Raw genomic sequence first — 288358 nt, 5'->3', positions numbered from 1 at the left:
CAGGCATTGTCATCTTGTAGCCATATAGCTTTGAGTCTGGAGGAGACAAAGCCAAAAAACAGTTAAGAATACATGGGCTAAATAATAAGGTCAGCAGGGTTGTCATAAATATAGCCAACAAGTGTTTTTACTCAGAAGAATTAGTAATAGTCTCTACAAAGAGGATAAGGAGAAGGTCCAGGGGACTTCAGGATCCAGCATAGAAGTCATATTGTATAGTTTAGCAGTTATGAGTTGATTACAAGGTTGATCTGGTGGATTCCGGTAAAAGAAGTCTAGCACATTTGTCATTGGTTCCATTTGTATGACTGCTTGGAGTTTGGCAGCCTCTAGGCAAGAATAAACAAAACTTTAAAGAAATTAGAGCGGGCCAAGGCGCCCGCTTTAACCCCGACAGGCTGACAGTCGTCTCAGTCCCCCCAGCCTCGTACGGACGAAAGCCAGTGACTGAGTAGAAATCAGGCCTCACTGGAACCCTGAGCAGAGAGTGGACAACTACTTCTCAGGAACTCAGGACAACTGCTTCTCAGGAGCTCATGCGTCAGAAAAGGTGACTCATAAGTAAACCAAAAGAATATGGCTGCACAGATATCAGAATCTGATCAGATAAAACAGTTTAGGGAATTCCTGGGAACCTACAATAAACTTACAGAAACCTGCTTTTTGGACTGTTGTTAAAGACTTCACAGCAAGAGAAGTAAAACCTGAAGAGGAATACCATATTCAGCAGAATGAGGCCCTGGCAGCCAAAGCGGGACTTCTTGGCCAGCCTCGATAGAGAAGTCCCAATGGCTGAGCCCTGGGTAGAGGCTGCCATGGCTGTTGCCCTGGGAAAGGGGACTCATCAGGTGGAATCCCAGGAAGTGGTGGGCACCATGGTGAACCATCTGTCGTGACTATTTGGCAAATGGAAACCACTGGAAAAACAAAATTGCTGCTCACCAAGAATAATCAAAATAGAGGATCTTATTATTCAGTGAAAATAATAAGGTGCAACGTTAAGGTTGAGGCCTTAAGATTCAGTAGCTTGGCAACTTAATTAGAAAAATAAGCCACTGTTTCTTCAACTGTGACTGTTAATTTTAAAGCAAAATATGTGTTCAATCATGTAAGAGAAAAACATTACTGAAAGTGAAATAAATGGGAATATCACTGAGAAAAAAAAAAGAAAGAAATTAGAGCATTGGCCGGGGATTTAGCACAGTGGTTCTGGCGCCTGACTTGCAAGTGCAAGGTCCCGAGTTTGATCCCTGGTACCAAAAAAAGAAAAAAGAAATTAGAGCATACTCTAAGCATGAGCACACTAGAATGAAAGGGCAGGTTGGGGAGAAAGTCACACTTAGAAATTGAAATAGTGATTGTAACCTGCTGGCTTTTAGATTCTTTCATTGATAAAGGTTATCTGTAAGTCTGATACTTTAAGGAGAGACAATTTGAAGAACAAATCTCACTTAAGAAATTTAAAACTCAGGCCAGGGATTTAGCTCAGTGGTTCTGCCACCTGTCTTGCAAGCTCAAGGACATGAGTTTGATCCCTGGTACCAAAAAAATAAAAATAAAAATAAATTAAAACTAGCTGAGCTCTTATAGATTTTACCATAGTTTTTTCCTAATGATCCATAACTGTGGTCAGCTACTGGCATAGCTAGAAACTGCCAGAAGGGGTCAGGGACTGGAGCCCCTTTTTACATCTAGCTTTATTACTAGGCATTATTTTATATCTCTTTTTGTTATTCTTTTCTGCTGGGTGTTTAAGGCCAAGTTAAAGTGAGACATGTATGAATCAATCAGTATGAATCTCTTGCTATCTATCAAGGTAGGTCAGTTAAGTCTCCTCCAGAATTACTTTGGAAGCATGCAGCCTCTCAGCTCCTCTGTCAGTGTCAGCCATCAGGATAGGTCATGGCCTTGCTTGACCAAGTTGCTTTCTGTGAAAGAGTGGGAGATTTTTTCCCTTTGTGACCCTCCTTTGCCACATGGTACATTTGTCCTCTGGTGCCCAGCAATCTCCCTGCTCAGGAGGTTGAGTGATTTACCAAAGATGTAGGATCCTGTAGGAAAGGTTCCCTCATGTTCTGGATTCTTTGTTGAACTTGAGGGGCCAGGGACAAAATATTGGCTGTCCCCATAACCCAGTTACCTTTCTAGTTTTGGTCTCCAAACTTTAGTTGTTGAACACCCAGAAGAGAAGATCAGTGACATAAGCATTTCAGTAGCATTAGTGTGCTTAACTATTATAATAGTTAAAACATCAAGCACTTTTGAAATATATTTTATCAACCACGGTCATTTTAGTAGTTGAATCCTTGCAGAATGTTAACAGACAACAGTTAAACATTATATAGAAAAATTTAAGCTCAAGAGCCACACATAGTATTTCAGCATGACAATCATGATGACATTTTCTTTGTAACACATGTTCATCTTAGTATGGAATAGTCTTTCAGTCAAACACCTCCATCTGATCACAAGACATTAAATGACATAAAGAAAACTCTTATTTGTTATCCTTTAGTAGGATGCCATCTAAAGAGAACATACATATTGGCCTATAAATGTACCTTGGGAGTTCATAATGTTTAGTGTGTGGCATTGTTTCAACTGTTAAGCAACTGAACATCCCTAAGTGTGGTGACACATATAACATACATCATATAAATTTTAAAGAAGACTATTATTTGGCTGGTTTTCTCATGCTGGCTTGACAGGTACCTCTTATCACATGCAGCTGGAGTGTAAGAGAAAGGCAGATACCTGAGTCAAAAAAGCTCATTACCATAAACACTATCCTAGAAGACTTGTACACCTGGAACGCATGAACATATATACCATGAAATAACAATAAGTATCAGTTACATGAAACCCTTTGTCCCTTAATTTTGTTTTGTACCAATAACATTTTAAATAAAACCTTGTTTTCCCACAGAAAACTTAGACCATGACCAATGTATAAATATCACAATAATATGTTTAGCAATGTATTTCCCACGAGGTTGTAGAAATTATTGGGGTCCCCCTTGTGAACAAAGGCTGGAATACATTTTTTTCCAGGCAGCCACTACCTTTATTTACCAAGGGGAGTCCTGTCCAGTAGTTTTCCTAAGCCCAAGAGTCTTTATTTAATTATCTTAACAAACTTTTAGATGACCCATGAGAGCCAGATCATAGCAATTAACACATTATTTTTGACCAATGAAAGATTCCCAAGTTATACATAGACAACAATATGTACTGTATTTGTAAAACCAGTTGACATTATTTGGATCATCTGGCAACCTGGGGGAAGCATGTCTTTAATTGTATTTATCTTTAAGCCAACTTGAGTTATAGACAAACATCTTTAAAAATCCAAAATACCAAAAGAAAAAAGCTCAAACATAACAGCTGTCTGTGTTGTAACAAATTGAACAGACAGACAGACACACACAAAACAACTTGTTTGTAAACCAGAGTGCAATCAGATGTATTTGGCCAAGTTGAATTAAAAGAACTTTTAAAATGTTTAGGTTTATAACTGTAAAAAATGCTAGTCAGAACTTTGTAGATCAATTAACAGAGATCTCTTGTAATAAGGATCAAAAAGAATAAAAATCTTCTACACATGTGAAAGTAAAGACCATTTTAAGATGGGCCCTAAGCTGACAGTTTATCTGACTGAAATACCCAGCTACACAGGCTTCTCATGGTTGCTTCTATAGCCACAGTTGTTTTATAGCCACATGTAATTGTTCCCTCTAAAGGAACAAACTGTTAAAGGTAATTTTAACTATCTCCAGTGGGGGTCCACTCAGGCCAGGTTTACATGTAGAAGAGACTAGGTGACACTCTTTGGAGCTAAGTATGAATTCCATGCAGCGAGGGAAGAAGGCCTGCCAAGGCTCCAACCTGCTGTGCTGCAGATGTCTACCTGTGACGGTTTTCCCCATTTTGAAAAGAAACAAAGGAAAAGAAGGCATCCCCGTCTATCCCTCTTTCTCGATGCCCAATCTAAGGTGTCCCTTAGACTTTATCTTGTCCAGTGGTGGCAGACTAGAAGTGCAAGGAAATGGCCAGAGCCATGTTAGCTGTTCTTACCATTCTCTAATTTTGCCTGAGGGCTGAAAGACAAGTAAATCTGAACTAAAACTTTTACATTTATCTTTTGAAAGTTCCAGGACTAAACCCAAACCAGTTTTCTACATGGCCCAGAGATAAATGAAGTTCAGCTTTACTCTGGAAGGATTCTAGGGAGGGGAAACTCACCATTCTGGAAGCTTTGTCTTAAAATCCAGCAGCCACAGAAGAGGGAAGTACCTTGAATAAAAATGTGTTATTTCTCAGGGGCAGGGCAGTGGAGAGGGGACAGAAGAATGCCTTTAAGTACGGCACAAGAACTAAATTTTAACCATCTCGGGTGTGGAAGGACAATTAAGATCAGGAGCTTTTCCAGAGCAGATCTGTAATACTTAGCAAAACATGTTTCCAGAGACAAAAGCTATGATTGACTCCAACTGAATTGTGAAGCAGAAAATCAAACCAATAATCAAAGAACCTGAATGGCTGCTTTATGCCCCTTGAAAGAGAATAAAAGTGCTCTAACTATATTGTTTAGGACTTTTCTTTTTAAATAAATTATTTTGAATCTATAATATCTAATTTATGACTTAAATACCCTACAGGCTGTTGAGCAGATCCCTGATCTTGTATAAACACTCCTGAAGCCATGTCTCACCTTTTATTAACATACAAACTGAAACAGTGTCCTGTAGCAGGCAATTAGAAGTATTTGTTTGAGCTTCTAGAGTGTGGTCAGGGAATAAGGGTCCCAGGTGTCTATCTCTTGGGTTTTTCTATAAGCTGATAGAGGGGTCTCACAATCTCACTATATCCTGCTATCTGAAGCCCACAAAAGGCTATAATTTCTAGGAATGGCCTTAGCTGTTTTAGAGTCTTGGGCTATGGAAAGGAAAGAATTAGTTTAATTCTTTCTTCCCCCAGTCTTTGGGTTCCCTTAGATATTATAAGGTCTAAATATTTCACCTCAAGGCTACAAAGCTGTGCCTTAGATCTAGAAACATTACCCCTGTCTGTTAGAAAATTCAGCAGAGCAGATGTCTTGGCTAGAAAAGCTCTTCTGAGAGGGCACATAACAGCATACCATCTACATACTGCAAGACTGACTTGGGAAAAACTATAGTATTCCTTTTATCAAATCAGGATCTAGGGATGTCCTCATCTTTTTCCTGGTAAATAGTTGACAATTTCACTGGAGGGCTTAGTTCTCGTCTTTCTTAGACTTTCAGGAATACATGCCTGAAAATGTCTTCTATTTTAGTCTCCCATCTGATTGGCAGGCCAGTGGGGGCTTGTATAGGAACTGGTTGTGTTCCAGTAGGACCCAGTTATTCCCCTGGGTGCCTGTCTTTTGAGATTCCAAAATTAAGATAATATTTGTCTCTACATGTAGTAGCAGCTTGTAATACTGCTTGTCTCTCATTAGAAATCAATGTTTAAGGGCAACATTACATCTTTCTAGTCTAGTCCATAGGTCTGACTAAATTCTCCAAAGACCTCAATGTACATATCAGGATCAGCCGAAAACTTTCTTAGGTCTCATTTAATCTGTCTTAGATCACTGAGAGAAAAAGACACATGAACACAGGTAGTCCCATATTTGCCATTTACTTCCTGCAAGGGATGTTGTCTTTGAGGGACATGAACAACTTAGCTCAGGATGGATACAGCCTCAGGGAGGTTAATTACGGCTGGCCTAGATAGTCCACCCTCAGTAACTGGTGGTTAGGGTTCAGAGTAGCCACAGGCTTAGAGGTACCTAATGCCTTAAAGGTGAGGTGTCTTTCATTTTCCTATGGCCCACATTTACATTTGAACACAAGCAAGAATTACTTCTTAATGTAAAGAAAATCTCAACATAAGATGGTTTTGACCATTTTCTCTCTTTTACAGTATAATTCTAATTGTGAGATAGCATCATAGTACTTTCCTCGGTGTACCTGGCTTTAGGAGGTAGGCACACCACGCGCGGGTGTAGAAAAATAATACATTCCAAAGGAATAAGAGGTTCAGATATGGAGTTCCTTATCTGAAACAAGAGAAACAAATATGGGGTCCCATAAGTCTCTTTTTGATTCCTGTGCCCCCTAGGGCTTCCCCAGGGCATCCCCCAATGTTTATACCACTCCAGGGTAGGTAGCTACTATCTGGAGAGAGAACCAGAAAATAAAACCAGACCAGACTATCTACCCTTTACCAGAGCTCAATCTTATCTTCCTCAGGTAACCCATATCCTTACTCCAGTAGGTACTCTTAAAGTGCAAGTTACAATTGACTTCAACCATAACAATCATGTTTAGAGAAGGAAGTATTGTTAGCAAACCAAGAGATTTAAACCACTGCTTTCTAGTTCCTTGAAAGAGAGAGAGGAAAATAAGTCAACAGTCAAATTAGGGCACGTTTCCTGGAAAAGAGATCACCTCCAGAGATTGTTCAGAGATTCTGCTCTGGGCCCTAGAGCAGAAAAAGCTCTGAGAAATTTCTGTTATCTACCCAGTCATTTAGGCAACTTTTATTAGCAAGACAAGGCTACTCCTTTAAAGTCCATTCTAAATTCACTAAGAATTTGAAACTCCTAGGTCCTCCTAGGAACCACAATCTATATAGTAAAGGCACTCATATCAACTTTCTACACACACATGAATGAAGAGAAAGGCTGACCAAAATGATAGATTTCCCTCTGATTTAGGGTGGCTGCTGTATATAATAGCTACCTTCTTCCCAACCTGCCCCTATTCCCCGCAAAAGAGTAACCTAATACTTGTTCTCCTCCTAGCAACTAATGACATCACAGGCTCCTCCAGTCCCTAGCCACTACCTCACTTACTCCCACCCCAGCTCCTATAAGAAGCGCTCCCTGCCCTGGCCATATTGCTTTTGTCTCTCCTTTGTTCAGAGACAGCCTGGCAGATCGTCCCTGCAATAAAGGCTTGTTGTGGCCTGGTCTGGTCTTGGTTTTCACCTTTTTTTTACCTGACACAAAATAGTCCCATGTTCTAGTTAGCATGTAAACACACAAATACAAGTTACTGATTGCTATTTTCCCTAGTGCAAGACAAAACAGTTGTTTTGAGTTGCCTTAGTCTGACTTTCTGGAAGGAAGTGTGCTCTGACTACAAGGGATTCTCAAATGAACTCCCAATGAGTTGGAGAAAAGATTAAGGGGAGTTTCTAACTCACCAGCAGAGAGAAAAAGTCCAAACAAAGCTCAAGCTGGTTAAACATCCAAAAATCACCATATAGCACTCTACAAGTCCACACCCTATCAGCAAAGGTATTTTTTACACATGTAAATGATGAAGACCATGCCTGGGTGGGGAGAAAAGTTTCAGGTAGTTTTTACTCTATCAAAGATTAATTTTTCTACATTTGTCTAGAGGTCTTACTAGTAGTAGAGAAAGCAGTCCAAACCTGTAGCGCAACTCTTAACTGAGGCTTAAGAAAGGGCTCTGAGACATCATTTCAGATCACCCTGGGACAGAGGATATCTGATGATCACTGACACAGTTCCCCTTTCACCTCACTGAGGAGTCCAGACAGGGACAAGATGTGGAGATTTCCTGCTGATTACCTGGATGGGCTGTTGGGAGCCAGTTGCTTCTGAGGGACCTTTGGGTATCCGCCAGAGAGTAGCCCTGGCCTTGACCCCTCAGTTGTCACCTCAGGTTCTGCTAGTTCCATGCAATCAGAGACCTGTCTCTGAAAGGAACCCAACTGCCTATCTTGTCAACATGCCACCCACCACTGGTATCAATGGGAGTGGGGATTCACCAGAGGGCAACTGGAAAAACCTGTCCTCTGCTTTGAGAGTGGCAGCTGCCCTAAAGGCAATTGCTAGCTGGCACACTAACCACTGTTTGCCATTCTGTGAGGGACAGGGAAAAGCCTGCACTGTCTTTATCTGAGTCAATTTCATAAGAGACCCGTTTTACAGCATTTTTGAGCAACTAAGTCCAAATGCAACACATACAAAACAAGAATAAAATGTAATTTTAACAAAAGACAATGCATAAGAAAAACCAGATATTTGCAAACATTTAAAACACACAGCTTAAAATTAAGACACTTTTGAAACAAAAGCCAAAGCAAAGGCCAGAATTTATGGAACAAAACCCAGAATCTATAGAACAAATGTCCAGAGCCTTTGAAATTAATAGTAACAATCTGTGAAGCAAGAAGACCAAAGTTAGAACCTATGAAAGGAAACTTACCTCTGACCAGTAATCTCAGTAGAAGACCTCCAAAATGATATAGAGCGAAGAGATGGAACTCCCAAACCTACTAGATATCCAAAACACAAGTTTGTGTTCTCTAAACTTGAAGAATGAATTCTAGGAACAACAGAGGTTAAGAGTAGGAAATATTTATTGAGAGAAAGAAAGCTTCTGCCTAAGAAAGACAGAAGGGGGACCGGAAAGTGGGTTGCCCCTGCTAAATGTTTTAATAAAGTACAGGCAACTCTTTCATGAAAATATTTGGCAATTGCCAAGAAATGGACAAACACAACTCAAATGATTTTCATTTGGTTCTATTAGGCAAAAAACACACTTATAAAATATCTCTGGATATTTTAGTCTCAATGAACATTGTAGCCTCCAAATTGTAACTCTAAGACAGAAATATTTGTTCCCAAATCTCTTAATTAATTTTCTTTTCTTTCATTGGAATTTCAAAAGCAAAATGTTTTTTTGCTGTTGTTGTTTTCTTTTCTTTTCGGAAAATCATTGGTAGTCTAGAAACAATTTAACTAAAACTCTGAAACATCTGAAAAGTGAACTCAACTCACTTTCCTATTACAATGTATAATTTTCCATCAGGAGGTATGTGATAGGCACCAGAAATGTTAGAACCTGTTTCAAAAAAACCAAAAAATTACATAGTGGTTGTACTAGTTTATCTTCCCACCAACTAGGTAGAAGTTTTTTCCACACACCCTTGCCACTATTTGTTATTATTAGATATTTTTGTTGATAGCCATTCTTCCTGGGGTAAGACGGTATCTCAATGTAATTTTTTGTTGGGGTTGTTTCTTTGGGTACCGGAGATCAAACTCAGGACCTTGCACTTGCAAGGCAGGTGTGGTGCCACTGAGCTAAATCTCTGGCCCATCAATGTAGTTTTAATTTGCATTTCTTTTATGGTCAGCAATGTTGACAATATATTTATTCATGTGTTTATTGTCTAATAAATATATTCATCATGTATTTATTGTACTTCTTTTGAGAATGTCTATTCATTTCTGTTGGCCATTTTTGCAAAGATAAACTTGAGGCATTTGTAGGCAAATGGATGCTACTCGAGAACATAATGTTAAGTGAAGTAAGTCAGACACACAAGCTTAAATATTGCATCAATTTCCTTATATGAGAGAAAAAAAGAGAAAAATAGAAGACAAATAGGAAGTAGGGAGAAGTTCCAGTAATTCTCCAAATTACTTACTCCATTCGTTCAAAAATATTTTAATATATATGCTAATCTGTTTCATTTATACTACTAATTTCTCTTAGCTAAGATATCAACAAAATGGGTTTAGCTTATAACTGAGGTCCTTATTTTCAGTCCCTTCACTTTTAAACACAACCTATTCTAGTAACAAAAGTGGATCTATGGTTTCTAGAGTCCACTCCAAGTGAAGTATTATAATAGTTATAGAACTAAATTTGATGGCCAACAGTTGGCACACCGCATGTATATTTGTCTTTATTTGTGCATTAGAGTTGCAGAGTAAAAGCAAAAAGGTAGTTTATCTATGAAATATTTTTCTGTCCATTAGATGTAAATTTGTTAAGACACATTTTATCTGTTTTGGAATCCTCAGTACCTAAGGCAGTACCTTACATACAAGCACCTCTTAGGATAAGCAGTGAATAACTGGTAATAACACCAGTTATTCAAAATACAGCCTGTGACAACCCAGGAAAATTCACTCTGGCACTGGACTTAAAGACTGTCACTCTATTACAATTTTGGGGCTGAAAAGGAAGGCTCCAAATTCCTAGGGGCTATGAGAAGGAAGTCCGGGCGCCATCTTTGCTTCTCAATCCACCTTCCTATGGTGGCCCCAGCAGCTACACAGAAAGTCTTCTTATTTGGCTCCACAGATAATTGGGAAATTTTGTGTAGTATTTCCTGCCAAAGTGGTTAAACCCCGGGGGCACAGGGAAACCATACCAGGTGTTGGCAATTGGAGGAAGCCTAGCCAAATATGTCAGGAAAGAAGCCATACCCAAGGTGGAAGAGAGTGACAATAATAGCAGACTTCTTCCAGCAGCACACAAACAGAATAAGCTCAGGGGATCCAAAGACTGAGGCTTCCTCACTATCTCCACCATTGAGTAACCCCAGAGGATGACAGTGTCTCCTTCGCCCTAGCAGAGTCATGATCCTTTCTTGTATTTCTACAGTGGTAAGAAGCCCAAAGATACTTAGGCATGAAGGGCTATCACTAAAGGTATGGGAATGCTGTGGTAGAAACTGGGTGCTAATTAGATGCTTTCCAAGCACTTGACCTCATTCAGTTGAACTTGGCAAGTGTTCTTGGCTAGAACTGGCTGTTACCTTGCTTTCAGTCCTTCCCCGAGGGTTCACCCAGGGCTTTCTGGATGACTCAAGAAGCTAGTCTGGCCTTCTCTCAGCCTCTTGATTTTTGGCTGAAAAAACTTCTGACTTTCTTTTCTTTTTTTTGGTACTGGGGATCGAACTCAGGACCTTGTGCTTGTGGGGCAGGCGCCGGAACCACTGAGCTAAATCCCTGGCCCACTTCTGACTTTCTTAGTTCACTAACAGGTACTGGACATTTTGCACACAGGATTTCTTGAAAGTAAAGTTCTTCACTTCCTGGGAAAATTCTGCCCACACCAAATACCTTCTGTTGATGCTCTTTTGAAGTTCTGTTATTCTTCATCTAAATGCCCCAAATTTCAACTGCAGGCCTGACTCATTGTCTTACCTGACAAATGTTAACATATTTAGTGGAGCAATTTAGCCCACTCACATTTATTTTAACCATCTGTATATGTAGTCATAATCTTGACTTTTTATTTTAAATTTTTCATTATTTCCTATTGTTTCTCCTTCTTTCCTGACTTTTATTAGATAAACCAGTTTTTCTTTTTCTTTCTCTCTACAGTAGAGATGATTTTGCTTGGGGCTGCATAGCAATATCATAGTCCCAGGACTCAAGATTCTCTCTTATGGGTCCTGGTCCCTAAGGTTTTGCCCTCACCTGTATCTACACCTTACTCTACATTTCAGTCAGTGGAAAGGAGGAAGAGGAAGAGGTCAGTATGCCCTTTCTCTTTAGGTGGACAGCCTGGAAGATACATACAATATTTTTGCATACATCCCTACAATCAGAAATTAGTCATTGACCACACTTGCCTTGAAGGGAGCCTGAGATATGCAGACATACTTGGAGACCATGTACCTGCCTACAAATCCTATGACCACAGAATGGGGAGGCAGATGTTTGGGGCACCCGGCAGTCTCTGCTACCACTGAAACTTTGACTTTTTGCCTTGATGTAAGGGTTAACTAGCAACTACAACTCCAAATCCAATCAAAATAAAACTGTTAGCATATTATTATAGTTTGGATAAGTGTCCCCAAAGGTCCATGTGTTAATGCAGGTGGTGGATCCTTTAAAAGGTGGGGCTTGGTGGGAAGACCTGAGGTCCTTAAGAGTGTGCCTTTCAAGGAGACACTGGGACCTGATGTCTTTCTCTTTGCCTCTTGGCTTCTGATTTAAGCAGCTTTGTTCCAGCACACTCCTGCTGTGACTTGCTGCTTTATCAAAGGCCCAGAGCCATTCTTGCCTCCCTCACCTTGGGCTAGAGCTTCTAAAGCAATGAACCAAAATACCGCCCCCCCCATCCCTGAATTTTCTCAGGTGTTTTGTTTTAGTAACACAAAGCTGATGAATGCATATGACAGGCACATTTATAATCCAATCACATTTAACTGGCTCTTATCTCCTGAGGCTCAGTTTCAGCTAAGTCCCAATATGCATTTTCAGTATGTCACAGCCTTTATTTAACTGATGTGACTATTTTATTGGTGATCATTTCCTAAGATCTAATCTCCAGACTTCTAGGACAATTATCTTACATATTCCCCTCTCTCTCTTTCATGCAGAAAGAAGCAGCAGAACATGGGAAAGACTTAATATTTTTTCTTTGAAAGGCCTGGGTTTTAATTAGGGTGATTTACATATAAGTTGTATGTTTGGTGCTGGACAACATGAAGTGAAATGTTTGCTGATGTGACAATGACACTCAGGGAAGGCACAGCCCTCCTCAGACAGCATGTGGCCATGAATTAATTCCCTGTGGTGGTGACTGTTCTCAGAACCTCAGTCATCACCCCCCTTGATGAATAATTTTCCATTTGTGTGTATGGGCGTCTAACAGTTTGTTTACATGTGCTGTGGGGAACAAAGCCAAAATTATTTGGCTTGCCATCAAAAACTGTCTCTATTTTTGTTATCTGAAGTGCCCCAATTCAATGCATTTTAAAAAGGTTTTAACAATGTATGAATTTGAGTCAGAGGAATGGGAGGAATGGCTGGGTTGACACGCACTTATTATAGAATATAAAGGGATAAGACATCATGTCATCTATTGTTTGCCACACCAGCAACTCTTAAATTAATTCTCTCTCTCTCTCTCTCTCTCTCTCTCTCTCTCTCTCTCTCTCTCTCTCTCTCTCTCCCCCTCCCTCCCTCCCTCCCTGAGAACTGAAGTATTCTCATGATAACTGGGCACAAGCCACTTGGCATAATTTGGTGTGTTTCTTTGAGAGGTTTCAAATCTGAAGTCATGCTTGAGTGACTCTCCAAATTTGATCTCATCCAGATTTCATCAGCATTCAGTAGAATCTGGGCTTTGGAAAACTGATTCCCTTCCTGGCCAATAGAGGTTTGTAGGTCATTGTGTGGGAGGATATCTTGACCCAAGTGAAGGCAAATGGAAAATGCAGATCTGTTTCTGTAGAGGCTGAAATGATCCTCTTTTCTGCATGGTTGTCCTCCTGCTCTTTGACAGTTTGTCATGAACTAACAATGAAACTTAAATTGTACAGCATTGCAGTATATAAATTTTTAAAAAATTCTTTTCATTAGTACATTTTGCAGTACATAATAATTACATTCATCATGGGGAGTTGGTACATGTTTATAACACATCTTAATTCTCTTTGTGTCCAATTTTTTTCTTACACAGAAAAAGGAATTTGGACTCTGTCATTCAAGTTGTACCAAGAAGCTCCTATATAGTGGCAAACTAGTATATTCAAACTGCCTTCTGTTTCTCTCTGTTGGTGAAGGTAGAGTTCAAATTTTAAGTGACCAAAACTGAAAACCTGCCACACAGGGGTCCATAATCAATTGCTGCATGCCACAGTGGAAACTGAAATCTATTCTGTGGGCAAGTCCTTGGCAGATTTTGCTTTGCAGATAGATACAGAGCAAATAACTCCACATTAATTTGGGGAAAGCCCTGAACAACTGAAATATACAAATACAGATGCTCCTGCCTGAGATGTTTTCATTCAGTTTAGTAATATGAGCAGGTTAAGTCTTTAGATAGAGGGTCCTTGCTGCTTCCTGTCGCCAGGCCCAGAGCTGAGTTTCCTCTCCCAAAACCTGCCACACTGCACTGCCTTGGAGCCGGCCGACTATAGACTGAAACCTCCACAAACTGTGAGCCAAAAGAAGCCTTTCCTCCTGAGCACCGTGTGGTCTAGCACAGGCCATGACCCATCCTGGCAGATGACACATCTGACAGAAGATGAACTGAGGGAGGTAGGAGGCTCTGACCATGGCCCAGAAGAAATGCCTGGGGAGACTTGACTGACCTTGATAGATCAAGAGAGGCTGCCAAACCAAGTGGTCATACAGATAACACTCACTGTAAAGGTGTCAAGGCCCATCAGGGGCCCCTCTCTGCTAAAGACTTCCATCCACTGTTCCACAACTACGAACCTGTTCAACTCGAAGAAGCCAGATTGCTGATCACCCTTTCTCCAACACCAGTTTGATGGTTTTCTCAGAGGAGGAAATATAGGGAGAGTGGCACTGTATGTAGAAAAAGAGGATGAAAGCATCACTGAGCTTTATTAAAAATTAATAAAGCAGTTTTGACCTCTGCAGCCAGACTCCAGCAATTAGAAAAGCAAATGTAGCTAGACTCTGAAGAATTAGAAAGACATAGGCAGCTAAACTCAAGAAATTAGGAAGACAAAGACAAAGAACTCAGGTCTGAGAAGTTCCTGGGTAGCATGATTAACATAAGAATTACAAACTTCTGGGCCAGGGATTTAGCTCAGTGGTTCTGGCACCTGCCTCAAAAGTGCAAGGTCCTGAGATCCCTGGTACCAAAAAAAAAAAAAAAAAAAAACAAAGCACTGGTTCCTTAGAATAAGCTGTAACTTATAAATCAATGTCATATAATGTATTTTGGGGCTGGGGATTTAGCTCAGTGGTTTTGCCGCCTGCTGTGTAAGTGCAAGGAACCGAGTTCAATCCCCGGTACCAAAAAAAAAAAAATTACAAACTTCCCCTCTACTTAGTCCTTTAGCCTAAGCTACCTGTTCATAAGGTTCTCACCCATATTCTTATCCTCTGCCAAAGGACACGGAAAAGTAACATGGCTGGAAGAAATCCAAAGCTACGATGAAAGACAAACCAGGGAGCCAATCAGATTCCAAGACCCTATGTTGGACAAAGATTTCAATAAAAGGAATTGCGATAAGAGATCCAGGAGCAATTTACTTTCAAATTCTCCCTACTTGTCCAAAGTAGCTTTCTCTCATTTCTCTTTTCCTCCTTCCTCATCATCAAATAAATTGTCTTTGTTTATTAAAACAAGAAAATCTGCACCATATTCAGAGGAAAAGAAGGCAAATTGCTTTTGGAAGAGCACCAATCAATTGACAGCTGACTTTTCAAAAGAAATAGTGAAAGCCAGGAGATAATGGAATGATATACACAAAATGTTACGAGAAAATACCTTTCAGAGAAGAATTTTATATCACTGAAAATAACCCTCAAAAGTGAAGATTAAATAAGTGTTTTTATTCATTAAAAAAGGGAGAAACTGTTGCCAGCAAGTTCATGCTAAAATAAACACAAAGGGGGTTTTTCAGTAGAAAGTTAATGATCTTAGAGGGAAGCATAAAAAAGTAGGAGGAAATGAGGAAAGTAGAACAGATAAATTTAGGCATGTCTAAATAAATAGACACTTTGGTGATGATGGTGATGATGATGATGGTGATGATGTCTGTTGGGTTTAACCTACAAGTAAATTGTAGAGTTAAAATACACAACAGTAACAGCACAGAGACCAGGAAGGAGTCATTGGAATTAAGATGCTGTGAGAGTCTTGGATTATCTGGAGCTGGCACACTTACACATTGCAGGCAGGGCAGTAAGTCATGGGTGTGTGGTGCAATGTCTAGTATGAATACTACATAAGTGTAAAATAAAGTATAACTGATAATAAGGGGGAAATGAAAATGATAAAATAATTACTTGATTAATCAAAAGAATGCATGAAAGAAGAAAAAGCACCACAAAATAAATAAGTAGAAAACAATAAGGTAGTAAAATTAAATAAAAAATATTAGTAGATCTATTAAATATATATAGACAAAACATTTCCATTAAAAGCAAAAGCTGACAGGACTTTTTTAAAAAGTCAGTTATGCTTACAAGAGATGTGTTTTACTCATAAACAGAAAAGTTGGAATTCAAAAGATAGAAAGCAATATGCCACATAAGCACTAACTAAAACAAAAATCAACTTTGAGATGAGACTTATTACTAAAGAGGATCATTTCATAATGATTAAAGAGACAATTTGATGGGAAGATGTAGAAATCTGATATTTGTGTGCATCAAATGACATAAACTCAAGTATATAATAACAAAACCAGATACAAATACAAGGAGAAATAAACCCATTATTATACTGAGAGATTTGAGGACATCTCAATCCTTCTCAGACAAAAAATTCAGTTGAGGTGTAACATAATTGAGCTTATGAGTGTGTGTGTGTGTGTGTGTGTGTGTGTGTGTGTGTAGGGGGTGGGGAAGTACATAACACTGCACCCATCCAATGTGAAATACACACATTGTTTTTCAGGAACACACAGAACAGTTTCCAAAATAAATCATATGCTGGTCCATCAAGCAAGTGTTGTCAAATGTCAAAGGATCAAAATCATATAGAATGTGTTCTCTGACCACGCAGAAGATAAATAACACCCCATCCCTTGTAAGCTTCATATCCAGAGTTCATAAAAAATTACAAATTAAAATAAAGATTCCAATTTTGGCTCCAAAAAAAGAGAGAATGTCCTTAAAAAAAACTGTCTTTGAATGCTGCTCCAAAAGGGTACTTATGGGGTAATTATTGAATAACTTAGACTCTGGTTAACATGTTGTCCATTAATGACTGCAACTGCCTTGCATGGAGGGGATGGGGCATCAAACCACAGTTCTTCCTGCCCCTACAACCCCAACAGTCATACTGGAATAAAATGAAGAAAGATAGACTTTGGACCTGGAGGAGAACCCTTTCTCTTTGTGAATGGCTGAGAGGGGTAGAAAGCTAGGTTCCTGAGGGAAAGAGCATGAGGTATGCCATGTGCAGAACATCAGGCAGGTGACTGTACATGGTGCTGGGTCAGGAGAAATGGTCTGTAGGGCACTTCTGTACTGAGGCATGGTAGATGGGCTCTACTCATCTTTTTCTAGCCCAGAACTCTCCACACTTACTCCAAGTTGGAAACTCTTCCTTGGATAACACTTGTTAATAACCACAGAATACCTTTCTGAATAATACACCATGGGAAATGGTGTCAGCCAGATATTTCCTAGCATACATGGAACCACATTATGGGGGGATTGTTAGAACACCCACTGGTGGCCCTACCCCCAAAGGGTCAGACAGTCTGTCTGGGGTGGACTGAGGACTTGCCTTTCTAATAAGGATGCACACTAACACTACTGGGTCTAGGATTCACACTTTGAGAATTAATCACAGACTGAAATGGTCTGATTCCTCCTTTGTCTTTCTAGAGTAATACAAATCAAGGAGCAGTCACTGAACTCATACCCTGAGCAGTACTTACAGGGTATGACTAGAAAATATAGTGAATGCTTAGATTATTATGGTAAAATACACATTGTCAGTAATCCTCCCTCAAAATACTCCACCTTTCAGGTTGAGGATTTAACTCAGTGGTTCTGCTGACTGCCTCAAAAGTGCAAGTTCCCAAGTTTGATCCCTGGTACCAAAAAAAACCAAACCCAACACTCCACCTTTTTTTGAACACATTTATCCTATCATTCCTTCCACTTTCTGAAGCACTTCCAGAAGTCTTCTTTCCTGAGTGTCTTCAGTTGCACTGTAACGACTGCCTTCATGTCCTGAATCCATTCAAGACATGAATTTCCTGGTCATTTTGGCTTTAGGGAAGAGCCAGAAGTTGCATGATGCCAGATCTGGTGAATATGGTAATAAGGACACACCATAATGTCCTCACAAGCCTGTCTTTCCATTTCATGGCACTGGACATTCTTATTCACCATATTTTTTATCATGCCTCATAAAGACACTCATGCAGAGGACTTCCAGAACTGCTTCAGAAAATGCCAAGAATTACAGAATAATTGTATTCAAAGTGAGGGGGAATACTTTGAAAAAGACTAATGTGAATTTGTCTTTTATTGTAATATTTTTTTAAAAATTAAACATTCACTTTATCTTTTGCTCACACGTCATATGGAATCTCTTCTGTCCCAGAAACACAGAGACACTTTGATGTAGCAGATCCTAGAGACAAGATTCAGGAATCAGCCACCACTCAGTTGTAACTGGGTTATAAAAGCAACAAGCACATGGTCTATTATTCAAGCTTGCTGGTTATTTTGACCATTTCACAAGGCAACAGTGTTTTTGTTTTCAAGTGTAGAATACATGAAAGGAGATGGAGTTTTCCTCATTCATATTAGCTGTAGTGCATTTTCTGCAGTCTTGCCACCTTATGAGCCATTTGGGCATACTGGTTTATGTTATCACAGCAGTTCAGCATCCAGTCAATTAAATGTGAAGAAACTCACTCATTAGGCGATAGGGAATGTACAACAATAAACAACTGGTTCTGTTGATTGCCTGGGCTGAATTGATTAAATGCCTCAGAGACACAGTAGAAACTCTTCAGTTTGTTTGACAGCTTTACATTTTTGCTTTCCAGTAATTATAGTGTCTATTGAGCCAGTCCCTCCAAAAGAATACTGTGAAATGCTCTGAATTGTTGCCTCATTTATAATATGTCATTATCTTTATTATATTTACCTGAAATAAAGAATTGGCAGAAACTAAGTGCATCCGAGTAGATGGGTGGCCTGTTCCCTGCCAAAGTTCACCTAGGGAAGTTGAATATGCACACTATAACTATTTCTATATCTTTGATGTAATTCAAAAATGATATACATTATCAGCCCACAAATTCAAATGTGTTTCATTCCAAATTGCTTTAGGCATTGCCTCTTGGCACAGCTGCTTATAGCAATGAACCTCAAGAAAATGTCAAGGTCCTTCACTCTGTGTGTCAGGCTTAGGAAGCCAGCCATCTATCCATCTGTAATGTGCATCTCATGACTGGTAATGCTGAATCTGTGCCCCTCTAACATCCCAGTGTGACGCACGTAATTGGCCATGGCCCCAATGGCTGCCCCTCGGAACCCATCACCGCTTGTGCTACAATTGTGGCCACAGTTGCCATGGCTGTACCCAGCCAATGACAGAGCATGATGAAGCACTCCTGGGAAACTTATGTCCTTGGTATGGTTTGATGTGGGAGTCCCTAATCACCAAGGTGACAGTATTAGACAGTGGGGCTTGTGGGGGCTGATTACTTAATGAGGGCTCCTCCTTCATGAATGGATAAGGGACCTGTAAATAGAACGTGCAGGAGTGGGTTCTCTCTCTTCCACCATGTGAGGATGCAGTAATAGGCCTACACCTGATATCCAGCTCTGGTCCCTTCATCTTTGACTTCACAGCCTCCTGAACTATAAGGAAATAAATTTTTGTTTTGTATAAATTACCCCTCCTGAATATGCTGTTATTAGAAGCACAAATGGACCAAGATTGTCCTTTAGTGAATATTCTGGCTTAAGGATGGTCCAATGGCCTGGCTTCCGTATGGGTCAGACTTTGTTTTAGTCTGAAGGCTCTTTATGCCTGCGCCTACTCTTTCTCCTTCTCCCTATCAGCGTTACCCAAATAAATCTCTTATGTAGCTAAGCTTTGCACCTACTTCTCAGGATACTTAAAGTAACACAATAACTAAAGAGCACACAAAACAAAACCAAAATAACCTATAGTTTATGAATGAAATTTAAGTAATAGAGGAAATAATACTATACTTAAAATTAAGAAAGAAATCTGAAAGTTTAATAGTTTTTCCAGTGTCACACGTTAAAGTGTAAAACCACTTGATGTATCTTATGATATATTCTTTATACTTGGCATGTCAGAAATCCAAGATAACGCATGTCTATGATTAAACATCTACTCAAGGATTGATGGAGTCATTAAAAACTCTTTTATGTAAAAATGTATAATCTTTGATCACTCTTACTAGTATATTTTAGATTATCTCACTTGCTTCTTTTTTCTATTACAAAATCTTTACAGTAGCTATGTGAATGTCATTTAAAAATAAAAATAATCACCATTTAGTTCCATTACCCAAAGATAAACAATAAACTCATTTAACATCTTAGTATGCTTTTGTTTTTTTGTATTTATATGTGCATAGATAAAAATATAAGCATACATATATTACACATGGCATATGTTGATGTTATACTTAATATGCAAATTTAGTATCTTCCTTTGCCCTATGGTAACAAAATTTTTTTTTTTTATTAAATTCTTTTATTGGTACATTGTAGGTATACAACACAATTACATTTCTCATTGGGAATTGTACCTTTACATAATGCATCTTGGTTCTTATTTTTTCCCCATTCCTAGCCCTCCCTTCACGCCCTCCACCCTTCCCTATTTACAAAGACTTTATTTCCATTTTTTCCAGTTCTCATCATTTTTCCTTTCCCTTCTTTCCTTTCCTCTGCCCCTCCCACTACCTCGACCCCTTTGGACCTTTTCTTCCTATTTTACATTATCGATTATTCATTCTAATCATTGGTACATTTTTGGTATACAATATAATGACATTCATCATTGGAAATTTGCACCTTTACATAGTCTCTCTTGGTTCTTATTTTTCACCCTTGCCCAGACCTCCCTTCAACCCCTCCAGTCTTCCCTATTTACAAAGATTTTGTTCCTATTTTTCCATTTTCTCATATTAATCCCATTCCCTTCTATCCTTTCCCCTAGCCCTCCCACTTCCTTCCCCCTTTGGCCCTTTTCTTCCTATTTCACATTACCTATTATACATTTAGTCCTTATTTACACTTTCAGTTTCTCACACCAGAGAAACTATTTGGAATTTATTCATGAGTGTCCTATTTATTTCACTTAAGAGTATTGCCTCAATGTGCATCCACTTAGCTATAAATGTCTCTAATTTCTCATTTTTGATGGCTGAGTAGTACTCCATTTTATTAAAAAGCCACATTTTCTTTATCCAGTCTCCAGTTGATGGGCATTTGGGCTGTTTCCAAGTTTTAGCTATTACAAACTGTGCTGCTATGAACATGGGTGCACATATATCACTGTGGTATGATTCTTTTAATTCTTTGGGGAAGATCCCCAGCAGTGGAATAGCAGGGTCAAATGGGACTTCCAGTCCTAGTTCTCTGAGGTATCTCCATATGGATTTCCACAGTGGTTGCACCAGTCTACACTCCCACCAGCAGTGGACCAGGGTTCCTCTTTCCTCACAGCCCCACCAGCATTTGTTATTGGTTGATTTCATGATAGCAGCCATTCTTTCTGGAGTGAAGTGGAATCCCAGCGTTGTTTTCATTTGCATCTCTCGAATGACCAGTGATGTTGAACATTTTTTCATGTATTTATTTGCTATTTCTACTTCTTTGTCTGAGAAATGTCTGTTCATTTCAGATGTCCATTTTCGGATTGGGTCCTTAAATTTGGGAGGTCTGATCTTTTTAAGTTCTTTATAGATTCAAGATAGTAGACCTTTGTCTGAGGAAGAGCAGGTGAAGATTTTTTTCCCACATTGTGAGTTGTCTCTTCACACTGCTGGTGGTTTCTCTTTCTGTGCAGAAGCCTTTTAATAAGAAGAGATCCCACTTGTTGATTGTTTGTGCTAGTTCATGGGCAACTGAGGTTTTGTTCATAAAATCTTTTCCTACACCGATGTCTTCAAGGGTTCTAGCTAACCTCTGTTCCAACTGGTTCAGAGTTTCTATTTTAATATTTAGATCTTTAATCCATTCTGATTTTAGTTTAGTGCATGGTGAGAGATACAGGTCTAGTTTGAATCTTTGGCAAGTTGAAGCCCAATTTTTCCAGCACCATTTATTAAAGAGGCTATCTTTCCTCCAGTGAGGGTGTTTGGCTCCTCTGTCGAAGATGAGATGGCTGAGTGTGTCTGGCATTGTTTCAGCATCTTCTAATCTGTTCCACTGGTCCTCAAGTCTATTTCTTTGCCAGTACCATGCTGTTTTCATCACAGTAGCTTTGTAGTATAGTTGCAGGTTGGCGATTGTGATACCCCCTACCATGTCTCTGTTACCTAGAATTACTTTTGCTATTCTGGGTCTCTTCTTGTTCCAAATGAATGTTTGGATTGTTTTCTCAAGTTCTGTGAAGTATGCTGTTGGGATCTCAGTTGGAGGTGCATTGACTCTATATAGCAGTTTTGGAAGTATGGCCACTTTCACTATATTGATCCTTCCTACCCAGGAGCAGGGGATGTCTGTCCATTTTCTGATATCATTTTCAATCTCTCTTTTCAGAGTGCCAGAGTTTTCAGAGAAGAGGTCTTTGATTTCTTTCGTTGGGATGATTCCTAGGTATTTCAGTTTTTTGGATGCTATTGTGAAAGGGATTATTTGCCCTATTTCCCTCTCAGTGAGTCTGTCATTGGTGCAGAGGAAAGCTATTGACTTTTGTGTGTTGACCTTGTAACCAGCTACTTTACTGAATTTGGTTATTAAGTCTAGAAGACTTTTGGTGGAGTTCTTGGGGTCTTCTATATAGAGTATCATGTCATCTGCAAATAATGACAATTTGACTTCTTCATCACCTATCTTTATTCCTTTTATTTCTTTCTCTTGTCTAATTGCTGTGGCTAATGTTTCCAAACTATATTGAACAAGAGTGGTGATAGTGGACATCCTTGTCTTGTTCCTGATTTTAGTGTGAAGGATTTCAGCTTTTGACCATTTAGTATGATATTGGCTGTTGGTTTTTCATAGATGGCTTCTATTAGTTTGAGGTAGAGACCATCTATTCCGATTTTTTAGGGTTTTTATCATAAATGCATGTTGGATTTTGTCAAATGCTTTTTCTGCGTCTATGGAGAGAATCATATGGTTTTTGTCCTTGGCTCTTTTGATATAGTATATTACATTGATTGATTTTCGTATATTGAACCATCCCTGGATCCCTGGGATGAATCCCACTTGATCAGGGTATATGATCTTCTTGATGATCTTCTGCATTCTGTTTGCCATTATCTTATTAAGGATTTTTGCATCTATGTTCATTAGTGAGATTGCCATATAGTTCTCTTTTTCAGTTGGGTCTTTCTCTGCTTTGGGGATCAAGGTGATGCTTGCTTCCAGGAATGAATTTGGGAGTATTGCTTCCCTTTCAATTTCATTGAAGAATCTAAACAGTAGTGGCAGCAGTTCCTCTCTAAATGTCTTGTAGAATTCAGCAGTGAAGCCATCATGACCTGGGTTTTTCTTAGTTGATAAGTTTTTAATTACATTTTTCAATTTCATTGGTTGATATTGGGTTGTTCAGAGTTTTTAGGTCTTCTTCGTTCAACTTTGGTAATTCATATGTATCTAGGAATCTGTCCATTTCTTCTGTGTTGTCCATCTTATTGGCATATAGGTTCTGGAAGTAGGTATTGATGATCCTCTGGATTTCTGCTGAGTCTGTTGTAAATTCGCCTTTTTCATTCCTAATTACATGGATTTGGGCCTTTTCTTTCCTTTTTCTGACAAGGTTAGCTAAAGGTTTGTCAATTTTGTTGATTCTTTTGAAGAACCAACTCTTGGCTTCATTGATTTTTTGTATTGTTCTCTTAGTCTCCATTGCATTGATTTCTCCTCTGATCTTTATAATTTCCTCCCTTGTATGAGCTTTGGGGTTTTCCTGCTCTTCTTTTTCTAGAAGCTTGAGGTTCAGCATCAGGTTGTTTAATTGGGCTCGTTCTGTTTTCCTAATATGCGTATTCACTGTTATGAATTTCCCTCCTAAGACTGCTTTCATTGTGTCCCATAGATTCCGATATGTTGTATTGTCATTGTCATTTAATTGAAGGAACTGTCTGATTTCTTCTTTAATTTCCTCTGTGACCCATTGGTCATTCAGAAGTGTGTTGTTCAATTTCCACGTGTTTATGAAATTTTTCAAGTTTCTTTTGCTATGGATCTCCAATTTCATCGCACTATGGTCTGATAATATACAGGGGATAACTTCAATTCCTTTGCACTTACTTAAACCTGTTCTATGTGTGAGTATGTGGTCTATTTTGGAGAATGACCCATGTGCAGCTGAGAAGAATGTGTATTCTGATTTTGTGGGGTGGAAGCCTCTGTAAACATCTGTTAAGTTCATTTGTTCAAGAGTTCGATTGAGTTCTAGTATTTCATTACTTATTTTTAGTCTAGTTGATCTATCTATTTGTGACAGTGGGGTGTTGAGGTCCTCCACTACAATTGTATTAGTGCATATATGACTTTTCATGTCCATTAGTATTTGTTTTATATAGTTGGGTGCACTAGTGTTTGGTGCATAGATATTTATGATTGTCATCTCTTCCTCTTGGATTCTTCCCATTACAAGGATGTAGTGTCCTTCTTCATCTCTCTTAATCAGTGTTGGTTTGAAATCTACTTGATCTGCCAAGAGGATAGCTACTACTGCTTTTTTTCAGGTTCCTGTCGCATGGAGTATTGTTTTCCACCCTTTAACTTTCAGTCTATGAGTTTCCTTTTGAATTAAGTGTGTTTCTTGTATGCAGCATATTGTTGGATTTTGCTTCTTGACCCATTCTGCCAGTCTATTTCTTTTGATTGGTGAATTGAGACCCTTAACATCAATGGTCATAACTGATAAGTATTGACTTGTCATTGCCATGACTTTTTCTTTTTGTTGGGTTCTCCCCCTTTCCATTTAATTTCTTGTCATGCTAGATGGGTTCATTCTGCTTTGCTTCCTAAGGTTGTGATCCTCAATGTCTGTTCCTAGGACATTGTATAAAATTCTTTGGAGTGCTGGTTTGGTATTCACGAAGTTCCTAAGGTGCTCTTTGTCATGAAAGTATCTTATTTCTCCATCCATTTTGAAAGATAGTTTTGCAGGGTACATCAATCTGGGTTGGAGGCTGTTTTCTTTTAGGGCTTGGAATGTGTCACTCCAAGCTCTTCTTGCCTTGATGGTTTGTGTTGAGAAGTCTGCTGTGATTCTGATGGGCTTTCCTTTGTATGTGATTTGTTTCTTTTCTCTGACTGCTTGGAGAACTTTGTTCTTCTGCTGTGTTTCTGGAATCTTAACAATTATATGCCTATGTGTAGATTTTTTTTGATCAAGGCTATTTGGAGTCCTATATGCCTCACTTTTCTGTATGTCAAGCTCTTTTCCCCTGCTTGGGAAGTTTTCTGCCATTATTTCTGTGAAGAGATTTTTTACATCATCTGCAGTCTCTCCTGTTTCTTTATTGAGCCCAATCAGTCTTATGTTATTCTTTTTTGCATCATCTAGCAGCTGCTGGATTGATTTCTCATCTTCCCTTGTAATTTTGAAGTAATTTTTCTTCTCCTGGTCTCTAATTGCAATCTTATCTTCTATATCTGAAATTCTGTCCTCACATTGGCTCATTCTGCTGTGTAGACTTTCAATGGAGTTTTTCATGTCCTGGAAATCTATTTGCATCTGTTTTATGGATTCCATTTGTTTCTTATGTTGGGATTCCATCATGTTCCTGAGCTCCTCTCTAGATTTATTAATCATGTCTTGCACTAGGGGCACAATTTCTCCTGTTATCTGGGAAACTATTTCTGATTTCTTTTTTTCCAGATCCCCTTTTGTTGCCAGTTCAGTGGGTCCAGGTGCTTGAGTATCAGAGTGTTCCATCTCATTTCCCTTTGGGGTTGCTGTGGGTGATCTGGAAGTCTGGTTTTGAGACTTATTTACATGTTTTCTCATTTCGACTGGGGTGGGGGGCTGTTAGCGCCTGCACGGAATACCTCCTCTGAGCTGGGAGAGGTGGGACAGGGGCCGGGAGCAGCGATAGGGATGGTGGCCCAAAAGCCCTTTCCTGTGGACTGGGAGCAGCGGGAGGGATGGTGACCAGGAAGTCACTTCCTCTGGACCAGGAGCAGTGGGATGGCAGCTGAGAAGCCCCTACCTCTGTGCCGGGAGCAGCGGGACTCAGTACCTTGGTCTGGTGGTCTGGTGTCCTCTGCGTCTTTGTAGTGTGGAACCAGGTGGCTGCCTGTCTGCAGCGGCGTGATTCGGCGTCTTCCGTGCAACTCAGGACCTTGGTAGGGCGTGCACAGACCTGCCTGTCTGCAGCGGGCTGATTTGGCTTGTTCTGTGCGACTCTGGTATCAAAAATTTTGTAGAATACTCTTAAGGGCTGTACACTATTCTATAATTGTCTCACTATTAAATTCAGTATTCCTTTATGATTTATATTTAGATAATTTATAATTTTCTGGATATTATAAACAGCCCATAATGAATGTCTTCATCCACAAAACTTTACTCTCAGGGCCAAGGATTTAGCTCAGTTGTTTCACTGCCTGCTGTGCAAGCTCAAGGACCCAAGTTTGATCCCCAGTACCTGCCCCCCAAAAAACTTTACTCTCATTTTGAAATCGTTCCCTTTATATCAGTCCTTTGATGTCCTCCTGGCTTCTTGATAAGTTTGCATCTTGAGAAGAATCAACAGGCTCGTTTCTCACATCCACAGAGCATTTTAGGATGGGGTTAGCAGTCAATAGACTCATTATTCCACTACCTGGCCACCTGCCCTAACCAAGTCTCCAAGTCTCTTTATGATGATGTTCCTAACTGCAAAAGTAGAGAGGTGAAGTAGATAGTTCCCATTGCTGGATGCAAGTTTAATAGTCGTTGATTTGCTTGGTGGTCCTATCTGCTATGCAATGCCATCATTTTTCTTATACCCCTTAGGGCTGTAGAGACAGAGGGAACACCGATGGTAATGGATCTAGGATATTACTACCCTTCATCCCCTAAAGAACACTAAACTTCACACGGAAGGTTATTGCTTCTGAGACTCTCCGTCTCTCATAACTTATTGTCTGTGTGTTTTAAAATTACTTTGGGCTCCTAAGTGTTGTAAAGTGTATCAGAGCCATGTGAACCTGCTCATTGAGCCTTCTAATATCAACCCAAAGCAATATATTGTTAGCTTGATAGGTATTAAATCTCACATTTAAAATTTTTCTTTTGTGTTCCCTGCCTTTTTATATGACTCAATCTTCACTTCAAAAAAAAAAATGGACTATGTTAAGCATTTCTCCATGCATGTCCTTGTGTCAGGAACTAGGTTACAAAAACATCATTTCTGATGTTGAGGAATCTCCAACGGAAGCGCCAGAGTAGGAAGGGAGCCATGAAGGACAAAGAGGCATCTGGACAATCAGTCTAAATGTCAGTGCCTGCCAAGGATTGTCTCTCCTGGGAGGTCAGGAAAGGAGTACAATGAAGGATGCTGTATTTGGAGAGGCTGGAGCTGGCGCCATCCTGCTTCTCAGAGAGATGCTATGTGGAGGAAATGGGATCCCAGAAGTTTTTCAAATGAAGTGGCAAGACTTGGGGCCTGCCAAAGAGAACATTTCAAGATCTAGGATCTAAATTTGTGAAGAGTTCTTCCTGATAAACATGAGCCTGTATCTGATGTTTTAGAAAATGAAAATAGGACAGCTCTAGACTGCCCAAGAAAGGCAATAACTTGTTGGGTGGTCTTAGTAAATGAGAGTGGAAACACCTAATGGTTGCTAGTGTGGAGAGTTAAGGCTAAGGGCTTGGGTGTGCTAAAATGCATACAGGAGAAAATGCACTTGCTCTAGACCTCTAATTAGGTGACTTTATTGCTTTTAATAATAACCACTCTTTATGAAATACGGCAGTTCGGGCTATTTGCTGTCATATATTGTGAGCTTCCCCTGGCTCTAGCATCAATGACTCTGGGGAAATATAGGAAAGATATTGTCTCTTCTCTAAATAGATTCAGCAGAGAGAGAGTGACTTATAGAATTTTAAGAAGGCTAACATCAATTGGTTGATGCTGGCCTGAGATATATTTTCTGAATGAGGTTATTTTTATAGACTCAGCAGAGTGTGCCCAGTATACTATGTTACCCAGATATCAATTTTAGAAATTTGAAATTATAGCGCAGAAGAGCCTCAATTTAGGCTGCCCTGAAAACAAAAGCCTAGACAAGGACTCGAGTACAGAAGTTAAATTGGGAGAGGATCCCAGGGACCAGGAGTGAGATTGCTGAGAGAGTGAGAAAGAACAGGAGAAAAGTCAATATAGAGTGAGTTTTTACTGCTGTGGGCATCAGAGACTCAGTCCCACCACAGGTCCTTAAAGGAACTACGTGGAGAATGTGCTTTAGAATATTCCACTGAGTAACAGGGAGGCTGAGGAGCTTATCCACCAACTTCCGTTTCTCATTCATTGAAGTTTGCCCCTGAATTAGGCAGTTCTCCAGAGAAACAAACCAGTAAGAGACAGAGAGACAGATAGAAGACAGACAGACAGACAGACAGATAGATAGATGATAGATAGATAGATAGGTAGGTAGAAGAGGAGGTTTATTATGGGAATCAGTTCACACATTTATAGAGGCCAAGCCCCACAGTCTGCCATCTGCAAGCAGGAGGTATAATTCAGTCTGAATTTGAAGATCTGTGACTCAGGAGCTCCAATGTCCAATGGCAGGAGGGGGTGGACACCCCAGCTGAAGGATAGAGAGTGAGGTTTCACCCTTCTTCTGTCTTTTTATTCTATCTAGGCCTTCAACGAGTTGGTTGTTGCCCACTAATACTAGTGAGGGAGGATTTTTTAAGTCCGCTGATTGAAACGCTAAGCTGTTCTGGAAATACCCTCACAGATGCAACTAGAAATGATGTTTTACCAGTTACATGGTCATCCCTTAGCTCAGTCTATTAGAGGAGTAAAATTAACAATCACAGTCCCTTAAAACATTAACCTACCCACACTTTCTTATTATGTAAGAAAAACAGACTTTAGAGAAAGTCCCAAGACTAAAGCAGAGAGATGATCTTGTGCATGCTTGAGGAAGAACCCTGGCCATTTATAGGGACTGTCCACTGGCTAGTTCCAGTGAGCCATCCTGAGGTCTGTGCTGGAATCAGATGAGCAAAGGGGACATGGTCCAGAGGACAGCCACCATTGACTTCTCAGTGATACCAGCACCTCCCTTAATACTGCATTCCTTATTGTCTCCATAAAGGGATTTTTTTGGGGAAACTTCCTGGCGGAGATAGGTATTTGTTAGATTCTTTGGTGTCATGTAATAAACCAATTCTAACATCCTCTTGGTAGTTGTGGCATTTCGGCCTCAATTGTTACGTTGTCATCATATCCAAACATCAAAGAACCACTTGCTTAGCAACCTGCTAGGTAGGAAGTTAATTCTGAGTCATAGGAGGATGATCCTAGGTCAATAAACAACGTCCCTGAACAACTTTCCATTCCACCTCCCTCAGCCCAGTCTTCAAGATCCACTTCCCACGCATGTTCTCAAGTTCCTGCCAGTACATATTAGTAAGATCCGCAGTTCTTCCAGAAGGAAGCTGTCTGCTCCTGCAGCAGGCACTGCTCAGGCTCTCCTCGGAGCTGAGCCTAATTATTAATCTGGTTGTAATGATAGGAGGTGGGAATAAATCTTGAAAAATAACAAGCACCTCTTTATACCTGAGGTTTTGTGGGTCTGTTGGCAACACTGACCACTCTTTTCGAGCAAGGTGAAGGGAAACACTTCTTCTAGCCCAGAGGAATACAGGACTTCAAAATTCCCAGTCATATTCTCAAAATAAGGGATCTTATTTTTCAGCATCTTTCTGCTTTGGTACAAGGTCGCTAAATTCACCTGAGGGCACCTGTCAAGGATGAGCAATCAGCCTCCCTACTACCTAGCACATCTGGCCCTCATCAGTAGGAGATGAGACTCTTTCACACTGCCATGTACACATGCTGGGTTCCACAGCATGCCCCGGATTGATAGATCATCCATGATTCTCTTTCTTCAAGGTTTCTAGATCAGACAACAAAAGCCAGCAAACTCTATAGTCCTGATATTTATCTTCCTAAGTATGAGACCCTCCAAAAGGTCAATAGTTCCCCCTTTAATTAATCCTCATCTCTATCATCCACTACTGAGGTTCTTGCTGATTGCAATGATAGAGCTTATTGGAGGTTTTCATCACCCACATACCACTGGCAATGGGGTCCTCGTCGTTATCCAACCAGTTTGAGGGTCCTATCCTGAGGATCTGCTAGTTCTGGGTCCACTTCTATTTTACAAAGTTTGGGTTCTCCTAAAGCAAACAGGACTTGGTGTGGTGACTTTTTTGAAAGGTGAACCTGGGAAGTGGAACGGAAGGACAAGAATGAATTGGGAAAGGGAGAAAAGCCCACTAAATGCACATTTTAAGTTGGTAAATGAAGAGGAAAATTGGGACTCAGTCCTCTGGGACTGGACTATTATGTGGACAGTACCTCAAAAATTGTCCTACCAGGGCGTGGAAACCCAAAAGAGTCAGGTATTTGCCAGTTCACTTTTTCCCCATTGATTGTGTTTGTCCTTGGGGGCATTCTTTTCCCACACTGATGCCCTGTAAACACCTTCCAGGCCTTCTGAGAAGCACTCAGAAAAGCAGAAAGACAACACAGTGTGTGTGGAGGGTGGGATGCTGGCCACACCACGGAATTGTTCCCAGGCTGCACTGAAATCAGGTGGGTCAGGGCTGTGGTTCAGGACACTCCGGCCATCTGCTATATTAGCAAGCTAGAGAGATCAAAGGAAAATTGACAGATACTTTAGAACCTTGGATAATCAATTATTCCCCCAAACTACAAAAACAAGAAGAGGTATAAAATTCATTAAAAGAATTTCTTCAGGCAAAACCTGAGGGATGCCAATGACTTAGCTCTACTCTCCTAAGTACTAGAACACTGAATGACATAGCTCAGGCTTTTCAGAGTAAACCAGGCAGAAAGGATAGTGATTGCCCTCCGACACACACACACACACACACACACACACACACACACTCTCAAGGAGATGAGGCCAAGCAGGGAGTGACTTCAAGACACTTGTTAATACTTTAATTTTCAGGTACAGTAATATGAACTAATGTAAGAGTATAAGTACTTCATATTTTTAGGGAAAAGTTTACACACAGAAAGCCTTGCCCACTGAAAAACCCTCTATGGTACTGTGCTTTGGGGGTTCCGTGCAGAAGGGTGAACATTCACGGCATCAGAATGCTGTGGGTCTAGGGTCTTTTCATGATGGAAAAGACCTTGTTCCTCACCCCAGCACACCTCAAGTGGTAGCAGCAGAAAGTTGTCCAAGAAAAGCAGCAACAGCCCTTCAGTCTAAGGATACTTGCTTTTCACGGGACTTGAAATAGCTTCTCTCAGACCTTGACTATGTTAGCATAAGTGGCAGCACAGGTGAATTGCTATAACAAACATGCCCAAATCTCAATGGCTTATAAACGCACACAACATTTCATTTTTGCTTACATTATAGTCCGGTTAAATCAGCAAGGGAGCCTGCTCCATGTAGTATCTCCTGGATCTAGTGGCTTCTCTGTCCCTTTGAGCTTTGGAGTCCTCCACTGGCTCCTCTGCTTCCATGCAGCCAAAGTGCAAAGAAAGAGAAGACAATGAGGGGATTGGAGGATCTGGAGGTCTGGTGATGCCATGACTTCCGTCTGCATTCTTTTACACAGATAGTCACATGGTCGCTCTTAGACACAGAGAGGTGTCATGGTGGTCATCCCATGAGCCCAAGAGCAGCATGAGAGTCTGGTGAACACAGAGAATCATCTCTGCCACAAATTGTACTTTGTTTACAAATCACACTAAATGAAGTTCATCAGAGGGAAGAATATCACTGACATAACCCCAGAGACTCAAATCTTTTCATGTTTCTAATTTAAATTGACGCTCTTGTCATTTCTCCCAGCTAACTGAATAGGACCTACTTTCTGGCCTTCCTCCCTAACTTCCATCAACTTTCTGCTCAAATGACACCTCGCAGTGGGGCCTGTACTGAGCATGTCAGTTAGAACACAACCTACCCCTCACATCTACAACTATAACTCTTCTCTGTTACCCCAACGTGCATATCATCACCTCACATAATAAACTATGATTAATTTCTTTTTTATTGGATACCTTCCCTCACTAAAGAATATGCTCTGTGAGGGCAGGGACTTTTGTCTGACCAGTTCAGTGAGATATCTCAGACTAGAAATGCTCTGGCACTCAGCAGGCATGTGATACATACATGATGAATGAGCAAATGACTGAATGAATGAACAGGGAGCCACAGGGAGGTCAAAACACATGGCTAATGTTTCAGTTTTTAAAATAGTTTACTACAGTAAATGACACATTACCTCAAAATACTGCCCCTTGCTTTGAACACACTCATCCCATCAATTTTGCTCCTCAAAATACTTCTCCTTCCTTTGAACACACTCATCCCATCAATTTTGCCACTTTCTGGAGCACCTCTGGGAGTCCTCTTTCTTGAGTGTCTTTACTAGGTGTGGTAAAAAAAATATGATAGATGCTGCTGTCAAGTGTCATCCAACAGAAAGGCAAGGCCATAAGAAAATCACAGTGCATCCTCATTTACCTTATTCACTAGATCTGGCAACATGAGGCCCCAGATTTTTCCCCAAAGTCAAAATGACCATAAAAGGTAAATGTTTTAAATTGATCCAGGACATTGTGGCAGCCATGACAGCACAAGTAAAGACACACACACACATAAAAGGACTTCCAGAACTGCTTCAGAAGGTGGCAAGAAGAATGGGATAAATGTGTTTAAAAGGGAAGTATTCTGAGGGAGATTAATGGCAATGTGTCTTACTGTAATAAACTTTTAAAAATTTAAACATTCACTATAGTTTTCTATCACACCTCACAATTATACTATACTAATAGCAACATTATTCACAGTAGTCAAAAGATGGAAGTAACTCATGTCCACTGATAGATGAATAGATAAACAAAATGTGGTGTGTATCTGTAGGTACACACACACTCAGACATACACAAATTTATCCTGATAAAGAAAGGAATGATCCAGCAACCCCACTCCTGATATAAATCTGAAAGTATAGTATTGGAAGTAGGGTATCAAAGAGATATTTGCACGCTCATGTTCATAACAACACTATTCACAATATCCAAGAGGTGCAGGCAGCACAAATGTCCTTTGGCAGATGAATGGATAAACAAAATGCAATATATGCATAAAATATTATCCAGCTTTTCAAAGGAAGGAAATGTTGTTCCACGCTGTAACATGGATGAAACTTGAAAACACAATACTCAAGGAAATAAAGAAGTCACAAAAAAGACAATCTAATTCACTGGGACAGAAAACAGAATAGTAGTTATCAGGGGTTGGAGGAAGGGGAAAGTAGTTGTTTAATTGATGTAGAGATTCAGTTTCACAAAATGAAAGACTCTGGAGATCTGTTTCACAGCAAAGTGAATACATTTAATTTACTGTATACTTAAATATAGTTAAGATGGAGCCAGGCATGTAGCACACACCTGTAATTCCAGCATGCTGGGAGGCTGAGGCACAAGGATTCCAAGTTCAATCCCAGCCTGGGTAACTTAGCAAGATCTATCTCAATATAAAAAGTTAAAAATGCGGTGGGTGTTATAGTTCAGTGTACAGGCCCTGGCACTAATTATCGGTACCACGTACACACCCAAAGAAGCTAAGATGGTAAAACTTATGTTGTGCATGTTCACCACTATAAAAAAAGGAAGAAAATGCTGACATTATGGATGAACTTGAAGACAAGATGTTAAGTGAAATAATCCAGTCAAAGAAAGGCAAACACTGCATGATTCCTCCTCTCTGAGTTATCTAGCACCATCCATGCATAGAGAACATCAGTAGAAGAGTGGCTTCTAGGAGCTGGAGGGAGGGGGAATCAGCATTGTTCATGGGTACAGAGATTCAACTGGAGAAGATGAAAACAATCTGGAGATGGATGGTGGTAATGGCTGCACAAAAATATGAATGTACTTAATAGCACCGAATTGCACATTTAAAACAGTTAAAATGGTAACTTTTGTGTTATATACCTTTTACATAATGCAAAAAAGAAAAACTCAGAAAAAAACCCAAACATTTTCTTGAGAACAGAAAAAAATCTCACAAATCAGAACTCTTTCCATCAGCCACAAATGGTCCAAAAACAAGGGATTCCACTCAAGTTTACACCTAGCAACCCTGACAGCAGTGAGCTACAGGAGGTGAAAATGCAAGAGTATTAATTTTTATGTTGTTCAGTGTGTTCAGCCTCTGGCTGTTGTGCACTGCTAGCATTTGCTGAATGACTGCAAGAGACCGAGCGATCTGTAACCTCACAACACTCTCATCAGATGGGTTGTATTATCATCTTTTCTTGCAGAAATAGTAAACAGAAGTGCAGAGGGATTGAATCACTTTGGCCCCAGCTGTGCCTGACTCCCAAACTTCAGTACCACCTTCTATCATTTTTCCTTTTTTCCTTTCCTTTCCTTTTTTTTCTTTTTCGTGTGTGTGTGTGTGTGCGCGCGCGCGCGTGCATGTTTCAGGGGATTAAATGAAAGGTTTTCACACTAAGCTACATTCCTTCCCTTCTAAATTTTGATGCAGGATCTCTCTAAGTTGCTAAATCGTCCAGGCTCAAACTTGGAATCCCCAAACCTCAGCCTCCCACAGTGCTAGGATTACAGGTGTGAGCCACCAGGCCCCACTCCCTCTCTCTTTTATTAGGTGACAACTGATAAGCTCCCACTGTGAAAAGATATGGATTAAGAACAGGCAAGTTTAGCTCATTTCAGCAATTGTGAAAGGATGCTAGTTACTGTGTGGGAAACTGATGTGTGGCATGTGACCTGGCTTTCTGCATTTCCACTATTTTATAAAATCTCCTTCTGGTTGTAACAAAAAAAGCGAAAGTGGGCAAAATGTTCCTTTCAAGGAGTCAAACTGAAAGTATTGCCACTGGCTACACTGAATAATGTAAATTTAAAAATCCATGACTCACTGATAGAGAGGGAGACAAACAGACAGAAGACACAATCTCCTTTATAGAAAAATGAAGGCAAATAAACATAGAAGAAATCAGTTTGCAACCTTTATATCACAATTATTCAGGCAATTGCTAATAGAAGATGTTAACACCATTGGAAGAAAGTTTTTCTGAGAATAGATAGTTCCATTATCTCAACTTATCATTCTATAAGTTATTTTTAATTAAAAAGGGGGGAAAAGACAGATTCATAATGAATATATCCAGCAGACACACCTTAAACAAGAAATCAAACTTTCTTTTAATAATAGAACAAATTAATATTTCATGCCTCTTCTTTATAAACTATAGATAACATACAATAACATCTATATAGTATTCTTGCCAAATGTTTAATTTGAATGTAATTATGAAGGACAATCCAGAATTATAGTATATTGTACAAGATCATAACTCAAGACTCTTCAAAATGTCAGTGTAAGAAAAGAAAAATGAAAATGGGGTGTATTAGTCAACTTTTTGTTGCTAGGACAAAATACCTGATACCCACAACTTAAAGGAGAAGAGGTATATTTGGTTCATGGTTTTAGAGGTGTCAGTCCATAGTCACCTGGCTCTAAGGCAGAAAGAGCATGGTGGGAGGGTTGAGTGAGGAAAGTTCTCATGTCAAGGTAGCCAGAAGCAGAGAGAAAGACCAAGTGTGCCAGAGAGAGATACACCTCCCAAGCACATGCCCAGTAACCCACCAGTGATCATTCCACTGATTGTACAATCCCCACACAATCTAATCACCCTCTGAAAGTCCCACCTCTGAAGACTTACAACTTATTTTTACATGATTCAAAGAATATATGTATATAAAATGTATGTAGCATTTGGAATTTATATACATCATTATGGTTTAGATCTCAAATGTCCCCCCAAAATCTCATGTCTTCAGAGGTAGGACCTCATCAGAAGAGGCAGGTCACTGGAGGCATGACCTGGAAAGATGCATTCTTGTCCCTAGTTCCTCCCTCTTCTCTCTGCCTCCTAGTTACCATGAGTTGAATAGCTTTCTTCCATCCCACCCTCTGCCATCATGTTTCTGCGCAAGGGCCAGCCAATCATGGACTAAACCCTCAGAAACTGTGAGCCAAAATAAACCTCTCTTCCTTAAAGAAGTGGTTGTCTGACATTTTGTCCCAGTGATCAGAAAATGACTAAGACATACAGGCTTAGAAATTATGACAAATCTAATATCCATGAGCACCCTTACTGCCCAAATTATGATCTCAAAAGACTATATCTCACTAAAAGCGACAGGAACTTCTGGAGGAAATGACTGATTCCAGGTCTATGGCAGAAAACGACAAGCTGAATATCTTGTTTCCCAAATACCAACGATGTTATCAACAACTACTAGAATTATATCAAAAACTTTCAGGCAGCCAGGGATTTAGTTCAGTGGTTTCACTGTCTGCTGTGCAAGCTCAAGGAACCGAGTTCGATCCCCAGTATCAAAAAACAAAACAAAACAAAGCTTTGAGGCGGCAACTTGAAGAAGCTCCTACTAGCCAAAGGTAGGACATTTAGAACTTCAATAACGATAATAGTAATATTAGTAAGTTGAAACTAATTAAATATATTAAATCTATGAGCATATAATGATAGGGAATCAATCCATTATCTTGAAAAATGGCTTAATATCAAAGAATCAAGGATCTATCCTGCATTCTTATATGAACTGTAGCGCTGGAATACTGCCATATAATAAATTTCATCTAACAGGTCAAAAAATTTTTAGAATTAGAATACTTCCATTTTGTAAACCAAATATACTAAATGAACTACCAGATATACATACGTACGTGGTAACCACTAATGGCCACTAACCTCACAAGAAGAGAATTCACCAGATTTGCCTCCTATGGAACTGCCCCACATCTTTTAACCTTGGCAAAGGAACCACACCAAAACTTAACCAGTCTTTGGATCCACCTGTCATCTTGCAGGAAATCCCAAAAGACAAATGAATGTGTTGAATTACCCTAGAAGTGCACCACCAGCAAAATCCAATCTGAAAAACTCTACAGATCCAAGGTCAGAGACAAAATGTAAGATTAAAACTCAAAAGTTGTCTTATTTTCTTGTGGTGCTGAAGATTGAACCTAAGGCCTCCTGCATGCTAGATAAGTGCTCTACCAGTAAGCTAACCCTTCCCCCCAAGTCCTTTTTATAAAATCTTATTTTGAGACAGGATCTCACTAAGTTGCCCAGGTTAGCCTTGATCTTCCTGCCTCAGTCTCCTGAGTTGCTGGCAGTACAAGTGTGGGCCATCACACCAGTTTGAAAGATGCATTTTTAAAATTAGCAAGACAAAACTATGTCCAAAGATGCACAGTTTGATGATATCTGAAAAACAGTAATTACTATAAAAGTAATTGGAGGAAGTAAGAATTCATCACTAAGATGAGGGCACTCAAAAAAGGCTTCAGAGGTGAAAAGCTATACAGTCTGATCGAATAGAGAACACACAAGCTTGAATACTGTGTGGTATCTCTCATTTGAGTAAGGCAAAGTACAAACTAAAAGAAAAATAAAGGAAGACAGAAGGAGACAAGGGGATGGATGTCTTGCAGATGGAAAGGGGTCCAGGGAACCAAGAAGGAGGGCGCAGGGGAAGAGGAGTGGGGAAATAGGTAGAGTGAAGATATGCCAGCTACAAGGTTCTAAGAACCTCAATGCACGTGGACATCATATGCCATAAACACAAGCTAAATTAATTACATCAAGGAGAATGAAAAGGGAGAAAGAGGAATTAGAGGAGGAGGAGGAAGGAAGGGGGAAGGAAGGACATTAAAAAAGAAACAAGCTGTATTGTGTACATGTACCCACTCCCCAAGGTGATGGTAAATTGCATGTAGTACAAACATGTACTAATAAATAAATTTTAAAAAGGGGTGATGAATTTTAAAAAGGAGTGAAAAACAAAGTCTTATTTTTTTGACTTTGGTAGTAGTTACAAAGGTGTTTACTTTTACAAATGCATTGTCATACATTTGTCTTTATTTTATATTTCCATACATTGTCTATTTCTTTATTTTATATTTAAAATAAAAATGGTTAAAGATAGAAAAATACTTTGGATACACAACTACCAAACCACGTGTACACCTCGTTTGGATAACAATTTTAACAAACCAACTGTAAAAAGAGGCATTTATGAGATATTCAAGCAAGGTAAATACTGAATAGATCTTTTGTGATATTAAGAAATTATTTTGTTTTTAGGTATAATGATGGTATTGCATGTTTTAGAAAAAAAAGTTTTTAAAAAAGGTATATACTGAAATATTTTCCGATAATATTTGGAATTTACTTTAGAATAAACCACTGGGGATAGAACAAGTAGGTAGTGGTATAAGTGAAATAAATTGGCCATATGTTATATTAGCAATCTGTTCTCAAGGTACGCAGTGGTTTACTATACTAATCCCTCTACTTCAGTATATGCTTGAAAGTTTCCATAAGAAAAAGATATATTTTATCAATATGATTTGGATTCGTAGTTCACAATCCAAAGAAAGATGGGCCCATAAGTTCTGTATGTGAATTGTTCAAGCAGCGGCCTCTCTGTTCCACGAACTGTTGGGGAAATTCTCTCACACAAGACAGTTGTGTCAACAGAAAGCTCAGGGCCAAGTGTCATCTGTCGGATGAAATGTCTCTGAATACTAGCTATCCCAGTGCTCCTTTCAGATCAGACCTAGCAAAATAAAACTTGCTGTCACTTCTGTCAGGCCTGGGGACCGAGGGGCACAGGCTCCAGCAGCTGCAATGCATGTGTGCACCGGGCTCTGGAGCCCAGACTGAGGCACCTTGCAGGATAGAACCTTCCATTCCATTCTGCAGAGCTTAAGGTCCAGACCCGAAATCTGCCAATAAAAATGCTTCCCACACTAATTGAACAGTTGCTCAATCTCAAGTTAGCACCCAAAGTTAAACATAATAATGCGTTTTGTTTTTCAGGCCTCACTGCCTCAGTTTCATGCTGGCATCAGCACCATATGCCTACCGGGTGGCAAATTGAGAAGAAAATGTTTCTATGACCATGCTGCCGATTTTAAAAATAACATATTTAATGAGCCAGCTGTGTTAAGACAAAAAAGCATTAATAATCATTTCTGCAGTTTATTTCATCCTAAAGAGTTCTCAAATCTTACTAAGTATTTTCAAAACTATAATACAGACATCATACAGATGGCCCATTTGATAGGGTCTATTTTAAACAGATCCTCTGGAAGATCATTGTTTTTATTGAAAGACACAGAAAATAATTTATCCTAAGTCAGGGGACAGAAATATATGACAAACTGACTCATGTTTTACAAGGGAGCATTGTAAGTTCATCGAAGTATAGTAATTTTTCTCTCTGGAACTTGGAAGTAAGTGTTAAACCCTTGAAAAAAGGAGTTAAACTATACAATCAATATATAATGATCAGAACAGAGACTGCAAATCTGCTGAGTAGCTTTTGGTCAGCATGATTAAGCTATAAGAATGAATATATTCTCATATCTAAAGAATGTGTTCATTCAAGGTGGTGAGATTGCATGGGAGGGGTGCCAGTTCCTCACCGAAATAGGAAAGTGATGTCAGGAAGGCATGCATTGGCTGTGCGCATTTAAACGCTGTTCAGAGGACAGGAGCCTTAAGCAGGCTGTGAATTGCATGAGTCTGACAGTAAGGCCACCTGTCCTATGAGCCCCGTGTCAGGCCATGGAAACTCAAGGCAGAGGTCACCAACTGAAACACTGTACCCTCTCCGGCTCCCAGATGGATTTTTCTGTCCCCTAATGGTTTTCTTTTTAATAATCAAGTTAACTAAAAATGTTTACTAAATGAAAAGATTTTACCTATAATTTATTTGTTACTTTTCTCCAAAATGCCCACATTCCCATGCGATGGCGATCAGGAAGAAGTGGCAAGAGCTGTCCCTACAGGCTGCCCCTGGCTGTCTGTGGCCCCCACATAGACCCCTCCTTCAGTCTCTTAGCTGCCTGGGAGCACGTCCATTGGCCACACCAACCTAGAGCAGCTAGGTTCTGAGTCCCTACCCCCCTACAATTTTCTGGTTCTAGCTTGACTTTCTTTGTTGGTCTTCTACAGGGAGAGAATGTTCTGGTCATGTTGATCTGAGGACTCCTGCCAGTGTGGCAATTTTATGTGTCATGGGACAGTAGGAATCTGGCAATTTCATTGTATTCTTCATTCTCTGGTGACTCAGCTTTGGGAGATAGATCCAATCTTGGGGTGCCGAGAAACCAAATATCAGTCTTCAAGGCAGAGGATCCAAACCTTGTTACTAAATTCACACTCCCTGGTAAAGTGATTTGGAATGGAACTACCCAGTGTTACCACCTGGGGTCCTCTAGCAATTGGGCTTTTCTCACTTGTATTTTACATTTAGAAGACACTTTGCACACTGATTTTGTTTTATTAATCATGTTTGCTTACAACATCCTACTTCTGTATGTGGTTGTGTGTAAAACCTCAAAATGGGAAACTAGGTTAGTGGAAGAGCCTATAAAGTAAGTTTCAGTTCAAAACTAAAACTATTTTTGCCTTTCTAGTCACTTCCTCTGTAGAATGTTGGGTTGATGTTTTCGATTCCTTTATTAGTGTCACACGGCACAGCTCTATATAAATTGTGAAAGAATTTTTGCCTTTTCTAATTCTCAAATTCTTCTCTACTTTGTTAATGTCATTGCCTCTGCTGTCACCCACTAGCCTCCTTTATTTTATAATTTAGAAAGTGGCCACCTACATATTGCACCTTAATTGTGTCATCTGCCAAAAAGCAAGATGATTGAGAAAGAAAATCTTAAAAACACTTCCTACACATTCACACATTGCAGAGCCCTTACATCACAGGCATTTGGGAGTCCCACTGTGGGAGAAATTCATGCAGGAAAGAACTTGGGGAAAGATGAACTCTGGAAAATTCTCTTTAGCAAGGGTGCTGCAATGTTGACTCATATACCAACCCTGAAATGTTTAAAATCCTCCAACTCTTTCCACACCACAGCCATAAACATAGGCATTCCATTCTTTCATTCATTCACTCATGCATTCATTTAAAAACTGGTTTTCAAGCATCTACTATGTTCTATGTTTCCGATGGAAAGCAAAGATTTCCTAAACTCAGAATTGGTGATCATAATGATGATGACAACAGTAAGACAGAAAAGGACATTTTTTCCCTTGCAACCGCATAAGTTGTTTCAGCTGTTTTGTTCCTGTGCTCCTGACAGAACCTTTTGGGAGCTTACGAGGATATCCAAAAAGTGTCAGCTAGAGCTATACTTACAGTCTTGTTAAGGTATCTTTGGATGTCAAACTGGAGACTGCTACAAAATTCAGGCTGATAGCTGATAACTACACAGAGAATATTTCTGAATACTGCTTCCAAATTATTGAAAAACAACAAAAGATCAGAAATTATTTTTCTATCTCTGTCCCTCATTTGTCATTCCTGGATCAGCATCATGCATGATAGAAACATCTGAAAGTGAACAGCAGAAATTTAGTATGTTGAGAAAAAATAAGTGAATAGATTTCTCAAACTGTATTTGAAATTACCTTTTGTTTGTTTTTTCTTTTGCAGTCTGGGGGATGAACCCAAAGCCTTCACACTGAGCTACATCCTCCCCTCTGCCTTATTTATTTATTTATTTGTTTATTCATTCATTCATTTATTTTTTAAACAGGGTCTGGCTAAGTCCTTAAGTTCCCCAGGCTGGGCTTGAACCTTCATTGCTCCTGCCTCAACCTCCCGCAGAGCTGGGATCTCAGGCACACACCATCACACCCAACTAACATACGTATTTGATTAACAAATCAGTCACACATTAAATGTTCCCAATTGAACAACTTCACAGATTTTAATTTCTTAAGCTAGCTTCCAAGGTTGATATCTAAAAACTAAAACATAGAGGACACATTCCATCTTCAAAACAGAGAAAAGGGTACTGGCGATGTAGTTCATGGTAAAGCACTTGCCTAGCACAGGATTCAATCCCTGAAAAACAAAAGAAACCAAAAAGAAGTATTTGTGTTAATTCTTTATGAGGATCACAAACTTTATTTTAGTTATGGCTTTCTAAAAGTCAAAGAGAATGATGAAAGAGCAGAAGAAATGAACCCATTTTTTAAAAGATATAAATATTGGTAATTTAATTATGGAATCAGCAATTAAGCTCCAGCAACTGAAACCAGGCACTCTGGCATTCGTGTATGAATGAGTTTCATCTCACAACATTGGTGTGTTTCCTACTTTTAGTGAGTACTTAGAATTCAGATTGAGACAGGAACATCCCAGACATCATTTTAATGTAAACATTCATGTAAAACAACCACCTTTTTTTCTCAGTATAGATTTGTTCAACTAAAAACCTGTTCTTTCTGTAAACTGTCAGTAACAAGCCAAGGAGTTTAGTAACCTGACAAATAAAGTGGTGGAAACTATGTGAGATGAAGTATTGTTAAAACCTGCTAAGCTACCGTTAAGTTTTAAGTGACAGCAGACAACTGCATTATTTTAATCATAGACAGTGACAGGACAATGATTGTGTTTCATGGGGGAATCCTATAATTTTAAAGCTGCCTTGGCATTTTACAGGTAGGCTTAGATGGTCTCGTAGGATGCATTTGATATGGTAATTTATTATAGAAGAAAAAAATATATCAAGCTGAATGGTAAGGATCACACATTCTGCCGTTACCCACAGTATCTCTTTCTAGGAGTCAGCATGCATATTCACCCATCCTGCTCAAAACCACCACCCAGCTGCTCCCAATCTGAAGGACAGATGCTATGTTTAAATGCAGTCTGTCTCCCCAAATTTCACATGCTGGAAGCTTGGTCCTCAGAATGGTGGTGTTAAGGTGGTGGAACTTTTAAGAAATGGTGCTTACTGGGAAGTTATTAGATCTTTGGGGACACCACCCACAGAAGGGATTCATGCAGGCCTTGGACGGTGTTAGTCCTGTCAAGAGCAAGTTGTTACAAGAAAATGTGAGCCTGACCTCTGAATCTCTTTGGCTTCCACCTTGCCATGTTGTGATGCAGCCAGGGGAGTCCTCAGGAGGGGCCAGGCAGATGGGGCCACCCAGTCTTGGATCCTCAGCCTCCAAAACTATGAGTAAATAAACCTGTTTTCTGTACAAATCACCCAGTTTCAAGTATTTTATTACAGCAACACAAAACAAAATAATACAATAGAGGAACATCCACCTGGTATTTGCTTTGACAGGCAAGGACTACAATCAGCACATCCCACTCCCATACCACCAGCTTCAAAATTGGGCACATAGAGTCTGTGTGACCTTGGCCAGGTTCCATAACCTGAGTCTAAAATTTTGTTTTCCCATTAAGTTTATTGGTATAAAATACAGTTTCGTTCATCATTGGGATCTTGTACTATTACATGAGTATCTTGGTTCTTTTTTTTTCCCCCTTCCCTTGCCCTCCCTTCACCCCCTCCACCCTTCCCTATTTGCAAAGACTTTGTTTCCATCTGAGTCTAAAATTTTTATCTATTGCATTAATAACTTGTAAGCTATCAAAGTAGAATAAAGATGTTTATGCTACAACATAAGCTACTGGTAAGGGTCAAATGAGATTGTGTGCTTAGCAGTGCACCTAGTGGATAGGAAGAGAAGTATGACCCTCCTCACTTCCCTGAGCCACTGCTAGAAGCAAAGGGACAGAGCCATCACTTTTGATTCCTGCTTTGCCTTTAGCTCATAAATGTCACCACAGTGGATCTTGAGTAGCTGCTTCCGGTTCCTTCCTAGAGGAAGAAAGCTGTATATTAGCAAGGTAATGTGTGAGTCCCTCTGGCTGATTTTGCCGAAATCCCCAGAGAGAGATGGTTTTCTTGAAGAGGGTGGATGGAGTCGAATATGAACATCCACTTCTGCATGGGAGCACATGTAAGGCCCCCCTGAAAGGACTTGAGGATGGCATTGTGTGTGTAGGAAACACAGGTGGAAACCATTTCCCTCACTATGAGCAGAGCTGAACATCCCACCCTTACTCATGTTTGTTTCCTAATTTATGTCAGTGCTCAAATATTTCCTCTGCAATAAGGCTACCGTGATGAAAATGGCAACCCCTTCCTCATGTTGATTCCTCTTCCTTATGTGTTCTGTTTTCTTCCTCCTCAACCCCACTAATCCAGTGGAAAATGTTGTTTAATGTATAACATCTATTGTTTACTGTCTGTCTTTTCCAGCTACAATGTAATGGAGGGGGACAGAAATATTTGTTTTGTCCTGAACCGATCAGTAATGTATTGAATGAATGAATGGAAGACATTTGTTTGTGTACGCACAGGAAACTCTGGGAGGATACTTGAGTTAGTATCAGAAAAAGCTACAGAGGTGGTCTGGTTGAATTAGGGAAAGGAGTGGGAAGAAGATTTCAGTTAACTTATTTTTGAACCATGTGAAGCATTATATACATATCAGACATCACTGTTTCTAAGTCATCAACCATCACTGACAAGCCTGAATTTTTTCTCCCTACTCTGTCCAAAGCAATCTCTTTTCCTTCTCTTTTCCCTACAGCCCCTTTATTTCTCTGAAGCCTAAAAATATCTAATGTTCTTCCTGCTACATATGCTTCCATACATCTTTTCTGTGTAAATGAATTTTTTAAGAAAAGTGTGAAAACGAACTTAATTTCAAAACACAGATGTTCTACTCAAATACGGAATGTAACAAAAAGTCTTCAATAAATAAGAATTTACTGAACACCAGTAACAAAAGAGGAAGGGATCCAAGCAAGGAGAACAATGATAACTGTAGAGGGTTTTAAAAGCTAATGGTAAATGGTTGTGAGCTGGTTCCCAGCGGTAAGTGATGGAAGGCCCACTGAGCTGCAGGTGAAATGAGGTGAAGTGAGGTGGGAATGGGACTCAGAGCTCCTCCTTGCTGAGCGTTTTCCTTGCTCCATTCTGATCAAAGGCTCATGGTGTTGTGACATGTGTGGCAAATGCCTCAGAGAGACTCAGAGAACACAAACAAGCAGATCTGCAACACAGTGTGAAGAAAACAGAAGGGGCATGTGAGTTGGGAAGCGTTCAGTATCATGAATTCATTTCTGCAGTCACCAGCAGAAGCAATGTGATCTAGTCAGGATGAAACCAAGACCCCTACCTTCAAATCTCCAGCATGTTGGGATGTACGTCTAATTTAAAAATATAGATCCATTACCCTTCCCTTCCAGCCTTTCTTTTTCACCCCCCCCCCCATGGTTTCCAGCCAGTTTTAGGCAAGTGAGCTATTATTCTAGCCTTTCTTTCAGGAAGAAAAAGAATAACCTCAATCCTTCTTTGTTTTTCTCCTCTGACAAAGTAAAACAGTGATGATATCAGTCTTTTATTGCCTTTTGCTACCCAGGAGTTAATGAATATACAATAATATACCATGATAAGGAATGCAAAAATATGAGGCACAGCAATGTGGTAGTGGCCATGAATTACATATTCCTAACCCTTATTATGCAAAAAATGACTTTTAAATTACTACTTTAAGATCTGACCAGCCCTAGACCCAGTCAGTGTCTTTTATGTACTTCTATGAATTTTAATTACATACATAATTAAAATGAAGGGAGTCAATTCAAATATAAGGATTTATTCCTGATTTCTTACAAAACTACTTCTCTTTATAAAGAAAGTTAATGAACATAATCCTCAAACATTGAAAATTGCTAGAATTACACTTCTCAGTGACCCAAAAATTCAGTGTCTTGAATTAAAATAAAGTCTAAAAGGTTTTTTAATTGACTTGTTAGCTTGTCTATTATATTTAATCCACCAACCTAGACAATCATGTTAGTGTAACTGGAAATTGAAAGCAACATTTTTTAAATTGCTGCCTGATATTTCCTGGTGTTTGCTTTTGCTTCTTTCTTGAAGCACTGTCACGCATCACCCCTTGGAGAGTTGTCCCTACCACCCCTGCTTCATATTAGAAATGACACCAGAGAAGAAAGTAGTTGCATATCATTCAGGCTTTTGCCACCGTTCGCACTGACTGCCATGACTGTAATTATTTTCCCACTGTAGGAGACACAGTGGAAGAGGAGTCGGCCCCATCAAACCTCCCAGCTTACCTAAACACCCAGCCCAAGGGAACAACCCAGAGCCCCCAGGCAGCACCCACAGGGAGAGGGCTCCAGGCCCAAAATTGTAACTTTGCTCTCAGCAGCAAAAAGGGATACAATCCCTCTTGTGATACTGAACAACTGCACTGCAGTCTATGAATCTGGGCCTTCCTAAGGTACCCATCAGCAGTCACAGCCCAGGGGTCAAGACTGGAGGAAGATCCCAGACAGAGCAAGAGCTCCAGCAGTTGCCATGGCAGCAGCAGTAGGACTCTGAAGGGTTTCCAGAAGCAGGTCTGTCTCAAGAGTTTATAACACAACCATATGCTGTCTGCATCTAACACATGCTGAAGGAAGACGTTTCCAGTCTGTTTTCCGACTCCCTCTGTCAGTTTGCATTAAGATTATCTGGTGAAACTCTGGAGAGGCAAGTCAGATGAGGTCTCTGCCCCAGGTCTGCAAGTGAATCTGCAAGAAAGAGGGCCTAGGCCCGTTCTCTAGCTTCTGTAGGAAATCAAGCACTGCCTATGTGTATTTAGCCCAGTTGGCCGAAATGTCTGATTGTGCTGTTACTTGTACCAGTCTTCAACTGCACAGTGGTTGATCTAAGAGCAAAACTGATTAAATTACTATAGCATTACTTGAAAATACTAAGAGCTAATCCAGATGGTTCAGGCAAATATCCCTTCAATTTCTATTTGTTTCAGAACAGGTAATGAAAAGATATTTCTCTTTCTCTTTGCTCCTGTGATCCTACAATTTGTGTGTCAACTTGAGTGTGCCATGGGTTATTCAGATTAAATATTGTTTCGGAATGAGGTTAGCATTTGAATCTGTGGATTCAGTAAAGCAAACCCCCTCTTCTGTGTGGCTGGACAGCTTCAAATCCATTGAGGGCCTTGTACGAGTCAGCTTTCCCATCCCTGAGACACAATGCTTGACATCTACAACTTAATGGAAAAAAAGTTTAATTCAGCTCAAAGTTTCATGAGATTCAGTTCATGATCGGCTGGCTCCAAGGTAGAAACATTGTGGCAGAATGACCTAAGCAAAGCTGTTTAGATCATGGCAGGGCAGGGGGAAAATACCAGGGAAGAACAGACAAAGGACCATAGATAGTACCTAAGGTCACCTCTCCATGACCTACCAGACACACCAGGAGAGTGCTTTACTAATATGCTAGGCATTTTTCAATCCAATGAAGCTGACATATCAGGATTAAAATAGACCTCAAAAAACAAAAGGTAAAGAAAGGAACTATTTGCCCTTTTAATTTTCCTATTTCACTGCTTGATCTGGAAGATAGCATCTCATATTCTGCCCTAGGATTGGAATTTACATCATCAACTCCGCTGGTTCTCAAGCTTTCAGGCTCATACTGCATTTGAGCAATGGCTTTACCCAGTCTCTAGCTTGCAGTCTGACATCCATGGGATTCTTAGCTTCCATAATGGCATGAGCCACTTCCTCCTACAAATCTGCACGACTATAGGGGTGTGTGTGTGATATGTGTGTGTGTGTATCTCTAATTGGTTCTGTTACTCTGAAGAGCTCTGACTAACACAATCCCTCCTGGGTAGTTTGCAGAGAAAAAACTTAGTCTTGGCTTGTAAATGTCAATACTTCCCTGGGAAAAGTGGCCAGATCCTCAGATATGAGTCCATTCCTTAGATAAATTCCACCTTTCTCTTACCCCACAGAGGTCAGACCACTATTGTTTTTTGTTTGTTTGGTTTTTTTGGTAGCAAAGTACAAGATGTACTTTATTATTTTTTAAAAATTAATTTTATTGCTACATTTTATTGGTACACTTTAGGTATACAATTCATTTACATTTATCATTGGGTGTTTGTACCTGTACATGATATATCTTGGTTCTTATTTTTTTCCCCATTACCTGTGCACCCTTCACCCCCTCCACCCTTCCCTATTTACATAGATTTCATTTCCATTTTTCTTCTTTTCTCATAGTTTTTCCTTTCCCTCTTTTCCTTTTCCCTTTCCTTCCCTTCACTCCTTCATCTTTGGGCCTTTTTTCCTATTTCAAATTATCAATTATTCATTTTAATCATTTTAACTCTTGTTTACACTATCAGTTTCTCACACTAGAGAAACTATTCGGTATTTACACATGTGTGTCCTATTTATTTCACTTAAGAGTATGGCCTCGATATGCATCCATTTAGCTATAAATGACTTTAGTTTTTCATTCTTTATGGCTGAGTAGTACTCCATTTTATTAAAAAAACACATTTTCTTTATTCAGTTTCCAGTTGATGGGCACTTGGGCTGCTTCCAAGCTTTAGCTATTACAAACTGTGCTGCTATGAACACTGGTGCACATATATCACTGTGGTATGATTCTTTTAATTCTTTTGGGAAGATACCCAGCAGGGGAATAGCTGGGTCAAATGGGACCTCTAGTCCTAGTTCTTTGAGGTATCTCCATACTGACTTCCACAGTGGTTGCACCAGTCTGCACTTCCACCAGCAATGGAGAAGGGTTCCTTTCTCCCCACAACCCTGCCAGCATTTGTTATTTGTTGATTTCTTTATAGCAGCCATTCTTTCTGGGGTGAGGTGGAATCTCAGTGTTGTTTTCATCTGCATCTCTTGAATGACGAGTGATGTTGAACATTTTTTCATATATTTGTTTGCTGCTTTTACTTCCTTGTCTGAGAAATGTCTGTTCATTTCAGATGCCCATTTTTGAATTGGGTCTTTGAATTTGGGGGGTCTGATTTTTTTCAGTTCATTATATATTCTAGATAGTAGTTCTTTGTCTGAGGTACAGCTGCTAAAAATTTTTTCTCGTATTGTAGGTTGTCTGTTAGCTCTGTTGGTTTCTTTTGCAGTGCAGAAGCTTTTTAATAAGATGAGATCCCAGTTGTTGATTCTTTCTGCTAGTTCCCATGCTGCTGAGGTTTTGTTCATGAAGTCTTTTCCTATGCCAATGTCTTCAAGAGTTCTACCTAACTTATCTTCCAGCAAGTTTAGTGTTTCTGTCTTAATATTTGTATCTTTAATCCACTTCGATCTTAGTTTAGTGCATGGTGATAGGTATGGGTTTAGTGTCAATCTTTGGCAGGTTGAAATCCAGTTTTTCCAACACCATTTATTAAATAAGCTATCTTTCCTCCAGTGATGGTGGTTGGCTTATTTGTCAAAGATGAGGTGGCTGAGCATGTCTGGAGTTGTTTCTGCATTTTCTAATCTATTCCACTGATCCTCAGGTCTGTTCCTTTGCCAGTACCATGCTGATTTTATCACAGTAGCTTTGTAGTATAGTTTCAAGTTGGGGATTGTGACACCCCCAGCCATGTCTCTGTTGCTTAGAATTGCTTTAGCTATTCTAGGTCTCTTATGGTTCCAAATGAATTTTTGGATTGTTTTCTCTAGTTCCGTGAAGTATATTGTTGGAATTTCAATTGGCATTGCATTGAATCTATATAGTAGTTTTGGAAGTATGGCCATTTTCACTATATTGGTTCTTCCTACCCAGGAGCAAGGGATGTCTTTCCATTTTCTTGTATCCTCTTCAATCTCTTTTTTCAGAGTGCTGTAGTTTTCCATGTAGAGGTCTTTTGCTTCCTTTGTTAGGTTGATTCCTAGATATTTCATTTTTTTGGATGCTATTATAAAGGAATTGTTTCCCTAATTTCTCTCTCAGTCAGTCTGTTATTTGTGTACAAGAAAGCTATTGTTTTTTGAGTGTTGACCTTGTATCCAGCTACTCTACTGAATCTGTCAATTAAGTCTAGAAGTCTCTTGGTGGAGTTTTTTGGGTCTTCTATGTAAAGTATCATATCATCAGCAAATAATGACAGTTTAACTTCTTCTTTTCCTATCTTTATTCCTTTTATTTCTTTCTCTTTTCTAATTGCTGTGGCTAATGTTTCCAGAACTATATTGAAAAGGAGTAGTGATAGTGGCCATCCTTGTCTTGTTCCTGATTTTAGCATGAAAGTTTTCAGTTTTTGACCATTTAGGATGATGTTGGCTGTTGGTTTTTCATAGATAGCCTTAATCAGGTTAAGATAAAGACCTTTTATTCCAATTTTCTATAGGGTTTTTTTTTATCATGAATTGGTGCTGGCTGTTGTCAAATGCTTTTTCTGCATCTATTGAGATGATCATATGGTTTTTGTCCTTGACTCTGTTAATATGGTGTACTATATTGATTTACGAATGTTGAACCATCCTTGCATCTCTGGGATAAATCTGACTTGGTCAGGGTGTATGATATTCTCGATGACCCTCTGTATTCTGTTTGCCAGTATCTTGTTGAGGATTTTTGCATCTATGTTCATTAGGGAGATTGGCCTGTAGTTCTCTTTTTGAGTTGGGTCTTTCCCTGGCTTTGAAATCAAAGTCACACTTGCTTCCAGGAATGAATTTGGAAGTATTGATTCTCTTTCAATTTCCTTGATGAGTTTAAAGAGTAATGGAGTTAGTTCTTCTTTGAATGTCTTGTAAAATTCAGCAGTGAAGCCATCCGGACCTGGGCTTTTCTTTGTTGGTAAATATTTTATTACATTTTCAATTTCACTCATTGTAATTGGGGTGTTTAGAATTTCTATATCTTCTTCATTTAACTTTGGCAATTCGTATGTGTCTAGGAATCTGCCCATTTCTTCTGTGTTTTCCATTTTATTGGAGTAGAGGTTCTCAAAGTAGGTATTGATGATCCTCTGGATTTCTGTTGAATCTGTTGTAACTTCACCTTTTTCATTCTTAATTGCATGTATTTGTGCCTTTTCTTTCCTTTTTTTTGATAAGGTCGGCTAAAGGTTTATCAATTTTATTTATTCGTTCAAAAAATCAACTCTTTGATTCATTGATTTTTTTGGTATTGTTCTCTTAGTCTCCATTGCATTGATTTCTGCCCGATCTTTATAATTTCCTCTCTTGTACAAGCTTTGGATTCATTATGCTCTTCTTTTTCTAGGAGCTTAAGGTTCTGCACTAGGTTATTTATCTGAGTTTTCTCTATTTTCCTAATATGGGCATTAACTGCTATGAATTTCCCACATAGAACTGCTTTCATTGTGTCCCATAGATTCCTGTATGTTGTACTGGCATTTTCATTTACTTGTAGAAACTGTTTAATTTCTTGTTTAATTACTTCTGTGACCCATTGGTTGTTCAAGAGGGTGTTATTCAGTTTCCATGTGTTTGTTGGGGTTTTGTGGTTTCTTATGTTATTGATCTCCAATTTTATTGCACTATGGTCTGATAATATACAGGGGGTAACTTCAATTCTTTTACATTTACTTAGATATGTCCTATGAGCTAGCATGTAGTCTATTTTGGAGAATGACCCATGTGCAGCCAAAAAGAATGTGTATTTCAATTTTGTGTGGTGGAACACTCTGTAAACACCTATTAAGTCCATTTGTTCAATAGCTTGGTTCAGTTCTAGAATTTCCTTGTTAACTTTTTGTCTAGATGATCTGTCTATTTGTGATAGTGGGGTATTGAGGTCCCCCACTACAATTGTGTTAGTGTTTATTTGGTTTTTCATGTCTATTAATATTTGTTTTGTATAGTTGGGGGCATTTGTATTTGATGCATATATATTTAGGATTGTCATCTCTTCCTCTTGAATTGTTCCCTTCACAAGGATGTAGTGACCATCTTTGTCTCTCTTAATTAGTTTTGGTTTCAAATCTACTTTGTCTGTAAATAAGATTGCTACCCCTGCTTTCTTCTCAGTTCCTATGGCATGGAGAACTGTTTTCCATCCTTTTACTTTCAGTCCATGAGTTTCTTTTTGAGTTAGGTGTGTTTCTTGTATACAGAATATTGTTGCATTTTCCTTTTTGATCCATTCTGCCAGTCTATTTCTTTTGATTGGTGAATTGAGGCCATTAACATTGATGGTTATAATTGATAGGTACTGATTTATCCTTGTCATGATGTTTTACTTTTGTTGGCTCTTTTATTTCTTATTTTTTCCCCCTTTCCCTTTAGTGTCTTACCTTGCCTGGTAGGCTTCCCTCTGTTGGGCCTCATGGAGTTGTGACCTTCATTGCTTTTTTCTAGGATATTGTTTAGAATTGCTTGCAGTGCTGGTTTGGTGTTCATGAAATTTCTCAGGTGTTCTTTGTCATGGAAGTATCTAATTTCCCCATCGATTTTGAAAGATAACTTTGCAGGATAGAGCAGTCTAGGTCGGAAGTTATTTTCTTTTAGGGCTTGAAATACTTCACTCCGGGCTCTCCTTGATTTGAGGGTTTGTGTTGAGAAGTCTGCTGTAATTCTGATGGGCTTTCCTTTGTAGGTGATTTGTTTCTTTTCTCTAACTGCTTGTAGGATTTTGTTTTTCTGTTGGGTTTCTGGGATCTTGACTATTATATGTCTAGATGTAGGGGTTTTTTTTATCATGGCTACTTGGAATTCTATATGCCTCACTTATCTGTATGTCCAGTTCTCTACCTCTGTCTGGGAAGTTTTCCACTGTTCTGTGAACAGTATTTTTATGTCAATTATGCTTTCTCCTGTTTTTTTCATGGACTCCTATCAGTCTTATGTTATTCTTCTTTGCATCGTCTAGCAGCTGTTGGATTGATTTCTCATGGTCCCTTACTATTTTTAAGAAATCTCAGGGCCAGGGATTTAGCTCAGTGGTTCCACCCCCTGCCTCACAAGTGGAAGGTCCCGAGTTCGATCCCTGGTACCCCCCCAAAAAAAATCCAAATAAATAAGTTTAAGAAATCTCTATTTTCATGGTCTCTAACTACAATCCTGTCTTCTATATCTGATATTCTATCTTCAGATTCCCTTAAACTGCTGTGGATACTTTCAATGGAGTTTTTTATCTCCTGAATATCTGTTTGAATCTGTTTCATGGATTCCATTTCTTTCTTATGTTGGGTGATCATGGTTTCCCTTTCTTAGGGCCGGGGATTTAGCTCAGTGGTTTTGCCACCTGCCTTGCAGGCACAAGGACCTGAGTTCGATCCCTGGTACCAGAAAAAAAAAAAAAGGAAAGAAATTCCCTTTCTTTCTTATGCTGGGTATTCATGGCTTCCAGCATGTTTCTGAGCTCATCTATTTTTTTTATCTGTTTCTGTTCTAGATCTTCTAATCATGTCTTTCACTCTGCCTACCATCTCTGTGGATATCTGGGAGATTATTTCTGCTTTGAATTTTTCTAGAGCCTCATTCTTCTGTTTTGTTACTTCCTGTGCTATCAGTTCAGGGTATCCAGGTGGTTGGTTATGGGACTTTTCCATCTCATTTCCCCCAGGATTTACCCTTGGTGGGGTGGAAGTCTGAGTTTGTGCCTTGCTTAAATGTCTATTCATTTCTGTTTTTGGTATTGTCCTTGGTTTAACTCCTGGGTTGATAGTTTGAAATTGCTTATTATAGGTATCTTTGTTGCTTGTAATTAGAGCCCTTATGGAATGATTGCTTCTCAGAGGTGTCTTCCAGATATAGCTGGTCTGTAAGTTTTGAGTCTCTAATGACTCTAAGGCTATCTCATTTTCCTTATACTAGGAAGGTTCATTGACTAGGTCAATACCAAACCTTAGCCCAAGTGATACAATCAGCAACACCACTGCATCAAGTACATCTTTGAAAATGATATTTTGCGGTAGTTATTAATCTATTACCTTTAGCTGTGTGAATTAAATCAAGATCAAGGACCAACCCAACATATAGTGAATAAACTCTTCAATATAACAACTTTACCCTTTGGGATGGGGAGTTAGAAGGGGTTGGGGAGGGAGGGATATATGGGCAGAAAGATAGGGGAAGGTTAGCAGTGTGGTCAGAGGACACAGGTGAGACAGAAAAAGAGAATACTAGGAAAATAAAGAAGAACTCCGAATGAGGACCAAAACAGGGACAAAAAGGGAAGATGAACAAAGTGGGAGAGCAAGAGAGTGAGTGTAAGAGAGAGAGAAAGGAAGAGAAAAGAAAGAAGAAAAGAAAAAAAGGAGAGAAAAACAAATATTTGCAAAGAGTAGGAAAAAAAATTAAAGATAAGAGGAGCAAAAGAAAAGAAAAGAGAAAAAAACCAAAATAATAAAACTAATTTTGGGAATAAAAAATAACCATAAAGATGAAGGGCCTCTTTCAGGGTATGTCTCTGCTGTCACAATAGACAACATGGGTTGCAGTGTGCAGGTATAAGTCAATGAGTCTCAGCAAGCTAGTCACAGACCCATGAGATTCAGGCAGATTTCTGGCTTCAAGTCCCAAGTTGAGCTCCCTGTCCTCCTGTAGGGTTGAACTCTACAGAGCTGTATTGCAGGTTCCAGCTGCCCTTTCCCTGAAGATAGTCCGGGTCCTGATGGGGGTTGAAGATGACTCCAACTTACCCAGTACAGTGGTCTGGTGATCTGGTGTCCTCTGCGTCTTTGTAGTGTGGAACCAGGTGGCTGTACAGAGGAGTGTGTGTAGGGGGGTCCAGTGGATTGCTGCCGGGGTGCGGGCTGATTCGGCGCATCCCACGTGACTGGCGACATTGCTACAGTATCTGCAGACCTGCCTGTCTACAGCAGGCTGATTCAGTGCCGGTCCACTATTGTTAATAGTGGTAAAATATACATACTTGAATTGTGCCATTTTAGCTATTTTTAATGCAAAGTTCAGTGGCAGGAGGTACATTCCCCATGTTGTGCAGCCATTATTTATCTCCAGAACTTTTTTCATCATTCCAAGCAGAAATTCTATATTCATTAACCAATAACTCCCCATTTCTCCCTCCCTGCAGCCTTTAGCAATAACCATTCTACTTTCTATGGCTATGCATTTGAATCTAGGTGCTACATATAAGAAGAATCGTGTAATATTTGCATTTTTGTTTAGCATAATGCCTTCAAGGTTCATCCATGTTGCATGTGTCAGAATCTCATTATTTTTTATGTCTTTTAAAATTTTAGTTTATTAGTACGTGTGTAGCACATAATGTTTACATTCCTTGTGGGAAGTTAGTGCATGTACATAATACTTCTTAGTTCTTCTTTTCATCCCCTTTTCCTTCCCTCCCTCCCCACTTCACCCAATTCTTGAAAACTATTCTATCATATGGATAGACTACATTTTGCTTATTCATTCATGCATTGATATACATTCAGGTTGTTTCCACCTTTTGGCTACTGTGAATTGTGTTGCTGAGAAGAGTGGTGTGCAAGTATCGATTTGAATCCCTGCTTTCAATTTCTTGTGGTATGTAGTAGGGCAAGAATCATTGAATCATGTGATGATTATGCATTTAACTTTTAGAGAAGCCACTAAATTTTTCTCCACAGCAGTTGCATCATTTCTCATTCCCAACAAGTTTCCCCTTTTAATGCCTTTGAAATGTTGTAACTTCTGTGTCACTTTCCCAGGTCTCAAGGTTCTCGAGGAAGATGGAAAAATACTACCATGAAAAATATAAAAGTAAATAAAGGTTAAAAGTTAAAGAAGCCAAGCTCCCAGCCACAGGAGGCTCCCGGGTAGGTGTGCCGTGGCTCCCAGTGTGGAGGAGGTTTCCAGGTCAGTGTACCAGGGCTCCCAGCACAGACAAGGCTTCTGGGTCAGCAAGCCACAGCTCCCACCCCAGAGGAGGCTTCCAGGTAGGTATGCCACTGCTCCCAGCATGGAGGAGGCTTCTGGGTCAGAGAGCTACAGTTCCCAGTGTGCAGGAGGCTTCCGGGTAGGCATGCCACATCTCCCAGTACAAAGGAGGCATTTGGGTCAGTGAGCCATAGTTTGCAGCCAAGAAGAGGCTTCTGGGTAGGCGTGCCACAGCTCCCAGCACAGAGGAGGCATGTGGGCACCAGCAGCACCCCCTGCCCCACTGTTGAAATGAGAAGACAGAAAAACAAGCCTCAGAACCAGACTTCCAGATCACCTACAGCAACCCCAAAGGGAGACAAGATGGAACACTCTGATACTCAACAACCTGGACTCCCTGAACTAGCAACAAAAGAGGATCTGGAAAAAAATGAAATCAGAAATAATTTCTCAGATAACGGCAGAGATTGTGCCCATAGTGCAAGACTTCATTAATAAATCTAGAGTGGACAAACATTAAAAAAATAGAGGAGCTGAGGAACATGATAGAATCCCAACATAGGAAACAAACGGAATCCATAAAACAGATGCAAACAGATTTCCAGGAGATTAAAAACTCCATCAAAAGTCTATACAGCAGAATAAGCCAATGTGAAGACAGAATTTCAGATATAGAAGACAAGATTGCAATTAGTGACCAGGAAAAGAAAAATTGCTTTAAAATTGTAAGAGACCACGAGAAATCAATCCAGCAGCTGCTAGATGATGCAAAGAAGAATAACATAAGACTGATTGGAGTCAATGAAGAAACAGGAGAGAGTGGAGATGACATAAAAAAACTGTTCACAGAAGTGATGACAGAAAACTTCCCAAGCAGGGGAAAAGAACTTGACATACAGATAAGTGAGGCATATAGGACTCCAAATAGCCTTGATCAAAAAAAAATCTACACATAGGCATATAATTGTTAAGATTCCAGAAACACAACAGAAGAACAAAATTCTACAAGCAGTTAGAGAAAAGAAACAAATCACATACAAAGGAAATCCCATCAGAGTCAAAGCGGACTTCTCAATGCAAACCCTCAAGGCAAGAAGAGCTTGGAGTGATGTATTTCAAGCCCTAAAGGAAAACAACCTCCAACCCAAACTGATGTACCCTGCAAAACTATCTTTCAAAATTGATCTTGAAATAAGGTACTTTCATGACAAAGAGCATCTTAGAAATTTCATGAATACCAAAGCAGCACTCCAAAAAATTTTAGACAATACCCTAGGAAAAGACAATGAGGATCACAACCCCAGGAAGCCCAGCAGAATGAATCCACTGGGCACAACAACAAATTAAAAGCAAAGGGGGAGAATCAAACAAAAAGAAAAAGTCATGACAATGATAAGTCAATACATATCAGTTATAACCATCAATGTTAATGGTCTCAACTCACCAATCAAATGAAATAGACTGGCAGAATGGGTCAAGAAGCAAAATCCAACAATATGCTGCATACAAGAAACACACTTAATTCAAAAGGAAACCCATAGACTGAAAGTTAAAGGGTGGAAAACAATACTCCATGTGACAGGAACCCAATAAAAAGCAGGAGTAGCTATCCTCTTGGCAGATCAAGTAGATTTCAAACCAACACTGATTAAGAGAGATGAAGAAGGACACTACATCCTTGTAAAGGGAACAATCCAAGAGGAAGAGATGACAATCATAAATATCTATGCACCAAACACTAGTGCACCCAACTATATAAAACAAATACTAATGGACATGAAAAGTCATATATGCACTAATACAATTGTAGTGGGGGACCTCAACACCCCACTGTCACAAATAGATAGATCAACTAGACTAAAAATAAGTAAAGAAATACTAGAACTCAATCGAACTCTTGAACAAATGAACTTAACAGATGTTTACAGAGTCTTCCACCCCACAAAATCAGAATACACATTCTTCTCAGCTGCACATGGGTCATTCTCCAAAATAGACCACATACTCACACATAGAACATGTTTAAGTAAGTGCAAAGGAATTGAAGTTATCCCCTGTATATTATCAGACCATAGTGCGATGAAATTGGAGATCCATAGCAAAAGAAACTTGAAAAATTTCATAAACACGTGGAAATTGAACAACACACTTCTGAATAACCAATGGGTCACAGAGGAAATTAAAGAAATCAGACAGTTCCTTCAATTAAATGATAATGACAATACAACATATCGGAATCTATGGGACACAATGAAAGCAGTCTTAGGAGGGAAATTCATAACAGTGAATACGCATATTAGGAAAACAGAATGAGCCCAATCAAACAACCTGATGCTGAACCTCAAGTTTCTAGAAAAAGAAGAGCAGGACAAACCCAAAGCTCATACAAGGGGGGAAATTATCAAGATCAGAGGAGAAATCAATGCAATGGAGACTAAGAAAACAATACAAAATAAATCAATGAAGCCAAGAGTTGGTTCTTCAAAAGAATCAACAAAATTGACAAACCCTTAGCTAACCTTGTCAGAAAAAGGAAAGAAAAGGCCCAAATCCATGTAATTAGGAATGAAAAGGGTGAATTTACAACAGACTCAGCAGAAATCCAGAGGATCATCAATACCTACTTCCAGAACCTATACGCCGATAAGATGGAAAACACAGAAGAAATGGACAGATTCCTAGACATGTATGAATTACCAAAGTTGGATGAAGACCTAAAAATTCTAAACAACCCAATATCAATCAATGAAATTGAAAACATAATTAAAAATTTATCAACCAAGAAAAGACCGGGTCCTGATGGCTTCACTACTGAATTCTACAAGACATTTAGAGAGAAACTATTGCCACTACTGTTTAAACTCTTCAATGAAATTGAAAGGGAAGCAATACTCCCCAATTCATTCCTGGAAGCAAGTATCACCTTGATCCCCAAAGCAGAGAAAGACCCAACCGAAAAAGAGAACTATAGGTCAATCTCACTAATGAACATAGATGCAAAAATTCTTACTAAGATACTGGCAAATAGAATGCAGAAGATCGTCAAGATCATACACCCTGACCAAGTGGGATTCATCCCAGGGATCCAGGGATGGTTCAACATATGCAAATCAATCAATGTAATACACTATATCAATAGAGCCAAGGACAAAAACCATATGATTATCTCCATAGATGCAGAAAAAGCATTTGACAAAATCCATCATGCATTTATGATTAAAAATCTTACAAAAAATTGGAATAGATGGTCTCTACCTCAATCTGATAAAAGCCATCTATGAAAAACCAACAGCTTGTATCATACTAAATGGTCAAAAACTGAAATCCTTCACACTAAAAGAGAAAGAAATAAAAGGAATAAAGATAGGAAATGAAGAAGTTAAATTGTTATTATTTGCAGATGACATGATACTCTATATCAAAGACCTCAAGAACTCCACCAAAAGTCTTTGAGACTTAATAACCAAATTCAGTAGAGTATCTGGATACAAGGTCAACACACAAAAATCAATAGCTTTCCTCTACACGAACAACAGACTCACTGAGATAGAAATAGGGCAAACAACGCCTTTCACAATAGCATTCAAAAAACTGAAATACCTAGGAATCAACCTAAGAAAAGAAATCAAGACCTCTACTCTGAAAATTATAGCACTCTGAAAAAAGAGATTGAAGAGGGTATCAGAAAATGGAAAGACATCCTTTGTTCCTGGGTAGGAAGGATCAACATAGTGAAAATGGCCATACTTCCAAAACTGCTATATAGTCCTATCTTTATTCCTTTTATTTCTTTCTCTTGTCTAATTGTCGTGGCTAATGTTTCCAAAACTATATTGAACAGGAGTGGTGATAGTGGACATCCTTGTCTTGTTCCTGATTTTAGTGTGAAGGATTTCAGTTTCTGGACTGCTTTGGTCAGTAGGAAAGTAGCAAACTTCTCTCACGCACACAAACACACATGCACATGTACCTGAAGAGTCTGCACACTTCTGTTCTCTCTCCCAGACCCCTGTAAATTCCATAAGAACATGCTGATGTCAGCCTGCTGGAAGATAAGTCACACAGAGGAGAGCACAGACATCCCAACCAAAGTCACCATCGATCAGCACACTACCAGCCAGCGGTCAAGCCAGTGAGTAAGCCCCAACCTAGACCACACACTGCACAGCCAAACATAATGAAGATCAGCAGAACCATCATATTAACTTGTAGATTTATGGGAAATAATAAGTAGTTATTGTTTTAAGCTACTATATTTTAAAGTTATATATATATATATATTCCTGAGCTACTTTTAATTAACATTTACTTCTATCTTTTAAAATACTCTAAAATATAATGTACTATTAAGTTCAGAACATTCTAATTTCCATATGGTAGTTTAATTTTATTCTCGTAGACATAAATTTTCTTCAGAATTCTGTTTTTTAACTTTTCTATAATCTGTCCCCATTATTTGCAACAGAGAACAAAATACATTTATACATACATACACGTATATCCTTTTGAAGAGTAAAAGGTTCAAATATTACATGTTGGTTGTAAAATGACTGTTTTGAGAATTCAGTATTTGGAATGTTTGGTGTTACTGAGGTCAAACTACATCATGTTCAACAGTGTAGGACTTAGGAAGATAGCAAATACAAGCAAAGTAGAGGAAAAACCTTTGACGATTTCCTAAAGCCACCAACTGTGGGGTTTTTTTCCTTCCATCCTATCCCAGTTTTATCAATGTCTCAGAACTCCAGTTGACAAAAAACTGGTTTCAAATACAAGAAAAGGAAGTGGATCGCCATTAATTATCCATGGTAAAAGAATGAATGGGTGCAGGTGTTTTTCAGATTTAGATGAAGATGCTTTTGCTATTATCTTGAAAAAGCTCCAGGCATTTATACAATGTTGTAAGACAAAAATTAAATTAACCTATTACATTTTAAAAGCTAATGGACAATACATATTTAAAAGGAGGAGATGCAAATATTAATGTTTTTAATACCTAACTTTTAAATCTACCAGCTTTTCTTTCTGCTTGATGCTTTTTCTATAAACTATTTTTTCTTTGCATTCTGGATTTTTTTAAACAGCCTTCAATTTTCCAAAACAAAGGAGATGCATTAGGACTGTCATCCTTGCTCCAGATAACTCATTCTCAGAAGATGGAAGGCCTCTTCACAAATCTTTTGCAAACAAGCTCTCAAGCCAGTTACTCTGCTTTTTGGTAATGCAAAACAAACTGTACCATTAATCATCTAATTCATTTCCCTTTGTGAAAACCACCAGGACATTTGGTGAGAAACTAAAGGATAAATCACATTTGCCTAATGGATAGAACTTGATAATTTCTCCATATGTTATTACTAACACTGACACAGCAGAAGTTGCAAGAAGCCTCAGTAACTCTAAAGAAAGGAGTAATAGTTCTTAAATTCTCATTACATGTATCTTTGTTTTAAAGTCTGATAGTGTTTCTATGGTGAAATTAATTGCCATTGTCACTTATACCTTTGCCTATAATTAAACAACTAAAGATGTTTATTTACTTATTTATTCTTTTTGGTACCGGGGATCGAACTCGGGTCCTTGCACTTGCGAGGCAAGCATCGGAACCACTGAGCTAAATACCCGGCCCTAATTAAACAACTTCAAGAGAGCTGATTTCAAAATTACTATTCCTGAAGCCACTCTATGGAAAGGCAACATTCCTCAGAAAATTTTTATGATGCTTAGAATCCTAATGAACGGCTGTGACTGTGACCTTCTTATTCTAACAAAGCAACAAAACAATGTCTACTTCTGGATCATTTATTCTCCAAGATAGTTGACCTTGGCATTGAGCACCATCAATTGATGGTGGAAACTGGAAATCTTCCAAGCAAAATGGTCTAAGTTTAAATTACTTTCCTAAATCCAACCTGGATCTCCTTTGGTCATTATCCATATTCTAAACCTACACTCATTTTTCCTGGCAAGTATACTCTATACTAAAGGAGCTTTCTCTAAGAAGCTGAAAATGCTAATTTTACTTAATCTTTTTGCTTTTTGGCAATAATTTCCCAAAAATTAATTGAAATAGGTGCTTATGGGAGCCAAAAATCAAATTACTCCATGGCACAATGGCACTGTCAAAAATATATCATTTTGCTCCACTAATCTCCTTTGTTTTCTTATTTTAAATAGTTTTCTTGCCTGTCTGGGTATGACACGCATCTTAGTCACCTTGCGCCCTGCTGGGACACAATACCAGACACCCACAACTTAAAGGAGGAGAGGTTTATTTGGGCTCACAGTTTGTAGAGGTCTCAGTCCCACAGTCACCTGGCTTTAAGGGAGGACAAAATGGCAGAGGAGCATGGTAGATGAGAGCTGCTCATGGCAGGGCAGACGGGAAGCAGAGCCTGAAGGGAAGCAGAGCATGAAGGGAAGCATAGCATGAAGGGAGGAGCTAGAGAGGATGATAAACCCTTCCAGGCCACGCCCCTAGTGAGCTGCCTCTTCCAACCAGACCCTGCCTCCAAAGAGCAAGTCTACTATAAGCTGCCATCTTCCAATCACCTTCCAAAATGTCTATGAGTGCATGAGGCTCTTGCGGGACATCTAGATGTAAATTATAACGACATGGCAAGAGCCTGTTGTTTCTTTTACAATAAAATTGCCTTCGTGTTGTCATTCTTGAAATTATTAAAAAGTGCCTCGTTCAATGACCATTAAAGAGAAGTGTGATTCAAACAGAGGGAAATATAACAGTACTAACCATGAGCCAAGCACTTCACTTGTGTTAACCTATTTAGCCCTCCTCACCACTCTGCAATGCAGGTATCATCACCCTGGTTTTATAGCTGAGGAAGTTAAGGTTCTAAAAAAGATTAACTCATCCAAAGCCACCTATGGACTTAGAATTTGACCCCACGTGGATCTGACTCTAAAGCCAGTGATCTATCTACTTCTTATCCAGTCAAAACCCATTTTGAATGACATTAATAATTCACCAATATTCATTGAATTTAATTTCTGGACCTATTATTACTTCCTCATCTTTCTTGTTTAATCTACACCTTTGCACATGTGATAAACCACTTTACCTTTCCATCTACCCATGAGGTAGCCATTCACTTCACAAATGAGGAAGCAGAGTCACACTGGACCCTTCCTAGTTGCCCCAAAAGTAAGCAATTCTTTTAAAATATGGTTCCCTATTACAAGAACCAAAGCTTCTGTGATGACCAGTAGGAAAGATAAGCTTTCTATACACACTCAGGGGAAATATCACAGCTTAAATTCCTGGGTCTGTGGCTAAGCAGGACTATTTTCAAATCTTCAGGGGCGGGAGGGGGGCAGATTGAGAACTAAAGTCATGTATGCAGCACCTGATAAAAGTGTAATAAACTGTCACTTAATATACCAAATGTTTACACAGTGGCAAGGAAAGCTGACCTGATTCCCGCCCCTATTGGAGTAGATTTTTTTCTTTTTTTTGGTACCGAGGATCTAACTCGGGTCCTTGCACTTGTGCGGCAAGCAGCGAAACCACTGTGCTAAATCCCTGGCTCCCGCCCCTACTGGATGGCTGAGGGGAAGGAGATAAAAGTGGAGGAAAGGACAAGTGAAAAGGGGAAGGTTGTTGGGGCTGTGAAGCCAAAGGAAGCTAAGAGCATGCTGAGACTAAGTCTTCCAGTTTACCAAGTCAAGGGCTGAGGTTTTTCATTATATCTGGGGCTGCATAAAGCTTTCATCTCTGTAAGAGAACCTTCCAATTCTCACTCCAGCTTGGCAGATAATAGGCAACTCTGTGATGACAACGCTCAGGCATCAGTGATGCCTGTTGACAGAAGGAGCCAACAAGTTCATAGCCTCCCGCCAGGACCGCGAATTCCCAAATGTGTTTTGCCACCTTCAAGTGTGGACATTTGTATGTGGAAGAAAATGATTTTTATTGCAAATTAGACTTTTCATGTGTAGCTGAGCAGCCCCTGCAGTTTTGACAGGTGCAAGAGAGGCGGTGCAGGTAGGTGTGCAAATCTAGCTGCAATGCCTCCTCCAACTGTGCGAGGTGGATGATCAGCAGGAGGTGCAGATTTGGTTCCCATTGGCGTTTGCTTGCTCCATCAGGACAAGTGACCAGTGCTGCTTGGAAGCAACCTTCCTACCCAGGTGCACCCCCCTTTTTCATTCTTTTTGGGGAATTCCTTTTGGGAGCTAACTGTGTGATAAACCTTGTTCTAAGTATTGCATATATAATAAACCACTTTACCTTCACATCAAACCATGAGGTAGCCACTGTGTTGCCTCCATTTTACAAAGGAAGAAACAGTTACAGAGCAGATAAACAGATGGTTGTATATGTAAGAAGGAAATAAACCATGTTTTAAATCTAAATAGAGGGATTCTGGAGTCCACACAGCATGCAAGCTCTCACATCTGAAAGGCAGAAGATGCTAGGATCCAATCCTGACTGTCTCTTCCTCAAACCAAAGGCTGCTGAGAGCAAACTGTGTTTCAGCCCTGTGTACCTTGAACGCATTTCTCATTTCATACACTTGGTGGGAGTCAACACCACTGTTAACCTTACATTTGGAGACCCTGAGGCCCAGAGGTGGTAAAGAGCTTGCCCAAGTTTACAAAACTAATAAGAATTTGAACCAAAGTTCTAAAACTCTGACGCAGAGTCCATGCTCTTAAATATAATAGCGTCCTCTCCCCTCCCCTTACCACGTGCCCTGGGTATTTAACCTCTCTAAACCTCAGTTTTCCCATCTGCAAAATGGAGATAACATCAGTAATTACCTCAAAAAAAACAGTGTGGGGGTGAAAAAAGGATGGTATGTGAAGATGACCTACGGTGCTCTATACAATCTGAGCTACAGTCTGAGCTTCCTGAATTGCTTTAGGTTTGTTCCTTCTTTCTAATGTGTATCCTCAGTGGAATGCAAATTTCTCAAAGTAGAAAAAAAATGGTTTCTCTGCTCATAATTTTATTTCCTTCGGAATTTAACCTTTTCTGGCCATACAACTGATGTTTGATACATGCTCCTTAAATAAGCACAGATAAAAACAGCAATGCCAGGGGGTTCTATCTCAGGACGAAGCTTCATTGAGCCACTTTGCAAAAGTTAATTCAGGCTTTTACCCAATAGTTGTTTTATTTGTAGTAATCATGAAAGAGATGTACATTCTTTTAATTTAAAACAATACATAGACTAATTTAACTCAACTTCAAACCAATATCAGAAAACACTTAAGAAAGCATCTGTCAGTCAGGCCTGGGCATCGACTGCAGGCTGGCGGAGCTGCACTGGGCGCCCATGCGAGCTGCTGAGCCACGCACCTTCATCCTCCTCACATCCCGCTCTTGGACATGGTGGCCCCCGGTTGCGTGACCAGCCGGCTGGTCACAGTGTCCCCTTCCTGCTGGTCCTGGTGGACCTGCAGTACAAAGGTAATGAATGTGGAGTAAATGCAGATGTTGAGAACATCTTGAATTGGGCAAGAAATTACTTGCAGCTGGACAGCTAGCTGACGCTTTATCTCAATTTCATGCTGCAGTAGATGGTGACCCTGATAATTATATTGCATACTATCAGAGAGCTACTGTCTTTTTAGCTATGGGCAAATCAAAAGCAGCACTTCCTGACTTAATGAAAGTAATTGAATTGAAGATGGATTTTACTGCAGCAAGATTAAATGAGGTCACTTATTACTCAAACAAGGAAAAGTTGACGAAGCAGAAGATGATTTTTAAAAAGTGCTTAAAACTAATCCAAGTGAAAACGAAGAAAAGGAAGCCCAGTCTCAGCTTATAAAGTCTGATGAAATGCAGCGTTTGTGTTCACAAGCACTTGATGCTTTTGACAGTGCAGATTATACTGCTGCTATAACCTTCCTCAATAAGATTTTTGAGGTTTGTGTTTGGCATACAGAACTATGGGAACATTGCACTGAATGTTTTATAAAAGAAGGGGAACTTCGGCAAGCTATAAGTGACTTAAAAGCGGCATCAAAATTGAAGAATGATAATACTGAGGCATTTTATAAAATCAGCACACTGCACTACCGACTAGTAGACCATGAGCTGTCCCTCCGTGAAGTTTGTGAGTGTCTTAAACTTGATCAGGATCATAAAAGGCGTTTTGCACACTATAAACTAGTGAAGAGACTTAATAAGCTGATTGAGTCAGCTGAAGAGCTTATCAGAGATGGCAGATACACAGATGCCACGAGCAAATATGAATCTGTCATGAAAACAGAGCCTAACATTGCTGAATATACACTTCGTTCAAAAGAAGGGATTTGCCACTGCTTTTCTAAGGATGAGAAGCCTGTGGAAACTATTAGAGTGTGTTCTGAAGTTTGTCAGATGGAACCTGACAATCTGAATGCTCTGAAAGATGGGACAGAGGCCTATTTAATAGAAGAAATGTATGATGAAGCTATTCAGGATTATGACGCTGCTCAGGAACACAATGAAAATGATCAGCAATTTGGGAAGGTCTAGAAAAAGCACAAAGACTATTGAAATAATCACAGAAACGAGATTATTATAAAATTTTGGAAGTAAAAAGAAATGCCCAAAAGCAAGAAATTATTAAAGCATACAGAAAATTAGCACTGCAGTGGCCCTCAGATAACTTTCAGAATGAAGAAGAAAAGAAAAAAGCTGAGAAAAAATTCATTGACATAGCAGCTGCTAAAGAAGTCCTCTCGGATCCAGAAATGAGGAAGAAGTTTGACGAAGGAGAAGATCCTCTGGATGCCAAGAGCCAACAAGGAGGAGGTGGCAACCCTTTTCACAGAAGCTGGAACTCATGGCAAGGTTCAATCCTTTCAGTTCAGGAGGACCATTTAGATTTACATTCCACTTCAATGAAACCAACTGTTTTTCTGCTCTTCTTCCTTAATCTTTTTTTGGGGTACCAGGGATCGAACTCGGGTCCTCATGCTTGGGAGGCAGGCGGTGGAACCACTGAGCTAAATCCTCGGCCCTCTTCTTCCTTAATTTTTTAAAGATTGAAAACAAAGAAAACCTTGTACTGGGATCCCAATGAAAAAAAACCTCAAATCTTTGTTTGTCATGACCAAAGAGTTGTTTTAATAAGAAAAATCCATTTTAGACTGAAGATCTTTGCAAGGGCAGGGAGGCGAGGAATTGTTCTGCTGACAGAGCAGCCTGTGCCCATTTCATCCATGGCTGGAAGTGGCCGGAGGCGACTCACCTGTGGAAGTGCTCACGGGTTCTGTCTTTCCTGGCATGGCACACACAGAGATTCTTCTCTTCCCAACCTGGCGTAGTACCTGTACGGAGAAGCTGTCATCTTCATGGCCGTGTCGCAGGATTCTTCAGGAGGATATGAACAATTAAGCCGTATGTTCTTAGGGACAACTATGCTTAGATTTTGGTGCATCTGGTCATTTGCAAGTATCAAATTACCGCACCTCCTTTAACACACACACCTTCTGCGCCAGCATCACATGGCTGTCAGTAAGAAGGGGAAGAATCTGCCTTTTAGGAAACTTGCCACCAAATGGTAGTCAGTATGTCCAGGGGTAGACTGAGGAGTTATGTTCAACATATTTTGGGGGGTGGCTGGTACCTAGAGAAGAATACCAACTTAACTTGAATTTAATCGCAAAACTTATGGGCCCTTTCATTTACTATTAAATAGAACACGTTAACTAAAAGTAATACATAAAAAAAGGTTCAGATAGTATAGCTGTGGTATTTAAATAATATTGCTGAAGTTTAATTTGAAATATTTTTTAAGCAACCCAAGATCTGAGTTGTGTTGTAATAGGATTTCCTGAAACAAAATTGGCTTAGAAATTTAAAATAGCTCAGTAAACAAAAACACACAGAATGCTGCGATTCCTACTTTCAAGCAGTACAGTGGGGCGGCTTCTCTTACATACGGCTTCCCCCTGGGCCGTAGTGACTTCCCCTTGGGAGCAGTTCACTGGTGCACAGTGGTGGACAGCAGATCTGCTCTTACCCAGCCTGGATGCCGAAACGCGTTCTCCTGCCTAGAAGGAAGGGCAGGCTCAAGAATCAGTCAGTGCTGGCTGTGTATCTGTCATTGCATTTAACCAGATGATGTCTCGTCCTGAGATAACCTTCCTGTTACTTTTGAAGAAAGTAACTATCTGTGTTCATATATATATATTTAAAAGCACATATATTAAAAAAAGAAGATAACTATCTAAAAAGTGTGCTATTCAGTCTTTGTATACTAGATGATTATTGCCCTAAAAAAATGTGTTATTAAATCAAGATCTTTGAATACTTTTGGTACTGACGCTACATTTAAAATCTAAGATAATTACTTTAGATAAGAATTATTACTTTTATTCTAGAAAGGTTTTTGTTTTTGCCTTGAAGCATTGTGAAACATTTTAAGGATTAAAGGATCTAATGTACTGCTTTTATGAAATCAAGCTTTTTAATTCACTGAGGCATCCTGTCCATGAATGTCTACAGAAGCCAAGCAAAAATATTTTTTTCTGTAGTCATATTCTTAAACATGCAGAAAAAAAATTTTAACTGAAAGACACAATCGCATAATTGAATTGAGCAAAACACTCAAGTGCTTTCTGCATCTATGTAGGAATCTATTTCTTACCAATAAACTTAAAAATTCATTCCAAAAACTAGTGACCAGCTTGCAGCTTTTATTTAGTGGCTCAAAACTTAAGCCAATGGGAAATTTCCCAGGTAAATTCACCTTTGTTCTTTAGTTTTCTCATTACCTCACTAATTATGGTCAGCAACGTGCATTTTAAAATCTGGTTCTTTCTGCAGTTGTGACCTCTTTGAAATATAGTGAAGGCCTCCACTTACTTTCAAAAGTAAGCATAGGACACTTGCCCTTCCCTTTGGAGAGGATGAAAAGCTTCCAACGAGGAGCCAGAGGGGTCTGGGCTGGCCAAGGGCTGGACTGTAAGGGAGAGGTGTTTCCGGCCTCACTGCCTCCCAACTTGCTGCCCAGGAGGTTTGTTCTTCACTAGTAACAAAATTACTGGGGATGAAGTCAATTTAATGGAAATGTGCAGAGAGCTACAGCCTTTATCAGTGAAAAGGAAGCAGCTTTGGTACCAAGAGCCAGCACCACAGGGGACACATTCTCTGGACTCTGTTGTTTTGCTCATTAATGAAGGAAGTAATGACCTTTAAATTCCATCCTGGATGGCCACCGGTAGTCTCCGGTGTCCTCCCACATGGAAAGATGGTAACTGTGCTTTCCCTAAACAGCGACTGAGAAAAATCCTGAATGTGTTAAGGGGATGGAACAGTCACTCCTCCCACCTGCCTGACACGTGCAATGTAAAGACACATTACTGGCAAAGCAGTTTCCCGTTTTTGTTAGGCTACTTTCCACATTCCGCCCATTTTTAGGGCCTGCAGGCTTTCTTGTGGGAGCCTCTGGAGTGGGGTGTCACAGGCACTTTCCACAGCAGGAGTTTAAATGCATCAGCTTGAAGCCTTAAAAAGTTCCTCATCATTCCTCGGTTCTGAAAGCTTGTGCTTTCTTACCACGAATAAACAGATGAAAACTTTAACAGTTACATGTGACTGGAATAAACAGATGACAACTTTAACAGTTACATGTGACTAGATGTAACATTAATTTTATAATTTTTTCTCTTATGTGTTGTAAGTCTACATTTGAGTATCAGTATGAAAACAAGTTGGAGTTCTGACAGTAGAATCCAAAACCTACCCATGATTTAAAAAACATTACTGATAAAACCATGTTTTAAGAAGGCCAATAGGATCACAATTTAAAATTGGCACCATTTTCTCTTCCCGGTAGATAACAAAAAATTTCAGGTTTAAAGGCACAAAGTTGTACTTGGTGTTTACCCTAAATTAAAGAAAGTGTGTAAGAAAGAGGCAGAAGTTTAAAATGGCTCCTGGGTCAGGCCTCTGTTAAAGCCGACAGCTTTACAGACACACATGGCACTGGTGCTGGCCCTTGCAAAAATATTTTCATGAGTATCCATCAGGATAATCTGGATGTCATTGACTTTCCCATGTTTATAAAGAAAGGAAGAAGGCAAATGCTAATTTGTTAACTAACGTCCTTGCTGTAGATCAGATCATTCCTTTTCTGTTAATGGCAGAATTTATTTTGTACTTCTAAATGATATTAAGAGGTGGGGATTTTTTCAGGTGGTTTCTTTGTTGACCGATTTAAGCATAAAATTAGCCACTGCGTGGCTTCATGCACATTTCATCTGTGGATGAAGCATTTAACTGCAGAGGAAAGCAGAGCATAGGCGAGGTGAAAACTGAAGATCTTTGAGAAGCTAAATTACTGCTCTTACCTTAAGGTTTGTTTTGAATGAGAAAAGACTTAGTCCATCTCAATTTAGTGTTTTAATAAAGGAACATAAAATTTGAAATAGGTCTTAGACATGTCCACAACTATGGGTACTATTTTTTATGCCCCTGTATTTTCACATTCAATGAAAATATTTATGGTCATATCAAAAAAAAAAAAAGCATCTGTCATTTCACTACACATCTTAATGTGAGGCGTCCTCTCCTCCACAGCCATTCCCAGTGATCCTGTGGTTAGAACAAGGAAGATCCACTCTACTTCAAGACTCTTGAAAACACACCCGCTTTTCCTGAATTTTCTAATCTACTCTCTACAGAGATAAATTCTGTAAGTCCTGTTAATAAAAATACTATATTACTTGTTTGTTAATGTGTAGTCATTATATTATAAATAGACACTTTCTAAAAGACATGCTGTAAGCTCATATTCTTCTCTAAGCAAAGTAGGTGAATTGTTCACAAAGGTTTGGGCATATGTGAGCCCTCACTGACTTATGGTGTAAGACATTTAGGGGATGGGAGGGAGAAAAGAGAAGCCAAATCATTTGTGTCATTATTACAATTCTTTTTCACCTCTTTTATGCTTTGCTATTTTTAAGAGGCCCAGGCTAGTTGTTTCTATGTTTCTTTGCTCGATTATTTGTTTTTCCAGGGCTGGGGATGGAACCCAGGGTCCCACTTACTTACCCTAGCCAAGTGGTGCCTCACTGAGCTACACCCGCAGCCCCATCCAGTGGTTTCATGCAGCAGAACTGAACCCTAGACAGTCACTGAAGTATAACTGTGTCTTCGGTCTTGAAAATAACAATGGGGGACTGTCAGGTAACAGATTATTCTTTCAAACGTGGCAGGTCCTTGGATGTTGGCATCTTTGAATTGTGCTCCTCCTTCTGCTGGGTGCTTGTCCCCATAGTTTCCCAGTGCTGCTTCTTTCCCATGTTTGGGGTCTCTTTCTCAGAGACCTTCATCCTTGGCTCATATAACTTCTCCACTCAGTCCCTCCCAGTGACCTACTTTACCCTTCTCTATAGCATTTTCCCAGGCCTGGAGTTGTCTCATTTGTTATGTGTCCACTGCCTGCCTCCCTCAATTTGAGTTTAAGCTTCTTGAGGTCAGGGAACTCTATTTTTCTCTCTGCTGCATCCCCAGATCCTGGGCACAAAGTAGGTGTTTATTAAATTTTTGTGGACTCAGATATGGAGGACGAGCCAACATCTCCAAGCTAGGAACCCTGCGGGGAGGCCACACGTAAGGAAGGGCTCTGGGCCCTGGGTGGTACCCCGCAGCCGCATGTGAGCGGACCACAGCTTGGCCTATGGATCCTCAGCTCCAACCCTAATCCATACACTCAGTGTTTTGCATCAGAACATCTACATCATGAGGCCTTGGTTCAAGTCCCCACTCTGGCTCTTATTAGCTGGTGACCTTGGGCCAGTTATTTAAACCCACTGTGCCCTACAATGGGAGAAACATTCAAGAAGACAGAGGGAATAGCACATGTACCATGCTTAGTCCAGTGTCTGGCACAAAGTAAGCTTGCAATAAATTGTAGCTCTGAATTTAGTACTGATGCAACATAATTTATACTTGTGCCACTAATCTTTCTTCCACGGTAGACTTCACTAATTGACTATGGCTTTTTTTTCTTTAAGAAAGCAAAAAAATGGCCTCACCACCTTCTCAAGACTGCCCTCGCCTAGACAGTCATGGGCAATCAATCATTTGGAGTTGGCACGCAAACAGAAACATACTTTCGCTTCCTCACTCAGGAGGCTCTTAACAGGCTGTCAAGCAGGATTATTAACATTGAACTTGGTGTCCAAAAGTAAACTGGTAGTTAATTTTGCTTCTGGATGAGTGGCAAATTCAGCAGTATTCATCCATGGACAAACTCACTGGCATAGGAAAAGAAAGGGTAATAGGAGAAGTGGTACTCTTGACAGATGAGGGTGGAGGGGAGGTCTTGCTTCCTCCATTGGCTTTGGTTCCCAAGAGGCTATAGAAATAAGAACGCTTTGAAGGCAGGGGGAAAGCACTGCTCTGATTTACTTTCTCATACACTCTTTTGGGTCAACAGCTGTGATGGAAATTGGGAGCTCACCAGGAAAAATCATCTCTGACATTGATGGGCTTCCTGTGAACGCTCATTAAATATTCCAAACACCCTCTAAGAATTTTTGGATCCTTACCTATTTAAAAAGAGGCCTGTAGTTTTTTTTTGTTTTTGTTTTTTGGTACGGAGATCAAAGAGGCCTATTGTCTTAGTAAGTTATTTTTAAATGATAATCTAGTAGGTTACCTCTTCCTTCCTTCTTTCCAAGGAGGAGAATAAATGCACCTCATAAGGTGGCTGTGAGGATCAAATGAGACATTGCATGCTATTGGCTAGCATGGTGCTTGCACGGTACCTCGCAGTTAGTGTGAAGTAGTGTTATTACTACTATTATTGGTGTTCTATTGAAATTGCAACTAGATTCTTCACTATTACTTACATTTATATTCAAAAGTAGATACTCAAAAAATATTAATAGGGCACACTGTCTCGGTGGCTTCTCATTCCTAAGGGGCTCTCAATTCCAATACAGATGGCATCAAAAGCTACAAATACAACCTTTGTCTCTCAAATGAAGGTGAGAATTGTGAGAAATAGAATCACAGTCCATTCTACAATAAAAGAGGCAGAGAAAAGTGTGATTGGTGAGAAAATGCCTGTACCAACAAATGAAATAAATTCTAAACTTATGGACCTATGAGTGACTATGGTTAAGCAAATATCTTATCAAGCCATTAATACTAATAAAGAAGCAGCTCATTTCTAATTAAGTTACTAGGAAATCTTCTTAAACATAGGTTCTCAGGTAAGCATCAACTTGAACAGTTATCTAATATTAGTGGTTTCAAGTTAGGCACATTAAATTTCAAATAAACATTCTTATTTTCTACATTCAAGTTATCATTAGTAATAAATGGTTTCTCTAGTAACTTTCCAACATGAGAAGGGAAGATAGCACTAAAACTTAAACCATTTCTCCTACCTCACAGTTTTACAAAACCATTATCTACAAAACAGATCATTCATAATCCCAGCACTTGGGAGGCTGAGACAGGAGGATCACCATGAGTTTGAGGCCAGCCTGGGCTACATAATGAGTTCAAGGCCAGCTTGAACTACATAGCAAGGCTCTGTCTCAAAAAAAATTAAAAAAAAAATTTTTTTTAATTTTAGAAACCAAACCATTCAATGCTAATTACCTATAAGCCACTCATCACAGGAAATATAAATATGTCATGTTGCCTTGCTTCCTCTAGGATCAGAACAGAAATGATCCCCGTAACCGATTACCTTAGAACCTGTCAGTCTGATGCACACTCCTCATTGTCCAGTAGAACAAGACAGTAAAGATCAGCTTATGGTTGTAATAAATGGTGTAACTGAACCTTCATTGCATATATATTCTTGTTTACTAAATCAAGTAAAGGTGGCAATATGTTTTCCACTTTTCTTAACTAGTGACGAATCTTGACTGTTCAGGTGACTTCAGTCCCCAAGCTCCTGATTTGTGCACAGGTGAATGTGAGTGCACCCCAGAGCCCTCAATGGAGGGATTCCCAACATCACTGGGTTCGTACTCAAGTTGACTGTACTGTTTCTCCTTGTATGATGTTGCAATATGTCAATCAAATTTATCAACCAGCCACAGTGTTGATTTTTAAGGTTGTTTTAGACTAAAGAGAAGACAAACGCTGATAACGTAATCCTCTGATTTTTTGCAAGGAATTTGGACTAATAGCTTTGGGTATGATAGCTTCCATAAATGATTTGTGATGTGTCTTGCTGGGCCTAATAAAATCTTTATATGTTCTCCTAAGCTACCTTATAAACACACAAGAACACAACACAGCACAATCACAGGATTTGTCAACAGTAAAGGAATAAAAAGAGGTTATCAATGAAATTAAAAGCAGCAAACATTACATAATATGCCTCATAAGCATTTAAGTATGTAGTCATTAGCAGACGAAGAGACAATGAAGATAGCAAATGTGACTCAGCGCTGCACTGTGAGAAGTGTATAGTCACCGCAGGACACAGGTACTTAGGGTGTGGGTCTCCATCAGTTCTGAAGCCCTCTTTCGTGCGTGCCTTTAGTTTTGCTGCCTCCATATCCTGAATCTATTTAAAACATTTACCATGGTCATTGTCACTTTGGAGAAGAGCCCGAATTAACATGGTGCCAGATCCACTGAATGAAGACACACTAATACTTCTACGAACCTGCCTTTCCATTGGATGGCACTTGGCTGTAGCATTTACCATATTTTTTTAATCACATCTAAAGACACTCATGAAAGAGGACTTACAAAACTGCTTCAGAAAACGGCCAGAATTGCTATCATGAAATCAACCAACAACAAATGCTGGCGGGGCTGTGGGGAAAGAGGAACCCTGCTCCACTGCCGGTGAGAGTGTAGATTGGTGCAACCACTGTGGAAATCAGTATGGAGATACCTCAAAGAACTAGGACTGGAAGTCTCATTTGACCCCGCTATTCCCCTGCTGGGGATCTTCCCCAAAGAATTAAAAGAATCATACCACAGTGATATATGTGCAACCATGTTCACAGCAGCACAGTTTGTGATAGCTAAAACTTGGAAACAGCCCAAATGCCCATCAACTGGAGACTGGATCAAGAAAATGTGGTTTATTTTTTATAAAATGGAGTACTACTCAGCCATAAAAAACGAGAAATTAGAGATATTTATTGCTAAATGGATGCACATTGAGGTGATACTCTTAAGTGAAATAAACAGGACACACATGTGTAAATACCAAATAGTTTCTCTAGTGTGAGAAACTGAAAGTGTAAATAAGGACTAAGAGGTATAATAGATAATGTGAAATAGGAAGAAAAGGGGCAAAGGGGTGGGGGAAGTGGGAGGGATAGCGGAAAGGAAAGAAAGGAATGGGATTAATACGAGAAAATGGAAAAATGGAAACAAAGTCTTTGTAAATAGGGAGGGATGGAGGGGTCGAAGGGAGGGCAGGGGAAGGGAGAAAAAATGAGAACCAAGAGAGTATGTAAAGGTGCATATCTCCAGTGATGAATGTCATTATATTGTACACCTAAAATGCACCAATAAAAGGATATACAAAAAAAGAAAAAAAGAAAATGGCCAGAATGATGAGATGAGTGTGTTTGAAGTGATGGGGACTATTCTGAGGGAGATTAATGGCAATGTGTCTTTTCCTGTACCAATTTTTAAAAATTAAATATTCACCATATATTTTTATCACACCTGTTGTATATTTATATAAATGTGAACATACTGTTATATATCTTATAATTTAGATTTTGGATGCTATCAGGTTCTCACTAATAGCAAGGAGTAATTCTGAGTCTTTCAGTGAATGCTAAGGCTCACAGACCGGTTCCTGCCCTTTTAGAAAAAGTCTAGCTGCTTCTTCCATTCATATGCTTGCAAGTATTGTTATGACCAAAACAGTAACTCAAGATGGACTCCCTTTTAACACCAATTATATCTTTGAAAGCTTCAAACTGCAAGTTCTCTGCTTATTGTGTATTCTACTAAACATTCTTCCCTACCTCAGTTCTTTCTTTGGAATTCCAATACATGAAGCTTTATAAATTTACCCTCTTCCTGGAACTCATGGTGTTATACTCTGATCATGAACAGCTTTTGTCTTATTCTCTCAAATCGAACATTAACTCCAAAATTGCAAAGGTGGCTTCCTCAAGTATCTCATAAGTGAGCAACCTTGCTCTCAACTTCCTCGCCCTTAGAACTGTGAGCCAATAAATTTCTGTTCATTATAAACTACCCAGTTGATGTTATTCTGTTATAGCAGCTCAAAATGGGCCAAGATAGGAGACTTCTATATTTAGTAGGGTGTAGAATTTACTTCACATTCTTTCACTTTCAACATGGCATAAAGGACTCCAATGCCAATCTGATTCTTTTTTCTTTATAATTAAGTTGTGGGGATTTTTTTTTTTAATCTAGGAAATTGTACGATGGATGTTCTCTTTTTCTTCACATTGATCTGTATACACCTGGATCATTTTTCATCAATGTCAGCTATAGTTCTAAAATCTCTTTTGTCTTTAATCTCTTATCTTTCTTTGGTTCAGAGAAATTATTTTCTCAGTTGTAGTTTCTTCTCTATCCACAGTTTTTTCATATTCTGAAATTCCTAGTATTCACAAAGTAGGTCTCTTAGATATATTCTCCAACTCTCTTACCTTAATATAGGATTTATTAAAACTCCATTTTTTCAGGTTGTCTACCCTTCCCAAAGCATTAGTAATATATCACTCACAGTTCGAAATGCTGCAGAATTCATATATATATATATATATATATATATATATTTCCAGTAGAAATAATCACATGGTTTAAAATATCAGGAACTTAGTGAGACTCTGTTTCAAATACAGAATTTTTTTTTTTTAAGTTGAGGGTGTAGCCCAGTACAAAGGCCCTGGATTAATTACCAATACCAAAGAATATCAACAATAAATATGGCATTAAAAGATAATATAGAATATTTAAAATATAAAACCTAAATTAACGGGCTAAATTATGCCACAGAAAGAAGTTTCTTCATAGTTTCTTTTAAAAATAGAAACATCACACCTAACAGTTTTCAAAGGACTCAATTTTCACAAAGCACATTCAGTAATATCCTTAATCACTAAGCAAGTAAAAAGTATTTGTGAGTGTAGGTCAGAGAATTTTAAATTGTCAGCCTATGATCAACTCTTTGCTTTGACTTTACCCCCTACAAAAAAGAAGAGATGGGGTTAGGAGACAATGTAGAGAGATAAGAATGAGAATCCTCTCTTCATGTTCATTCTTCAGGTTCAGAGACCATTATGTCAATAACAGTGTTTTCACTGGAAAACATTAAGATTTTTTACAAAATGGAAAAGCTGCTGGTGTATTTTAAATTTGTTCAACTTACTGCTGAAAAAACACCAAGTCTCAGAGGATAATCAGGCATTTTACCCAAATGAGAACATCTGAATCACAGCAGGAATGGTCAAATTACAGAGCTATCCATTCTCAAGCTTCAGGGCATAGACCAAACACCAGCTGGATAACAGAAGATATTTTCCCAATGGGATAGCATGTGTATAATATCATCGATTACATTCAGATACACATTCCCCTTTAAAGATACCTCACTGATGAGTTTAAAGTACAGACACCATAGCCAAGTAGTACATTATAAGGGAAATCTTCAAATGCCTACTGAAACATTTTAGAGAAATGAATGTGGGAAAAATAATAAAATCTCAGAGACTATACAGCAGAATATCATAGAAGTTAACAATGACCATTTGGGCTATTTGTCACACAGAGAAACTGACACCATTGAACTCCATATTCACTCAACGAATGAATGAACCAAGGAACAAACTTCCATATGCCTGAATTCAAACCCGAGTCACCAATATCTGACCTTGAGTACTTACTCAAGTGTCTTTTCTTATCCTCAAGTTATTAACCTGCAGAATGATGATTCTTATTACAGGGAACTGGGCCAAGTAATGCATATAAATAAACAAACTCGCAGCCTGGAAGAGGGTGAATTCTCAGTAAATGACATTTATTTTAAGAGCTCTCCTAGGAGCGAGTATTTAGCTAAGTCTTGAAAAATAGATCTAACAAATCCCTGCAAGATACTTCATAATAGTTCAGAACTTTGCATACTGACTGTACAGGAATCTACTCTGCAGTGAATCTATATTGTGTAGAGGTCTGCATAGCCAACACTATTGCACCACCAGCCTTCCCCTGAGAAACATCCTTTCCTTTGAACTAAGCACAAACTCTCTGCTAAGAAGCAGGCCTCTCACCATAGATAGTGCATGCTTTGATGAAGTCCAAACTCAATTCCTCACTTCCTGGGCCCACAGTCACTGTGATTTGCAGCCAATTGCATACAAAAATCAAGAAAAGATGGTAACTTACAATTGTAGTGACACTTCTTGCTAACAGTTCCTCAGTAATTAACTACTTGGTGTAAGCAAATTCTCTTGGGACCCATAAATTAGATGTGTCCTGCAAAGTACAGATGACATCCCAACCACGCTTGAAGAAAGTCTATGCCTGTAAACAGACAACATATACCTTTGGGTGTTCAGGTCTCAACTAGTTAACAGCTAGGTTAAAGGTAAGCTGCGAGGCATTTATGATTAACATGGCTTTAACTAACAATGATTTTTCCTCTACAGGCTGATCAACTACTATTGTCATTGCAACAAAAAAGGTGTTGGAAAGATCATCTCACTTATTGCACTATTTCTCCAAGAATAAGACTGCAGAACGTCTATTTTTTTTCTAGGCAACACAGTGATTCTAAATTATAAATGTTGTTGCATTTAATCAAGTTACCTTTTCTGGGAGATGGAAGTTTGGAAAATTTTCTTAGAATTTGGAAATAAGTTTTATCACGACAGCATGAATCACTCAGCAAAAGTCAGCCATGTACTATTTCAAATAAATTACTACTTTAGCATGTCACTTGATTCAATGATTTTCCTTTCTTTTCTTCCCCATCACCATATCAACAGTTTTGCAGATAGTGTCGTCTCTAGCGATGTCTAGGGAGAAGACAGAGATGAAGGTTGCTTAATACGTAAGGGTTCACACTGGAATACACCCCCACACACACACACACACTCACCACCACCTCACCCCTCGCAAGAAGAAACAGAAAGGAACCCCCATGCTGGAAGCTGTGATCGATGTTCAGGGCATGTGACATTGAATAATGTTGTTTGCAGCCAAACACTGAGATTCCGCAGCCATACAGTGATTCATTCAGAGCGAGTTACTAAACGGCAGGCACTCAGAATAGGCAAACTCGTCCTGCCTCAACTGAACCCACGTTCCAGCTGGCCTTGGGGAGCTCAGCCAGGCGCGAGGTGAGACCACAGCTTGGGAGGCAGAGACAGGGACGACAGAGGGGGAGCACTGGGCCTGAAATGAAGGTGGCATCAATTCCCACTAATGCCGAGCCTTCACACTGGTTACCTCGCTAAATCTCAGGCCACGCACGCCAGGAAGTCGCTATTATTAACCCCCCTTTGGACCCGGGGGCCTTGGACGAAGCAGAAGGAGGCTTAGAGGCTCTCGCCACGGCTCCCGCCAGCGCCGTCAGGCTCCAGGTGGGGGCGCTCCAGGCTCCGGCTTCAGCGGCCGGGGTGGGGGCCGGCAGCGGAGAAGGGGCTTCCTGAGCTGCGCAGCTCTCGCCCAGGGTGTCGCCAAACGCTCCAGGCCGACGAGAAGCATCCGCCCCCTCTGCCAGCCCACCGGCGGCGGGGAGGAGGTTCTCACGCCCCCTGATCCTGGGTGACTCTATCGCAGGTCTAAAGGAAGCAGGGTGACGAATGAGTCATCCCGCCTAATTCCTCCTTCCTGGGCCCCCCTATCCTCCGCACGCCGGGCCCCTCCCGAGATCCTACAGCCGTCAGCGAGCAAGAGAGCGAAGAATCTGCTCCTCCTCAGACTTCTCCACCAAACCCCCTGTGGCCTGCGGCTGTGATGAGACAGACAGGATGTGTGGCCAATGACAACTCCGCTCTCTCACCCGCCGTCCAATGATCCTCGGCTCCTGGGTGGGGCGGGGCTAGGAGGGCGGAGGGGGCGGGCCCTGGCCAGCTCTCAGCGCTGTGGCTCCGCAGCTCACACAGAGAGCGCGTCGCAGGGAGCCGGCGCCAGGACTACGCGGGAAGGCACCTCCTCCGCCGCCGCTGCCGCTGGCCAAGGTGCTGGACGCGACAGGCCCGTCGGCTACCCCAGCAGCCCAGGTATCCGCGGCTGCACCTGCTGCAGCCTCGCTTCCAGCCAGGTTCCCATGGAAGAGATGGAGGAAGAGTTGAAATGCCCCGTGTGTGGCTCCTTCTACCGGGAGCCCATCATCCTGCCCTGCTCCCACAATCTGTGTCAGGCGTGCGCCCGCAACATCCTGGTGCAGACCCCGGAGTCGGAGCCCCCTCAGAGCCGTCGGGCCTCGGGCTCTGGGGTCTCCGACTATGACTACCTAGATCTGGACAAGATGAGCCTGTACAGCGAGGCGGACAGCGGCTACGGCTCCTACGGGGGCTTCGCCAGCGCCCCTACCACCCCATGCCAGAAGTCCCCCAACGGAGTCCGCGTGTTTCCCCCAGCCATGCCGCCACCGCCCACCCACCTGTCTCCGGCCCTGGCCCCGGTGCCCCGCAACTCCTGTATCACCTGTCCCCAGTGTCACCGCAGCCTCATCCTGGACGACCGGGGGCTCCGCGGCTTCCCCAAAAACCGCGTCTTGGAAGGGGTCATTGACCGCTACCAGCAGAGCAAAGCCGCGGCCCTCAAGTGCCAGCTGTGTGAGAAGGCGCCCAAGGAGGCCACCGTCATGTGCGAACAGTGCGATGTCTTCTACTGCGACCCGTGCCGCCTGCGCTGTCACCCGCCCCGAGGGCCGCTGGCCAAGCACCGCCTGGTGCCCCCGGCCCAGGGCCGCGTGAGCCGGAGGCTGAGCCCGCGCAAGGTCTCCACCTGCACCGACCACGAGCTGGAGAACCACAGCATGTACTGCGTGCAGTGCAAGATGCCCGTGTGCTACCAGTGCCTGGAGGAGGGGAAACACTCCAGCCACGAGGTCAAGGCCTTGGGGGCCATGTGGAAACTGCACAAGGTGAGTCCCGAGAAAGCCCACCCCAGACTCCCGCCCCTCGGATCCTCCCGCTCTGGCGCAAACGGCCCCTGTTTTGCTCACAGCGCCTCCCAGCGGGGCGCGATGAAGGTGACTCCGACGTGGCCTTGCCCATCTGGTGCACTGCAGAAGGCTCGGGGCAGCTCAGAGTGCACACGGGGAAGTTGCTGTCCCCAGAGAGTTGCTGCGGGCCTGCCTCCGAGGGGGTTTCCTGGGCCGCGCTGCCTGTGAGCTGCGCGCAGGGCGCCCCCTCCGCGCCGCGGGTTTGCAGCCCCTGCCCTCGGCCAGAGTGGCACCGCGCTGCGTCGCTGGGCAGAGCCCCGCCAGTGCCAAAGGCCGCCGGGCAAGCTTCAGAGCAGGACCGGCCAAGAGCCCCGGGAGGGGCGGGGGTGGTCCTTCTCGCCGCGGGGGTGGTGGAGAGGCCGCGGGTGAAATGCTGCTGAGCCCACGCTGTGCCAGATCGGGCGCCCAGGCGGGAGAGAATTCGGTCCTGGTGCCTAGTGCCGGAGAAGAAGAGGGACGGTAGGGGGGGAAGGGAAAAAAAAAAAAAATCCTTCGGTCGCCATGGCAACGCGGGGCGGGCTGGGGCTTGACCCTCCCACAGCGGGACCTGAGGCTGGAGTGTCAAGAACCAGAGTTTTCTATGCGGTCGGTCGTCCACTGGTAGTCAAGCAGGAGCATCTCCCAGGGAAACCCCTTCCTCCCGGTCACCCTCCAGCCCATTTCTCCAGGATTCAAGCCTTGTTGTCTTTTGGTAGTTTCACGGGCAAACTTTGGGACACCTGTTATTAGATTATCCTTCCCCGTCTCTTCTGACGGTGCCTCCGCCATAGCTAGTCAGGAAGAGTCCCTTGAACAAGTGAGACCATTCCGCTTCTCTGAGTGTCTCTCAGACTGTCTAGAGATCGGCCTCTCGGATCTTGCATGACCTATTCCTTTGGCCTCGTGGACCTCAAAGCTTCCCACCCACCCCCCGGCTCTAGCCACATGGTGTGTGTTGCTGTTGCTCAGTCAACACCAGGCACCTTCCCACCCTAGGGACTTTGTATATGAGTTCACTCGGCCTGAAACTTTCCCAGTTCAAGATCCCAGTGGTTCACTCACTGGCCCCCTTCCAATTTCTGCTCAGAAGTCACCTTTAGAGTGACACTTTCCTAACCGTAATGGTCGGCACTCTCCTCAGACACCTCCAGTTCCCTCCATTTTTTTTCCAGTAGCGCTTATCACTCTCTGGCATGATTACATGCCATATGTTATGTGTTAATTGTTGTATTATTTCTGTATTTATCTATTACCCTTCTCGTCACACACATAGGAAAATAAGCTTCATGCTGAAAGAGGTTGTTTGGATATTATGCTCACGCTGCTCAGAAAGAAGGGAACCACTTTGCAAAGATATGCTTAAATTTGACTTTTGCTTTTTAAATGATCCACCTAGGTGGAGGTGTCTAGGGCAGGGGCTTAGGATTATTGGAGAGAAGTTTTCTTTCCATCCAAGGGTTGCATCCAAGGATGAGGCAGGGCAAGAAAGGTGGTGGGAGGCCTCAGCTGGGGTCCCATGCTTACTTTCCCAGCATTCCTTGGAGACTGGAAAGGCGGCCTTTGAGAGATGTGTTAAGGCTAGAACAGTGATAATTTATTCAGAGCAATAAAAGGGCAAGTATCACCATTTTCAACAATCATTGGGGGTTTTCTCGATTCTGTGTTCCAACCGAATGTGATCCGTGTTTACAGTGTTTTGTATTCTCACATAACAACCTGTTAAACCACATGACCGCTGATCAAGATTTAATTTGGCACAAATCTGAACACGACTGGGCACACACTTCTGTTTTTAAAACATTTCAGTTTATATTTTCTAAAGTGACGTTTAATTTTGAAACTTCAGAACTTTACTTCACAGCCATGGTTTTTTTCGTACTATGTTTCACTCTAGAACTAAGTACAGTCCATGCTGAATTGCCCTATAATGTATCTGAGAAATCAAGCACCCTGTTGAGCCAAACAACTTACAGATACAGGCTAATGAAGATGGTCAAACCTCAGCATCACTTTTCTGTGAAGAAGAGCCTATACCTTATCCATTACTAACAAAAGAAATGTTTAAATCGCTGTCAAGCCCCACGTACAGTTGAAATGTGAAATCATTTGTTTTAATTGATAATGGAAGTGGGTAGACACTATGGTGCTGACTGGGTGTTGAGTTGGATATAATCAATGAATAATGTTAAAATCTGAGACATGGAATAAGATGACTAGAAGATCATTTGTTCCCTGATCTTCTGCACAGTTTTCCCAAAACACTAAATAGGTATAATTTTTGTCCAGTTAATATCACGATAATTAAACTGCCTAGAATAACTAAGGCAGAATGATGACAGATTTTTAACATTTAGTTGTCATCTGTTAGATGAACAACAAACATTACTCCCCAACTTTATTTTCCTAGTAAGATAGTTAATGTATTAACATGCAGTGTCCCCGGACAGCCTGTGATTTAGTTAATTATACCTTTATCTCTGCAAAAGCTCTTGAGCCAGGATTTCTATGCCTTTCAAAACATAAAAGAACAAAGAATTATGCTTAGTTCTCCCAAAGTTGGGCAGTTGTCTATGAGACTTAAAAGTTTTCATTAATAGTCTACCCTCTCAGTCACTTCTCCTGATAAAGAAAATGCTATGAATAAGTATTTCCCCCAGGCATAAGTGTCTTACCCATTTGAAACAAAATGGCTGAAGTTTATTTTTAAGTAATTTTTAAAAGAAGTGATTAAAATTTATTAGTTGTCAGTTTAAATTTCTTTCAGATGTTTGTGCCCTTCAGTATTCATGAAAAATAATAGTATATGAAGTAGCCTTTTAAGTCAAATATCTGGTAATAGGTTTTATTTATTATCAACACTTATTATATTCCTTTATCTAGCTCAGCCTGATATAAAAATTGCAACACAAAATATTATTTTGTAGATATTTTGAAATAGGCAATTTGAACCACTATTATTACTTTGTAATTTTAAGCAGTTCACATTTCCAGATCCTAACATGATTGTCCTTGAATTCCTGGCATGTTTATCAATCACTGAATCAGTAAAGATTTGTAATCATTATTTTGTGTTTAAGAAAATATTTTCTTTTCTATCCTCACATCTGACTATTCATTCTAAATTTGCCTCAAATTTTTTTATCTTCTTTTTAAAAAAGATTTTAAATTAAATTATGCTTTCATTCCCAAAGAATTCTGGAAAAAATATCCACTTAATGGTATAGCAACATCTCCTTAAGTATTTGTGTAGCAAAACATACAATGTCACTAAAATGATATTCAGTAGATGTATATATATGTATATACTATATACATATACAGTAAATACTATATACATATACAGCAAATGCATTATAACCCAATGTTCCTGTGGTCAATGAAATAGGTCCCTTATGTTCATGGTTGGTTTTTTTTTTCTTTTAGTTTACTTGTAGTGCAATCAGAACATTTTGTGTGCATTAGGAACATTCTTACAGATCTTAAGGAGAATGTGACAGAGAAGAGAATTGTTTTCTTTTGTACTGAGACACAGTGAAAGGGATGGGTGGCAGGAGTCCCACTTTCCAGAACTGACACTGCTACTTACACCCTGAAAACTTTCAGTGAGTCGTATACCTCCCTGTGTTCCTCACCCCCAAGGATGTAAAGGAGTTAAAACTAAAAGTATTTTGGAAAAAATAGTTTAAGAGGTTTTAATTTGCCAATTTCACTTTGGTACAACTAGGAACTGTTTGTGTGAGACAGAAGTCTTATGTCTTACTATTCAACAAAGACTGTGAAAAATCTCATCCCCCAATTTGCTCCTGTCAGAGCACAAGGTGTGGTCCAAAGCTGCTCTGGAAGGTGGCCTAAAAGAGCAAGCCATATCCTCCTGGGTCCACAGAGAATACTCACTTGAAGTAAGTTCAAGGAATATGAATGCTATAGAAATATTTACATGTTAACAACAGTGTTTTGTTTTTTCATAACAAAGATAAAGTAACTGATGGCTCCATTTTTTTGTCAGATTGTCCACAGAAATATCACTTTGAAGTAGTTGGAATTGTTTTCTCTGGCTATGACATGAAAAGATGCTATTAATTAGAATTTCAGGTCAAATCACAATTTGCATAAAGAGAAAGTTATCACAGTCATCTGTCATTGTGTAATAAGAATATTGCACAGACAAAAACACCCTATCATTAGTACAATACATTTCACACCCCTCACTAAACAAGTTAATGGAATTTTCAATGTGTATGTGCATATGCAGTTTAAATATCCATTATCTGAAATGCTTAGGAACAAAGAATTTCAGATTTGGGGAGATTCTAGAATATTTGCATATAAATAATAAGATATTTTGGTGATAGGATCCAAGTATAAAAACAAAATTTATTTATGTTTCATGTACCTTACTCATATAGCTTAAGGTAGACTTATACAGTATTTTCAGTGTCCCTGTGATCTGTCATGTGAAGTCAGGTGTAGAATTTTCCAGATATGGTGTCATATCCCCATTGAAAGAGTTTTGAATTTTGGAGCATTTCAGATTTCAGATTTTCAGATTAGGTATGTGCAGCCTGTATCTTAACTTGGGCATAGAGGGAGGTAGAATTTATTACATGATAAATGTTTAAGAAGAAAATAGTTTTAAATAGTATCATTTTTATCAGTTTTATTAAGGGTGTTGGTTGTAAGAAACAGAAACTCAGGTAGTCTCAGAAGATTTCCTGGAAAGTGAAACCAAATCCATACATAAGAAGAACAGAACAGGAAAGCTAGAAACTTAAGTTCACTCTCTGTATCAGTCAGTTTAGGCAAAGTTTTGCTGCAGTAACAATCACTTAATCTCAGTGGATTATAACAGCATGTAATTTCTTAGTTGTGTCAGCATCATCGAGTCTTTTCTTTTTTTCTTTATTTTGCTTTAGCTAGTTTGTGTTGGTTTTCTGAGACTCAACTAAGTGCTGATTTACAAAAGCACATGACTTAACACCATTTGTATTTGAAGATTCTAATTCTTATTCATTCCAGAGATTGTCTCTAAAGTACTATAGTTAGAAGATGCCATTCTGATGTCACAAATACAAATGGAGAGCCAGTTTTGGTTCAAGGAAGCAGAAATTGTATAATATTTAATCCTACCTATTTACTCATTATTAGTGGACTTTATTGGCCTACTGGCTAATTTCTTCAACTTTTTTTTTTAAATTTTGAGTTTTCCCACAGAGAAGCCTAAGGTATTCTTTCTTTCCTTCCTTCCTTCTTTCTTTCTTTTTTAAAAATAAATTCTGAATTACTCAATGTGTGTGGTGATGGCACTTAAAGGGGGCAGGGAGGTTTTAAAATCAAACTCTGCCAATAATCAACTTTATTTGTTTTCAAAGGAAAGAAACTTGTGAAGAGATGTATGAGTCCTCCAGAATTCATTTTGTTTTAACCCAGAATTTCTTAAGTCCAATGTCATGGACTGTTTTTCATATATCTTTGTTCCCCCATTTCTGTGTTGAGTAGATGCTAGATAAAGATTGGTTTAATGAAGGAAAGAATCAGTAGAGGAAGATTAATAATTAGCAATCAAACCCCAGTATTTTAAGTTTCTTATATTATCCTGAGAGAGTAATCCATAAATGTGAGAACTTCTTACTTTTTGTTAAAATATATAGAATGCCTACTATGTGCCATGCTTCTAAGCCATTTTCACATTTAATGTTTATAATTCACACATCTTCCTATGAAAACAATCAGGGCACAAAAAGGTTATACATCACACTGATTGTAAGTAAGTGGCAGAATCAGAGTTTGAATCCAGGTTTTCTGACTCTGGAGTTCATGTATTTAACTGCTATCCTGTCCTACCTTCTGATAAGCCCAGGAAATATATGATCTACAAAGCACAATTTTATAGTGTTATAAATTATAGTGACATAACAAATAGCTGAAATCCTTTAGTTCTCATATGTGAAAACTGCTGAAAAATTAAAAGTCATTTTTCTCCTAAGTTTCATAGAGACAAAATAAACTTAAAGAGGAAAATTCAGGGCAAGGGAAAAGAAGTGACAAATATACTGAGTATTCTATCAACCAGATTAACTGAAGTAATGAGCAGGCAAGATTAGCTTGTGAGAAGCCTGGCCTGCCTCCATCCCATATCTAAGGGGCAAATAGGCATAAGGCTCTATCAGCTCAGTCATGAAGTCATTGTCTGCTTCTAATAAAACAATGAATCTTAAAATAAATGAATAAGTAGATTTTAAAATAAAAGTGGTATATAAGCATTTTAAGTATCTTTATTTCTGTATATTTAATATATTTATAAGTTCTACCACCCCTCCCTGTACTGGGGCTGTCTTAGTTACTTTTCTCATTTCTGAGACAAATACCTGACACTTAAAGTTAAAATAGGAAAGATTCATTTAGCTCACAGTTTGTAGAAGTTTCAGTTCATAGTTGGCTGGTTCCCAAGGCAGGGTGGCATGGCAGAGGAACATTGTAGAGGAAAAACAGTTCATGGTGGGCAGAAGGCAGCAAAGCAGTAAAGTAGTGAAGCAGCAAGCCACCACAGAAGCCCTGCTTTGGTCCCTTGTATTCTATCCAGGCTACATGCCCTTTGGGCAGGTAGCACTCACACCAAGGATGGCCTTCCCATTATCCACTCTCAGAACCATCCCCAAACAATCAGTGGATTAATTTATAAATCACACACCCTTGATCCCAGCAACACACATTTAATCCCATCATCACACACTCTAGATCCAGCCACCTCTGAAAAGTTCCACCTATGACCACATGAGGCTTTGGGGAGACATCTAGATACAAGTAATAACAGGGGATCAAACTCAGGGGCACTCTAGCACTGAGATACATCCCCAGCCCTTTTTTGGTTTTATTTTGAGAGAGGATCTAAGTAAATTGTCCAGGCTGATCTCAAACTTGCAACCCTTCTGCCTCAGCCTCACTAGGAGCTACAATTACAAGTATATGCCACTGTGCCTGGCTATAAGTTCACTTTCGAAAACAAAAGTGTGTTTACACCTGCTCTTTGTTTGCTGTCAGTTTTTTCCTGGACTCTTTGTCTATGTGGTTTAAAGAAAATTTGTATATTCCAGTTCAAGAATAAATACCTGACCTGCTTTTCAACAAAAATGTGTAATTTGTGAACTGGAAAAGGCTATTGTTTCAGAATGTATTTAAACTCTTCCAGGTAAAATTATTTTCTATATGCCTTGCTGCCATGATTTAAATATGTTCCCCAAAGCTTATATATTGGAAACTTATTCTGCAATAGTGTTGAGGGGTGGGATTCTTAAGATGAGATTAGGTCCTGAGGGCTGTGCCTTCACAAATGCATTAATGCCATTATAGTGGGAGTGGGCTAGTTATAGAAGGAATGGATTCCTGAAAAGAGGATGGATTTTGCCCCCTTCTCTCACCACCTCTTGCCCATGTGATGCCTTCTGTCATGTTATGATTCATCAGAAAGCCTTCACCAGATGTGACCCTTGGTCTTAGACATCCTAGCCTCCAGAACTGTGAGCCAAAGACTACATTTCTGTTTATTATAAATGATTCAGTCTGTGGTATCCTATTAAAACAGCACGAAATTGACTGAGACACTTACATAGAAACAGAACTGCATGTTTTTTACTAATGGCTCTGAGCAAAGAAGAAATTGTTCCTTCCAAACAGCTCCAAAGAATTAGATTTGGAAATGGAAAGCTAAAGGCTGTTCTTTGGTATGGAAGTAGCTACCTTCCACCAGTAGCTGTACACATAGATGGTTAATTCTCATCTACTGCTGATTTATTCATGTGAAGGTGACTTTCCAGTCTGATAGCAGCAATTTGGCTTTACTGATATTTTTGTTCATTCCTCTTCACTCTTACTTTGCTCAGAGCCTGCATTTGAAGAGCAACTACTCGACACCAAATAGGCATGCTCCAGGAAAAGCCTGAGAGACGATGACTGCACTCTGTGACCTGCTGTATGTGTCAGAGACATGCTGTATTTTCTGAACAAAGCAGCTTGCAGAGAGGGGTAAATGTGGATGTCAGGGGGTGGGGGGTTAAACAGTTTCCACCTAACAAAGCCTGTCTTCATAACAGGCTATGTGATTGTGTAGGGAGCAAAATCTTGGAAAGTCAAATATACACAGGCTCAACCGTCAGCCCAACTGACCCAGTGCCAAACAGAAGTGACTTTATAACACAATCTACCTTATTATCTGTACTCCAGTTTCTTTCCATTACAGAAAATAACAAACACCTGATTTCATTACAGATCCGTGTAGCTCATTTCATAGTAATACTGGTGATATTTCTATCATCACTAAGACAATGATCCACGAAACTGATGAAATGTTGCTGCTTATGTTCTGCCATCCTCCCTCTCACACCTACAAAATGTTATACCACGAGCATTAGTCACATAAAATCAAATGTAAAATAGTACTTCCCTCCAGTCTAATAAATCTTCCATGGCATAGACAAATCCATGGTGCTTTTAACAAGCAGTTATTGATCTTATTGACCATCAATCATCCAGCCAAGACTTAGCGAGGAAATATGATAGCTTTTAGCACATAATCAATACGGTGCGAAGAAGCATGATGTTTACATGGTACTTTGTGTTATCTGGCCACCATTAGTGGAAATAAAACATTAATAGATATTACAGTTTTCTCCACTTTCTACTTCAAGGACTAAGAAGTATGAAGTATTGAAACTTGTATGAGCTCTGCTTTTACAGATTGGCTTCATCAAGGTCAATTGGAAAGGGCACCAATTGTGACAACCTACAGTTCAAAAATGTCACATGTACTTCTCGCCTGAGACATGAATTTTTGATTGTTCTGATAACCATGCATTTTTAAAGTGTAGAATTGTTTTTAATTTATAGTAATCTGAAAACTATATTACTAAATGTATTGGTATTGGCAAGTTAGTGCATACATATTTAACATGATTTTTTAAAAAAAGAACTATCAAGCTGTAGAGAAAATGAATGCTTCTGGTATGGAGAATACTCTCAATTCTTACGTTGCGTGCACTATCTGATTCTAACACAGCATGTTGAAATTGCTATTATTTTCTCAGAAAGATTTAATGATTGCCTAGTCACATGGCTTGACAAAGACCGGGCTTCGACCCAGGCCTGTTTAACTCTCCAGTCTGCATTCTTACCTATTATACTATAGTAAATACTATTTTTGTTTAAATGTTTTTCAAATTGTCACAATTTCACTTTTTTTTTTTTGGTAATTGAGCTCATATTTAGCTATTTGAATGCCAAAGCAAAATTAACTCATTGGCTTCTCCCCTTGGAAGTACCACAGCTACCCCACACTCAGCAGGCTTAGAAATAAATTCATCCCTGTCCAAATGTAACTCATTTATTTCCCTCTTTTGCTTTTGAATAGGAACCAAAGAATACAAACATCTTAATTCAACGGTGGGGTTAGTGAAAAGTGCAGATGCAAAGCACTTCAAAACAAAGGATCTCAAATTCAATACTTAAAATCCACACATACAGTATTTCAGAACATTGGCATCAGAAAACTAAACAAATTAACTTAACAGAGAAAAGCATCAAGTTGTAGACTATCAAAGAAAGAAAGACTTGGAATCTTAGAATAACTTTCCTTAATTATTTGACCACTTATTGTGCTCTCAGTGCACAGTGTTCTAGACACTGATCCAAGGCCTTTCTGTGCATTAATGGATGAATTTCCCACAACTCTATGAGGCGGGTGCCATTACTATCCTCATGTTACAGAGGAGGAAACTAAGAAAACAAAGAGCCCAAAAGCAGAGCTAATAAAGTGCCAAAGCCAAGTTTTCCCCTAAAAAGATTCCAGATTCTGTGCTTTCACCACTGTAACTGTCATGAACTGGACAAAGGAGATCCTACAGATAGCTTTGTTCACTCTCGTTCTGACAGTCAGTGGCTGCTTGTCAATACTGGCCCATCAAGACCTACAGCAAATTCCCTGTCCAACCAACCCTCATAAGCCAATTCTGATGCAGAACTTGGATTAGCTCTGCATCGGGTTTGGCTCTGACAGAAGACATGGAAAAACACAAAAGCAGCAAAAGGAGACAATTTTATTATCTAATGGCTGGTTGTTAGAGTTGTTCCTCAACCTCTACCAAGGTAATGGAGTTCACATCAGTATACTACCATAAAATTCCAGAGGTGCTCTGGTTTCTGTTACTTAAGGGTTACATACAGTATTCAAAAAAGTCACTGCAAGATATCAAAATGGTGAGATTTCCCATGCACTTGTGAGTTATAAATTGATAGAATTGGGACACAGGATCTTAGAAATCATTTCTCCCAAGTCTGAAAAAAACCTGAACACTTTACTAAATTACCAAAGTCACACTGTACACATGCATCTTATTTAAAAAAAAAATTTAAAGGAATGTATATTAAGAATTCTAAACAAATCCAAGGAATCATTTGAATTGCTTCCTTTCCCTTCCTCTCTCCTTCCCTCCCTCCTTCTTTCCTGCCTTCCTTCCTTCCCCCTTTCTTCTCTCCCTGTCCCTCTCCTTCCCCCTCCCTTCTTTCTTCTGCTATGTGGGATTTAACCCAGAGCCTCCCCTGGGCATGCGCTCTACCGCTGAGCTGCACCCCTGGCCCAGTGTGCCTTCCTTCTTGGTCATCTCTATGGCTTGCTCTCACCAGTGTGTGTCCATTTTCCTCAGCCAGCTCCTGGCCCTTGACCAGGAACTTCTGAGGAATCTCTCTGCCCAGCCAATTTGCCTTGTGCACACTCTCCCCTCCGCCCAACTCTGGCTTTTTCAGCCTTGGCTTAATTCCCATGAAAGGTCTTAGTGTTGACAGCTCCTCAAATCAAACCTCCTATGTAGCAGCTTTAGGGCTGGCACTAATCCCAACAAGACCTTATTGTAATGCACTTGGCCAATAACCTATAATGTTAAAATGAGATTACAATGTATACATCTCTATGTATAAAAATGTACTCATGTAATTCTTCTTTAAAAGGTGCCATAAAATGATTTAACTAAATGCAACACAGAATCCATTAACATACAGCCACCTCTTTAATGAAATAGGGTAGATCTGAATAGAACCTGAATATTTATGCATACACCGACAGCAGGAAATAAAGAAAATTTATAAATTTAATCTATAGAAAATAGAAAGGAATGAATTAGTAGGTAGATTATTAGCTAATTTGCAGGCTGATCAAAGACTGACCATTACTTTCACCTGAGTGGAGCCAAAAAGTTCAATTATGTTGTAGTTTCACTTCATTTAAGTCTTCTATTTACATTTATACGAATGAAGTCATCAATCTACTATTTAAATTATTTAATTTGCATGTTGTGATGGCTTTTGAGTTTTCAATTATTAACTTTTCTAAAACTACATGTACAGAAGTTTCTTGTGAAATAGCCATCAAATAATTAATTCAGGGTATTTTTATTTAATTTTTCAAATTGTATTGTGTATATTTGAGGTTTACAATATGATGTTAAGGGCTACATGTAAATAGTAAAAATGGTTACTACAGTGAACCTATAGGTAAGTTTATGATGATAAAGCAGCTAAAATCTGTTTATTAAATAGAAACTCTTAATATAATACAACTTTATTAACCTCCATGTTGTACTTTAGACCTCTGGACTTGTTCATCCTATATATCTGCTACTTTGTATCATTTGACCTATAACTCTACAATCTGCCATGCTACCATAGTGATTACTGTATTATTCTCTATCTCTGTTTATTTGACTATTTACCTATTACTATTATTATATACCATATATAAGTGAGATCAATACAATATTTTTCTTTCTGTGTCTGACTTGTCTCACTTAGCATAATGTCCATGTCAAGGCAAACAATTTTCCTTTTTCAAGGCTGAATAATATTTGTGTATGTGTGTGTTCAGATCACATTTTCCTTACCTGTCCTCACCCACTGATGGACATTCTGTTGTTTCCATATTCTTGGCTCTTGTGAATCACAGAATGTTTTTAGAGAAATTCTTTAATTAGTATATCTCAATAAATATTGGATTTAAAACTTTACTCCCTTTGGTTTTATTAATATCTCATCATTTTCTTCAGAGATTACATCATATTTTTCAGTGGTTCACTGGACTCACTACATTCTGTCCTGTCCTATTGGTCTTTAATCTTTCCAGTATGTTAAGCAGTTTAGCTGATCTCTACTCTGGACTCCATCTCCATTGGAACTACGCAGAAGGTTCTATATGGGCAGTGTGATGCTGTTAATATTGCTGACTCGAGTTCAGGATACTGTGAAAAGACCCTGCTATTTAGCAGGTACTGAGCTCTGTTCATTTGAGAAATTCATTCAGTGAAGGAGATTTCTGCTTTGATTACATAAGCAAAGCACTTTTATATGCTCAGAAAAAGGAATGGATAATAGTTACATAGCTGATGATGTATTTTCATTCCCAAGTGCCTCTGAAAACTTTCATTCCCAAGTGGCTTCTTGAAACATGTTGAAACCCAGGTCATGGAACAGCTGTTGCTGGAACAGATTGGCTGTGTGAACTATCCTATAAGATGCAATTTTATATCAGTGTCTTTTCCACCATGAACTTTAACAGGACAACTCATTAGATTTGGATTAGTAGGGCTGCTTTGTATGTGTACAAATTCTAAGGGCCAGGATTTAATTTGATAGCACAAACTTCAACTCAAATCTAAAACATCTTATCATAGCCATCATATCACCTGCAGGAAATTCGAAACTTTGTCCTTCCAACTCCTAAATGCAATTGGTCATTCATGCCACTGTGCAGCAGCTAAATCAATGCCTTATTGGCTGAGCACAAATGTCAACAAGCATTATGAGAATGTACATAAGCCAGGAGAATGTGAGCTGCATAGCAAAAATGCAGGCTAACAGGCAAGACAATGAGAGAAAAAGGAAATTGAATGAGCATGGCAAAAATTTGCAATCTAGTTTCTGGCTAAGCTTTTTTTTTTTTTTGTCACTGCGAAGGTGAGAATTGGAGCCAAAGGACAAGAGCCTAGCTATGGAGGCCTTTTCCTGATAAACTGTAGTGAGAATGGCTTATGTTCTGTTTCTGGGTCTACTGCGATGCAGGAAGCAGGATGGACGGGTTAAGTATATGGGCCTTGTAGCTTGTAGGGAGGCTCTCTGGTTAGCTGTGCATAAACTTGTGTGAGTTACCACATATAAATGAGATCGATACAATACATACTTCAGTTTTCTCATCTGTGCGGTGGAGATAATGATTGAATCTGCCTCCAAGGACTGTTGTTGATAATGGAAGGAATGGAAGACAAAAGGCCCTTGGGATGGATCCTGGCCAGATTAAGTTCTGATTCATGTGAGCTATTGTTACCTATTAAATGGTGCTGGAAATTTCTACCTAGACCCATGGAAACAAGGGCCCAATGAGAGAATGGATATGAGGAATCATTTTGTAATAAATCCAGGTTTTCATTATGGTTGTGTACTATGCAGTAGGAGGCTACACAAAGCGTAGAGCAAAGGCCGTGGTGCCTACGTCTGGCTTCCTGCAGATATCCCCTAAACCCTGAACTCAGAAGCAGGCTCCCTTCACTCCCTTCCCTGGGTATGAAGGAAAGACAAGCAGCGAGACACCCATTACTCTTCACAGAGCACGCGGAAGATGAAGAAATATAAGGCAAACTCTTTAGCAGGGATTATATCAGTGCCTTAGAGTCACTTCTGATCCTGAGAGCGGATCATTGCTGGGAAAAAGGGGGCCAGTACATCCTAAGAGGGAGCTGGGCTTTGGAGACAGAAAGCCTCACCTCTAGTTGCTTGACTATCTTTAGTAAATGAACTGGCCTGCGCCTCAGTTTGCCATCTGTGACACAAGCAACCACCACCTAGAGCTGAAAGGCAGGCTCAATTAGATTGTCTTTGAAAAGTCCTTGGCATTAACATGACTCTAATAGATAACAGCTATTATTAATATAAGGTCATTCAGCTATACTGGTGCTCTGGTACTCTTGTAGAAATTGGGAATGTAGCAATGAAAAAGAGGAAACAGATACTTAAAAATCTCTGCCAATCCACTAGAGGGTATTTAAGGCAACATTTGTTGAATATCTGTTGAAATCCCCTTTTAGGATGGACGTTCTCTGCCCCGACAGCCCATGAAGATTTTTTTGCATTGGATGGGTGTATACTAAGTAGAAGTAGAAGTTGTTTTAATCAGAATTTAGCCAAGAACAATGAGAAATTCAGATAGATGGGCCCACTGCCAAGTGTCAGAAGTCTTGAGAATTAGGGCAGCTGGCCACCTCCAGTATCGTTTCTGTTTCCTCAGGGCCTCTTTAAGACCCCCCAAATTACACTTATTGATATACATTTGCAAAAGACTTTAAAAAGAGCAGCAAAAAGTAAAGTAAAATAAAATTTAAAAGGTGCAGAGGCCACAAGCTGCTAAGGAATGTTTTCAACATGCAACTCTAAACTGGTATATGTTCCTGAAAACTGTGTGTAAACTAAATCATATTTTAAATGTATGAGAGACATTTTCAATATAAAAACACTTTGGTGCATACTTCAAATGTAAATCCATGTCGCAAATCCACATTGTCTAGGTTCCAGGACACCAACAAGTTAGATATAGGCTTTTCTTTTTTTTTTTTCTAGGAAAAAATACAATAAATATGAAAAGGAAATTTATCCAAAAAGAATTGAAAGATACATCCTATTTTCACACACTAACATGCAGGAGGAGCTGGGTCAAGGGTTCATCAAGGAATCTGGAGTTGAGGTGGCCACATGAAGTTGAGACATCAGGAGACCACAAGTTTGAGGCTGCTCTTGGATCTTTCCTCTCCCCCAGGCCCCCAGCTTCTCAGGCATAAAGCAAGGATGCAGGGTCAGATGAGGGCTAAGGTCTCAGTTAGTGCCAGATTTAATTGGGATCGAGGTTATTGATGTTTCTCTGACTTGATTCCTGACAAGAGTCTCCTGGATAAAACTATCAGCTGCCTGCTGTTTGTCCCTTTGTGAAAGGATGCTTTACATTTCCTCCTCTTTCAAGTTTCTCAGTTGGGGCTTCTACATTTTGAGATTAAAGGATGATAGAATAGATAGCTGCAGCCTCTTCCATTCCCCTTATGGTACCTGGGCTGTAGAAGTGCAGGGTGTGGTGGGGAGTTGTCTACAGCCCTGTGTCTGAGGAGGGCAGAGCAGCCCCAGCAGAGTGACAGTTAAGTGAGGACTGCAGAGCCTTGCTCACTGGCTTTGAACCCTGCTTTCCCCATTCAGGGGAGCAGCCCACTGGCTGACCTGATATAACCTTAGTCTACAGACCACACTATCATCATTTCCTTGCAAAAAAAAAAAAAAAAAAAAAAGGAGGGGAGTCAAGAAGGGGTATAAAACTGGTTTTGACTATTTATTTCCTAAAATGATTGATAGAAAAAAGAAGTGAAAACAAAATGGATAACTATCCTTGTGCCTTCTCGCTGTACTTCAGCGGGGGTTGAGAACTGAGTTAGGATGTGAGTTCTTTATCACAGGGTAATAGGGTACCACAGGGGAATTAGTTCGGGGCTGACTTTCTAAGGGAAGTAAAATATCGTTCATTTTAGATGCCCTTTCCTTCAGTGTCAAGTGATCATTAGAGTGTGTTATCATGCAGGTGAAACAGATGCTGGTTTTTTTGTTTGGTTTGGCTTGGTTGTTGCTATCCTGGCTGATAATCAGTTGGGTGTGGAAAGCCCTGATTTGTAGCATTTGCCATGGCTGCCTGAGATCGCTGACCTTGGAGTTGGGCAAGGTCGTACAATCCAGCTCCAGCACCACCACCACTGTTAGTTTCTAGCTTTACATCAGACAAGAGAAACGGCCAGATTGCAAGTTTCCTAAAATTATTTCTAAAATTGGTTAAGACTGCAGCTGCAAAAAAGATATGTTACATAAATTTTTAGTGTAGAAATCATGAATGTACAATTTAAAGAATTTTTGCAAACTGATGACATCTGTGAAATTAGCACTAAAATAAGAAACAGAATCATCCGCCCTCAGAAGCCCTCTTCATGTCCCACCCACTCAGTGCCCCCATCCCTGCCCAAGGGTCCCCAGTATCCTGACTCCTGACACCATGCTCATTTTGTATATCATTAAATATAATCACACAGCTTATTATGTTATGCATGGCTTCTTCTGTTTAACTTTGTGTGTGTCAGATTCATTCATATTGTTGCATACGGTTTGAGGTCATTCATTCTCGTTATTGTGTAGTATTCCACTTAATGAATATTCCTCAATTTAGCCATTATTATTAGTGGGCCTTCAGATAGTTTTCAGGTTTTTGTTTTGTTTTGTTTTGTTTTTGGTACTGGGGATCGAACTTGGGTCCTTGTGCTAGCGCAGCAGGCAGCAAAACCACTGAGCTAAATCCCCGGATGGTTTTCAGGTTTGAGCTATTGTGAATCACATAGCTATGAATATTATAGTACTTGTCTTTTATGTGCAAATGTAAGCCTTCCAGTTGGGTGTATCCCTACGAGAGGAATTGCTGGGTGTTGAGGTATCCACACACTCAGGATTAGCACATGTTGCAAAACTGTATTAGTAGATGGTGCTCTCATACATCCCCACAAGCAGTCACCCTCATTGACACCAACACTTGCTGCTATTTTTCAATCTAACAGTCCTGGTGGGTACACAGTGGCATCACTGTGTTGTGATAACCAATGGCATTGAGCACAATTTTGTGTTTTCTGGTCATTTGAATAGCCTCTTTTGTGTGGTATCTGCCAAGTCATCTGCCCACTTTTCCATTGGGTTGTTGTCTTTTTCTCATTTGTCCTTTAAATTTGTTTTAAATCTACAAATCTTAAAAACAAAACAAAACAAAACAAAAAAACAACAAGTAATTCTGAAATGTGCTGCTTTTTCCTTGTAGTCTTGTCTTGTGAACCAAAAGCACCAGCTGGAAAAGATTCAGCACCCTGCCTTCTCTTGGAGTTTTTCTAACAATGCAGATCATCTCCTGTACTACTCATTGCTGACTATCAAATCCTCTTCAGATTTTATGCATATTCACAGTTTTACTTAGATATATTATAAAATAATTTAGAGAGGGTGGTTAAGAACAAACTGAAAATGCAAATACATTTTCAAAAGAGAACAATTCTTTCTTAAAAGCAAGTAAGAGTTATTCAAATAGTCTCTAAGAAGAAAAGGTAATTTACTAAAACCTCAATTACCTTAAAAAAGTAATTCTGATTTCATATTAAATATGAATTAGGAAGTTTCCAGGGTGATTCTGCTTTTTCATTTCCATTATCTCAACAGAAAAACCTTATTCCTTAGCTATAAGTCTTTAAAAAATCTTGTCCACTAAAAATTGAAGTCCTCCTAAATATTGTGTGGACTGCCTTATTTTTTAAAAATCTATGTTTATATACATAGTTCCAATTTATTAATCTGTATGGCAAAAAATAGACAATTAAAGAATAGTTCACCATTTCAGAGAGTAAAGACTACGGAGGGCTGGCTGTGGGTCAAACACACCTAACAGTGTAATTGCTTTACCTTTCTTCAGTGTTTTTCTTCTGTAATGAAATAATAAGATGTAGTATTAATACTCAGACTTCAGGAGAGAGAGCTATGCCTCCTGTGAAGAAGAAGAAAAACATTTCCTGAAAGAAATGTCCCAGAGAGAACTGAGGATGTTTCATCCTGAAGGCCCAATCCTATTTACCAAAGCTCAGCTGGGCTGGGGATTTAGCTCAGTGGCACGGTGCCTGCCTCCCAAGAGCCTCCCAAGCGCCTCCCAAGTGCCTCCCAAGGTCCTGAGTTTGATTCCCAGTACCAAAAAAAAAAAAAAAAAAAAAAAAAGACACAAAGCCCATGTCTGCCCTGTTTTGTCAAGGATACTTTGTATTGCACACAACATGCACACTGCAGAACAAGGCTGGGAAGAAGGGGACGCTTCCTCCTCACGAGTTCTGCAGCACTTGTCACTCCTCTCAGCTGACACTGTCAGTCATGGCACTACCACCCACCACCGAGTCCAGGGCAACCCAGTGAGCCCAGAGTTCTCAATAGAGCACACAGAGCAACCAGTGCCAATCTATCGCAGTTGGTGTTTACGATGAAGTTTTATTTGCCATCATTCTTTCAGACTAAGTACTTTTGATCTATCTTCCTCATCAGTGTGTATTTGTTTTTCCCAGGATTATTCGTATTTTCTTATATGGTAATCTCTGTTTTCAGAACCCCTGACTCACTGCTTTCTCTACTGATTCCCATTGCCACTGAAAAAACAGAAGAGGAGAATAAAGGGAAAGGAAAGCGAGGAAGAAGAGAGAAAAAGGAAGAAAGGAAACGAAAGGGAAGGAGATGGAAGGGAAAGAAAGGGAACAGAAGGGGAAAACAAAAAGAAGAGAATCAGCCTAAAAATATAAGTCACATGCCTACGTGGACCAAATGATACAGGCAAGGTTTGGATATTTAGTTCACAGGAATAACAGGAATAGTTTTTGCCTTAGGAAAGAAATACGTTGTCCCATCTCTGGTAACATGAACCTCAGTCCATCTTTGATTTACCCACTTTTGAAAAAGACATACAGTCAATTCACATTTATATCCATTTCAGTGCTCTTTGTATCTTTCAGCAGATCCAAATTATGATCTTGTGTCCCTCTATTCACCCCGAGAAAAATCCCGTAAAATTTCTGTAGTTAAGTCTACTGGAGACAAATTCTCTTAGCTTGTGTTTATCTGAGAATGTCTTTATTTTATTCTAATCTTTGAAGGATATTTTCTTTAGGCATGAAGATCTGAGATATTATTCCTTTAACATGTTAAAATTTTTGTTTCATTGCCATCTTTTCATCTCTGTTCCTGGTGGGAAATCAGATGTTTCTAGTATCAAACTCCCCTCTGTATAATGTCCTTTTCTGTCTAGTGTCATGATTTTATCTCTTGTTTTTAATTTTTTTAGGAGTTTGACTATTGTGTATAGATGTGTTTTCCAAAAAAATCATATTGCTTGAAGTTCACTGAACTTCTTGGATTTAAAATTTTTAGGGCTATATATTAGAGATTTTATTACCACTATCTCATCATATATTTTCTGAATCATTTTTGGTCATCTTTCCTTATTAAATATAATTACACTGATGATATTTTCTTGTAGGCCAGTGAAACTTCAAGTTTTTTGAATTGTTATTTTTTATTAGCACATGTTTGTGGTATATAATGATCGTATTCCTCGTGGGATATTGGGACAGGTACACGACACATCTTAATTCTTTTTATATCTCCTTTCCCTTCCCTCCCTCCCATCTCCTTCCATCTCTTGTTTCTGTTCCCATTTGCAAAATATCTCCCTCCCTATTTCATATTTCAATCTTTTATTTTGCTCTTTATTTATATTTTGGGTTTGTCATATAAGAGAAACCGTGCAATATTGAAGTTTCTGTCTCTGATTGGTTCCACTTAATATTATGGCCTCAAGGTGCATCTATTTTCTTACAAATAACTCAAGTTTTTCCTTCTTTATGACAGAGTAGTATATGGGCCACTTCTAAGATTTAGCTACTGTGATTTGTGCTGCTATAAACATAGGTAAGCATGTATCACTGTAATATGATGTCTTTAACTCATTTAGGAAGAAACCTAGAAGGGGACTAGCTGGTTCAAATGAATTTTCTAGTTTGGGGTTTTTGAGAAATCTCCACACTGATTTCCAGAGTGGTTGTACTGGTTTACATTCCTACCAACAATGTATAAAGATTCCTTTTCCCCTGCAGCCTTTCCAGTATTTGTTATTATTTGATTTTGTGATGATAGCCATTCTTCCTGGAGTCAGATAGGACCTCAGTGTTGTTTTACTTTGAATATCTAGTGGCCAGAGATGTTGGATTTTTTTTCATGTATTTGTTGACCATCTGTACTTCTTTTTTTGAGAAGTGTCTATTCATTTAAGTTGCCCATTTTTAATGGGATTTTTATTTGGGAGGTCTAATTTTTTGAGTCCTTTATATATTCTAGATATTGGTCTTCTGTCCAAGGAATGGCTGGGAAAAAAGTTTTTTTTCCATTCTGTAGATTATCTCTTTAACTATGTTGGTTGTTTCCTTTGCTGTAAAGAAGCTTTTTAATTTGGTATGATTTCAGTGATTCTTGATGTTATTTCTTGTGTAATTGGGGTTTTGTCCCAAAAGTCCTTTCCTATGCCCGTGTCTCCATGAGAAACCTTGTCTGGTTTTGGAATCAGGGTATGGTAGGTTCCAGGAATGACTTTAGGAGTAGTCCTTCCATTTAAATTTCACTAAAGAGTTTGAGGAGTATTGGCATGAGATCTTAAAGTTCTTATAGAATTAGGCAGTGAATTCTGGGCTTTTCTTAGTTGGTAGTTTTTTTTAATTACTTCTTCAATTTCATTGCCTGTTAAAGGGTTGTTCAGAGTTTTTATATCTTCATGGTTCAGTTTTGGTAATTCACGTGTATCTGGTAATCTATCCATTTCTTCTGAATTCTCCAATGTATTAGAGTGCAGGTTCTCAAATAATCTTCTGGATTTCAGCAATGTTTGTTGTGATTTCACCTTTTGCATTTCTAATTGCATTGATTTAGGCCCCTTCTTTCCCTCCTTCTCTCTTTCCTTTTTCATTTTTTGGGTAACATTGGATAGGGGTTTCTCTATTTTTCAAATAACCAGCTCCTTGTTCATTTTTTGTATTTTTAAAATCTCAATTTCATTATTTTTTGTTCTGATCTTTATAATTTCCTTCCTTGTGCTAGCTTTGCCTTTGGGTTTGTTTTTTCTAGGACCTTTAGGTGCATCATTGGGTTGTTTATTTGGGCTTGCTCTGTTTTTGTGATATGGGCATTCACAGCTATAGATTTTCCTCTTAGGCCTGCTGGCATTGTGTCCCATAGGTTTTGGTGTGTTATGCTGGCATTATCATTTGATTCTAGGTACTAATTTCTTATGTAACTCATTGATTGTTCAAGAATGTATTGTTTAATTTCCATGTGTTTGCATAATTTCTGTGGCATCTTTTCCCGTTTATTTCTTGTTTCATTGAACTATGACCTAATAATATGCATGGCAATTTTTCAATTCTTTTGCATTTACTTAAGCTTGCTTTTTGGGCTAGTAATTGGTCTGTTTTAGAGAATGTCTCATATGCTGCTGAGAAGAATGTGCATTCTGCTGTTGTTGGGTGGAAAAGACTGTAGATCACTATTAAGTCCATTTGTTCAAAGGTTGGTTTTAATTCTGATATTTCTTTGTTGATTTTTTGTCTAGTTAGTCTGTCCATTTGTGACAGTGGGACATTGAAGTGCTCTATTATAATCGTGTTGGTGTTTGTCTGATCTTTTATGCACAGTAGTGTTTGTTTTATGAAGTTGGGCACGCATACCAGTGTTTGGTGCATATATGCTTATAACTGTCATCTCTTCCTGTTGAATTATTCCCTTAAGCAATATGTAGTGGCCCTCTTTGACCTTTCTGATCAGTTTAGGCTTGAAGTACACTTTGTCTGAAAATAAAGTAGCTACTTCTGTGCTCGCTTTGGCAGCACATATAGTGAGATAGCTACTCCTGCTTTTTCTAGGTCCCTGTAACATGGAACATTGCTTTCTGTCTTCTGACTTTTTTATCTGTGATTTTCATTTTGGATTAAATGTGTTTCTCGTATACAGCATATTGTTGGGTTTTATTTCTTGGCCCATTCTGCCAATCTATGTTTTTTAATTGGAGAATTAAGACCATTCACATTGATAGTTATTACTGAAAGATATTGACTTATTTCTGTCATTACATTATTTTCCTGTTGCTGATTCACATCCACCTCCCTCCTCTGCTTAACTGTTCACCCTGCCTGGTATATTCATTCTATTAGACTTTTTGGCATTGTTGGCTTCATTGTCTCTTTGTAGAATATTCTTGAAAATGTTTTGTAGTGTTGGTTTGATAGTCATGAGTTTCTTGAGGTCCTTTCTGTCATGGGAATACTTTACTTCATCAATTTTGAAAGATAGTTTTATGGAATGTCTGGGTTGAAAGTTGTTTTCTTTTAGGGCTGGAAACACTTCATTCCAATTTCTCCTCGCCTTTAAAGTTTGGGTTGAGAAGTCTACTCTAATTCTAATGGGTCTACATTTATAAGTAATTGGTTGGTTGTCTCTAACAGCTTTTAACTTTATGTTCCTGCATTGGATTTCTGGGATTTTAACTACAATGTGCCATGAAGTTCTTTTCTGATTGTGACTACTTGGGGTTCTATATGTCTCACTTATATGTATGTTTAGTTCTTTTTCTATATTTGGGAAGTCTTCTGCTATTATTTCTGTAAACAAATTTTTTAATGCCATTTATGCTGTCATCCGATTTTTCAGATGACAATTAATCTTAGATTAGCTAATTAATCTTAGATTAGTTGCATAAATATCATCTAGCAACTGTTGGATCCATTTTGCATGTTTTCTTGTTGTTTTTAAGGTATCTCTGGTTAACGAGTCTCTGTCAGTAGGCCTATCTTCTAGTTTTGACATTCTGTCCTCATATTGGTTGCTTCTGCTGCCCCTACTTTCAGTATAATTTTTAATCTCCTGAACTTCTGTTTGGAACCTTTTCATGGACTCTTAATTCTTTGCTAAACTGGTCATTCATGGGTTTTTAAAAATAATTTCCCTTATAGCTTAGTTAGCTTTTTATTAGTGTCTCCTCCATTATCCTTTTGTATAATTTGTTTAGTGGCTTTTCATTTCCTCCTCCTTAATTCCCACGGATTGGCATTGGAGGATGGGAATTTTGGGAGGCATTTTGTTGCCTTGTCTTCTCATTTTTCTGTTGTTTGTTTTGTGCTGAGATTTGTGGCCACTTATAGCAGAAAGCCTTTGTTGCTAGTATGGAGAGCTCTTCAGTTAGTGTCTGCTTTTTAGTGATGTATTCTGGGTATGGTTAACTATTGGTCTTTGCGTCTGTCCCAAGATCCAACCACTGCTATTAATTTGGGAGGGGAGGATGCAGCACCCAGTTCTCTAGGAATGGACCACACTATTATTAACAACACAAACGTAATCCAAATATTGGCATACATACAAAACCTAATAATAGCAACAACTATGCCCCCTGGCAATACCAAGTAAATCAGTAACAATAATATTCTTCAAGACAAACTGGATATTGACATACATAAGAACCAATAATGTACCACCTTAAATCATATAAAAGAGATCTATAATTATAGTATAAACACCAAGACAAACCAAATATTGAAAACAGTAAATATCTACTAAATGCAGCAACTATACTTCCACTAACAATACCAAAGAATTCAACAGTAATAAAAATAGAGTTAACTATCAATTTAAAGATAAAAAAGCCTAATAGTTATACTAGTGAAGATATAGGGGGTGGAGAACACAACACGAGAATGAGTGAAGAAAATTTTCAAAAAATTAAACAGTGGAAGATGAGAAAGAAGAAAGAAGAGCGAGACAAAAGATTTTACTAGGGAATAGAAGAATATTGATAAAATTAGATACAGGTAACAGAAAAGAACAAACAAGAAAAAAAATAGGAGGACAAGAAAAAAAATAGGAGGACAAAAAAAAGAAAAAATGAGAATAAAAAAGAATATATGAAAAGGAAAACAGAAAAAAAGAAAAGGAAAATCCTCCAAACCCCCAAAACCAGTGATTAAGGAGAGATCCAAAAAGAAAGAAAAAAATATTCTCTGTATTTTTGAATAAGTGGGTTTTTTCCAGGATCTACAGTTTTGGAATCTAGCAAGTCATGGTTTTTTCTGTCTAACTTTACAGGTGGTTAGTTTGTGAAGTGCCCCTCCTGTCCCAGAGGCCCCTCTGTCTGTTCATCCCAGAATATGGAAGGCGACCATCCAAGCTGAGATGTGTCCTTGCTATTATGTTGGTAGATGGGGAAGGCAATCAGATCTCTGATCTGTGCTGTATGTAGGCAGCAAGGCAAAAGTTTAAGCTGCCCACTGTACTTAATGTCAGCTCTTTTAGTACCAGCCATGCTGAGCACAACAGAAGTTGGGCCTTACTTCTCACCATGGAGGGCAGGGCCTCCATGTTCTTCCCAGCCTGGGCTTAAACTTCTCAAAGTCTATGTCTGGCCCATTTCCTGTCTGTGACTGTTTTCCATGGCTGTCTCTCACTGGCCTCAGAGGTTTACACTGGGAACCCTGAAGTGAAGTTGTTTTATAATTGTTCTGAGCCTCAGTCTTAAATAATCCACCCTGTCCTGAAATGGCTCCTGGTCAAACACACTCTGGCATTGTGGCAAGCAGCACACTGGATTCCCTCACCTGCTGTTGCCTGCTGTGTGGAAGGAGTCACCTTGGAACAAAATCCCATGCTGATTTTGCGGTTCACAAAAGCCATGGGCTCCTCCTAGGGCCAGCACAGCTGGTGCCGTCTGCTGTTTCTCCCAGAGTTCCTGGCCCTGAGGGCTTACCTTGTCTGCTGAGACATGTTCCCCTTCCTAGGAGTCAGGCTAGGCTTCCACACTGCTTTGTTCTTTTCTCTGAGTTGCACTCCATTTCTCCAACTTTTCTGGAGCTTCAAATTTTCCTGTCAGTTCCTTCCCAATCCTAGGAGATCTACTTCTTTTTTACCTCTTTGCCAAATTGTTATTTTCCAGCTGTCTTGATTCTGGGTCTTGGAGAGCCTAAATTTTGCTGCTGATCACTACTGTAGCATTTTTGTAATTCTCTCTGTTTTTTTTTAAACTCTTTGCTGTGCTTTATATTGAATAACTGCTGTTGCTCTCTTATCAGAATCCTTTATTTTGCCTACTCCATATATTGTTAAGTCCATTAAATTGATATGTATTACAGATGTACTTTTTTGTTTAATAACTCCATTTGGTTTTTTTTATAGCTTCCATTTCTTCATTGAAATTCCCCATCTGTTCATACATGATGATCATAATTTTCTTTAAGTCATTGAACATATTTACTGTAGCAGTTTTGAAGCTTTTCTATTACTTCCAATATCTAGATTATACTAGAGCTGGCTTCTATTGCCTATCTTTTCTTTCTTTGGGCTTTCCAATTATGGATCTCATTTCCTGTTTCTCCACATTTCATAATGCTTTATTATATACTGAACATTGTAAATGGTACATTTATAGAATTCTGGTTTCTGTTATCTTTATCTGAAGAATGTGATTTTTCCCTAGTATACATATAAATTATTGGGTAATAACTTTGACTTTGTAGATTCTTAGTGTTCTGCATTGTTAGAATGATCTTTGGAAATTCCAAGGTGGTTACCAACTATTCCATATTAGCAATATTCAAACTCTGATTCCTCTTAATTGTGTAGATGCAGTTATCTCTGCTTATTATGATACTTTTATACCTATTGGTTTCTCCTAGGCTTCCAGGCATCCACAGTTCAGGGGGGATTTAAATGCAGATTTTTAGGGATCCCCTGTCTGTGGCACTCTCCTTCATAGGATAAACACTGCCCTCACCCACTCAATTTTCAACCATTCTGGTAGGTATGAGCTATGTCTTCCCTCATCACTGGCCAATAAGACTTCAATTTCTCTGCTTGCCATTGACTCAGAGGAAAACCCACAATAAATGGAGATCTAAGTAATTACTTCCAGTTGTTGTTGTTGTCATTGTTGTTGTTGTTGCTTTGGGGATTGAACCAAGAGCCTTCACTGAGCTGCATTCCCAGCCTTCCCCTCCTTTTTGACACAGAATCCTGCTAAGTTGCCCTGGCTGGGCTTGAACTTGAGTTCCTCCTACCTCAGCCTCCCAAATCCCTTCTGGTTTATGCCTTATTTTGGTTCCCTCCAATATATACATATTCAGGGTTTATAATTGATACCTGTACAAGGGTTATTCAGATAAAAGCTATTCTACTGCCGGTGAAACTAACACTTCTGTTGTTCTTTACAATGCAATGCCTGGCATACAGTCAGCAATTGAGAGTCATTTGAAGAGTCAAGAAAAACATGACCTTGGTCAAAATAGAAAGTGGTGAATTGAGCAGACCCAAAGATGGTCCAAATGTTGGTATTATCAGAAGAGGACTTGAAATAAGTATGATAAACAGATTAAAGGGCTTAGTAGAAAAGTTGGATATCCTGCATCAACAGGTGAGTGACTTCAGCAGAGAGGGGGAAACCATAAAATATAACTAATATAAACGTTAGAAATCAAAAGCTCTGTGTCATAAATGAAAAATTTGTTCCTTGGACTTAATGATGGATGAGATATAGCAGATGAAAGAGTCAGTACATTTGAAGAAGAAATCATACAAATTGAAACATCAAAAGTAAAAATTGAAGAGAAGCAAACAAACAAAAAAGAACAGAGCGTCTGAAATTTGTAGAACTTGATATGGAGTAAAGAGGTTGAAGAGGTGGCAATAGGAAGGTAGGTGCTGTAAGACTTTGCTAGCTAGGCAAAGGGGTGAGAATTGACCACATTCAAGATAAGAATAGATTCTTGACAGAAAAATAATATGGTGAAAATGCTGTATCTGAAATATTATCCTAGAGGCCAAGTACAGTTTCACTTGTGGAAGGAAAAAACCAGAAAGCTGGGAAGTCCATTACAAATTCTGAAGTCTTGCAGGCAGAAGGTGATTTATTTGTGTTTTCCAGTTTGATGGAATTCTACTTTTGGAAGGAAAGATCTTCAAAAGTCTTAAAATTAGAGCAGAACACAGTATTTACTCCATGTTTTTCTTCCAATACATTATTTGGAACTGGGTTATGGGGCCTTGCTAGTAACCATATTCTGAAGATGCTATCCTGATGGTTATCTACTCCTTGTAGAGGATCGGGGCAGTATGTTTTCATTTCTTGTACTCCCAGTTGTATGCCTCCAATTTAAATACTGGTGAACAAATGGGAAAAAAGTAAATGTTGAAAGAAAAGGCTACCTTTGTTGTATGTGTTTTTAACAGATGGCCTGCATTTCTAATTATTAGTAAAGGCATCTGGATAGATGCTGAGCTTATTGGTTTCCACAATTTCTGTTTCTGTAGAAACTAATTCAGAAGCCATGTGGTAACCATAGTAACATGAGGACACGTAGAAGTGGAGTTTAGGGAAAATGAAAAATCTGCCATTTCTCTGCTCTCTGATCCTCTGTGCTATTTTTCCCCTCCTTAGAGGAGAACTGATTTCCCAGGACTGATGAAGGGGTGGGGGCATAAAAGGGAGGTTGTGCTGATAGTGAAGCTGGTCATGGGCCCCGAAAAATCAGCTGCATTTCATCATTTCTTCCACCATGGATAGATTCTAACCTGCCCTAGAGAAATTAGAGTTCTGTGTGTTGATTCCAAGATTCCTGCAACAATCTTTGAAGAAAAATACAAACTATCATATGAGTGTTCTTACTTAAATGTGGAGCGCCAAGAATATAACCCAGTAAGCAGCACTGATTTTTTTTCTTATTTTCCAAACATCTCATAACAAATCCATTCCACAATCTTTAGGGTATTTGTCATGTTGAATTAGTGTGACAGAGACATACCATATGTAATTGAATTTAAAGAGCTTAAGCAAAATAGAAATTTATTTCATGTAAAAGTCAGCTGAGTGTATCTGTTGCATTGAAGCACCGTTAGGGCTTGTGTGCCTTTGATCTTGTTGTATTATCTGCATGGGCCAGGGTGACTCACTATGACACTACATCCTCACCACCACAATGAGAAAAGGCCATGAGAAACACAAAGAAAGAACAAAATAGAAGAGAAATAAATAAGAAGTAGAAAGAACTTCAAACACTGTACTTTCCCAAATTACAAATTCCATTGTTTTAAAAATATTTCAATATATATGCTAATGGGTTTCATTTATTTTACTAGTTTCTCTTAGTTCACCAGAAAGAAAGATTTGTATGATTATCTGTTTCTGTTTTGTAAGAATCTTCTTGGTTTATGTTTTGTACTCTGAGTAACTACTTTGAAGATACACAGTGTAATAAAGATTATTTTTTATTATTTGATTATGAAATTTTGCTTTATTTTTTCATAAAATCAAAAAATACTTTTGAAAAGGCCAAGGTAGGGTGTGTCCTGCAGGATGCTCATATCACTTTTCCCTCACATTTCTTCGGTCAAAAGTTAGTCCTAGGGCCACACCTGCTGAACAGAAGCTAAGACATGTAGTGTTTCTTCTGGATGAAGAAAATTTACCTGCAGCAGAACCAATAAACTAACTAACACAGACATGATCCTATTTGGTTTTCCCACTTAATACTACTGATATTGGCAAGCAGAAGAACTGTAACTCTTCCTCTTCTGTGGATGTAATGTTCACAGCACCCGAGTTACTTCTCAAAGGCATTCGGATGCTAAGTGGTTATGTTGGGCTGGCCCTTGGTCTTGGCTCTGAGTTCCAGCTATGACTTGGGAATGCTCTCAGGCTACTGAAGGTGATGGACTTGTGCTAATTGAGACTTCTAGTTTACCATCATAGAGGTTTTTTTCCACTTGTTTTTCAATCTCTTTTCTGATAGGCGATCACCTGTCACTTGCTGTTACCTGATTACAGAAGTGCTACCTTCAATCAGTTGTAGACTTAGAAATTAAATAATCAAGTTGGTTAGAATTTAATTTAAAACCAGAGGAAACTGGCTTGGAATCAGGGCCTAAAGTTCTCACTTTGAATAAATTATCATTATTTGATCTTCAGTGGGTAGATTTGTATATCAGCTTGACTCAATGGACATCTTTCCCATTTATCTCCTGTTTTGTTTATGAATATTTTAGTGTCAAATAACTTAAACACATAGATTATTTAAATAGGGCTGTTTTTTAGTCAATAGGTTATATTACCAGAGGATGAATAAATTCAGGATGAAAGGCCATGATTTTTATTTTACAACAGAATGGAGAGGAGAATAAAACACAATTATCATGCCTTCTGAAGTGTCTAATATGCAGTGCTATTTCTGCCTGTATGCATCATAATTTGAGTGGGTCATAAATAAATAGTCTGCAGCATATTTTAAAGATAAAAAACTTAAAAATTTAAAATATGACAAAACAGTACTTTAAATTTAGTGGATTTTATTTAAGCAGATAGAATATTACTATAAAAGATTAGAAACTCAAATTTTAATAATACTAATCATGGTGACTCCCAGAAAACAATTTATAAGAAGAAATAAGTTTACTTCCATTATAACCTTCTTAAAGATAATTCAGGGAATATCTGTCAATTATTTTAGATCATTTAGAAGATAAAAACTACATGTCCATTTCGTAAAAAGAGCAGCATTCCTAATAATTAGGCTAATAGTGGTGGTGGAACAATTGATTAGCTCAGTTGTCCGCTGTCAAATGATTGTTTCCCATTGAAACCGTGCATAGCAGTTTCTACCAAAGGGTTGTAGAGTCTTAGGGTGATGAAAGTAAGAATTGGGAAGCTGAAAGTACAACATCAGTGGCCACGCACCATATTTCTGAGGCCCTTTGCTGCTGTGCTGCTACCCAAAGAGTCTTACTAAAGAAGGCTAAAAAAAAAAAAAAGAAAGAAAAAGCAGAAGGCTCCAGAATGATTTCATTAATGAATGAGGAACAGGTTCATTTTTCATGTATCAGATGGGCAAAAGCTAAGTTGAACCAGATGAACACTAACAGGTATAAGATATGCCTTAAATTTCTACTTCACCTTAATAAATATTTGCTTCGGCATCTCTGAAGCTGCAAACACTGACCTTTGATGTGAAGGAATAGAAAGGCTCCAGAAAATTGCATTATGTATGACACAACGGCAATGTAAAAGGAAACAAAGAAATGAAAATATAGAACGGTTTGACAAGATCAAGTCAAGGTCTTAGACCAACTGCAGTGAAGATCCTGGAATTGTGAAAGTAGGAAGAAAAATAATGGCATAAGAATAACCAAATAAGGGCTGGAGTGTGGCTCAGTGGCCGAGCCCCTGCCTGATGAGCTTTAGATGCAAACTGCCTTCCTGGGTCATTTGCTTTTATTCAGAGTGGGCGTCCTCTGACGATCAGCTCACTGCACAGGCGGAGTGACATTTCCAAAGGGCTTGGAAACGCTGGACTCCTTTGTTGAATGTCAGATTTTATATTTAAGATTATGAGATCTGGGATCTAGAGTATAGCATATCTGGCATGGGGGATTATTTCACGATGAGTTTGTTCATTTTGTTTTGTTTTTAGAAATTCAGCTTTGGATTTAGTGAGTGCAGTTGCAGACTACACATGTGCGTAGAATTAATGTCTCATGTACTGGACCTGGGGCTAATACAATGAGTTTGATTTATTTTAATTTGAAAAACAAATAAGTACCAATATATTTCATTCCTTTGTAGGATAAAGAATCACTGATCATAAATTAATTTATAGTCCAGTTGGACAGATTTTTGGATCAAAGATTAATGATCCATAAACATAATTGTGGTCCCATTGTGAAGGTTTGCTTTTCCACGTCTGTGATAAATAGGAGTGAAATAAACATCAGAGATGTGAGTGGAGTGCTGAATAGTGAGGTTAGTTTTTATACATATCTGAGTTTATAAATCTTTTTGAAGTCTGTCTGTTATGAAAGAGGAGTGCATTTTGAAGCTGTTCACTATTATGTAAAATATTTGTGAATAATAACTGAACCTGAGTGCTTTGATTACAGGTGTGTTCCACCATGCCCAGGGATTAAAATGTTAAGTATCTTTTTTTTGACCTCACAATTTTTTCTTTTCTGTTCTATTCTTTTTGTGTTCATTGGGGATTTGTTTGTTTGTTTGGTTGGTTATTGCAATAGGGTCTTTCACAGTAGTTAGGGTAGTCTTAAATCACTATATAGCCAAGACTGGCCTCAAACGTGTTGATCCACCCTCCTCAGCCTCCTGAGTGTTGCAATTACAAGCTTGTATTTCCTTGGAGGGTGAAAGAAGTCTGGAGTAAAGAAAAAAAAATAACTGAATAAATCCCATGGATTTAAATATTTAGCAAGCTCTAAATATTTTAACTTCAAATTTGTGCAAGTTACATTGCATTCATGGGTTGTAAAATATTATATGTTGTATTCATTTCTTTGTCTCTGCCATAATAAATTACATAAACTTAGTGGTTTGAAAAAACACAAATTTATTCTCTTCCATTTCTGTGGGTTAGAAGTCCAACATATGCTGAGCTGAAACTGAAGTATCAGGAGGGCTGCTTTCCCTTCTGGAAGCTTTAGGAATTAATCTGTTTCCTTGACTCTTTAGCTTCTAGAGGCCACCCCCGTGGCTCATAGTCCCTTCCTCTATCTTCAGGTTTGTCTCTGGCCATTCTTTCCTTACTGTCTTCTGACTCTTTTTCCCACTTTCAAGGACCTGGTGATTATATTATGATTGTAATCCAGGGTTCTCCTCATTACTTATTTGCAATTTAAATTCCTTCTGCAAAAGTTTAATTCCCTTTTGCCACATAATCTAACATATTCATAGGCTCCAGGGATTAGGATGTGGACATCCTCAGGGGCCCATGATTCTACTTACTACCCGCATTTTTTCACATTTTATATTTTCTGTAATCAAGACATATCTTACAGTCCATGTGATAAAGGAATGTTTCATAGTTCAACTGGCAATGCTTTTCTTTTCTCTTGGGACATAAAATAAGGATACCTCTTATAATTGATGGTTTTAAGTTCAATGAAATAATTTCATAAACCAAATGAGTATAATAACCAATACTTTTTCCTCTGTGTAAGTCAAAAATCATGTTCTTAAAATATCAGAATTATTTCCACAGAAAGATTAATTAATTCTGTGACAAGCTCAACTTTAATTACATTGTAAGATAATCGGTTTGAAAGTTTAGGTTGGCACTCACCTGTCTTTGGAGATAGTAGCTGATTAAATTGATAATGTACTTTTTTTGATAATGTACTTTTATTAAAGACTTTTAAGACAGGAGACCCTTTGTATTATGGTTTAGATATAAAATGTTCCCCAAATGTCTCATTGCTCAGAGGTAGGGCTTGTGGGAAATGACCGGATGATGGGGGCATGAGTGGTTTAACATGTTGATGACTTTGTAGCTGAGCATACTATTAGGAGGTGGAGCCTGGTTGGAGATGGGTCAGTGGGAAGGGTGTATTCTTGTCCCTCACTTCTCCCTTTTCTCTCTGCTTCCTGGCTGCCACAAGGTGAGCAGCTTCCCTCTGCCATGCCCTTCTACCACACTGGTTCTGCCTTGAAGCCAGCCAACCATGGAATGAACCCTCTGAAACCATGAACCCAAACAAACCTCTCCCCTTTAAGTTGTGGATATTAAGTATGTTGTCCCAGAAATGAGACAGTAACTAATACACTTTGTAAGTTCACTCTTACCCATAATGTATTTCCTTAACATTTTATAGCCAATTAGTCTTTACCCTTGTATAATAATTTGTAATCTCTGTCAACAACAAGTATACCTGTTCTGATCAGTTTTACATTTGAGCTTGTGTGTTTGACACATTCTCAAGAGTGAAGTGTGAAGTACACACTGAGTTTTGGATGGACTTTTCGGCATTTGACTTAAAGCATCTCCAGTGATCACTCTGCCCTACATAGATTCCCCATTCAATAGAAACTGACCTTCAGGAAGACTCACCTCTTTAAAACAAAGTACAGTCATGCCACATAATGAATGGTGTTTCAACCAACAATGGATCAAATATATGATGATGGAGAATATGATAAGAGTATATCACCTAGTGATGTTGTAGCATCTCAGCTTGTGTAAGTACACTTTGAGATGTTCATACAATGACAAAATCTCCTAAGAGCACAGTTCTCAGAACCCATCCCCCTTATTAAATGATGTATGAGTGTAGCAGGAAGAAGCAGAGGATTTCCCTCAGGACCGTGGAGGAATGAGCATTTGAAAAGTTGACACTTCTCAGCCCTCTCAAGTATCTGATAAATACTGCGAGAATGCCCCAAATGAAGCTCATTCTATTATCATTAATAAAATAAAATACTTCATAAATATGAAATGAGAGTGCTCTGTGGAAGGCATATTTCCAGATTCTTTTTGATTCTGAGTTGTGTTTTTCTTTCCATATAGTAAAGACACAAGTTCATTCCATGAGATATGGTGCTCTTATAATATGATGTGACTCACTGAGCTTTAATTCTCAACTCTTACTGATTCATGGGCAGTGATGTCCGTATATGGCATCAAAAATGGAGTCTAACATGGAATCTGCTTAAATGATGGGAGTCTGAGCCTGTAGAGGCCACAGCTAAAATGTATACTATGGAATCTGGCAGCCTCTGCGCCTATGTGAAAATTCCTACTTTGGAGTCAAGTGCTGCTATTATTGCAAAAAATGATAAGTCAGACAGACTGTGCTGCTTCGAGCACTCAGATTCATTTTCTTCTTCTCATCCAAAGTCTAATCCAAGGTATTAAATATAAATTAAATGTTGCTAATAGCAACAATAGCCAAAAATAAATATCTCTAAGGGTCTGGACTGTTGATCATCAAATTTAATTCCTAGGAGAAGAAGAATTCCAGCAGACACACAATAGGAAATAAAATGGTTCTGAAGAGGTGTTATTAACTGAAAAAGTAAGCTCCTAATTATGTTCACAACCTCATTTTTAAGAGGTTTCCTCAAGTGTTAGGGAGTTGATAGTGTGCTCTGTAACATTTACAGGTCTTTTTTTTTAAACCATACTAACGGTTTTGGAAAATATACGTTGAGAAAATTAATATAATGCCAAGCCACGTAAGAATATTAATAGAATTCAGTACCTGCATCATTATGCTTATCATATCAAAGAAGTTTAGCATGGATCGCTTGACTACTTTATCTTTTTCTTTACGGAGCCCACATTTGTAGCTCATATACAATCCCAGTTTAGGATAATTTGCATTATACTCCTCTGCTAATTACACCTGCACTGGAAAGTTATGTAAATGCAACTCTTCTTGGGTGCTTTGTGTGAAAATTTTTCACCCTCAGTGTGTATTAGAGGACTGCCAAGAAGACCTGCCTGCCCTCTCCTCCTGGCCCAGTCTTCTCTCCACTGTGGTAGTTGTGACTGAGACTCACAGGTCCACTGAGAGGCCTCATGTAGAGCAAAGAGGGTTGGGGGTGGGATAAAGAATACCTGCAAGAATGGAAGAAAACAACAAGGGAAGGGAAGGAGAAAAAGAGCTGGAGGAACCAAGAGTGAAAGATGGAAGAGATGAGATAAAGAGACAGGAGAAGAGAGAAATGACATATAAAATTTCTAGGGACAAGTAGAGTTTCCTGTAGTTATCTAAGCATGACATTTTTTTGTCATTGGTAAACCAGAACATGTGAATTTATTAAAACTCTCCAGTGATTTCTGTCAAAGTTAGAATTAAATCCAACATCTTTGCCATGACCCACAAAGTCTTACAATCATTATCTAATTCTCAGGTATGACTTAGTGACTCAGAACAGTTCGTTATCACTTACACTTTCTGTGGTGGGAAAGCAGGAGCAGCTGGGCTGGACTTGGCTGAGTGGTTCTGCTTGGAGTCTGAGGTTGCAGACAGGTATTAGCTGGTCCTGCAGCATCTGAAGGCTTGTGTAGGGTTGCAGAATTCATTTCCAAGGGGACTCATTCATATGGCTGGCAAGTTGGTGCTGGCTGGCTGAGTTCCACTGGTGAGCATCCATGGAAAAAAGAAAGACAGGGAGAAGAGGAAAGGGGGAAGGAGGAGGAAAGGAGAGAGGGAAAGAGAGACTGAAAGCCTGGGCAGAAGACATATCCTTTTTATAACCTAACCTCAGAAGGTGTCTGGGATCACTTCTGTCAAACTTCATTAGGAATGGCCATCTTTGGAAAATATAGTCTTCCATGGGGATGGTTATAATAACTCTTTTTTGTAACTAGTAACCTGTTAAATACGTACAATGGCTTCACATCAATTACTTCCAAAATTTCATACCTACAAAGCCTTACCTGATCTAGTCTTTCACTCTGAACTCTTCTTTTTACCACTTTTTACTCACTCTAAGAACACTCTTCTTTTTTTCTTTTTCCTTTCTTTTTGTCATTTCTCACTCATACCAAGCTCATTCCCTCTGCCTGGAAAATTATATATAATCATATAAAGATGTGTCTATATTATGTATTTTTATTATGTATCACACTTATTGGTTGGATGAATGAATTTAAAAAGGGAGGTAACTTTTTCTAAGGGCATTTCCAAGTTGGTGTGACCCTCTTTGGCAGCATTATAATAAATCTCCCCAAGAGGGTTGGGAAGGGCAGGACTCCACTGTGTGTCCAGGTCCCAACTGGTAAGAAGCATTCATGTTTCTAAAAATCATATTGAGGCCTGGGTAAAAGAATAAGAAAAGCATATAATGGTGCTTACAGTAAGCTATGTTCATAGCTGAGATGGGATGAATTTTAATTTTAATTTGTGATTCCAAATCTAACCCAGCCATTTGCTTTTGAATTTTTGTTGATTGCTCAGGTCAAAGTCAAGTCTTTGAGGCTTTTTGAAGTGCTGGAGGACTATCTTAATGATGAAGCATCAAAGAATTAAACATTCAGGGTTAATAGGGTTCTATAACAGATTTTAAAGGCAGGCTTGTCTTGGTAGATTACTAGACACAAAGTAAAATGTACTGCTAAAGAAGACCATAATTCAGATCTTTTCTGAAAGCTAGCAGAGTAAAACCAAGCCTAATGCCTGCCATTACTATTGTAAGAAACTCAACAAGTTGGTTGGTAATGTTAATGCTACAGGAAAGAGAAGCATCCAGACACCTCTGGACCTGTATTCCTCTTGGGACTTCCCCACTCCATGCTGACTGCTCAAAGTCCCCACCAAGCCAGGCCATCAGGCTTCCCACAGTTGACTCTGTAGCACCTGTGCACACCCTTGTCAAGCACCACAAAACTTTATGTGTGTTTTTTCATGCCTGCTTCTCTCCTGGAACACCAGCTTCTTAAGGGCAAAATCTGTGTCATGTTGGACTTCATGTCCCTTGTGGTTCACCAATGGCTTTCACCTAGGACACACTCTAAGGAATGACCTGATGAACAGACCAGCAGACAGGCAGACTGACAAGTGCTCCATCAGGAAGAAAGCATGAGAGCCTTTGCTCAGTATCCTTGTACCATGCTCACTGGGAAAAGGATTGGTGGCTGTCATGGCTTGTATCTAGATGTCCCCCCCCAAACCCTCATCCACTCATAGGTGGGGCTTTTTGGAGCTGGCTGGATCTAAGGTGTAAAACACCGGGATTAAGGGTATGTGGTACTAGATTAGTCTACAGATTAGAATTAGCCTAGTTCTGGGTGTGGCTGAATGGATTTAGTGAAAACAGAAGCCCCATCTGGGTGTGAGTGGCCTCACCCAAAAGGCTTGTAGCCTAGATGGTATAAAAGGGAAAGGCAGGCTCCTGCTGTTGCATCCTGTCTGCCATGCCATGGACTGTTTCTCCTCTGCAATGCCCCTCTGCTGTGCCACACAGCTTTGGAGCCAGCTGCCTACAAATGAAACCTCTACAAACTGTGTGCTAAAGTAAACCTTTCCTTCTCTAACTTGTGGGTATCAGGTCTTTCATCCCAGCAATGAGAAAAGTAACTAAGACAGTGGCTGTCTTCCTGCACTGTCACATGAATTGGCTCCTAGCTATAACTCCTGTAAGATGAAAATTCTCAGGACTGGTCTTTGGGGACAGAGCCACAGCCTGTATAACATGTACAGATAAATATTCAAAAGGCCAAAGTTGTTCATGCAATGCAATGATTTTTCCCCAAGCTGCTAGAAGACCACTTAACCCTGAAAACCTCTGCACTGTGAAACAATTGGGAAATTTAATTTGGTATAGCTGTGTATTCATTATTTTAACATTAGCAACACTGTTGGGTATGAGCAGAATTAAGGAAATAGCATCTTGGAGTAAGCTCCTAATCAGGCAAGAAAATGTTACCTCTGGGCACCTAAATGAGGACATGAACTATGCAGCTACAAGATTTGCCAAAAGGATTTTTTTTAAAGAATGAATCACATAAGAATATATATAATGTACTCAAAATAGGTTACTCTTTTAATGTGACTGATACAGAAATTTGTGTTAAAAACTGTATATCCTCTAATTAAAAGTTTTGTTCTTGTAAGATATGTTCCATTATTTTCTCACTTGGCAAAAGAAAAAACTATGTTAAAATTCACCCACAATGTTGGCAATTTTTCTTACCAGATACAGATTGTGGTGTGCTGGTCTTTCCTGTGTGAGGCGTTATGTCACTTGAGAATGTGCACTTATCCTGCTTTCGAGAGGTGATTGGAACATATGGTGAATGTTTAAATTTTAAAAGTGTATTACAGTAAAAGACACATTGCCATTAATCCCACTCAAAAGATTCCCCCTCACTTCAAACACACTTATCCCAATGAAACCACTTTCCAAAGCAGTTCTGGAAGACCTCTTTCCTGAGTGTTTTCATGAGGTGTGATAAAAAAGAAATATGAGGAATGTTGCTGCTAAATGCCTGTAAAACATGACAGTGCATCCTCATCTACCTTGTTCACCACATCTGGCACTGTGCAACTTCTGGCTGTTCCCCAAAGTCAAAATGACCATGAAGGATAAAAAACATTTTGAATCAATTCACAATATGGAGGCAGCCATAATAGTGCATCTAATGATACAATGATATATGTTTGCACTGCAGAGTCCAGACCATAATCCAGTTGCATCATGAGCATTAAATCAAAGGTCAATTAACTTGCTGCAGCACCCTCTCTTGGTTCCTAACTTTGTGGCATGTGATAAAATGGTTTTCCAAACTCTGTTCATTCCTTTAAAGTCAACCGTTGCTCCCCACCCCTGTCCTTGACCTCAAGGAGCTCTAGTGGGAGACAGTCTTGGAGGAATGAGTGCTGCAGCAGAGGTGGATGGAAGTATTGTCAGAGAGGTGACCAATCCTCCTTCCTGGTGGGGCAGCCAAGGTCAACATCTTGTAGGAGGCCATAGTTGAACTAGATCTTGAAAGATGAGGTAAGATTGCTGGGAATCCAGGGAAAGGGAATCCAGGGAAAGGGAATTCTAGGGAAAGGGATGAATGTGAAAAGGCCCAGGGACTGGAGGCAGCCTGCACCTTCATCAGGGCTTGCATACAGATGGATTCTATCCAGGACTTAATAGTGCAGTAACACACAACGGAGGCAAAGGTCGCCCTACCCATCATCAGAGGTGACTCTGTTCTGAATTTGTATTTATTACCCCTGAATATTCTTTTACATTCTTTCTATTTAATTGTCCCTATTCTGGTATCATCTGTTCTCATACTTTGTGCTTTGAGGCATTGTTGAAGACATCGAACATATGTTGAGCCAGTTAATCCTGATGACTCAGTGATGTGGGCACTCTTCATACCCCAGTTTGCTAAGAAAGAAATAAAGGCACAGAGTTTTGTTTCTCCAAAGTTTCACAGATAATCTGTGGGGCAGCCAGCATTCACTCAAGGCAGTCTGGTTCCCAAGCCTGCTCTCTTTCCTTGGCTTTGAAAATAATATTATTAATGAAAATCACCCAGTTTTTCTGTGGGAGTGAAATTTTTAAGAATTTCTATCATAGAACAGAAAACCAAGAATACTTTCACTTTTCAAGTGTGGTTTGTTTCTTTTTTAATTCAGCTAACTATACATTCTTATGCAGTTGTGAGAAATAATAAACAGAAAGCCCACCTATACCTTTCTCTGTTTCCCCCATGGTAACATTTCACAAAACTATAATGTAGTATTGCAATATTACTAGATAACCATATTGGTAAAATCCATTGGTTTTATTCAGATTCTTCAGTTTTACCTGTAATTATGTATGCACGTGTATTAAGTTGGATACAGTTTTATCACCTGTGTACGTCTGTGTAGCCACCACACAATCAAGATAATGAATAGTTCCAACCCCACAAGTATTCCCAGGGTTGCTCATTTATAGCCACGCTTCCTTCTCTCTAGCTCACCCCCAATCTGGTCCACCCCACCCCAACTCCTGTCCTTCATTTCTAAAATGTCATTCCAAAGCCTTCATTTTTAACCTTTCTATTATATTGCAATTGGCTTTTTTCCCCAATAAACATTATATTTCCAAGATTTATACATTATTTTTATGGATGTTTCTCTGGTTCTTTCACTATAACTTCTGTGTGGATATTTCCCACAGAAAAGCTCCAGGCTTTTCTTTACCATTTACACACAACTCACGCTCTTGTCTCTGTGCATATTGTTGCTTCTTTACACTTGGGCTGGGGCCTGTATTGAATGACCAAAGAAAGATGAGAGAAAAAAATTATTATAGACAATGGCCCTATTCATTGAGAATGGTCTGATAAGAACTATTCCCTGTTCTTTGTCTAACAAATATCCAAATTACTGGATTGTCCCTATAACTTTAAAGCAAACAATGTAACAGTCATATTTCTTCTTTTCCAATGTAGATTTATGCTGCGTTGCTCCCGAATCACAGAGTATCTTGTTAGAAGCTCTAACCAGAGCTTGACGTCCTATACCCAACCTCCAGGCCAGGAAACTTCCCCCTCCGGGCATCCCATCCTGGCAGCTCTGAGTTGAATGTTCTATTTATATTGAAATGAAATCCACTTTGTCATCAGCATTCTTTAGCTAGTGTCACCCTCACAGGGACCCAGGAGATAAAATTTGTATCCTTTAGTATTTAGAGACAACTCTCACATCTCCCTCTGCCCCATCACTCTCATTTCCTGTCCTCAGCGGGGGCTGCCCAGAATCAAACACTGTGCTCAAAGAGGGAGCACAGTGATTTCTCAGCACAGACCCCAGTTCATGAGAGGAACTGAATAGTATGGCTTGCACATGGAAGCCAGCCCACTGATGAGTTTGGAACAGCCCCAACAATGTCAACCAGTGCAGTTCAAAATGTTCCCAGACTTCCATGCAATGGCAGTCAACTGGAATTGAGAAGTAGCTACCCTAAGACAGATGAATTTTCGGTTCAACACAATCTTTACCAACCCAAAGGTGTCTGACAGCTGTGATATTAGGCTAATGTTAGAGACAACCTGGATTTTTCTTCCTTCAAGTAAAAATGAAACAAAAATTGCTACTAGTAGGAACTTTCCCCTTGTGGAGTTGACAGGAAGCAGTGGGAGTAGAAGCTACAGAGTCATTGAGGCCGTTCTGCTCACTTTTTATTAGTCTCTTGTACATGCTAGGATTGGATTTCGCCACATCTTGACTTAAATGAAATAGTTACTTCTTATTCAAGCAGTATAAATACAGAGGTGGCAATCAGCTTACAGTGGCGACACTGTGATCAGGCTCCTGGGTGCCTTCTGTATTTCAGCTCCACCATCCTTGGCATGTGTTATTCACCCTCCAAGTTAGCTTGTGGTTCAAAATGGCAGCTAGAGTTCCAGTCACTGAGGCCATGATCCAGACGGGCAAAGAAGGCGTGGAGGAAAGGGCAATGGGCCACCTTTCGTGTAAGGCAGTTCACTATAGAGAACTTTCTCAGAATGCTCTCTCAAAACATAAGCTACATGTCAGTGGCCAATCGTAGCTGCAAGGGAAGTTCAGAAATTATTGGCACATTGCTGGTTGTAATGATATCATGATCTTTCAGATGGAAGACAGGAACCTGGGTGTTAGGAACGTTAGTAGCCTTTAGAGATATTGGAATTGTTGATCCTCCCAAAGACAGATCTTCATCAGTTAACTTAGCTGCATGTACAGCACATTGTGGACTTCTCTTTAGCCTGCTTTCTAAAATACCTAATCCTTTTACACGTGTCCACAAAATCACATCTTACAACCTAGTGCTTATACAAATGTTTTCAGATTTTATCACAGGCAATGTACTTAATCTAGTTCAATTGAGATGAGTCCTCAAGTCTGTCAGAATCTGTTTGAATCCTAAGTCTGTCATTTAACTTAAATACACGGCCTTTAAGCCCTCTACTCCATTGAAATAAAAATGTTCAACCAAACAGAAACACCTTTAGAAATCTGTGTTATGCCTTCAGAAATCCCTTCTGCCATATAACACATTGTGGTCCACCCAACTAAATACTAATCTAGCTAAATTTCTTTCTTACTTTCCACAAGGATACCATGTTAAATTCATTAAAATCCCTTTGTAAAATAATGTTAGTAAGATTGTTTGACAGTAATTATTTCCTGTGAATTAGTAACGGTTTCTTGGGATCACTGTTTTCCTTCTAAGTGAATACAACCCTATATTTAATAATCATTTTGAGACTTCATGATTTCTACTAGCTTTATACTGAAAATAGAATTGCCCACATTTCAAATTTTATTTAGGTTTTATACAAATGAAGCCCTGCTCCATTTATAAAGAACTTTTTTTTTAGTTGCTTTATGGATGTGTAATTTACATACCATGAAATTCAGCTTTTTAAAAGTAAATTTTAATAGATTTTATTGTATTCACAGAGTTGGGAAAACATCACAACTATCTTATTCCAGAATATTTTAGTTACCCCCAAAAGAAACCCTGAACCCATTAGCAGTCACTCTCCATTTTCCCTCCCCCTACCCCCAGACAACTACTAATTTACTTTTCTACTTTTTTTTCCTATCCTGGTCATTTGGTATAATTACAATACAATACAATATGTGGCCTTTTGCATCTGGTTTCTTTCAGTCAACATATTCTCAGGGTTCATCAACACTGTAGCATATACAAAACTCTCCTTTTGATAGCTCAGTGATGTTCCATTGTATGGGTCCATTCATCAATTGATGGACATGTGGACTGTTTCCATGTTTTAGCAGTTAAAAATACTTTGGTATGTGTCAGGTAAAAGGGCCGAAAACCAAGACCAGACCAGGCCACCACAAGCCTTTATTAGGGGAATAGATCTGCTGGGCTGTCTCTGAACAAAGGAGAGACAAAAGCAATATGGCCGGGCAGGGAGAGTCTTTTATAGAGACTGGGGTGGGACTTGTAGGGGCTGAGGTGGGGTTGAGTGAGGTAGTGACTAGGGAATGGAGGAGCCAGTGATGTCACTAGATGGTAGGAGGTGAGCAAGTATTAGGTTACTCTCTAGATGGGAACAGGGGCATGCTGGGAAGAAGGGTTTGTTCTTTGGTGGGAGCAACCATCTTGGCATGACGTCACACAGGTGAGGGGGCAAGGCACCATAGGAAGAGGGCAGCTACTATTCATAATAGCTGCTGAGGTAGTGGGAGACCTATCAGTATGGATGTATGTTTCTGTTCTTGGGTATGTACCTAGGAGCAGAACCATCGGGTCATATGGTAACCATGTTGAACTTTTTAAGGAACCTCCAAGCTGTTTTCTAAAGCAGCTGCCCACAAGCAATGTGTGTGGGCTCCAATTTCTCCAGTCCTCTAACACTTAGTTTGCCCTTTTAAAAAAATATTCGTCCTAATGGATATGAAGTGGTATCTTGATGGGTTCCTATTTGCATTTCAATTTGATTTTTATGTGCATGGCATTCTTGGTTATTGAGGAAGACTATGCTTATTTAGAATTAAATGTTGGACTGGGGATGTAGCTCAGTGGTATCGTGCTTTGTACTTGCCTAGAATGTGCAAGGCCTGGATTCAATCCCCAGTACTGGGGATATATATTTCAATGTTATATGTATGTTATGATAGATAAATAGATTCATTATTGGAATTTGACCTTACACGATTATGGAAGGAACTGATTAAGCAACAGAGGACAACTAAGCTTAAAGGAACCAGAGAAGGAGGCCAGGAGGAGACAGAGGTCTCCTGAAAATATGTAAACCTGAAAATGTGCTCACCAAGAGGTCGATCACAGGGCTACAGTAAGAGAGCTGCTAGCTTGTGAGTCTACCACAGCAGGTTGGGTGCAGGGTCCTGGGAGAAGCTGATGTTCAAGGGGCACCAATCCCTCCGCCCTGGCTACCAATAGCACCTGGCCTCCAGTGGCCTCCCAGGGATGTTTTTTACCCCAAGGAAGAAGTTGCCAAGATGGAAGAGGGCAGCTTCATCCTAGCAAGCTAATGTCAAGTTTGGCTTTGTAGCCAGCAGGGTAAGATGAATGTGATCTCAAGTTTTCCTTTCCTTTCCGCCCTTCTCAACATTACCAAAAATTCTTTTAACTACAACGTTTTTCATTTAACATCTAGAAATAAAAGATTTAAAAGGGAAATCTTCGGTTTAGATAAATATTTAATGTGGATGAATTTCAGTGAGAGGATAATGGATTTCAGATCTTTCCTAAATTTTGAGAAGAGGGACAAGGAGGAAAGCTGGCACCTGGGTCTAGGGACAAGGAAAACACACAACCTGGAGGGCAGACTTTACTAGACTTGGCCAGCGGATCTTCTGCTGGGTGGGGACAAGGACAGGCTAGTCACTGAGGGTTCCTGTCTCATACTTGCAGTGGATTTCTGAGGCTGGCTCACTTAGAGAATGCATCACTGTTCCAGGGGTCGTGACTTCACCTTCATGTCAGGGAGCTCAGCACAGCGTGGAATATTTTCACCCTCATTCAAAGCTGTGCACCCCTTCCTGCTGGATCCAAGCTGAGGACACACCTGTCCCCCTCAGAATTTGCTGCTCCAGTGGGGAGTCCCACTGCTCAGAAGAAATTCCTGGCCTAGCAGATTCAGGGATGCGGGTCACCTGGAATTCGATTTGTTAATTATACACTGCTAGATGGACTAAAGTTTTTCCTTGTGGGCATTAACAGTTAGGAGTTGTATAAATGTTATCAGGAAAATATTTGCAAAACATTATTTAAAACACATATCATGTTAGATTTTAAAATGGAAAAAAAAAAACCTTGAAAATGTCTCCATAGATTTTTCAAAGTATTACAATAAGATAGATTACTAAGAAGGAGAAAGGGTGGTAAAGAGAAGAGTATTCTTGTCCAATAGCAGCTCTTAATCTAAGGCCTCACACATGCTAGGCAAGCACTCTACTACTGAGCTACATTCCTGGCATTTTTTATTTCTTATTTTGAGATGGGATCTTGCTGTGCTGCCTAGGCTGGTCTCCATTTGCAACCCTCCTGCCTCAGCCTCCCAACTAGCTAGGATTCCAAGTATGCCCTTCCATGTTGGTCAGTAGCTCCTAATCTTTATGGAGAAAAAAATAATAAGAATTAAATCCATACTATACTAGATGCCTTAAGATCTGGTCTGGGAATTTTAAGGAACTAAAAGTTTCTGGAAATAAGAAGGAAGGCAGTTGGGGTTAATGCTGGTCATTCGCTCTGAGGAACTTTCAAATCTATTTTCTCATCTTATGTGGAGCATCATTGAGATTCACAAGAGGGCCAGGTGGCACAGCCTGGACCTGCTGGGGAGGAGCCCTGCGAGCTCCAGGTCGCTGGTCACATCCTGCCCATGGTTCTGTGTGGAGCTGCTGCAGGTTGGGCGGTCACCTCGAGTAACCCAGCCTTGCTTTTGCAAGCTTATCATAGGCTTTCCTGTGGAAATGATCGCACCGTTATTTAGTTCGTTTACAAAACCCACCAATTCCCATGGCGAGGTTTAGTTCTGTGGGAGTCAAATGCTAGATTCTAACTAGCAGAGAGAAAACTGTTGCCATGGAGACCATTCCTATTTTCACTAGGCTGGAGCTGCAGTTTACGGGCATGGAAATGAATTGACAAAGATGGTGAGGGGGAAAGTGAAAAATATCACACAAGGTTTCAGTCTATTTTTCTGAATAATACTGATGGTCATTATTAATTTTGTTGCAGATGGAAACTGGTCTGTAAGTAATGGAACCTAACAAACCTTTCAATACTGGGGAGAAAAAACCCAAATGTAAAATAAGCACTATATAAGATACCTGGTCAATTATTAGAATAAGATTGTGTTTTAATTTGTTCCCAGAATAATTGAAGCAGTGGCAGTGAGAGGGAGAGGAGTATCAAGGGTAATTTTATTTTCCTTCTCTTTAGGCTTTATAAAGGTAGTACCAAGAAGCAATTCTGGTTCATCAATATGAAAGGATGACACACTTCTCAAACTCATAAGTAAAAGAACAAAGTGCATCTGCACACCTTCTTATGACCCTACAGCATCTTGAGTCACCAGAAAGGGCACCTGTATGCTTCAGGCCTTATGGTATTTGTGCCTTTCTAATGGATGGACTGCTTCTCAGGGTGCGGGGCGGTACAGGCAGAGGTGGCATGTGTCACTGATTCCTTACTCCATGGCCCAGTCATTCCTGCTTCCCTGGAGAATAATAGCCACTTTTCAAATTAGGAATAAATAAAATAACAACACTGTGACAACACAACAGAGAACAGAGCTAATAGAAAGCCGCCCGCCCTTAGGACTCCTGTGATAAAATTGGTCCCACTCAGATAATCTAGATCTTTAATCACATCAACAAAATCCTTTTTGCTTTGTAAGAGAACATATTGCCATATTGTCATGTAGGGGAACAAGCTCTGGGGATTAGGGTGTGGATGTTGTGGGGCCATTATTCTGCCTACCACGAAATAGAACTGATACCCAGCCAACTGAACCTGGTTGCCCCGGTGCCATTAGCTGAGCCTTGTTCCCAGTGATGTTTCTGAGCCACAAGTGCTCACTTAAAATGAATGTTCATCACTGCTGCTTAAAGGTGTGGCTCTAACAAGTGTGGGTTTTATCCCGCCTAAAGTGTCTTATAGGCTGAGAGATGGATGGAAACATTGCTGATATTTTTCTTATAGTGAAATTTAAAGGAGACTCTTAGCTTTGATCTTAGATACTTAGTTTCTTACTTATGACCTATCTTCAATGTTATTTTTTAAAGTCTTTTTAAAAGAGCCAAAGAGACCCCTATATTTTTCCATAGAATTCATAACTTGTGTGTGCGTGGTGCTGGGTTTGAACCCAGGGCCTTGGGCATACTAGGCAGAGACTTTACCTGAGCTATACCCACTTATAACTTAATACTGCGATAACAGCAGTGAACTTGGATGATCTGGTCACCATTGTGAGTGAGCTTTGAAAGTACATGAGAGCTAAGAAAGAACCTATGACCTTATTTGAGGTCTGAGAGGTTGAGGAGAAGAAGAGAAACAGTGCTTCTAGTTTGCCAAGTTTCACCTACGAATGGTGCTTCTAGTGGGAATGAGACAGTTGGGGACCATCCCAAACCAGATAAATGATCAAAATTCTGGGAAGGATCCCTCAGGTATTGAGCTTATTTTGTGCTTTCACAGAAGAACCAAAAACAAAAATGGGGATTGGGACTCCCCATGCAGCCCCAGAGCTACAAACACATCATACTGACACAGATTCTGTGAGCCTCCTGCAAGCCCACCTTACCCTAGCAGACAAAGCTCACCAAGGAGCTGCCTCCCACCAGGCTCTCCTGGCCAGCTTGAAGCCCAGATCCCTATGGGGGACCTGGATGGCAACTTTTGATGGGAGCTTTTTCTGTCTTAGTTACTCCTTTTTCTTTGTTCAAAGAGCTGCCAGCCTGGCTTGCCCTTTGTCAAAGCTGCAACTCCCTTCTTGCTCAAGCAGAAACAGTCTTGCCTGGCTTGGGTTCCTCTGGGTCCTGTCTTGTATCTACTGTCTTTGAACCCAAGAAAATGGCCCTGATAACAGGAATAATATTATAAAGGAGACTTAGGTTTCCCAGCTAACCCACAATATGTATTTATAAGTGGCTGTCCTTAATCTGCATATTTTATAGAATTAGCTTAATTTCCTGTTTGATCTAGAAATTATTTAGAATAGTGTTTCTTAATTTCCAAGAGATCATGAATATCAAGTAAAGCATTTTGTAGAATACAGTAGCATTGTTGGGGTTCAAAGTTATTTTTTACTTTTGACTTAGTAATGGGCCAGTGTGAACCATCTTTATTCACATGATGAAATATAGGAAGATAACAGCTGGCACAGTGGAGAAACATAACAAAACATACAAATTACTTGATGAGTGGGATGAAGCTATTAAAAGAAATGTGAAAAATTCGTGAAACTAAAAAGGGAAAAATGGTTTATTAAAATTCATATACACAACATAGATGGAATAAAGCCCAATATGTCAATTAATAGAATAAATAGAAATAGCCCAAATTTCCTTATGGAAAGGGAAAAAATGTCAGATTAAGTTTAGAAACAAATCTAGTTTTAAAATAGAGGGTGGGAAAATGAACAGCAGGGAGCATGGAGGAGTCAGGGGTATACAATATCAGATGAAATGGATTTCAAGCCATAGAAGGATAATAACTATGTTAAAATGTATAATGAACGCACCAAGAAGATATAACAAACAACACAGTCGCAGGTTACATAAGGCAAAAACTTCCAGTAACAAAGAAGAACATAATCAGAGCACAATCTTCATGAGAAAGTTAATCACCTGCTCATTTTAGAATATTATAGGTAAAGGAAACTAATAATAAACAAGAATATAGTCTATCTGAATAATCCAATTAACAAATATAATTATGTATATGAAAATATTGCAAATTTACATTATGCATATGCTTCTTATTTTATGTATATTCTCTCCTATAGAAAGGGAATATTCTTCTTTAATGCCCACTAAATGTTTATCAGAGGATGTCACATACATATATCTATCTACAAAATAATTATACAAATTCTAAAGAGTAGCGATTCTGTGAACCATATACTCTGACCATTATCTACTAAAACTAGGTATCCATGACATTTTTCCCCTCTCTGGCAGACCACTCAATTTTCCATTTTTTGGCCCCTAATATTTCTTGCTGGTGAAATGGGCCTTGACAATAGTTACTAACAATGGGAAACTAACTTATTTAATAAACACTTAGGCAATACTTTATGTCCCAAAACCTCGACTAAGTGCTTTACAAATAAAACCAATGAAAACTTATCCCTTAACTAGGAAAAGATCATTCAGAAGCTTTAAAAATAAATAAATAAAAGCTCCCCGGTAATATTTAAATGTGAATTGATAAAAAGAGAGTCCATTTTTTCCTGATTACAAAAAGAAACACAAAGGTATCATTGATAATAGGTGGAGTCAGAGATACAGGAGAAAATTACTCTTAGCACCTTCGGGGGAGTATAAATTGGATAACTCCACAGAGGGGCATTTTGGTAACACGATTTTAAAAAGCTTCTAAATGAGAAAATTTGTTGATAAGCAATTTCACTTCAGCAAATAGGAATAATCAAGAGTATGTTCAAATATTTACAACATGAATTTCATTTCAGCTCTTTGCAACAAGATGAAAACAAACTAAATATCCTAAAATAGAAGCTGAATTAAATAAATCATGGTGACCTATACAGTTAATTACACTACAGCTGAGCAGTTAATAGCATGAATTCTGGTCCCAGCCTATCTGAGACTGATTCCCTGCTGTGCTTCTTAAAAGCTTTACCACTCTGGTCCACTAAACCTTTCTTGTCCTGTTCTATCTCCTGGAAAAATTGTTTTGAGAAGAACGATGATATATTTAAAGCCCTGCAAGCAGTACCAGACACATACTAAGTGTAATCAAAGTATTTTATAGCTTACAAGGAGGCAGTTGCATACTTAGTATGATGAAAAAAATATTTGTAGCCTATTAAGTGAAAGAAGGACAAAAGTGAAAAGGTCTCAAGACAGCGCTGGATGAATATGACCCCAATTTTGTTGATCTACTTTATATAGAAATAGGCATGTGTGTATACATAAATATATACAAAATTTCAAAACATTGCTATTTATTACCAAGCTTATTTATAGTCTCTGATAAAACTGAGCTTTCTGTTTTTCTCTAAGTCATTTATTATCTCATTTTCCTGAAATGAGCATGTTCTGCTTTTACACTTTAAAAAATTATTTCTTAAAAAGTCTCTCCTAATAGCTATTTAGATCTTGCTGGAAACTTGAGGGATGAATAAGAAGGCTACTGTGTTTTAGCACTATTTAGTAGTTGAGTCTCTGGAAGAACAGTCAAAGCATTCCTATACAAAGAGTAGTCCCACGATTTTTTTCCTTTTATCACATATATTTCTAAAAGTATGTTTAATTAGTTAGCAAAAAGATCTCAGATGCATAACTGAGATTTTCTCTGTAGAGACTGAAAAGTCATGGATCTCAAATCAGTTTTGTTTTTCTCAATGATGTGCCACCTGGAAGAGTGTGGCAGCCCAGGGTGAACAGGAAGGAAGCTGGAGGAGCCCTAGAGGAAACAGCTTTCTGGAAAAGGACTGAAAGCCTGCAGGCGAGGGCCTTCCAGAAAGAGAAGCCAGCATGTGCAAAAAAGCGACCTGTTCTGTAGTCCTTCTCTGGGATGTAAAACCCCATATGTACACAAAGGCTTGGCCCAGGAAAGGCATACTTTTGACCCTGGTTGAACATACTTGGTAACGGCCTAACAACACACGTATCTGGGTTTAGAATACCCACAGAAAGGCATGCTCTCTACAGAGCCTCAGGCAGGGTGCTGATGACCTCACAGCTGCCTCCCTGCCACTTTATTAAAGTTTCATGCCTTCAGTCACAACAACTGCTGCATGGATTCTTTCACCACTCCCAGAACTCCAAGCAAGAGCATAGAGACTCCATCAGTCAATTTTCACCCAAGAAACTATAAATCCTGGATAAGGCCACAGTTTCTTTTGCTGTACCCTGAGGCCAGAAGTGGTTCCTCTATCTCACTGCAGGAAGCACCTGCCATGTGAATGGCATCTATAATGTGAAAGCTTCCTGTCTAAGGCAAGGCAATCTCTGAATGTTGGTGCATCACAGCTGTACAGAGTATCTCTGGACTTCAAATTGTGACCAGAACTGCCTGTCTCTTATAGGGAAAGCAGATGGCTTATATTTTCTCTAAGAGGTAGAGAAGCTTTGTTTCTGTGGTTAGTTAGAATATCCTAGACTTCTTTATTGGAGAGAGTAAACTCTTAAGTGAACATTATCAATCTCAGCATGGTGGTCATTTCAGACCAATGATGGTTCCTAAGGAAAAGGAACTCTGTTTTCTTCATTATTTTCCTACCATGAATCACTGTGGGGTCATAGTCCACAAATATTAAGTTAATAAGTCACAAAGAGAAAAATCACAATTGCTATCCGAATTAGTTCTGCTGCAGTGACAATCTTGACATCTTAAATATCATATGTTTTTTCTTACATGAGAAACCCAAAGCATAAAAATAAAAAGCAAAATAAAGGATAGATCATAGGAAAAGGGAAATTGATCTTTTGCAAAGAAGAAGTAGACCAAGAGATGGGGGAAGAGAGAGGAAGGGAAGTGAAAGGGGATGAAGAAAGAATTAAGATGTGTTATGTACATGACGAATGTAATCATTACGTACTGCAAATGTGCACTAATAAAAATTTAATTTAAAAATCCCAACATCTTAGTGCTTTATCAAACAAAAATTTCTTTGTTGCTCATGTTATATGATAGCAGGCAGTCCAAGGTTCTGTTCCATGTGTATTTTCATTTCAAGGCACTTTGGGGACAGATGCAATGGTATACAGAGCTGGGTTACTCCAACTCAAGAGCCAAAATCTCTTGCCAACTTCATGTTCAGTGACGCCATGTTGATAGGCTAGAATCAACTAGGTATTCATTCCATTATAAATGGCAAAAACTATAAATCAAAATGTGTGTGTCTTGTTGTTGTTGTTGAAAGCTGGTTTATCAACACGCCACTGATTTGTGTGACAGAGAAGAGCAAAAGAGCTGGTGGAAAGTCAGTATCTCTTAGGCTAGTAAAAATCACGTAGCCACTAATGACAGTGGGGCCCAACACATGCTCCCCCTACAGGAGGTTCTGCAGGTCATGTGACAAAATGGAAAGACACCAAATGGTTGTGAACAACACTACAATCTACCCCATGTTTGAATAATTATAATTGACCAAGCCACAAATCAAAACATGAGTATGACAATGTTTCAATAGTTTACGGATGTATATTTTTTATAATTCTTATGAAAATAACACTATGTATTGAATTCTTACAATATGCTTAGCACTGTGCAGAAGAATATTTTATGTGTGATCTCAGATAATGCCGATCACAGTCCTATGATGCAGTTACTGTTATTATCCCCATATTGCACATAAGGAGACTGAAGCTGAGTGTTCTGTGCCCTGGACACAGACTCTGAGAGTTGCAGAGAGGTGGGTCATCTTAGTAGATCCACCTGGAGGGAAGTGAGGGAGCCAGCATTGAGCAGAGGGTAAAGCTGACCTGCCATGCCCTCAGCCAATCTGCAGAGTTCTGCAGCTGGATGGTCCTTCAGCTCTGTCCCCAAATCGAGGAAGGGGGCCCCAGTTGGTCACTGGCCACTGGACATGCCTAGGAGGGAGTATAGACTTCAGCAAGGCAGCTCCCTGTGGTCAATGGCAATTCCCAGGGTCATCTGTCAGCAGCTGATGTCCCCAGCAGCTGGGAGGATGCCTGACCTTTTAGAGAGGATTCTGCTGAGCAACTCGGTATCCATCACAGTTAGCTAAGGGGTCCATGACCACACAGCTGGCAGAATGCTGGGATTTAAACCCAAATCTGTCTGACTTTAAAGTCTGTCTTCAGCTCTGACACCGTATTTGTCGCCATTGCCCTAGCTGATTCCATTACTACTGAGAGAATAATGGCAATTAGAATACATTTTTATGGTTTAAACAATGAGTAAAATGGCACATTTGGATTTAAACTGTTGTGAAAAAGGAAGTAAATGGCACCAAGCACAAGCTTTTGCTGTAAATGCTTGTGTATGCAGGCCTAGCAAGGAAGAACAGGAGGGGATTGTACATATCTGTGGGATATATTGAAATCCTTTCTGCCCTCCACACAGCTTGGAGGGAGGTTCACAGTAAACACACTGAGGTCTGCACCTGGAATCCTAGCACTCTAGGAGGCGGAGGCAAACTCAAGCCCAGTCTGGGCAACTGTGTTACAGTGAGAACCCATCTCAAAATAAACAGGAGTAGGGATGAATGGTAGCTCAGAGCAAAGCTCCTGGGTTCAATCCCCAATCTGAGTTTGCTAACTGGTACTCACTAGAGAGAGGCTCCTACTCTCCCACAGAGACCAGGAGGTAGGGGCCATGTCTTCAGGTCTTGCCTGGCACACACAGTTCACTTTTTTGTCAAACTTGAATTTTCTAAGGCAGGTGCTTAAAGTGGGGGTGAGGATCAGGCTAGGGATGAAGCCTTGAGCCATTAGAAATTGTGTTAGTGTTTGTTCAGCTCTTTCTAAGCAAAGGTTAGCCCCTACTTGAGGAGAGAGTCTTGTCAGAACCAGTGAGTAATGAGCGTCCCCGTACTGCAGGGAGGAGAGAGCACACTCTCGGGCATGTGTTCTTGCACACGCATACACCCTGACACTCACATTCTCACATACATATCCACTCATACATACAATTTCACCCACTCTCACGTACATACATTCACATGCATATTCCTCACACACACTTATACACATACTAATGCAGAGACACACACACACACACCACTCCACTGTGTGGTTCAGTTTCCAGACCTGGCTTATCAATTTGTTGCTCACAGCCTGTTCACTGCCCCAGCCTTGCTGCTGGGCTTAGCGACAGGCTGGCACATCCAGGCAGACTGACTCCTGAGGACTCCTTCCCATCCAAGTACAGTGAGCTGAGGTTGGGGTGAATCCAAGATCTTCTACCACCAGAGAATCCTGAGGAAAGATTGCTTCCAGGGGCAGGAAAGGTGTAGGCAGAAAGAATTGAAATTTACCTAAATGGAGAGTCAGGCCCCTTGGCCAGCTTAGCTTGAAAGTCCCCAAGCAGGAGGCATCAGTGGGTGCTCATCCTTAACCTCACTCCACTCTCTGCCCAGTCTCTGGCCAGGATCTCCGGCCAGTAGGGCACCAAGCTAGCACTGGACCCAATCCAAAGCTTCTTCCTCCATGCCACGATACCCCTCTCTTTGACAAGGGTCTTTTTAAAGTTGAACTGTGGGCTGTTTTTATTCCTTTCTCTGGGATCCCAGAGCAGAGCATGACTTTGGCGTCACACTAGGGGGGGCCTGTGTTTTGGCTCTTCCACGAGGGCAGAAACAGGTTCACTCAGGCGTCTCCTCTCCGACCCCTGCAGCCCAGAGTGGCGATTGGGATTAAGTAGGATATGTGTTGAAAGCACCTACCAGAGTTTCTGAGTCATAACACGTGGCCAGTGTACTATAACCATTGGAGTTTCTTGCTTTTATTTTTGAATTTTATGATATCAGTAATGTAGTGAGACTAAAACTCAGTATTTCTTCAGGAAAAAAAATGCTGTTCTTCTGAGGGCCTTCCTTCAGCATCCTGTTGCATCAATGGTCACCTTCTTCCTGTGTTTGCCATTTACCTGGGAAGGAGGTGGAGTGGGCCCTGGGCAGTGTCTGGAGAACAGAGAGGCAGCAGGGTCACTTCGAGGGCCAGTGAGCTGCTGTTTGTGGCCTTGTCTCTTTTGTACTGAACCCTTGGTTGATCTTTTTCGCCCTGTCCCACACCTGTAACTTCACATCCCAAACAGCCAGGAAGTTTCGCCCAATATTCACAGTCAATCGAGGGGACAGTGGCGAGGGAATAATGGTCACAGTGGAGAAGGGGAAGGAGACTGCCTGTGGTCTGGGCGTGCTGAGCAGCGTTGCTGGATGCATGCAAAGTAAGGAATCAGTCAGGAGGAACTGAATTCTGGCCCCCTTTTCAGAGTCTAGGAAATCGGTTCTAAAAACTTCACAGTGGCTCCCGGGTTGAACTGATCTCACTCATAGCATCGCTCCTTTGGGTGACAGGGGGAGCAGGACTCGGGTGGAAACTGCAGGGAATGGAATGCACGGAGGGAAGGAAGAAGCAGAGCTCTGTGTTTCTCACCTTTGAGCTCCAACAGCTCGCGGTCTTCCTGGGAGCCTTGGTCATTCCCAGCATGCTGTGCTCCGAGCGAGCTGCAAACAACTTGACTGGAAATGGTTCGGTGCTTCTGTGGCTGTATCACTGTATCACTCTTCCCCTCTCATTCACTTTCAGACACTTTTTCAGTAAATTAGAAAACAAATAACCAAGAAACACACACTCGTCTGTGTAGGCATTATAAACAGCATTTAGAACCATATCTTCTCCCTCTACTGACTACATGAACACCCAGAGATGCTGTAATGAAAATGTGTCGTATTATTTGTACTTTCTGTGCTTCGGTGGTGAATTTACAGGGCTGCTCTGTGGTCTTGAATACAGAAACATCACTGATAGCACAGATCTGGAATTTAAATGTTCCTAGGAAACCAAAGCAATCAATACGAATGCTCTCCTACATCAGATAGGGTTTATAAATGTGATCCAAAGACTATCCTATAAAAGCAATGCATGTATAAATCCTTACTAAAGGAGGCATTTTCTAGAGATAAATAGCTTCCCAGGATTTCTCTTGGTCTGCGGCTCAGTTTCTACAAGAGGACAGAGCTTAGGACAAGGAAAGAGAAAGGTTTCTAGATCTTTATCTTATAATGCAGTTCTTTATCAAGTACCAGAACCATCGTTAGCCCTGCTGTGCACCAGGGCTGAACACAGACACAGAGAGAGGAAATCTGGAAATAAATCAATTTTTGCAGTACCTTATTGTTTTGTCATATAGAAGCCTAGATGAAGCCAGCACTCTCTGTCTAGTACTAAATAATTTTTCTCTAAGTATATAGCAGCACCTGTCAACAAGTCTCTATGAGGATCAGGTCTGACACTATACAGGCACAATTAACTGCGAGGTTGAAAATTAAGCATTCAGGTAGCTTCATTTCTCTGTAGCCAAATGAATTGGGCTTCTGTATTCAAACTTTCACGTGTGGTTAGTAAGGCACCAGTTATAATGAAAAGGGGAAGAAAACTGTGGGAGCCCAACCAACTTTCATCTATTCAGAAAAAAAGAGATATGAGTTCTAAAAGTAGCAGTGAAAAACATATTCTCCTGTAAAATACAGCATGTCTCTCATTTTATGTCTATGTTTCCAAATGAGACCCTCTTTTCCTCCTTTATCTCCTAGGCTCCTAGAAGGTATTCTTGAGGAGAAACTAGTATCTCATGCAATGCCCACAACACCCTCGAGTACTGTAGTAGGATTCTTCTCATTTTATGGAGGCGATTGAACAGCCAGTGTCTGGCAGCATTTATGAGTTCAGGATGGTTTCCTTTAATCACTATCTTTATTAGCAGAAGTGTTCACACAGATTAATGCATTCAACCCTCACAATAACCCAAGGACAAAGCAGTATTACCATTCCCATTTTTTTCTATTGGAGTAGTTCAGGCGGAGGTAACTTTCTCAAGGTCACGATTAGTAAGCGACAGAGGCAGAATCCGAACTCCTTCAAAGTCTGTGTTCTTTCTACCCCACCTTGCTTCCACTCAGCATTTGGGATGCACATTTTTAAAGAGAATCGGTGCCCAACTTTGTGTTTAATAAGGCAAATATAACAAAACCATTCAGAGGACCACAGGATATAATTTTAAGATGTTGTCCTTTTACTGAATAGAAAGGGTAGAGAAGGCACGGTGCCAACAAGGATGAGAACGGGGCTCAGTTTTCAAAGAAGGCATTGTGGCAAAGGGAGCCTGTCACCACATAGGGGATGGAAGGCTATGCCAGGCTGCTAGGAGAAGGAAGTTTGTATCAAATACAATGCTGATGGCTGCAAGCAATGGAAAACTTCGGTAAAGAACTTAAATAGTTCATTTTCCCTCATAATAGGAGGTCTAGTGGTGGGTGGCTCGGATGCTGGCTCAGCTGCTCAGTGATGCCAGGAGAACCCAGGCTCCTTCTGTCCCGCATGCCCACCCCATACCACGCTGACCTTAGCAGGCAAGTCTGCAGACGCCAGCCACATCCATCCTAAGTCAGGAACCAAATAGGAGAGGCTGCACCAGCCACACTGGCCCCAGGACCAGCAGGAAAGCAAAAGCTTTCCCAGGCCTCTGCAGCCCCCAGCTGACTTCCACTGAGGTCCCACTGATCAGCACCGCGCATCACGGCCACCGAGCAGCAACAAGGCAGGTGGAGCAAGAGCTTTCCTGGGCACTTCCCTCCCTGCCTCCCCAGCAGAACACAGCCCTTCCTGGGGGTGGGGGTGGGGGACGCCAGAAAGAGAGTAGCCTTGGTTAGGGGACGGGTGTGGAGAGCAGTTAGGGCAGCGGGCTATACTTGGGAGAAGGAAGAGGACGCCCATGTGGTGACAGGTGGAACACCATCCTGCCCTTTGTCTTGTCATTACGTTTAAGTGGCCCCACAGCATCACACCAGAACCTAACCTTTCTTTCTTCATCCTGTTCTTGACTCTCTTCATTCTTGCTGTCTCAATCCCAGGCCAGTAGCCCTTGGGACTAAGCGGCATTGATAATAAGCAGATCATCCGACTCACACGATTTTGTGTTTTTTATGTTGGAGACACTCGAGGTTGAACTCAGGGTCCCTTGCATGCTAGGCAAGCACACTACCACTGAGCTACATGTCCAGCTCATTGTTTTTGTAACCTTAGCAGATAGGCGTTAAATAAATGACTACTTCATCAAGGGGATGAGGAAATTCTAGGTAGATATTAGCTGGTGAGGGCCCTGGCCAGGCCAAAAATTTTCACTTCTTCAGAGGAGAAACCACTCAGGAGCCCCTGGAAAGAGTCCGAACACCACTGTTACCAGACCCACATGTACAAATGTTGGCTCGGTGACTCAGCTTCAGACAGGAGGAATCTGAAGTGGTCAATGACTCTGGGTCTTGGGAACTTGCACTCTGAAAACAGCACTGTGTGGCCTTGTGCAATTCCAGCTCCATGGCTTCCTTCTTTCTCTCTGCAGAGCCAGCTTTCCCAGGCACTGAATGGACTTTCCGACAGGGCCAAAGAGGCCAAGGAGTTTCTGGTGCAGCTCCGCAACATGGTCCAGCAGATCCAGGTACCCACATAGCCCGAGACCGAAGGCAAACCCTGTGGGCCAATGTGTAACTGGTGGGGAGTTTGCTTCTTCTGTTATGTTTATGTGTTCTGGAAAATTCCTGTGTAATTTTTTCCTGCCCCCTCTTCTGTCCACACAAACTCACCTACAGACCAACTGCAGACACACCCCTTCTTGAGGTGGTGGCCTTTTGCCAACAACCGGAAACACACCCTAGTTTTCCAAATGATTCCTGTCTTCCACACCGAGGTCCTAATTCTCTGCTGTCATGTATTTAGAAAGGACTTTTTCTTTGTGAATTTAAGTTGTTATCCCTGAATTTTTAAAACCTTATGGGTACTACAAATGTGTTATAATTGTTACATCATATTTAATATTAATGGGTCACACTGGCTCTTCTTTTTTCTTCTTTTCCTTCTTCCTTTCTGTTTTCTTTGCTTTCTTCCTGTCCTATAATAACACTTCTCCTCAACTTGGATACTTTCCAGCCATGATCCCCTGGTGACTTAATTTCAGATTGCTTTATCAGGACACAGTGACTAGCAGGTCAGCCAGCATTTGAGAATTCTTAACTTCCCTACTGTAGCTGAAAGGGAGGAGTATTAAATGTGTGAGATCCTAAAATAATGACTCTCTCTGTGAGGTTACCATTCTTATGTTTTGAGGTTTGCCTCACAGAAATACCCTTAGCTCTGGCCTCCAGTAAATTGGCTGAGTTAATATTTAGCCCATGTCAAGGCAGAAATGGATTTTTAAATGTAAGCCAGTCTTTCAAAGCTTCACACACTGATTTCTTTGCTTTTGCCTTTTTTTGTTGTTTTTTTGGCATGCATGCCCAGGTTAAAACTTTTCATTTCCTAACAGTTTTGTATGCTTCCTTCTGTTTTTCAAAGCAATGGAATTTATCAATCAGTCCTTTCTTTGCTTTTGCTGGCATAAAATGTACAGCCCCAGGCTTGCCTCTGCCTTGTTCTTCACAGAGCAAGCTTTCTTTCTGCACCAGAACAGTGCCAGAGCCTTCCAGGGCGAAGGAAGACTTCTTCCTCTCCCCTCACTCTGCACAGGATGCAGACAGCTCTTAAACGATGCTTTCCAAGGGCCTTCTCTGAGAACTCAGAAGCACTTCCCTTGAGAGCCAAAATTCAACATCCATAGTATACCTAATAGGAAGATCTTTCATTTGAAAAAAGTTGACATATACATCCATTTACTATTATACAGAGATCCAATTCTTTTCTGGCTTTGGAAATTAAATTTGATAGACTTAAGTGGCTCTTTTCTTGCACCCCCCCCCAAGTTTACTGTTTACCCAATTAAGTGCAATTTTTAAAGTTCTATTAATATTTATGTGAGTAGTTAGCACTCATTTACTGTAAATTATAGTTTTTTGCTTATGATTTAAGAATCAAAATTGCTTATATTACTTATTTAAAAGAATATCTTTAATAAATCCCTATAATCCAGGGAGAGAATTGCTTCAATAGGTATGTATATATTTAAATCAACTGAAATTTTACACCCAGCATTTATTGAATCTAAACATTGTGGGGAAGCTCTCGTTCATTTCCTATCTGATGTTACAGCAGGGGGTGCCTGTTACAAACATTGTTTGCACACCACTCTGCTTCCCTTAGTGGAAGGGGCCCCCACTTTTGCCCATTATTCTTATGTCTTATTGACTTGTGCTGTCATTGGATTGTTGTTTAATATTCAAAACCACTGCTATCCTCTGTCTCTTTCTTCCACTGAATTTCATGATTCTTTCTCTCCCCACCTCGACCATGCTCCACTCCTCCTGTTTGCCATGCCCCACCATCTCCATGAGCCCTTTTGGCCCCGAGGGACTTGTGTGCCACTCTACACATTGAGGCCTTGTTTTACTTCCTATCATCCACACTGTGGAGATGACTTTCTCTCCTGAGAATGAATTTATGTAACAAAATCTCCCTTTCCATCTAACTTTAAAGCAAAACATGGGCACAGTACAATGTAGTGTACCCGGCTGCTTTAACCACACGTGCTTTGTGGACAGGGTTCCTTCCCGGCCTCCACACCACTCTCAGGGTCTGTTTGCCCCCAGGGCCTTGTGCCTGAGCCACATGCTCTCTCATGCAGGAGAACAGCGTGGAGTTTGAGGCCTGTCTGGTGGCCCAGTGCGACGCCCTCATCGATGCCCTCAACAGAAGGAAAGCGCAGCTGCTGGCCCGGGTCAACAAGGAGCATGAGCACAAGCTGAAGGTGAGTGTGGCCCCCAGAGTGGGGCACAGAAGCCATAAGCCAGGTTCAAGGCCAGAAAAGGACAGGCACAACCCTTATCCTGCCCTCCTGCCCTCATTTTCCTATCCAGTGTGTGTGGAGTGAGTCCTCTGGGCTCTGGTCTGGGTACAGAAAAAGCAATCCAAATCCTTGCCTTCTTACATTCTGCAGGAAGGATAAGCAGTAAGCAAGATAAGGAAGGAAGGAAAAGAGGCAGTTATGTTAGTAAAAAGTGCTAAGGGAAAGAAATGGGCAGGAAATGGAGACAGTGAGTGCCAGGGATGAGGGCTGAAATTTTAGATGAGGTGGCCAGGGTGGCCCACACAGAGGCACAAGTATATTTCTGAACAGAGAAATGCAATCTGTACTTTCTAGAAAACAAAATGTGTCAACTTTTGAAGTGAACTTTGCAATCAGACAGCAGTACTGAGCTTTGTCACCACTCGGTGACCTCTACTGATTCTAAGTCTGGGGCCCTATTGGCAGCACTGGTCCTCTGGAGACATCTGCTGCCCTTCCATCGCCCTGCGGGAGGTGGGTCATAAGACTGAGAGCAAGGGGTGGTGGATGGGCAGTGAGCTGAGGACCACACCCATGGTCAGCCAGCCTCAGGGGGGGGCGCCAGTGCGGGGTGGGGGTGGGGGCTGGTGCTCAGTGTTGGTCCCAGCCTAGGGAAGGAGACGTGAGGGCAGGCTGTCAGCATCAGGAAGTTCAGTCACAGGATGGGCCAAGCAGTGGATCACAGTCCAGTGAGTGCAGGCATCACCTAGCAGCTCTGTAACAGGCACCAGACCCTGGAGAGCAAGAGGAGGCCAGTTTGTAAAGTCTGAGGTTCTTGTAGGTGAACCAACAATGAGTTTCAAGAATGAAGAAATGAGAGAACATGGCTTGCAAGACTTGGGGCTAAACCTTGGCAGCAAGGAAGCTTTGAGCAGGGCCAGTACCCAGTTTGTGATTAGCAGGCAGACACCAAGGCAAGGAAGCAGTTAGTATGAACTGGGGCACCAGGCACAGACAAAGCCTGCAGCAAGGTCAGCAAAGCCCTGAGCAGCAGAGCTGCCAATCTTTAGGTGCCCCGCCTTCATACCAGGACCCTGGGGCCCAGGGACCCCTGCTAGGAAGTCAGGGAGCCTGGAAGCACCCTAAAGAAAACTCTTTCCCCAGGGAAGGTTCACTGTTCATTCCACAGAACAAAACCCCTACGGTGGCTGCTCCTCTAAGACTCCTTCCTCCATGCCCACCTGCAGCTCTTCAAAGCACTTTGAGATTCACACACCTGCTTCTTCCTTCCCCCAAGGAAAGGTGGTAATGTGGCAGCAGTACAGACCTTTTCTTCCTGCTTTTGTGAATTGCCAGGCTGTCATGGGGGAGGGCAGGGGTGGAAATGAGGCAGGCAAGAGGCTAAGCTGTGACAACAAGCTCCAAGCCAGAAGGGTTCATGAGGCCTTCACCCCATGATGCAGTTTGCCGACCTGACCTCCAGCTGGTGTTTTATCAGTGCCATGCCTCTTGGGTGTTCCAGTTAATCAGCAACAGCACAATTGCATCGGAATGGATTTCTAGAAAAAGAAAGTTGTATGTCTTAAAATCGGAATAGGAACCCTAAGTTAGGGATGAAAAGTGCCCAGGGTTCTAATGTTCAAAGAGCCCTAGCTTATTGCTTTGGGCAGCAAACAAAGGCTGGCAATCCTAATGGTCCTTCCAGAGTGGCCATTAATGCTTCCTAGTGATGCATCTAATAGGAGACCTTCTCAGGTTCACCTTAGAAATAAATCAAGTGTGAGGGGACAGCGCACCAACCTCAGCTGCATGGAGCCTTCAAACTGGGGGTGATAAACCGGCCTTGGACTTTCCCAGGAAGGCACCCCCACAGCCTGTGCATGTGCAACCCACAAAGTGCCCAGTGACAGGAAGCTTTAATGGGATGGCCCTCTCCCCAGATCCTCAGTTTCTAGCCTCTGTCTCCCAGTGTCTATGATCCAGTTATTGCCTTTGAATTTCTTAAAGGGCCACCAACTGCTTTATGCCAATATGTGTACTGATTTATAAAATGTCGGGGTAACCTGAAGGTGGTATTAAAGGTATTTATGATTTTTACCCAAAGAGTTTCCTGAAAGTTTTTCATGTGGATACCAGTCTTATAGATTTATTTGCAATGATCAGGAAAATGGTTCTACCCCCCAGAAAGTCTTCATCCAAGGAACTCAGGTTAGGTCTCAATGCAAATTCTTTTCTACAGTCAACATTTTAAAATCTGAATTAAAATCTGGAAAAGCGATGGCGTGTGATTCTGCAGCCACCCAGGCAGTAACACAGAATGAACATCTGTGGTGATCAAGTCTCAGCTGTGATTGATAATAGCATAGCAAACGTTTGAGGACACTTTCAGATAATACTACATGAGGTATGATAGACAAATATTATGTTTAAATTTTTTAAAATTTACTACACTAAAAGACATGGCCATTAACCCCCCTCAAAATATTCCCCCTTGCTCAAAAACACATACCCCATTGTTCTTGCCGTTTTCTGGAGCATTTTTGAAGGCCCTTTGTGTGTCTTTAGCTGTGCTGTCGTGGCTGCCTTCATGTCCTGAATCCATTCAAAACGTTTCCCTTTGACGGTCATTTTGACTTTAGGAAGAGCCAGAAGTCGCACAGTGCCAGATCCGGTGAATAAGGTGCATAAGGACACAGCGTCACGTTTTTACAAGCCTGCCTTTCAGTTGGATGGCACTTGGCAGCGGCAGTATCCACCATATATTTTTGATCACACCTCATAAAGACAGGTGTGCCCTGTGGCTAGTCCTGCAAATCAGTGGATGTCTTCTGTCTTCATTACCTGCTCTAATATGGCTAGAAGATTTTAGCACTCTTCAGAAAAACAGACTTTTCCTGCTATAGTCATCCTTTAAATATTTGAGTCACGTAGAGCTGCGTAAAATAAAAATGGACGTGGCTCTGGGAAATGAACTGGACATCTGGAGTTTTCTGTTTAGCAGTGGCAGAACTATTTACATATCCAGCCATAAAAGTTTAACTTTTTCTCAGTGGAAATCTCTTGTAAGACCTCGCTAACGCTTTCTGGCGCCAGCACACCAAACCACAGCTGGGCTGCCGCGGTCGGGGACAGTCCGTGAAGGGTGGGGGCCGCGCAGGGCAGCCAGATGCACACGGGCCACGGAGCACAGGCTCCCGCCTGCCCTTCTTCCTCCCCGCCCGGGCCTCAGAGAATCACAGGAAGGAGAGGCAGGTGGCTGGTTGTCCCCCACGGCGGCAAAGCTGCTCTGTCTTCCCTCTGGAGCGCTTTGTTTCCCTACTGTTTCCAGAGGATTGTATCTGTCACTGCTTCTGAAAACAGCCCGCAAAAGCCCAGCCGCCGCCAGGACCTCGGATAGGGGCCTCCCTCCGCGTCTCCCTCCCTCTTCTTTTGTTAACGTCTTTTCCTCCTGTCACTTGTGTTGCTGCTGAGATTTGTGAGGAAAGACTGGCCTTTTATAGACAGCACTTGCCAAGCGCTGTAGTTCTTCCTGTCTTCGCGGTCTCACCCCCCCGCGCTCCCTGCACTGCAGCATTCTCGTGTTCTTCCGCCTTCCCTTGGCTGCTTTGGGGGGGGGGCTTTTGCTGACAAAGGAGACTCTGTGTGTGTGTGTGTGTGTGTGTGTGTGTGTGTGTGTGTGTGTGTGTGTGTGTGTGTTTCTGGCAACTTTCTCTCCTTGAACAATGATGCTGGAAAGTGAGTGTGTGTTTCCAGTCTGGAATCTGCTCACGTCTCTCCTCTCGGAGAGCACAACCCCATAGCTTGACCAGATCTCTTGGTTCTGGCTTTAGGGCAAGATGGGCTGTGTGAGGAGGACCCCAGATTCTGTGTCCTAGACACCTGGCTGAGAAGTCACACTTTCTCATTCACTAGTCTCTAACTTTGAGCGATCTATGGCTTAGTTGATCATTTGTGTAAAATACAGCTAGAAGTAGTTCTCACCTGACAAGGTGTTGTAAAGCTCATGGCATAGTTCTTAATAAATGTTACTTCTTATTTTTCCTAATGGTTTGAGAGAAGGTCACTGGAAATACAGACTCATTCACCACACTGAAGAAGTGTTTCTGGGAACCTCTCCCCACAATATCCTACTTCATAGAGTACAAATAACCCATTCACTGGTCTTCTTTTCTCTGCTCCTAGGGGGTTCTCTGGTGATGTGAGTTTATAATTGATCATTCTGTAAAATACTTCCCAAAATTGGGTGCGCTATTAAAATAAAAGGTAAAATAAAAAAGCAAAAACTCTTTGAGGGATATGCAGATGTGGTCACATTTTAGGAATCCTGTTTGAAATGTAAATTACAGTTAATACTATTCTGCGGTTGGAAAATAATGCTGGGAGCCACATGTCTATTTTCAGGATGTAATGAACTAAAGTAAATGTTTGAGAGCTACTTGATGGGAAACATATTTTTAACTTTCAAGAAATAGTATTGGCTTATATTTGAAATTATATAGGCAATATCCCAATAATTGACTGAATCAGCTGGATCCCCAGGTTTCTTGTCCTATCTGTAGGTCCTGGATCTTTCTCAGGTTAGGCCCTAAACTTTCCTCACAGCCTATGATCCTCACAGGAAATGTATGACCACAGTAAATTCGAGGTCAGTGACATCTGTGATTTTCTTCAGAAACTTTATATGCATCATTTTTCTTTTAGTAAACTCAAAGTGATATCTGGGAATTATTTTTGGAACTTTTTTTTTTTGATACCGGGGATCAAACTTGGGTCCTTGCGCTTGCGCAGCAGGCGGTGAAACCACTGAGCTAAATCCCCGGCCCTGGGAATTATTTTTATTCATGTCACATAGTACAAGGTGATACATGTGTTCTTGGCTACCATTCAACTCTAAGATCCTCTGGAAGAAAAACATGTTATAGTTTTCACAGTTATTCTAGAAAAAATCTAATCTTTGATTTCCATGTGTGGCTGGTAAACCTAACATACTGACTCAAGGAGGATGTTAAATGACCATGATAACGCGTATTGCAATATACATGCCAACTATAGTTTATGTGTAGGCCTAGAATGCCAATGTGTTTTGTTAGAGTCATTTTTTCAATTTGTATCTTACCATGCACTTACCACGTATTGCCTGTTACATTCCCATTATGTTTGCAAGTAATTAATTTCCTGTCCATATAATTAAGAGTACAATTTCCATTATGAATCTTATGGCTTGTGAAACTGCTTACCTCAACTATTTTGTCTTTGCTTTCCGGTAGACGGGAGGAGAGGAGACAAGAGGAGAATTGAGCCCTAACTGGCCTCCTCTGTGATCATAAAGGAGAAAGGCTGCACTCAGGGGTGACTGCACATTGCAGGCTCTAGGAAAAAGTTAAGACAGCTGAGGTTAAGTTGTTTACCAGAGTTTGTACCAGTGGATGTTGGGAAGCAGATGAATCTTGTGTTACTTTCATTGCTTGTGCCCGTGTGTGGGTGAATAAAAGCAAGATGAGCCAGACACTAAGGGTTCTTCTGCTCACTAAGAGGAAAGAGCTTCCTGGCTGTCCACCTGTTAAGCTGACTCAGTGTCTCTGTCATTCATCCTCATGCACCCTCCCCCAAGTCAGGAAGAAGAAAGTAGCAGGTCTAGGTCCCCCACAAGTGGTTCCTGGGTGGGGAAAGCTCAGAGGAGTGGGCTGGCTCCCTATGGGTGGCACCTGGGGCAGGAGGGACCTATAACCTGTGGGACTCCAGACTGGGGAAAGGACTTTGGTTGGGCTACAAGACAACCCTTTGATTTCAGGGATGAGAGAGAGAGAAAATCTGTCCAAGCTCACAAAGAATTTTTAAATAACTGGATACGACCTGACTGACGACAGCTATTGCTAGCAAGAAAAAGTAACTAATTCAAACCAATCACCAGGCCAATCCCAATAAAACAAATGGGAAAGAATTGGGCTAGTCCATTAGTATGAAGACGTGGAAAAATTAGGCTCTTGGAATAACTGGAAACCTCCCACTACCCGCAGAAGGTGGTAGAGGGCCAACTCTAATAATTTAATCATAATTTTGACTGATCAAAACATCATTAATGAGAAATTCCTTTCAAATCTTCATTTGGTAAATTCTATGGTCCTGTGCTTCCTACCAAGTGGGAGTAAAGGTCACAGAGTCGACATGGGACAGAGTGCCCAGGGTCCCCATGAAATCACTAGAAAGCTACTACTCACAGCTGGGACTCTCCTAGCTGAGGGGGCATACCCTGGAACACCCCACATCACTCTGACAGTGCCAGTGAAGACTAGTCTCAGGTGTCTTTAATGCCCTTTGCCTTCACCCAGGTGCAAGTGATACTTCTTACCTTCAGAGGGCACCTGACTCACACTTTGAAGAAAATGGAATAACCCACTATACCTTGCTGTACTTCATATCCTACAAAACATGTAGCAGCACTTTAATGGAAACCCACTTTCAGTGTATGGGTGGGGCTGCACCTACATGCTTGTACTAGACTCCCAGTGGCTTGGGTTTCATTACAAAATATAGTATCTCTGTGTAAGAATACAGAGCTCTATAGCCTAAGACTGTGCTTTGCATATTCCACTCAGTGTTTATTGATAAGGTTGTTGGTGGTATTCATATTTCTGGAATAAAAACTTCACAGCCTTACTGTTAAAATCTCCAGCTTCCTTAAAACAGCTGCTTGTTTTATTTAATAGACCTACATGAACCTCTGATTAAAAACGAAAACTTCACATTTGTCTTTGAAATGATTAGTTACCAATGTGGGTAAATTAAAATATGGCACAGAGAATAGTATCAGAATGGGAGAAAATATTTACCTGAAATCCTGTGGGACAATAGTGGCATATGAGAAAATTATAATGCTTTTACTGAGGACCCCTGAAATGTTACAGAAAACCTCTGCAGTAGGCTCCAGTCTCCTGCTCAGTGTACAGTGCAGGCCTGAGGAAAAAACTAAAAGACAGAACTGAGACAGAAAGCAGGGTGCCAGGACGACCAATACCGGTCCAATTGACAAAGCCACTGGCCAGTCCACACCACTCATTTTTATTGGTAATCACTTGGGGTAAAGGTGAGCTACATGGAAGGCTTGTAAAAAATAAGACAAAGCATTCTCAAATTAGGAACAGAATAAACAAAATATATGGTTGTAATTAGAACCTTGTCCCTCTAGTTAAGATTTTAGTTGGAATGGAATTTGTGTGCGAGTTACTCTGACCTCGGCACAACACGTAGGCTTTGGCAGACTCGCTTCTCAAAACAAGCCAGTTGCGGGGTTAACTGTTCATACCCTGCACTGCTTATAGCCTGCTATGGGCATAATAAGTACTGCAGTCTTCCACATGCTTTTCCTTAAATTCTTTAAGTTTCAGTTAATGTAATAATATAGCAAATAATATTCTACTCTAGGAAGAAACAGAAGAATTCTTTATTTTATGAAATGAACCTAACAGCCAAAAAACTTGACCTTTAACTCACATATGAGTCAGTTCAAAGCATCAGTTGGTCATAGAGCTGGAGGACATACTGGGACACATTGGCACTCACCTAACCAAAAAACCCCTATAAAGAACAAATTCTTCAAACTTTCATCTTAAAAGTATGAGTGCCTTACATAGAAACAAGCAAACAAAAGGATTATTTTATACTTAGAGGAAGTTGTTTTAAGCTATGGTAGATAGGCATATATTATATATAGGAAATAATTTTTTGAAAAAGGAGAGACAATGTTAGCATTTATTTAGACTAACATATTATAAGTGATATCTCTGCAGGTCACATGATGAGGGAAAGCATTATGATTGAAAGTATTCAAAAGAATAAAGAAAAATCTAAAAGAGCTACCTGTGACATGGAGAGGTGAATGGAGGTGGAGGAAAAGTTATCAAGATCAAAGTTGGATAAATGGTAAAATTCCTCTTAGTTAATAAAATTCCTCAAGTTTCCTGCCAGTTGGGTCACACGAGATGCCCAGAGGAAAGAGATTGGCCTGTCAGCAACAGGAATGTAGCTGCTTTCAGGCAGAGCAAATTCTACACCTGTATAAATTTGCTGGGTTGCTCTGTGCTACTGAAAAATCTGAGAATTCAGAGGGACACAAACAGGCCTTTCTCAGACTTCTGTGTGTATGTGTGTGCACAAAGCATTGAGGATTGAACCCAGGGCTTTGTACATACTAGGCCAGTATTATACTACTGAGCTGCACCCCAGCCCCTTTATAATCCTTTTTATTTTGAGACAGGGTCTCATGAAGTTGCCCAGGCTGGCCTTTTCAACCTCCAGAGCACCTGGGATTACAGGTGTGCACCACCAGGCCCGGCTTCAGACTATCCTTTTCTGAATAGGTGTCAGCATCCTAAACTCACTCAAGAAGTGACATTTATCAGTTTCCCACTGAACAAAATAAAACTGTTCAAATAAGGAGTATGCCCTTGTCACCAGAACAGATGGTAAATCTGTTGATAAAATTTTGAGAATTTTCTCTGAAATTATGACCTGCAGATTAATTCACGGTCCCTCAAGAGCTCGCTTAGGCACTAGTGCAGATGAAAGCAGGAAAACCGTTCCCCAGTACCTGCCTGTGCCATTCCCGCAACTTGCACAGTGTCTAAGAACAGGAACTCCTGAGTCCAGCCAGCTGCACACATGGTGCCTAGGGCGGAGCCAAAGCACAGAAATGTATGACTCAAAGGAAAAAGGGACTTGGCCTGACTTCCCAGGAATCATTTTTCATAAAAATACAAGCGTAAAGATCAATAGTATAAAAAGTGGTTTGAGTAACACAGGTTAAAAAAAAAAAAGATAGCAAGTAGAAAAGCTGATAAAAGGCACTCAACAAAAGAGAAAAAAAAAACCTGTACTCTTAAAATCTAATTATTTGGCTGATCTCCATAAGGTGGAAGCCATGCTCAATTAGTTTGGAAATTGGAAATCAGTTCAAAGGTACCCAAAATTCTGCCCTGGAAACCTATAGTTTAAAGTTCAGCAGTGATTTTTATGACAGGCTATTGTGATCCTTGTGGAATGGACTGAAATGTAAAATGACAGAGCAAAGTCGGTGGTGGCAACAGTGGCCCATGAGAGCCAGGAACTTGGGCTATGATGTGGTTCCAAGACGCCAGAGCCACAGTGTAAGGGGCCCATGGCCAGCACCACCTGCAACTCACCAGCTCTTTGGCAGCACAACAATTAAGATGCTCAAGAGAGGCCAGTGGGGCCCCACACCCAATCAGCAGCTTCAGCACCAAATCCACCTTAGTGGAGAGGGGAATTCATAGAAACAAACATAGAATTGTATGAGTATGAGGACTCGGTAATGTGTAAAATAAAATTCTCATTGAGCAGACTCATCTAGAAAGCAAACACAACAATTCAGTCCTTCTTGTCTCCAAAGCCAACTCCCTCTTTCTGGGTTAGTGTGCTCAGATCTGGTCTGAGCTTGTTATGAGGACTGTCAGGACCAACAGTCACAGCAGATGCCATCTGCATAATGAATCAGCGACTTCTGAGATCTCTGCTCCCTAGCAGCAGTGATTCACTGGCTACCAAAATATAACAGGGTATTCTGGGAGCAGAAGTTAGGCCTTCTAAAGCAGAGAGGAGTAGCGTGTTAGCTGTAGGTCACCTGTTTTGAATTTTTAAATGTTTTATTGGGGAATATTTTTATTTGGGGAATATTTCCCCCACAAGAAGCAGAATCCTTACCTTTCTGTATATTTTCTGAATAAAAAATTTATATTCCTTTAACCCAGACCAACAGATTGTGGTAGTGATTGTCAGAAACATACTGGATGTTAAAAAAATAAATAAATAAATTTTAAATTTGATTCCTCCCCAACAAAAATCATCTTCACATTAAAGTTGGTACCTTTCACCAATTAGGATAGACCTTCAAATCTTGTATTTTATTTTTCCTTGTAACTATCATTGAAAACTTAAAAACAATAGCCAATCATCTGCCAGAAAATTAGGAGACCCAAATCAGCTAAAATGGTCTTGAAAAGAACAAAATTGCAGCTTACACTTCCTGATTTCAAAACTTACTACAAAGCTACAAAATTAAAACAGTGTGGTACTGGCATAAAGAGAAACATAAATCACTGGAATAGAATAGTCCAGAAATAAACTCTCTCATATATGGTCAAATGATTTTCTACACAGGTACCAAGATCATTCAATAGGGAAAAGACAGTATTTTCCACAAATGGTAAGGAGGAAACTGGGTATTCATATCTCAAAAAATGACATTAGATGCCTACCTAATGTTATTTATAAAAATTAACTCAAAAATGGGTCAAAGACCTAAATGTAAGATCTGAAACTGTAAGAACTTTAGAATAAAACAAAGGGTGAAAACTTAAGGATATTGGATTTGCCAATGATTTCTTAGCTACGACACTAAAAGCTAACCAACAAAAGAAAAATTAGGTGAGTTGGACTTCTTCATAATTGAAAATATTCATACCTCAAAGGACACTAGCAAAAGAATGCAAAGGCAATCTATGAAACAGAAGGTAATATTTGTAAACCATATTATCTGATAAGCAGTTGATATCCAGACTATATAAAGAACTCCTAGAACTCAACAACAGCGACAATTAATTTTAAAAATGGGTAAAGACTTAATTTGACTTGTCTCCAAAGAAGATATACAAATGATCAAGAAGCACATGAAAAGGTGCTTAACATCATTAGTCATTACAGAAATGTAAATGAAAACCATAATGATATACTCACCCATTGGGATGGCTATTTTTTTTAAATGGGAAGTAGAAATACTGAAGACGTGGAGAAACTGAAATCCTTATGCCCTGCTGGGAGGAATGTGCAGTGGTACAGTTGCTATGGAAAACAGCATGGCAATTCTTTAAAAATTAAACATAGAATTGGCATGTAATCCAGTAATTCCTCTTCTGAGTGCACTGTATGTCCAAATACGTGAAGGCAACACTCACACACATATTTGTACACTCTTGTTTGTAACACTTTCACATGAGCCCAAAACTGGAATGACCCAAGACTCTGTGGATGGATGAATGGACAAACTTTGGTATATACATTTAAAATACTGTTCTGTCTTAAAAAGACAGAAATCTTGACCCATACTGCACTGTGGATGAAACTTGAAGACATTATGTTGTCACAAAGGACAAGTTATTATATGATTCTACTATGTGGAGTTCCTAGCATAGTCATATTCACAGAAAGTAAAATTGTGGTTGGCAGCAGCTTAAAGGAAGGGAAATGTAGAGTTATTATTTAATGGGTACAGAATTTCCATTTGGGTAGAAGAAAAAATTCTAGAAATGTATAGCACTAATCCAGTTTGAGAGTACTTAGTGCTATAGAACTGTGTACTTACATATGGTAAAAGCAGAAATTTTTAAAATTTTAAAATATACATTCATATATATATAGATATATGTATATCCACAACAAAAATGGGAACAGAAACCAAAAATAATGAGTTGTTCAAAAATTAGGAAGAAGTTAAATGTCCAAGTAGAGGGGAACAAGAATGGCTAAATGGGTTATGATTACTCAGTGGGATATTTATCTGGAAAGCATGTAATGATGGCGGCAACCTGAAAAGTGCTATGATGTACTAAATTTGGGGGGGGGTGTAAAATTATCATATACCATAACTGCAGCTGTAAATAAGTGTGGTTCAATGAAAAGAGCTAAGAGGAATTATCAAAATGCTATAAAAATTTACATTAGGATGGGGGATTATTTGCTTTGTTTTCATCTGTTGTCCAATTGTTTTGGAAAGCAGATGTAGTAATCTTTAATGAAAAATGAATTTATACTCAAACATGAAAAGATGTAATAAGGAAAAGTTTTTAAATCTTTAAAAAATCAAAATCTTTTAAAATTATCATCCATAAAAGACAAAATACAGGATATTTTCGAAGCTTTTGCAGAATAGTGTGTATCATGAAGCAAGTGTTTAATGTTCCTAGAAAATCCTAGTTCAGTTCTCTGCTTCAAAAACCACTTAGGATTCAGGTCACTGAGCAGAGGACACACAGATGAACACCTCTGAAGGAAGAAGCTGTTCAAGGAATGTCATCCATCTGTCACTGGGCAAAGACACCTTCCCAGAAGCAGAAATCCCAGGCTTAGAGAGATGCCTGTTTAGGCTAAAGCACTCTCACAGCTTGGCATATAGGGCACCTTTTAAAAGTGCTTCCCAAAGTGACATGGTGTTTCTAACTGGGTTATTCTTAAAACTTTATTCTCCATCTGTCATCATCCTCCAACTTATTGACACCATTTTATTGTCTCCCACAAGCTCCGCCTGGTTTCTCCAGCCCCCTACCATCCGCCCAAAGAAGGAGAATCAAAGCCCCTGCAGCCATGGGAGGGAAAGAAAAGGAAGGCAGCTGGTTCAAAAGATGATGAGTGCTCTTTGAAGAAGTAGGCAGAGGGCAGAGCTAGTGGGCAGAGTTGTAACCACCCACGGGGAAGCTCTCCATCCCCTGCAGACTCCCAGAACCTCACTCAGACAGCTCACAGGAGAGTCAGCCTCCCAGATAAGAATGGGACAGGGCACCGTGGAGGGCACAGCTTGGTGTGCCAAGGTCACCTCATTTACAGGGTTCCAGGCTCTGCATTCCTTTCTGATGGATGCTGTTGTTACCTGTTGCCTCTTCTAAGAGCCTCATCCAGTCTGTCTTCCAGTGCCACTGTCCATGCAGACATTGCCACAAAGTATTTTCGTAACCTAGCTCCATTCCATGATGCTCTTGGATTCTGGTTTGAAGAGTCTTCTAAAGTCCCAGTTGGCTTCTCTTCTACCTCCTGCCATTTTGGACGATTCTGTTCTCTATCAATCCTAGGTGGTTCGAGATCAGATCTCTCACTGCACAGTGAAATTGCGTCAGACCACAGGTCTCATGGAGTACTGCTTGGAGGTGATTAAGGAAAATGATCCTAGTGGCTTTTTGCAGGTAAATGTTAACCATTTGTGCTTTAGATTCCACATGTCCCATGGGATAAGTCTAGGATGGCTAGGCAGGACATACAGCAGCCCCGGCCAAGCCACCTTCCTGGGTGTGTGGGCACCTGATAAATTAGCTCCACTGATTTTCTGAAAGTCTGCCACCAGGTGCCACAAGATTGAAAAGTGCATGTGTTTTTTGTTGTTTTTTGTTCTTGAAAATGTAATTCCCAGTAAGTTCTTCCAAAGAGGAGTTTTTCCCTTGTGTAAGAATCAGGCCCCCTCTTTTATTATCTTTTTTTTCCCTATTAAGTCTATTGGTACTTTTTAGGTATAGAATACAGTTACATTTATCATTGGGATCTTGTACCTTTACATGAGTATCTTGGTTCTTATTTTTTTCCCCTTCCCCTGGCCTCCCTTCACCCCCTCCACCCTTCCCTATTTGCAAAGTCTTTGTTTCAATTTTTTTCCTTTTCTCATATTTTTTCTTTTCCCTTTTTTCTTTTCCCCTACCCCTCCCACTTCCCCTGCTCCTTTAGACCTTTTCTTCCTATTACACAATATCAATTATACATTTTTAAAGTACAATATCAAGATCTAGGAGACATTACCACAGATTTTACAGAATTTAAAAGGATATAGAAAGCATATTACAAAAATCTTTTTTGAAATAAATTTGACAACTTCTAAGAAGTACCTTGGAAGACAAATTAATGAAACTGACTCTAGAGGGAATATAAAATTTGAATAGCACCTATTAAAGAAAGTATATTCCTAGCTTGAAAACCTATCTATATGATAACAGCAGGCTCATATACATTTTAACTGATAAATTATATCAAACAAAGCAGAAAAAAGGAACACTTCTCCCCTCATTTTAGGAAATCAACATTGTGCTAATCCTAAAACTGGATAAAGATAATAGAAGGAAAATGTATGAACATAGATAGAAATTTGTTTAACAAAACAAACTATTAGAAGTCAGATCTGGCAGTATGTAGAAAGTGGTTTTATTATAGGGATGGCAGTGTTGGTTCAGCATTGGAAGATCCATCCTCAAAAGTCATCGTTTTAACAGAGGAAAGGAAAAACCCACATGATCCTGTCAGTAGTTGGAGAAAAAGTATTGTACTAAATTCCACAGCTGTTCACGGTAAAAGCTATCAGGAGACTAGAAGTAGAACAGAATCTTCTCAACAGATTAAAGACATGTACTCCACACTTCCAGTGAGAACGACTTATATGAATGGAGAAGATACAATGCTTTCTCCTTAAGGTGGGGAACAAGGGCAGATATGCCTACTCTTCATCTGTCCGTTAAACTTTGAAACCTAGGCCCAACCAAAATAGTCTGGCAATAAAATGACATAATTAAGATAGGATTGGCAAGGTAGAAGCAAAATCTTTATCTCTTTTATTATCTTATGGACAGTTTTGTCAGGCAAAAATGTCTAATGTGCAAGTGTCTACCTTCTGGTCACCTCCTCCTGTCCAGTAAGTCAGTGATTTCTCTAATATAGTGAAGTTTACTCATTTTTAAATGTTAAGTCTTTTAGTGAAATGTTATGATATAAGCTAGATGTTATTTAAATTTAAGGAAACTTTTGTTAAAGGATGTGAAGATCTCTTCCAATTTTCATTCTGTTAAAATGACCAAGAGTGACCAAGGGTGACTGAATGTAAGAAGTGAAAGAATTCTGTACCAAAGAACAAAGTGATAATTGTAAAAAGATAGTGTACTTAAAATGTAATAAATTCCACAGGCAGCCTCTCTCATTCTCAAGTCTTGATATACTACCCACACCTCAAAATAGAAGCTTCGATCTGTTGATTCTAACAGATTAACTCATCACTAACATATCATTCTTTACAACTGTGGGCTTTAAGTGGCTCAGTCATAAATAGCATGATCACATATCCAGGTTTGTCTATTAGATCAATTAACACCTGCTTATTATTTATAATACCCTCCCTCTGATTCATGAAAGTGTTCAGACTTGCTTGATAAATCTTGGGTCATCCTAATCCTAACGGGATCCTTCTTACCAACCACACTGAGACCAGAAGCGTGTGGCTCCTGGGGCAATTTGATGGTGACACTCCCAGAGGGTCAAGGAACAATGTTGTTTCGAGTGTGGCACTGCATTTCTTAGGCTATGGTCTTTGCTGTGATTAGATTTCTGATGCCCTCATAAGGAGAGTGCACCTGACTGAAGACCAGTGGGGGAAAGGCACGCTCACGCCCAGGATGACCACGGACTTTGACTTGAGTCTGGACAACAGCCCTCTGCTGCAGTCCATTCACCAGCTGGACTTCGTGCAGGTGAAAGGTACGTGTTTGTGTCACCCAGGCCGGACACTTTCATCTCAACTAGATGCAAGTGCTTGAAACAGGGCCAGTGCCCCTCTGGTGAGGGTTACAAAAATCTGGGGTGGTTCTTATCAGATACTAAAAATGTCTTCTTGTACCTGTGCAATCTCCCCCTGAGCAGGTCAGATAAATTCAGGTGTGTCTGACTCTTTGTGAGTCTTCGAGATTTCATGTGCTCAGCATCAGAGAACTGACATAATAGGAGACAGGGAGAAAGAGAGAACATCACTGCACATAAATAAAACTTTGCTACAGGAAGTAACCCAGAGATATTGATATAAATCAAGGGAGTCCAGGATTGAGATGCCTGCTTCCACCTGCATACAGATAGCAAGCAAACGGCAGAGCACAGATCAGAAGGAACTCAAGAACATCATATCAGGGCCGGGGATTTAGCTCAGTGGTTCTACCTCTTGCCTCGAAAGCATGAGGACCCAAGTTTAATCCCCAATACCAAAAAAAAAAAAAAAAGATTGTTTTGGGCCAGGGATTTAGCTTAGTGGTTTCGCCACCTGCTGCGCAAGCACAAGGACCCGAGTTTGATCCCTGGTACCAAAAAAAAAGAAGAAGAAGATCATATCAGCCTGCCAATATCTGCAGGAAAAGGCCCACCTGGAAGCCCAATGGAAATTTGAGATCCACTTTAAAATTAGTTTATGTAACGGATAGGTAACAGCAAAGTCTCTTGAGATTTAAGAGCAGGGGGCTGAAGGGAAATACAAGTACTTAGATTTATTTTAAGGAAAATTAAAACAAGTTGATGGTACTTTATGGCAATGTAAATAATAAGAATATTAGGGAATAATATTTTTGATTTTTTAAAAACTTTTGCTTTTGAAACATACATTTACAGGAATCTGCAAAAGTAGTAAGGAAAGGCCTTTCTCCCAATTTCCCTCAGTGGTTCCAGCTGGCATCACTATGATACCGAAACCAGGAACCTGACATTGGTACAGTGCATGTGCATGGCTAACTAACCCAGGTATCCTCCCCCGTGCCTTTTTACATGTATACCTCCTCGTAGTCTCACAGCCCTGGCAGTCAGCTGAGAAAACTGGGGCACACAAAGCTTGGGTCACTTCCCTGAGCCCACACAGCTCATGTGTGACGGGGGAGTGTTCACACCTGGGGAGTGTGGCTCCTGAACACACTCCTGCCACTTCCAGTTTATGCTACAAAGCTAGTTCCTTCTGACGATGAGGTTTCTTCAGAGGATATCTGAATTTACACTTAATAAATCTAATTTTTGTGTTGCAGCACTTCTTTCTTGCTGTTAAAATCATTCTTCAACTCCCACATGGCAGCCTATTAAATAAACCCAACCCTAGCAGAACACAGCACCCCCTTCCATCAGCCTCTCTGTCCCCGATTCTTTCAGTGAGACAAAATCACTGAAAGGTTACATCGCCAGTGGCTTGGAGGAGAAAATATGTCACAAAAGAGCAATATGAAGGCTTTTGATGGAGAAAAAAAAAAGATCCAACCCCATTAGCCTTGGTGAGGGCACAGGAGGAGGACACAGAGGGTAAAAGTCTCATGCTTTAATCAGTGAACAGAGCCCTTCCTCTGCATTCATTATGCTTCTGAGCCCTGTCCAGTTGCACACAGTGGAGCCCAGGCCATGTGGCAGGATGGTCACAATTATGTTGGCGTTACCAGGCCCTTCAGCTGGTGCAAGAAGCGCAGGTTCATGCGCCTGGCCTCACAGACCACAGTTCCAAAGCACTGTCAGTCGGCCACTTAGCAGTGCACCCAGAAGACTGGACATGGCTGTGTGTGCAGACTGCTCAAGTCTGCATATGACAGACAGTGCCTGCTTTGTAAAGTCCACAATGCAGATCCCCTCAGCACAGCAATTCACCTGCAATGCAAAATATCCAAAACACTTATTTTTGAAGTTAATAAAACAGGCCATTTGGTATGAAAGTGGATTACTCCATTTTTCTTTTAATACTTCATCTTAATTTAGTTTACTTCTGATTATGATCTCTCTGCCTTATTAATTTGTATGCTTTGCTTTGTGCTCATTAAGCTTAATTCAGTGAGAGCCCAGCGCTCTGCAGAAGCTGAATAATTTTTACCTGTCAGATGCTTGTAAAAAAGGGAAAACCAAAGGTCATGATGTGCTACGACTTGATTGGCTATAGTTAAGACTTCTCCTCCTGAGCCCTGTAATGTTGTTAACACATACACAACTGGTCCTAGTGTGGTGTCAGTTTTTTCATTTATTAAAGAAATTCTTAGTTTGATGGAGTACATTTTAACAACTTGTCAGTAAAAATATTCCAAGAAACTGCACCCTAAATTTCACAGACAAATGGCCAAAACCTAAGTAACATTTGGAATGATATTCATGTGATCTGGCCATTGTGAACGTAACAGTGCATATAATTCAAAATGTGCTTTCTAATTGTGCTAAGTGGGTCAGAGTAGAAAGTTACCTGAAATACACTTAACTGAAATATCTGTTTACTTTTTGACTTAAAATTTTAGCAAGCATGTCTCCTGTTTTGAAATCATCACAAATGCCCTTTTTGTTATTGCTGGTACTGAAAAGATAGGTTTGCTGTTGGTTTCTGCATATTTCCACTTGCGCCCAGCTACTGTTCAACAAGAATACATTGCTTAAAGTTATTCTCTCGTGAGCTAAAGATTTAACTGAAATCTGTATCACCCCTAAGCAATTGAGATCTATCTGGAGAATGTTAGTGCCTTTTTTTGTTCAAACATCCCTAAATTATAATGAAATATGTTCTGGTTGTATCTTTTTTTTTTTTTTTTTGCTACTGGGGATTGAACTCGGGTCCTTGCGCTTGCATAGCAGGTGGCGAAACCACTGAGCTAAATCCCTGGCCCTGGTTGTATCTTGATTAGAAAATTATCTTTCTTTCCAGATGACTGGAAGTAGTGTTTGATCTTTTAGATTTTTCTTTTATAGAAACAATATATTAAGCTCTGCCTTCTGTTTTTATTAGAAAGTAATACAAAACCTTTTTGCCCTAATTCTAAGTTAGTACTGTCAACTCTTCCCCAAGTTTTAGGAAACAAGTTTAAGATTCTTTTAATTTGCCAGATTCCACCACTTGGTTAAAAATAGATTTCAGATACCAACTCCATCCCAGAAAAAAATTACCCTAGAATTGTGCAAGGGCACAGACTATCCTGAGACCCATGGGTCATGGTGCTGAAATGAAATGTCAGTGTGTTTATTGTAAACTAGGATGAAACCGTGACTGGAAACTCCACCAACCCTTTTCAGCCCATAAACCAAATGGCTATTAATTTCTTTAAGTGCTTCTACTCCCTGAAAGATGCATTTATCTTCATTAATTCATCTTGAATGTAAGAGTCCTCAGTATGCATCAAGGTCATGGCAAGGATAGTATGATCTGAACAGAAGTCTTAGAGAAGGAGCTGCTGGAGGGTTGGGGACATGGTGTGAACATACACACATGTGTGCCACCTGTCTACGTGCAGAGGTTTGGGGACCTGGAATTCATGGTCTCAAAACACACATTCATGTTTATCCTTCGCAGCAGACCAGTGACAGGTTCCCAGAAACAGCCTGTAGTTCCTCTGTAGTCTAAATGTCATGGAATAATAAGGAAGAAAGGAACTTCAGGTGAAACTTCAGAGGTGACAGTGCTATAAAATGGCCTTCTCAGCCACCATAACTCTGGTTGGACTGTTTAATTAATATCTACCAGCAATTCTTGGGAACCTTTGTTGTTGTCCACATTATAGGAAACAGAAAGAAACTTTTGGAACTAGGGTGAAGCCTTTCCTCCAGTACACTATACCTGAGTACCCCACTGGAAAAGCAGCATGATACAGTAACAGCCACCCAGCCCCGGAAGTCAGGCTGGTGGGCTGCAGATCCCAGCCTTGTCACTTGCTTCCCATGAAACTCCTCTGAGTTTCAGTTTCCTCATCTACAACACAGAGATAATAACAGTACCTACCTTGTGAGCTTGTGAAAATTAAGTGGATGCCTGTAATCACAGTACTCTGGGAGCCTGAGATGGGATGATCATGAGTTCAAGGCCAGACTGGGATACATTGTGAGTTTGAGGGCAGTCTGTACTTATCAACATCTGTCTCAAAAAAAAAAAAAAAAAGAGCTAATACTGTAAGCCTCGCAGCACACTGTTTGGACCCCATGAGTGCTCATAAAGATTTGTCCTCTGTGTGGAGGTGTGAAGCCAGCAGTGTCCCTCCTCCCTCATCCTCGCCGCATCCCTGTTTATTTCATAGATCTGTTCAGGAGGATTGTGAGTGTGCGCAATTTGAAAGATCAGAGGAACAAGTAAATAAGAAAGCTGAATAATTTGAAATGGAGCAGCCTTTGAGAGCAGTAAGATATTTGAAAACCTAGAAGAAGCTACTATTGCAGAACTTCAACAGGCCCCAAGCAGGATAAAATACAAAGACAAACAAATGGAGGCACATCGTAATCAAATCTCACAGCCACTGTTAAAAGAAAAATATGTCAGTCAGAAATTTATATACACTGAAAATATTCTTGAAAAGTAAAAACAAAAATATTCACTGTATTATGTCTCATAGCTATGAAATGCATCTCCACCAAATCCTTCTCAGAAGTCAGTAAAAATAGCTGCTCCTGTATTTAAGTGGAGAATTTTCAGCCTGCAGCTTGTTTTTACAGGCTTAAAGAATGCTAAATGCCAGAATCCTGGTCAGCTCAGGAGAAACTGGCTGTTAAGAAACAAAGATGTCCCCAAATGAGCATAAAAGTTTGAAGATCAAGCTGGCTGTGGTGGCCCCCAGAGATAGCAGTTTCCATAAAATAAAAAGCTCTTTCTTAGACACCAGTCTAAGACCTGTAATGCTCCCCAATTCCAACCCATAAAAGACAGATGAAGGGCTGGGATTTAGCTCAGTTGTTCCACTGCCTGCCTTGCAAGCGCAAGGACCCAAGTTTGATCCCTGGTACCAAAGAAAAAAAAAAGATGAATCTGAAGACTTTGAGTTTGTTGCACACCATTTATTTCATACCTAAGGAAAGAAAATTGGGTAGCACAACACCTACTAGAAAATCCAGCTTTCTAAATGTCAGCCTGAGTTTTTGCTAATAAGGCTGTAATTTTGTCACATTTGCCTTCTATATACAACATCATTTGGGGGTAAATAAGGAATGGATAAATAAGGAAAAAGAAAAAAGAATCCTTAACACGTAGAGAGACTGATTTAGACACATGCGAATGTCTCTGCGTAAGTCCTCCCCTGCCTTTGTTTTTTTTTGTTCATTTGCTTATTTGTTTAAATCTGGGACAATATTAAGATCTGAAGACTGGAGAGAGATTAGATGTTTTTCTATCTTTTTGTTCTTCTAAAGTGTGTCCACTGAGTACCTATACATGAAATTCTAATGTTTTAATTACCCATGACTTCATGTGTTCCAATTAATCTTTTAATTACACTTATGTCTAAGAAATTTGAGTTTTTCAAAGACATTGCAAGCATTTATATGATTCAAGTTGAAACCACTTTGTGATCTTATTCTTTGATTTAATAATTGGTGAAATGTAGACTTGCCTAAAACATGAACAAAGGAAAAGAAAGACTGATAGGGAACTAATGAAATAAGAGAGCCCAAGGAATTGTTTTATGGTAGGTTCTGATAAGGACAGTTCAGAACAAATATCTCAGGGAGAATCATTCATGTCTCTAGAAAATCCTTTGAAGAATGATTTGCTTAAACTTATAGCATTTAACTTCCACAGTAAATAAGATAAAAGGAATTCTTTTTATAAAGGAAGCAAAATCTAAACAACAAAGTCTCTGATATGACTTTAAACTCATTAGCCTCATTAGAGGAGTTACAGCTTCTGTCTCCTCTTCTTTCCATCTAATTCTGGAGTTTATTTATTGAGCAAGGCAATGAATTTACCTCCTTTCCTCCAAATCCAGATGTTTGGGGACTTCTGAACCTGCGGTAGGCACAGTTCTCTGATAAGATTCCATCTAAAACCTGCGTTATGGAAACTTGAAACATGGTTTCCTTTCCTAACCTGATCACAACCAATTAACTAGTCACTAAACTTGATTTATTTATGCTTTAGTAGGTCTGAAACGGTTTTATTATAATGTATCATGTTGCTTTCTTAACAGTAAGCTGTATAGTTCACATCATGTGATATAGCCACTGCTTTTGTTTTTCTAGGCTATCCACCATAGAACCTGGTTTCTAAACTGCTAGTAAGCCAAATATCTCCTTGGTTGGGGTGACTGACAAGGAGCACATTTACTTCAAAACACAACACTCAAAGTCAGACTTTGGGACAGTATATCAGATGTTCCACAATTAATATTTGTTCATTTAAATGTCCCCAAATATGGTCCAAGATGTTCTCTCCTGTTACTAAAGTGCTAAAAAATAATTAAAAATTATCATTTTGGTGCTAAAACATTTTTAAGCAGTTGGTTAAAATAATGCTCCCACATACATATATTGAGTTCATATGTTAGGAACTAAAGTTATATGTTAACCAATAATTCTATGTCTGAAGATTTAACTACTCTGCATTTTTAAGTAATATGAAAGATTCTCAGCATCTTCATAAAATATAGAGAGGGGTATTACGACTCACACTGTGACAGATTCTCACAAGGCCAGCAGGATACCTCCTGCCATTTTCTAGTTGGCCCTATAGCACCCCCAGGCTCACAGCCAGATGGTCTATACCTGACACAAAGGAGTAGACTTGACCTTGGACTGTTTCCAAGTTACAACTGCCTTAAAAGTAGGATAACAGGTTCCTCAGAGGCTTCCAAACTGAGAGATCAACGTTCATGTCACTTGCTACCAAATTCTCAAACATCAACTCCTATAGCTATTTATGGACACAAGACCTGGAGTAGAATCATAGTTTATATGAAATATAATGATTTCAGAACTATTTCTCAGAATAGTCTTCAGTTATCAAGTGTGGTTTAAATTTCATGATAAAAGCTTCAGCCATGTTAGACATTAAAGGAACTTCAGTGGGCTGGACTAGAAATCCATTTCCCATAGGGATGATGCCTTCCATGCTCAAGGGGGTAAGAACACAGCTATTCCGTGAATATGCCTGTCCCTCTCCAGCTTCCACCAGGAATGTAGGAGCTGCCATCATGAGCTAAGAACCAGGCCTCACAGGTGTCCAGGAACCTGACCCACCCAGGGAGGCTCTGGGAAGGATCCCATTCAGGTCCCTTGTGCAGCCTGGGCTGACTCCTGACCACGTTGGTATCCTGAAATACATGCCCCTCAACAGATACCATAAGGTGACACTGATTTCTGTTTAGCTTCCTCTCCAGTCCCAGCAACCCCCATCCTCCAGCTGGAGGAGTGTTGCACCCACAACAATAGCGCCACACTGTCCTGGAAACAGCCTCCCCTGTCCACGGTGCCCGCCGAAGGGTACATTCTGGAGCTGGATGACGGAAGTGGTGGTCAGTTCCGGGTGAGTAAACAACCTACTGCTTGTTAACCAAAGCCAGCGACCCTCCCATACACGCACGCATGCACGCAGGCACGCACACGCATGCGCAAGAGGACCTGCTGCGGTGTCTCAAGCATGGGATTCCCATCTCTGCCCACCCTTCAGCTGAGGCCTTCCTCTTCTTCATTGCCTGCCTTCTCTGATCTCCTCCACACAGCTGTATGACAGGCCCTGATTCTCACCTCGGGGTGCCTTCATGTCCTCACCTACAAACCAGGATGATGATTAACAGGAACATGTATCTCATGCCTCATTGTTAAGAGTCCATGGATCGCCCAGATAAGATTCTGAGCATGCTGTGTGGTACATGGCAACCCTTCAGTAGTAGCTATTATTATTATTGTCATTATTAGTCATTGCCAGTAATATCATTAACTACTGTCTAAAATTTGTTTCTGCAGCCAGCATTTCTAAAATCTTTGATTGGTATTCCTTGTACATGTGATAGCCTCTGTTGTTATAGCCTCTCTATTGTAGCAAAAATTTTCTGAGTTGCATTTTTTTCTGGACCTTTCACCAGACAACTGGTGCCCACAGATTATTCTCTTCAGAAGAGTAGGAGGGAGTCCTAATCCCACTGGGAAGCTGTGGTGCCCTCAGAAAGCAGACCCAAAGCTGACCAGACATGGCCACGGTGGTCCACAAGTTGATGATCCTGTGTGCTTCCTATCTGCACATGTCTGCTTCTCTCTCATACACACCCAGCCTCACTGTCATGCATTCTCTCCTTCCACCTTGTTTTCCACCTGCTCCAAATCAGTCTCATCTGAGTTTTCTTTCCTGGGCACCCCAATGCCTGGGACCTGCCGAGGGAGCAGCCCTCCTGGGTGCTGAGGCCAGACCCTGTAAGATAAACATGTCCAAAAGAGAACTCCAGGCCCTGAGAATGAGGCTTTTTTTTGGGCTATCCGTGGCCAAACCTGGGCCTCCAGCTTTCAAGCTCAAAGGCTATCAAGGTCTCCTTTTCCTAAATGTTTGGACCCTCCACTAGATTTAAGAACTTTTGAGTGGGACTATGTCTTCTACAATTCTGAAGGACAAAGTCTGTCTCTTTTTTAAAAAATTAATTTTATTGGTACATTTTAGCTATAAAATATAATGACATTCATCATAGGAAATTTGCACCTTTACATAATCTCTCCTGGTTCTTATTTTCTCCCATTCCCCTGCCCTCCCTTCAACCCCTCCATCCCTCCCTATTTATAAAGACTTTATTTCCATTTCTTTCATTTTCTCATATTAATTCCATTCCCTTCTTTCCTTCCCCCTAGCCCTCCCACTTCCTTCCCCTTTGCCCCTTTTATTCCCATATCACATTATCTATTGCACCTTTTAGTCCTTATTTACACTTTCAGTTTCTCACACCAGAGAAACTATTTGGTATTTATACATGTGTATGCTATATATTTCACTTAAGAGTATGGCTTCAGTGTGCATCCACTTAGATATAAATGTCTCTAATTTCTCATTTTTTATGGCTGAGTAGTACTCCATTTTATAAAAACTAAACCACATTTTCTTGATCCAGTCTCCAGTTGATGGGCATTCGGGCTGTTTCCAAGTTTTAGCTATTACAAACTGTGCTGCTATGAACATGGGTGCACATATATCACTGTGGTATGATTCTTTTAATTCTTTGGGGAAGATCCCCAGCAGTGGAATAGCGGGATCAAATGGGACTTCCAGTCCTAGTTCTTTGAGGTATCTCCATACTGATTTCCACAGTGGTTGCACCAGTCTACACTCCCACCAGCAGTGGAGCAGGGTTCCTCTTTCCCCACAGCCCTGCCAGCATTTGTTATTGGTTGATTTCATGATAGCAGCCATTCTTTCTGGAGTGAAGTGGAATCTCAGCATTGTTTTCATTTGCATCTCTCGAATGACCAGTGATGTTGAACATTTTTTCGTGTATTTATTTGCTCTTTCTACTTCTTTGTCTGAGAAATGTCTGTTCATTTCAGATGCCCATTTTTCGATTGGGTCTTTAAATTTGGGAGGTCTGATCTTTTTAAGTTCTTTATAGATTCGAGATAATAGACCTTAGTCTGAGGAACAGCAGGTGAAGATTTTTTCCCACATTGTGGGTTGTCCCTTCACACTGCTGGTGGTTTCTCTTGCTGTGCAGAAGCCTTTTAATAAGAAGAGATCCCATTTGTTGATTGTTTGTGCTAGTTCATGGGCAACTGAGGTTTTGTTCATAAAATCTTTTCCGACACCGATGTCTTCAAGGGTTCTAGCTAACCTCTGTTCCAACTGGTTCAGAGTTTCTATTTTAATATTTAGATCTGTAATCCATTCTGATTTTAATTTAGTGCATGGTGAGAGATACAGGTCTAGTTTGAATCTTTGGCAAGTTGAAGCCCATTTTTTCCAGCACCATTTATTAAAGAGGCTATCTTTCCTCCAGTGAGGGTGTTTGGCTCCTCTGTCAAAGATGAGATGTCTGAGTGTGTCTGGCATTGTTTCTGCATCTTCTAATCTGTTCCACTCATCCTCAAGTCTGTTTCTTTGCCAGTACCATGCTGTTTTCATCACAGTAGCTTTGTAGTATAGTTGCAGGTTGGGGATTGTGATACCCCCTGCCATGTCTCTGTTACCTAGAATTGCTTTTGCTATTCTGGGTCTCTTCTTGTTCCAAATGAATGTTTGGATTGTTTTCTCGAGGTCCATGAAGTATGCTACTGGGATCTCAACTGGAATTGCATTAAATCTATATAGCAGTTTGGGAAGTATGGCCATTTTCACTATATTAATCCTTCCTACCCAGGAGCAGGGGATGTCTGTCCATTTTCTGATATCATCTTCAATCTCTCTTTTCAGAGTGCCATAGTTTTCAGAGAAGAGGTCTTTGATTTCTTTCGTTAGGATGATTCCTAGGTATTTCAGTTTTTTGGATGCTATTGTGAAAGGAATTATTTGCCCTATTTCTCTCTCAGTGAGTCTGTCATTGGTGTAGAGGAAAGCTATTGATTTTTGTGTGTTGACCTTGTAACCAGCTACTTGACTGAATTTGGTTATTAAGTCTAGAAGACTTTTGGTGGAGTTCTTGGGGTCTTCTATATAAGTATCACGTCATCTGCAAATAATGACAATTTGACTTCTTCATTACCTATCTTTATTCCTTTTATTTCTTTCTCTTGTCTAATCGCCGTGGCTAATGTTTCCAGAACTACACTGAACAAGAGTGGTGATAGTGGACATCCTTGTCTTGTTCCTGATTTTAGTGTGAAGGATTTCAGTTTTTGACCATTTAGTATGATATTGGCTGTTGGTTTTTCATAGATGGCTTCTATCAGTTTGAGGTAGAGACCATCTATTCCAATTTTTTGTAGGGTTTTTATCATAAATGCATTTTGGATTTTGTCAAATGCTTTTTCTGCATCTATGGAGATAATCATATGGTTTTTGTCCTTGGCTCTATTGATATCGTGTATTACATTGATTGATTTTTGTATATTGAACCATCCCTGCATCCCTGGGATGAATCCCACTTGATCAGGGTGTGTGATCTTCCTGATGATCTTCTGCATTCTGTTTGCCATTATCTTATTAAGGATTTTTGCATCTATATTCATTAGTGAGATTGGCCTATAGTTCTCCATTTCAGTTGGGTCTTTCTCTGCTTTGGGGATCAAGGTGATGCTTGCTTCCAGGAATGAATTTGGGAGTATTGCTTCCCTTTCAATTTCATTGAAGAGTTTAAACAGTAGTGGCAGCAGTTCCTCTCTAAATATCTTGTAGAATTCAGCAGTGAAGCCATCAGGGCCCGGGCTTTTCTTAGTTGATAAGTTTTTAATTACATTTTCAATTTCATTAGTTGATATTGGGTTGTTCAGAATTTTTAGGTCTTTTTCGTTCAACTTTGGTAATTCATATGTATCGAGGAATCTGTCCATTTCTTCTGTGTTGTCCATCTTATTGGCATATAGGTTCTGGAAGTAGGTATTGATGATCCTCTGGATTTCTGCTGGGTCTGTTGTAATTCACCCTTTTCATTCCTAATTGCATGGATTTGGGCCTTTTCTTTCCTTTTTCTGACAAGGTTGGCTAAAGGTTTGTCAATTTTGTTGATTCTTTCAAAGAACCAACTCTTGATTTCATTGATTTTTTGTATTGTTCTCTTAGTCTCCATTGCATTGATTTCTCCTCTGATCTTTATAATTTCCTCCCTTGTGTGAACTTTGGGGTTTTCCTGCTCTTCTTTTTCTAGAAGCTTGAGGTTCAGCATCAGGTTGTTTAATTGGGCTCGTTCTGTTTTCCTAATATGCGTATTCACTGTTATGAATTTCCCTCCTAAGACTGCTTTCATTGTGTCCCATAGATTCTGATATGTTGTATTGTCATTGTCATTTAATTGAAGGAACTGTCTGATTTCTTCTTTAATTTCCTCTGTGACCCATTGGTTATTCAGAAGTGTGTTGTTCAATTTCCACGTGTTTATGAAATTTTTCAAGTTTCTTTTGCTATGGATCTCCAATTTCATTGCACTATGGTCTGATAATATACAGGGGATAACTTCAATTCCTTTGCACTTACTTAAACCTGTTCTATATGTGAGTATGTGGTGTATTTTGGAGAATGACCCATGTGCAGCTGAGAAGAATGTGTATTCTGATTTTGTGGGGTGGAAGCCTCTGTAAACATCTGTTAAGTTCATTTGTTCAAGAGTTCGATTGAGTTCTAGTATTTCATTACTTATTTTTAGTCTAGTTGATCTATCTATTTGTGACAGTGGGGTGTTGAGGTCCTCCACTACAATTGTATTAGTGCATATATGACTTTTCATGTCCATTAGTATTTGTTTTATATAGTTGGGTGCACTAGTGTTTGGTGCATAGATATTTGTGATTGTCATCTCTTCCTCTTGGATTCTTCCCTTTACAAGGATGTAGTGTCCTTCTTTGTCTCTCTTAATCAGTGTTGGTTTGAAATCTACTTGATCTGCCAAGAGGATAGCTACTCCTGCTTTTTTTCGGGTTCCTGTCACATGCAGTATTGTTTTCCACCCTTTAACTTTCAGTCTATGAGTTTCCTTTTGAATTAAGTGTGTTTCTTGTATGCAGCATATTGTTGGATTTTGCTTCTTGACCCATTCTGCCAGTCTATTTCTTTTGATTGGTGAATTGAGACCATTAACAGTGATGGTTATAACTGAAACATATTGACTTGTCATTGCCATGACTTTTTCTTTTTGTTGGGTTCTTCCCCTTTACATTTAATTTCTTGTCATGCCAGCTGGGTTCATTCTGCTTTGCTTCCTGGGGTTGTGATCCTCAATGTCTGTTCCTAGGATATTGTGTAAAATTCTTTGGAGTGCTGGTTTGGTATTCATGAAGTTCCTAAGGTGCTCTTTGTCATGAAAGTATCTTATTTCTCCATCAATTTTGAAAGATAGTTTTTCAGGGTACATCAATCTGGGTTGGAGGCTGTTTTCTTTTAGGGCTTAGAATATGTCACTGCAAGCTCTTCTTGCCTGGATGGTTTGTGTTGAGAAGTCTGCTGTGATTCTGATGGGATTTCCTTTGTATGTGATTTGTTTCTTTTCTCTGACTGCTTGGAAAACTTTGTTCTTCTGCTGTGTTTCTGGAATCTTAAGAAGTATATGCCTATGTGTAGACTTTTTGTGATCAAGGCTATTTGGAGTCCTATATGCCTCACTTATCTGTATGTCAAGCTCTTTTCCCCTGCTTGGGAAGTTTTCTGCCATTATTTCTGTGAAGAGAGTTTTTATGCCATCTCCACTCTTGCCTGTTTCTTCATTGAGGCCAATCAGTCTTATGTTATTCTTCTTTGCATCATCTAGCAGCTGCTGGATTGATTTCTCATGTTCCCTTACACTTTTGAAGCAATTTTTCTTTTCCTGGTCATTAATTGCAATCTTATCTTCTATATCTGAAATTCTGTCCTCACATTGGCTCATTCTGTTGTACAGACTTTCAGTGGAGTTTTTCATGTCCTGGAAATGTATTTGCATCTGTTTTATGGATTCCATTTGTTTCTTATGTTGGGATTCCATCATGTTCCTGAGCTCCTCTCTAGATTTATTAATCATGTCTTGCACTAGGGGCACAATTTCTCCTGTTATCTGAGAAATTATTTCTGATTTCATTTTTTCCAGATCCCCTTTTGTTGCCATTTCAGTGGGTCCAGGTGGTTGAGTATCAGAGTGTTCCATGTCATTTCCCTTTGGGGTTGCTGTAGGTGATCTGGAAGTCTGGTTTTGAGACTTATTTACATGTTTTCTCATTTTGACTGGGGGGGGAGGGCTGTTAGTGCCTGCACGGATTACCTCCTCTGAGCTGGGTGAGGTGGGACAGGGGCCAGGAGCAGCGGTAGGGATGGTGACCCAAAAGCCCTTTCCTGTGGGCTGGGAGCAGCCGGAGGGATGGTGGCCAGGAAGCCCTTTCCTTTGGGCCAGGAGCAGCGGGACGGCAGCTCAGAAGCCCCTACCTCTGGGCTGGGAACAGCAGGACTCACTCAGTACCTTGGTCTGGTGGTCTGGTGTCCTCTGCATCTTTGTAGTGTGGAACCAGGTGGCTGCCTGTCTGCAGCGGGGTGATTCTGTGTCTTCTGCATGACTCAGGACCTCAGTAGGGTATGCACAGAACTTCCTGTGTGCAGCAGGCTGATTCGGCGTATTCCGCGTGACTGGGGACCTCGGTAGGGCGTGGGCAAACCTGCCTGCCTGCAGAGGGCTGATTTGGAGTGTTCTGTGCGACTCGGGAGGTCTGATTTTTTAAAGGTGTTTATAGATTCTAGATAGTAGACTTTTGTCCGAGGAACAGCAGGTGAAGATTTTTTCCGACATTGTTGCTTTGTCTCTTCACACTCCTGGTGGTTTCTCTTGCTGTGCAGAAGCTTTTTAATAAGAAGAGATCCCACTTGTGATTGTTTGTGCTAGTTCAGGGGCAACTGAGGTTTTGTTCATAAAATCTTTTCCTACAGCAATGTCTTCAAGAGTTCTACCTAACTTCTGTTCCAGCTGGTTCAACGTTTCAGTTTTAATATTTAGATCTTTAATCCATTTCTATTTACTTTAGTGCATGGTGAAAGATATAGGTCTAGTTTTAATTTTTGGCAAGTTGAAACTCAATTTTTCCAGCACCATTTATTAAAGAGGCTATCTTTTCTCCAGTGAAGGTGTTTGGCTCCTTTGTCAAAGATGAGGTGGCTGAGTGTGTCTGGCGTTGTTTCTGCATCTTCTAATCTGTTCCACTGGTCCTCAGGTCTGTTTCTTTGCCAGTACCATGCTGTTTTATCACAGTAGCTTTGTAGTATAGTTGCAGGTTGGGGATTGTGATACCCCCTGCCATGTCTCTGTTACCTAGAATTGCTTTTGCTATTCTAGATCTCTTCTTTTTCTTTTTCTTTTCTTTTCTTTTCTTTTTTTTTTTTCTTTTGGTACCAGGGATCAAACTTGGGTCCTTCGCTTCTGAGGCAGGATGCAGAACCACTGAGCTAAATCCCCGGCCCTCTAGGTCTCTTCTTGTTCCAAATGAATTTTTGGATTGTTTTCTGAAGGTCCATGAAGTATGCTGCTGGGATTTCAATTGGGATTGCATTGAATATATATAGCAATTTTGGAAATATGGCCATTTTCTTTATGTTGATTCTTCTACCCAGGAGCAGGGGATGTCTGTCCATTTTCGGACATCATCTTTAATCTCTCTTTTCAGAGTGCTATAGTTTTCAGAGAAGAGGTCTTTGATTTCTTTTGTTTGGTTGATTCCTAGGTATTTCAGTTTTTTGGATGCTACTGTGAAAAGAATTGTTTGCCCTATTTCTCTCTCAGTGAGTCTGTTGTTCATGTAGAGGAAAGCTATTGATTTTTGTATGTTGACCTTGTATCCAGCTACTTTACTGAATTTGGTTATTAAGTCTAGAAGACTTTTGGTGGAGTTCTTAGGGTCCTCTATATAGAGTATCATGTCATTTGCAAATAATGACAATTTGACTTCATTTCCTATCTTTATTCCTTATTTCTTTCTCTTGTCTAATTGCCTTGGCTAATGTTTCCCAAACTATATTGAACAGGAGTAGTGATAGTGGACATACTTGTCTTGTTCCTGATTTTAGTGTGAAGGATTTCAGTTTTTGACCATTTAGTATGATACTAGCTGTTGGTTTTTCATAGATGGTTTTTATCAGATTGAGGTAGAGACCATCTATTCCAATTTTTTGTAGGGTTTTATCATAAATATGTGTTGGATTTTGTCAAATGCTTTTTCTGCATCTGTTAATGTGATCATATGGTTTTTGTCCTTGGCTCTATTGATATCATGTATTACATTGATTGATTTGTGTATGTTGAACCATCCCTGCAGCCCTGGGATGAATCCCACTTGATCAGGGTGTATGATCTTCTTGATGATCTTTTGCATTCTATTTGCCAGTATCTTATTAAGGATTTTTGGATCTATGTTCACTAGTGAGAGTGGCCTATAGCTCTCTTTTTCGGTTGGGTCTTTCTCTGCTTAGGGGATCAAGGTGATGCTTGCTTCCAGGAATGAATTTGGGAGTATTGCTTCCCTTTCAATTTCATTGAAGAGTTTAAACTGCAGTGGCAGTAGTTCCTCTCTAAATGCCTTGTAGAATTCAGTAGTGAAGGCATCAGGACCCAAGGCTTTTCTTAGTTGATAAATTTTTAATTACATTTTCAAGTTCATTGATTGACATTGGGTTATTTAGAATTTTTAGGTGTTCTTCATTCAACTTTGGTAATTCATATGTATCTAGGAATCTGTCCATTTCTTCTTTGTTTTCCATCTTATTGGTGTATAGGTTCTCAAAATAGGTATTGATGATCCTCTGGATTTCTGCTGGATCCGTTGTAATTTCATCCTTTTCATTCCTATTTGCATGGATTTGGGCCTTTTCTTTCCTTTTCCTGATAAGGCTGGCTAAGGGTTTGTCAATTTTGTTGATTCTTTCAAAGAACCAACTCTTGGCTTCATTGATTTTTTGTTGTTGTTGTATTGTTCTCTTAGTCGCCATTGCATTGGTTTCTGCTCTGATCTTTATAATTTCCTCTCTTGTATTAGCTTTGGGTTTGTCCTGCTCTTCTTTTTCTAGAAGCTTGAGGTTCAGCATCAGGTTTTTTAATTGGGCTCGCTCTGTTTTCCTGAGTATTCACTGCTATGAATTTCCCGCATAAGACTGCTTTCATTGTGTCCCATAGATTCCAATATTATATTTTCATTGTCATTTAATTGAAGGAACTGTCTGATTTCTTCTTTAATTTCCTCTGTGACCCATTGGTTTTTCAGAAGTAGGTTGTTCAGTTTCCATGTGTTTATGAAATTCTTGCAGTTTCTTTTGCTATTGATCTCCAATTTCATTGCCCTATGGTCTGATAATATACAGGTGATAACTTCAATTCCTTTCACTTACTTAAACATGTTCTATGAGTGAGTATGTGGTCTATTTTGGAGAATGACCTATGTGCAGCTGCAAAGAATGTGTATTCTGATTTTGTGGGGTGGAACACTCTGTAAACATCTCTTAAGTTCATTTGTTCAAGAATTTGATTGAGTTCTAGTATTTTGTTGCTTATTTTTAGTCTAGTTGATCTATCTATTTGTGACAGTGAGGTATTTAGGTCCCCCACTACAATTATATTAGTGCTTATTTGATTTTTCATGTCCATTAGTATTTGTTTTATATAGTTGGGTGAACTAGTGTTTGGTGCATATTTATGATTGTCATCTCTTCCTGTTGGATTGTTCCCCTTACAAGTGTGTAGTGTCCTTCTTTGTCTCTCTTAATCAGTGTTGGTTTGATATCCACTTGATCTGCAAAGAGGATAGCTACTCCTGCTTTTTCTCAGGTTTCCTGTCTCATGGAGTATTATTTTCCACTCTTTAACTTTCAGGCTATGAGTTTCTTTTTGAATTAAGTGTGTTTATTGTATGCAGCATATTGTTGGATTTTGCTTCTTGACCCATTCTGCCAGTCTATTTCTTTTGATTGGTGAATTCAGACTGTTAGCATTGATGGTTATAACTGATACGTATTGACTTATCATTGTCATGATTTTTTCTTTTTGTTGGATTTTCCCTTCGTGTTTAATTTCTTGTCATGCCTAATGGGTTCATTCTTCTGGGCTTCCTGGGGTTGTGATCTCCATTGTCTTTTTCTAGGATACTGTCTAAAAGTTTTTGGAGTGCTGGTTTGGTATTAATGAAGTTCCTAAGGTGCTCTTTGTCATGAAAGTATCTTATTTCTCCATCAATTTTGAAAGATAGTTTGTCAGGGTATGTCAATCTGGGTTGGAAGCTGTTTTCTGAAATACATTACTCCAAGCTTTTCTTTCCTTGAGGGTTTGCGTTGAGAAGTCTTCTGTGATTCTGATGGGCTTTCCTTTGTATGTGATTTGTTTCTTTTCTCTAACTGCTTATAGAATTTTGTTCTTCTGTTGGGTTTCTGGAATCTTAACTATTATATGCCTATGTGTAGATTTTTTTGATCAAGGCTATTTGGAGTCCTATATGCCTCACTTATCTGTATGTCAAGTTCTTTTCTCCTGCTTGGAAAGTTTTCTGCCATCACTTCTGTGAACAGCTTTTTTATGTCGTCTGCACTCTCTCCTGTTTCTTCGTTGACTCTGATCAGTCTTACGCTATTCTTCTTTGCATCGTCTAGCAGCTGCTGGATTGATTTCTTGTGGTCCCTTACTATTTCAAAGAAATTTTTCTTTTCCTGGTCACTAATTACAGTCTTATCTTCTATATCTGAAATTCTGTCCTCACATTGGTTCATTCTGCATAAACTTTCAGTGGAGTTTTTAATCTCCTGGAAATCTGTTTTATGGATTCTATTTGTTGCCTATATTGTGATTCCATCATGTTCCTCAGGTCCTCTATTTTTTTATCTGTGTCCTCTCTAGATTTATTAATCATGTCTTGCACTATGGGCACAATCTCTGCTGTTATCTGGTAAATTATTTCTGATTTCATTTTTTCCAGATCCTCTTTTGTTGCAGGTTCAGGGAGTCCAGGTGGTTGAGTATCAGAGTATTCCATCTGGTTTCCCTTTGGGGTTGCTTTAGGTGATCTGGAAGTCTGGTTTTGAGACTTGTTTACTTGTCTTCTAATTTCAACAGGGGGTGGCGGAATGTGTGCTGCTGGCGCAGCTCACCTCCTCGGTGCTGGGGGCAGTGGTACAGCAGCCCGGAAGGTCTGTCTCTTGATAGAACCCTTTATCTACATATGTATGGGTTTATTGGCATGGCAAAATCAAGATTCTACCTTTCCAAAATAAGAATCAGTCTTGGTTTCCATTTCATGTTTCTTGAACTCTGTGTGTGTGTGTGTGTGTGTGTGTGTGTGTGTGTGTGTGTGTGTAAAACTCCTGTCCATTAGTCAGTTTCTCATCTCTGACTTTGCCTTTTCTGTTCTTGTTTCATTTTCAGGGCCTTTCTCCCTCCAACCATCTCTTTTTTTTTCTCCTAAGAAACTAACTCCTGGGTTTCCCAGTTCTTTAAATAAATAAATTCTCTTATCTTAACTTTTTCTGCCCAGTTATTACCTGTCAGAAGTGTTCTAGGCATCATCCTGGGCATGTCCTCCTCCTCTCACAGTTCCAAGATTTCACGTTCCCCCTGCTTCCTCACCTCCTCAGATGCTGACCTGTCCCCAGTCCATCTCTCTCAACCACACTTCTCTTCCGAGAGGCATACTCATATTTCTACCTTTGTAGAATTTTTCATTTCTACATCCTAAAACTGCCTTAAACAGTCTTTGAAAGAAGCCCATAATTTTCTTCCAAAACTTAGTTCTGTATCTTCTGTATTGTAATTGTCCTATCTCAAATATCAGACTCAGCATCTTAGGACCAACTAGCTCTTCCTGCCTCCTCATGCCCCAGTAATACTAAGGAAGCCATTGGATCTCCACCCAGCCCCCTCTAGTCCACCTTGGTGCTCCTGTCTGGATTCCCTACTGTTACTCCACTGGCTACTGTGAGAAGCATGACAGGAAGTCTTCAGATGATTCCTTGCCTCACTATTCAAATGCAGTCCTCCCCACACAGGATTGGGAACTTGATAAAAATGCAAAATCTCAGACCCACCCCAGGGACTTTACCAGATTAGAAACAGCATTTTAATAAGAGTCACAGGTGATTCATATGCATATAAAATTTGAGAAGAACTGAATGAAAGGACATAATATTTAAATTTTTGTTACTGTTGCAGTAGTAATGACTTGGTGGGCAATCCATGACCCCAGTCTTCTTAGAAAGTTGTCGTTTCAAGGCTGTGCTTTGAATGCAAATTATTTTTATTCATGACATCAGCATAATTTTGCAAAGTGTACAGCTGAAGTGTGAAGCAAATGCCTAACCTATGCAAAAAATGCATTTTGCTGGGATTTATTTTAAGCCTTTGAAATGTCTTTCTTCCTCCCCCTTCTCTCTGTACTGTGGTGCAAACCTATACTCCTGTGGCTTCCAAGGGGAGTCTTTGTAACAGTGCCTGAAGGTATCAGCACAGTTATAACATATAACAGCTTAATTTCTGCCCTTGTGTGTTCATGTTTCCAACATGTTTTTCACAAAGCATAGTGATGGATAAAGAACTTGGCAGTTATAATACATTGTGTAGCTGCCAAGTTAATATGAATGAACACTACCTCAACTATAAGCACACAGTAGCTGTTAATAACTACCATTCATTAAGCCACTGGGCTAAATACTAGACACTAGGCTAATCCAGCTGAACATATCACCTTATATAATCCTCACACCAACCTCATAAGTTGGGTGATGTCTCCATCTTGCCAATTAGGTAACTGAGCCTTTAAATGGCAATTAAATGGCCCAATACCTCACAGGAGTGAAACCCAGATCAGGCTGACACCAAAGCTTTTGCTCCTAACCAGTAAGCAAAACTGCCTTCCTAGCCCCTCCCAAAGGTTCACACTAAGTGGTCATACTAAGTGGTCTTCCACTTTTTGTTGTCCCCCAGGAAGTGTATGTTGGAAAAGAGACAATGTGCACCGTGGATGGCCTTCACTTCAACAGCACATACAACGCTCGAGTCAAGGCCTTCAACAAAACAGGAGTCAGCCTCTACAGCAAGACCCTGGTCCTGCAGACGTCCGAGGGTAAGGCCCTTCAGCAGTATCCCTCAGAGCGAGAGCTGCGAGGCATCTAACATGGCTGGCCCACCCACCTGGAGGTAACCCCACCACTGCCCACATTCCTCGAGCCTTTCCATGACTTGCTCTGCGTCCTGTCCTGGCCCAGAGCCGCTCTTCCTCTCCTGCCTTTAGAGAGCCCATGGGATGTGGATGAGATCAAACCAAAGATTCCACATCAGCAGTGCACTGTCTTGGGCCATCAGCCTCCTTTGATAATCCTCTAAATAAGCTGCACTTGAAGAAGCTGAAAATGAAGGCCTGAATGTGGCCCCAGTATCTAAGAGGAATGAATCTAGGCTCTAGGGCAGGCTCCCATTCTCCACCGATCACATCAGTTGCCAGTTTTGCCCTGATGAATCTCAGTTTCTTTGTAGTGCTTGCTTGTTCCTGAGGGGGACCTGGGTTCTTTCCAGCTGTGGATTTGTATGACTGGACGTGTTTCCAATGGGTATGGGGTGCTAGAGCCATTCAGAGAAGGCCTGTGGGTCACTCCTGGCTTAACCAGCTTGGACAGCTTCCATTTCCCACCCAAAGCCTGGGCTGCCAGCACCAGAACTGAGACTTCCTGTGGCCCCCCAACAGGAAGAGACCAGCAACTCCGCATTACCTCACCATTTGCATCTTTGCCAGTCACTCTAGTCCTGGTTAGGCTGCCTCAGGCCACTGGACAAGAGTAATCTAGAGGATGTTTGCTTCTTAGCTATACTGTAAATAGTTAGGCAATCAAAGACAAATTATCTGCCTCAGAAGAGAGGCTTGAATTTGATGGCCAAGTATAACCTCTGAGGCTCTTAACATTTTCATTTTAAAAGCAATTAAAACAACACATGAAATGAAACCATAAAGAGGTATTTGTGGCTGGTGCCAAAGCATTTTAAGAACTTTAGGTGTCATTTGAATCATAGAAGTCACCTCCCACCCCACTGGCATTCTCCATAACTTCCCTTTGCTGAAGTAATTATGTTGAATTTGTTCAAGATGTTAGCTAAAAGAACTGTGGAAGTGTTTTCTACCACTTCCCACAAACCTCGGCATGTGCCAGTCACCCCTCAAGTGGTTCACATGGTTAAAAACAAGCACAACTTTGAATCCCACAGCAAGGGAAAAAGGCCCCTACCTGTGAAAACAGTGCTTTGTGGGGTGGTTGTAAGTCTCAGTGATGCTGTTCAGAGAAGGATTGGTTGATGGGAAAAGAGGCCTGTGTGGTCCATTCCCATTTGAATCACGGTGACATGATAGCTACAGCCTCCCCCAGAAGTATCATTTTCACAACTTCTCTCTGGGATAACCTATAAGTTTGAGAGCAGTTGCTTCCTTTCCCAAAATTCCACACTAAATGCTGAAACCCTCCAAGAGTTTTTTTTTTCCCAGAAGCAATGCCGAAAGCCCTTCATGGTGCTGACCCCATTTCCATGTGTGCACAAGGCTCTTTGACTGAGGAGAGATGTGCATGCTGGCAGAGCAGAGGGAAGTCTGCAGCAGTGTTGCCCACATTTGTCATCAGACCTATAGGAAAACTTTCTATTCATGATACATCATAGGGATCACACTACTCTGCTAAAATCAGTTATTAGCATAGCAACCTGAGTGCTGCTGTCTCTCACTCTATAGAAGGATGTAATTGCTTAGTTTCTTTTAATGTTCATAAAATTATGGTATCTAATTTAATAAATTACAGGATTCAGAACTGCAGTCCTTGGTACCACAGTCAGAGAATTGGGGGTCATTTTCTAAATGAAACTAATGGAACAAGTTCTCTTCCAACAAAGAAACTGTACTGTAGAAATTAATTTCTTCCCTGAATTTTATATATTGTGTACAAATATAAGGTATGTATCTGAATACAAAGCAAACCCTATCATCATGTAGATATCAGTATTCTCTGTTACTGCACAGAAGTGATTTTCTCATGATGAAATAAAGTTCACACACATACTTTCTCCATAACTTTGGTTTGTTCTATTTGTTTCTCCCTTACTCTAATTCACTCAGTGAGATAAGATTCAGAAAGCAAGAAAAAAAGAACGAATAGTTTATCTTTTTAAAAAAATTGATCAATCTACTCTAATAGAGAAAGTCTACCGAATTGAATAATTGTATCTTTTTTGTTTTTTATAAATCAGTGAGAAAAATGTTCTTAGTAAGCTTTCGATACATTTATTACAGTTATACTTTATTAATGTTATTTCCTACAGTTCCTGGGAAGTTTGCTTTAGAGATAATTTTTTTTTTTTTTGCTGGTATTGAGAGATGGGATGGTTCATTTAGACTTTCTATTACAACAAAATGTTGCACATTCTTCTTAATGAGAATATACCCCTTTCCAAAGTTCAAAACAAAAACTCTATATTGCAGAAGGATCCAGTTTCATATGTGATAACAAACCTAATGTGTACATGCATTTTAGTGTAAGATTTAAATCACTTATCACTACTACTGTGAACTGTCACAAAGCCTTCTACTGGTAACGTTACACAGGGGAGTCCAAATGTCAATATTATTATGAATTCTGATAAAGTTTTTCCTTAAAGTCAAATTCATCTGTCTGTCTGTCTGTCTGTCTTTTTATTTACTTACTGGGCAGTGTTTGATAAGTACCCACTGTCTGAACTGTGGGTATGAAATGTTGATGCTACCCCTGCTGTTGTAGAGCTTTCAGGCTAGTAAGAAAGGCCCTAAAGAAATCAACACATAAATAGTGAAATACTTACATATTGTGATGAATAGTATGAGGAAAACAGAGAAGGAAAAAGTTTTATAGGAAAAATAATCAATTTTAATTTTAATAGTTTAAAACAATTTTGATTCAGAGGAAATTATAAAGAATGTGTTATGATAAGAGAAAAGGCAAGGAAATGCATTTCTCTGTAGCTCTTGTTTAGTTCCCTGAAGGCTAGTTCCTGGGATGGATCTCAGGCCAGTTCCGGATATAAACCAGATTACCCTGACTTCAGAAATATAACTGTAAGCAGTTAATAATTTCAATGAAATTTTAAAATAAAGTCCACAAACTTGGTTGTGTATTTACAGTCATTCATTTAATAGCCATTAGGGCTGTATCCCAGCCCTCAAAACCATCAGTAAAAGAGTATCTGTTAAAGACATTATGTAACAAAGCCTTCTTGATACACAGTGTTCTGTGGCTCATTTTGCGTGACAGACTACACTCCTACCAGAAAAACTAAAAATTAGATAAGGCTGAGAAGAGGATAAGAGATTTTTTCCCCTTAGTTTCCCTCTGCCTGTCTAAACAGGCTATGCCTTTTAAAAACTGGAGAGACAAGAAATAGAGGACAGTTAATATTCCTGGGGCTCAGCTACTTCACTCTTTGAGTCTGTTAACTGGCTGGGCCTCCACTCTGCTCAGCCCCTCCGAGCCGGGTGTCGTGTCGGTCAGTGTCCTGGGCATGGCTTTTCAGCTGCCCTCTGCAGTCCTTCAGGGGAGAGATGCAGAGGGCTCCAACCTCTGTCCACACATATTCTTAACACCAGTCTCTGTGTAGAAAGACTATTTTCTTTTGACATATTCTTGGAAGTGGAATTATTGCACCAGAGTTTAAACTTTATTAACGGCCTTTATCCGTTTCCAGATTGCTTTCCAGTAGCTTGTACACCAAGAACGTGTGAACCACTCCACTGCAGTATATCACTGTACTTCCCCTAGTTAGGGCTTAACTGTGACTAACAGGCACACTTCTAAAAGTAAGAATGTTTCTAAAAGAGTTTTTAACTTTATAGTTTCACAGAAGTAATATTCTGATTGTATTCTGTGAAATAAGTTACAACATGCTGCAGGAGAGATTGACATGATCAAAAGGGGATGGAAGGCTTCCCAGAGAAGGGGGTGCAGGGGAGAAAAGGGGAGAGACAGAGAGAGAGAGAGAGATCTAAACAAGACAAAAAAATTCTGAGCTGTCACCAAAAGGAACTTTGTCATTCAAGAACGTGAATTGAGCACCTCAACTCTGTGAGGTGGCTGAGTCTGACGCCGGTTCACAGGAAGTATAAAGTGCAGTTTCTGCCTGGAACTCAGGGCTTCACCCTCCTCCTCCTCAGTCTTCGAGGCACCTTGTTCGGATCACCTCAAAAGTATGGTACCGCCTGCCTTTTAGAACTAAGGTACCCACTCGGCAATCTTGATGGCCATCTTACAACCAGAAAGAACAATGGTCCCCAATTGGGGGTGGGGGAGGGATCCAAGACCAGACTCCTTTATTCTTAATTTACGCATAAATCCACTAAGCTCACTGACCCATTTCCTAAGACCACAGCAGACTAAAAGCACCACGTTAGAAGAGTGACAGGGATCGCCCGCTAAGGGAATTGAGGCTACCAACAGCACTGAGCAAGGATGGTAACTGGGAAAAGACCCCAAAACACAAAAGAGATCATTCTGTGGCAACTGTTCTGATGAAGGAAATCAGAAAGCATATGATAAATTTTGGAAAAATTTCCATCTAAAACATTTCAAAGTCACTATGTCTCTGGAACCCTGGGTAGTGGGCTGTGGAGTGTATCTCAGAAGGCTCTATGGAATCACAGCATGAAATAAGGCCCCCCTTGAACCCACTTTATTTTGGGTCTAGCTACTGAGAATTTTCTCCATTGCCCATCAACAGATTCCATGAAGGATGACAGCAATGTGAGAGCCAGCAAATATTTTCAGGATACTGACATATAGTGGGGGAATGGTATAAAAACTATCCATCTCATGTTTCACTATAAGGTCCTAAAGAAAATGATAGATATTTTCTGTCCACCCTTAGCCAGTAAAATAGACTACCTTCCTCACTTCTGTACCCACTTCTGATGTCTTAATCCCTAGCTCACTCTGTTGACACAACATTCCAGACCTACCCTATGTGTTAGTCTTTTCCTGCTGCTGTAACAAATTACCACAAACTGAGTGGTTTGAAAGAACACAAAATATACTCCCTTACCAGCAATCAGAGTCCTACCAGCTAAAAGTGAGCTGTCAGCAGGACTGTGTTCCTCCCGGAAGTTCTAGGTAAGCATTTGTTGTCTTGCCTTCCTCAGCTTCTAGAAGCCACCTGCATTTCTTGGCTCTGGGCCCTTTCCTCTGTCATAGGAGCCAGCAGCACAGCATCTTCCAGTCTCTTCCTGACCCTACCTTCCTGCCTTCCTTTCAGAAGACCCTTTGTGTTTACTTTGGCCCATCTGGATAGTGCAGGATATCTTCTCTCAAGATACTTAATTCAGGCACATCTGCAAAGCCCCCTTTGCTTGAAAAGGTAACAAATTCAGAGGTTTCTGGGAATTAGGATGTATTTGTGAATGGGCAGTTAGTCTATCTACTACCCCCCCCCGAGAAAGGTATTGTTGTTATTATTATTATTATCATTATCATTATTATTTCTTTTCCTACTATTAACATGGGGAAACTGAGCCTGAGAAGTTATATAACCTTACAGACCCAGTTCTTTCAGCCTCCAACATCCAGCACAGTACACTGTGGTGCTGACATTTGAAAGATGCTATTTGCATTTAACTGAAAGGAAAGAGAGAGAAAACTACCCTACGTCTGTCTGCTAGGTATCTAAAAACATACAGTCAAAGCAAAGCAGCACTGTGTAGCTGCCTTTTGTGTTCATCCAGAAAGCCAGATATAAGACATTAATATATTCAGAGCCAAGTTAGACTTCTGTCACAAAGAATAACCTCCTGCTGTAAGAAGATGCAGAAGTATCTGTCATTTCCAGCATCATATCCAAGCCCCTCCTCTGTTCCTGTGCCTGTTTCCCTGCCTCCATGCTTCCTCCCACCCAGGTGAGCAGCTCACCTAGAGAGGCCCTTCTTCCAGGTGGAACCAAGGATGCTTTTGGTGGGCAGTGAGGGGTCACTGCTTGGGGAGGAAAGGGAATGTTAGAGCCACCTCTCTGAGATCCTTGAAAGCTATTCCAGGTGAGATCTGGGAGTTGGAGCCCTGCCTAGGTTGAAAACGAAGAACTATCTATTCACGGAAGCTTTCTGGCCTCCAGATCTCAACTGGAGAGAAAGTGAAGACAAGGAAACTGGGAATTTATAAGATCAGACTTTAGATATGGCTGTAAACTCCAACACTAACCAGTAAGTACCTACCCAGGGCATAGAAGAAAAGGGTGTTCTCAAGCATCCTCGGTTGAATGTCCATAGTAGCCACCTACCCAACATTTAGGACTTTCTAATGGCCATAAATAGGTTGGGATTCTTGAGAGCACGTCTTAAAAATTACTTCTCAAAGTGGGAAGTGTTATTCATGAAGATTAAAAGTCTATTTCCCTGATTAGATCTCAACAGCACACTGCCTCTCCCACGTGGTAGCTTCTCCCACACAACAAAGGAAACCACACGGAAATATTCAGTGGGTATAGGCAGAATGTGGACTTCCACTTATTTCAATGCCAAATGGCCTCAGATGTGTCTGTCTTAAATCTCTTGGCAGACATAATTTTATAGTGATTTTGGTCCAGCTTAATTACTTCACCTTTAAACCTTGATGTACTGAGACACCCTACCCCCAGGAAGCTGTAACCCTATTCAAGAAAAAGAAACTTTCAGAAGAACATCAGAAAAGCCCTCAGCCCACCTACATCTGTAGCCAGAATTCCAAAGGGAAATGGTGATGTATTTGCCTTGCTGACCATTGAACAACTCTATTTCAAAGAGAAAAGATTTGTTCTCATATAGTTGAGGGTTTACAGTTAGTAGTGGGACATCTACACATAATGTGTCCCATGGCCTATGGCATAAACTTTACCTTTTGCATGCTTCCAAGTCACAAAGAGCCACAATAGTTTTGTAATCCCCCAAATTTTTTCCATCAGAAATTTATTCTTCCCAAGTCTACATCCCACCCACCCAAGAAGCTGTTAGTATGGCTTGGATACGTCCCTTTGCCTCTTTGGACTGTAAAACTATTGACATAGAGCAGATGACCTTGAAGTTCTTTACAGTCAGTACCTCCAGCTTCATCCTACAACATCACTGTGGAAAGCTGTTAACTATTTCTGAGAATACCATGAAGAGGCATTAGATACTGCCTGCCTCCTTCAAGGGTCAAATTCAACACTAACAAAGTAGCTGATAAGGGATCACATAAGGAAAAGTATCCACTCCAGATGGTTTTTTTTTTCTCCCATTCCTCTACTTTGCTCTTCTTGACCCACAGCATCTGGGCCTCTCCAAAAATAATTTAGTTAAAAGAACATGCGTTTCTGGGACAAAATCTTCAAGGTAGGTAAATCATACCTGATCAACTTTGGGTAAATTTTATAGTATCCAAAGTTGAGAGACATGGTGACAGGTTTCAGAGCCCAGAAGGGAGAAATACTTTGTTCCTTTTCATTTTGACAATGTGTATGCTATCGCAAGAAGTTTCCTGAATTTTCCCATGGGAATGAATTGGACCCAGAACCTATTTTTAGTCCTGGGGAGTGTGCCATGCAGTTGCCACTCTGAGGAGCAGTTTAGTCCTTTGAAATCTTCTTTATCTAACTAAAGTACAGGAATGTTCTGTTCTTCCTGTGATAGTTCCCTATAAACAATGTCATGGCATTCTAAATTAGAGTGGAGGACTCAGCGATGAAGTATTCAGCTGTCCTATGGGTGGCAAGGGCTGTTTTGTTCTTTTAAAAGGAGGTTTTCAAAACGAATTTGTTTCTCATTTCTCAGCTGTAATTAAGGAAGCTTAAAATACCACCTTTTGTTATAAATTATGTACCAGTTGGACAGAATTGTGACTTCAGTTGCTTATTAGATCATTTTTAAAAACTCAGCCACCTTCATTCGTTTCTTTGTCTCTTTTTAAATCTTCTCAACAAAAGTAAATTCTTTTTACAGTGGGTTTATAATGAATTGAAACTCATCTTTAATACTGCATTTGCAATTCTCAGTGACATATCTTGCTTTACTGCGCTCTGAAATGCAACCCTCTTGTTGGACCAGGGCCCAAGGGCTGCTCAGTTATGAAACCATTCCCCGCCAGACAGGAAGCCACGCAGGACACAGAGGAAGGTGGGTTAGTGTACGGTGTCACAGAAACCTCTGTACGTTTGCTTTTCCTCTTTAGGTCCCCAAAATAACACCTCAAAGACCATACCTTACATTTTCAAGTTACTCTCCAACACCCGCAGAAATCTTTAGTACTCTGTGTGTACAGGAATTGGTCAAGAAATGCCACCCTTAGTTGTATAAAAAAAAAGTCACAGATTTTCTCCAACTTATAGTTTTCTCTATGGCCAGCTCTCCTGCCAACTTCATGTCTCCCAGCTACTCAATTCTAATCAGCTTAATACACACGATATGTGTCCAGTAAATGTCAGCTAACAAACAAATAACAAATACACAGTGGGCCAAGCAGAGGCCTAGATAGACTTCTTTCTCCTGAACCTCTCGTCTTTGCTTTGGTAATTTTGGGCAACTTTCAGAGGCCCCTGTCATTAGCTAGGCCCCTACACCTGAATCCAGACAAAGCCGGGTAGAAAGAGAAAGAAGCCCAGGAAAGAGCAAGAGGAAACGATGGTCACTGGCAGAGCTGATGGGAAGCACATCCTGACATAGCTCCTGTCCTTGGGTTACAGGTGTGCAACGGGTCTCCCCACACAGCCCCTGGCATACCATTTTCCATTGTTTTTTGTTGTTGTTGTTTGTTTTTGTAACGGGGATCGAACTCGGGACCTTGAGCTTGTAAGGCAGGCAGCGGAACCACTGAGCTAAATCCCCGGCCCTTTATTTTTTTATTTTTTTGGTACCGGAGATCGAAATCGGGTCCTTGCGCTTTCACAGCAGGCGGCGAAACCACTGAGCTAAATCCCCGGCCCTATTTTCCATTGATTTTCCCACTAAACTTTAGCAAAACTCTTCAACCAGGCAGGAACACTGCATGTGATGAAACATGGTGGGATATTAGCAATCTCTTCAGGAGCTACTTGTCTTTCTCTGGTAATCTATACATTTAACAGGAATCATCATCGTAACTGCAAACTAACACATAGCTTCCTGTCTTGTATTCTGAAAACAACAACATCATTCCTCTTTGAATTGACCGATAACTATTAATGGCCAAAAGCCCTCCCCATATCTCAATAGTTGTGTTTTGAAGGGAAGAGGAGCGTGTCCAGGAGAGGGAAGGATTTGAAGTCCATACATAGAAAAATGGTTGGAAATAAACTCTAGCATTGAAAAGGGAAGATTTAAAGAGGATTCGCGACCGACCTCAAATACCTCCAGAACTAGTGATCTGCTCCCTGTGGCCCCAGATAGGAACACTACAGCTGGTGAGTGGAGCTTCCGAAGGGGTAAATCCCACCCATAGCGGCGATAACTATAGACTGAAGGCGGCTAGTTGGAGGCGATGAGTTCCTCATCCCAGCAGACACCAAGGGAGGTTTGACGCTTCCTCCTCAGATGTTACTGAGATATATGTCCCCCTCCAAGACGCCTGCAATTCAAGATAATCTGAAAAGGCCTAGATGAGCGTAAGCAACTGACCAAACACTTGAACAGAGTCCCCACAGGGAAGGGGAAGGGAGAACCGCCTGTCTGTAATCAGGCGGAAAATGTTCTCCTCATTCATCTAGAAAGTTCTCGTGATTCAGGAAGTTTGTAAACAAGAATTAGGAGCTGCTTAGAGAAAATGGGGTAGAAGCCAAGTTGGTCAGAAATTAGAGGTTATAAGTGAGGGGGAAGGGGCCAGGGATTTAGCTCAGTGGTTCTGGCCCCTGCCTTGCAAGTGCAAGGTCCCGAGTTCGATCCCCAGTACCACAGGAAAAAAAAAAAAGTGGTAAGTGAGGGGGAAAAAACTAACAAAACAAAGGAGGAATTGTTGGGTGGCAGGGATATTAACCATTTGCCTGAGTAGATGGCATAGTTCAAGAGAAAGAGGAGTCAAGGAAAACTGGGCCATCAGTAAACAATGGATCCATGTAAGAGCACAGGAGACACAGCAGCCATTTCAACTTAAAGTCATTCATTCCAGTAATAGTCATAGTCACCTGCAACACCCCCTAGAAAGTGATGCCACCTCCAGCTCCAAGTTCCTCCTGGTGCTGAGCATAGAAAAGGTGAGTACAACTCATGATGGAAAGGCACACAAAATCATTGCTTTGGAGGAAATTCACCTTACCTTTCATGTCCTTTCCCTTAATTTTTAAAGCAACAAGTATTTTCAGTATAATGAACTGATTGTCCTATCTAGTGAAAGATATACTTTCAACCAAATTCTTGTTAATAAAAATCTTTCATGGGCCGGGGATTTAGCTCAGTGGTTCCGGTGCCTGCCTTCCAAGCACAAGGTCCCGAGTTCAATCCCTGGTACCAAAAAAAAAAATCTTTCATTGACACAAATATAGTTGTAAATGCCTTCTTTCCCTAAAAGAAGCCCATGTCCGTTGGTGGTACTATGTCATTATATTTCAAATCTCTCCATTAAACAAAAGACTGATTTTCTCTTCAATTGATTATGACATAAATAATTTTTAATTGATCATAGCTGGACTAAGAAATGATCATGTATGTCAAGTCATCCAACTATATGAAGTTTAGGTAGAAATTTTCACAGTATTATTATCTGAGAACATAAAAATTTACTTCTGGAAATAGCTACTGCTGTTCTCTGAGATCTGGTTTATACTTAGAAAAAAAATCTTCCCCCAAGGATGGGTCTGAAGTCTAAAGCTAACTTTTAATATTGTGAATTCAGAAATGAAACTGGGGCTTTTTTTGGCAGTATTAAATCTTGCTGAGTTCTTCAAATAGGATCACATTCTGCACACACTCCAGTTATTTTTACTTGAACATGCACAGAGTAGCATTTTGATAGGAGAAGGCTGTGCAACAAAGAAAAGCTGCTAACAGACTCCAGCCAGAAAAATATCCACAGGAGCGCTTCCTGGTCACGAAGAAAAAAATTTCAATGCAAAGAAAGTTCCTTGGAGTTTTGGGCATGAAAAGTTAGCTTCTGCAATCTATCTTCCCTGAAGTCTTACCATTAAACTGAGTTTTAAGAAGGCTCTAATTGGTAAAACCCATCTCTGACCAGACTATACCACTACATAGAGCCAACTATTGCTACACATGAGAGAAGAGATTGGCTTCAGAAATTTAGAGAGACTAATTCTCTGCCCTCTCAAATCAGATCAAGTGACTGGTAAGTCCTTACTTGCAGGTCCTGACTATCTGAAAAGAAACAAAAGACAGCTTACACTACTGCACCTCCCCACTGCCCACAGTCTGCTTGGGATGAGAGAACAAGAGATGGTCAATACATCCTCAGGATGTGTTTGTAACTCAGAAACAAGGTCAGGCACATTTCCAGATTATGTTTCCGGCCTTGTCTTCCTAGGCCACTCCACACTGCCTTTCCTATTCGGTCTTGAAGGTACTGGTTTAAAAAATCATCTCATGTATACATACGTGTGTATGTTCAGTTTGGAAAAAAATTATCACACCCCTTAAGAGACCAAGGTTAAATGCAGTAATTTCCAGGGTAGCTAAAGCTGGTAAAAGATTAATCCCCCATGTTCATCAATGAGTAAAATTTACCTCTCGGGCCGGGGATTTAACTCAGTGGTTCCACCGCCTGCCTCGCAAGCTAAGGACCCAAGTTCAATCCCCGGTAGCAAAAAAAAAAAAAAATTACCTCTAAAATTCCTCAACTGAACTCCAAAAAGTTCGCATTTAATTGAAAAGCAACTTTCCAAGATACTTTTTCTACATCTAAAAATTGGAGGGAAATGCAAACCATTGCTAACCTGTTGAAAATTCCCTGGCAGCCCCCAGGCCCTTGGTTTTGTTAATGTCCAGGTGAGGCGCCTCAGGGGGGCAGACAAATCCTTCGGGTGGGGAGCTGTGCTGGGCGGCTGGCAGCTTTCTGATCTCTAGTTTGCATTGATCTTACATTTAGACACAGATTCAGAAGAACAGACCCCCCCTTTTCCAGTGCCTTCGGAAAGATTGCCGCTCCGTAGAATGAGTCCTTTCTCCTCCACCCTTAATCTGCAACCCAGCTTCCCTGGGAGATCCTACTTTGATTTCCGGTCCTCACCCCACCAGCTGAGCTTACATTCTTCCTTGCAGTCTCTCAATGCACCGGGTGAGCTGAGCTGTCAGACCTTTCCTCTTGCTCTCTGTGTCTTGGAGGCATCTCTGAAACACCTGTTTTGTTCTTGCCGTTTGTGTGCGTGGCAAGGGGGATGAGCTAGTCTCTGTGTCTGTGGCCTGCTTCCCGTGTGAGGAGCATTTGGATGGTGGTGCTTGATGGCATTCTTGCTTGCGTGGTGTAAGGACCCGCCATGGAGCTGTGGTCCGTGTCCAATGGCATTGGAAAGTGACGAGTGAAGCGGTTCTTTTTGCACAAGCTGGTACCACCATGGGAAACTCGCTCTGTCATCACATGCAGTGACACAGCACGCACAGGCACTGGCTGAGGGGAGGCCATGGCCATGGTTTGGCGGTTTGCAACCTTTCTGTATCCAGGAAACCAGCTGTGTCTGGGAGACTGGATCAGTGCATCCAGCCTGGAGTGGTCTGATTAAACATAGACTCAAGAGATCTTGACAAAATAAAATAGAGTAAACAAAAGCAACAGAAATGGCACCCAAAGAAGCAGGTAAAGCAGAGAGCAGAAAGTGAAAGCTCTTCCTGCCCAAGCCTGGCTCCCTGGTAGGGTGGTGGGCTCAAGGCTGATGGTTTCTTCCAAAGGGCAGGGACCACTACTAGTTGAATTAGAAACCCTTCGCTCCTAATACCTAATGTTCAAAGATCTGAGCAATCAAAACCTGTGGCCTCTGGGAAGGTTCCCGCCGCCAATCTGCCTGTGGCAGGGCTTGTGGGTGATTTCAGGAAAGCTAGACTTGTGTTACTTCGCAGTGAGCTCTGTCTAGCAAAACAGTATCCTAAAATATCTAAAATGCAGACCTATTCGATCTCTTCAGGACTATATTGTAATCAGGGATACACATGATGCACATTTCACCTTTCCAAAGGTTTCTTTTGGTTCTCATTTTATTCCTTTGGCTCATCCCACATCCTGGAATGAAGACCACCACAGCATGATAGTGCAAAAAGGATGCAGGGACTTCAAGCTCTCTTGAAAATGACATTTTTCTTTGTGCTTTTACGTTTCTTATTGTTTTTCTGTGCACTACTGGCTTCCAACATGCTTTGTTATTGAATTCTCTTCACTTGTGTCTAATGTACTGAAATATTGTTACAGTCTTTGTAATGTTTATTGTCTCAAGAATAAAACAAAATGTGGGTTTGGGGATATTTGATGGGTATATTTAACAGCATTTGTTCTAGTTGTATCGTTGACTCTTAAATGTATGATGATGTGTTTAAAGTAGTGTAAAAAGATTTCAGAACATGTGTTTCAAAAAAGATTTGCGAAAGGCATGATTCATTTAAAAATTTTAAAAGCCCTCTTTAGAGTCTACAAATTTTCTTGCCAAGCTGAATATAAAATTCAGTTTCAAAATTCTGGGTGTTTCATCCTCAATGTGCTCTAACTAACCAATGAATAGAAATTAAAGTGATCATCAGGAGAATCTAAACATAAAAATCATCCAGGAGTTAGGAGAAATGATTCCCCTGTATCTGAATTCATCTCAGATTAAATAAGCTGACCAACATTAAGGTCATAATCTTTAAATTCTGTTTTTAACTCAGTCCTCTTTTGTAGTAAGATGCTGTTTTAATTCTTATAAAAAATGTTCTAAGTCAGCCAGCACATAATCCTTCAATTGCTTTAGAAAATGACATATAAAGCCCTTACTAAATTGAAAAAAATTTACATGATTCCAAATCCCCTAGTGCTCATGAAAACTGCATCTATTAGACTGGTCCCCAACACCACTGGACACTGTAGGTGACACACCCATGAACATTTGAAGACTAGACTACCTTCTTCCACCTCTCCTGGAATAGGGGTCTCCAAATCTTAGGGGAGAGGGAAGATTGGAAAACTTTCCACAAGTAATTCCACTGTATCTCTGACACCTCCTGCGTGCCCACCAGCCCTCCTCCCCACCCTCAGATGAGAAGAAAGATTGATGTAGCAAAACAATCTAAGAAGAAGAGGTAAATTTTGCTTTTCAAAACATTCAATTCACATCATTATCGTCAGATGCGTTCATACGTGGATTACATGACACATTTAGTCACAGAGGTATGATTCAACTCAGGCTCCAGTTACAAGACCTTTTGTCATAAGCAGAGTTAGAAATGCAGAGAATAGTGATACAGAGCAGAGCTGTATTAAGGGCCAGTGACTTCTTGATTTCAATTGCTCAAGTGTTTTCTCATTTTAAAACAGCCTTCTTACTATGGAAACACCAGTGGATAAGACTGAACTTGGAAGATGAAAATTTAAGCTGTAGAGTTTAGCATCGATTGGAAAGCACTTATTACAGGAGGAAACATATGCTTTTCATTTATAAAGAGTAATTTTTACTCAGCAAAGAAAATGAGCATAAAAAGGGCTTTGTTTTTTCATGAATCAGGCCTCTAGTGACGTGTTCAGTTGGCTTTTTTAAAATGTATACAAATGATTTTGATCAACCTGCTCATTGTTTCTTGGCTTTGATGTGTAGTATCTCTTTATAGGATGCAATTTTGAGACACAATCTGCACCTTACTCTCAATTAGGCAAGTATATCTACTGTACTTGATGCCTTTTACTTATGTGGCCAGTATGTTAAATTTCTTTGACAAAATAAATGGTGCCAGCTTATATTATGTCAATAAAATTGTCTAATTGTCATTCTAACCCCATTATAACAGTTTCTCAAGAATGGGACCCAAAAAATGGGACCCCAAAAATGGGACCACAGTCTGTATTTTTTAATGTTATACTTCAAAACTTACTTTTCACCCCAGTTTTCTTACGCTTCAATGTAAAACACTCTTTATGAGCACTAAATACAAGCGAGACCAGCGGTTGTAGTGTGTGTAACATTTCCAGTGGAGTACCTTTCTGGTATTAGTCTATCAAGAAACGTGTTTTCTTATCAATGTCAATTTTGCTTCCTGTTTCTCTCCCCCATGCCTTTCACTGGAATGACAACAGTTGACATTAAAAAGCTGTTGGCAGGTATGGAATAACCTTATTCTGTTACAAATTGCAAAGGCGGAAGTGCATGGGAGCTGGCGCTCAGGTTCAATAAAGCGGCCATTTTGTTTCTGTAGGCTGCGCAGAGAAATGGGTGCGTAGCAGTGTGTTCAAAGACGTCATTCTTTCAGCACCTAACATCCAAACCACCTACTGATCCAGCAAAATGCACCACATGTTCGAACATTTTTCAGTTATGAAGGGAGCTACCTATCTTACATCCAAGTCATCTGCACTTGCGAAAATGAGTGCTGCTTATAGCTCCGCAGCTTGTGAGCAGGCACAACAGCCAAGGACATTTTCAAAACAACTAGACTTTAGCACTTCTGCTGCAGGGATATTTCCTGATTTCACTCAGTTTGTCCTATCCCTACTCCATCCAGGACTCTAGATCTAGGCTCCCCACCTCAGGGGTGCCACAGGCATCTTAGCTCATACCCCCGCCCTTTATGTCTCTGGTGCACTGTCCTGCCAGTCACCAGGTGAAGGGACTTGTGCCTTTCAAAGTCGATGCTACTTCATTCCCGGATCACCTGGCTGGGAGTGCAGGCTGAGCCAGGTAACCCCTGCTGAACCTGCTGTGTTTCTTCTACCTGCTTCTGATGCAGAATGCTGACTCCCAGGACGAGTCCCTCTCTGCTCACTTACAGCTCCCCTGGCCCAGACACCTCCTTCCTGCATGGCAGCATGAAACCACAGCACTGCACTCCAGTGCCGAGCTTGACGGGGCCATCTTAATAACCCGATTCCCTTCTGTCCTCAGTGGCCTGGTTTGCCTTCGACCCTGGCTCAGCGCACTCCGACATCATCTTCTCCAATGACAACCTGACCGTGACCTGCAGTAGCTACGATGATCGGGTGGTGCTGGGGAAGACCGGCTTCTCCAAGGGTGTCCACTACTGGGAGCTAACAATAGATCGCTATGACAACCACCCCGACCCTGCCTTTGGTGTGGCTCGCATGGATGTGATGAAGGATGTGATGTTAGGAAAGGACGACAAAGCTTGGGCAATGTATGTGGACAATAACCGGAGCTGGTTCATGCACAACAACTCGCACACCAACAGGTACCCTGCAGCCCCCAACCAAGCCTTCTTCATGTTGGCTTTGGGTCACCAGGAAGAACCTTCATTTGAAGACCAGTTCCATAGACAATGTTGAGGAAGGTGGCCAGGTGGTCTCCATGAAGTAGCACAGCAGATTCATTACTCTTAGCCGAGTCCATCCTGCTGGGCTATTTTTCGCATCGTAATCGATGTGAGCCTTTTTCTTGGTCAATTCATTGCTGTAGTTCACCCAGAGCTGGAAACTAGGACCCCCAAGCATACCCATTATAGGATTCTCAATCCCAGATCCACAATTTACCAGAGAAAGGCTTTTGGCCAAGGTAATTTGTTTCTCTGCAACTTCAGATTGTAAATCCTCCAGATTAGTATTCCATGCAGGAGGGTTAGGACAATTAACTGCAAAAATGCTTCACATTGGAGACACCTGGAAAACAAAAGCCATTGTTCTTATTATGATTATTATCACACTACTGCTTGGAATAGAAGCTATTCGTTGAACTCAAGCTTATGAAAGCCAATTTGAATGGGTTTATATTGAGGAACTCCCTTACTGATGAAGAGAATGTAGTCATCTCTTACAGGTTCTCTTCTATCATCAAAATATAGGCAATTATAATTTAACACATAGTATAATGTTTTCCTTGGATTTCCTTTTCATTTGTTTGTATTATCTTCAAATGTATTTTTCACTCATTTCCTATGCTGAGAAGTGTCTTTCATAGACACTAGTACACCTTATTCCCAAAGGTTCCCCAAGAGAGATTTTCATGGTGTTTCTTGGGGGAAAACATCCAGTGTGTCAGCTCAAAGGGTGAGCAATTCAGGCCATGACAGGAGGATTGGAGTCTACTCTCAGCTTTTCCTGCATGCCTGTCACTGACCTTCTCTGGCCACTAGCTTCCTAGGGTCTCCTGCTCCCTGAGATATTTTCTGCACATCTCCATTAGGTGTGTATCTCTCACTACCCCTAAAGTGAGCACACATATCATTTTAACTTGTAATCAAATGCTAGAAGGTATAGACAACCAGTTATGCTCAGAGATGTACTTTAAGGGGCCTCTCTGTCACTAGATTCCTGATACAATCACCCAGGACTACACCTAGCATCTTTACTTTGGACTGAAGGAGTGAAGAACACAACCATCTCACTCTGCACAGAAATACACTCTTAAAACTGAACACCTCTGCTTGCATGCAAACTGCATGTCACTTGTGCTGTCCTTGTCAAACCTGTGACTAACAAAATGCACTTTGTAAACACGTCTTTTCATGACTGTGTACAGGCTGTATTCTGCATGCAAGAGGAAATGAATGATATTTTTAAATTTTTGTGCTCTGCTGAGATGAGAATGAAGCTCAGTATTGTTAGGCCTCAAAAAGGGAGGAAAGACAAATCTGATCATCCCCATTTAATGGCATTTTGTGATGCCATCAATTGACACATAAGACAACTCTTTGTAGAATGACATCTGCACCAAGTTTCTTAAAAACACTACATTTCCTGTAGTATAATTATCTCACTTTACAGTGAAAATTCTTCTTCAGTGTTGTCATTTTACAGAGAGCCTCTAACCTCTTAATTCAGATTTAATGTGCCAAAAAATTACCATCTTTCTGAAAGGAGTTTTACTATTTAATGGGAAGCAGAAGGCCAAAAATCCAATTTTTCATGCACAGCATTTAGGTTTACCCTAAGTGCTTCTTTATTTTGACTTTCAAATTAAGTCATTTTGTAGTTAGTGGTATTGAATTCCCACCATTTGTGCAAAGTGTGCACTGCAGCTAGAGTCAGAGCTCTGACGGCCGAAAGGCTATGTCACTTTCGGTCTTCAGTGCTGTTTCCCACCGCTCAGCTCGGTGAGCCACTTCACTCTCAGCCATGCAGAGCAGCCACGCATTTTCATCAGTGGCAGAAATGCCACCCCTGCCCAAGGAGCAAAAAAGAAAATTACTCTTTTTATGTATAAAGCACAGATATACATAGATATAGTATATAAATGGGTATGCAGTATATCTGTGATATTAAAATTTTATGCAAAAAGGGGTGCTTAGAGAAAAAATATTTTTAAAATCTGGGGGCGGGGTCGTAAAGGAGGTGTTTAAACAATTTTTAAACAGGTTGCAAAACAGTGATTTAAGCATAAAGAGGGGAGCTTTGGGGACGCTAACAGGCAAGTGAAACTCCACTTCTTTTCTTTTCCTTTAGAACAGAGGGAGGGATCACAAAAGGGGCCACAATCGGGGTCCTGCTCGACTTAAATAGGAAAACGTTGACATTTTTCATCAACGATGAACAGCAAGGTCCCATAGCGTTTGAGAACTTGGAAGGCCTGTTCTTCCCCGCCGTCAGCCTGAACAGGAACGTGCAGGTAAGCCCCGCCCACCCCACCTGCAGCGTCAAAGGCTGCCCGGGCAGTTAAATCAAACTCCCAGAGAGAAGCTGACAGTGTAAGGCCCTGAGCAGGACAGGGAGGACGGGGGAGAAAATGGATCAATGCAATGAAGCGCGGCACCCCAGCATCCCCTCCCCTTTCCTTACACACAGACTTGTAACAGCCAATGGGAGACTGGAATCTATTCTATTTGTTGTCTGCTCCAGTTTCATCTCTAGGTAGAAATGAAAACCTTGATCCCACTGTCAGGAAAACAAATGAGACGAGTCACGCAAAGGTTTCTGGGTACGTGAGAAGTAGAGACGTAAGAGTGAAGCGTTAGTGCCTAGTCAGGGCTGTTCTTCGGCCCTGCGGGCTGTTGTGAGAATAGAAAACATAATGTCTAGGGGCCGGGGATTTAGCTCAGTGCTTCCGGCGCCTGCCTCGAAAGCTCAAAGACCAGAGTTCGATCCCCGGTACCAAAAAAAAAAAACAACTTTGAAAACATAATGTCTGCCTGCAGGTTACTTACTGACGATTTATTGTAGAAATAAAGCAGCAGGTTGTTCTCACTCATTCATTTAGGCATGCATTCCTTAAATATCTGTAGAGTGCCTTTAACTTGCCAGGCACAGTGGTAGGTTACAGGTATATATCAATGGGAAAAAAAAAACCAGATAAAAATTTTGCCTTCCCAGAGTTACATTCTAATTATGGGACACAGACACTGATGACATGGTGTGTTAGAAAGTGATGAGTGCAGTGGAGAAGTGACAAAGGGTAGGGCTAGGCGATCAGGAGGGGTGGGGCTGGCATGGATATTTGCAGTCTGGAATAGGATGGTCCATGTAGGTTGAGCCTGCTGCAGTCACAGGTGAGCTCAGCCTCAGCAGGAAGGAGGAAGGAATGGTGTGGAGCCTTCCAGGCAGTAGATGGCCTAAGCAGAGTCCCTAAGGCCGGAGGGGCCTTGGATGGGCTGGGGCAGGGCTGGGGAGGAGAGTCAGACCTGCAGCAGGGAGAGCTGTCACAGGCAGCCTGTTAGGACTCGGGATTTCACCACCCTCCTGGCTGGGGCTCTGCACACCAACTACAAACTTCATTGTGCAAAAGGCCACTTTAAGCCAGGACCTGAGAATCAGAACACTGCAGATGATCTTTGCCCTTTCCAGAGCCACAGCCTTGGAAGCTGTTTTGAAACTCATTTTTATTTATCAATATAAGCAGTAAAATTGATCACAAGCCAGTGACTCTTGCCCTTGTCTTTCCTGAAAGTAGATGGGTTTCCTGGGAAGATGCAATCTTAATATTGCAGAGCTCAGCCCCAACACTGGAAGAAAGCAAGCCATACATTGCCCTCCAAGGGAATCTCTCACAAACCTCACTCACAGTTTTTCACATTTTGAGCCATCTGCCTTCCAAAGATCATCATACTAGATGCTCTTGGGGGTTTCCGAGATGGTCTAAGTATCTTTAGATGAGGACTCTCTCAGGCTGGAGCAGACAGATAGGAAGGGGGAAAATGTTACTACTGAGTGAAATGGTTCTAGTCTTGTCCATGAAGCTAACCACGGAGGTTTGAGGAAGAACAGAAATTGATGAAATAATATAAACATCATGTTTCTTCCTAACTGGCATCCAATCACCCAGGCACTCTTAGAAGGCAGGGTTTGTCTTCACTTGGAATAACTAGTGGGCAGGAAACAGGGGAAGGGCTGTCTCTGCGAATCTATTCTCCATCCATCAATCTGGCAGTGGTCACTGCAGCATAGCCAGCAGCTTTGGCTTCCTGTAAATCAGTGCCTGTGTCTTCAGCCATAAGGCACACAACCTCCTAGAATCCCTTAGAAGCGGCGGGTGGCGGAGAACCTTAGTATCAAGCATCACCAGGATGTGAGAGCCCACCATGGTGGCCAGGCTCTCTCCACAACTAGAATTCTGCTAAAATATCTATTGTCAGCTAGAATAGATCTTTGAGAGAAGGGAGCAGCCCCCTTTTTGAATTAGGAGCATACCATGGTGCCCCAGGTCCTGGCCAGGGTTACCCATGCCCACGGTGTCTGCAGAACTCACAGTCTTGTCCCCTAGGTCACGCTTCACACTGGGCTCCCAGTCCCCGACTTCTACTCCAGCAGAGCATCAATAGCCTAAGGATGTTCTGCAGGGGCTCCAGCTGCCTGTTTCCTTCGACTGAGAGCATGACAGGAAGGAGCTCCACTCACTGACCCCGTTGGAGGCAGATTTGGCAGGAGAAGGAGCAAGAGGAGAGAACAGCTGGTCCTCCACAGACTTCGCACCCACAGCTTGGCCCCTTTCCCTCCAGCCACTCCACACTCTCAGGCCTGTGTTCCCCTCCACGTCCAGCAACTCCAACCATGGACCTTCGCAGCCACATCACTTCTTTCCCACCTCCACATTATAGTTTTATTTCACTTAATTTAATTTTTTTGTAGGCAAGTTCATTTCTTTTCTGATCATGTTATTGGTGACTTACTGAACTGGCACTGTTAAGAATAAATTCTCCTGATAATGTTTTCCTTAAGCTTTTGGCCAAGCAAAGAGGTTGTAGGGGGAGGCAGGGAAAAATGAGCTGAATTTGGAGCTTATAGTTTCTCTTCTAGAATGTTTTGCTTTGATATCTCTCATGCAGGGTTAGCCCTGCAGAGCTAATCTTTTGGAATTGAGCATAGTGACTCTAGAATTGACAAATTTTACTACCCACTGAAGCACAAAGTATCAGCTACACAGGTTCTCAGCATGTAGGACCCTCAGGACAGCCCAGTAAGGCAAGCCACAATCCCTGCCCATTGTGTGAACTTGGAAAGTCTCTACTGAGAGGCAAACCAAGAGACTTAATATTTGATTCATTTACTGAGTACACATTTTTAATTGAGAACAACTATGGACCGGGCACTGTTCCATCCACTAGAACACTGTTCTAGACACTGTGGAAACATCAGGTGAACATCTTAGATGGGCATAGTCTCTGCCCTCCTGCAGCTTACAGTCAAGTAAGAGAACAAAGCAGAAATTAAATAATTACAGACAGTTACAAGTACTAGAAAAGAGTCATGAGGGTCAAAGAGGCTCACTGGCAACATCTTTGAGGTTCCCTAGAAGGATGCTAAGACCCACACATTCTGGCCATGACACCAGAAATGTGCCAACTCATTGCCTTCTCAACTACATTATTTTATTTATGGTCCCCTGCTGCGACTCACCCTTCTCTGGTAGAAATTATATCAGCATTCTTACTCATTAATGCTGCAGTGCTACTAAGCCTTAAACATGGATTGCTGAAAAAATGGTACCCAAGGGCAGAGGACTCATCTCAGTAATAGGAACCTGCAGTTGCAGTTCACAGGATTTCACACCCTCAGGACAAGCACGCTGCTCCATGTGTCCTGTCTGTACCTGTTACAAATGAAAATCCATCCTCTCTGCTGTCATCCACAGCCTGACTTTCCAGAGTAGTACCAAGAGTGTTGGAAAACCATGAAATGCTATGTCATTGCTAGGACCAATAGAAGAATAGTACTTTTTATTACTGAGTAATGCTTATTACTTAGACAGCCTTCAGATTCTTCAGTCTCACGTGAAGTTTTCGAAACTGTAGGATCTGAGCAGGGGAAAGTTCTAATTAGATATCTAAATATTTTCTAGTGAGCTGAGAAATTCACCATAAAAAAAGAAAGAAAACAAGAATAACAAATACAAGGGAAGAGGTAGGATGGGAAAGCTAACAAAGTTTTGGCAAAAAAAATGGTGTATGTAAATAGCTAACTATTTACTTCTGTGATTCCTTTATTTCAATTATTTCTGTCACTTGCAATTTTTCTTTTAGCTAGAATCTAATTTATTGAATGGGTGCTATCCTGTTTACGTCCGCCTCGGTCTCCTATGGCTACAGAAACACTCTCTCGCTGGACAACACAGTTTGATATTTGATTTATGCTCCAATGAGACTCAATGGCTGGGCCACTGTAGACTCATAGTTACTCTCATTCTCTATAAAATTCATCCTGCTAATTAGATTTCTAGTGACTTGTAACACATAGTTTACACTGAATTGCGATTATAGATGTAAACAGCTACTGTACTAGAAAAAAACGGTCATTTTCAGTGTGCCAATAAATGATTTTTATGAGAGAACAAAACATCTGCATAGCATTTCTTAATCTTTACACATCTGAGGGGACAATTATCCTTTGTGAGAGCAATACTTCTTCAGCAAAGTATGATTGGAAAGATCCCAGAGCTCTTGAAAGTTCACACTTCGGGGCACTTCCTCAAGAGCATGGCACTATCTCCCAGTTTTACAAACCTCCTGGGTCTGAATCTGATATGACTGTCCACAGTTTGGATGCTTCAGGGTCTGTATCCAAGAGCTGGGAACTCTGACCAACCTTCTACCAAAGCCTCAAGCCTATGCTGCATAATAGTGTGTACTGATTTTGCCAAACCTAGCCCCTGGAACGTTTCTTTGGATAGCTAAGCATCATTCATCTCCCTTGTATTATCATTAGGCTTTTTCAAAGAACTTCTCTGTTTTTTACTAAAAGAAAAACATTACATAAAAGGAGATGATCTGGGTTGTAATCTTGAGTGGACCATGACACAATGGCAGCAGCTGCTGCTCTCTGTTCATCTAGTTTCTTCACTTTTTATTTCTTCCTCTTGTCCCATCTCCCTTCTTCCTCTTTTCTTCTATTCATTACCTACTGCAACACATTAGCCACTTAGGGTTTATTCTGCCAGTGGTAAAAGGTTAATGGGGCTTCTGATCTACTCTGTTTCTTTATAAAAATAATTAAGTGATTTGGAGGATATTATCCTGTTTTCCTGCCTCTAATGTGTGCATTCATCTTTTGCCCCTCTCTTCAGTGCACAGGTAAGAAAGGATGCCTTGCTATTGAATCAGGACTTCTTATCAGAATTGAGGAAACCATAATAATTAAACAAAGAACTCCTTAGGTACACTCCCTTAAAATTTATATAAACATGTAAAAAACACCAGCTACTTCCACCAAGACTGGCGTTAAGTGAAGCATCTAACTTAATATACCACACACAGCTGAGGTTGCCCAAATCTTGCCTTTATCTGAAGAATGAGCTTTTTGGATAAACATGGAATGTGGGTACTGAATACAAGTGAATAACAGAAGCACCCAATTAAATGCACAGAAACATCAGTCTGGCCCTTTTGGTTTATCTCTACTATACCCTGCCACAGCTAGCTAAGAAACACTACAGAAATATATAGATGAGGCACTTTTCTGGGAGAAAGGGGGACCAAAATTTTATCAAATGTCTTTTATAGAATCATATATCACAGAATTAGTAGCAATGGTTATATAACCTTGTGAATATACTAAAACCCACTGAAATGTATATTTTAGGAGGATGAATTACATGGCGTGTGAATTATATTTCAATCAGTATGAAAAAAGAACAAATCCATCAAACTTTTAAAGGATTTGCTGAGCAGGAAGCACAGTGCGTGTGGCCACCAAGGCCCTTCTCAGGCCCCCTCAGATAGGATGCCAACCTTTGCCAAGACTCTAGGGGAACATCTACATATAAACAATAGCATTCTGCTCTGGTGCCCAAAAGACTCATGTACATCTCTTTATGCAACATACATTTAGTCCATCTCTAAGAGTCATCAAAGTCTTACTAGTTCCAGCATTGATGAAAAGTCCATGTCCAAAGCTTCAGAGACTCAAGGCAAACTCTTAGCTGTGAGCCCTTGTAAAAATCAAAAAGAAAGTTAAACATTCCCAACATACACAGAGTAAACATTCTCATTCCAAAAAGAAGGAATATAAGGATAGAAACCAATGGGCCCAAAACAAGACCAAAACCAAGCAGGGAAAACATTAAACCCTGTAGCTCCATGTGCAGTACCCAAGGCAAAGATGTGAGCTCCAAAGGACTTGGTAGCCTCACCTCTATGGCACTGCCAAGTGCAACATACGTGGCCTCTGTCTTGGACTGAGATCTTGAGACTTGGATCTACTCACTGCATAACGCCTTTCTGTGACATTTTATGCTCCTGGCTTCTCCAACTTCCTGAGGTCTCCACTGCACTTTTGGCTTCACTCTCACAGCTTCATGGACTGCTCTCCCATAGGCATGCCCCCCACCCAGGCCTTCTTCTGAAATCTGCGTGGAAGCCTCCATGACCCCACAACTCTTGCATTTTGCATGCCCATAAAACCAGCACCATGTAAATGATGCCAATTTCTGCTGCTGGAGAGGCCTGCAAGTGCCTGGATGCCTGAACTCTTAGAAACTCTCTACTTAGCCCTGAATGAGCTGGGCTCCCTGGGGCTCTCTTTTTAAATGAAAGCTTTACAGCTTTGCACCTATGATCCTGTGAAGGAAAAAGTCTTGCTGGTTCCTGCAATGGCAAGGCACATTTTTCTATTGTCCTGATGCAAAGTATTTGGCTTCTTTATAATGCTAATCTTGTCATCAACCAAGTTCTCCTCTGCTCCAACTTTTCTGGGCCTTCCTTTCTGGAGAAATTGAAAACTTTTCAAATGCTCTAGATTTCCACTATAAACCTGGCTAAAAGCGGCAAGCAGTACCCTTGCCACAGCCTGAATATGAGGCTGCCTTTAAGTTTCCTCCTCCAGATAAATTAGTCTACCACCCTTATTCCCCATCTCCCAAATAGTCTTAGGACATGAGCAAAATGTAGACAAATTTTCTGCCAGAGCATAACACACATGGCCTGGAATCCAAATGCTAAGATTCCTTATTCCCAACTGAAACCACTTGAACCTGGTTTTTTGCCATTTTTCTCTCTATCAACATTCTGGTCTTCTGAGCTCCAACCAGAATCTCCCATCAAACTCACAGCATTCTAGGGCTTCTCTATCAGGAATCTCCAAACCTTTCCAAATCCTCCCATGAACCAGTTCCAAAGGCTTCTAAACTACATGACCAAGTAGCATCACAGCAATAAGCCCACTTCTCTGGAACCAAAATCTGTAGCAGATTATCACTAAAAAATCTATAGTAGATTTGTCACTAAAACACAATGCTTGACACCAACAAATTAAAGGAGGAGAGATTTATTTTGACTCATGTTTCAGTTAATGTTCAATAGGATTAAATACAGAAACTGTGTGGTGGAGGGGCTTGGCAGAGGAAAGCTGCTTAGGTAGTGGTGGCCAGTAAGCAGAGAAAGAAGGGAGGAGCTGGGGAGAGAGATATGCCCTTCCTGGTCACACCCCCAGTGAGCTGCCTCCCTCCCAGAGCAAGTCATTTGTAGCGCCTAATGCTTCAATCCTCTTTCAGAAGCCCACCTATGAGCACATGAGGCTCTTGGGAGACATCTAGATATAAGCCATAACATTAAGGAAACCAACTTGGTGGGAGAAAGCTTCATGAGGGTATAAACCAGTGGTTTTCACCTCTGGTTAAAATTCTTTCATAAGAACAATATGTTCAATATATAATTATAAGCAGTGAAGGATATATTCCAAGATGCCTAGTGAGTGTTTGAAATGGCAGACAATACCAAACTCTATAACTTTCTTTTCTGTCTTAACTAAGCACTTATCACATACTATATCATAACTTTTTTCAGTCTGAATTGCAGCAACAAAACTAGTACAAATTTCTTTTTTCTTCTTCACAATATCACAGACTGAAGATTCATGTATTACCTTATATCTTAGCAATCCAGCTCATTTGTTTATCTGTATTAAGTGAAGAGTATCGCCTTTTAACCTAAAGAAAGCACATTACTGATTCTCTTTCATATCTTTGAATTACTAACATCACCACTCTTGCGTTTTGGGACCAATACTAAGTAAAATAAGGGATACTTGAGTACAAGCACTAAGATACCTCAAGACAGTGGATCTGACAATCACAACAGCTAAGTGCCTAATGGGTAGGTAGCTTATACAGCGTGAATACACTGGACAAAGGGATGATTCACAACCAGGGAAGGGAGGAACAGAATGACACAGATTCCATCACACTACTGAGAAAGACACGCAATTTGAAGCTTATTAATTGCTTTTTTTCCCACTTTATGTTTTTGTACTATGTTTGACTGCCAGTATCTAAAAGCACAGAAAGCAAAGACAGAACTGCCACATGTTCTCCACAGAAAAAGAGGATACAGTGAGATAAAGCATATAAAAGTGCTAAAAGACTCATTAAATATAAATATCAATTATTAAGTAGCCTCCATGCTCTGCTCTACCACATGATCTGAAAAACTGTGAAGTACTAGATGTGACTGAAAAATACAGTGAATAGTTAAAATTTTAAGTATTTATTATACTAAAAGACACATTGCCAGTAATCCCCCTCAAAATACTCCCCCTTCCTTCAAACACACTTAGACCATCCTTCTTGCTACTTTCTGAAGCAGTTCTGGAAGTCCCCTTATGTGTGTCTTTAGTTGCAATGTCATGATGTCTGAATCAATTCAAAATGTTTACCTTTTATGGTCATTGTGACTTTGGAGAAGAATTAGAATTCACACAGTGCCAGATATAGTGAATAAAGTGGATGAGGACACACTGTAATGTTCTTATGAGCCTACCTTTCCATTGGATGACACTTGGCGGCAACATTCACCATTTTTTAACATGCTGCTGCTGTTTTTTTTGTTTTGTTTTATTTTTGGTACTGGTGATCAAACTCAGGTCCTTGTGCTTGCGAGGCAGGAGGCGGAACCACTGAGCTAAATCCCCAGCCCTGTTGCTGTATTTTTGAACGCACCTTATAACGACATGAAAGACTTCCAGAACTGCTTCAGAGAATGGCAAGAATGATGGGATAAGTGTGTTTAAGTGAGGGAGAGTATTTTGGAGGAGATTGATGTCAATGTGTCTTTCACTATAATAATCTTTTATTTAAACATTCATTGAATATTTTGATCACACCTAGAACCCAGCAGGGACAACATCCTGGTTCAGGTCTTGCCACCTGTGCATCCTGGAGTAAGTGATAATATCTTACCCACAGTTGCCACATTTCTAAAGTGGAGAGGATAATAAGATTATTTTGAGGGTAAAATACTCAAAACAGTGCCTAGCATACAACAAATGCTACAAAGTGTGAAGTATTATTAATTTTTGTGCAATCTGTTAATGATTAACAAGTTTCAACGGATTTTTACCATCTTACCATCTTACTCTTTTACCACAGTTTTGCTTTCTGTGCTTTTAGATACTCGCAGTCAACCACAATCCAAACATATAAAATAGAAAACTCCAAAAATAAGCAATTAATAAATTTTTTAGAGACAATACTTTTCCTTAGAACTTGATAAAATTTGTATTTGTTAAATTTCTTCTACACAAATTAATGGAAGAATGTAGCAAGGAAACTGAGAAAAAGCAGTGATTTGTATGAGACATCAAAAGCAATTTTAAAACAGCAATAATCACAATGGCACAGCACCACTAAGATCAACTACAGGACAATTCACAGAATGATTATGTACATCTTGAACAGAAAATCACAAAAGAGGAAATGAAGGTTCTTTCAAAATGGTGAAAATATTATTCAAAAATTGGTTAACCAGCAAGCAAAACGTATTATTAACCATATCACATTCCAGATATTAAGGTGTTAAACATAAAATGCAGGTATTTACCTGAGGTTTCTCAAAAAAGCTTTGAGTCACTAACAAATATTTTATGTGATGGGCTTCTCAACTTTCTAAAGCTCCTCTCCAACTTCCATCTTGCATCTTAAACCTTCCTTTGTATCCTTGCTCATAAATCATACCCATTTGTCTTCTTCTTTAGTTAACTGTACACATCTTTATCCTGTCCAAACCCACTTCTAGTAACTAAGAGTTACTGTATTTATCAATTTATTGTATGCCACAATTTAACAAACTACTTTTAAGGGAAAATGAAGGTATTAAATATGTGCTACTCTCAATTCTATTTCTAGACTGTTTCAACCTTAGTTCATGAGTTTCTAATGAGAGAATTCCCTGCGGCAAAAGAGGGTCCTAATTGTACCTGTTGCAATGCTTATTTTCATACATAGTCTTGTTTTCCTGGTTGCCTTGTGGGTAGTGTGGCTGTCAGATGCGAAGGAGTACATCCAGTGTTTGGGCAGGCTTCAAATGACGGGCAGGTGAAGGCAAATCTAAACTTCTCAGGAAATTGGTTTCTTCCTTAGCATTTTGGCACAAATGCTAGGCATTGCAGAATACGCACAGTCTATCTAGGTGTGATGGCACACCGGGTGTGTCAGCAGAAAGATGACAAATATCTTCATCAGAGAGAAATCATTCAGCCTTTGACCCTTCTGAGGTCCAGCTGAAACTCCACGCTGCAAATTCCACATCATCAAGATTTCCACTCGGACTGAAAATTAAAGAAAACAGTGCAGTTTCCACATCTGACACATAGCTGCTGCTCAGTCATCCATCAGCCCGGCTGAGCGGAAACTTCTCCTTGAGCTCAGAGAATCCGGGCCTCGGGGGTGGGGAGAGGGGGTCCCAGGTGACCAGAGGAGGCACAAGTCCATCCTGGAGCGAATGGAGGTGACATCAAGGGTCCAAAGGCAGCAAACGGTACAGAAGTCTGGGGCAGCCGTGATGAGATTTCTGCGCACTTCTCCGGGTGCTTTTTGCTTTGTCCTCCAACTCCCTTAGAAGTCTCTCGTATTCACCCTGATGTGCCTGGCCAAGTTTCCCGGTGTAACCAAAGGAAAAAATAATCACTGGGCCTCAGAGAGAAACTTTCAAAGACGCATCGGAAGCGAACAGCTGGGTGCATCAGTCTGCTCATAAAACCTGTCTAACCCAGTATGATATTTCCCATGGTCTGAATCCATCATGGGCTAGAGTAATAATCAAAGTTTGTTTTACTCAACTTTATTTTTCATATTTAACATCTCTCCATCCAATCTAGACACATCTTAGGACACATCGCTAAAGAAACGCGCCAGACCCTGGCGGAGCGGTGTTTCTCCTTCACCACCACGAACCACGATCATCCGGGTAACTTTAGAAACAGGGATGCCAGGCCACTGATTCACTTGGTCGGGGCTGCAGCCTGACAACCTGCAGCTTTGTAAGTTCTCTCGTGATTGTGACAGGCATCTGAAGGCCCAGACGGGAGGGGTGAGAGGTGGCACGCGCTCAGAGACTTAAATCCACCTCATAGATGTCACTTAAAAGGTCTTTCAAAGAGGTTCGTTGTAATGCAGCATAGAAAAGGTACATGGTACATGCACAACTTTAATAACTATCCACTGGAAAGTACAACTGAAGGCAGTAAAAACTGCCATATCTGAGCCAGGTGTGGTGGTACATGCACTTAGGAGGCTGAGGCAGGGGAATGGCAAGTTCAAGGCCAGCCTGGAGTATATAGCAAGATGCTCTATCAAAAAAAATTTTTAATTTGCTGAATCATTTATATGTATGATGTGCAATAAATATGTAATAATATTTAATGGAGCAGTTGCCCCTGCACGTGATTTGTCCCTATTAGCATCTTTGATGCTGCAAAGAAATTTAAAGAATACTTTTAGGGTGTGTGTATGTGTGTGTGCATGTTATTTTCCTTGTGGCTATTTTTTATTGTTGCTGTTAACTGAATTCTAAATAACTGAAAATAAAGGGCTTCTCGGGAAAGTATCTGGACATTTTTGGCAAGTCTGGACATCTGAACGATATCCACAGATAACACACCTATTCCTTTCATCAAGTATTTAATGGGCACCTCCTAGGTGCTAAACACTGCCATAATTGAGCAGCTATCCAGGTAGACATCATTGGCAGAATTCCTCCCTTTCTCAATCTTTTCCCTAATATTTTTTGGGGGGTGGTCCTACTGGGGATTGAACCCAAGGAGTGCTAAGCTACTTCCTCAGCCACTTTTCTTTCTCTTTTTTGTTGATTTTTTTTTTTTAAAGCAAAACCTTTATTGGTACATTTTAGATATACATAATAACACTCATCATAGGGAATTTGCACAAGACATGGTTTCACTAATTTGCCAAATCTGGCCTAGAACTTATGGTCCTCCTGCTTCAGCCTCCAGAGTAGCTGGGATTACAGGTGTGAGCTATGTGCCTGCAAATTTCCCTCATCTTTGAACAACCCTCTCTTTTCACATGGTAGCTAAGGAGAGGCCCCTGCTACCTTGTTTCAGCTCATTCTGAACTGACTTGCTAAACAGTAATCTTACGGCCAGCCTGAAAGTCAGGATTGGCTCCAGGAGGAGCCAAGAGAGGAGTGTTGCTCCTGGGAAAGCAGGATGGACACCAGGTAGCAAGATGGGTGAGGAAACCCCTTCTGCACCTCTCCCGAAAAATTCCCACTCCAAAATGGGAATCAGCGAAGCCGCAAACCTACTCTACAGGTGGGGTGGGTTAGGTTCCTTATCTCTGCTCTGGGAATCTCCTCAGACCTTGTCTGGTGACACTTGGGTGAGTCTCAAGTGTCTCAGGCAGGGAAGACAGGTTATATCTATGTAGTATTTAAAGGAATGAATGAATGAATGAATGAATGAAAGCAGTTTAAGTCCATGCCTTTAATTTCTGGAATGGGTTCTTTTTTATTTTTTTTTAACAAAGCAAATGTTTTAGAAATGGCAGAAAGCAAGGAGGCATTCACACTCTCAGCAGAGAATAAACAGCGAGAAGGGAAATTCTCTTCTGTATTGACTTTATGCCTCAGAATGCCAAACACTCACAAGCGATTTAGCTCAAAGACAACAGAGCTTCCACAACTCAGCAGAAAGCAGGGCCACTGCCAACTTACTCAATACATCTTCTCCAGGAAATGAACACAAGAAATCCCTACCTCTAAGCCCTCGATACAGCATAAAGATCCACACAGCTGGTAAAATACAACACTAAACACCAATTTTATTCTGTGGGTCTTATTGATCAGAAAATCTTTCTCAGTGTGGACTCTGGGGTCATGAAAATCTATTTCCTAGCCCAGGTCACTATACACACATTCACTATACACACAGCTAGGTTAATTAACTTCAGTAGTTTTCGTATTTAAAACTAAACTGGAGATAGTAACTATACCAGAAGATGGTTGTGGAGATTAAGTTAGAAAATATGTTGAATGCCTATTACTGCCTCTCTCACTGGGATTCCTCTTGATTAAACTTTTATCCTTGCTTTGGGGAAGGGTCAACATATGATTAAATATACAGTGGAGCTGTAAGTTCATGAACTTAATTCATTCCATGATGGCCACGTTCATGTTCATTCAGAGAAAATGGCCAGGGTCATGTTTGTCACCCAACATGGAGTTCATGAGCGGAAACAAAATTGTGCCGAATGCTTCTGTTTACAAACTGCATTGCTCACAAACAAAAGTACTCATGAACAGAGGTTCACAAATTGTGGGAATCTGTTGAAGACAGGAGGAAAAGACAGCAAAAGAACAGAGACAACTACAGAACAAACTGACAATAGGGAAGCTAGAAATTGTGTTCACCTTCCTATAATAGTGACAGTCAAGAGGATAGAGAGAGAGAAACAATTCAAAGTGGGACACGAACAGGAACAAAGAGGGAGAAAAATACAGAGCCAGGAGGGAGAGAGAGAAAGAAAAGAAAAGAAAAGAAAAAAATATATACATACAAAACAAAACAAAAGTTCTTCCTCAGGATACGTCTCTGCTGTCCTGGTAGACAATGTGGGCAGCAGTGTGCGGGTCTAAGTCGATTAGTCTCAGCAAGCCAGCTGTAGTCTACTGAGATTTAGGCTGATTTCTGGCTGCAAGGTCCAAGTTGAGGTCCCTGTCCTCCTGCAGGATTACACTCTGCAAGGTTCTACTGCAGGTTCCACCTGTCCTCCCCGCTGTGAGAGTCCAGGTTTCTATGGGAGGTGCTGATCCCACCAACATACCAACCACGATGGTCCAGTGTGCTTTAATTGAGATTTTCTTCACTTTCTCAGTGGGCTTCAATTTTCATTGAGGAGCCTCAGAGAGGCCCTCTCTGTTGTTCACTTCTGCTCTATCTTCTGGGGCTCATAACCATGACCTTTATGTTCTCCCTGGCGCCTCTGCTGTGGGGATGTCATGGTCCAGCTGGGAGAGGCCAGAGGAATGGGTTCTGGGCACGGGCTGCGGCTGCTGGCCTGAGCCCACATTTTTAAAGACAAAAAATTACCTTTTCAGAACAAAAGCAAGTACATGGCTACAGGGATAATGTTTTAAAGCCGAGCTATTACCAAATTGAGAACACTGTAGAAAACTGCTGTCAGAGAAGACTATCTCTAGTTCCCTTTCTTCTTTTCTTTCTTTTTTCTTTCTTCTTTTCCCCTTCTTTTCTTATGTTTATTAAAATGCTTGAAATGATCTAGTGGAAGCTCTAATTATGCAAAAAGAAGGCACCAGCCCAGTCCAGCAGAGGTAACCTTGAGAATGTGGAAATAAACTCTTCTGTACAGATAGGATTTGTTTCATTTTAAGGGACTTCTTTCTCCTCCTGGCAAGCCTGGAGACTGCAGATCAGATCTCAAGGCAAGAGGAGATGGGAAAAGCAACTCGGATCTAACAGAATGGTCTTGGGAAACATGGACACAGAACAGGGCCCAAGAAAAGAAAGCCAGCAAGGAATCCCCTGTGACAGCATTTGTCTGGTGGTCCATGGATGCAATGATGTCTGATACCAATTTCATACAGTTTAATGCAGTACAAGGACACAAAGCAAAGCCAGCAAAGGAAAAAGTCACATGGAGCAAAACTGGAAGGAAACTAGGCATAAACTTCTAGTGTCCTCTCCTAGCACAATCACACAGGATGTACTTCATTCCTCCAGCCACGACATGTGACAACGTATGAAAATCCTACTACCAGGGAACTGAGCTAGATTCCATGTCTACAGTTTTTACTGAAGCCAATCACACAGGAACTCTCTGCCTAGCACATACTAAAATTCCAGCTCCCAAGGGAAAGCAAGAGGTCAGCATAAACCACATTGTTTGTATAGACTTGGCACAGTAAACCATCCTTATCACCTCCAGAACAGTGGGAAAACTGAAATCCAAGTTCCCGGATGCTGGCCAGGACCCAGTCTGGCAATCAGGTCTTTGTAGGGACAGCTGTCTTGAGGCTGGTTTTTTTTTTGGTTGTTTTTTTTTTGGCACTGGGGATCCAACTCGGGTCCTTGTGCTTGCTTGCACAGCAGGCGGCAATGTCTCAAGGCTGTAATGTTACCCTTTTCTGCACATTCACCCAGAGATCTCTCTCCCCAGCCCTAACACTGACCTTGGAGTTGTTCTGGATTCTGTCATGCAAGCTTGAGTTTTAGTGACCCTGTGAGTGATTACAGGATTTCTACTTCTATCCCTTTGTTATCAGTACACAAGAAGTTTTGAAAAACATGTAAGTTGAATAAATTAGCTATTTTTAAAATGGGTAATTCAAAAGCTGAAAGAAAACTCCAAAATATCAACAAAGGATAATGCTATCCATATGATTTTTATTTTTACATTTTATATGCTTTCCAAATTTCCTAGAATAAACACAAGCTATTTTTATATTTAGAAAGCAAATAAAAGTAAATGTCAGCATCCAATACATCCTCTAAGTGATGCGCCTGTAGATTAGACACAGAATCTGCAGGCTTGGGTCAAGATCCACTGGGTATCTTTGACCCTAGGGATACTTGGCCACTCACACTCTGAGTGAGGCCCACATCACAATGCCTTTCTCCCTTTAGACTCAAATTGAGCACCATTTTCTTCCATTCAGCCCTTGTAGTTTAAACTCATGAAACATGATGGCTGATCCTTAAAACAGATTTGTCAACTTATTAACTGTATTAGTCGCCTTTTCTGTTGTTAGGACACAATCCCTGACACCCACAACTTAAGGAGGAGAGGTTTAGTTTGGCTCACGGTTTCAGTGGGTTCTATGGTCAGCTGGCTCCAGGCAGAAACTGCAGGTGGAAGGGCCTGGCAGAGGAAAGCTGCTCACATCATAGGGGCCAGGAAGTAGAAAGAGAGGGGAGGAACCAACCAGGATGGAAAATGCAGTCCTTCAAGTCATATCCCCAGTGACCTTCCACTTCCAACCAGGCCCTGTCTCTGAACCTGAGACTTTTGGGGGACATTTTAGATCTAAACCATAACATTAACTAAAAATTAAAATTTAGAAGACCCACTGATATTTTTCAGTTTCTGGTGGTAAAAGCTATAAACTGTGAGTGCTGCGGTCAACTGTTAACCATCCACACTGATAATTTTTTTAAATTAAAATCACTTTCCTAAGTATATCTTCCTGGAAATAAGGTTAAAAATTAGCTTGGTTGAATCATCCTAAAAAGTGTTCTAGGTGGTAGTAGAAAAGTATCCTACAGGTTTTTAAATTTGACATAAGCAATGCAGTAGTTCAAATTGTTACCATTTATTTCAACTTATGATATCTAAAGAGGATTTAACATAGATAAATACCAAAATCAGTACTCAGCTACTCTAAATAGAACCTACTCTTTTTTCTAGCCTCCCAGTCAAATGTACTTTCTTCATTGGTTTAATATCTTCACTTCCAAAGAACTGTACATCTGTGCCCAAATGTCTTAGTCGGTTTTCTTTTACTATAACAAAATATCAGAGACTAGGTAACGTATAAAGAAAAATGTTTATTTAGCTCACATTTCTGGAAGGTAAATGTATGCAGTCAGACAGCCTCGTGGGCTATGTCATAAGGTGGCAGATGATATCACGGCAGCTATTGCATGGCAAGACAGGAAGCAACAGGTATTTGGGGCCAGGCTTGCTCTTTTGATAACGCTCTTTTGATTACTCTCCTGGGAACTAGCCAGGGTCCTGAGGGAATGCATTAAACCTTTCTCAAGATGGGGCTCCCAGTGCCCTAGCTGCCCATTAGGCCCCACCTCTGAAAGGCTCGACTGCCTCAACATCACCACACAAAGAACCACACTTCCAGCACATGAACCCTTGGAGGACACCTCAAACTACATCTAAACCATAGCCTCAAACTGCATTTTCCATATAAGAGAGGAAAACATTAAAGCATATGTCAGATCTAACAATTACATTACCTATAGAAATGAGAGAATATGTGCAGTAAAAACATGTACAAAAGTGTTTACGGCAGTCTTGCTCATAATATCCCCAAGTTAGATGCAACTCAAATGTCCATCAGCAATAAAATCGATATATTCAAGTGTGCTGCATTTGTATAAGGGAATGGTACATGATGATGAAAATATAGAAGTTTGGCAAGATCAGAAGTGAAACTTATGGACATAGCATTGAGGACATGAAGTCAGGCAAGTAGAGATGTATGACTTCATTCATGCAAAGATGAAAACAGGCGAAATTCATTTGCACCATTGGAAATCAGGGGAGCGATTACCCTGAAGCGGGGAGAGTGTCTAGAAGGGGCCACACATGGGACTTCCGAGTGTCTCATAATGTTCTGCAGCTCAGTGGAGGAGGAGGTGCATGAATTATTCATTTGTAAAAAGTCACTGCAACACAAAGTTAAGAGTTATACACCTGTCTGTACGTTTTGCTACTCTAAAAACATTGACCCCTGCCGAAAAAGAAGTGAGGATTTACAAAGCATTTATACATCAAGAGAGACATCATTTATTTAAGTTCATCTAATAAATGATAATTCTGGGGACATGGAATATAATGAAGCATAAATAATGTGTACATTTCTTCAGTCTTCATGGGTCTGAATCAGAGGACATTCCCTTAACTCCAACACAAATGGCACCAGTTCTTGCTCCCAGCTGTCTTACTAAACCTCCTAGCATGACATCCTGTGTCCTACATTTCTGAGAGTCTCCAGAAGGTGTCCCCATGCACCCTCACTCTGCTGACAACGCCCATCCTCTATGCTGTGCAGGAGAGGATAAAGGAGAATGACGCGCCTATTCCTGTTGGAAGGTAAAACACTACTTCTGGAGTCTGAATATTTCTGTACCAAGCTTAGTGAGATAATTCCGTCAGTGTCCCCAGACTGTCCTGAGAATTCCCATGGATGTAGCTGGACCAAGGAACAGAACCAAGAATTGCTACACTGCCAGTTCCCTCTGATGACTAAGGCCTTTCCTGGAAGTTAATCATCGGGCTCTTTCTGTCCTCAGTGTGAATTCTCACCTAGGAAACTTCTCAGCCGTCCACAGCCACCCACAGCTTGCTAAAGTGCCCGTAGGTATCTACACCCCAGCACCAGGCATGCCTGACATCTTTCAGCGATGACTCCTCCTCACCCACACATGAGGACATCACCAAGCCTATCTCACCCGTCAGCAGGTCTTCCCAGACACTTAACACCTGTGCTAAAGCCCTGCTCTGCAACTCTAAGCCTGTACGGAGAATGCTTGGCTGGAAGATCCAAGCCACTAGTCTATCGAGCTCTGAGTATTTCCTAAATCTAGCCCAAGGAAGTTGAAATCATATGATTTTTAAAATTTTTAAAATGTCTCTGCTGTTCTGTACCAAAATTAATTATTTCTTTAGCTTTCATTATATTTATATCTAAGATGGAGAAAGTGCCATCTACTTTATGCTCTGGCTTCAGTGATATAAAATAATCAAGTTTTATTTATCTCCTTCACATTATGGGTCATTTTTTTGAGGTGTTTCGGTGCTTGAGTATCCGGAAGAAAGAAAGAGAAGCAAAGCTGTGGTTAGCATTGCAGTCACATCCTGCTGAGCCCTTCGCGGGGCGGTGATGGAGTGTTCAAATGGCAAAGTCCTCCCTCTGCTGGTATCAGTCTGCTTCTGTAGCTGAATCTTTTCATCAGAAATGTGAAAGATGACTTTTTATGAATCTGGATGAGGTGCAAGTTCGGGGCTTCATCTTAAGCTGGAAACATAATGTGGTCCAATGTCTGAGACACTCTCATTCAAAACTGATGGGAGAGACAGAACTTCCAGAAAGAAAGAGAAACAACCATTATCACTTGGCTTTGAGACAAATACAACATACTCTTTCCTGTGGCCTGAGATTTACTTGTATCTGAGCTACTTGCATATTCTTTTAAGCACAGTCTGATGGTCTGTCTTGTATTTGCATGTGAATGTGGTACCTTGAACTTGAGTCCATGGTCTGTGATCTTTTCCACCATTAGCAGGGAGCACAGAACTTTGTATACAGTGGGTGCTTGTTCAATGATAGCTTTGTTGGTGTTCCAAGTTGACCAATACTTTCAGATCCTTCTTCTACTACCTATAGGGAGGTCCTATAGTCATGGTTATAAAACACAGATCAGGTTGTAAAGTGACCACTCCCACAATAAGTATATGGCTCATACTCAAGGATAAGGTGGGAAAGGGGAGATAGAGAAAGGGAGTTCCCAGGAAATGGAGCCCTGGGGAGAAGATATCTCCTATTACTCCACAGTCCACTTGTTTTAATGGGGAAATCCAGGTACGCAGCAGTGGTCAATCATAGTAGTAGCTTAACAAATACAGAGTCTGCCCAAAAACTGTACACACACTTCAGCAGTTCACCATACTAATAAATGCCCAGACGCTCATGGCCACCACTTTGAGCCCCTCTTGTAACTGTAGAGGCCAAAGGTAACTCGTATAAACAGGTAACTTGTAAAAATCTCATGATGTCTCAATAAATCTACTATTAAAATATTTATACAAGTTTTTCTTTTCCTGATATATACAGTTTTTGGTGGACTCTATTTTCCCACTAATAAAGTAGAAACACGGAATTGGAAAAAGAAGGTCATGCTATGCAAAATTATGCTCCATGAACTACTATTTTAGATAACATAATCTAAATGCAAAAAATGCAAAAAAAGCAAAAAGAAGTCCTGTATTTGTGTATGAGATTGGCTTTTAATATATCATCCAGACTCCCAGCCTCCATCCTTAAAAATATTAAGTGAGAAATTATTTTCTCTGGATTTCTGTAAGTTTTAAACTAACAAATGTTACACTTTTGCATCTAAGCACTTTGCTAGTTAGGGTTTTAAGGATGATTAAACAGCACAGAGAGGTTTATTTGGTATTTGAAAACCTGGGGTTTGATTTACTCCCTCAATGGAATGAAATTCTAAAAGCCAATAATGTTTGTATAGGTGTCTCTGTGTTTTGCATGGTCAGTTTGTGCAATGAATCGATTGGGTGCAAAGGGCAAGTAAAAATGCAGGCCAGTGGGGAGTTTGCTTTCACATGAGCCCTGAGACAAGGAGACAGGGGGCTGTCCCTTGAGCGTGTTGCATCATGATCATCTGCTGAAACCCTGCAGTTAGCACACTCTTCACTTTCCTTCCTCGGTCAGGATTTGTTCATGTTTCTTTGCAAAATATTCCCAGAATTAATCTCCCTGTTTGTTCATATATGGAGCTGAAAGTTTTTTCTGAAATATCCATCTTCTTGCATTAGTAGTAATAACAGGGTAAAACAAATACATGTGGTATACAAACTCAGGTGGGAAACCCATGTAGTTTTATGTTTATGTCAGCTTGATTTCTAATTCAAGTCTTCTAGGACACAATACTCAACCCTCAGCAAGGGTTCCCCAGTGCCAAGTGGCCGGAGTGGGGCTGGGGAGCCTCCAGCCTTGCTACTTCTCCCCTGGGGTCCCGCCACCTGCCCTGGCTCTTCCTCAGCAGCAGAGCTGAGTCTGGAGCTCTCTGAGATGCTCCAGCTACAAGGGGGTCTGCCGCCTCCATCAGGAAGCAGCCTCCAGGCCCCTAGCTCACAATAGGTAACATCTCCATTTTCCCCATATCACTGTGTCACCTTCTCCCTGCTGCCCCACCCTCCTCAGACCCCAGCCCTATTCTGAATGTGAATATCTCCTATGTGTGCACTTGCAGTTGAGAGCCAGGAAGGCCCTCATCCTTCCTCAGAGCCTCTAAGCACTTCCCAGGGAGAGAGGGGAAGTAAACTCTTAGGAGAAAACTCAAACTTTGGTTGATATTTCAAAATGTAATGCCCACCCAGAAGTTTACATCTTACTCATGCTTTTAGCCTTTCCTACCACTCCCCATGGCTATCTTTTCTGAGCTAAGCTGTCTCTTGGAATGAGAAGGACAAATAACCTTACCCTTAATTTGAAGAATCTGAAATTGAGGCCCTGATTCTCTGGCATCGAATATTCCACAGTAGACACATCAGACGGCCAGTGATCTGAGGCACAGGGAGGCGGAGGGCTGTAAATCTTTCCAGCTCTTCAGGAACTCCTGCAGGACTGCCCCTAACATGCCAAACTACTGCACTGGTGAGCAACTCAAACATGACAGGAAGTGGAAGTGCCGGGAACATTCACTTGCTTCAGGACAAGCCACTACACTCAAGGAACAAGTGAACAATCACAGTCACCACCAGTTACAAAGATGGCATTTCGGTCAGCCTCCTGTCTGCAGGTACTACAGACGTTCACTAGTGTAACAAATCCAGGGGCTCAGTCAGCTATCTAAATATTTAAAACCATAGAGGCTAGGTCGACATCCATGCATGAAATATACTGAGTGAAATGTACTCACTTCCACTTACTAAGCATAAAGCTCAGCTCATCTTTTCTACCACCGCCCCCTCCCCCAGAGCACCAGTGACCAGTCTTGGGGCCATTCCGGACCTGTCCCATTTCCCTGGACTTCAGAGCGGCAGGTTTGTAGGCCACAAGGTCAACAAACAGCACAGAAGCACAAAGTGAGTAGGGTAAGTGGGTGAGCTGAGAGGCGGTCAAGCTTGAGGCTTCATTAACAGACCCCAACTCCCATTGCAGGAAAGGGAAACAAACGTTCAAGGGCACTGAGACCTCTTCTGAAGTGAACTTGAGCAGTGACTTTTCAGCCTCAGTTTCCTCATTTGTGACATAAGAACAAAAACAGAACTTGCATCACAGAGCTGATGATACACAAACGAGGTAATATACTTTAAGAGCCTAACCGGAGCTCTGAATATGCTAGCGGTTCAGGTGAATTTGAAAGCTGTCTGCCACCATAGTAACCCCAACTCTGAGACACGGTGGACATTCACCTGCCTTTGATTCCCAATATCTTTCTGTGGTGGTGGCTGCCAGAATGGGCCCCACAGACCCCCAAGTGGAAAAAGAATAAGGAACCCAGGACTGGAGACAGCCTTGCTGCGTCTGCTCAGCCGCAGGATGCCCACCAACAGCTACTCCCCCACGACTACGCAGACCCCAGGGACTCCCCTGACAGCTGACTCTGGCTCCAGCACTGCCCAGTGGCCTCACTGGATCTTCCAGGGGTTGCAGAACAGCCTGGGATCTGCCCTCCTGCCCTCCTGGGTCAACTTGCACGCTGGTCTGACCCTCTCCCCGGCTAAGCTGGCTCCCTCCCCAGCACCTCTCCCACAGGCTTTCGCCCTAATAAAACCCTCACACATTGAATCCTGTCCTGGCATCTGCTTCTCTGAAGACCCGAACTAGCACACTTTACAGTGGTTCCTTTCCAACAATGAGCAGCTTGTGTTTGTTCTGTGAGGTCTGGACTGTTTGTTCAGCTATTTATAGCTGCTGTTTCACAGGGCATTGGTAGAAGAGAAACAGGAGTAAACACAGGTCATTGGAGGGAAGGTGGGTGCAGATGTGTGGGCCACTGAATTCCAATACTTCTCCAGGGACTCACAGTTTCTTTTCTTTTCTTTTCTTTTTTTTTTTTTTGGTACTGGGGATCAAACTCAGGTCCTTGTGCTTTCGCAGCAGGTGGCAAAACCACTGAGCTAAATCCCCGGCCAGGACTCACAGTTTTTGGTGTTTCTGGTCAGGGAGGAGCTGAAGGAAAGGTATTGAAAGATATGCATCTCCCTGGTCAAGTAACTTACATTCTCAAGACCTCAGGTCCCTGGGCTGAGACAGAAGGGGCAGATAGTAGATTCTGAAGTGACCTGAGAGATACCAAATTCTTTGTGTCTCAAAATTCAGTTATGCCTATATCATGCTTTTATGCCATCTCACACACCACCCGACTTACACTGTTTTTCTGGAAATAAATTCACTTTAACTTAAAATTCAAAAAAATAGTTTATATTGGCACATAAGCTAGGGAAGCATCACTTACCATAAATAGAAGACAACATTATTAAATTCTAGTTAGATGCTAAAACCTAAAGAAGATTAGAGTCTGGGCCTGCTCTCTGTGAAAAATGTAGATGAGCAAATGCTAAAGATATATGAACACCAAAGATTTTCCAGAAAGTCTAAAAGAGAAAGGAAAAGGAATAAGCAGCCAGCAGTGAGAACCCTCACCATAGAGAACGGAGCCTGGATTAGCCCTCAGTCACCTAGCACCGTCCTGTCCCCTTCAGCATGGCTCGAATGGCTCCCCCCTGCAGCTACAGTCTGAGTTTGTGGTTCACAGTTTTTCCCCCGGAGAGAGATGTTCAATTCAGGGGTACAAGCTCACTACCTGAATACAGAATGGAGAAAACAGAATGTCCATTACCTCATCATTATCCTGGGTTTCCTGCCCGGATTTAGTATACCAAGGAGATTGGGAGCCAGGATCCACCGCTGAAAAGGTCTTCAGCAAAACTAAGAAAGAGTAAGTTTGCTGTTGTGGTCTTCCATCTCTTCTTTCGCATCTCCTTGTAGTAGTCAGTTTTCCCATTGCTGGGAGCCATACCCAATCCCCACAAAGGAAGAGAAGTTTACTTTGGCTCACAACTTAGTCCTTGCATGGTCACTGGCTCCAAGTGGAAAGGGCATGGTGGAAGGGTCTGGGGGAGGAAAGCTCCTCACCTCATGGCAGTCAGGAAGCTGAGTGAAGGAACTATGGAAGGAGCTATAACCCTTCCACACCCTCAGTGACCCACCTCTTCAGTCCAGGCCCTACCTCCAACAACACATTTAGCTATAAACTCATCAGTAGACCAATCCATCCATGAGTATGGCGTCCACACGATCCAACTATCTCCCAAAAGCCCCACCTAAGAGTGCATGAGGCTTTGTGTGGGGGGTATCTAAACATAACCCATAAGACACCATACCCGACACCCACAATTTAAAGGAAGAGAGGTCTAATTTAGCTTAGGTTTTAAGAGGATTCAGTCCATGGTTGGCTGGCCCCAAGGCAGAAATATCATGGAAGAAAGGCATTGTAGAGCAAAGTTGCTCACTTCATAATGTCCAGTAATAGAGCAGGGGAAGTAGGAGAGAAAAAGGACCAAGTGAGATATATAGAAAGATGCCCCTTCCAGCACACCTCCATGACCTACGCAGCCACACTCGAAATGTGCTTTTTCTAATCCCTTGGACCAGCCACGTTCACAATCTACCTTAACCTTCACAGCCCTACCCTCCTCACTCCCAATCCAGGTCCTCAGACTTCATTTTGCCTCTGCTGCTTCCAGACCTCCTTGGGAGTACCCTTCCTTCATAATACAGCTTTGCCCAGTTTTCCTTCCAACTATTAAAGCTGACTGGACACTTTCACCCTAATATACAAATGACACCAAACTAGCTTCAGGCTGTGACTATCCTGTGAGTATTCAAAGCTGATAAAGTGACAATTTTTTGCTTTGTAATTTGTCAAGGACTTCAAACTTTATCACACCAACCTCGCTTAGTGTTAAAATGAACCATTTTGAGGGGGCTCCACTCTTATTCTTAATTCAAGCTATTTATGGCCTCATCCTAATCCAAACCCACATCCTCATCCTGGCCTCCTATCAATACTTCCCTGTGCTGCTCAGCAGTATTTCAGGTATTGCTAGGGCCCCACCCCATCTCAACTCTGCCCTGCAGGCTGGAACTGAAACTGCAAGCTAGGAATTCTGCCAGGCGTCTGGCCTGGAAGTTTCATTTTTACTGTGAAGCTGCATTTGATCTGAATGCAATAATCCTGCTCCCCTCTCACGTACCAACTCAACGTAATCAGCTTTGGAGAAAAAAAGAAAAAAACCCTGATATCCTAAAAAGTTTGCTTTTGCCAGGGTTTAACACACACACACACCCCACCGAGCTGGAGGGGAGGCAGAGCAAAGATCCGCCCTGTCTTACGGAGAAGTTTCTTATAAATAAGGAAACTAACCCGAGAAGGCGTCCTCCTCCCCACCCCAACACACGACCCCTCTTTTCTCTCCGCCCCCTTCCTAGGGTTCAGGAAACTCAGCCCACCAAGGCATAGACCCCATTCTTACCAACCCAACCCCAGACTGCAGCAGACAGGGGCGGGCTGGTTTGGGGCGTGGACGACAAGAAACCCACTGAGTCCTTGAGGGCTCAATGACTGCACAGAGGCGCCCTAAGGAATCGCGATGGGATAGACAGCGGGGCCTGGAAGGGGTCGGAAACAAGGGCAGCTGGAGCAGCCTGACCGCCAAGATCCAGTCCCACGACTCTCAGGGCAGACCCACTCGAGGTAAGAAATAATAAAACGATGGCCTTGCCTCTGCAAACAAATTGGCCAACAACCAAGCATTCGCACACAGACGACCTCCTGGGGCGGGTCCCAAGGATCTGCAGCCGGCGGGAGGCGGGGCAAACGCGGCCTCCCGGGTTCAGCTGATCCGAAGGGGGGAGGCGGCTCCGAGCGAGCGGGACGTGACCGCAGGTCCCCGTGCTGGGCTCCGAGTCCCGGCCGCCACGCCCAGCGCCCCCTCCGGGCGCCCCCTTCCCCCGCCCGAGCGCCTCCCACGCACGCGGAGGGCGGACCCCGGGCTCCGCCGATCAAAAGCGGTAGCGCGTGGGTGCCCCGCGCCTGTGTCCCGCCAGATCCCTCCCGCAGCCATGGCGAAGCCCCTGACCGACCAGGAGAAGCGGCGGCAGATCAGCATCCGCGGCATCGTGGGCGTGGAGAACGTGGCCGAGCTGAAGAAGGGCTTCAACCGGCACCTGCACTTCACGCTGGTCAAGGACCGTAACGTGGCCACCCCGCGCGACTACTTCTTCGCGCTGGCGCACACGGTCCGCGACCACCTGGTGGGACGCTGGATCCGCACGCAGCAGTACTACTATGACAAGTGCCCCAAGGTAGGAAGGCCGCGGGGTCGGAGTCCCCAGCCTGTCCCAGCCGCTCCCCGCCCCGGCCACGAAGACCCGGGACCGTCCTGGGCTATGGGCTGGACTGACTCGGCCTCCGCGCCAGCACTCACTGCCGGCCCGCAAACTTTTGGGGAGTGTAACGGTGTAAGGGGCCTTTGTCCCGACTGCAGGCAGCATTCCGGGTCTTGGCATTCCGCCTGCAAAAAACAGATAAATGCCCTGCCTTGGCCCCGCTTAGTGTTTGAGGAAGGGCGAAAAATAGAGTTCCTCAAATGGCGAGAAGTTCCGGCCTTCTCCAAGGGGGAGCTGCCTGGAGCTCGGAGCAGGGACGACCTTCGGACCTTCGTCCACGGTGCACGGTTCGGTGCGGGCTGCAGTGGAGAGTCTCCTCGGCTGCCTGGACGCACAGAGGGGCACTGCTGCTTCCTAAACAATCTGGGAAGGGGGACAAGAGGTCGGAGGGAAGAACTGGACGGGGACAGGACAGGTCGGGGGAGACTTGCGGAGTCAGGGTGAGAGCAGCTCTGTCCCTGGTGGGAGACTGGCAGAGACTGGAAAGGCTGGTCTCAGAGAAACTGAAGGACTGGGATATATCCTAAGGCAAAGGGAAGTGCATGGAAGTATTTATTAGGATTTTTAAATATGTAAAAGCATGAAGAGAAATGACCCATACTCCCAGTCCCTAAGAACTACAGGAATGTTGGTTGTTTTTTGTTTTGTTTCCTCACTCCTCCCCCACCCTGCACTGGGGAATGAACCCAGGGCCTTGACGCTGAGTTATATCCCTGGCCCTTTCTACTTCTTATTTTGAGGCAAGATCTAGTTAAATTGTCCAGGCTGTGCAGGAACTTGCGGTCCTCCTGCCTCGGCCTCCAGAGTGCTGGGCTTGCACCACCACACCCAGTTTAAGAATTTTTAAGAGGGGGAAAAAAAGTAAATTTTCCTGGGAAGAAATTGCAACTGTAACAACACTTTGGGTGGAAAGTTACCCAGAGGCCTAGCCATTGCTACCCAAAGGTACCAACTGCTAAAATGTAGCCTTCGAAATCTATATCCTTAGAAAACACTTTATATTTACTGTATCTTTTTATTTGCACAAAGGGCATGTTACAAATTATGCCATACTGTACCTTGCATTAAAAAGTGTATAACTTTTAAACTTAAGAGTAGAAAATCTCTCTCCCCCGCCCCTCCCTCCCTCCCTCTTTTCTCTCTCTCTCTCTCTCTCTCTCTCTCTCTCTCTTTTGCTCCCTCCCTCTCCCTCTCTCTCTCTCTCTCTCTCTCTCTCTCTCTCTCTCTCTCTCTCTCTCTCTCTCTCTCTCTCTCTCGCACCCTTCTGCAGCATTAGCACCACAGAGCCTTGTGTGTGCCTCCTCCAGTCTGTACCTTATGGTTTTCCTGGTCCCCTGGCTAGTTTCTTCTGTGATCTCCTTTCCTACCCGAGTGCAGGGATGAGCCTGGCATTCTGGCTGATGCACTGTAGGTAAACAGCAAACATGATGCATCACGCACATTAATAGTGTCTACTCCATGATAGTCATTTATCTAAACAGGATGCTTCCTGCCCCTATGCAGCATCAAGTGAAATGGGCAGATGTGCCCAAGTTTCTAACCCAAATCTGGATTTCTAGTCTGAGTTCTTCATTAAACTGCATTTCTACATTTCCAGATGTTTAGTGAGCCTACCCAAATCTCTTCCTATTTCCTCAAATGCAGCATATTAAAAACTCAAGTTATATCCCTCCAATCCTGTCCTATGCTCTCTATTGCTAATTTTAATGGCATTGTCATCTTGACAGTAACCCAGAAGCAAAATTAGTCTCACTTTGACTTCCTCCTGTAGTCCCCATTCACAAGGTTGCCAAATCTGTAGATTTCTACAAGTCGCCTTGAACTTACCCATTCTTCCTTTCCCACTTTCAGCCTAGTTGAGGCCTGGCTACTGTCACAGCAGACCTCTGAACAGTGGTCTTGCTTCCCAAAGTGGGTTCAATGGCAGTGTGAGGCTGACTGCCTAGCAGACGTATTTTGTTTGGCCAGTAAGACATCTTTCAGCAGTTTAATTTCTGTGCCTTTGGGCAGGACTCCTACATACCCCGTTCCACGGTGATTTTTCTCAGCTCTGTGAATGCTTTGAGTTTGTAATTGCATCTCATTGTCCACATGGCCAACTGGGTAAGCTTCTAGTGCAATGTAGCTTCCCTGGTGCTTGGTCATTCCTGGCTCCATAGCCTGCCATGGTCCTCAAGCATTGAAAAGCCCTACTCCATCCAGGAGAACCTGTCCTTTCCATCTTCTCTTCCATATCTTGTACCTTCATTCCTCTCCTACAAGTCCGCACTTCTGGGCTGCTGCTGCTACACTGTGCCCGCCACTCGGCAGGCCCTTCCAGTGCCATGCCACCCACCATGTTCTGCTCTTGCCTGCCCTGTAAGTCTCAATTTTGTTGCCACCTGTCCTATACATCTTCCTGGAAGTACCTGGGTCCTCTGCTTAATGCTGGGAATAAAATTTTAAAATATTTTTAAAACAACAGTCCTTGGTATCTCTTCTTTATCTTTACAAACTTTTAAAAATGTCTGCTTTTGTGTAATATACATAAAAGATTAGTAATAGTGGTGCAAACATCATTTATAAGGTATATCAGAAGTGATTGATCTTTTTGTTGCTAAGCATGGATAGTGAATATCTGCAGAACATTAACTTACAGGATGGCAGAAATCTATTTCTCAAGATCTTACATATGTATTCTCAAACACGAGATGAGGCCCTGCCTAGTCAAAAAATTATTTATGAGAAAATGGGAAATGTCCTGTCCTTCTGAAGTCTGTCATGTAAGCAGGGTCTCTCATTTATTTTATTTTGGGCAATAGTGTATTTTTAGGAAGACCTTAAAATATCTTAAAATATATTTTTTCAATTTTTATTTTTTAAATAGTACATATTTGCAGTACATCATGGTTACACTCCATGTGAGGAGCTGGTACATGTACATTACACATCTTCATTCCTTTTTTCATGCCCTTTCCCTCCCCTCCCTGCCTCCTCCCTCCATGTCTTGGTCCACTTCTGTTTTGTAAAAGGTCTATCTTCCTATTTCCCATGATCTACCTTTTTTGCTTTTTCTTTATATTTTGGGTTATTTTTAATTAAAAAATTATGCTGAAGACATTCTCCTTGATTCTATAGTGTGATCATTTTTTTATTTTATGAGAAAACTAAGTCAAATTTTCATAACCAAATAATAAGAATATAACAATAGCTATTACATTGTGTATCATGAAGCCTGTGTGTCTGATTTATTGCATTTAGCATTATGGTCTCAAGGTGCATCTGTTTTCTGACAAATGACTCAAGTTTATCCTTCTTTATGGCAGAGTAGAACTCCATTGTGTGTAAATATCATATTTTCTTCATCAAGAAGTGGACACCCCAAGATTTAGCCGTTATAAATTGTGCTGCTGTAAACATGAGTATGCATATGTCACTGTAATATGATGTCTTTAACTCTTTCAGGAAGATACTAGGAGAACAGCTAGGTTAAATAGAATTTCTATATTTAGTTTTTTGAGGAGTCTCCATCTCCATTAATGATCTCTATAATTTTAAAAAAATATATTTTTTCAGTACCAGGGTTCAAATCCCAGGCCTTGTTCCGGCTAGGCAAGTGCTCTGCCACTAGGCTATATTCCCAGCCTTTAAAATATTATTCATATAGTCTATATTTTAATATAGCTTAAGTCCACACTCATTTTGAATCATTAAGAGGGAGGCAAAAATTTTTAACACAAATGTAGCTATTATTCCCAAGGGTGTGACCTCATGATTGTGTGTGTTAGATGTAGGCAGTATGCTCTTGCTAGAACACTAAAACTAAAAAGGCAGAACACTGTGGTGTATGTTACAGAGATAACAAAATACACAGGGAAGAGTGAAAAAAAGCTGGACTAATATGACCCAATTTGTGTTTGGGGCTTAAGATACTGATTCCCGTGACAGCAGTGGCCTGGCATGCAAAGGCCCCAGCCATGGGTGTGAGTGAAGCCTTGGGCCTATGTGGCCTGGCTCTGCCCAGGAAAAGTCCTGTCCACTCCCACCGAGGCCGCTGTTGGCTGGGTGGGCTGCGTGGACCCTGATGGCCGCAGATAGACCTTGCCGCAACGTGGACAAAATGATCCGCCTTGGAAACAGGTGTCAGATCTTCCCCCAAGACAGGGGCTTATCCCTGCATGCCGTTGCTTCATAAAATGAAAAAGTGAAATTTCTAAACGTTTTCAAATAGCATTTTATTTAAATTAATATGTATAATATGTTAAATATTATGGTAGGCGTTTGTTATACTGAACCCTGTTTATTGTTAGGTATTTTCTGATTGGTCAAATACTTTTCTTTTGCGTTCTTATAGAAATGGGAGAATCCTAACATTTCAGGTGACTTTAGATTGGGGCACTTACAGATTTTTGTTGTTTGATGTCTGATGAAAAAGAAAAAGGTAGCCAAATACTGAGAGTTAGATATTATAAAAAAGGAAAGATGAAGCTCCTGATTTTTTAACTACTAAACTATCCTAAAATAAAATGGTTTTAGATCTGAACTTTGTACCTCTCGCTTTCAACTCTGATATTATTTACCTGGCTTTTACCGTGTCAGAGGCAAACAGTTTCTAAGTCGATAGAGGAATTTTCCTAAGTCATCAAGAGCAAACCTAGTAACTCTTAGGTAGCTTCTTATTCAAAGGGACCGTTCCCAGTTCATAGACGTTTCTAGAATAATTCGAACACCCTAAAACTCCTTGCAGGGATCGGCTGAGACAGAATATTGTCTAGCCGTGGAGAGCATGCTCCTCGGGGCCTGTGTGTCCTGTAGGACTTGCAGTGGTCACCGCCAACCTGTCTCACCCTCCCCTGAGCAAATGGTGTGAGCCTCCAGGGCTGACTCCTGTTTGCCAAAACATGTTTTATTCATGAGATTCACAAACAGGAGGGGGGAAATCACAAAACATCGAACCCAATTAATTGGATGAGTTGAGGGGTTCCCCCTCCCTAGGGGTGAAAGATATAAACTAGTTTGACAAAAATGGTATAAAATGGTTTTCCCAAACTAATTATCAGGAACACTTTTATGTCTGCTGTCATCATCTGTAGGACTCGTTTGAAAAAGTGGCCCTGCTTGTGTGTTATTTCTTGGTGGACCAACGTATGAGTTCTGTGTCACTATGTTGACAAATACAGTTGATTAATGGAGGAATCATGACCTTTTCTTTCATTGTTTCAGAGGGTTTATTACCTCTCCCTAGAATTTTACATGGGCCGAACCTTACAGAACACCATGATCAACCTTGGCCTGCAGAACGCCTGTGACGAGGCCATTTACCAGGTACTCTGTTCCCGTATTTCTCCCATCCCCTCCTTTTAAATTCCAAATTTACTTCAAGAACCTTGAGAATATACCATGTGTACACATGCCCCCACACACACACCAAAGAAAAGCAAGAAGTGTAGACGTGGCCATTACAAACTATTAGAAATAGGCATTACTGGCGATCGCTGGTTTAAGAGGAACAACCTGAAAAAGAAATCAGAAAACTGATTGTGACACATGAGCATTTTCTTTTGTAATTGTCCTTGACAGCATTCACCAACAAATTACATTTAGAAATTAGCATGTAAACAAGCCTTTACAAGTCTGTGAGAACTGCAGGCTTTCATTTGGGCTCTAATACAGTACTTTTTAAAAAATGATCACAATCTGACAGTTATTTATATACCAAGGCAATATATGCAAATGATAAGCTTTTAAAATGCGGTTGTCACACTTTTCTGTTGCTTAATGAGATGTAAAATGAACTTCCTCTTTAAAGAAAGAGACTGAGCCTAATTTACTAATTTGTTTTTTATGAATATTTTTCACTGTTTCTCCCCTGAGCCTCAGGTATCTCCTTACCCAAAACAAATAGTCCTTAACTTTTTGATGTGGTGGAAAGGAAGAATGTGTATGTGCACAGACAAACTGTAAATGCAGCTTCAGGCTGCTCCTTTCCCTTGCTGTGGGGTCATCCTCTTATGTGGCCAGCTGCTCATCTTGGAGGGCTGGTGACCTTCGTGAGAGTTAGGGGAGCTTTTCCTGTGACAGAAGCATTGCAGCGCCCCTCCACCTCCTTTTTTCTTTACGTCCCCTAACAGCAGCTGAAAATAATAAGCTTTCCTTGGAGTCACCCATGACCAGGTGAGATACATCAAGTTATACAAGAGTTTCAGAATTGTGACAATCCTGAGTATCAGCACTAACACTTGGCTTGCACGAGGATCCCAGTCAGCTCCAGTTAATAGAGAGCAAATCCAAAAGCCCCATCGACAGCAAAATGAAGGAAAATTATGTTTGAACTCTTATATAAGATTTAATTCTCTAGATTTGTATGAGAAGGCAACACTGGGTGTAAGGGTACAAATCCAAAAAGATGGCCCTGTAAGAACTGGGGCATCAACCTCAAGGAAATTCACTTCTTGTGCATGTGTTTTCAATATGTGAGTTAATTTTCTGTCTTAAAGCTATCCAATCTCATGGGTTGCATGACTTTCAGGTGAGAACAGTCATTTCACAGCAGGCTGTCCTTTAGCCAAGTATGGCCCTGATTAGCATCGAGGCGGGGTAGAAGAGGGCTGTGTGTTTTATCTGGCCATTGGTTTCTCCACTGTAAGATAAGCAGTCTAAACTGATCTGCAGGGCTGCAGGACTCTGATGGGAGCCCACAGGGGTGCTAGTGGATCTGTGTGATCGTAATTCTTTGGGGCTGGGAGCTTGAGCATCCTCAAGTTCATGGTTGCTCCTTGGTTCCGACAACACCGCAGGAAGAAGCAGAGGATTTTAGCTCCCCCAGCTGGACTACAGGGCTGAGGTTCCGCATGGCCATCAAGCCCCAGGTCTATGAGCAGTGACTCTCAGGTCTGAGGCTAGCACCTTTGGACCCCACTGAGTAAATATGCTGTGGTCATTGAAGGATGAATTCCGGTCCATCCTGAAAAGTCTGTCCTTGGGCTTTTTGCTTATTTTCAAAATGCCTCAGTCCAATTAATGTCAGCTTGGTAATGGACTATTTTGAAGGTTTTAATGCTACGACACATACACCAAAAGGAAAAAAAAACCCTCTTTAAAATCATAGGAATAGATCATATTTATTGAGGAACATTAGCCTAGAAATATTCCTCATGCTTTCTATAATTTTGTTGAATGCCCAGAAACTCTAGATGAGATAGGTACCATTATCCTCCAGTTTTAAAATAAGACAAGCAAAGCACAGAGAGATTTATCTCTATACAGGATCAATAGTAAGGAAGCAGCAGAGTTTGTAGTAGACACCCAGGGTGCCACTATTCTTGGCACCTACAGTCACCGGCTTCCCCTGTGGGCTCTGATAGGAGCTGATGCTAAATCAAGTAGTCAGATGGACCTGAGTGTGTGGCTCCCAGCGTGGGGAAGTGGCTGATTTTGGAAGGACCTGCATGTGTATCCACACCCAGTATTGTTTCTCCTTCATCATCAGCTCGGATTGGACATGGAGGAGTTAGAAGAAGTTGAAGAAGATGCTGGACTTGGCAACGGTGGCCTTGGGAGACTTGCTGGTGAGTGGCAGGGAAGTGTGCTACGTTGTCACCTTCTCAGATGCTGTGCACAACCACATTGAAAAGAACCAAGCCAGCTTCCTACGGGAAGTGCAAGGTGTGGCCTATTTAGATGTATTTGTTCATGAGTTTTTCACGGCGGTTTGATGGATTCAGTTAAAAAAAAAAAAAAGGAACTTAAACAAAGAAGATATTGCTTAAAACCCTCTGAGATATTGCTTAAAACCCTAAGGTTAACCAGACCCTTCTTGTGAACACGCAGGTTTCCAAAGTGGCCCTTTACTTCCCTGCTCGATGCACACACATTTGTGTGGGTCACCAAAGTTGTAAGCCTTGCCTTGCTCACTTGACAGTTTGCTTTTTGATTAACCAGTGGGCAGAGATACACTAATATTATTGGGGTGGTTTAGTTAATTAATATCCTTTTTTGTGTAGATATAGTTTGAGTTCTTTGCTTTATCCAGGGAATACTTTATAGCATATACAAAGGAAAACATTAAAAATGTAATACCAGTTCCACTGATTTAAAAATATGCAGCCCTATAACCATTCTACTTCTTCATATCTATCCTAAAGAAATACTCAAACACATGCACAAGAAGACTTACAAAAAATACTGTTGTAGTGCTGTTTGTAAAAACAAAATATTAAAAATAGCCTAATGGTCAAAGAATAAAACTGACCTATCTAGCTATTTAAGTTGCATTAAAACCCATTCAGGGGCCGGGGATTTAGCTCAGTGGTTCCGCTGCCTGCCTCGAAAGTACAAAATCCCGAGTTCGATCCCTGGTACCAAAAAAAAAAAAAAAAAGAAACCATTCAGGATGATAACATTTATGCTTTTTAAAAACTGAATATTTTCTGTGACTGTGTATATAAACATCAAAAAAAGTTCTGGCCCAGCACAGTGGCACAGGCCTGTAACCCCAGCTACTTAGGAGGCTGAGGCAGGAGGATTGCAAGTTCAAGAACAGCCTGTGTAACTTGGCAAGGTCCTGTCTCAAAATAAAAAATAAAAGGGATGAGAATGTAGCTCAATGGTGAAATTCCCTTGAGTTCAATCCTCGGTATTAAAAAAATAAAGGAGGAAGAGAAGAAGGAAAGAAGAAAGAAGGGAAATAGGGACTAGAACCCAAGCCTTGCACATGCTAGGCAAGTGCACCACCACTGAGCTACCCCAGCCCAAGGTCTGGAATTTAAATACTAAATTCATAGGGGAGAGGGCAGAGTTGGGGATAGCAATCAAAAGATAATGTTTTAATGTGTTTTGAAGGCAATTGTATTACTTTTGGAATCTAGGTCCAATAATAAAAATACACTACCACACTTGTATTGAATTATACTGTATGAAAAATAAAAATTCCTTCTCTTTTAGAAATGGTTCCCAAAAAGCTCTTAATTTTGTACAAAATTTCAAGTTAGAAAGTCATTTACATCTGCTTCCTATTATCTAAAACTCCATCAGCAGCAGTGTGCTCTAATAATGCCATTTATGTAAAAATTTAAAAAACCACACTTCCTGTGGGACACTTGTACCCTCTTGTGCAGTTACTCAGCAGACAATGTCATCAGCGTCCTTGGGCTGTAGTGGACAGGTGGACCAGCTGTCCCCATGGAAAGCAGGTCTGAGACTGAGAACTGTGATTCTGACCCATGCTGTACAACATGAGCCGAACCTTGAGGTCATTATACTAAAGTGACATCGTGATGGACAAAGACTGATTCCACTTAGGTGACACTCCTAGAGTAGTCCGATTCCCGGAGACAATGTGATGACAGTTGCCGGGGGCCAGGACAGAGGGAATGGAGAAGTGGTGTTGAAGGCATACAGCGTTTCTGTCGGGGAAGTGGAGAGGGCACTGGGAGTGCATGTGGTGACAGTTGTGCAGCAGTGTGACTGTACTGCCTGCCACAGAGCTACACTGGAAAGTGGTTACTGCGATAGCTGTTACATGTGTGTTATCACAACTAGACCCACATTAGTGATGAGGAAAAAAAAAAAAGAATGAGAACTACCCTCTCTGCCTCTTATGGGAAACCCAGGCCCTTCATTCCTGGGGGCTGGGTTCACCCCACTCTGTATCTGACACTGGTGGCTGTTTCAGGCACTTTCTTGTCACCGGGACAGGACACCCAGCCCCCATCACCCAAAGGAGGAGAGGCTTATTTGGCTCTCTGTGTCCAGTGGTTCAGTCCAAAGTCTTGCTCCAAAGCAGAAATGGTATAGTAGGGGAGCATGGCAGAGAAAAGCCAGAAGCAGAGAGAGGAGGAGGAGCCAGGCACAAGAATCAGTGTGCAGGGATCTGTAGGAACCCACTGGTGAGTGTAGCACCCCCCCACCCCGTCCACTCACTTCCAAACACATGAGACTTTGGGGGGGACATTTTAGACCTAAACTCTGGCATTGATCTTGCTCTTTTAGCTAACTAGGAAGTTCAAAGAGTAAAAGTTGCAAATGAGGCTGAGTAACTTTTGTTAGATGATCTCATTTCTTAGCTGAAGGGAAAGATTGGGACCCTGTTCTGGTGAGGCTGTAAGGATGCGGCAACAAGGACCCAGGAAGAAGCAAACTGTCACAGTCCAGAGGAGCAGGAACTGGATTGGGCCAGGCATGGGCACGGGAAGGAAGGATGTGATAGAATAACTCCACGGCCTCAGCCATTTACCTGTGGATCTCTGATTTAAAGCTGCATCCACTGTGACCCCAACTCTGTCCCTTTCTGTTTGGTTTACAATATTCTTTTCAGTTTTGATTCCTACTGTACATTTCCTCATTCCGGTTGAAATTCCTGAAGGAGACAGCCCTATTAGTATAACTCCTTAGTTTGCACAGAGCCCCAAGGTAGACCCCTTCCCTGGCTGTTGATTGGCTGCTCTGGATCAGATGCTGCATTGTTCAGTAAGATAAAATCTAGACAAAAAAACCCTGATTCAACCAACAAGAACTTTTGTTATCACAGAAGACAAATTCCAGAGTTTGGGCCATTTCAAAGCTAATTTATTCAGCAGCATGATTCCATCAGGACTCCGGGACTCTGTAGTTCTTCTGGCTTTTCTCCTCCCTCCGGAGAAAAAGATGAAGGAAAATCTTTCTCAGAAGTCTTCTGCCCTCAGCAGAATTCCTGCCACTCCAAAGTGGATTGAATGTTACTGCTCTCCCAGGCCAACACCAATCCTGAATGAAGGAAATAGAATGACTCTTATTGGCTTAAAAGCTTAGACCAGTGATGGCGAACCTTGTAGAGATCCTGTGCCCAAACTGCACCCCCAAATCCACTTATTTATCACAGTCCTGGCACTTCAGTTAAACCTGAATACTGAGGTTTTCATTTAGAAAAAAACCTCATACATTAACATCTTTTGTCTTAAAAGAAAAATAACACACACGCCATGGGTTCGCCACACTGGCTTAGACCCCTCCAGCCAGATTCCTTTCCCGGTCCAGTGTTTCTGGAGCTTCCCTGGAATTCTATCAGCCGGGAGGAAAGAGTCTGCCCCATATGTCCAGCTACTCGGGTGCTGTGGCAGAAGCAGAACTGGGCACATGTGAGTTACCATCCCCTGCGACTGTCTTTTCAGCCTCCCTTCGTGTAATAATCACCATATCTAAGTCAGGTAGCTTCCTCATCTGTTCCCAGACAGAATACTCATACAGACACAGTCGTTATTTCTAGATGGTGAGGTGAGAGATAATATTTATTTTCTTCTTTATACACTTTTATGTTTTATAACCTCTATAGTACTCATTTTATAATTCAAAAGATGTTATTTAAAAATGACAACTTACCATGTAGTGGTCTCTCTGCTTTAAAATACAAGTATGGTTTCTCACAGAAAAATGTCTTGTGGCTGCCATGTTTTAGAGGGGAAGACTTGAAATTTATACTGAGCTAATGATTCTACCGCTCCCTGTACTCTGCTTGATTTAGCCTGCTTCTTGGACTCCATGGCTACCCTGGGACTTGCAGCCTATGGATATGGCATCCGATATGAGTACGGAATCTTCAATCAGAAGATCCGAGATGGGTGGCAGGTGTGTAAATGATCTTTTTTAAATGTTTTATTAAAGCCCCTTATTTCACTGTGCTCTGGATAATTTATAATTTATGAGTCTTTAACACAGAGTTGTATTAACTTCTCTAGCAACTGGTTGTCAACTTGACTCTCTGTCCCCCCTTTGGAATATAAGTTTCCCAAGAGCACAGGGCCCATCAATGTCATTCCCCTCCAGATCCACAGCACCTAGCACGGTGCCTGCCTCTAGTTGTCTGGCCACCGTTGGCCCATTTCTTACCTCTTTGAGTACCAATTTTGCCATCTATAGAAGGAGAAGAACATGCCTCTCAGAGTTACTGCTACTGTGATGATTAAGAAACACAATCACAAATGCATTGCTTAATAAGTCCCTCCCCATGTGAGTCCTGACCATGTATGAGTGACTTACCATGCTTGAGAATATGGGAGAGTCTTGATTTTCCTACCTTGAGAACTGGCTCGCACAAGGGGGCTTGGAAAATATTTATCACTGGCTGCCTGCGTGAGGACCACCTGCAGTGTGTGATGTTCCACACTGCAGCTTCCAAAAGGCAAGTAGGGGGCTGGGGCTTTAGCTCAGTGGCACCGTGCCTGCCTAGCAAGGGCAAGGTCCTGAGTTCTATCCCCGGTACCAAGAAAAAAAAGGCAAGCAGGGCTGGACTCACAATCTTCCCCAGTAATCCTTGCTGGTAAGAGCACGTTGTCATTTTGAAAAATAGAAAATGGAGTCTCTTAAGAAGCGGAGTTACGCCAGGTCACACTGCTGGCAAACAGGGTCTGTACCCCAAGGTTTGCAGATACACATTCCATATTCTTGTCTACATTCAGAGTTTTAGCATCCTTAATATGCCTATTTTATAAAATACATAAGCTAAGTGTCCTAACATTTTAATAAAGTGAAATCAGGCAACTTTATCAATTATTATATAAATAAATCTGGTACATATTTGGTATGCCTCATTGTAGTGCTCTATTAAAAATGTGCACAAATCCATTTCGCTGATACTAAGTTTGATTCAGGCTTTCTTTCTCCTTATCTTTGTCTCATACATACACACCATTGAAAAATATATGGATTAGATTTCCTAGAAGCCAGCACCCTCTCACCATCTCCATACCTGCAAGACTGAGTTCAAGGGCAAAGTGCTCATGGGTGTATGGGGCACTTAGGCTGGAGCTGAAGCCCAAGGGAAAAACAAGGACTATTGAGTGTTAGGTTAGCGTCCACCCTGTCCTCCATATTTGGATACTGTCTGGGCCAAAATAGGAAGAAATTAAAAGAATAGGTATGAAGACAATGAAAAAAGATTCAGAACAATATTGGAAACATCTTGTAAAAGAGATATTGTAACCGAAATCCCAAATCTTGCTAACATTGTATATCGTCATCTGTCCCTAAATACATAAAAACTGGGAGGCAACTGGATCTAGAAGAAAAGTTTGGACCCTAATTTCTAATTTAAGATCTAATTTCAACTCACTACCCTTATACAGCACATCATCCCAATTAGTTTACCTAACTTGTCTGAGTCTCAGTTTTCTTATCTGCAAAATCGAATTAGTATAAAAATACAGAGACTATCTGATGCACAAGTAAGCACTCAGTAAAATGTTAAATTTTGCCTAAGAAAAAGAGGGTAATGTAAAATAGTGTGGAGGCCAGGTGTGGTGGGACACCCTGTAATCCCAACATTTGGGATGCTGGGGTAAGAGGATCACAAATTTGAGTCCTGCCTGGGTGATTTAGAAAGACTGTGTCTCAAAATAAAAAATAACAAGGGTTGGGTATGTAGTTCGGTGTGAAGGTCCTGGGTTCAGTGCCCAGTATTACAAAAATGAATAAGTAAATATTCTGTAATAAAATAACATACTATTATATTTTTAGTTAATTTTAATAAAACAAGAGGTTGTTTATATTGGTTGAAAAGTGAGGATATAGAAATGCATGAATAATAGGACTTTATCCTGAGGAATCCAGTAAGATAAAAAGTACTAGGAAAAAATACATTGGTTTCAATATTAACAACTTTGGGACATAGGATTACAGGTGACTTTTATTACCTTCTATTTGCTCTTCCACTGTTTTGCATTCCATAAGAAATACATATTTTATACTAAAGAGTCATAGAAATGAAAGAATTGGTTCTCTTTCCCTAGTGAAATATCCCAGAGTTCCATACAGAGAGCCCAGCTTAGCAGGAACTTTCAGTCTGACCAGCATTTTGAGACTTTCTGACCCGGTGACACATGATATCCACTTTCAGTCTTTGAAAGTACACTGTGGGGTGCCCACTATATTTCAGAATGTTTAAGAATTTAATTTATCTTTTAATTACTGTGTAAGAAAAAACTAAGGGAAAGTCAGCAAATAAACCTTAAAAAGAGTTTTCCTCAAGTGCATCCCCCCCCAGATTTCATGAAGCATCACTCAGTATTGATCACAACTGTATCTGTGTTTCTTTCAAGTGATCTTTATTGCAGGAAGCCATGTCTTTCTCACCGAACCAAGACAGCATATGTTTTCAGTGTTTGTAAAGAAAAACAGAGAGATCAGATGAATTTTGCTAAACCAAATATTCCACAGTTAGCCTCAATAGCCATCAGTACTTCTCAATTATGACTTGAAATTGAATGAGAAGGATATCTAATTTTACTTAGCACCCATATTGTTTACTGGTATGTGATTTAAAGGGCAAATATGAGATAAAAAGAAACTGTTTCCATAAAAAAAGAGTGCTAGGAAGTCTACAGCCCCCTCAGAATATGATGATGCTTCCAGATCCAGCCCTGCTCTTCCAACGGCAAGGACAGAGAAGGCTGGGGAAGTTGTAATGGGTGGGAAGTCTTCAAAATTGAGGGACTGTTAAATTTTTGAGTCTCTTCAAGGAAGATTTGCAGGAAACAGTGTTCCTTGTGAAGCAGAAAGTAGCTGTCTTGCTAAAATTCCAGACTCACCATGAACTCTAATGGGGAATCACAGGAATCTTTTTAGTAACAGTGCCCTGTGAAAGGAACTGGGTGCCAGGAGGTGGAGGAGGAAAGGTGACTGCAACAAATTCACATAGCAACTTAGCAGCCACACCGGAGTTCCAGGCATAAAGGGGCTCACTGTGTGCATCTCACAGTAGAAGCACGGCTGGACCCCTTCTCTCTGCTAGCACCTGTGCCAGCCATGGTTCACATTAGCAAGCTCCTAGTGACTGTGTTGAATGTGGAGTTTCCCAGAAGCACTTTTCAAGCATTTATCTTACCAGAAACCCAAGTTTGTTGACTCTCCTGGTGTTTGTTCACAAGTCCTTCATGTACCCTGTATCCCACAGCTCTAGGTGTGGAGGAACGTTTATTAGAATCCAGTCGCTGAGAGGCCCCTGAGCTACCCTCTGCATCCCTGTTGGTTGGGATTCAGAGTCTGCTGAGTAATTCCTCCAGGGAGATGCCACGTCCAGCATCACCCCAACCCGGGTTGTCTCTTCTACTCCAGAGTCACACTTGCTTGGGGTCAAGTCCATGTAGTCCTTGGTAGAGCAAAGCTGACAGCCCCTTGGGTGTACGGGTCAGCTCTTCTCGCACCTCCCCCACCCACACGATCCAGCCCTTGGTGCATTCTGGGATCACTGACTGACTACATGGAAATCTAAATTTACTGAGCACCCCACTAGCCCACTGATGGCAAGCGAGTAGAGGAGAGGTTTCTATGGCTTAGGTTGGAGGCAACAAGGGGCAGTTCTTTCTTCTCAGATCTGCTGAGACAGACTTGTGGTTATAAGTTACTTATTTTTCAATCTGCCTTTAAAATCCTTGTAAATTTGAGAATATTATTCACTGATTCTTTAATGAATTGCAAGACTCAGAATAAAGATCAGCAAGCAAATAGGGTCTGCTACAGAATTTTTCAGCTGCATGAAATTAGAGCCAACCATTATTTGGGAGGGAAAAACTAAGCCAACATTTAATGGCAAGACCGATCAGCTGACTGATCATACTTAAGATTGTACCCTGGAGCCGGGGATTTAGCTCAGTGGCACCATGCCTGTCTTGCAAGTACAAGGTCCTGAGTTCCATCCCCGATACCAAAAAAAAAAAGATTGTACCCCGGGTCGAGGAGGAGAGGGGCAGAGTGAGAGAGGACAGAAGGGAGGGTGGACACAATCAGTGCATGACATATATGCATGTATGGGAATGCCACAATGATGCCAGTTAGTTTGTACAAGTAATATGTGTTAATTTAAAAGTTCTACTTTTTAAGTGTCCCTCCCCAAAAAAAGTGTGCTCAGAAGAGCAAATGCCACTTGAACTTCTGCAGGAGTTGGGAGGGGCCAGCTGGGGTGCCAGGCTTCTTGAGGGTGGAAGTGCTTATGATCCTGCAGCCTTTCTCAGCAGAAAGGATGGCACCAGCTGTCCCACAGAGCAACACTGTGGCTTTGTTCACGCAGACCAAATCGGCCCTGTCCGAGCACAACAGAAAGGATTTTTAAGCTGAGATGTTTTGCTCTTTTGTTGATGCTATCATTTATCTATTGTAGAGTTCCCCGTTATTAACACAAGTTAGTGGACTCACCAAGCTTCTTATCAGCTGGAAACCATAGGTGTTTCCTTGTTAAAATTTTATTCCACTTTTTGTTCTCTATAGGACTGGAATAGCTGAAGTTTAGTTTAAAATTTGTGCACAAATTACTTCGTTGACTTTGTATCAACTTGTAGGTCCTTGTCACTAGCCAGCACCGGTCCATGCTTCGGTGGTAATGGGAAGTAGAACAGGGCTTTGGTTTGAAGGGTGCACAGATTTGACAAGGTGACTCAGACTGACCCATTCACGAAAGAACAGAGGCTAGTTTTATGGGGTGCTGTGGTGAGCTGGGGTCTGATTGATCATTACCTCAGTCCTGGTATTGTAGCTCAGGAGGAATCCTCACGGCTTGAGGGCATTCTGTCGCTGTGGCAACGTGGTTTCTGCTTGGGCAGCCTTAGTCGGATGAGGCTCTGCTGGACTCTGAGGTGGCCCTAGGTTTAGAACAGTGGAGACCTCTGGGGATAGCTGAACATCCCTGTGCGTTTCTTACCTTCTCATCTTACCACACTAACCATGCTTTTAAAGAGTAACTGGTAAAGGGCCCAAGGGCTTGTTTGCCTCTGTCCCTGTGATGGTCTCATCCTGGCTGCTCTTTGTGTAGACTGAGGACCAGCAGCATCAGGAGCCTCTAGAGACTTGTTAGAGTGCTGGATTTCTCCTAGACGTGCTGACAGTCTGCATTTTAGCAAGATGCAATTTGCTGATTAGCTCAAGTCTGTCTGCAGCCTTCCCTCGACTTCTTCTCTCATCTCTCTCCTCCTGCCTCCAGCGGGTCTCAAAGTCCTGGCTCTTCTGTCTCAAGATGCTTTTTTGTGAGTCTCCTTCTCATATACCTTTGTGCAGGTAGTTAATATCCATGGGCAGCTTACTGGCTTTCTTGATATAAAGTCATGATCTGGCTTTGAATAAGTGAGCGTATTTGTTTGTCTGCCTGTGGATGTGCATGTTTTGTCTAATAAACCAAAAGACTGCAGCAGTGTTTATTTCTGTCTCTACACTGTGCCTCAGCTGGCATTGGGATCATGACATGATCACGAGGTATCAAGCATTGTGCCATAATTCCTAAACAAAGTCTTCTGAGATAAAGTAGAGTTTTCTAAGAGGTGATAGCCAGAAATAAGTAGGTGAAATAACCATATTTGGAGTGACTTCATTAATAAGGAAACTATCATTTTCCCTTTTTTTGCCAGGACACAATTTTGTTTTTAAAAATACATGTAATATTTTTAAAGTTTCACTAATAATATACAGCATTTAGTTTAAAACTATATCCCTCCAAGTTGTGAATTTTTTTTTCTTGTTCTTCTCGTTAGGGTGTTTTTCTTTCTTTGTTTTTACAAACCAAAATCCATTTGACATCTAGGGTACCCTAAATAGAAACTATGGTTTTAAATTATTTATAAGAAATATTTTATAATAGAGGAACATAAATCCTTGGGAAAATATTGAAATTGTCAATAAAATAAATTCCTTGCCTTTTAGTATATGTCATTTTGAAAATCAATTACATATATTTCATTGTCAAATTAAAATTACACAAAGATGGCCAGGAATTTAGCTCAGTGGTTCCAGCACCTGCTTCCCAAGCACAAAGTCCTGAGTTCAATCCTCAGTACCAAAAAATTACATAAAGATTAAGTGAACAAAGACTATGGAATGTTATACTTTTCTGTGCCCATACTGAAATACAGTTTATTAACGTAGTATTCTGTAAGTAGCATTCCTCACTGATTCTCTATGTGCTAAGCTCAAGAATCTCAGTGGAAACTATCATGTAGGACTAGTTCATGTATGCAGTGGTAAACATCCCTGCAGGGCCTCTGGCTGAGCTCAAGGTGGTCAGTTGGATTTACAGATTTTGAGGCACAGACTCTGGAACACACAGACCTGCAGTCAGATTTTTAACTCTACCACTTCCTATCTGTTTGACCTTCAGGAGTTACAGTTTCCTCATCTTTGCAAGGGGAAAAATCATAGTTCCCTCCTACAGGGTTGCTATAAAAGAATAAAATACTGTACAGTTATACATACAAGGACTTAGGGGAGTATTAGCATGTACTGGTGTTAATTTAGGAGGTGAGACAATAACAATGATGAATTGGTATTCATAGGTCCAACACAATATCTCTCCCAAACAGCACTCTTGAGTGCTTTCAGCCAAAGATGTTTTTATTGTGGTATGATTGAAGGGCTAGGTCCACATCTCCTGACAAATACATTCTAGGCCATGTCCTTTTTGCAGGTGGAAGAGGCAGATGATTGGCTCAGGCATGGAAACCCGTGGGAGAAGGCCCGCCCAGAATTCATGCTGCCTGTGCACTTCTATGGAAGAGTAGAGCACACCCCGACGGGGACCAAGTGGCTGGACACCCAGGTATTCAGGCGTCTCTAGAAGGAGCAGTGTGTGTAGGGCAGCACAGTGGACATGTCATACATTGAAATGTAGCATGCAGTACAGTGTGTATGAGATACGGAGAGGAGTATATTGTGTGTCAAATAATAGAGTATATTTTTATAAATAAACCTGTTACTCCTTTTGATGGACTCCACTCATTTTGGAAACAAGGAGGCTGACACCAAGAGAAAAGTGACTTTCCCAAGGTCAAGTGATTTAGCAAGGTCACTTTACAATCAGCTTTATCAGTGATGAGTCAGTCCCGTAATACCTGACATGCTTAGCTCTCTGGTTTTATATAAGTTTTAATGCCAAAATGGAATAAATTTAAATGTCATTCCTCATCATATGTACATATACTTATAACTTCTCTGGCATAGTTTAATATTGTATTTATTCAACAGCTTATCAAAGTTTTTATTCATTGTGAAATCAGAAAAATAATGTAAAATCTGCCAACTGTGCTGTCTTACTTTGTGCCTGATCACTTCAAGAGAGTAATGCCAGTGTCAGTGCAAGCATGTTTATTTCACCTGCACATATTCATACTGCCACTAGATTTGAGTATTACCCTCCTGCTAAACAGCAGCACTCCTAGTGCTGGCTTGTGCTTTGCTGGCTGTCTACTTCCTGATCAGGTGACCTCTATTAACTGCTCAGTTACTCTGCCCAGTCATTGGAGCAGCCCTTGAAATTTTTTTTAATAAATATAGCTTCAGGCTGGGAAAAACTGATCACTGAACATTCTTCAGAAACTTAAAGGAAATGGTAAAGACCAACTAAAGTATGTTCTTCTATATGAAAATTGGGAGTAAAATTCAACATTGGAGGGTTAAAAGTGGTTGGTTTGCGGATTATTCTCCATGAATAATTGCTTTATTTTACTTTATAAGAGCCACCATGTTATAGCTGATTCTTTTTTTAAAGCTGCTGGGGTTTTTTGTTTTGTTTTGGTTTTTTGCTAATCCTTACAGAACTATCCACAGTTCAGAAAAATAAGACTTTTAAAAAGTGTTTCCTATCTGATTGTGAATTAATTTAGCATATGAAATGACAGGTTGAAAGCTAAAATAAGCCATTAAAGTAGAAATGGTTTAAGGAGCAAACTAATACTGTGGATTTTAAGATAAGTTCCTTGTTTTGCTTAGGGTTTTTGTTTTGTTGTGCTTGGTTACGGATACCATCAGGAGAGCTGCCAATGAGTCAGTAATTAAGCCCCAGAACAAATTCACATGTGTAACAGTATTAAACTAATGAGTATTTGGTATGGAGTTTGGTGCCTTAAACTTCACCAGTGCCTCATGATCTGTCTAAAATGATGCAGTTTACGGTCTGTTTATGTACGCCATGGCTCCTGCTGCTGAGCTAACTTGTATTTACAAAGCACCTTTAGATGTTTGCGTAATGTACCCTGAAGGTCAGAGTGTGTCTCTGTGCCCACAGAAGCAAGGTCACAGAACAGAGGTAATAGCTGTGAGCTGACTCGAGCCATGCCGGGCTTTATGGATGGAGGCCATCACCTGAATCAGCCCCACATTTGCAGCTAGTGAGGTCAGAGAGTGTGGGGCCCGGCATGCTCTGGGCATGCATCGGATGGCTTGCAGCCAGCTGAGCTGTTCATTTCCTTCTTGTGCCAGTTCAGGTCCTCTGGGAATCAGAAACTTGACAGAATTAGCATCCAAGTGTAACACTGGGGGAATGCCTGGGAAGGAGAAAGAGGGGAGAAGAAGAGGAGACAGGAAGTCTTTGAGCTGGGTGTGCCATGCCTGAAGAAGTGGAAGGAAGGAGCGCTGTCAGGAAGCCTCTGAGGCTGCAGTGCCACTCTGAGCACATGACCAGGTGAATGGGGCCTGGACTGACCATTTAAAATGTCACCATTCTGTGTCCTGGCTGTGCTGGAGCATCCTAGAGAGACCGCATCGCCTGGGTGTGAGCTCTGAGGGGGAAAGTTCTCTCGGAGGAGATATCAGCCACTCAGCCCAGGCTGCCACAGTAACACTCAGTAACTTCAGCACACGCCTTGCTTGAACCTCGAAAATGACAATGAAACTATGAAAATGACTCCTCCTTACTGATCACAATTTGTTTGAAGAGTCTCATGCTCTCCCAGTGGAGCTAGCTGGCCACCTACAGCTTGTTTCATAAACCTCCAGAGACCTTTATTTCTCAGCGAAAGAGTCCCGTAAGGGTGGTTGGTTTATGGTCACAGTGATCATGAAAGCATGACTGAATATTTGTGTGGATACAGGCTGTCATGCTTCATCCGCTCATAATTCGGCAGACCAAATTAAAGAGACGAGCATTCAGCTTTCAGTCCTGATACTGTGACCTTGGCGAAGTCACTTTTCTCTCAGCCTCAGCCTCCTCACGTCCCAAATGAGTGGGCGGCACCCAATGCTATTCAGATCCTCCAGTCAGCGATGCTGTTGCTCTCCTTCCTTAGAACTCTGCTCTGAAGAGGCAGGGAATGGAAATGAGTCATTTATCACACACATTTTAGATGCACTGTGAAACACAGTTCGCTGTCCCGTTCTTCTCTGCTTCAAGGACTGTCACAAAGATTGAGCTAGATTATTCCAGAGCTTGAATCTTAGACCCAGCTCAGCCAATTATCACCTGATTTGGCAGATCACTAAAGGAGTCACTGAAATAACTCTTCTTTAGGCAACATCAAAACAAAAAATATCTAGCACAGCATTTTAAATATCATATGTGATGTTCTAGCTTCATAAATTTCCTGTTTTGTTGATTTTGGAAGAGGAGATCAAATCATTGAGTAAACATGAAATTTATCCTAATTGTTACTTTTTGGTGGGTATAGATTCACAGTTGTCACTGTGCTCCTGCATCGTATTTCTTATTAATAGGGCAATGGTCTGATCTAAGTCATGAGTGATAAACTTTTTCTAATACTGATATCATGGCATTCCATTCCCCTGCATCTACATCAGAGCAAGTGACACAGGAAATCAACATGGAAGTGCTGCAAACACCATCAGTCAGGATATTCCAGTTGGTGGGGGGAACCACGTGACCTTTAATACCCCCTCTAGCCTTGTGACTCTCTTCTTGGATTAGTCCTCACACGATTTGGGCTGGTGACAGAGTCGGGAGTAAAATTCCATTGCAGTCTCTCAGCTGTGTTTCAACCTCTGTCATCACACCTGGGAAACATGAGCAGCTGCTTTTGTTTAATCCCACAGGTGGTCCTGGCTCTCCCTTATGACACCCCCGTGCCTGGGTACATGAATAACACCGTCAATACCATGCGCCTCTGGTCTGCCCGGGCACCAAATGACTTTAACCTCAGAGACTGTGAGTACAGTGTGGGCTCTTGTTTCTTTGTGCATGTGTTTAATCTTTCTGATTGTTAGTTAGAACCAAATTGAGCTTGAGAAAAAAAGCCTTCTGTTTCTGAAATCTTCAGTGATGAAGAAAGCATTTTACAGAGCAAGTGGGGAAGTTGTTTTTAAAGCAGGGTTCAACCTGGCCCTCGGGTGCTTGTGGTAAGTTGAGCATGAAGATTTGTGAAATCCTTTTGGAATTAGGAATCTTAGGAAAGGCGAGCAGCATGATGTCAGGTGTGAGCGTGGGGCTTGCAGCAATGATGGCTGGCTGATATCTTCACTACTTTTCTAACATTCTCCTCAGTTAACATTGGAGACTACATTCAGGCTGTGCTGGACCGAAACCTGGCTGAGAACATCTCCCGGGTGCTCTACCCCAATGACAATGTGAGTGATCCGGTACAACAGACACAACCGATTTCACAAGAGCCTATTCAGTAACCCTATAAAACAAATGTATTATGGATTTCTTTTCCCCTCAATGTGCAGAATAAGCTCTATATTTCTTCCTGATTTTCTAGATTTCCCCTCCCAACCAAGTGAGGAATACAAATCAGAATAAGTACTTTGCCTTGACTAGTGACCTCACCACTAATTGAGGAGCTTTGTGGATAAATTTCAAAACAGAACCTAGATTGAATGATCAGGTGACTCATGGGTACAGCACTACTTCCTTTCCAGACAGAAATCCCACCTGAAAAGTTAGAAGTTGTGGAGATTTTCTGCCCACATGATGGGCTCTTGTGGTCTCTCTGTCCCCAGCTGAGTGGGTCACGGTTCTTGGAGCAGACAGACCTATGAACAAACACCTATGTCTCTGTCTCTCGTTTTTAACTTTAATTTTTTTCTTCCAGGTGATTACTCTAATTTTATGCTTAGTTTTTAAAAACACACTTGGAACAGGCTCTTCAGTGACTGCTATAAATTCTTATTTGATTTTAAAAGAACACTTGGAACTGTATCATGAAGACTGCTCTAAATTCTTAATTGATTTAAATACACATTATTAGTCAGTTTAACTTGGGACTCTTTATGGGTAAAGTCATTTTATCATTGTAATGATTCTTTTCTGAAGTAACCTCAGAAGCAACCAAATTAGTATTCTGCTTTACAAAGATGGTAGAAAGCACTGATCTTGGGGACAAGGACATAAATGACCCTTAAGACCAGATGTCCACTTGTGTTAAGCCATATTCTCTAAGAACAGAAGAGGATTACGTGGATTTGCTGCAGCATTTGGGGGAACTTAATGGGCTCTATTATTGATCCTTTTAGGAAAATGTTGTGATTTCAGTACATTTTAGAGAAATATCTAATCCAAATACCAGAAGTTATTCTATCTCATGGTTAAAGTAAGCATGCTTCCATGTCTGGGACAGCACTGCCCAGCAAAGCCAGCTGGCAGAACTGTGCAGCTGGAGAGGGCTTGAAATCTGTCCTCCTATGCCATGGTCTGTGTGCAAGGGTTTGAGGTTTGAATAGGGTGATGGAAGATGTTAGAAAACAAAAGAGAGTTAAAGCGGGACCGGGTGGGGCCTCCCCGCCTGCTGAGTGGAGAAGAACCTTTCTTCGGCCTGTGTATCACTTTATTTAAGGCATGAGGAGGGAAAGTATAAACAAAGAGATGGGACAGGGTGTTTTTGGTAAGTTGTTATTCAATATATTTTGAGAATAACTGGCTGATAAGGCTGGTGGGAACAGGGACATACGAGCTTGTTTTTAGGACTGTGTCAACTAGGACTATAATAAGGAAAATATTTTTAAAATTTCCTTATACTCTGGGCTATTTTGACAAGATAAATCAGGACACACACACAAAAGAGTCATAAAGTACAGGAGGCAGGTAAGACACCTCCTGATCGTGGTGGCTCCCAATACTCCAATCTTCAATAAGAACCAGATCTGGCTTGACTCGGAAATAATCTTCTGCAGTAGTTGACTACATAGATGATGCTACTTCTAGGGTGGAAGTAGCTCTTAGGATCAGCTTTTGTTTTTGAGGATGGATTGATAAAATGACTTCTGTAACTGCAAGAACAGCTCACTCTTCTCAGCCTGGCCTAGTCCTAGTCCAGACTGTGGCCTCACTCCTTCCAGAGTTTTGCTCCTATCTTCCCTCTGCGCCCCATGAGGTATTTGTCCCCTCCTTAAAACCAATGGAAGCTCTCATCATGGACAAGCTCCTCACTGCTGTGGTCACGAGTCCTGACTCATCTCTCAGGGACAGTGAGGCCCCTCTGAAGGGCTGCTAGCCCTGTCCCTTACACCTCTGTGGCCTGCCCTGCCTTTCTCCCCTTCTGGGAATACTCAGGCCCTCTCTGGTCATCTTACAAATTCCTGCTCATACTTCAGGGCTCAGATAAGAATTTCCAGGCTACCCAGGTTCCCAAAATACTATGTATATACCTTAAGTTAAAGAAAAACCTCATCACACTGTATTTTAAGGCTAGTTCATACCTCCCCATCTCCCCTCTTCTTTAAGGTGAAAGATTGTGTTTAATCATTTGATTCATAGGACTTTAAAATTTCCCTGGCTCACTGAACTTGCTTAAATTCATTATAGATGAATTACTAGTATTCTTTATTATTCTTACAATACTAACTTCATTCTAATTTGTACGATGAAATATGACATTAGCCACAAAAGGTAAACTATAAAAAATAGTATCAAGAAGATAAAAAAAAAATCTTAATGCTACCACCTATATATTTCCATTGGTAGTATCAGTCCAGTTTTCTATTCACTTTTAATTTTTAATCATCTTCTAATTTTTATCAATTTTACAGAGGCTCATAGTATAAAGAGAAAAGCAGTTCCATGAGACTTACTATAAAAACATGGTAGCCCATGTCCCATTTCTCAGAAGCAACTGCATCCCTTTGCTTTTCATTGATTTTCTTAGTACTTACTTCCATATTTCTGAATAACATAGTTACTGCTACTGTGTAACTTTTCCATTTTTACACGTTTGTTGACTCCTAGTGTTAAAGATGAGAATTTGCCTTACATTCACACATACACTCCACCTCCAAACACATTTATTTCCCTTTCCCAACTGTCTCATCATAAGTCTATCATAATTTTCACTAGATCCTTAATCAGTGTTCACATTATTATGACTGTATTAATGCTAAGATAGCTGATGGGTGCATAGATGTGTCCCCATCTATGTATAATGACTACATTTTCCTTCCTTAAACAGTTGATTTGTTGGTTTGTTGGCTAGTTGACTGGTAGATTAGTTGGTTTTCTAGATTTAATAATTATTTGTTTTGTTTGCTTGGTTTTATGGGTACTGTCTGCTAATTTATCAGACATACTACCCCAGTTATATAAACTTCCCCCCAATATATTTAGACACATCAAATATCCTATTAACTCAATCTTTTTGAACAGTCTCTTCTGGATCTCTCTTTGAATTTCCTGTCTCTCTGTCCCCTTGGGATCGCCTTTCCCATCATTCTGAGGCCCTGTGCTCATCTACTGTCTGAGGTCTTTGTTTTCTGATTCTGTATCTTTCTCTTTCTTGGTTTTTCTCTTCCCTTGTTTTGAGTAGTACACCTGTACCTCCTGGAAAGATGCATGTGCGAACTCAGTTTGTTTAAAACCTTTCAGATTAGAAGACAGTTCCTTCTTCCCTCACACTAGTAGTTTGCCAGGATCTAGAACACTCAGATATTTTTCACTGCCTTCTAGTTTTCAGAGTTGCTGAGAAGTACAATGTAATTTTGATCAGATTAGCTAGTATTAATAATTAATTGAGTCTGGTAGAATTAATATTGGCTAGCTGTGTTCTGAAGTTTGGTTGGAGAAGAAGGCTGAGAGTCTCACCACTCAGTACATAAGCTTTCACTTAATTTTTGATTCATTTCTTTTTTTTTTTTTTGGTACTGGGGATCGGACTCAGGAAGTTGCACTTGCAAGACAGGCGTCTGCACCACTGAACTAAATCCCCAGCTTCACTTAATTTTTAATAGAGATGGCTGGTACCCCTGCCTTCAGCTGTACCTGCTGTACCCCACTCTGGAGACCCCTGTGTTCCCATCTCCAGAGAATGCAAATCCATGTTCAGCCTGAGTTGGGAAAGGAAACTGCTCAACTGCAGGAATTAGAGATGAGGTCTGAGGCTCTCAAGTGACCTCTTACCCCTCTCACATCTACTTTCAAAGGCACATGGTGCTTCCAGTTCCTGAGTCCTGGGGGCCTCTGGTGTATAAACTGAGTTGCTTTTGGATCTCTTCCACAATCAAGTCAGGATTTGGCTTTCTGAGGTCTCCTGGGTCAATTACCACTCACCCATCTGTTTTTTACCTTCAAAACCTTGTTGCTGTGGCCTCACCCAGTCTCTTTATACCTTTCTAAAATCCTTTTGCTGTCATTTTAATGGGGTTTCAGGAAAACACAAAGGCAAATGCTCCAGCATTCAACAGGACATCCTCCACAGGTGTCCATGGGCTTTGGCGTCCACGTTCCCTGACAGGAAGTACCAGTACCATCATATTTTGACCACACCCACAGTGTGAACCACATTCATTCTGTCTCCCTGGTTTGAAGTTTTTTGAAGGGAAGGAGCTAAGACTGAAGCAGGAGTACTTTGTGGTGGCTGCAACCTTGCAGGATGTCATCCGACGTTTCAAAGCCTCCAAGTTTGGCTCCGGTGACAACGGGGCAACTGTGTTTGATGCCTTTCCAGACCAGGCGAGTATACAATCTGTGGATGCAGGCAGGTTCTACTGAGGGACCAGAACTTCCCATCAGATTTACTCCTCTCTCTGAGCACTGGAAGACGTGGGGAGGGATAGCAAGCCCCAAGCATTTCAGAGGAGCTAGGCCTTTTGCTTAGTGCATCCTACAGGCATGTGTGAGGACAAGGAAGCCAGCTCCTCAGCCATCTGTGACTGGATGTCTTTCCCCCACCCAGGTGGCCATCCAGCTGAACGACACTCACCCTGCACTCGCCATCCCTGAGCTGATCAGGATTTTTGTGGATATTGAAAAATTGCCCTGGTCCAAGGTCTGAAAAGTTTGGCTTCTCTTTCTTTTAATTAACCTGAATATCTGTGGCTGGGGGACTGCTGAAAAGCTCCTTTTTAGGTTTTCAAAAGAGGTTACTGTCGCTAACTTCCAGCTGTTAATGGTATATTTTGCCCCGATGCTGACTAGCCCCCAAACTCAGTGCTTCACAACAGTAAGACTAAAACCTAAAGAAATATGTGCATACTAGAAGGTAGATCAGGAGCTGTATTAAGGCTTATATCATGTTTAGGGTTTCTGAGTCTAAATTTTCTAACCTCAGAAGACAGCTACTTGAAAGTATCCACATATGGGCTGGGGATTTAGCCCAGTGGTTTTGCTGCCTGCTGCGCAAGCGCAAGGACCCAAGTTCGATCCCCGGTACCAAAAAAAAAAGAAAGTATCCACATAGCTCTGGAAGTTAGCATTTTAAACATACTTTGTGCCTGATGAGAGTAGTTTTTATTCCTTATTCTTTTGTATAGTTAATAAAGACATAGAATAGTACAGGAGATTTATCAGAAAGCTGTACTGATTTTATCCGTTTTACACCTCCCCCCACAAAAAAAAAACCACATTCCCATTATCTAGACCGTCCAGGAACTGAGCGGACCCAAGGGTGTCTGACCAAGTCGTTCTGTGGCAGACAGCGCAGAGCTGAGGGTACTTGGCCCTGGGGAGTGGGGTGCATGTCAGGGGAAGCAGCTGACCCTCCCCTCCTGCAGGCATGGGACATCACCCAAAAGACCTTCGCCTACACCAACCACACCGTGCTCCCAGAAGCCCTGGAGCGCTGGCCAGTGGATCTGGTGGAGAAGCTGCTGCCTCGACATTTGCAAATCATTTATGAAATAAATCAGAGGCATTTGGATGTAAGTCATTTGGAGAGATTCTAACTCCTTTTAGGAATGAGGACTTAAGATGTCGGGTGGTTACCGTGTTCCCTCTTCCCATGCATCTTTCCATCATGGATAACTTGAGAAGTACTCAAGTCTGAGTGGGGCTCTGTTAAACACATCTTCTTGAAAGAACTGGCATGAGGGCTGGCATCTCGAGGGTCTAATCCATCCACTCTCTGTAGGAGTGAGTTTGAATTCACCCCATCAGAGACTTTGCCTGGAACTGGAGTAACATCCCAACGTTACTTTAAACCTGAGTAACCAGCAAGGTCTTTCTTGTTTGACTAGAGAATCGTGGCCTTGTTTCCTAAAGACGTGGACCGCCTGAGAAGAATGTCTCTGATAGAAGAGGAAGGGGTCAAAAGGATCAACATGGCCCATCTCTGCATCGTGGGCTGCCATGCTGTGAATGGTGTGGCTAAGATCCACTCAGACATCGTGAAGACCAGCGTGTGAGCCTCCCGCACTGGGCAGCAAGTCTAAGACAGATCCATTCATGGAAAGATGCTAATCTGCCTTTCAGGATGAGGAAAGGCCCTGTTAAAATGTTTAAAAGTAGGCCAAGGGTGTAGCTCAGTGGCAGAGCACTTGCCTAGCCTGCAGGAGGCCCTGGATTTGATTCCTAGCACAGAAAAAATTTTTTTCTTCCGTACAGAGAATCTTTTTAAAAAACCAAAGCTGCCTTCCTCTCTGAACCATACATATTCTAGACTTAGAAGAAAAAAACACTATTCTGCTAGAAAACCTGGTATGTATGTCAGCGCCAGGAAGTCAGATGGAGGTGACTAGATTTGGAACTTTTCTTGTAATCGTTGGAATTGCAAATGAAGTTCTATTTAGAGTGACAGCCATAGCTGCTGTCACCCCTGCCCTTCACCTTTATGGAATCTTTCTAAGCCTACACTTGACTTCTTGAACTTTATCCAGTATGCTTTTGGGCCCACTTTAGTGATTCATCTCTTCCGTCTCCAGATTCAAGGACTTCAGTGAGCTAGAACCAGACAAGTTTCAGAATAAAACCAATGGGATCACTCCAAGGCGCTGGCTTTTACTCTGCAACCCAGGACTGGCGGAGCTCATTGCAGAGGTAATGGGAAGTGGAGAGACAAGGGAGGTCTGGTGGAAGGGAAGACACATATGAGTGCACTTCATATTTGCATATCTGTCCTGCAACAAGGCTGGCTTCACAGTGGGTGGCTGGAGCTGTCACACATGCTGCTTTAATTCTTTCTCTGCTGTAGACATCTTGAAATTCTACAATTTTGAACCAGGGCCCTCTGCAAATTATGCACCCGGCCATGGCTGACAGTAACTACATGACACACAGCTGGAAGATGGTAGCCCTCTTAGCAAATAGATAACTAATGGAACCAGGGTTCTGGGTCACCCTTTTAAGTAGATTTCCTGATTTTAATATCTTACTATCATTGAGACTATGTTTATGATACTAGCAAAAGTGGTCTCCCGTGTAGAATTTCTAGTCTGTTCTGTGAATGAGACTATTCATTGAGCTATGTAGTACAGGAACTCTATTGCCAATGGAAACTGCTCCAGCAGGCATGATTACCATCCCTGAATTAAAGTCATGTCTTCCTTTAAACTGAAAGAAAATTGGAGAAGACTACGTGAAAGACTTGAGCCAGCTGACAAAGCTGCACAGCTTCCTGGGGGATGACGTCTTCTTACGGGAAATGGCCAACGTGAAGCAGGTGAGGCAGCAAGGGTGCACCCCTCCCAAGTACTCACTTTGAGGGTTTCTACTCCACTTTCTCAAGCCACACCACCCAGAGCTTTTAGGTTAGAAGGGCCCTGGTCCCATGCACTGTCTCCACAGGAGAATAAGCTGAAGTTCTCTCAGTACCTGGAGAAAGAGTACAAAGTGAAGATCAACCCGTCCTCCATGTTTGACGTCCAGGTGAAGAGGATTCACGAGTACAAGCGGCAGCTCTTGAACTGCCTTCATGTGATCACCATGTATAACCGTGAGTCAGCACTGTAGCCACCCATCATCAGCATCACAGAGGCAGGGGCAGTGTCACCATCAGTCTCGCCAGCCCCACCCATATCCATCCACTTCTCCATCTTTTTCAGGCATTAAGAAAGACCCTAAGAAATTATTTGTGCCAAGGACAGTAATAATTGGTGGCAAAGTGAGTTGACTGTATTCCACGGGGACTGGAGGGCTGTGATCTCTGGCCATGTTCTGGCCTCATCAATAGTGTTTCCTGTCAGTGTGTTTGCTGTTCTTCCCCAAGGCCGCCCCAGGATATCACATGGCCAAAATGATCATAAAGCTGATCACCTCCGTGGCGGAGGTGGTGAACAATGATCCTGTGGTCGGCAGCAAGTTGAAAGTCATCTTCCTGGAGAACTACAGAGTGTCCCTTGCTGAAAAAGGTACTGCCCTCATTGCAAACCATGTAGGGGACAGGCCAATTCTAGGGACTGCATAGTATGGCAAACAGTTTGCGGACATCCTTGGGGAGCTAGTATCTGAGGACAGAAGCTGGGAAAAACAAGGCAGGAGCTTCTAAGATGACCCACGTGACAATAAGACTGGCATCTTCAGAGCTATGTCACGGGATTATGATGTTTAAATGTAACAAACTTACTACAGTAAAAGACACATTGCCATTAATTCCACTCAAAATACTCCCCCCTGGCTTCAAGCACACTTATCCCATCATCCTTGCTACTTTCTGAACCAGTTCTGGGTTTTTGATGTCCTCTTTCATGTCTTCACAAGGTTTTATCAAAACTACAGTGCACCACTGGCCTTGAAAGCGTAAGGTTCTGAGTTTGATCCCCAGTACCAAAAAAAATACAGTGAATGCTGCTACCAAGTGCCATCTAATAGAAAGGCAGGCTTCTAAAACCATTAAGATGCAAGTCATCACCTGACTCACTGGATCTAGGACCATGTGACCTCTGGCTCTTCTCCAAGTCAAAACCACCATGAATGCTTAGGCAGCCATGACAGCACAACTAAAGATGCAATAAAGGACTTCAGAACTGCTTCAGACAGTGACAAGCATGATGGAATAAATGAGTTTGAAACAAGGGCAGTATTTTGAGGGGCATTAATGGTAATGTGTCTTCTAGTGTAATAAATTTTTAACTTAAATATTTACCATATGTTTGGATCACACCTTACACATTCATTTGCAAGTGCATTTTTCTCCTAGCTAGACTGCCCTGCTATCTTTGCATGGTGCTTTTGGGGCTCTACAAAAGGGAGGAAAGGTCTTCAGTTCCCAGCCCCAGTTTTGCAAGAGAACTGCAGATGTTCCTCTGGTCTCTGCATGGAAGGGCTGCTATTTGTTCACAGAGCAACAGGAAATAAGAGCTGCCAAAGCACGAGGCTTAGCTGTGCCACAGACCAGCACTTGAGGATCAAACACAGAGTTCCCACATGGGGACAGGCTGGCAGGGAGCCATGTCCTTTTCTCTGCCACTGGGACCTTTACTTATCTGCATCACATTCTGGCAAAGCACCATCGACATGCAAATGCCAGCTGAGTATTCACCTACTTCCCCAATTGAAGAGACAGAACTGGAACATTTTTGTTGTGGAGTCCACTGAGGTTACTGTTTAAGAACTCTCTGCCTAAAGGGAAAAGAGCCAGGTCAAGAGAGAGTGCAAATAAGCATGAATATAATCCACAAATAAACTTTCAAAGCAGAGAATTGGTCCTGACCTTTGAAGTCAAAAAGACGTGGCATACCTCAACTGGTGGCCATGTTTCCCTGCAGTGGAAATGAAGGAAGGAGGCAGGCAAAGGGCTAGGAATGTTGCAATCCAAGGTTCTCAGCTTGCAAGGGAGTCCGGGAAGACCTCTGAATTTTATGGGGCAAGAAAGAGAAGTTACAATATATTTTATAAAGCAGAGGAAGTAAAAATAGAACTGAAACAATAATTGGAAAGCAGCAATGAAAGAAGAGAAATGTAGTGGCTACATTTATAACCCTGAGTCCCTAGACACTCTTGAAAGTTTATAGAACAAGAAAGAGTATATAAGCAGGCAGCTATGTAGCACATCATAGCTGGACAAAAGTGACTGCCTGTGTTAAGGTGAGTCAGCCCTGTCCTTCTGCATCCATTTGAATTTTGATCTTGATGTGCCCATATTAATGATCACAACAGGCCAGCTAGATAAATGCTCAGACATAGCACAAGAGGATCCAGGGTGACCACATCAGTAATATTAATGTGCCTTTCTCGCAGTCATTCCAGCCACAGATCTGTCGGAGCAGATCTCCACTGCAGGCACTGAGGCCTCAGGCACAGGCAATATGAAGTTCATGCTGAACGGGGCCCTGACCATCGGGACCATGGATGGGGCCAACATAGAAATGGCAGAGGAAGCTGGGGAAGAGAACTTGTTCATCTTTGGCATGAGGGTAGATGATGTGGCTGCCTTGGACGAGAAAGGGTGAGAAAGCCTGCCCTGTGTGTTGGGCAGGTGACCTCCAGGAGGGTGTGTGAACTCAGAGGACTTCCTGCCACACAGGTATCCCACTGCGACTGTACCATATGAGATGTGGCAGAAGAACATCTCCCGCAGGAGTCAGGGAAGCTGCCTGGTGCAGATTAGTCTTAGCAACCCTAACAAGTGAAAGTCAAGGGAGCTCAGGCACAGGTGCATGGAGGAGTTGCTATTTGTTAAATTGCTACTTGTTGATCCATTGCAGCCAATCAGTTCTCTGTATCTGTGATTTTGCTTTGATCAAAAGATGAACCAGTACCTATAATTTAAACCACTATCTAGTGCTCTTTCTAAGATCCCAAAAAGCTAGATGAGAAGGTGGGAGAGAATAGAGAGGGATACAGAGATGCACTCAGAAGTATTTGTTTTCCTTTAATATCTACATAGGCCTATTAATGTGAGTTCAAGCAAGAAATGAAGAGTAATGCCCAAAGGAGCTGCAGAGATCACAAAATTTGGAGGGTGTAAAATATAATTCCTGACCCTTAGAAATAAATTTCACTCCACAGCAACAAAGTTTAAGAATCTGTGGGTCCAAAAAGCAACTGGTCTCCTAAACACAATGCTCGTTGAGAACCATGAAGTCTGCTTTGAAATGAATCTTGCTGTATTCTAGCAGATTAGACTATTGTGACTAGAGTTTTCATTATCTACTATTCTTAATGTTTATGGTTACATGGGATGAATCAAAAATTAAGGGAGAAAACATACTTTAGGGTCTATTAAAAGTTATTTATATCCATGTTGAAATTGATAGCTTCCATAAATGCTGGTATTTCTGAATGTACTTTTATAGCTGATGGAGTATTTAATATGTTATTAATCACATGCACTAATAGAGCCTGTATGTCCTCACCCACCTACCCTTTCATGCAGGTACGAGGCAAAAGAATATTATGAGGCACTTCCAGAACTGAAGCTGGTCATTGATCAAATTGACAATGGCTTTTTTTCTCCCAAGCAACCTGACCTCTTCAAAGATATCATCAACATGCTATTTTACCATGACAGGTGAGTTCCCATGAGAAATTGGTATGGTCTGGGCTGTGAAAAGGGAACAAAAACATTTTAAACCAATGATAATCCACCCACTTAGATTACCATAGATCTGTGATCTGGTCAGCAAACCTGATCTTGGGAAAGAGAGTTAATCTCCATCAACAATGCCACTAAGGTTTAAGAATGAAACTCTCAAGAAAATGCATAGATCTTGAGACCATAATGCTAAGTGAAATAAATCAGACACAGAAGGTTAAATATTGCATAGTTTCTCTGACATGAGAAACCCAAAGATAAAAATAATTTAAAGAGCAAAAGAAAATAGAGATGGTAGGAAACAGAGAGGTAGACTTTGTGGAGATGGGAAGAGGGGAGAGAAGAGAAGGAAAGTTAAAATGATCAAGATATAAATGTAATGTACTAATTCCCCAAGACAAATGTAATTATTATGTATCACAAACATATACTGATAATTTTTTAGAAGGATAAAACCCTCAAATCTGTGTTCTTTTTCTCTTTCCACTGATATGCTCAACTTTCAAGTGCATCCATATGATGACATTTTTACATGTGGGAAGAACCACAGAAAAAGTAGAGGGCTGATGAACATTTTTATGAACAGAAATAGGAGTTTTTGGTAAAGTAGTCATGCTGACATTAAGCAAGAGAATTTTCAGTGGAATTTTAGCATGCATCTGTTAATGGAGCTTTTTGCTCTTTTGCTTTTTCCTTCCAATCATAAAAAAATAGGTTTAAAGTCTTTGCAGATTATGAAGCCTATGTCAAATGTCAAGAAAAAGTCAGTCAGCTGTACATGGTGAGTAACTTGCAGAGATTTGTAAAAGAACTCAGTTTAGCTAATCAAATTTCTTTTTTATTAAATCTAAATAGTAGGGCCCCCCTCACTATTGGAAAGGGGACAGGATGGGATGAAGATACAGCTCAGCGGATACTGCACATGCCTAGCAGGTGCAAGGCCCTGCATCCCATCCCCAGGACCACAAAGAAAAAGAAGTGAGGCAACTTTCCAGGATACTTAGATCAAAACATGACTTTCCCAAGTTTAAGCAGAGGCTGGGGTTTGAGATTTCTATAGCAATTGTAAATTTTTTAATATCCAAGTTAAAAAAATCACAAGTGATTCATTATTTCTTGAGGACCTACCATACAGGATGCACATCCTGGCAGCTCAGGATATAAAGCCTCATACAGGCGGAGGAGCCTTAGGCACCATTCACTGAGAGCACAGCATGGCCAAAGCCCCCTTCCCCCAGTGAGCCCGTAACACTGGGGTTGTCAACCAGAAGAGAGCATCTCCATCTCCGGGAGGGCAGCTGCTGCAAGGTACAAAGATGCTGCCGACCTTCTCCCCACAGAGATTCTGACTCAGTAACAGTGGGATCCACCATCAGAGTTTGAAAACCATGCCAGGGTGTTTCTAAGGCTGAGCCTTAGTTTACTGGGATAAGGACCCACTTCCCCAGTCTTTGAACCCTGCAAAAGAAGAACCTCTCCTGGACTACTCATGGAGTTGTGCTCTGTGAGTAGAACATAAATGTATAGAAAGAGGAGAACTTTATGCTTGAATTTTTTAAAAAAGAAAAAAAAAAAGACTACACTATGTGAAAAAAAATTTAAAGGCTAGAGCTGTGTGAATAAGCCTTCACAGGCAAAGTTACACGTCTTTATCCAGTAGCCCTCTAGGTATAAAGAGGTTTGGAAGGTTGATCTTTTCTGACAGGAGCGACTTTTAGTGCATCGCAGGAATCCCAGAGCAGGGGATACAGGAGGCGGGCTCTGTGCTGAGGCTGTGGGGAGGCCCCACTCGTATTTCCTTCTAGTCTTTCCCAAGACAAGTGACAGGCGGTCCCCACGGTCACCCCCAATGTCCCATGGGGGTTGTAAAATAGGACTGTTCAAGGCCTGTGCTACTTTCCAGCCCTTTCTTTCTGTGTGAATCGCCAGTGCCCCGAGTCTCTATAGACGCAGTACAGTGAGTCCAAGCTAATGGCTGTGAAAACATGGAGCAGGGGGAGAGCTAACCAAAGGGGCACACACAGCCCCCATGAACTCAAAGTCGGAGGAAAGAGAAGGGCCACCTCAAGAAATGTAAACAAAACAAGGCAGGAAAGGAAATTATGAACAAGGACAAATTTACCTGTCAATTCACACAGTGCATGTCCTCTGTAAACCGTGGCTGAGGTCCGGAGAATGCCCATTTACATGCCCATCATTTGACCCAGTCCTGCTTGCTCATTAGTGCAAATTGCAATTTCCCACTCTTCACAATAATTGTCTCGTTGACACTTAGTGAACATGACCTGCATAGCTGGACTAGAGGACTAAAGGGAAGAGCAGAAGCGCTCATTTGCTTTTACTCTAATATAATAAGTTTGCAAGGCCTGACTAAATATAATTTCGGGCTCTGTTTTATAGTATCTTGAAGTATGATAATAGTTTTAGTCTTTGTTTTAAATGCTTATATGCACTGGTAAACAAGTTTGAATAATATCCAGTAAACATTCAGAGTTTTGGGGGCAGGGATTGTTTTGTTTTATTTTTTTCGGTGTTTTGGGACAGGGTCTCACTATGTAGCCCAGGCTGGCCTTGAACTCATGGGGATCCTCCTGCCTCAGGCTTCCAAATGCTGGGATTATAAGTGTGTGCCACCATACCTGACTCAACATGGTTTACAAAGTATGAGGCTATAAATTAAATCTTTTTGTAATCTCTTTTATATGAAATTTTGAGATTGTATTTTTAAGGATAAAGCATTAACTCACCCTGTTTTGAAACCCCAGTGGAGTCTCTGGACGCAGTATTGACCTACTGGGGCATGTACCTTTAGAGAGCACAAAAACAGCTAAGTGGGCCAGCACAGCCTTTCATCGAACTGGCTACTGGCATTACACTCACAGCGGACATTCAAGGGCAGTGTTTTGAAGCTGTGGGAACAGCACGTTAAATCTCTTGACATGGCACATTGCATAGCATGAATATTTGTCTCCTCCTTCTCCATAGTAAAGAGAATGCCTCACCCATAATAAAGCATGAGAAATACAGCATTCATCACAAAACACTGTAACCACAGCAGGAATTACCAGTTAGAGAATTTATATCCATGCTTTCTCTTAAAATGAAAAATGCTATTTTCATTCCTAAGAGAAATATCCTCTAAATATGAGACAAATGCAGCCTGCCCCTACCTGTCCATCACCTGTGGAGGGAATCTATTTATAACTCACTAGAGTTCTGTCGTTTCCCTATGAAATGGACTTGATCTGATATTTGTCATCAAGCTTGCTGGCCACTCAAGCCCTTGGCTGTGTGTGCATATGTTTTTTACAGAATCCAAAAGCCTGGAACAGGATGGTGCTCAAAAACATAGCTGCCTCGGGGAAATTCTCCAGCGACCGGACAATTAAGGAATATGCCCGGGACATCTGGAACATGGAGCCTTCGGATCTAAAGATTTCCCTGTCCAATGAATCTAGCAATAGGGTCAGCAAGGTCAAAGGAATTGAACTGTAAACTGTCCCTAGAAAATATAACTTCTTATTGAACTTGAACATTTTTACAACATTGATTTTTGTCTTGCGTTTCATTAGCTAATATTAGTTAAGTATCTCTAGGAATGGGAAAGTACATGACTTATTTAGGGCTAAAAATAAAATGTCAATTTCCAAGGACTGCATGAGTGCCAGAACTTATTACTTGATAAGTGATCAATAGCCTGCTAGGACTCTCCCTAAAACTAATTAGAAAGCTAGAAAACTGCCTGGAATTTTTTAATGCCATTTAAATGAACTAAACTAAAATAGAAATTCTTTAACCACATTCTCACACTGCTGTCTTAAGTCAAACCAAAGGCCACCGTCTTAGTCCATTCAAGCTTCTATAAGGCTGTAAATTGGATAACATGTAAACAACAGAAATTTTATTTCCCACAGTTCGGGAGATGAAAAGTCTAAGATCAGGAGCCGGGCAGATTCGGTGTGTGGTAAGAGGCAGTGCTGGTTCAAGTGCTGGGGCCTTCTCACTGTGTCCTCGGCGGGGGAAGAGGGAGAGCTTCCTGAGAGGCCTATTTCACCCATCCTATTCACGAGAGGCCTCAGGACCTCACATCTCCCAAAGGCTTTACCTCCTAAAACCATCCCATTGATGAGTCGGTCTCAGCGTGTGAATTTAGGGGCAGACACAGACACCAAGCCATAGCAACCAACTTACTCCCAGAATGTCTGTTGACCATATATTTTAGATAGGATCCAAATTTTACCAAGTTCTGATTCTCCACACTCCACAACACCCAGCATCTATGCTTTCCTTATTAAAATGACAAGTGACTTGTGGAAACATGCAGGCTTTCAGCTCCTCTAAGCAGCCTCGTTCAGTTTCACAGAGAGAAAGTCTACCTCACAGGTCTTCAGCTGAAGATTCATGCTGCTCTCTGACCTCACGCCCACTGCTTGCTCAGGAAATCTCTGCAAAAAAATGGACCCAGATCAGCTCATGCTTCCTCCTGCTCTTGGTCTGAGTAAACCAAAGCAGCCCAAATTCCCTTTACATGTAGCAAAGCAGTTCTTACCTCACGACTTTCACAAACATGGGGCTTTTACAAAGATAGTTGTGGTGGAAGCCAGGAGGAAAGATAACCATCTCGACCCTCTCCTTATTCCTGTAGGCAGCACGTGCAATTTCATAGAGCTGTAAGAGATGGAAAGGCAGGGTCTCAAGGCTGGCAATTCGAAGCTCTAGGTCTACTATAATTTTCCGAAAAGATATCGAAACAATCAATTTGGAGAGTTCATCTGAGTCAGACATGGAACGCTCCACGCCCCCTAGTGGCTGTCTGTCCAGCTGCGGCACAGAACGCTCATAGTTACTACAGAATTCGGACAAATCCTTGTCCTTCCACTGCGGGTACCTGGCTGCAAAGTGGCAAGGGATGTCGCGGGCCACTGTAGTACAGGTTTGTCTAAAGGGGGAAACCCATCCGCATTTGTAGAGCTGCTACAGTACAGACCACATGGAGGTTCCCACAACAAGCCGGGATCGTCTCTCCACCTGGACAGCCCCAGACAAGTGGCTGAGTGCCCTAAAACACTCCCCTGGGCTCAGTGGCCAACTGACACTCGCTGTGTAAACCAGGCTACTTAGGGGCATGGAGAATGCCTTATAATATCAGATCCTCTGTTGTGGACCAGAGGAGAACTGAGGCCTAACTGGCCTCCTCTGTGAGCACAATGGAGAAAGGCTGCATTTTAGGGAAAAGTTCAGACAGCTGAGGTTAAGTTCTTTACCAGAGCATGTACTGATGGGTACTAGGAAGCAGATGAATCCTGTGTTACCGTGACTGCTTGTGCCCATGTGTGGGTGAATAAAAGCGAGGTGAGCCGAAGGCGCGGGCTCCTCTGCCTACTAGAGGTGAGAGCCCCCTGGCTGCCCGCACACGTGTTAAGATGACTCCGTGTCTCTGTCATTCACCCTCATTCACCCCCTGACCCCCCCACCCCCATCAGGGAGGAACAAAGTAGCAGCTCTAGGTCCCAGAGCAAGGCCAGTAAGAGAGTTGGCATCAGGTGGTGTCCAGCATGGGGTTGGCCCAGGTCGGAGTCTGTCTGCCATCTTCTATTAAGCTCTAATCAAAATTCAGCTGGATTTTTTAAAAGGTACAATAAGCATAGGGTGCTTCCATCAGTCCTGAGCTCTTAGTTTACCTTTTCTCCATCTTCTATAGGCACTGTTCTGTCATCCTCTCCATGTATGATGAGAAGCGGGGAAGACAAGAATTTAACACTAGGGACAAGTGGGAAAAAAGCATTCAGTTTCAGAGCTGTACCTTGAGATTTAAATGACAGCGTTAGCAAAACATGAGGTTTGCCCAAAACACACAAAAAATCTCTTTCCTTGCAAGGAATGACAATTTCATACATAGACAACTTCATGTAATATTTCTTCTCAAGTTTCCCTCTATTCTATTTGTGAATACAGTGCAATCAAGTATTTGGTTTAATTTTATGTGGTATTTGAAAATTTCAGAGAACATTGAAACAGAATTTGCACACTGTACCTTATTTTTTATAAAAATAAGACATGACTCTTTTCTGACTTCACCTTGTTGTGTAAAACCTGAAATATTTTAATTGAAAGGCCACAGAAGGCCAGACATAGTGGCACAGGCCTGTAATCCCAGCATTCTGGGAGGCTGAGGCAGGAGGATTACAAGTTGGAGCCCAGTCTGGGCAACTCAGTGACTTAGGGTGACCCTGTCTCAAAATAAGAAAAAAAGGACTAGTAACGTAGCTCAGTCCAAAAGTCCTGCATTCAAAAAGTCTGAAAAACAAAGTAACTCCAAACCCCCAAATAACAAAAACGACCCCAAAACCAAGAAGATCTTTTTGTAGCAATTTATTTTTCCCCATTGCAAGTAGAGGATAGATATGCAATTACTAGTTTTCATTAGCTTCCAGTCAGCCTCCCAGTTTAGTAATTCAAAAAGGCTGTAGCATGAAGAATGACATCTCTCTGTCCAGTGACTTTCTCAAACAGTCCTTCCTTGTCCTTCTAAACTCCGATTCCCAGCCATCCCTGCCACAGTGACTCAATGTTGCTGCTGGCAATGTTGGATTTCCTCAGTGTGTTATGACAACTGCCTATTTGGAAGCATTCTTAAAATATGCTCCGTGAGAGGCCAACTTGCCTAATGTTGGTCGCTGGACTCGCTGTCAAGTTAAGAGGCTGGGTATTAAGTGGGTTTGGGTTACATAGGGAATTTGGCCTAGAAGTCAGGGCTCCCTTAAGGATTACTGGACTAGACCATAGGCCAAAAATAGACAACTCTCTTTATGACTTCAAAGAGAAGGCTGAATTGATAAAGGCATCAAAGTAGATATAAGGAAAATAGAAATACTGAACATTTGTATGAACTGTATTCCAAAACCTACTGCCCATCTATATATGCCAAAATGATATCTTAGCATGCCATATTCTAGTGATTCTGACTTCTCATCATCTAATAAGTCACATGGTAGTTAACCTTAGATTCCTATAGAATAGCAGACATTCTTCATCATTAGCTTACTTTTCATCATTGGCAAAGACTATTCTGTCTTCTTTTAGGGATTCTGTAAGTGTCTGTAAACATCTTGGAAACTTCTGGCAAATCTATTTTTTAAAAAGAAAAAGAAAACCATTAATATCTTACCCACAGCTGTTCCACTTGTCTCTCACTGTGAACCATGCTAACAAGTGATTTTCTAAATATAAAAAACTTTCCAAAATATTTATGATTTTAAAATGTAATTCATGCTATTTTGGGGAAATTTAGAGAAAAAAAAAATCCAGCAAGGAACAAAGAAATAAGTCACACATTTTCCTACCATTCTAGAGAAGCCCAGGTAACCCTTGGCTTTTACTTCCTGTCTTGTTTTAACACACAAAGTACATCACAGACCCTTACTCCTCTCTGCTCATAAAGAAGCAGTGATATGTAAAACCTAAGATTTGTTTCTACTATAAACATAATTAACTAGTAGGAAGAAGATTCTGATTTGTCAAAAATTCTGGTAGAAGTATGCAATACCTAGATAATTGGTTTGAGAAAATTGGAACAGGAGAAACTATTGAATGTGATTTAATATAATAATACTTTAAAAGACATTTCAGATTTTGACAATGACCACAGGGCTCCGAGTACAACATGTACCACTCTACAGATGCTGAATTTCTTCTGTAACAGCAAAGTCCAGTAAATACAAGGCTATCCACATCTGCTTTTTGGATATTTTGAATAAATTAGTTCACACGCCCTAAAAAATCCATTTCAACTGAAAGGAAGCATAAAGGACAGAAACGCCAAGCAGTGGGCCCCTTCTTCTGGCCTTTGGCCCCCACCTTCACTGTGTGCCCCACACCCACTCCTTTCCATCTGCACTCTGGCCCCGCCTAGGACATCGACATCCCTTTGGACGCTGCCAGCCATCCCAAGGGGCTCCCTGTCTCCACCCTTGCACTCCATAATCCCTTTCCCATGGGGACACGGAGTGATTGCTTCAACCTGCAAACCAGATCTTGCTCAGCACGGTCCAAAGGCACTTGGATCACATCAAGCGCATCTCCTTGGCCTTGAAGCCTCTGCAGAACCAGTGGCCACCTCATCCCTGCCATTGAGCCCCCTCCTGCCTCCTGTCCACCTTCAGGCTTCACTGCCTCTGCTTCCAGAACATGCCAAGCTTGCAAGGCCTCACCTTTGCTTTTCTCTAAGACCCCTGAATTTTGCCAACATAGCTGGCTTCTTATAATGCAAGTCTCAGCCCAGAGGGTATTTCTTCAGAGGTTTTTTTTCCCAGGTGGCTATTAAACCTTGACCTCCACCACTCAGCCACTCTCATATTATTTTATTGCTTTTGCAGCACTATTGGGTATTTTCATTTTTTTCGTTTTTGGTACCAGGGATCGAACTCAGGTCCTTGCGCGGCAAAACCACTGAACTAAATCTCCGGCCCCTATTGGGTATTTTCTTATTGTGTATTTCTGTCTGTTTCATAAAAAGAAAAATCAGAAATGTCTTTTTCTCTGTGATATCCCCAGAACCTAGGAAATGTTTTGGTACGTGATAGGCATTCAATAAATATTTGCTAAAGAAAGGATGGATCTATTATGTGAGTGTCCCTGGTGTACACTTTAGCCATTATCTGTCAATTTCATCTTGGTGTGCCTGAGCTTCAGCTTTTATATCTTAAAATACACTGGCAAAGAGGAAAGACCAGCAAAGAATTAAACATATTCCTTCATTGTACTTGAGAGGGTGGGATGAAAGGCGCTATGATGGAGTAAAAGGCTTAACACCAAGAAAGGGAAATAAGTGCAGAATTGATAGGCCAGGGCTGACCAACAAAACCTTCAGCCTCATCATTTTTTAAAAAGAGAAATAAATCATTAAAATTTGCCCCCAGGCTATAATGTCATTTGTTATCATCCCCCAAGATGAACTGTGGTAATATAGAGAAGAGTGACTTTTTAAATATAATGATGTTTTTAGCAATTTTTTTCTGGCTTAAAAAAGCAATTCATCCCCTTCGGTAACCAAGTGGATACAATGAAGGAGGTGGGCAGCCATAGATACAGGCTTCTGCCTCACTGTTTTGGTGCTGGCTCACTGCTCCCAGGACCTCCTTGTTTCCTGGAATTTGTGTGACCTGAGCTTTTTCATGTTCTCATTGCAAATGATTTGCAATCAGGTGCAGGCTGAGAACTAAACACTGCCTCTCTTCATTCTTCTCCCCCTTCTTCATGCTAAGGGCAAGAGTTCTTGGTTTATTTTTTTCTTTGCTTTGCTTTCTGATTTCCTCCCTCCTGGAATCAGGACTCCTCAGAGGAAAATTCAGTAAGAGAAGCCCTTTAGCGATTCATCTCAAATTGTGAAAGAGGAAGAAGAAAGCAGACTCAAGTCTCCTTTGTCTGCGATTGCTCATACCCTACCAGCCAGGGCTGCCCTTGGAAACCAAAAGGCCACAACATCCCTCTGGCCCAGACCATGGCAACCGGCTCCTAATTGGTCTTCCTACTTTCCTCTCTCTTCCATAATCCTACCAGATAAATTCTCTTACAACACCAGCCTTGTAAACTCTGCTGTTATACAGCTTTGGGAATGCCACGCTGTCTACTAAAAACAACTGCTAACCTGACTGCAAGCCTATCCACATCTGTCCGCATCTTTCATTCCAAGGCTGCTCCCCTCCAGCTGCTGCCTGGAGTTAGACAGCATGTTCCCTTCTTATTAAGGCATGGGACAATTCCACAAGGCTCTAAGCCTGGATTTCCCTCGTCTCTAACTAGAAGCAATGATGCCACCACACTCCGAGATGCTAGGAGGGTCTGAGTGGGTCACAAGAGCAAAGGTGTCCATGGGCCCCTAGTGTTGACTCTCAGTGTTCTGTAATACAACTCTCCTTCCCACCTCCCCATCCTGGTCTTGCTTCACGTTTCTCTGCTCCTCTGTTTCCTAATGATTTTCCCTTACTTGCAAGAAAAGAACTTAGATCCTAGCTCTCCGTGAGATCTTCAGTGAGCACACCTGCATGCAAGGAATTAAAACTTTTTTAACTCCTTCTATACTTTAGTCACTACTCTGGGTCCTTCTCTACTAGTTTTTAGTCTACTCTGTAACAGCAAGAGTGGAAGAAGGGAAAGACCATTTGCTGGGTGCCTATGAGCAGCGGGAAACTTTACACACATTACCTTACCCTGTGCATTAGGTATTATCAATCCCATGATTAAAAATAAATGAGAAAACTCAGAAGGTAAACAACTTACAAAGGTCATAAAGGGTTGGTGGCAGAGGCTGGATTTAAACCCAAACTTGTCTGGCTCTATTGCCATGCTCATTACCCATGTCACTCTGAGTGACAAAATAGATTCCAAGGTGAAATCTCTGTTGTCGCTTTATGGTCCCATGTGTGTCCTTTCTCTCCAATTAATCAGGAAAAGACCCAGGCCTTTTACTCCCTGCATCTGTCTCACCCTACCTACCCTCCCTTAGTCAACAATAATGGTCAGAATCCAGCACCCCACTGAGAAGAGAAACAGCTACTGAGTGCTTACTCTAGTAGGGGGAACCTTAGTGTTCTGCCTGCTAGCTACGGTGCTAGTGTGGGTGTAGCAAATGCTTTGTTGACTTAGGACATTATCAGGTTACGATGGCTTTATGAGTATAGAACTTCATCGTAAATCAACAAGCATCTGTAAAGTTTGTGGCATTTTAAATTGTATTAAACTTTTAAAAATTGGGAGAAGCCGGTCATGGTGGCACGCGTGTGTAGTCCCAGCTACTCGGGAGGCTGAGGTGGGAGGATCGCTTGAGTCCAGGAGTTCTGGGCTGCAGTGCGCTATGCCGATCGGGTGTCCGCACTAAGTTCGGCATCAATATGGTGACCTCCCGGGAGCGGGGGACCACCAGGTTGCCTAAGGAGGGGTGAACCGGCCCAGGTCGGAAACGGAGCAGGTCAAAACTCCCGTGCTGATCAGTAGTGGGATCGCGCCTGTGAATAGCCGCTGTACTCCAGCCTGGGCAACATAGTGAGACCCCGTCCTCAAAAAATTGGAGGAAGAGATTTTCCTCTTCTAATGATAGAGGTATTGTTATAGACTAAACCTTTTGCCAAAGATAACTAACAAAACTGGACAAAATATTTAAATAAAGAAAAGAAACCTCTCTTAAAGATGTCAGACACCTACCAAGGCGGTGAGAAGTCTATATCCCAGAGAGTAGGGAAGACCAGAGAGGAGAGCCCAAAACTCAGTGCTATCTTTCTCCTTGAGACACAGCTGTGGCCGCAAACGGAAGCAAGAAAGGAGGCAAAGGGACCCAGAAGAGATGGCCCAAATAGAACAGAACATAAGGAAGTCAATTTGAACCTAACTGTATCATAATTACATTGACTATAAATAGGCTACTACAACTAATAGACAAAATCTATCTCCGTAATATGATGCTTATAAGAGATATATGTATTAAATATACCCATTTGAAAAGGTTGAGAGTCTAAGAATAGAAAAAAACACCATGTAAACACTAATCAAAATAAAGACATACTAATACTGGGTAATGTTGAAGTTAAGTCAAGAAAAACTATCAATCACGTTTCATGATGAAAAATGATTAATCCACTTGGAAGATTCAAAACCTACATCATTATATTCCTAGGCACATGCACCTAATAATCTAACCTCAAAAACAGTAAAGAAAAATCTGACAGAACTAAAATAGAAATAAACAACTCCACAGTCAGAGCAAGACAGTTTAATACTCTTCTGGAGTAACTTGGAAAATAAGCAGTGCAAAATCAATATAGATGTAGAAGAACTGAACAGCATGATTAATAATCCTGATCCATTTGACATAAATAGAACACCATGGCAAAACAGTGAATATGTTCTTTTTAAGCACGTGGAAAATTCACCAAAATTACCATATGTTGGGATATAACAGATTTCAACAAATTTCAAAAGACTGAAATACTTTAATGTATATTTTTGGATCAGAGTAGAATTAAGGTAGAAATCAACAACAAATATAATAATAAAATCTCCCAATGTATGGGAGTTTTGAACTGCATTTCTAAATGGCCCTTGTGGTCAAAGAAGAAATCAATAATACTACAAAATATTTTGAACCAAATGATAAAACACATTTCAAAACACAGCAGCACTGTGGCTTAGGTAGAATATATCCTGATGCATAAATTAGAGATGGAGAAATACTGAATATAAATTATCAGGTGATTAATAAGTAACATCTCAAAAGATTGTCAAGGAACAAGCTAAATGTAAAGAAAGATACAAGCAAGGGTATAATATCCTTGATCTTAGCCGGAAAGATGAGAGGTGATAGGAAAGGAATAATAAAGGTAAATCTAAAAGTTAATAAAATAGAAAGCATATGGTTGGTTATTTGAAAAGTCTATTAAAATAGACTCTCAACTCTGCTGAGAGTGTTGGTTGCTAATGGTTCACAGTACTTCTTACTTTTGGCTGACAGAAGCCATGATTCCTGAAAGGTTCACCACCCTCCTGCCCCTCACCTCCACTCCACCCTAGGAGATGCAGGAGCAAGAGGCCCCTTCAAGCCCACAGCCCCATGTGGACAGTGGGTGGTGGATCACCAAAGCCAGTCTCTACCTGAGGTGGTGCCCATATCCTGCTGTTTCCTGTCCCTATGCTACTATCTTCCTTCCATTGCAGGTCTTTTCCTCCCATGTATCTCCTCAATAATCCACACAAACCATATCCCTACCACATCCTTGGCTTTGCATCCAGGAGAATTCAATCTGAAGCTGAAACTAGAGAAACCCTAAATAATAAACACACAAATATACACATAAATAAATGGCAATACATACATAATAAATAGTAAATAAGTGTTCATGAATTACAGGGCTCAGTATTGCAAGGTATCAATTCCCCCAAATTGATGTATAGATCCAGGGTAATCCCAATCAAAGTCATAGCAATTTTCTTTGTAGAAATTGACAAGAGTATACAAAATTGTACATGAAAATGCAAAGGGTCAAGAATAGCCAGGCACTCTTGAGCAAGAACAAAACCAGAAAACTTATATAACCAATATAACCTACTATAAAGCTATAGCAATCAAGAGATTATAGTATCCATATAAGGATGGACAGATGGACAATGGACAGAAATGAGAATCTACCACCAGGAGGGTGTGTGTGTGTGTGTGTGTTTAAACACTGGAACTGCCAAGTGGTGAGGAAGGTCTATTTAATAAGTAAGTAAGGCTGGGCCAATCGGATCTCTACTTCCATACAAAAATCCAAACCTGTGAATGATAACTTGCAATGTAAAAAGCAAAACTGAGTTTCTAGAAGATAATATAGAAAAGCATCTTCATAATATTTGAGTAAACAGAGGACACAGAAGTACTGACTATAAAGAAATGTATTAGTAAACTGCTCTGCATTATATTTAGGAATGGTTTCTTTATCCTGACATACCATTAAGACAGCAAAAAGACAAAACAAAATACTAGAATGTAGATGCAATGCAAATACTTTTCTAATGACTTATATTCAAATTGATAAAAGACATGAACAAGTACTTTGTAAGAGATCAATGATATAAGGGCAAGGATATGACGCAACTGGAATTCCTGTACTTGTACTCCTAGGGCACATTCCACTGGAATTTTTGCACAGGTTAGTAGAACGAGGGTTCAAGAACATTCACAACAACAAAATTATTAGTTGTGCCAAACTGAAAGGTGTCCATAAAGAGCAGACTAGGGGGCCGGGGATTTAGCTCAGTGGTGTAGCGCCTGCCTGGCAAGCGCGAAGCCCTGGGTTCGATCCCCGGTACCAAAAAAGAAAAGTGAAAAAAAAAAAAAAAAAAGAGCAGACTAGGTCAATTAATTGTGGTATGTTCATGTAACAAACTATTACCGCACATTCATGAAAAGAGAGCACAGCTCTCCACATCAAGAATAAAATCCCACAAATAAAATATGGGATGAAAAAAATAGAACACGACCTATAATTCTATCTATATATAAAATTCAAAAACAGACAAAACTATATTCTTTAGAAATGCACGTGCAGGTAATAACACTGTAAAGAAATACATTGATAGGACCACCATAAAAGCTAAGGATTTTGTCTAATCATCAAGGATTACATAAAATGGGGCCTAGTAGACTGGGAAGTGCTAGCACTGCTAATTTCATCACTTAGGTAACAATTACATGGGTATTCAGTTTGTAAAGATTCATTAAATCATATATTTTCATATTTTGCTAAATTTCAAAATTAATTTTTGTAAAAACTAAAAAAGATTGCATTAAATTCTTTTACACACCTACAATTTAATGATTTTGTTAGTTTTTAATTAAATACAATAGGTGCCCAACTAATGATTATATTAAAAATATTCAATTGCCTAGAACCAATTGCAAATGTTGTATTTATTACATCTTAAATTATTCAATGTTCAATTGAGTAATTTAAACATTTTTGATTATAGAGGAGATTCTTGTACTATGCCAAGCTTTAAACAATAATGGGATTTTCAAGATTATGTGATTCTGTGAACTGGGTATCTCAGAAAGCAGTGAGCTACCTTCCCCTGAAAATGGTTAAATAATTTCAGAAAGTTCTATGATAGCCTACTGTACCAAAATTCAGAAAGTAAACAGGTTAAAATACCTCCCTGATGCTTTGCAGCATCAAGTAACAATTTTAAAATTGGGGCCCTGTATCCCTCTAAAGTTCCCCTCTCTGTCTCTGTCTCTCTCTCTCTCTCTCTCTCTCTCTCTCTCTCTCTCTCTCTCTCTCTCCCCTCTTTCACACACACAATCTGCTACCATTTATTTGGGACTATAATATTAATAATATACACATTAGAATTTTAAAACTACAGCTTGTGGCCCAATTCTTTGTACTTTATTTTCTTGGAAAGTGTGTGTTCTCTATGTGGAATACTGTGTAATGCATTTGGCAGCTTCCTTGAATTCCTAGAAATTTCTTTGTGATAAAATCATGAAACATATATGGCTGACACTCTTGGGGCTAAAAATGATGTATAGAAGTTTATTTTCACTTTAAATATGAATAATAGTAATAAACCTCAGGCAATTCTAGCTATTAAAAATTATAAAAGATCAGAAGTACAGTTAATGAGAAAGCAAAACAATGAAAAGGGCCTTTTGCTTGTTCTTAATAAGCCATTAAATCTGTTAAAAGAAAATCCAAAAGCCATCATGTCCCCTTTCATAGTAACTGGTTAATAAATTTTGACACAAGTTAGAATAACGTAAGTATGAAACTATCAAAGGAAAGGAAAATATTTCATAAATACAGATGCATATTTGACACCTTGTGACGAAGAACCAGAGACTCACCTGTAACAAGGGGTAGCTGATACTTGCAACCCAGATGTTGCTGTATGGACATTCCAACACAATGGCATCCACTGGGCATCCTTGAAAATAATAACAAAAATACAAGAAATTAGTAACTAAAGGCCCAGGCAGGTTCAGCTGCCTTTTCCCTCAGAGCAGTTAAACTGAAAGCAGTGGTGGTGGCTGACAGATCAGAAACTAAACACAAGCCCGACATGGCAGGGCGTGCCTGTAATCCCAGTACACTGGGAGGCTGAGGCAACTTTGAGCCCAGCCTGGGCAATTTAGACTCAGATGAAATAAAAATAAAAAGGGCTGGGAATATAGCGCAGTACAGAGGCCCTGGGTTCAATCTTACCACAAAAAAGAAACAGAGAGGGGGGATTGGGAGAGAAGGAAAAAGAAGGAGAGAGGAGGGGATGGGACGGGAGAAAAGAGGAAGGGAAGAGACAGGAAGGGGAGGGGAGGGGAGGACAGAATCTTCAGTATTCTCACAGAACTAAAAGGACAGAAATTAAGAGTTCACGATCTGCCAAAGAGGAGGACCCTAGAACATTTCTCAGCCTGTTGGCTGTGACCTCAAAGGACTACACATTAGTAACAGTGTGCTAGAAATGAGCCAGTTTAAACAGTCTAAAGTCCAGCTTCAAATCAGCTCAATCTCTGCTTGGAGTGAAATGATCTATCCCTACCACAACTGCCTTTCAGGAGAAAAGTAAATTATTTCCAGAAGAGGTTTTAAATCATCCCTGCTATTTTCTATAAACATTTGCTAGCACTCAAATGAAAATACCTAGACACACAAAATTATAGCAAAGGGGTCTGAGGGTGTAGCTCAGTGGGAGTGCTTGCCTAGTATGCACAAGGCCCTTGGGTCCATCCCTAGTACCACCAGAAAAAGAAAAACAAAAAACACCTGCCTGGCAAGTGCAAGGTCCTGAGTTCGATCCTCGGTACCAATAAATAAATAAGTAAATACATAAATAAATAAAGCAGATACTGGGCCTTGGAATTTTTAAACTGGCTGGTATTAGGGTAACAAATGTTTTTACTTATCCAGCATCTTTATATATTGAGTAAATTCTAATTTTAGATCTTGAAAAAGACATGACCTGGCCCTATTCACAGAGATTCTAACCTATCAACCACCTAATGTCCAAGAAACATGCAATTTATTTATTTATTTTTATTTTTTTGGTACCAGATGTTGTGCCAAGCAAGCCGATAAATCACCAAACACTGGGACCAATGACAAAGTTAACCTGAAAGAAATTTATTCATGCGTGTGGACTCCATTCCCTAAGCGAAGTGAAGCCCTGAGTCCAGGAACAGCACAGTTTATATGGGGTGTTATAGCAGCATAGCTTTTATAGGTGTTATTTTAAGAAGAGAAGTTCAAGGGGAGGTTAACATGTTTTTGACTAGTTCTAAAGTATTTTTCACAACTCAGCTATCTCGCTGTGTCAGGTTAGGGCAATTTACAGTAAAAGGAGGCACCAGGCACTATCTCTTTCCGAGAAGCGATGAAGCTAGTTTACAGAAGCAGAACAAGCAGCTACAAAAACATCTACTTTATAAGGGGAGGGGCATGAGGGGAGTTTATCTACAGTCTAAGATGGCGTTTCTTGGGTTTATCCTGGTCTCACACCAGGGATCGAACTTGGGACCCTGTGCTTGTGAGGCAGGCAGCGGCACCACTGACCTAAATCCCAGGCCCAAAACATGTAATTTAAATAAGCATACTCAACAGATTTCAATGCAAGCTATTTTCAGGTCACTCTGACAAATACTGACACAAATATTATGTAATATTGCTATAGGAAGCAAGTCCTGCCTATCATTTCATAAAGTATTATTTATTTCCCTGACTGTCTTCCAATATTGAAGTTCACCCTAAAATTTAATATCTTCTGTGAGACTTTTCATTAATAAATAATGAAAATTAAAAAAAAATTTTTTAAAGTATTAGTTCCCTGACCTATAATTCAAATTATTATGATTTCACAAAAGGACTCTTTTGAAGGTAAATTTAACCCTTAGTAATCATTTTTAAAAATTTTATAGCCTGGAAAAGCAGCTGTCATTTTATATTAAATTAAGAGGAATAAAGAAAGTCTGTTACTCTGCTAGAAACTATCCAACAGTGAGATGCTTTAAGTATCTGTGCCTTCAAAGCTACAAGACAGTCCCCTAGTTGTTTTTATATTCCCAGCTCAAGAAATTGTAGCATGTAAGAATTTATTACCTCTCTCTTCCAGGATTCTGGCAGCATTTGTTGCAACTCTGCAAAACAATGACAATTTGTACATAGGTGAAACTTATAGTCAAGTAGGTGAACTTAACAGTCAAGTAAATTTGACAAATCACAACATCCAGAACGAGGCTCTTTGGTTAGAAAATCCACATGCACACAGTTCTGCACAAGATTGCAAGGGGTTCCAGACACCCTAAATTAAGGACCCTTTCCCTAAAATCCTCAAAGACAGCCTGTAATCCCAGAACTTTGGGTGGCTGAGACCCGAGAATCACAAATCCAAGGCCAGACTTAGTGATTTAGCGACACTTACCCTGGCTTTAAAAAATACATTCTTGAGAGTTTCAGAATGGACTTCAGTGTCCTAGAGGTGGGAAGGTCTGATGGGACACTAAAGCCCCAGCCTCCCTCTGAAGGACACATCCTCAGCTGCACTTACCCTGTGCCCAGAGAGTGGCCCCAGAGGCACACAGGGGTGCGGCCGCTTCTCGCTTTGGCCCACTCATAGACACAGATAGAGTCCTCTGTCAGCCCCTGCTCTGTGGGCTTCCCTGTAGAGTCCCCGAACCCTGGCAGGAAGAAAAGGCAATCACAATATCACGTCCTTCAAAGCGCGGGGCCATCGAAGGCTCTGTGAGTACTGAACACCCTCTGCACACTGTTCTGAACCCCTACCTCGGTAGTCCACAGACAGGACATGAAAGCCACCGTCGCTCAGCACCTAGATAACAAAGGAGCTGTTTTCACTTCACATGATTAGAAGATGGAAACGAAAAAGCCTCCTCCACACGTCTGTGTCCCTCGCTGCGATGGTGTCATAGGTGGGGAAATGTGGTTTTGAACTCTGGTATTTGGCCTCACACTTGAGATCAGGTTCAGTCGGAGGGCAAGACACAGCCCAGCAGAGCAGGGCCAGACAGCTGGGCGGCACCCAAGCCCTGCTCTTCCGGGCCATGTGACCTTGGTCACATCATTTCACATGGAACTATGAACTTTATCTGAGAAATGAAAACAAGGTCCCTTCAGGGTTGCTGGGAGGATTACGTGGATGTGGCACCAAAGAGCCTGATTGCATGTACGGGTCTTTTTTAAGGGTTCCCTGAGCTGGGGCTGGGGCTCAGTGACAACCCTTCCCCAGTGTGTGTGGGGACCCAGGGTCTGATCCCCAGCACTGAAGAGAGAAGGAGGGAGAGGAGAAGAGGGAAGAAGGAGGGGAGGAAGGAAAGGAGGGGGAGGGGAGGGAGGGAATGGCCCTGAGAATCAGAATTCTGCACAGAGTTGGAATAGAGGCAATCAGATAATGGGAAGATATTTATATTATACATGATCAGGCAAAACATTGAGTGCAGTCAAAAGTAAAGTTATTTCACTTCATATTATGGTCTCAGGGGCATCCACTTTCCTACCGATGATGCAAATGCATCCTTCTTCATAGCACAGTGGTACTCCACTGTGTGTAAACACCACACTTTCTTTATCCATTCACCTGTGGATGAGCATATAAATCAGGCACAAAAGTTTAAATACTGCATGATTTCTCTTGTACGAGAAACCCAAATTATCAATAAAGAGCAAAATAAAAGAGGTAAGAGTAAGGAGATGGATCTTTCTCAATGAGAAAGGGATCAAGAGGTGGTGGGAGACAGTGGGAGGAGGGCAAGGGGGTGCAAAGCAATGAAGCTGTTGTGTACGTACGTGCACCCACTCTAACAGGGAATGTAAGCATTATGTACTGCAGGTATGGGCTAATGAAAATAAATACATAGTCACTCATTCCAATTCTTTCCAACTCATGGTCAAGCTCCTTGTAGGTAAAGAAGGAAAGAATATGAAAGCACACCTTTACATGAAATGAATTACAATCATACACAAAAAGAAGAGACATAAAATTCGACTGTGTAGGCATTTTAAATTGAAAACTGGGGTAATATTTACCCTACAGAGCTGTTGTGAGGGTTAAACACAGTTTTTCAAGAGCCTGTACAGTAAAAGGCTGTCCCCCTCTTTTTTGTCTCTTGGTACCACAAAAATAAGTAAAATAAAATAACAAGAAAACAGCATTGGAGAATTTCAGCAACATGTCCAGAGTCACCCAGTTGCTGGAGACAGAACCGAGAGCCACCCTGGGTCTGCAGCTGTTCCCACACTGACGCGGGCAGCTAATCCGCAGGAGGGCGCTGGGACATGCACATCGACCTAACAATGACAAACTGAGTGCAACTCTTACATATCTGTCCACACTCTATTCCCTCCAAGGTTGGCCAGCGCACCTGGCAGCTAAGCACCTGGAAAATGGGAATATCCATGTGTTGTCTGAGCCTTTTGTTGAAGGACCCCTTGACCACCCAACTCAAGAATAGCAACAGATCCTAAGAACTTGCCAACTAGGAAATTCACAAATGAAGAAGAAAGAAAGAAAAAAAACCTAGATGCTTAAAGTTTTCTGTAGCAACTATTTAAAATGAATTCAGAAAAAACAAATTATTCCGACATCAGTGGAATTGTTAGGTAAACAATTATTTATAAATAAATAGAATGACATAGCCTTTAGTTCTGAGGACTTTGTAAAAACATAGAAGAATGTCTATAAAATGGTATTGAGTAAAAGTGCACAACATAAAATTATATAAAGATACAGTCATAGTGACAAGGACCTTATATAATGAGAGAAAGATCAGGGGAAAATATAAACAAATGAAAACATCTGCATTGGCTGATTGAAAGAATGGAAGGAAGAAGAAAGAAGAAAGAGGGAAGGAGGGAAAAAGAAGGGAGGAAGTAAAACCTAAGACGATTTATTTTTAAAAAGAAATCACCTAACCACAGGAGGGAAGGAAGGGGCAATGATAACACAGCCCTTGATGACCGGGATGCACCTGGGGACAGCCCTGCCATGCCAGCCACCGTCCTTCCTACACTCTGCTACCACAGGGACAAGCTGGCTGCTTTTCACAGCAGGCCTATGAGTCTGCTTTCTGGAGACATCAAGGATGTGCAATTCAGCTTTGAGAGGGAGGAGAAGGTGGCACATGGCCATGGACATCAGCCTCTCCAATCCCAAGTGGAGAGAGCGAAGAGCCAAGGGTGGGGTGCAAGGCACACTGACAAATAAGGGGAATCCTCCTCCCCAGACAAACCATGCAGCCACCATTGCTAGGCAAGGAGCGGCTCTGACCAGACAGTGATGAGGAGGGGGAGGAGACAGGAGAGGCGCTTCCGTCCATCCACACATGGTGCTAGAGACATGAGGCAGCACTGTGGGCCCCAGGGACACTGGCACATTGTCAGGCAGGGGCCCTATGTGGGAGGAGAGGCAATTCTGGGATCTGTGATGGAAAAGCCATCCAGATCAACAGGCAGCCTGCCCGACCAGTTCTGAGCCCCAGAGAGCTAAGTGGAGAGCCAGCCAGCCACCTTCCTCCTACTCAGAAATACTGGGACTATCCCAGCAAACTGGGACCATGCAGGAGCAAAGAGGAGAGCTCATGTGGCCACCAGGCTGCTCCACAAAGCTTTGTATAGGTGGAAGTCACAGTTTGAATGACTTTTAAAAGCAGACATTCTTTGTCTTTGTAACTCGGGACCTTGCACTTTCGAGGCAGGCCTCAGAACCACTGAGCTAAATCCCTGCCCCAACAATGCAGCTTCTGTTAAGAGAAAGATAATTTCCCACTTAATGTACTCCCTCCAGAAAAGTAAAAAATAAAAAAAGACTACAAGTGTCTTCAACTTCCGGAGATGAAGGGAACATGTTCATAAAAGTGTTTGGAGACTCAGAAAGTCCCATACCTATTTGGATCCCTCGTGGCCAACATCGGAAGAGAAGTCCACATGTGAGACTCTGGTCCCCAACACCACTGCCCTCCCCGACCAGGACCCCAGGACCCTATCAGGCAGGAGACCATACTGAGGACCAGGGAAGAGCTCAGGACTGTAGCCCAGGCCAGACTCAATGGAGACTTAGGAATCAGGGGCTCTGAAGCCCCTTCAAACCTACCTTTGCCAGTTTACACCTGTGAGGAGCACCCCTGTACAGGACATTAAAGGAAAAAGCAAGAATTAGGAACTGCAATGACAAATTCAATAAAAATCACTCTCAGGCTGCTAGCATCCCATCTCACCCCTTTCTTTTTTAGGTTAGAGAAATAAATAACTAAGAGAAAGGGAGATGTTCCTTGGAGGCAGAGCCAGCACCTATGTAGCTGGTGGATGGTCCATGGCTCGCCATGGCTGCATAGTATTTATGGGTCCCTGAAATATTCATGCCTCAGCCCAGATGTGGATACCCAGATGTCTCTTGAGCTTCTCAGCCTGAGCATTTGGTGAATTCCTGATAATCCATCTCCTTTCCCTTCATACAGCAAAACTTATCTCCAGGAATACTTTTAGAAGCTAAAGGGAAAGTAAGTGCCAGAAAGTAGCTTTTTCAGAAAAAAGGATGGTATAGTCAGTTGCACTGTTAAAATTTCCCTGTATCCCATCCTCACTACCATTAAGGGCCAGCTGAAGTGAAGGAGAGAGATTCATCACTCTGGAAGTACAAAACAATTCTTTCCCAAAATGATCATATTGGTCACTCCTACATTAACAAAGGAAAGTGAGTAATTCAAAAGACACTTAATTTCATTAAAAGCCATTTGAAATTTGCCTTAGAGTCAAGTGTCTTACACATTAGTGGTGGCACCTTTTGAATGTCTGGTAAAACCTTAAAACTCATTTCCCAGCGGCAAAAAATGTGCCCACCCTTTAAATTTTATATATAATTTGAGGCAGGGGGTTTATGGCCCTCCATGGCTTCCGTGGATCCCAAGTCCAGAACCACCATTCCCAATGCATTAGCAAGGCCCCTTTGGTGCTCAGTACCCAGTACTTTCAGCTCAGTACTGCTGAATGCAAGCTGAGAGCTCTGGGCAGAAGACAAAAGGAAGCTGGAACTAAGCCCAGAGCCAGCAAATCTGAGACAACTGAGAACCATTTCAGATTTACAGAGAGGCGCAGATGTGGCTGTACATCCACACGGTACTCTGAGGAACAACAGACCCAAGTTTACACTCTCAGAAAATTGTCAGAGTTCATAGACAATCCCAGGAAATGTGATTCTAAAATGAACACATCAAGAAAGCCCCTTGAGGAAAGGTAAGATTTGAAAAAGCCATCAGCTGATAGAAAAAGACAGTGAGAAAGCACAACCAAGGCAAGCTAGCCAAGAGGCTGATTCCAGAGCTTGTTGCCAAGTTTGAAGGATGTCCCCCAAGAGATGGAGAGAGATCCGTGGCTTTCTGAGTCACGCCACCCCTGCCCCAGGCTGAGGAGGAGCAGTCATGGCCGATAATCATCACCCAGTGTAATTACACAGGCCCAGGAGGCTCTGAGTGCACATCAAAGCCCAGCCAGACTTCTAGGAGACTGTCTTCATTACAAAGCAAGGTAGACACTACAGAGAGCGGGGCTGAGGCATGAATATTCCAGACTAGAACTCATTAGATGGTCCCCGTATCTGTGGTCAGAATTCCAGGTGATTTCTCTTAGGAGTCATGTTTTTTGATTAACAGAATTAATGCTAAATAAAGTGCAAAGACTACTAGTGTGGAAATTGTTTTTCTTTTTCCCCATAATGCATCCTTATCCTCTTTCCAGTCATCTGTGGCTGTCAACCTAAATAATCAGAGATTCTCTGAAGAGTGTTTGAAGAATATTCAGGGCTACTAGAGCAATGGAGTGGTAATACCTATGCCATAGTAAGCTACAGGCATACTCTAAGAGGTGGAGGCAAGGGGAAGTGTTGAAGGCAAAATAAGGATTATATAAACATTTGGAGATAATAATCCTTGGCTACAAGGAAGGTGGCAGCAGTCTGAGGTTGAACAGACTACCCTGTGCATGCCCTTGCACCTGTATTTCTTGTGTTAAGTTGCAGTGCCCTGTGTGCAAGGCTGTGGTTTCCATAGAGTCTTTGGGAATGGTTGTTATGAGGCAGAAATGTGTGAAATCTCCTCCTTCAAAACTTCACAGCTTGCTTGCTTTCATTCTAGGTTACAGCTTGACAAAAGTGAGTCTATTTCGATTCTGACAATAGGTTCAGGTCACCATTTTGGATATTCTTACAGAGTGAAGAAACCACTACCTTCTTTGAAATCAATATCCAGATTTTAGAAGAATTATTCTTTTCTCCTTCTTAGTTAAGGAACCACGTGATTCTACCTATAGAACAATCTTTTCAAGAGAAGGCTTCTGCTAGAACACCCTCCGATTGCAGCAAAGAGACAGGAGTCTGTGAAAGCTGCCGACCGAGTTGAAAGCTGAGCCCGGCCTGCGCTCTCCTGCACTGTCCCACGGTGCTGAAATGCTCTTCATCTCTTTAAAATCCAAACAGAGGCACTGACCTGTGTTGTGCACTGCCATGAAGATACACAATAATTGGGTTTCCATCCTGAAGGGCCGCTTCATACCAGCACACGCCCTTCCCCTTGGCTTCTTCTCCCCGGCAGCTGGGGACCGTATGCCTGGAGAGCAAGGCAGGGGCTTCATGCTAGGCCACAGAAGGAGGCTTCTGTCCTTGTGAGAGTCTCAGCCCTCCTTATGGTCACATATATATTTTTAAATGTTTATTTGAGTAATATATGCACAAAAATAAAAATCTAATACGACAAATTATCTTATGGGAAAAACCACTACTGCCCTGATGCATCGTACCATGCACAGAGACAACCCCTTTGAACTATTCACCATGTCAGTGCTCCTGAATTTTGGAGCCATTAAGGTTCTAAAACTACAGTTTTTCAGTCCAAGCCATTGAAATGACCCCCAAAAAAGTGGAAACAAGTAAAAGTTAATAGATTCTTGCCATCTGTTATGGTTTGGATCAAGAATGTCCTCCAAGGCCTCACGTGTCCAGAGGTGGGGCTTTGGGGGGGTGATTAGCTCACAGGGGCACTAAGCTCATCAGTGGATTAATCTGTGGATGAGTTCATGGCTGAACGTGCTATTAGAGATGGGGCCTGGCTGGAGGAGGTGGGTCACTGGGGCCATGCCTCTGAACAGTGCATCCTGTCCTCACCCCCTTCTCTGTCTGCTCTTGCCCTGCTCTCTGCTTCCCGGATGCCATGAGCTGAGCAGCTTTCCTCTATCACCCTTCTGCCATCGCATTTCTGCCCCAGAGCTAGCCAACCAGGGACTGAAACCATGAGCCAAAATAAACCTTTTCTCTTTTAGGCTGTATACGTCAGGTATTTTGTCCCAGCAACAGAAAGCTGACTGATACACCATCTGCCACTGGTTTGGCTGAAAAGACAAGCTGAAAGCAATTTAAAGGCAAACCAGCTCATGCAGGAGAAAAGACCTTTCCCATGGAGCTAAGTTATTCTACTCAAAAAAATCTAGTGAATTTGTGACATTAAACATCACTGAGCTCCAGTTCCTCCATCTTGTTAAACTAATAAATGAACCCTGAAAATGTGAATGCTGCCATAGGCCATGTCACTGAGGACTTGCAGAACCACCCAAGAGGTGACAAATCTTCAGTCCTATCAATCATTAAAGGACAGAGAAACTGGAGACTGGATAAAGAAGATGTGGGTTTTTTTATAAAATGGTGTACTACTCAGCCATAAAGAACAAGAAACTAGAGACATTTATAGCTAAATGGATGCATATTGAGGCCATACTCTTAAGTGAAATAAATAGGACACACGTGTAAATACCAAATCATTTCTCTAGTGTGAGAAACTAAAAGTGTAAATAAGGATTAAAATGATTAAAACAAATAATTGATAATTTGAAATAGGAAAAAAAGGTCCAAAGGGTTAGGGGAAGTGGGAGGGGAAGGGAAAAGGAAAGAAGGGAAAGGAAAAATTACGAGAAAAGGAAGAAATGGAAACAAAGTCTTTGTAAATAAGAAAGGGTGGAGGGGGTGGAGGGAGGACAGGGAATGGGGAAAAAATAAGAACCAAGATACATCATGTACAGGTACAAGCACCTGGTGTTAAATGTTAACGTATTGTATACCTAAAATGTACCAATAAAAGAATTTAACAACAACAACAAAAGGACAGAGAATCTGCCATTGTCCCCAGGGCCTCTGTGCTGAGAAGTAGGGACCACCACCCACTGAGGAGCTGGTGGTAATGAGCATAGCTGTCCCCCAAACCCAGGACCCATGGGGGTAAAAGCAAAGAATCAGGATTTCTAAATTCCAACACCATTAACTGAACTGTTATCTGCAGATTAGGAAGAAGCTACATGCAATTGGCTTCTCAGCAGTCAATGATCAGAGGTTTAAACGCAGAGAAATATAAAACAGGGCCCTGGAAATTTGGCAACCAAAATCAAGTAGTAGGAACAAACAGAAAAAAAAAAAAAACCACTGAGATTAGCATGACGGAAAAAGACGATGGAATGCTCATGACTTCATTTGACGCATATTTATAGAGTGCCTGCTATGTGCCAAGAATTATGGTAATTGTTGAAAACCCACCACCAAAGTCTTGCCACCCATAGAAGCTAAGGTCTGGTAAGGAAGATGAACATTACGAAAATAATCACACCAACATTTATGCCATTTCAATAGGAAGGAATGTCCTAAGGGACAAGCACAGATGGTCACAAGAGCACTCTCTGAAAATGGGGAGTGGGGATTCCTGAAAACCATTAGCTAAAGCCAAATCAAAAGTGGAGTAGCAGTTAGACAAAAGGAGAGAATGGAAGGACCAGAGATAGGAGGAAGGAGGGGGACAGAGCGTACCCCAGAGGGCTGTGGCTTGGCGCATCAGGGGACACTGTGCCTGGAGCAGAGGGACAGTGGCAAGTGTGGTGTGGGATAAGGCAGGAGAAGTGAGTAGGGCCAGAAGCCAAGGGAAAAACCTAAAAGATTTCACACTTCAAAGCAAACTTCCTGAAAAGCAAAATCAAGCAGATCAGATTTTACCCGATGATTCCCAGGTGCCCCCGAGGAGCGCCAACCTCCACACAGAAGGTGACACAGGCTTGGTCCCCTGCCTTCACAGCAGGGGCGCCTGGCCCTCACGCAGCCCCGTGTCCAATCGCTGCACTCACCAGACTCCGAGCACCACCCCGGGCTTGGGCTTGACGTAGAAGTTCACCGTGTGAGGGACCTTCACCTCTGGTTTCTTTAAATCCACAAGAAACGGGGCTTTGTCTGGAAAGTGAAAACCACTGTCAACCTCAGAATCAAATTACATGCCTCTTCATCATAATCGAGAAGAAGAATTTGTCTCTGCAGGTGAACATGTTTCTAAGTTGCAAGCCAGTAAACTAGCAAAGGATTTTTATCAGGTAGGATTAGCCTGCAGAGGGGTTGCAAACAGTAAAACCAAAAGCTAAATCTTAAAATAGCACCAGTGCAGTGCCCCTAACACATGTACAGTAAAGGAGTTTACTCAAACTTTATCCTTGACTCAAGCTAAAATCGGAGGAAACCACTTCCTTCGAAAGGTAAGAGGGCTCAGAAGAAAACAACGAGTACTCTGCTACCTAACTGAAACCTGCTTGTGAGGCATAGGGTGAGAAATGTCCGAGACCAACTTTCACTGGGTGCATCTCACTAAGGGCTAAGATGGTGCTATGCTGAGTAACATAGTACTCAGTTAAAAAACAAACAAAAACACTGAAAAACAGACTCTTCCTCCTCTTTCTCCTCCTCCTCCTCCTCTTCCTTTAGGTAACGCAGGAAGAAGAGGAAGGAGAAAAGCAGAGAGTCCTGGAACCAGTCAGGTATCCAAAGGCAGCTCATTTCAAGAATGAGCTCCTAAATGGAAACCCCAGACACAAGGCCGTGTGCCTTTGCCTGTTCTCAACAGTCTGGAAGGATTCATGCTAGGATCCAGAGTGATTATTGCACAGATTCCAAACAAGTCTAACCACTATGTTAAAACTGACAAGTCTTTTTCATTATGTCAATTTCACATGCAGTAAGTTCTTTATTTGGGGAATAAAATATGTAGAAAAATTCAGGGAAGGTACATACTTACAAAAATTAAAATAAATCAGCATCTCCATCAGAGGAGGGAAAATATGTTCTTTTAATGATTTACTAGTGAAGCTGTCATACATAGCTGCAATTTTTCTTCCAAGTGATGAACAGGAGTTTGGAAAAGATCTGCAAAACATTGGGAAACAAACAAGGTTTTCAAAATCAGTCCATATTGTGTCTTGTTTTTTTGTTTTGTTTTGGGTTTGGGGTTTTTTTCTCTTAAGGTGCAAGTCAGATTTCAGAGACTGACACTAGGCATGCCAGATACGCTGGCTTTTGCCCAGAACCCTCTGCACATGTGCATGTACTTTCTAGACTGGGCACTGAGGGGCAACCAGGTGAGGAAGGCAATATGGCAGGGCCCCCCAAGCCCCCCAAATGCCAGGGCATGGCAGAGATGGGAGGGAAGGGACAATGGCTGCAGCAGAGTCAGGCTTATCCTCTTGGTGTGGCCCCATAGAAGCCCAAGCCTGGACCCCAAAATCATCATTAAACAGGTCTTTGCCAGGGATTTAGCTCAGTGGTTCCGGTGCCTGCCGCACAAGCGCAAGGTCCTGAGTTCAACCCCCAGTACCAAACAAAACAAAACAAAACAAAACAAATCATTAAACAGGACTCAGAGTTCAATAGTCCCCAGGTTTTAAAATATCTCAGCTCAGGGCTGTATGTGTCAGCTACTGTATTATTATTATGATCTAGGGCACCAAGTGAATGAATATTAGATGTCTCTTCCGGCTGGGTCTTAGGAAGAAATAAGCCAGTGGAAGAAGAGCCCACCAGGTCTGAGGTGATTTCCTGGAGAGGGGGGCGTGTGAGGAGTAGGAGGACCAGGGTCTTTGGGAGGACAGAGCCTGGTAGGGAATGAGATGGGAGGGCAGGGGATGTAGCTCAGTGGTTTTGCCGCCTGCCTCGAAAGCGCAAGGTCTGGAGTTTGATCCCTGGTACCAAAATAAAAAAAAAACTTCCTCGAGAATGAGAGATGGGGCCGAGTGCTTCTTGCTTATGTTGCTCCTTCCTGTGACACAAACCACCCCAGCAGGAGCCACCAACAGGCAGGGAATGATCTGTCCACTAGGGCTCACTAGTGCCACCTCTGTGTTGAACCACACCTCCCATGAAAGCCAAGAACGTCATCTACCTTTGATAGGCGAGAAACACAGCAGGTCGAAGTTGTCATCTCTGGCTTTTAGTTTTTGCCTATATCATCTCTTAAATAAAGCCTTCTCCCTATTGTAACTGGGCGATGTGAAGGCTGCTTGATGTAATCAAACTGTGATGTTGAGGGTCGGAAAGCATTTAGTTTCCTCCTGCCCTGATTTTTCTGCTAGATCAGAGGCATTTTAGGAGATAACTCTGCTTACCTCTGCTTTGTAGAAGAGGCTTCTGAAAAGTTAAGAATCCTTCCCAAGGTCACAAGCCAATAGGGAGCCACACACATCCCAGTTTGGCTGAGCCCAGAGTCCCCCCCAGTGAGCTGTCCCGGTCCTGCTGGGTTCTCCTTGCCATCCATGTAAGCAGAGTAAACCCCAAGAACAAAGCTGGCCTCTGGGGAAATCCTGCTCTTGAGAGTCTTATTTTAGGGTCCCCTCTTCTTCTGTGCCCTTGCCCTCTCTTGGGGTCCCTTCCTGCCCTCTATCTTCTTTCCCCTCTGATAACAGTCATCAAACAAAGACCCCTGAGAAAATATTTCTCCCTCAAGTGTTGATGACTGAAAAATAAGAGCACTTATATGTGTCTGAAAGAGGCATGAAGGGAGAAGATGATGAATCTCCGATGGTTTCACAGCAGTTTTGTAAGAAATGGAAAAAACGTGTGGGCTCAGGGTGATGACTGGCTCCTCAGATCCATCACACTTGGGGAATTACCTTCACACAAGATCAGCAAGGAAGAAGTGAAGATGATTGTTTGATAATGCTTTAAAATAGCCCCATGAAGGCAGCAGGATGGAGAGCACATTGTTGTTCTGATTTTAGAAATAAGAAATCCAAACCAGAGAAGCCTCTTTGAGCCACAGACGAGCCAGCGCGGGCAGAAGCCAGCACAAGCTTGCACTGCTGTCTCTCCTCTGGGTGGTGCCGCCTGCTTTCTTCCTCTGGATTCCTTGCTCTCACTCTACCCTGCCTGTTATCCCCCACTAAATTAGCTTTTGAAGGTAGGCAGGGTAGCCTCCCTCTAAGCTAGCTTTTGAAGGTCTGCTTGGGAAGCAGAGGCAGTAGAGGGGGATATGTTTCTTTTTTAAGGAATAATTCATACAGGCCCCTTCTCTCAAATAGCTCCAGGCGCTTGTGCAGGACGCACTGCGGGAAGAGAACAGAGTGGCCAGATCTCTGGGAGAATCAATAATGCAAAGGCACTTCTTTTAACTAGGGGGCTGTCAATTCGCCTCCCCCTAGAGAAGTGGGGATCAAAAGTCACCGGTGGCTAATAGAGCTTATTTGAGCAGTGGATGCAATTTCAGCTCAATCCCTGCTTCCGGCCAACCACATCAAACAGCCCTGGGAGCTTTGTGTCCTCCTCTGTCCTTTGATCAGTGGCAGCTGTACCGGCTGAGTGTCCCACAGGGCCACATAGCCTAACCGGATGGTGAATCTCGGTTGGAGGCTGAGCTGACAGGTGAATCATTCTGCTCAGAGGTATCTACATTTGGGGAGCCCAGGCAGAATCCCATTAGGCCAGATAACTATTCCAAATATTAGGACATCCAGCACATCTGACCCACGTGCTGATTCATGCAGCCAACATGTATGGATCACCAGCTCCACCCTTGAGACCAAATCTCTCTCCTCCCTCACACCCACTCGAGTGGGTCTTCCTGGTCAAAGCTTTTCTACACAGATCTGACCATGGCAACCTTCTCTTTCCACCACTAATTCCAACAGGGATCTCGTTTGACCCTTCCTAGCTCCCTGATAGTTTCCCCATCGTGCCAGGCCCCCGGCACAGGACCCACGTGGTAGACAAGGACGCTTTTACATCCCACAGTGCAGCACAGGACCCAGCTCAAAATTACCTGCTGACCACCAGGCAAGGCTGAGGACTAAAGAAAAGTGTTTCTTTTACAAGGGAGAAGGGAGCCATGCTTCTTGGTAGCTTTGGGGAAGGGAAGGAGGGCTTCATTCTTTTATTCATTTTGTTTAAATTACAACTGAAAATGAATCAATGTGAGCTCCACAGGAGTGGAAATTTTTGCCTGTTTCATTTAGTCCCGCAAACCCAGGCCCTAGGCTGAGGAACGAGTTTATCAGCCCTCTCATGGGGATCTCCTAAGAAGAATTTAGAAATGTCATGACTTGAGGTGACACAGGGGAAAACAAGGAAGAAAATAGCCCTTGGCTCCCCCAACTCCTTTCCTGAGAATGTTTTTTTTAATTAATTAAGTTTATTGGCACATCTTAGGTATACATAATGATCAAATTCATCATGGGGAATTTGTACCTGTAGGAAAGCATTTGCAAATGGAGACTTTACATACTCTCATGGGTCCATCTACCCTACGAAGCAACTGTGTCTGATGAAGTTTTTGTAAAATACATAGATTACCAAGGCACTAAAACATGATGACAAAAAGTCTCATGTGATTGGGCGTCTCCTTGAGCCTCTCAAATCCTCACGATAGACCCCGCACTGTGAGCAGTGTCTGGCACACAGCGAGCCCTCCAAGGGTGTGCGTTGATCCAAACTCACTGGGCCCCAAGAACTGAAAGGATTCTGGACCCTGGACATGGGTCTGTGCCTCAGCCTTATTACAGCTTTTGTTAGAAATGCACTCCTGTTTTATTCTTTCAGGACTTTTTTTTCCATTAATTAGAAAGGCAAGTAGCAGAGGGTTCCCCAGCTCCCATTCCATTAGTAACAAAGTGGGTTGTTCTCTAAAAGCTTGAACTACAGCTTTGATTCTCTGCCTAATAAATGATCTTTCCTGCTAAATGAATGTTAAATAATCAGTCATTAGCTCTGTACAGAACACAAGAGAGAAGAAGGGAGGAAAGGAGAGAGAGAGAGAGAGGAAGATGTTAACTTTCCCTGAACAACCATATTGGGGGAAAAGGCCTGTGCATGTGAAGTTTGAAAAGTACAGAGAAGAAAATCCGATGGATGCTCAGATCCAACCCAGAAGGTGTCCATGGGTTCTACAGGACCTGACCAGAGTGGAGTTGCTCTCTGACCTCTGACCTCTGACCTCTGCAGAAAGCCAGGGAAGGAACAGAACAGGGAAGACCTCCGTTGGTCATCATGGCTGTGGCCACTGCAACGGGAAATCTCCTGCGCCTGGATAAGATACTGGAATGTTTTGTAACCAGCACAAATCAAAAACTAATAGAAAGAAGTATAAACAAAACTGCCAATACCGTCCCACAGGAACAAAACAAAAGGAGGCCCCTGGGACCAGGGTCTCCAACCAATCCCTGGCTTCATTGCAAAACAAGACTGGGAGTATGTCCCTAGTCAGTTGAGGTAATTTAAGATGACATTACTCAAATCAATGATTAATGGGAGGAAAAAGGTTTTTTTTTAAGAAAAAAACTCTGGTATACATATATTTCCAGATTTAAATAATTTTACAACTTGTGAGGTCTTTTTACGATCTCAATGTGCTATACAGCTTTAGCATCTGGAGATATGTTCTTTTTTATAATTTTTATTTTTATTTCTACATGTTTGCAGTACTTGGAAGAGGCCTACATATCTATCAACAGAAGAATGGGCACACAAATGTATTTATTACACACAATGGAGTACTACTGTGCCACAAAGAAGGATAAACTTGAGTCATTTGTAGGAAAATGGATGCACTTTGCGACCATAATGCTAAGTGAAATAAATCAGACACACAAACTTAATTATTCCACAGTTTCTCTTACACGAGAAACCCAAAGTATAAATATATTAAAGAGCAAAATAAAAGATGGATAATAGGAAACAGGGAGACAGATCTTTAGCAAATGGAAAAGAGGCCAAGACATGGAGGGAGGTGGGAGAGAGGGGAGGAGGGAAGAAAAGAGAATTGAGATGTGTTGTGTACACGCACCAACTCCCCACGAGGACTGTGACCGTCACGTACTGCAGACATGGACTAATAAAACTTAAAGATGTTAAAAGACTTAGCTATTATGAATTGTGCTGCTATAAACGTGGGAGATGGGTTCTTTAAATGCATGCCCGCGAGTCCACGCGGGGGAGCTGGACAGTGACTCTCACCTTTTCCTGCTGACAGCATTGGCCCTGACCCAGAAAGACCCCGCTCAAGATGACAGTGTATTACCGCCAAGATTACCAGCAAGATCTAATCCTCTCTATACCTTAGAAAATGGTCGGATTGGAGCAGGAAGCTGAGTCATCCCTCCCGCTGGACTCTATTTCAGAAGCCCCAGCGGTACAAGGTCTAAGCTCGCGAGGACTCGAAGCTGCGCGTTTGCCGGCCCAAGCGGAGGTTGAGACCTTCGGGCGCTGCCGGCCCAGGGCCCGGGAGCCACAGCGCCGCCGGCCTGAGGAGGGCTGGGTCCCGCTGCTCCCTGGTCCGCCCAGTCCCGGAGCCCCGGGCGCGGTACTCACTGCAGGTTCCTCCGCACCATGTCCCACCAGGCGGCCACGGAGTCGTAGGCTGGGGGCCCGGAGCCCGCGGCCGCCCCGCACTCCTGGGCGTCCATCGCGCTGTGCCCAGCTGCCGCCTCCGACCGGTGGCCTCGGCCCCGTCCGCCCCGCCCGCCCCGCCGAGCTGTGCAGCCCCGGGGCGGCTCCTCCTGCGCCCACAGGGGTGGAACCGCAGCGAAGGGCGCTGGGCGGATACCTGTGCAGGTGTGCTTCCCGTGGGCATCATGCTAAGCGCGATGGAAGTGCTCCGCGCGGTGAACGCTTAAATTTTAAGAAGCAGTGTTTTGCCGTAAAGGCGCGTTGCCATGAATCCCCGGGAAATACCCCCCTGACTTCGGACACATCGTTCTTGCCACTTTCTGAAACAGTCCTGAAAGTCCTCTCTCTCGAGTGTCTTACCGGCTATGATCAAAAACACGGTGACGGCTGCTGCCTGGTGCCATCCGGTGAAAGGCAGGTTCGTAGGAAATTACAGTGTGTCCCCGTCCACCTCATTCACCGGATCTGACACCGTGACTCTTCTAGCTCTTCCCCGGGGTCAAAATGAGCTTGGAAAGCACACGGTGGGAATGGTTCAGGACACTGAGGCAGCAGGGACTGCCCAATAAAGACACTGAGAAAAACTATCGGGGAACTGCTTCAGAAAGTGGCAAGAACAGTGGGATAAGTGTGTCTGAAGCAAGCAGAAGTGTTCGGAGGGGAATTAGTGGCAATGTGTCTTTTGCTGTGATAACTTTTTTTTTTTTTTTTTGGTATCAGGGATCGAACTCAGGACCTTGCGCTTACGAGGCAAGTGGCGGTACCACTGAGCTACATCCCTGGCCCTGTGATAACTTTTTTAAATTAAACATTTGCCATATTTTCCATCACACATTATATAACCAGGTGAGCAAGCAAGGTCTGCGTGAAGCAAAATACATTGTTTTTAATCTTAGCGGGACTAAAGCAAGTTTGCCAACCACAGCTTTACAAGATCTCCGTGTCATTATTGTAGCAAAGATTCGTCCCTTGGCTGAGCAATGGTCAGGCTGTCCCTGGGGTTATCAATTACTCCATGTATGCAGTATTAAAAATGTTTTGGTGTTTTGTGTATTTAGCAGCACATTACGAACCACCTCGCTCTACAACAGAGTTCACACCTTGAAGTGCCTGTATCTGCTGCAGGTTTGCTTTGCACAGCTGTCTCCCAGGAGCAGGAACCATGTAGAGCTGCTCCAGGGAGCGGCCAGCACACATGGGGGATGAGGACGAAGAGGGTGCACTTTGATGCCAGCATCAAAGCTTCATCTCAGAGCACGGTGCGATCTCGCTACAGGTGGAAGGTGGGATTCCTGGTTCCTCTCCTGGTTTCCTGGTTTGGGCTTTGGTGCCTGCCTGGACCAACGGCACAGCAGGGCACTGCCAGCCCCCAGAAAGTGTCTGAGGAGCCATCTGTTCAGGGCTATAGGACAGTCTGGAGGAAAAGATGCACACTTTTCAAGAAGGGACAGTTCTCTTTGAGGTCTAAACCACTGCATAGAACTGGCCAGGCACCAGGAGATTTTGTTCACTGTGGGGCTACACCCCACAAGATAAGAAAGGTCAGAGCTGGCCATGAAGATGGCCTGGAATCTCCTAGAACTCCTTCAAGGAAGCTCGGGTTGAGACCCAGGCCTGGAGTCCAGGCCATGCCTTTGGAGGCAGAGGGACGTGGCCCCTGATTCTATTGCTGTCTGTTTGCTCAGGGTAACAGAGTAGAGGCCTATCTGCTAGTGGAGCAAGGATAATGTCACCAAAGTGCTAGGACAGAGGACTAGTGGGTTTGGGGATCTTAACACAGCATGATCAGCCACTCGTCCCAAAGAACCAAATATAAAAATTGGTGGTAACACAGGAAG

The 288358-nt window shown here is 41.2% G+C and overlaps 3 protein-coding genes, 3 long non-coding RNA genes, 1 other non-coding gene and 2 pseudogenes across 29 annotated transcripts; 5 read left to right on the top strand and 4 right to left on the bottom strand.

Moving 5' to 3' along the window:
- The first annotated feature begins 213 nt into the window (after positions 1 to 213).
- LOC106009782 (mitochondrial import inner membrane translocase subunit Tim9 pseudogene) lies at positions 214 to 778 on the top strand (annotated as a pseudogene). Its single transcript, XR_015450057.1, has 2 exons — positions 214 to 451; positions 551 to 778. The product of XR_015450057.1 is annotated as a mitochondrial import inner membrane translocase subunit Tim9 pseudogene (transcript).
- Positions 779 to 64603: 63825 nt separating this feature from the next.
- On the top strand, positions 64604 to 66331 carry LOC101712080 (dnaJ homolog subfamily C member 3 pseudogene; annotated as a pseudogene).
- A 10271-nt stretch (positions 66332 to 76602) lies between these two features.
- On the bottom strand, positions 76603 to 79260 carry LOC101721745 (uncharacterized). 2 transcript variants are annotated; one of them, XR_204781.3, is made up of 3 exons: positions 78644 to 79260; positions 78002 to 78210; positions 76603 to 77716 (listed from the first exon to the last, which is right to left on the bottom strand). It is a non-coding gene; the product is annotated as an uncharacterized LOC101721745 (long non-coding RNA). The 2 variants fall into 2 exon arrangements; XR_015450039.1 differs by having other exon boundaries at positions 76603 to 78210.
- Positions 79261 to 79286: 26 nt separating this feature from the next.
- Trim9 (tripartite motif containing 9) lies at positions 79287 to 198097 on the top strand. 16 transcript variants are annotated; one of them, XM_004835547.3, is made up of 14 exons: positions 79301 to 80288; positions 137074 to 137169; positions 139285 to 139407; positions 152280 to 152390; positions 154560 to 154713; positions 162063 to 162220; positions 175224 to 175362; positions 183343 to 183411; positions 187301 to 187489; positions 190000 to 190041; positions 190463 to 190486; positions 191268 to 191517; positions 193778 to 193940; positions 196029 to 198097. In XM_004835547.3, the coding sequence occupies exons 1-14, from the start codon at positions 79467 to 79469 to the stop codon at positions 196089 to 196091; spliced, it is 2403 nt and encodes an 800-aa protein (XP_004835604.1). In that variant the 5' UTR covers positions 79301 to 79466; the 3' UTR covers positions 196092 to 198097. The 16 variants fall into 16 exon arrangements, with proteins under 16 accessions (XP_087064104.1, XP_004835604.1, XP_004835609.1 ...); XM_004835546.3 differs by having other exon boundaries at positions 79306 to 80288; positions 191268 to 191571; XM_087207972.1 differs by lacking the exon at positions 183343 to 183411 and having other exon boundaries at positions 79306 to 80288.
- On the bottom strand, positions 135410 to 143928 carry LOC110350237 (uncharacterized). Its single transcript, XR_015450045.1, has 2 exons — positions 141935 to 143928; positions 135410 to 140984 (listed from the first exon to the last, which is right to left on the bottom strand). It is a non-coding gene; the product is annotated as an uncharacterized LOC110350237 (long non-coding RNA).
- Positions 198098 to 212477: 14380 nt separating the features above from the next.
- On the bottom strand, positions 212478 to 219411 carry LOC110350239 (uncharacterized). Of its 3 annotated transcripts, none has more exons than XR_015450041.1 (3): positions 219276 to 219411; positions 217331 to 217419; positions 212478 to 215205 (listed from the first exon to the last, which is right to left on the bottom strand). It is a non-coding gene; the product is annotated as an uncharacterized LOC110350239 (long non-coding RNA). The 3 variants fall into 3 exon arrangements; XR_015450042.1 differs by having other exon boundaries at positions 212478 to 215048; XR_015450040.1 differs by having other exon boundaries at positions 212478 to 217419.
- On the top strand, positions 218986 to 264244 carry Pygl (glycogen phosphorylase L). 2 transcript variants are annotated; one of them, XM_087207967.1, is made up of 21 exons: positions 218986 to 219247; positions 219601 to 219858; positions 225145 to 225246; positions 227411 to 227489; positions 231419 to 231522; positions 238337 to 238468; positions 241693 to 241804; positions 242141 to 242223; positions 246392 to 246535; positions 246759 to 246851; positions 247576 to 247722; positions 248038 to 248201; positions 248722 to 248836; positions 249357 to 249458; positions 249584 to 249731; positions 249841 to 249899; positions 250005 to 250146; positions 251975 to 252182; positions 253113 to 253247; positions 253986 to 254052; positions 256584 to 264244. In XM_087207967.1, exons 2-21 carry the CDS (start codon positions 219616 to 219618, stop codon positions 256764 to 256766), a joined length of 2562 nt encoding a protein of 853 aa, XP_087064093.1. In that variant the 5' UTR covers positions 218986 to 219247; positions 219601 to 219615; the 3' UTR covers positions 256767 to 264244. The 2 variants fall into 2 exon arrangements, with proteins under 2 accessions (XP_087064093.1, XP_004835611.1); XM_004835554.4 differs by lacking the exon at positions 218986 to 219247 and having other exon boundaries at positions 219407 to 219858.
- Abhd12b (abhydrolase domain containing 12B) lies at positions 257158 to 286600 on the bottom strand. Of its 3 annotated transcripts, none has more exons than XM_004835557.4 (13): positions 286443 to 286600; positions 280888 to 281015; positions 279953 to 280055; positions 277285 to 277404; positions 274899 to 274929; positions 271577 to 271622; positions 271341 to 271470; positions 270893 to 270930; positions 268648 to 268727; positions 260317 to 260399; positions 258953 to 259031; positions 257821 to 257939; positions 257158 to 257716 (listed from the first exon to the last, which is right to left on the bottom strand). In XM_004835557.4, exons 1-13 carry the CDS (start codon positions 286535 to 286537, stop codon positions 257689 to 257691), a joined length of 1080 nt encoding a protein of 359 aa, XP_004835614.2. In that variant the 5' UTR covers positions 286538 to 286600; the 3' UTR covers positions 257158 to 257688. The 3 variants fall into 3 exon arrangements, with proteins under 3 accessions (XP_004835614.2, XP_004835615.2, XP_087064107.1); XM_004835558.4 differs by lacking the exon at positions 286443 to 286600 and adding an exon at positions 286190 to 286321; XM_087207981.1 differs by lacking the exon at positions 277285 to 277404.
- Positions 264029 to 264326, top strand: LOC147828834 (signal recognition particle RNA). Its single transcript, XR_015450103.1, has one exon.
- Positions 286601 to 288358: the final 1758 nt, after the last annotated feature.

This window comes from Heterocephalus glaber, unplaced genomic scaffold (assembly GCF_053883595.1).
Source record: "Heterocephalus glaber isolate CG9 unplaced genomic scaffold, H.glaber_assembly_v1.0 deba00000901, whole genome shotgun sequence".
Lineage (NCBI taxonomy): Eukaryota > Metazoa > Chordata > Mammalia > Rodentia > Bathyergidae > Heterocephalus > Heterocephalus glaber.
The sequence above is the reverse complement of the archived record's forward strand: the minus strand, read 5'-3'. Positions and strand labels throughout refer to the sequence as shown.

Coding starts and splice junctions, on each gene's coding strand:
- Trim9 (XM_004835546.3), top strand. CDS start 79,467: ATGGAAGAGATGGAGGAAGAGTTGAAATGCCCCGTGTGTGGCTCCTTC. Junction 154,714..162,062: donor GGACTTCGTGCAGGTGAAAG/GTACGTGTTTGT, acceptor ATTTCTGTTTAG/CTTCCTCTCCAGTCCCAGCA. Junction 190,042..190,462: donor TGCACCTTACTCTCAATTAG/GCAAGTATATCT, acceptor GAATGACAACAG/TTGACATTAAAAAGCTGTTG.
- Pygl (XM_087207967.1), top strand. CDS start 219,616: ATGGCGAAGCCCCTGACCGACCAGGAGAAGCGGCGGCAGATCAGCATC. Junction 248,202..248,721: donor GACATCGTGAAGACCAGCGT/GTGAGCCTCCCG, acceptor TTCCGTCTCCAG/ATTCAAGGACTTCAGTGAGC. Junction 248,837..249,356: donor TGGCGGAGCTCATTGCAGAG/GTAATGGGAAGT, acceptor TTAAACTGAAAG/AAAATTGGAGAAGACTACGT.
- Abhd12b (XM_004835557.4), bottom strand. CDS start 286,537: ATGGACGCCCAGGAGTGCGGGGCGGCCGCGGGCTCCGGGCCCCCAGCC. Junction 271,623..274,898: donor ACAGGTGTAAACTGGCAAAG/GTAGGTTTGAAG, acceptor TTTGTTATCTAG/GTGCTGAGCGACGGTGGCTT. Junction 268,728..270,892: donor CAGAATCCTGGAAGAGAGAG/GTAATAAATTCT, acceptor ATTATTTTCAAG/GATGCCCAGTGGATGCCATT.